Source organism: Parasteatoda tepidariorum, chromosome 9 (assembly GCF_982258835.1).
Source record: "Parasteatoda tepidariorum strain Cologne lab strain chromosome 9, Ptep-v5.0, whole genome shotgun sequence".
Lineage (NCBI taxonomy): Eukaryota > Metazoa > Arthropoda > Arachnida > Araneae > Theridiidae > Parasteatoda > Parasteatoda tepidariorum.
This window is the reverse complement of record NC_141763.1, coordinates 24403005-24636983: the sequence shown is the minus strand read 5'-3', so window position 1 is coordinate 24636983 and position 233979 is coordinate 24403005. Positions and strand designations below refer to the sequence as shown.

General features: G+C 30.4%; 5 protein-coding genes and 1 long non-coding RNA gene across 8 annotated transcripts; 2 read left to right on the top strand and 4 right to left on the bottom strand.

The window, feature by feature from the left end:
• Positions 1-2544: 2544 nt before the first annotated feature.
• Positions 2545-38898, bottom strand: LOC107442789 (uncharacterized protein CG3556). Its single transcript, XM_087151059.1, has 13 exons — positions 38572-38898; positions 33182-33345; positions 27690-27864; positions 20801-20982; positions 19369-19531; positions 17722-17841; positions 15466-15679; positions 13476-13723; positions 11509-11687; positions 9620-9812; positions 6091-6262; positions 3971-4110; positions 2545-2906 (listed from the first exon to the last, which is right to left on the bottom strand). The coding sequence occupies exons 1-13, from the start codon at positions 38624-38626 to the stop codon at positions 2839-2841; spliced, it is 2073 nt and encodes a 690-aa protein (XP_087007185.1). The 5' UTR covers positions 38627-38898; the 3' UTR covers positions 2545-2838.
• Positions 38899-44449: 5551 nt separating this feature from the next.
• LOC107457412 (uncharacterized protein CG3556) lies at positions 44450-82013 on the top strand. The gene is made up of 11 exons (XM_087151060.1): positions 44450-44623; positions 47405-47568; positions 52243-52447; positions 63381-63500; positions 65661-65880; positions 67812-68059; positions 71716-71894; positions 73591-73783; positions 74508-74679; positions 77580-77719; positions 81846-82013. The coding sequence occupies exons 1-11, from the start codon at positions 44569-44571 to the stop codon at positions 81911-81913; spliced, it is 1764 nt and encodes a 587-aa protein (XP_087007186.1). The 5' UTR covers positions 44450-44568; the 3' UTR covers positions 81914-82013.
• A 1659-nt stretch (positions 82014-83672) lies between these two features.
• On the top strand, positions 83673-105207 carry LOC139426704 (uncharacterized protein CG3556). The gene is made up of 11 exons (XM_087151065.1): positions 83673-83924; positions 86507-86667; positions 88070-88226; positions 89471-89590; positions 93100-93319; positions 94743-94990; positions 96750-96928; positions 98288-98480; positions 100396-100567; positions 103068-103207; positions 105051-105207. Exons 1-11 carry the CDS (start codon positions 83870-83872, stop codon positions 105116-105118), a joined length of 1713 nt encoding a protein of 570 aa, XP_087007191.1. The 5' UTR covers positions 83673-83869; the 3' UTR covers positions 105119-105207.
• A 3698-nt stretch (positions 105208-108905) lies between these two features.
• Positions 108906-117497, bottom strand: LOC107447307 (uncharacterized). 2 transcript variants are annotated; one of them, XR_011637891.1, is made up of 6 exons: positions 116080-117497; positions 115212-115374; positions 111829-113674; positions 111695-111743; positions 111421-111493; positions 108906-109156 (listed from the first exon to the last, which is right to left on the bottom strand). It is a non-coding gene; the product is annotated as an uncharacterized LOC107447307 (long non-coding RNA). The 2 variants fall into 2 exon arrangements; XR_001584508.4 differs by having other exon boundaries at positions 115212-117497.
• A 3862-nt stretch (positions 117498-121359) lies between these two features.
• LOC147803397 (uncharacterized) lies at positions 121360-143285 on the bottom strand. Its single transcript, XM_087151055.1, has 2 exons — positions 143121-143285; positions 121360-123685 (listed from the first exon to the last, which is right to left on the bottom strand). The coding sequence occupies exons 1-2, from the start codon at positions 143167-143169 to the stop codon at positions 121485-121487; spliced, it is 2250 nt and encodes a 749-aa protein (XP_087007181.1). The 5' UTR covers positions 143170-143285; the 3' UTR covers positions 121360-121484.
• A 50730-nt stretch (positions 143286-194015) lies between these two features.
• Positions 194016-233728, bottom strand: LOC139424772 (uncharacterized protein CG3556-like). 2 transcript variants are annotated; one of them, XM_043051522.3, is made up of 12 exons: positions 233549-233705; positions 227494-227642; positions 224165-224330; positions 221573-221692; positions 219807-220026; positions 215415-215662; positions 213871-214049; positions 209406-209598; positions 209012-209110; positions 206117-206288; positions 199352-199491; positions 194016-194181 (listed from the first exon to the last, which is right to left on the bottom strand). In XM_043051522.3, the coding sequence occupies exons 1-12, from the start codon at positions 233601-233603 to the stop codon at positions 194114-194116; spliced, it is 1809 nt and encodes a 602-aa protein (XP_042907456.2). In that variant the 5' UTR covers positions 233604-233705; the 3' UTR covers positions 194016-194113. The 2 variants fall into 2 exon arrangements, with proteins under 2 accessions (XP_042907456.2, XP_042907462.2); XM_043051528.3 differs by lacking the exon at positions 209012-209110 and having other exon boundaries at positions 233549-233728.
• Between the last annotated feature and the right edge of the window lie 251 nt (positions 233729-233979).

Here is a 233979-nt window from a genome sequence, read left to right as displayed (position 1 = left end):
AAAGCAGTAACTTCAACTCGCTATTCAAAGCATTGTAGAGAATAATAGCAAGAAAATATAATTGAAGGTAACATACATTCAAATGGCTCACTGCAATTTTTCTCCTTTGGTTATTTGTTTGTTTTGCTTTGTCTAATTTAGAAATTTATGTAAATCAACACGTTAAACATTAAAATTAACTGAAAACAGAGTTAGTTTCAGTTTTAGAAGTAAAAATCGATTATACGACGTTATCGTTTATACGACGTTTTTCGGTGGTCCCTTCGGCGTCGTATAAACGATGCTCCACTGTAATTATATTATTTGGTGAACAATAATTTTAGATTAATTCTGGATTGGTATGCTAAAAATTTCCTTTTTGAGAATACTATTTTGCTGATATTATATGTTATATTAATTTACAGCTTATATTAGTACATAATTTCTCTTAACATTTGTAAAATAATCATAAAATAAATCATAGTAAAAGTTAAGTTTTGCGGAGTATTACTATTGCAAAAAATATTTTAGTTTTGTTGTTTTTTTCGTGTTAATATATTTCATCGCGTTAAAATATTTTTTATTAATGTTCACAGTTTTATAAAATATTTATAATGAGTGATAGTTTTTAAAATACATCAGTACATTAGAAATTGCCATTAACATTTTAATTTCCATCAACTTAGAAAAGCTCATTACTTAAAAGAAAATAGTATAACAGGAGATAAATTTAATGTTACGGCGTAGTTTTAAATATTCTGCACGGTGTAGTTTTATTAATAAAAAGTTTAAATATTTCACGCGGAGTGTTTTTGCTGCCAAAAAAATGGAAACATATTAGTAAAGAAAAATATATTTTATTTAAATATGAACTTTTTTATTGCAATTTTTCACTTGCACACAACACTAGAACTTGGTCCTCTTTTGCATGATTGGTATGGGGGCGGCCGGCCTGGTCTTGCTCTCATCAGGGCAAGCAATAGGCGTGTCCAAACGGTGCTTGCCAGACTTAGGAGCCGACACACTCGTTCCCAACGTCACGTTGCGGGCCTTAAAGTCTATCCACCCTGCCCTAAGTGCAATGTGAACCAGTCTGCTCCTGCCCACATCCTATCGTATGTTGGCTGCCAGACGAGCCACCTGGTCTCCAACCCTGCTGCAATAGTTCATAGCTTTGGGAGATTTTTGGATGAGTTCATGGACTTGATTTAATGCTTCTGTTGGTCAAGTGGGTATAAGCAACAACAACAGAACTTGGTCCTCACTCACGGGGTAAATACTGAATTTGTTGCTTCATTCTTTAGTAGTTATCGTAATAAAGACCTTTTTTCCACCAATAATGTTGCCATCAGCAACCGATCATACAGATGAAATTTAAAAGAGCAAAAAGTTAAGAGATGCAACTTTTTTTTTTTAATTTTGCAAATGCATTAACGTGTCACAGCATGATTAAAATCCTAATTTGCTTGGAAAGGAAAAAAACTGGATGTTATAACAAGGGTCCCAATTGCTTCACCGTCTTTAAAACATTACATTTTCAGAGAATTGAAGGCTAAGTTTTTATAGATTCCGAGCATACTTTAAAACCTCACCCCAAATGATTTGCAACAAAGGGCTTTCAAAACACATGTTTCTATTGTTTAAAAGCTATTGTGGCTACAATACTTTTTATCAATTTTTCCAAACTAAGGACGAAACATTAACGCATAAATTTTGCTACCATTACGGAAAGTTTCCCAATAAACCGAGAAAAATTTACATTTTGAGTCAGATTATTTTTAGATTATTGTGACTACCTTCAATAATTAAAAAAAACTTCAAATAAATGTACGTGCTATTATCAATAAAAAGGAGTGACGGTCAGGAAATGCAGAGCTGCCAACTTTCTACGCTTTTTGTAAAAATTTATTCCAGTGGTAGCTAAGTTAATACTTTAATATATTATCTTTTTATTCATTTAAACTTATATTCCACACCACAACATATAAAGGAATTAAAAGTTCATATGCAACACCACATTATACCAGGTCACTCATGGCGAGGTATTAAAAATGTTGGCAAAATAACAAAAAATTCTGGAAGCTTTGGTTTCTAAATGTCTACCGCCCTATCAAATATTTTGCAAAAAGCGTAACAGTTGGCAGGCACGTAAATGGTTATTATTTCAGATAAAAAGTTCGATACATACCACTTACAGAAATGCCAACTGCTCCGGACGCTCCACCATAATTTATAGAACAGTTAACAACTCTACATACTTACTAAAAGTTAGAAATAATTGACTAATTTCGCCTACTTATTAAATGGTGTAGCTTAACTTACAACTAACCAAGGGGAAAATATATATACCTCTTCAAATCTTTTAGAAATAGTGGTGGATAAAAATCTAATAAATTGAATTTAATACCTCCAGAAATACACATTAATGTACTACCACTCGAATATATTTACTTGCTGTTGGCATCTCTACAGTTATACTAGCTCAATTTCCATTCCTGGTAGTTAACAGTACCTAACTAAATGTATGAATGAATATAAGAGAAAATTTAAATGTAAAAGATTGTGTTTACAACAATAAGTAATTTTATTTGATTAATATAATACTTATACATTCTTTATTCAGTATAACATTTAGAATAAGTCTATATCAGAACTGCTATTTCATTTAAACATTCAACTCAAGATTAAATCACTTCATCTTAAAGTTAGAATTTCTTAAATTTACCAAACAACAAAATGCATGAGAAGAATCCTTTATTTTTACATAAAAAATAGAACTTAAAGTGTAAAATATGTAAAAGTTCATGTTTTTAATTTTCATTTACACTATCGTTGGTCGAACTACTAATAAAACACTTTTCAGAAATGTGCTTTCTTGTACCACATGACCAAATGCTCCTTGTCTTGCATAATAAGTTGGTCTGGACCTAAAAAGAATTGTTTCAAAAATTATTTCTTTAATTTGTTTTAGTAAATTGTATGTAAATAGACCGAGAATATTTCATTCAAATAAAAGTAAAGAGTTAATATTAGACACTGTGTGATTTAAAAAATTTGTTTAATGGCAAACAAATCAAATGTAATTTAATTTTCCCCTTTAGATTCTTAAACGATTAAAAAAAAGAATATTTTTCTTTCAATCTTTCATTTTTCTTCCATAACATTGAGAGTTATTGAAGTTTATAAAATTTGATTTTCAAAACTGAAGTTAATGACATATTTTTTCAGACATTAACTTAAACTGTAAATTAAATAAAGATAAAAAAATAAAAAATAATGAAAAAAAGGTTTTTAGTTAATGGATTCAGTTTTTATAACAAAAAAATTATTAAAATCCATCTTACTATATACACTTTGATTTTGTTATGCCTAAAAATTAATTTAGAAGCATTAAATTAGTAGGTAAAAATGTAGTAAAAATGTATATAAAAAAAATAACTAAATTAAATTAAAAAGTATTAAATAAAATTATTAAATTAAAAAAAGTATTAAATTAAATTATTAAAGTGTAAAAAGGCATTAAATTCATTTTCTGATGAAAAAATTTTGCGTTAGCTTTATGTGATCGTAGAAAAATTAAAAAAGTAGTATTCGATTTCCTATTCAAACTATTTCAGTTTCCTCTTGTTTCGCTATCTACATTAAAATAAAAAAAATAAAAAAATTTCGATAGCTTTCTGTGATCGTAGAAAAATCATAAAAGTAGTATTCCATTTTCTATTCCAATTATTCAAGTTTCCATTTATTTTTGGAAGAAATAATGTATCTATTGTTACGACTACTTTTAATAATTCAGAAGATATGAATTCAGTACTACAATAACTCCATGAAAAAAAATATTATTTTGAAAGTGCTGTTATAAGGAAAAGTTTGCGCTAGAGCTTTGATAAAATTGTGCATACCATTTCAATAAATTTTCAATGCAATATAATTTGAAATATGATTCAATTATTTAAGAAATAAATTTATGTAATGAAATTCAAAGTCTTACCGAAATTGTAGTGAGTGAGATTGTCTGTCACATTAGCTTGACCTTGATAAAGCAGCCAGAATAATCCAGCTTCTGGGTCATTAGTTACTCCACTAATTTCATATACGTATAGCATTCCAGAAATAGATTCGTATTTAAAACTAAAAAAGAAAAAAAAACAAGAAAAATCTAGTAGTGAAGACTATACGTAAATATATATATGTCACGGCGAAAGACCGAAAGCGGTGGTTGTTGACTTTCACCGATGAATGTCGACAAACACCATATACGTCGGTGAAAGATCGAATATATCATTACATTCTTGTACATTCGGACCCTCACCGGTGTATGTCGACAATCACAGATATGCTTTGGTGAATGTCCGAAATATTTATTACATTCGATTTTATATGAATTTATTCGTGGATATAATTACATTTATTCGATATTTTAACCCTACACTGAGGTTTTTTTAAGGTTAAGTGCCACTGCCTGGTATACATTTGCCCGGTATACTCTACACTGATGTTTTTTTAAAGGTTAAGTGCCACTGCCCGGTATACCTTACACTGATGTTTTTTAAGGTTAAGTGCCACTGCCCGGTATACATTTGCCCGGTATACCCTACACTGATGTTTTTTAAGGTTAAGTGCCACTGCCCGGTATACATTTGCCCGGTATACCCTACATTGATGTTTTTTTAAGTTTAAGTGCCATTGCCCGGTATACCCCACACTGATGTTTTTTTAAGGTCAAGTGCCATTGCCCGGTATATATTTGCCCGATACTCCAAACACTGATGTTTCTTCTAATCTATCGTCAATAAGTTTTAAAATATAGAATAAATATAAATATATCAAAAAAATATAATAATATTAACGAATAAATTAATATAAAATTGGATATAACAAATATTTCGGACATTCACCAGAACGACTATGTGATTGTTGTCATTCACCGGTGAGAGTCAGAAATATGGGTATTTAGCAAATATTTCGGACATGCACCAAGCGACTACATGAATGTCGACATTCTCCAGATTTCGGTGTTTCACCGTAACATATATATACTATTTTGTTCGATTTATAATGCAGTGTAGAAACTAGAGTTCAGCAGTATAACATTGTATCGTCAAATATTGATATTTTGAAATATTGTGTTAACTTTATTTTAAAGTGTTCTTCTTAGGTATCAAATACAATATTTATGATATCAAATATAATGTATTATCGATGACAATAGATAGAACAAAATATAACAACTAACATTATCAAAAACGATAAATGGAAAATGGCGAACTTGTCATCAAAAATAATAAAACCATTTTGTATTTAACGACAAAATCACATAGTATTTAAATATGATGATGCATATCCAGCAACAAAAAATTGTCCCACAGCTTAATTCATGAGTTCCCTTGTCTTCTGGGTTGGGTTCTAAATTGCAAAGACATGGAGTTTAACATTGACAGTCACAAACTAAAAAATGGTTTGGCAGTTCAACGTCGGTTTTAAAATAAAATCAACTTATGACATATATTTATAAGTCACTTTCGTTGAATATTTAAAACTTTTTACAGTTATAGTTATCAGAATTTATAACTAAAAGAAGAATTATGCCTATCTCTCTAATGCAGTAAAAAGTGAAAGAAGCTATTTTTATATTCTTATCAATTCTATAAACTTATAAACAAATTTTATGTATTTTTATAAACACCCTCATTTGTTCGAGATACTAGGAACGTTTTGTAAGAGAAAAATTAAATTTTTTTCATGATTAAATAATTACCAGCACTTTTAATCAAAATATCAACTTTCTTGTTGGACCGACCAGGTGGCCGAGTGGTTAGCGTGTCTGACTACGGAGCCATTGTCCGCGGGTTCAAATCCTGCTGTGTGCATGGATGTTTCTTTCTCTCTCTGTGTGTTCTAATTCCTTTCTCCTTTGTGTGAATGTGACCCGCCCTATAAACAGGTTTATGGTTGTGTGACGTGGGCGACGCTGCTCCACCGCCGTAGCTTCACCACACGTTCTCACTGGATAACGAGAAAAGAGTAGCAGTTCTAGCATTCCTGTGGCCGATGGGACAATCCCAAAGTGCCCGCCATTAAAAAAAAAAACTTTTTTGTTGGTATAATTACTTAAATTTGCTGTCCTCAGTTTTGGCTAATTCCATTACGTCATAAGCTGTATAGTTTTCTGGCACTCTCAGTGAGATGGTGTGGATGACATCAATTTCGTCCCCAACAAATAGGGAGTACTGGATACGCATTTTGGGACCGGCATAATCACTAATTTCAGATGAAAGATTATCTGTAAATTAATTAAAAGAAAATTCTATATTTGAATAGAATTATATATACATTAAAAGTAAAAAAGCCATATAACATGTTACCACCACTAATTACACAAACATATATCATAGCATACCTGCCAACTTTTAATTCCTTCCATTATCATTTTTCCCAGTGGTATTAAAATGGAATTAGAACTTCAACTTTAAGCAAACAAATACGTTGTATTTGAGAACACTTGAGTTGACAACCATGTTAGTAAGGCATATTAATATATCTGCTTAATTTTTCTAAGAATAGTGGTGATTAAAATCATTAAAAAAACTAAGTTTATAAAAGAAAAAATAATATATATTTACTACTACTTTAAATATGAAAATAAAATCTTCCGGAAAATCCGGAAGAGTTGGCAGGTATGTAATAGCTTCAATTATGACGCTACACTACGGTACTAACTTATGCATCTCCAGCTTTGTGCAACATCTCCACATCACTCCTTAAAAAACTCAAAATATGCTAGAATAAAATCCTCAGGAAAATAACAAAAGCAAGATGGTTTATCCGCAATAAAAACATACATCGCGACCTCAACATAGAATTTTTAGATCATCATATTGCAAAGTTAAATTTCAGATTTTTCGAAAAGACCATAAATTGTGAAACCGCAGGATTCAACGAAATTTTTACTTTTGAAAACTTAAGAGAAGACATAAACCTCAGACCGATGGCAGCTCATTTTTGTAGTGACGTAATTTTAACTAAAATACAAAATATTTAATTTCCTTTTATTCCAATTGCATTCCAATTACCAGAAAGAACCACCTTAAAGACCACAATACAAGACGAATGGGAAAAAGGCCGCTAACGGCCCCAGGCGCCCAGATATATTTCGATGATGATGACATTACGGTAGGCAAACAACTCAGTAATGAAACATAGGGTTGTAATACATAGAGATGTCTCAAAATCTCGCAAAATAATGATACTGACAGCTTAAGAAGTCTATCTTCATGTTTATTTTCTTTGCAAGAGGGCAATATTTTATAATCGTCCTTTGTCTTTAATGTCTATTGAGCTTAACGCTCCTTTAAAGTTTTGGTCTGTTTACTTGGAATAAATATACTTACTAATTTTAAAATTTTCGTTTGCGTATTTAAATATAATTATGAAAAGACAAATGATTCTATAATTAGTATTACTTTCCACGACGAATACTTTAATCGACACAATTTTTCCCATTACTAGTCGCATAATTTTGAAGAAAACGGTCATAAAAAGAGTCGCAGAGATGCCAACTTGCTCCGGACAGCAAATATATATTTTAAAGTGGTAGTTTATGAACTGTGATTCTTTGTTTAATAAATTCAATTTAGTAGATTTTTATCCATCACTATTTCTAAATAACTCGTAGGCTTATATAATTCACTACTTTATAGTACTTATGTCCAGCATTCTGGGACCGATATTCTACATATTATACACTTATGATTTTCCTATAAACAAAGCCGATTATAACAGCATAACAGCCTATTACGCTGACGATACCGGTATTATTATTAAATCCAGAAACCCAAATCATGCTCTTCAAAAACTACAAGACCATATAGACGAAATAGAAGACTGGTGCTTAAAATGGAAAACTGCAGTAAATGCTGGAAAATCACAAATATTAATTATACAAAAAAGAATTAAAATACTTCCACAACTTCAACCAAAAATGTTCAACATACCAATACCAATAGTTAAAAAAGCAAATTATCTTGGCCTTATAATCAATAGCAAACTCACCTGGAATGATCACATCAAAAGCACAATAGATAAAGCAAATGCAGCAATAATAGCCATACAACCATTAATATATAATCAGAATATGTCACTTAAACTAAAGAAGCTACTATATACAGCAATGATCCGCCCAATACTTACCTATGCCTCACCTGCCTGGACAACGATACCTCAACATCTACTGAAGAAATTAAACCAATGCCAAAACAAGATTCTTAGAAAAATAACCTGTGCAAGATGGTTCATCCGGAATACCAATATACATGCAGACCTCAAAATACCAACTCTATCACAGCATATATACAAGCTAAACGCAGATTTTTTTCGATAAAGCCATAGAATGTAAAACAGCAAATTTTAATGAAATCTTTAAATTTGAAAATTATATCAAAGATAAAAACTACAGACCAATAGCTGCACATTTCACCTCCGACGCCTCATATCATAACTATCAAAACAAATAATTTCATCAACCTTTCTGAAAATAACGTTTACTCATGCTGATACAATTCTGAACAACTGCAAAATCAAACAAACACAGTTTAGAGCAAGCTGCTCAATTTATTTTTGATTCCTTTTTAGTTATTCAAGCAAAGAGCTTGAAAAATTCATAAAAGCAACTCCATTGCCTGCTTACCTCATTGCTCAACCAAAACTGCTCAGAAATTCCAGATGAATGGGATAGGGGCCGCTTCGCGGCCCAGGTGCCCAATAAGATCAAAACACTAGGACTAGGACTAGTACTTATGTCATGCTGTACCTTTTAAAAAGCAAGCAAAAATAGTCAAGTATTTGCAAAATTTACTTTGTAGTTGTTTACCGTTTTTTTTATTATTTTGGCGTGTCCGGAGCAGTTGGCATCTCTGAAGTGGATGTACAATATATGTATTCATATTTACTTTGAAAGTAAATCAGAAATAAGTATGCTTGACGAGTTCTGACATCTAGATTAAGATAAACTAACTCATTACAAATAGTGTGATGCTAGATTGAGAAATATACAAGATTCCGAGCAAAACAAATAGATTGTTTTAATCTTTTGAACACTTCAACCTCGAATAGATTCTCATCTAAACTCCACTCCGTCATTTATTAGAGATGCCAACCTGCTCCGAAACAGCAAATAAAAATTTTCGAGTGATTGTTTATTAATGTGTGATTCTTGGTTTAATAAATTCAATTTATTAGGTTTATATCCACCCCTATTTCTAAATAATTCTTAGGCATATATAATTCGCCACTTTGTTAAGACTAAGAAATGTAACACCGTTTAAAAAGTAAGTAAAATTAGTCAAATATTTGCAATTTTTTGTTTGTAGTTGTTTACTGTCTTTTAAATTATTATGGTGTGTCCGGAGCAGATGGCATCTCTGCGTTTTGATCCAATTTCAGACCAAGAATAAAATCTTGTAATTGAAGTTTTGCTACCACTTTATTTGGGAATAGCATCCGACTGAAAAATTTAAAAATTAGCAGCTTTACGATAAAAGCAGCAAAATCAAGCCAATTCAATAAATAAACAAATGTTCTTTCGAGCTAGAGTTGTTGTCTAACAAAAAAGTAAAATAAAATAGAATGAGAATTTTATTACCATATCCGCTTCTCCTTGGATTTAAACTGCAATTTACTCTGGCGACATCTGAAAGGCTTTTGGCATTGAGAACTGGAAGAGCTAGGTAACTCGCCAAAAGATCATGAGGTAGTGATAGTTTACGAATCAAGTGTTTTATGGTGGCATTTAGCTTCCAGTCTTTTGAGTATTCATGGCCACTTGAAAGAAGTGCCTGTAACAGCATGGACGCGAGTTAGGGTTAATAACGTGTCTGGTTTCTCTAAAAAGAGTTTTTTTTTATGCTTTTCATGCTCATAATCTGATTTGCCTTTAGAATTACAAATGTAACTAAAAAAACTGTAATTAACGATATCCAGAATTTAAATGTATAATACCTCGTATGTGTGAGTTACACTATTTCATAGTTAAAACTACACTTCTGCACTCACTTCTCATTGAAATAACATGAGAAGTGAGTGCAGAAGTGTCATTTCAGCTTTGAACCAGCGATATGGTGCTCTCGGTCAAAAATGTGTTAGCACCAGAACTTTACAAAGCTCCAGAATTTCACAAAACAATTAGATTATTAACATGGTTTTTGAAACTCTGTCAAAAGGAAACAAAAAGTGCTAAAGTTTGAGTGATTTATTCTTGAAGCAAAACGATGATTTTAATCTATATATATATATATATATATATCGTGTGATCTCGGTTGTAGGACAGACAAATAACTTAAATATTTGAAAAGTTATTAAACTTTTTTACAAATCACCAAATTGGCGATATTTTTTTTTTTTTTTTTTTTTTTTTTTTTTTTTTTTATCTGCATTAAAAATTATCAAAATACTACTTTATTCTCAGTTTTTGTAAATTTTTATGAGCTCAGATAATACAGCACCAGAGAAAGTATTTGAACATCAGACCAGAAACGCTTTTCACTTTCACAGAGTTTTGGCTTTTCTCCATACAGACGTTTTACCCTGATGCTTCTGTCTTTAGATGGGCTAAACTTGTCCTAACAGTCATGAGTGACTGTTAAAAACTCACAGCAGTTATGAAAATAGCATATTATTCGCTAAAGATAAGCATAATTTTATATGAGTCTTCGAAAACAATCCTTAAAGAACAAAGTAAAACTAAAATTTATTCTTATTACTGATAAAAGGTTCGCGGAGACCTGTACTATAGTAAAAGGGTAGGTATTAAAAAGATAAATTTTAATACTCAATAACCATACCCTTCTATAAAAATCCGTGTATAGCATTACATTCTCAGAATAAATGTCCCGAAAACAAGAAAATGTAAATTCTGCTTCAAAACTTCGCTCCCTCTTTTTTATTCGAATACAATTCCATACCTGCCAACTTTTACGCATTTGGCGTAAAATTTTATTTTTATATTTAAAGTGGTAGTAAATACATACTATTTTTTTCTTTTATAATGTAAATTTTTAAATTATTTTCATCACCACTATTCTTAAAAAACTTAAGTATATATATCAATATGCGTTACTTTCATGGTATGCCGATCTTCACCCAAGACATCCACAGCACTCCTGTGGTTATCTTTTTACCAACATCATTACAGGCGCCCACGGGCACTACCACAGATGAAAGAGTCAATTGTCCGCTTCGCGGACAGGCACTCTGTATTCTACTCTAGTTCAAGTTCAAGTTTTGATGGTATGCAGCTTAAACTTTTTCAGATACAATGTATTTTTTTGTTGAAAATTGAAATTTTTATTCCATTTTAATACCACTGGGAAAAATCATAATGGAAGGGATTAAAAGTTGGCAGGTATGCGTTTCGCCTTCCCAATCACGAAAATATCACAGGTGGCTCGAGGGCCGCATTGTCTACAATAAGCCACGAGCCACAATAATCCAAGCACTGCCTTAAGATATATAATTTGATTTCTTCCAACTTACCTGAGTTATTAAAGATGTGGTGTGAACGTTTCCAAAACTCCCATCGGAATGCTGCATTTGTTTGAACTGTTGAATGATGCGTAGATAATGATTTTTCAGATTGCTGTTTTCAGTTTCTTCAAGAATATTGGTCTGATTCTGGAAACAAGAAATAGCCATGGTTGCGATTGCTTGATAGTCTGTAAAATCATATAATCAGAAATTAAATGGCAGAAACTTACTTTATTAGTATTTATTTTGAAATATTATGTCTTTTATGTGAAAATGTTCATAAATACACTATTTTTTATTGGTGTTTTAAAACTAAAAGTGTCAACGGAAGAATGTAATTTTCTTAGCTCAGATATAAGCAACAGCTTTATTAATAAAAATAATTTTCCAATATTGAGAATGGTAACTTTATTTTACTTTCAAACAAATGACGCTGCCAACTGAAGCTTGAGTCAGTATCTCTTCTTCGAACTTGTACACCACCAGAAAGTCAGGTCTTTTAGTTACAGTAAAAATAAAAAGTAACTTGATACAAAATTTTATTAGTTAATGTGCTTTTCGGGAGGCTTTTAGTTAACATTTATGATCTAACTTACTATCCTTAAATTTTAATTACGAGAATTACTTGCATGTTATTTTGAAACAATAATTTACATCCAATTTTTTTAAAACCCTTCATTAAACAGCCAACCCAATTTTTGGGCTTACGACTACTAATGTTCAACTCCGTAGCCTTGTAATTTTGAACCCAATCCAGAAGACAAGGAAACCTCTGGATCAAGTATCGGAAGAAATTTGCCTTTTGATGGACTTTTTGATGGAACTAACCCGCTTTTGCGTTATATGGAGAGGAAGACCACAAGAACCTCCCACGATTAGCCTGACGGCAAGGGGACTCTAACCCATGATCCGTCTAAAACTGAATATATTTAACGTCAGCACTGTGGTCAGTGCAAGCCGGATGCGGAATTCGTATCGACTGGGATTCCAACCCGGTTCACCTCATTGGAAGGCGAAGGCTCTATCCCCTGAGCCATCGCGGCTCACATTCAATTTTTGTAAGTTTTAATGATAACCTAATTCCCATTAAAAATTACTCCGAGTATATATTACGGATTTTTAGCATTTTCCTCAATGCTCATATGTTCTGTGCAAACTCTCATGTAAACACAATACCGTAATATCTGTTTTGGGCAGAACTTACGTAAGTGAAAGCACAATATTTGAGTATTTTGCATCCGAAATTGCCCAACTAATCTACATAAGATTTTCGGGTACCAATGTTTAACACCACAGCAGCTTTCGAAATAAGCGCAGAAATATGGGAATTCTAGGATTGGCATTTAAACAAACTAGCTTCCATGGAGGACTTTTTGATGGAAATGACCATTATTTGTATTTGATGGAGAAAAAAAATCAGGGTCAGCCTCATGGTTAGAGATTTCTTATTCATAATCAGTCTGCTACAGACTAAATGTCATCCCAGAACTGTGGTTGGTGAAAGTGTGAGCTGTAAGCCATGGTTAACTTTACCGATAAATGACCGCCTCTTTCTAGGATTCATCCTAGCTGTTTTCCTGTCTACCTAGGACCACACAAATTTAAAAGAAAAATGATATTTGAAGTTTATAAAACAAAAATGTTTACTTATATAAAATAAGTAAAGATGGAAGAATTTAGGCAAAATAATGCAGATGTAGTTCGACGTTGAAAATCAATATTACACAATGCAGACATAAAAAGTTGTAGACAGATTTTAAGAAAATCCCACGCATCATGGGGCTAACTTTCGTGTTTTTGCATCAAACCGAATATTGATTATTTTTTTGGAAATTTTATTAAAAAAGAAGCGGGGTTTTATTTCGATTTAGCTTTATGTGTGTAGTTTGAAAACAAGTAACGGATGAGTTAGTTTAATAAATAGCAAAAATAATTTTAAAAAAATAGTAACTCATTCCTAAGGAAATTTTACTCACCTCGAATGAAAGGATAGCTAGAATTGGTACTTAAAATTTTATTCAGGTCTCCAATAGCTTTAAGCGGCCAAGATTCCTTAGCATTGCAAAGAGTTAAATACGCTATTGGGTGTGTGAAATTACTTGGCATCTGTACTTGCTCCTTAAGACGTTTGATTAAATTCTGTCCGTAAAAATGACGAGGGTTGTGACATGTTACCAATAATCCATTGATGATCATACTCAGTTGTTCATTTGAAAGTGACTTCCTGAAATAAGAAGGTCAATTTGTACATTCTAATTATTTTATATTTTTATTGTTAGGGATGCTAATTGGTACGCTTTTTGTAAAATATTTTACAGAGTGGTGGACAATTAAAAACTGAAGCTTTCGGATTTTTAGTAATTTCGCCAAAAGCATCACCACGTTAAAATAAGTGGTGTTTTATCTGAACTTTTGACTCATTTACGTGTAGGGGTGTGAAAAATAACTTCAATTTATTTTTACAAAACAAAGAATCATACAAAACAAAAAAGTGGAGAAAGTTGGCACATCTGAATTGTATTAAAATAATATATCCCATTGTGATAAACACGTTCACGCCGGGATGCACTGTTGTTGGCGCGAGGCGGGTGCGGAATTCGTATCAACCTGCCATGGCTGGGATTAGAACCCGGTTCAACTCATTGGGAGGCGGGTGCTATATCCTCTTAGCCACCTTGGCTTAACACGTTCACGCCGGGGTGACCCACCGGTGGGTCACGCTAGATTGTCTTATCGGGCGGCCTCACCGGACTAAAAACTGGTAACAAATAAATTTCATTTTTTAATTTTTTTCCCGGGAGTAATAAAAATCCATAACTACCAATTGTTTTTAACGGATGCAATTTTTACATTGAATTGCTTCTTCGCCGTGATAAATTTTCTTACAGTGAATTATTATTGTTGAGAATAGATTAACTCCTCCCGAATATTACCTAATATTGAAATAGTTCTTCTACCAGTATTTTCTCTTTTTCCGGCGTGAACGTGTTAATACGACAATTTCCAGACATCATTTTTTGAAATTATTTTTCTCTTCATAACAATAGATATAATTTACAAATTATTTATTAAAAACTAATTTCTCTGAAAATCCTTTGCAGTTTTTTTTTTTTATATAGATTAACTCATTCAGGGGCCATGGTGACCAACCCACTTATTATTGATCATAATATAAACCCCTAAAATTGCAACTTTTAAATCTTAACCTATTCAGGTTTTAATGAACCACTTTTAATTTTGAAAAATGAAACCATAAAACGATTCGTCTGCTTTATGCTCTATTCGTTCGCTTCGAGAAATTTTCACAATAGAATTGCGCTTCGGCGATTTATCATACATTCCTACTCAGATGAATTAGTTAGAGCCCCTCGCGGGGCTGATGCTAAAATAACTGCCACATATGAGTATGAGCAGACGAGAATTCTAACATTAACACAGAACAACTTAACAGTTTAAAATGCCGACTTTTTTTATAAACCAATTAGATTTTTTATGATCGATTTTTTTTATAAACCAATTTTTTATAATCCAATCAAATCAAATCCTCTTGCAACGTTATACATGTGTTTCATTTCAAAGAGCGGCTGTTCTCCCTTATTTATCGAAATGTGTCCCAAAGTCAAGGATTCCAATAAGACTACGAAACTACAACCTTTATTTAACAATTTTATGCTATATATTGTAAAAGATGGCAGGAATTAAATTTCTGTCTTACATGTTTAACTTTTTTAAGGCTTTTATATTGTTTTGAAAGCATAATTGTAACGAAATTATACTGTATAATTTGATAACAAACGAAAACTATACGCAGACGCGGATGATTTTTTTTCTTAACTCGGAATGGAGTATAGAACATCAACTTTAAAGTTTATTTTAATTTTAAATATTTTAAACTTGAAACAAAATATTCAAATGATTTGAAAAAAATTATAAGTTCAAAGAGTATAAAAAATACTTAAAACTTACTTTAATAAGGCAATAGATGTTTTAAGTTCTGAGTGTTTTGCCATTACTTCTTCTTCAAGGTTTTGCCCGTCAAATTTAGCACCACCAGATAAAAATAGGGCCAGGAGAGCCCTGGCCGTATTCTCATTCCAACCCCAGGAGGAAGTGCGCTTACTTTTCAATCTTTGTATTTCCTTCGAGAGTGCCGCAGTTACACCTTCTATTTTAGCTATACCTGTTACAAAATGATTCAGTGCAAATTAGTAAAAACTGTATATTAAAAAGAATTTTGCAAAAGAAGAATATAAAACTCTTTGATGTGTGGTAAACTTTTTAAAAATCACGTCCCGGAGTAAAGTGATTGTAAGGACACGGTTCCCGGTAGAACACTGAAGTCAAGTATAATTGACAGTAGTCAATGAGAGGGTGGGTGACAGCTTTGATTCGCCAGCATTGGAAAAGCTGGTGCGCGGAATAGGTCCTCGTGAAACTGGGTCTAACGTAAAGTGCTCCCAAAGAGGGGAAGCCATCCCCTCTGTAGAGAATCAAAACTGAGATGGTATGTTTTCGGATCATCCTTTGAAGACATACCACCACAGTTATGTATCCGCATTTAAACAATTTTAAAACATTTAAACAATTCTAAAACGGTTTGTTATAAAAACATACTCTTCAAGTATTACGAAATTTCCGTAATTTCAGAAAATATATATTTTTTCCATGGCAATAAAAGTATTGAATTAACATTTTTTATGAATTAAAATTAAATGAATCTCATTTATGCGTATAAGTAATTTAAACTGTTATATAAAAATTCATACAAACCAATTGTCATGTTTATAAAATTTGATAACTCCATTAGTTAGGAAAAATGTAGCTTCAGTTTCCTAACTCTAGAAAAAATTATTGCGAGAAACTCAAATGTTGGAGTTTATGTTAATATAATTTTGAACATGTGCAAACATGTTTTATGATAACAATGTAGCAAAAAAACTGAATATATATTTTTCATGAACCTTTTCGAAACCTTTTGAGTCGTATCTTTACATCATGAGGTTGGTCGCTAAGGGCGTGGCTCACACATACCTACCAACTTTTAATCTCTTCAAAATAGCTTTAACCTAGTGGTAGTAAAACGAAATTTGAATTGACATTGTCAGAATTTTCAATTATAATTAATCCACTCAGTGAAAGACGAAACGATTAGTAGTGTTTAAATTAATAAACATAACGGTAATCAAAATCATTTTAAATAAATGTATTCAAACAAGAATCGAGTTTAAATGGATAAAAACTGGCTACCGGTTTAACTGTAAATTTAAGATCTTCCGAAAAATCCGAAAGAGTTGGCAGGTATGTGTATGTATCTCTCTCTCTTTATATATATATATATATGTGTGTGTAATACAAAAATTATAAATACTTTTGTATTAATAAAAGCATTAAAGCTCTTTCGTTTTCATAAAATATCTTTGGTAAAGGATAAGTGTAGATATTCTATTTTGGGACTTCAAGATTGAAAACATACCAATGAATAATAATTAGATTTATATTTCGAAAGAGGAGTTATTTTAAGATCTTTCACTTCCATATAAGGAAGAATTAAACGATTTTCTATGAGTAATAAATAATTTTGATGAGGCGTAAGAATACAGGGAAGGCAATATGACTGGCCTCTTCACACATTTTAATTATCGTATAAAACAGAGGGAGCAACAGTTTTTGCGTGACTTTTTGGTGTTTCATACTTACCAACTAAACTCCATACAGAGAGAGACGTGTGTTTTTTAATAACAAACTGAAGGAAATAAGCTAGAAAAAGTTGCTAATTTTAATAGATTTTTGCCCATGATTAGTTATTCCTTTTTAAGATTTTAAGCAAGCTTGATATTTTATTTCTGGAATTTTTTTTTAAAAATTAGAATGTTTTTAACAATTACATAAATGTATAATAATAGTAAACTTATATCTTTTAACTCCATCAGAATAATAATAAAAGTAGTTTTGCTTATATTTAATTTTTCAATTCTCATTTCCCTACGACTTGGGAAATTATTTTTGGAAAGAGACATATATGGCAGGTATGCTACCACTACAAAGAATCTTAGCCGTTTACTTGCAGTAATGGGAAGAATGCGTCTACGAAGAATATAGTAGTGTGTTTTCCGGCTGAATATAAAAGAAATCAATTTCTTGGGAGTAAGTCGATTCATTTAGGAATCTTCATTGTTTGTTCGTTGTATTATAAAACAATGCAATTAAATAAAATTTTCTTACCGCAACCAAATTCATCAGCGCCATTTTCGCAGTTTTTTATTCCATCACAAACCTCACTCTTTGGAACGCAAGTGGTATTGGAACAGTGAAAGTTATCTCCAAGGGAACATTTGCTATGTTCTGGGAATAGACAAAGATGTTGCAGTTACACATAAAAAAACTCACTAATGTATGTAATTCTTCGAATAATAGATACGACAATTATGATACATAGTTTTTCATATAAAATAACATATAATTTCCCACTAAATTTACTCAAGAGATTTTTGTTGGAAAATCGGACATGTGAACATCTTTATTCGCGATTGCAATAAATTAAGATATCTGATCCATATTTGGTGATGTTTGCAAGGTAACTCTGATAAAATTTTGAATTTCAAAAAACTTCTCAGATGCCGATAGCTGGAACCATTAATTGGATCGTTGAATGACTTTAAAAAGTTTTTTTTTAAAGTTTTTAAACTAAAAATTAGAGGGGTATCGCTGCAGATACAAGATGGTGGTAAAGACAGGTGGTTGAAACAACCAAGGCCTACAAAAGAGTGTTGTGCTCGAGAAGATGAAATACAAATTAGAAAAGGTAGGAAAATTCTGAAAAGATCGCTTGAAGGAACAAAAGCCTCTAAAGAGATATTGTATTTACCGAGAATAACTGTGGAGAAGCTGATATCAAATGTATTAAAACAACGAAATGACTTTAGTTGGCTGACATTACTGATTTTGAAATACTTTTTACACGAACAATTTTTCTTTCTCATAGTAAATATATCTCTTTAAATAAATTTTTCTCTTAATAAATTTATAATATAGTACATAAAAATGTACTATACATATAATGTACTATATATATAAATAAAAAGTACATGTACAAGTTAATCAATGTTTTATTTTTTTTTTTAATTTCTGTTATAGTATAGATATTATTTAATTTAATTAAAATCTCTATATAGCTAAGAACAATCATTCGAATCTTCATTATACCCTGGAACCTGGTATAATACGAACTTATGCATTTAGTTTACTATACTATGACTAAAATAAAAAAACAGATACTGCTTTTTAAACTTTTGTCATAGTAGAGAAAGCCTTTTTTCTTTAGAGACTATTTATGAGAAACACATACTTTATTTCCATTTTTATTATGGAAATGTTGCTTTCCTATTTTTCTTCTCTAATTAAATGCATTTTTTCTAGACAGAGCGGTTCTTGTAATCAAAATTTCAAGATTACTTCCGGACCATCTATGAGCCGCGATGATTGACTTGTTAAAAGCATTGAATTCTCATAGGGGAGGATTAAAGTTCTATCCTCAGTGGCAGCTTGAAACCCACCAAGCTTAATATCGATGAGTACTAGCTTGTCAGGGAAGAAAAGGCAGCCTATGAGTAGTGCTCGTCAGAATACCACAGTCATGCCATTGGGTTCGAAGCACAAACAAGGTATTATTTTGTAATGGGTAAAAAGACACCAATTCTGAAAGCTTTAAGCATGATCTTTCAAATTGTGCTGGCAGTTTTTCCATTCCAAAACATTTGTTGCTGAAAGAAAGACTGTTCACATAGAGTTAAGTATAAAACTGTTATTTAATTTGCTCCAAACCTTCTACAAGAGGGGTTAAAAAAAGTAATTAATACTGTTTGATCTCACCATTTTCTACAACAGTATAAGTTGCATAAAATCCTTGTTCTTCAGTATGACCGTCAGTTCTAAATGTCAATCTTAAGTAATTGTTTGTAGATATTACTGGCTTTGGCCCATTTCCACAAATCAGTGCGATAACTGAGCTATTTTTCTCTTCACCATCTTGAATCTAAATTAAAAATTGTAAATGGTTCTGTCTTTTATTATCATAATTTACAAATAAATTATTCAAGATATTATATTTCAGTAGAAAATTAACTAAGTTATAAATGAATTTTAAAAAGGCTATTTGTGTTTGAACTATTAAAAACCTATTTTTAAAAAAGTAACAAATATATTGCTGTGAATAAGCAAGAGAGAAATTTTGCTTCTTTTAAATACTGCAAAGTTTCATTTGTTTTTATTTAATGAAAATACAACGTAAGTAATTTCTCTATATAACATAGAAACGTTAGGAAGGCATAAAAGAACTTCGAATTGCTGTCTGCACATTCAAATTAGCCAGAAAATTGGCAGATACGATCTAATTTATATTATTAAATTTCGTTGGTTGTCATCAGCTTAATATTAATAAAAAAATTTTAAAATTCACCAGCAAAATATTTATTTATCCCTAATTATCATGAAATATCTATCATCTTTCCTTAGTATATTTTCTGCCTCCATTACGTTTCAAACTTTGTATTCCAAATTAAAGGCATAAAATAAAAATAAAACAGTATTTATTTGTTACAAATACTATGGCAGTAGCTGTAAAATTTTAGAAAAGCCCAGCTCTTGGTGACTTTTTGAAATCTCGCCAAGGTTGCAATCATTACTGGGATCAACGTTGCTTTTTGATTATTAAAAAAGTAATCTGAATTATTACAAATCTATAAAAGTATTTTTTAATAGAATAAAAAATAACTGAATAATAATCATGATTTTAACAATAAGAGATCAGACTCATAAAGGGCGAAAAAATAAAGCCTTTTACCTCTTTTCTAATGCAATCCAACTTTAGCGTAGGTATACATATAAAATAACCAATCAGGTTTAAGAATTTTGGTGGTGTGATCGGACCTTCAAAATAATCTCCCTGAAATATCAACCTAGTTTGGCGAGATTTAAAAAATTCGTCAAGGGGTGGGCTATTCTAGGGTCCCCTCGGCAGTACCCTATTATGGAAAATTTTATCATTACTTTTGATAAACTTATGTAAATCTGATTTTTTTCAACCTTAATACAATTATCAAAAGATACATAAGTTATATTTTGATCATAAACTTGTGTAAAATTTTTTTCAAGTCAATACACGCAGTTAAAATTATGAGTACAAAATTGTAGAACATTAGGAATTACCCCTTTTTGCACTATTTCTAACTAATCACTCTGTCGAAAAACACTTAACAAGTTTCTTAAGTACCCAAATATTAAATAAGATAAGAAACTATTTTACCTTTAAATAGTCATATCGGCATTGGGGCTCATCTTCTATCACCATATTGTCAAATGTAATATTGATTATATTTCCAGGGCTCGTACGAATTTCGTATATACATTCTGCTAGAGCTGGATAGTTTTCTGGGTAATATGGACTCTTTAGTATTCCCGTAGGTTTGGTGAAAACTCCACCACATTCTGAAAATAAAGTCTGTTTTAATAAGTAAATAAATATATTAAAGTGGAAAAAATAATAGTACAAGAAATTACTTTAAAAGAGAACGCAAAGCCTGTCCACAAATATATTTTTTGTAGACTGGTAGTACATTTCAGAGATAATTAAAATATTGAAAGCATAAAAATTTACAATTTTTTTTATTTTAATAGCTTTTGAACTGTATGGTCATTTGAGAAATATTTTACATAGTGGAAATAAAATAATTAAAATAGAAACTATTATCTAATATTTAAAAAACTTCAAAGTTTATGGGAAAAATCATTATGAAATCAAATGCATTGAATCAAAAAAAATATTAATACTTAAATCATGCTGCCACTGAAAAATAGATTGTGAAGAACCTTCCTGGTAGATAAACGGTATTGCCATACTGCTAAATGCAGAGATGCCAACTGCTCCGGACACGCCAAAATAATTAAAATAACGGTAAATAACTACTAACTAAATTTTGCAACCATTTGACTATTTTTGCTTGCTTTTTAATAGGTACAGCTTGAATTATATAAGCTTACGAATTATTTAGAAATAGTGGTGGGTAAAAATCCACTAAATTGAATTTATTAAACCAAGAATCACAATTTATAAACTACCACTTTAAAATATTTATTTGCTGTCCGGAGCTAGTTGGCAACTCTGTAAATGATCAGCAGCTTGGTGGTAGCGACTTGGAATTATGTCTCGACCCTGAATTTATCTTTGTGCTTACAAGGTGGTAACGAAAATTAAAGAAATATCGATAATTTAATTTCTGTGTTACCGCCACTAAGAATTGTTTTCCAAACAAAGTATACATGCATGAAAACTCCACCTTCAAACCTTATCAAATCATGTTTAATTTATCAAGCAAATATGCTTGATCTTTTGTAATGCTACCTAAATGCTGCATAATTCAAAATGTTTTTTAATTCAACCTGTAAATACTTCATGATGAATGGGTTAGGGGCCGCTGCACGGCCCAGGCACCCAGTTTTAGTTAAATAAAGAGAGAGACCTTCAAACCTCTTAAAATCCAAAGGGTATATTAAAATAAGAAATATCTTCTAGCATAAATTTACTACTAAAGTTTTTCAAGGACTGTTGGAACACTATGTTATTCTTCTCTAAATCTTGCCACTCAAACAGCGATCTCTGATTCAACCTACTTCAGATTTGCCAACTTGTGAGACAATGAATAAAAACTTTTGAGTTGTAGTCTTTCAATGTATGATTCTTGATTTTGAAAATTCGATTTAGAGGGGTTTCACTCACTACTACTTCTAAATAATTCAAAAGGTTATGTGATGCACCACTTTGTTGCAGGTAAGTCGTGATGAGCCTTTTAAAAGTCGGCGAAATATGTCAATAAACTGAAAAATTAATGTCTGAAGACATTTATTTTAAAATATTTTGTCAAATTAAGAGTAATTACTAATTAGCATCTCTTCTGCTTAGGGTTTTGAAGTGTAAAAGTATATAAAATAACATATCTGGCAGACAAAAGCATGCAACTAAGTGGTTCTTCAAATCAAAATATTGGTACTACTCAGCGGAATACCTTGATATCCACAAGCTAATGCAGAATTTTGATCCTGAGAAAGATGGAATTAGCTTGCATTTAGTAATTTCTGAGCATTAAGGAAATCGAGTAGAGTACCCTAAATAAAAGTCGGTAACTCATCTATTATCCTTTATTTCTAACAATATTAATAGCTGCAGAATCTTTGTAACTTGAATCAATTAATAAATTATTTATGATTTTCAAAAATGTTTGAGTCTGAACGTTGAACTTCCTCTCTGACGTTATTTATTTTTTTTAAAACTGTTTAACGTTATTTGCATGAAAAGTTATAGGACTAATTGGTTTTACTCATCGGTTCGAGGGTCTTAGGTCAGGGGGAAAAAAAAGATCTAGCAAAAAATTTGGAGTGACTGAAAAAGATCGAGATTTTCATGCAGAATCAGAAGTTTTTGTAAAATTCATGGTATTTCTTTTCGATAAAATTGAAAATCTTAGTAAATGTTAAGTGGCATTTTAAAAGCATTTATATATATATATATATATATATATATATATATATATATATATATATATATATATATATATATATATATATATATATATATATATATATATATATATATATATATATATATATATATATATAATGCAAAAGTTCAAAAAGTAGAGAAAACATGGAAAAAATTACAGAATAATGTAAAAAGAGATGAAAAAAAATTATTTAAAAAAAATTAAAATTAGGAAAAGAATCAATAAGAATCCCAAAAAAAAGAAGATATAATCTCTTCATCAATTGACACGATTACATCCGCAAAAAAGAGTGCTTTCAAATATTGTATCAGTATAGACAAAGCAAAATAGATCGATACAATATATATATATATGGAGCACTGAAAAAATTTTTTAAAAAAACAAAATAGAATACATCACATTAAATAATAAAAATCACGTAACAAAATGCAAAGAAAAAACAGAACAAAACATAAAACGAAATCTATAAAGCAAGTAGCGAATTCAAAAGAACTTATATAAATAGAAAATTTTCGAGAATGATTTAATATATTTTCGTAATAAGATTTCCAGATTACAAAATATGAAACGGAAGCGCAAATTAAGGTTAAAGCGTAAATAGAGGGATTTTGTTTTATAGTGCGTTCTTACTGCAGTTCTGAAGCACGTTTGATTTGTTAGTTACCAAGGATGGGCCAGTTAATGGATGTGCGCAAGGTAATATTATATTAGATTATTTAAGGAAGTTTGCAGTTAATTGATATTTAATTATGCAATTTTAATGATTTTAAAAAATTAACTTTTATTTAACCCTTTGACGGTCAGGGAAATGAGCAGTTTTCGTTTCATTAATTCGCGCAGTATTACGTGCAAACAGTAGTCGAAAGTGGCAGCTGTTCTCCACCGCCGTTCTTCAGAAAATGTCACCATTCTCTGGCGATGCCAACTGCTCCGTCTTCTGGAATTGTTAGTTAGAATAAAGTGGTAGCAAATTATGTAGTAAATTTCGTTGGAGAAGGACAGTTACGCCTACTTTTTAATAGAGTAACCAGAGGATAGTTGTTCTAACGTTGCATTTTATATGTTACTTATAGTTTTTGATATTTAGTGGTGAAAAAATTACCTTAAAGGAAAAATATTAAACTGAAAGTAACTTGACTTTCGCTATCACTAGGAAATAACGAAGCGGAGCAAGTTGGCATCTCTGGATGCGGTAGATAGCTCGCCTCACGCGTTTTAAAAATTTCTTAAAGTATTCGTAGTACATAAATAACAGTTTTTACGTACTTTTCGTTTTTAACATAGTCAATGCAGAATAGTAATGGCGAACGAGCTCAGCTCGTCAGCGCGCAGTGGGGAAAAATTTCACTACGCCAGTAGTGCTCGTTACTAACCATTACGGTCAAAATCTTGCTCCCGAGCGGAACTCGTTTGCGCGCATTATGAGGCACGATTCGATTGCGAGCTGAACTCGTTGTTAACCGTCAAAGGGTTAAGAAAGGAAAAGAGAGAGGGAGAAACATGAATTGCCTGCTTTGCACATGGTGATTTGGGTCACGGATTTGCCCGAAATGGATCCGAAATTGACAGTTTTGGATTCTCCACTGACAACAGAAAGGCTCCTATGTGTTTGTAGATAGTGTGTCCCCTGGTGAAGTGCTGTCTTACAAACACACATATATTTTAATTTTTACAGATTTAATGTTTGTTTGAATTTCTAAATTAAATAAAGCAAATTTGGTTTTAGCTGCTTTAGGCGCTTTTCCATTTTGATTTAATCTTTTAATAGTTAATTTATTTCTTTGTCTCTTTTTGGCTTTTGTAAATTTAATTCATTTTCTTATTATATATAGAATATATATACACTGGTGTGCAAAACGTAAGCAACTAGTGCTTTTTCGGCCACAGCTCCCCAACAAAGTATAAGATAGCCATGAAATTGCAGTATAATATGCACGTAAATCAGTAGAAAGATTATTTGTATGCAAATTTTAGAAATAAAACGTCGTAGGTGATGTAAGTGTACGTAAACCTTGTGGGTCGGCGCACGCAGGTCAAAGCTGTGATAAAAGGATGAAGAGCACCGTAGTTAAAGACATTCGATGCAAGTGATTTGTTTTGTGAAACATGTCTTCAAGAAATCATTTAGACGACTTTACTCGAGAAAGCATGATTGGGAAGCTTGAGGAGGGGCATAGTGTGACCATTGTCGCCGAAGAGTTCGGGATCAACAAAAGTGTTGTTTCTCGTGCTTGGAATGCCTTTAAAACAACTGGTACAGCTGTTCGGAAGGTTGGTGGTGGCCGTCCAAGGAAAACAACACCAAGAGATGACCGTTACATTGTCCTCCAGGCGAAAAGAAACCGTTTTCAGTCAGCGAGCGCCATATCTCAGCAACTATGCACAGTCACAGGACGACAAGTATCAAGATTTACAGTGGCCAGACGCCTCCACAAAGGTGGCTTATTTGCTAGACGTCCTGAACGCTGCATACCTTTAAAAGTTAGCCATCGGCGGCACCGTTTAGAGTGATGCAGAAAACACGAAACCTGGACACTTCATCAATGGAGTCGTCCTCTTCACAGATGAGAGTCGTTTTAGTGCTACAAGCGATTCTCAACGTCAGTTGATCTGGAGAGAGATGGAGCTCGATTTTATCCCAATAACATCGCAGAAAGAGATCGTTACGGTGGTCCTGGATTTGTCGTCTGAGGCGGACTGAGCTTCAGATCTTCGACCGAGGTTCTCTAACTGGAGACCGCTACTGCAATGAGGCAATCCTACCCCATGTGCGTCTGTTCCGAAGGGCCATTGGACCAGACTTCATTTTTATGGATGACAATGCCCGGCCACACCGTTCTGCTAATGTTCAAGAGCTACTGGAAAGTGAAGATATCACACGAATGGATTGGCCAGGTTACTCTCCAGATCTCAATCCCATAGAGCATGTGTGGGATGCATTAGGGAGACGTCTTGCGACACGACAGTATCCTCCTGGCAACAACCATCAGCTGAAAGATGCGTTAAAGGAGGAATGGAGACGTTTACCCCAAGAACTCCTGGATAATCTGGTGCTTAGCATAGAGAGACGATGCCAAGCAACAATTACAGTAAGGGGAGGGCATATCACATACTAGGGAACATCTGCCATTTGTAATTACGCTTCTTCAGGCAATCATGTGTAACGCCTCTATATGTCAAATAAAGCCTTTTTTTGTTCCATACTCTACTTCAAGCTTTATATTTATTTCTGCCCCGTTATTCTTTTACCATCGTTTAAGAACAAAATAATGTACATCATATTCAAATTTCATGTCAATCGGATGATTTTTTGTAGAGTTATGACAAAAAACGCACCTTGTTGCTTAAGTTTTGCACTCCAGTGGGCAATATATACATACTTACCTGCCAACTTTTTTGGCGCAAAATTTTATTTCTATATTTAAAGTGGTAGTAAAATGTTTGCTTTCTATATATTCCTTGCATTTATAAACTTAATTTATAATCTTTTTGACCACTACTATTATTAAAAATATTTAGCAGATATATTAATATATATATAGTAGCAGAGATGCCAACTTGCTCCGGACAGCAAATATATATTTTAAAGTGGTAGTTTATCAATTGTGTTTCTTGGTTTAATAAATTCAATTTAGTAGATTTTTATCCACCACTATTTGTAAACAATTCGTAGGCTTATATAATTCACCACTTTATAGTATTCTATCACGCTATACCTGTTAAAAAGAAAGCAAAAATAATCAAATATTTGCAAAATTTACTTGTAGTTATTTACCGTTTTTTTTTAATTATTTTGGCGTGTTCGGAGCAGTTGGCATCTCTGTAATAGTATTGTGAAAGTCCACAGAGGCTTTTTCAAAATACAGCGTATATTTCTGCCTAAAATTATACTCTAAATTCCATTTTACTAGCAGTACAGAGATGCCAACTGCTCCGTACAAGCCAAAATAATAAAAAAACGGTAAATATCTACAAAGTAAATTTTGCACGTATTTGACTATTTTTGCTTGCCTTTTAAAAGGCATACCCTCCAACTGCTACGGAATTTCCGTAGTTTCTGAAATCTTCTTTTCAGACGGTAGCAAAATTAATGTCTTAATATTTAAAAAAAATTAATTTTAGCGTAACTTGTCCACTATTACTTATAAAAGTGCAGGCCATATGGCTAGATTCTTAAGTTCTGATAAAAGTTTTATGAGAGATCCATTTGCTTTAAAAATTTCTACTTTGGTTTGCTACCACAAGAAAGAATTATTTTCAAAATCCTCATAAGTTGGAGGGTATGAAATGGTATAGCATGACTAAAGTTCTATAAAGTGATGAATTACATAAGCCTACGAATTATTTAGAAATAGTGGTGGATAAAAATCAACTAAATTGAATTTATTAAACCAAGAAACACAATTGATAAAGTACCACTTTAAAATATATATTTGCTGTCCGGAGCAAGTTGGCATCTCTGCCAGTAAAAAAAATCATCCTCGAAAAGATTAAAAGTTGGCAGGTATGTTTATATATAATTTCCAGGAGTTGCAAATTTAAGAGTGATGCGAAAAGACTCTTTTTAGTCTTGATGAAGATTCTGGGGAATTTTATATCGATAAAATACAGGATTATGTTAATGGAAAGAGTACATACCTTTTCTGAAACTTAATGAAAAACTTGCTGCCTCATGATAGCCAAACTTTACCCTAAACAGGACTTTAACTGTGGATGAAGTCGTTGTAAAATTGTCCAGCAGAGATTGCGACCAATAGTAAACAACTTTGTACTCCGGCATTAATGTTATGAATAAAGCGATATCTGAAACAGGCTATAATAATACTTTTCGTGAGCAATATATAGAATATGTACAATAGCATACAACTAAAAATAACTAAATAGATTATTACATAACATACTGGTTGAAAAAATATTTCCTTCTCTTTTTTTTAAGGAAAGTGATCTATAGCTACCACTTATTTTATTTAAATTTAAATATATAATATTTTTATTTTACTTAATTAATAATCATAGTAACCCTGTCGAAAAGTTTTCCGTATCCTGATCTGTGACTGAATAATCGCCAAGTTTTGGAGGTTTCCGGGCAGCTGCCCGCGAGAGACTAAAAAAAAAAGAATTTTCACAGAAAGGGACCAATTGGTAACCACCCCCGGGGAAACATCTACATGCTTTTTTTTAAAAAAAATTTACAAGTTTTAAATTTGTTTGGCGATTGTAGTTGGCGCGACAGATCACGAAACGAAAATATCCCCCCCCCCCCAGTCGAACAAAGGGCATTACAACAGATGGAGGAGTGAGGTGCGCGCTTCGCGGATAGGGACTCCGTAAATTTACTTAGTCGAAGTCTAACTCAACAAGGCAGAGATGAGCAGTTAATAAATAAGAGCCGTTATTTTGAACTTTTTTTTGATAGGAATGATTTTTTTTATATTGAAGTTGGCTATGAATAATTAATGAAGTTCCTTTCCAGTAGAAAATTTAAGTTCACGATTGCTCAAGGCCATTTCTTTGAAAGTGCAACAAAGTTTTGTATTGCTATATTATTAGTACTCTGCTGCGCAAAAATTAGGAAGAGAACGGAAAAACTAGCACAATATCAAAACTGGAAGTTACAACGGAAGGGAAGGTCTGTGAGAAGGGCAATCACGGTAAGATACAGTAGAAAATTTGCACATGAGCACCATGAGGTACCAGGGGTCATGTCATAAGGAAATAAAATGACCTGGTTTTAGAAGCTCAGTATTTATGTGAATAGTACTGCACGGTATCAATCTGTTTAAGCGAACTGAATACGTTGCCATTGTATGATATGGCCAATAGATAATACAGAAGCTGACAATTGAATGAGTTTACGCGAATCATTGGGAAGATGGAAGAAGGTCGAAGTGTGACCAGTGTGGCTGAAGTTGGGGATCGCCTACACCATCGTTTCATGAGCTGTGAACGCATTTCAGAGGACAGGAACAGCTGTCCGGCGGTTTAGAAGAGGTCGTCTTCGCACTACCACGGCAGTGGTTGACTGGTATATAGGGTGGAAGGAAATGACGGTTGACAGCAGGAGAAATCGCTAGGCATACACAGCGAAGTACTGTACGCTCGATATCGAGTTTTACCGAGCCCAGGAGACTAAACATGGGCGGTCAATTTTGCGCGACGGCCAGTACGGTGTTTCATTAACACTAGCTCACAGGAGACACCGTTTAATATATGTTGTCGGAAACACAACAACTGGACAGATGCGCAATGGAGCCGATTACTCTTTACGACTGAGAGCAGATTTAGTCTGACCAGTGGCTTTGAACGCATACGCATCTGGAGAGAGCAAGAAACGCGCAATAACCTCTCCAACATGGTCGAAAGTGACCGATTTGGAGTTCTTATATTTGGCGGTATCATGCTCGGTGCCTGTACCGAAGATGCACACATATTTCAAAGAGGTTCAGTCACTGGTGTTCGTTATAGCACCACCAAGGTTCTCCTTCCTCGTGTGCTTCTTTTTAGAGGTGATGTGGGTTCTGAGTTCATTTCTCTTCATAGAAGATAATGTTACATTTCATCATACAGTGGCTGTCACAGAACTGTTGGAAAGTGAAGATATTGAATTAATGGAATGGCCGGTAAGGTCCCCGGATTTTAATCCGATTGAGCACATTTGGGCAATCTGGGGAGATGCTTGGCCTTACGTACCCAGCTGCAAGCAACAATTCCGCAGCTACGATTCCCCAGGAGCTTCTTAACAACCTGGTCCTCAGCATGGCCACACGATGTCAATCCTGCGTAGCAGTCGGAGGTGATTATATTCCACACTACATACTGGTATTTCCTTGCCAATCCGGTGTAACATTAACCTTTAGGTTGTTTGTACAATTGCGTTTATTTCAATAAAGTTCTTTCACGTTCTTGTGGATTAGATTTTTTTTGCAAGTTGTTTACTTTCCTATATTCTTACATTTTGAGGAGCGTAAGTTACGATTTTCAACTCTGCTGTTCAAACTTACATTCGAAAAACCACTTCGTCCTTAATTTTTGCACACCAGTGTATATCTCTACTTAGTTATGAACTTGCACTTGTTACATAAAGTATTGTTGCTTTTCTGAGTATTGCTCTGTGAAAGTTTGTGAAAAATTTGGTTTCTGACGCTTTTTTTCTCTTAAAATCTTGGTTCAACAACAGCACCCCAATAATTTCTTTACTGAATATTAAAGTTCGTTATTAGGGCAAGTTCTGTAACTCAGCACTATACTGAGCTTTACATTCTTTTAGAAATTCAAAATGCGAAATCTACCATTTTTTATTTAGCTTTTCTCAAAACAGCATTGTCGCTTAATAAAACTAACTATACCCTTTTGTAGGTAAGCGTATCTACCAACACGCGGTAAAGAAAACTCTATACTATAGTTCGTTCATCAGGAGTTGGCACTTGGCTCCGCCTTCATCACGTGGTATCGGATGATACTATTTCGCTATTTTGGGGAGAAGGATGTGAACAAGACTGTTATTTGGCGATCATATAACAAAAATATTTATTTCGCAATCTTCATGTGCATATTTTGAACATGTGCATTGTATTTCATAAACTAGTTGATATTTCTCTCTTTTTATTGAATGGTTTGTTCTTCTTGAGATATTTAGCTGGGAAAAAGTTTTTAAATATAAATTAGCTAGAATAACGAAAGGCATAATAGCTGATGATAAAGCGAAGTAAGTGACAGAAAAATAATTCACTGCTTGTGTTTGGCCATCACCTTCTACATCAGAAAGCCTCCACGAGATTTCTTATAAGTAGTCTGCGCAGAATATTTAAAAAGTGAACAAACAGTTTGAGCGCATGAAACCAAATTCTATTTTAAAAGTAACTGAGAGGAATTTATGATATATATTTGAGAATTGAATCTGTAGTGGTAGACAAGTAAATAAGACAAACTAATCATATTCAAAGATTAAACAAATTTTTAGACATATATTTGCTACCACTTTCTTATTTTTACTAGATTTTCCATTTAAGGGCTCTTTCGTAAACTGGATTGCCTTCATATGGTCTAATCGGACTATCTATCTATAAAAAACCGTGTGGAGGCTTTGCACGTATTAGAGGTTATCTCGATTTCAAGAGGGGAAATGTTTTTCCTCTTACTCCCCCGCGCTGAAATAAACTCTGCGTCCGAGGAGGAGGAGCCAAGCGCCAACTCCTGGTGAACGAACTATACCTAGCACCATTTTTTTAAGAAAAATTACCTACGTTGCATATAAATTCTACGCTAAAAATCACATCCCACCGCCTTTCTGAGACAATAAATGGATATTTCCTTTCAAAATAAGCTAAAAGGAATTTTATTAGAATTCTATCTGTAATTAAGAAATATAATTATGGTCGAAAAAGCACTAAAGTGTTATGTCATTTAAAAAAAAAAATACCATGGATTTATTAGTAATGTATTTGTATAAAGCACTGTTAGAAAATAACAATAAAACTCGGTTTTCTATCGCTTATTATTTATTCATTTCTTAGTGTAATTTAAAGTTTTAAAATAAAATTAATGGCCCATTAAATGTCGTTTTTTTGGACTCCCTTAATTTTATTTTAAAACTTTAAGTTGCACTAAGAAATGAATAAATAATAAGCGATAGAAAACCGAGTTTTATTGTTATTTTCTAACAGTGCTTTATACAAATACATTACTAATAAATCCATGGTATTTTTTGCATAAGATTTCTCTCCTCTTTCTCCCTTTTACATCCTCACCCAATATTAAAATCTTACCGCCTCATGCACTTTTCCTTCAAATCACTGTTCCAGATATTAGCGATTAGCTCAGGAGGCCACACATAATCAAAAACTATGAAAATCTGATTTGAACTGAACTGAATAAAATATCTGGGCACCCGAGGCCGCTTGCTGCCCTTATCCCATTCATCTTGAGCTTGATCTTTGTGGTGTTTCGATGAGGTTGTGGAATGCAAATGAAGTAAAGGAGTATTCATGTGAATCATTCAGGTTCTGACTATGAAACTGCATCACTGCAATAGTATGCTGCTATTGGTCTGATGTTCTTGACTCAGTGATTCTATAGAATGCCGGATTTCAAACTTTGACGGTAACACACACACGCATATATATATATATATATATATATATATATATATATATATATATACGTTACGGTGAATGACCGAAGTCTCGAAAATGTCGTCATTCACCGGTGAATGTCAACATTCTCGTAGTATGTCCGAAATATTTGCTAAATACCCTTATTTCTGACTTTCATCGGTGAATGTCAACAATCACATACTTGCTTTGGTGAATGTCCGAAATATTTATTACATTCGATTTGATATGAATTTATTCGTGGATATAATTACATTTATTCGATATTTTAATACTTACTGACGATAGATCAGAAGAAACATCAGTGTTTGAAGTATCGGGCCATACATTTACATTTGCCCGGTATACATTTGCTCGGTATACCCTACACTGATGTTTTTTTCAAGGTTAAGTGCCACTGCCCAGTATACATTTGCCCGGTATACCCTACACTGATGTTTTTTTCAAGGTTAAGTGCCACTGCCTGGTATATATTTGCCCGATACTCCAAACACTGATTTTTCTTCTAATCTATCGTCAGTAAGTATTAAAATACAGAATAAATATAAATATATCAAATAAATATAATAATATCAACGAATAAATTAATATAAAATTGGATATAACAAATATTTCGGACATTCACCAAAGCGACTATGTGATTGTTGACATACACCGGTGAGGGTTCGAACGTGCAAGAATGTAATGAAATATTCGATCTTTCACCTACGTATTTGGTGTTTGTCGACATTCACCGGTGAAAGTCAACAACCACCTATTTCGGCCATTCGCCGTAACATATATATATATATATATATATATATATATATATATATATATATATATATATATATATATATATATATATATATATATTAATGTCTCACTCAACCAGAATGTGTGTTATATCAACTGTGTAAAAGTAGTAGTAGTTACGGACACGTCTCAAGAATAATGACTACAATAAAATATTCTTTCTAGAATTTTTCTCTCATTTTATATAAGAAGCAGGCTCGTAATAAGAAAAAAAAAATAATATACCTTGTTTCCGAAATTAAGGCTGTCTAGTTGAATGAAGAGCAAATTATTATCTGAATTATCTATAGTCCAGCATTTATCATTCTCGTTCATTCCGAGTGCGGTATAGGTATCTGAAATAGTGCCATTTGTTTGTCTTCTTTCTATGCAAGAGCAATAGACCAAGCCTGAAATGTATGTATTTTAGTAATCTGCAAGATTGACTAATTAACATTTCATTGAATTATAATTATGTTTTAACACGTTCACGCCGGGAAAAGTGAAAATACTGGTAGAATAACTATTTCAATATTAGATAATATTCGGGAGGAGTTAATCTATTCTCAACAATAACAATTCACTGAAAGGAATTTTATCACCGTGAAGAAGCAATTCAACATAAAAATTGCATCTGTTAAAAACAATTTGTAGATATGGATTTTTATTATTCCCGGAAAAAAACTAAAAAATGAAATTTATTTGTTACCAGTTTTTAAACCGGTGCGCTGCTAAGATGAGACAATCTAGCGTGACCCACCGGTGGGTCACACCGGCGTGAACGTGTTAAGCATTAAAGCAATTTCATACCTGCCAGCTTTTAATCCCTTCCATTACCATTTTTCCCAGTGGTATTAAAATGGAATTAAAACTTCAATTTTAAGCAAACAATACATTGTATTTGAGAAAACTTAAGATGACAACCATGATAGTAACGAATATTAATATATGTGCTTCATTTTTGTAAGAATAGTGGTGATCAAAATCATTTAAAAATTAAGTTTATACAAGAAAAAATAGTATATATTTACTACCACTTTAAATATGAAATAAAATCTTCCACAAAATCCGGAAGAGTTGGCAGGTATGCAATTTAACTTTTGCAGACACAAGAATTTCGCCTTACTCCGCAAATATAACCTGGACCATGGATATAGCGATTTTTTAGCAAACTGCCAGTGGAGTAACAATTTATTTTTCTCAGGTTTCATAAGTGCCGATTGTTAAATTTCATCTTAAGTAATCTATAACCATAGTACAGTAAACGAAAAAAAAAAAAATAGATGCCTCTTATAACTTTTGAACTATTGGTCAGATTTTCATTCAGTAAATTGTCATTGCAATATCTCAAAGAAATATCTTGATTATTCAGCCCCGGTTACCGATAACAGCTTCTTTTGTCGCAAAGAAAACACATTTTTTCTGAAGAAACATATTAATTTTTTTTTGCATTCGATTTAGTCAGCAAGAATAATCCCTATAACCAAATGCCATAAAATTCTGACGTTTAGGGTGTTTACTAAGACGAATGAAAATTTGGCATAAAAAATGGAATGTCTTCAATTTTTGGCACTGGTAGAAACAAATTTACGTAAAGCATCACTCAGGAATCGCCTTCTTTTTGCAAAACTTTTAATAAATTGCTAACGAATTCACTGCTGTAACCTGAAGAATGAGAAGAATTATGCCTACTTTTTTTACAGCGTCATCACCAGAAAACTGCTAGAAGTTGCATTTCATATGATAATTCATATTGTAGATGTGTAGTGATGAAAAAATTTCTTCAAAATGAAAAATATTAAACTAAAAATAACTTAAATATCGTTAATTTCGTTACCACTAGTAAATATTTTTTTTTACAAATCTGAGAAAGATGGCATGTCTTCATTTTCGTGTGTACACGCTTATGGGAACAAAGAAAAAGTATCAATTATTGATAATGCAAATCAGGGACTCCTTTTAACAGTTTAGAAGCCTATGTCAAAATTTGTCGAAACCCTTTTTTTTTTTTAATTGTTTCATTTGAAATGTTTCAAAGCCTATTATAGTTTAGATTTACTGTGTATGGTTACGTACAGTGCGTCAAAAAAAAGAGGAAAAAAAGAAACAGATGACCCTTAGTAACTTTTGATCTAATGCTCGGACCTTCACTTTCTGGGACCCAATCTTAATGGTTCAAAGAGGTAACCTCAAATATTCTAGTTAATTTGTTTAGACTATATTTTACGTTACGAAATAAGACACAAAAACGTTCTTTCTCTGGATAAAAATATAAAAAATTCCAACGAATTTGGATTTCTTACCCCTAAAATGTATGACTTAAAATTCGATTTCTCGGAAATTATTCGGCCGATTTCGCTTAAATTTTTTACTTAGCCATTTAAAATTACTCCCATTAAAATGATGTAAAAAATTACAAACGTTACAATTCAAATATTTTTCAATTTTTATTAAATAAAATATAATAAATATTTACTTTTTTTTTTTTACATGGAATTATTTTTAAGCAAACAAATTTTATAATCGTGCCCAAAAAATTTTCAATTTCCTTAAAAGTTCTTGAAATATGCTAAAGTAACATTCACATTAGGGAGTCCAAAATTTGGATGACTTTCTTGACGGAGCTATGGGAACATGTTTCCCAGATTGCAGCAACCCCCTATATTTTAAGGGTCAGAAATTCGAGTTCGTCGAATAAAGGTAAGTTTATTCAGAGAAAGTACGTTTTTGTGTCTGATTTCGTAACTTATTAATTAATTAGCACATTTGAGGTCAAACTCTCCGACCATTAAGCTTGAGTCCTAAAATGTGAAGATTTGATCATTAAATCAAGAGTTAATCAGGGTGGAAAGCTTTTTTGCTCTCTGTATATACAAATATTCTTTCAAATTAAAGCTTAAGGCTTTATGCAACAGTTTTTGAAGAAAAAAATAATAATTTGTTTAATTAAACACATACACGAACGTATATATATATATATATATATATATATATATATATATATATATATATATATATATATATATATATATATATATATATATAATATATATATATATATATATATATATATATATATATATATATATATATATATACAGTCAAACCCCACTATAGTGAACCATCAAGGGACCGAAGTTTCGGTTCACTATAACCGGGTGTTCACTATATCCGTTACGCAGTCAATTTAACTAATGGTTCCGAAACTCCTCCCTTTTATTACACATTATTCAAATAAATGACTGAAAAATATTATGTAGTAGCAAATAATGTGTTATTTTTCATTACTCTTCGTCTTGCGTACAAAAAAATTAGTAATCTTTAGTTGATGAGCAAACCTCCCCATTAGATATGGAAACACTTCCCGACTCTCAGATAATTTTTCCTGAATTTCTGTTATTCCGCTTTTTAAACCTGTCTCACCTGCCATTCGAGCACATGAAAGTAGTTTCATAAAATCGCTTAGCAAATTCATCGACATTTGCCAGATACTGGAAGATTGCGACTTCTTCGATTGGTGAACCACTTCAGCAATGCTTCTTCAGCATCCTTGCAATCTGCTTTTCTCAACTTTTTTCCACCATCTAAATTTTTTTCATGAGCAGAAATTATTAATTGTCTATTTTTCCATATGTTACAAACTGCAGATTTGGATAGTTTATATTCCCTGTAAATATCAGTTTGACTGCATCCATTTTCAATTTTTCTGATTATGCCCATTTTATCATCAATGGAGAACGTTTTACGTTTACTGCTAATCATAGTTAAATTTGAGACACTTGTTTGCAGGATTTATTTTAACTGAACTGAGAGCAAAAAGGAGTTGAAATGAGGGTCATATCAACACATATTAGTGTCCAACTCTTTGAACAGTAATGAATAATTACTCATTCCCTCTGAAAAAAAATGCATGTCGATCCCGCTGACACCTTACAGGTGCATCGTCTGCCTGGGTTGGAAACATCTGCTTAGTTTGTTTAGGGATGGGAAGGTGAGATAAAAAAAAAAGCAAACAAGAAAAAATGCTTATCGCTACATTCCCCTCTATAGATGGTTTTGAAAATCGGTATATAGATCGGTATATAGTCCCGCAGTGGACTGATCGTTAAGACACGGTTCTCATCAGATCACCGAAGTCAAGCATGACTGGCTGCGGTCAGTGTGCGGGTGGGTGACCCACTTGGATCAGTCTGCGTGGGGACCGAGGGTGTGCGGTATTGGTCCTCGTTAAACTGTGCTACCGTAAAGTGCTTGACTTCGCGTGCAGGTCGTTGGGCTACCGAAGCGGGGGTGCCATCCCCTCTGCAGAGGATCAAAATTGTGATGGCATGTCTTCGGATCATCCTCAGGGATGCTTCCCTGACCGTCGTCAATAGCCCACTGTGAAGCTCTAGTGAGACGTAAATCAACAACAACAAATCGGTATATGTATTTAATTTGAAGTAGAAATTTCAAAATTATTACAAAAAAAAAATTTAAAAAAATCAGTTGAAGACAGAAAAAAGTTCACTATATCCAACTTCCTCACTTTTTTGGTTCACTATATCCGGGAGTTCACTATAAACCGTGTTCACTATAGCTAGGTTTGACTGTATATATATATATATATATATATATATATATATATATATATATATATATATATATATATATATATATATATATATATATTTTTGAATATATATATATATATATATATATATATATATATATATATATATATATATATATATATATATATATATATATATATATATATATATATATATATATATATATATATATATATATATATATATTCAAAAAATTGTTTTGCTAGCTCTTCCGTGGATCTTACAAACGTATAATAGTGATGGTAAGTTTACATAGAGGGGAGTAATTTTAATAAAGTATCTCTTTAATAAAGTATCACTTTAATAAAGTATCACTTTAATAAAGTATCACTTTATTAAAGTATCGTTTTAATAAAGTATCTCTTTAATAAAGTATCACTTTAATAAAGTATTGTTTTAATAAAGTATCTCTTTAATAAAGTATCACTTTAATAAAGTATCACTTTAATAAAGTATCACTTTAATAAAGTATCGTTTTAATAAAGTATCTCTTTAATAAAGTATCACTTTAATAAAGCATCACTTTAGCGATTAGAGTTCTGATCCTGCAACAGGAGACTTGGGGCTGCTTAAAAGTCTGAAAACAATTTCACTTCCTTAAAAAATGTAGTGTGGTTACAAATATGTGTAACTATTGATACTTGTTGATTTTCATCACGACTTCTTAAAATTTGTAACACTTGTGATAATCCTACTTGAAAATAACACAGAACAGATGTAAATGTTCTTCTTTAAATATTAATTCAATTAATCACAACTATAATATTTTTGCTTATAATTATTTCTGATTCTTATAATTAGTCTTATTATTATTTTCTATAATTCGATCTATTATTATTTTCTTATAATTAATTCCATTATATAAGCGCTATTTTTGACTCAAATTTTCATCTAGAATTCTCTCCATATGAAGGAATGTATTAGTAAAATTAAAAACTAAAAAAAATTACTGATTCTTTTTCTTTTTTGAATGAAGAATTATACTATAAATAAAAAATATTGCAATAAAACTTCGATACTCACACATTTGGCCAAATAATATTCCTAGAATGCAGAGGAAATTACTAATTCTAATCATTTCTACTTGACAGAATATAAGCAATACTCAACAAAAAAACTTTTCGAAATGAAAACTAAAATTCTTTCTATAATACACTAATATTATGAACTACAAAACTTACTGACAGTCTTTTATATATTTTTGCTGAGAAAAAATTTAAAGAAAAGATAACATCCACGAGGTCAAACTTGCCGATGGTCAACAATAATATAAGGGAAATTTCCCCTTTTCTTTAATGATATGTATCTTTTGAAGAGGATTTCAAGTGCTCAATAGTTTCAAGATGATAAACAGAACTTTTCTGTGCGATACACAAGCTTATCAATATGAATGAAATCATTGTTTAAAAACCCATGTTTCAATCAAATACGTTTATTTCATCAAATGATGTGTCATCGGCATTTCTGTTTTAAAAGTAAGTTGTGCTTTAAAAAAATTAAGAAAGTTTTTTTTATTTATTTTTATTCGGAAGCAAATTTTAATCAAGAACGAAACAGTAAAAAAAAAACTTATAACAAAATTAAACAAATATTTTAAAAGTCTTGTTTTTCAAATAGAATAAATCGGAGAAAATAATTTTATTCTTGTTAGAACTAGAACGAAAAATGTGACATTGGGGAGGATTTTAGATGGTGGTAGAAAATTAATACGAAACTGATGCATCCTGCATTTTTCTCTTTAGGTCTGATAAAAATATAATTATCTGATTGAAATCTTCAAAATCAACTCGCTTTAAAAATTGAAATTATTAAATAGCAATTAACTGTCAACATGTTACAAAATTAGGCACCCATTTTCAAGAATCGTGAACAAGAAGAAATCAAAAGTGATTTGAAATATAAAAAAAAATCTTGCGTACAAAAAATCGAAAAAATAAAGGTGAGAAACAAATTTAGAAGAAATACATTTTCTCACCTTTATTTTTCGTGGGCAACAATACGTTTTTTTTATAATTTCAAATCACTTTTGTTTCTTCGCAATCACGCCTAGCACGTCTGGAAAATGGGCACTTATGTTTGACGCGCTTGAAACACGTCGACAGTTATATTTGCTATACATATATATTTTTGAAGGCAATGAAGTTTTTAATTAACATGCCACGTTTTACATGGCTTGCCCACCTGGCCACGATAAATAACAACAAACTAAATTTGCAAATATTAGACGGATTTTTCTATTTTTTTAGAAGGTTTATCATGACATATCAGATAAACGTGGTGAATTATATAAGCCTAAGAATTATATAAAAATAGTGGTGGATAAAAATCTACTAAATTGAATTTATTAAACAAAGAATTACAATAATTAAGTAAATTTTCTGCAATTCCATAAAAGACTGTAAATTTTATAGTTCCATATCATGTCGTTGTCAGCCAGCTGCTTTTCGCGGCCTATGTGAAAGGTCAGTGTCAGCAAGCGGTGGCAGACGCAGCCTAAATGTAATTTCAGTGTCAGCCACGGGTGGTTAACGCAGCCTAAATGTAATTTCAGTGTCAGCCACCGGTGGTTGACGCGGTTTAAATGTAATTTCAGTGTCAGCCACCGGTGGCTGACGCGGCCGAAATGGGAAGTCCAGTGTCAGCCACCGATGACTCACGTGGCGCTCACCGTGTTAAGTAATTTCTCACTACTTCAGTTTCTCGAGATTGTTTACTGAATTTAAAATTATTTTTTTTTCTTTATTCTGCTCAAGAAAAAGTTCTCTATGAAATTTTACTTTATTAAATTACTATTATCTTCAGTTTTATGTGTATTTGTTTACGTTAAAAAATGGTCAATATTACAATTGGCAATAAAATGGCTATACATTATGCATGTACCGTTAAGAAAAAAATTGTAACTTGAGTTGGCATCAAGCACAGAACTTAAGGTGAAATTTGAGGGCTCTAGTTAGTCAGAAAGTGGTCAAAGTTTTGATTAAGAATAAACTACATAGGGTGTTTTGAATAATACCACTTGTACTGATTGTAGCTGACTTGTAGCTCCAATTCTACCTTGAACACTGTAACAAAGCGAAGAATTTAGATAACGATAAATTGCTTTTGGTGCTAAATTCTATTTGTAATGATTAGGAAGCGCTTCTATACAAAAGTACAAACTCCAAATAAAATTTTCACTCTAAAGTTGTTGAAAAAAGTTTTTATATTGACAATAAGTTATTTTTGTTGAATTTCTGATGAACATTTTTCGAACAGTAATCTGGTATAGATTAAAATCTGGTGAAACATAAAGAAATATGTGTGCTTATATCTCAAATATATGTCACAAATATGCGAACTTGCTCCGCTTTCTGAAATAAATGTTTAGTGATAGTGAACTTTGATAAATTTAGTTATTTTAAATAACTTTTCCGCCACTGTATATCAAAAGTTTAAAATATAATATGAAATGCAACTTTGTGGTAGTTATCTTTCCTCCATTCATTTCGGGCAATATTCCTCTCTGTGCACCTGCGAAGTTGGAAGAAATAATTAATTCTATTTGAATTCATTATGTTATTCTCCCAATTATTATGTTATACTACCAATTTAAATAAGAAATTAAAATTATAAATAGTGATGTGCGAAAAACGAACGAATCGATATTTCAATCAACTCTTTTTTGTGAATCGATTCATCAAGTTCGTTTTTGAAAAAGAATCGATTCCTTTTTTTTGACAATATTTTGTACTCTACACTTTATAAGCTTATTCAGAGTTAGTACTTATACTTACTAAACATCCGCATATGCATTTGATACAGCATTTCGTTTATACAATTGGAGCTTGATAAAATCCTATCTCAGTCGAATAGACACAGGTCCATTCTCACTCGAGTATCATGTGAATGACAATCTGATTGGTTGAAAATATTTACATGCGAACAACTAGCCAATAAGGTACTCGTATGTGTGAGAGTTTTCGCAAGCGGAAAAATCGCATCCAATGAGAATGACCCCGATGTCAACATTAGCGCACAACCGGTTTCCGGAGGTGATTAATAAAATGGACTCACTTGAAGGATGAAGGGAATTGAAAATGCTATTAATGCAATGCGTACTGTATGCATCACTCTCTCTTTTTTTCTTTTCATCTACGAAATTAATAAATTCTATTGATAAACAACAATTTAAAAATGGCAACAACAACTGAAAAGCTGTCTTCTCCAGTTTCGGTTCTTCCTTTCAAATAAAAAAGATATTAATGCTGTAAAGCTCAGATATTACTTTTCAGTCCTTTAATATTAAAGAGCGAATTTTTTCATTTATATGGTTAATTTTCGATTTATAAATTTCAGTAAATATGAAGTAAAGCAGAGTTTTATGTTATCGTTTATTCTATGCCAAGGAGCGAGAGCCATAGAAAATGAAACCGTTGCGCTGATTGGGTAATGAACTTACGTATGAATGCAAATCTCTTATTGGTTAAAAATGAGCCGAATGCGAGAAAAAGAATCAAGAGTCGAATAAACGACTCAATGAACTGTTTGCCTATCTCTTAGCATTAAAAGAATCATAAAGCCAAATGAATCGATTCTTTTGAACTGTTTCCTATCCCTTAACATTGAAATCGGCTCAAAGAGTTGAATTGAACTTCTAAACGATTCATTTGAGTCGTTTCGTATCTCTTAACATTGATATCGGCTCAAAGAGTTGATTTGGATTTCCAATCAGTTCTTTTGAGTCGTTTTCCTATACTTTAACATTGCATTCGATTCACTGAACTGTGTTAATGATTCATTTGAGCGGTTTTATATCTTTTGAACTGTTTTGAGAAACGAATCGATTCTTTTCGCTATTATCTTTTTTTCTAAAATTAAAAGATGCCTTCAGAGGGATGGGGGTTATGAAAAGGGGCAAGTAATTAAAAATTTTCAGAAAAAAGGACAGGTTTTTTTTTTTTTTAAGAAAAGATAATAAAAAAAAATATTTATTTTTTTAATGATTGAAAAACTGTTTATTGAGAAAAATGTGAGTATTTAGAGTAAATATTATTTTACTGCTGGGGGGAGGGGTATTTTTAATTATTTTATTTATTTATTATTTTTTTCCCCTTTTCTTTTTTTTTGTTAGGAATACTTTTAGACAAACTTATTGAATATCAATTCATATCCTCTCACTTTTTCAAGTTTTAATTTTTTAAGTTTCAAAACGCAATTTAACAATTTTTTTATTTTGTTTCACGTTATACAATTTGAATTTTTTTCATTATTATAAGTGAATTTACCGTTTTATTTTTTTACGAATATCTTTATTATTCATTATTGGTCTTTATATTAACAATTTTTTTTAAAAAACTAATTATTTTTTAATAAAATTGACGAATCAAACAAATATTTAAAAAAAATAAAAAAATTAAAATTCTAAAAAAATTATTAGCATTGCCTAGATTAGCAGTTCCTTAATGGTGTTTCGCGGAACCCTTGGGTTCCGTTTAGAATTACAGGGGTTCCACTAGTTAGTACTTTTTATAGCCACATTCAACTAGACCACCCAAGTGGAACATTCTGCTTTTGAACCCTAGAGCCCAAGATCTAGATTAATGGTTCCCAATTGGTGTTCCGGGGATCCCTATGGTTCCGTGGAAAAGTTACAGCGGTTACACGAGATAGTACTTTTATAGCCACCCAAGTAGAACATTCAACTTTTGCCCCCTAGAGTATAGGATCTAAAAGAGTGGTTCCCAAATGGTGTTCCATAGAACCCTAGAGTTCCGCCAAGAATCGCAAGGGTTTCGCTAATTGGTACTTTTTTCAGCCACATTCGGCTGACCACTTAACTGGAATATTCTGCTTCTGCACCCTAGAGCCTAAGCTTCTGCACCCTAGAGCCTAAGGCCCCAATTGGTGTTCCGTAAAGCCCTATGGTTCCGTGGAAAGGTTACAGCGGCTACACGAGATAATACTTTTATCAGGTGTACCGCCGAAAGAACGTTAATTATTTAGAGTTCCATGGCAGAAAAATATTGAGAACCCCTGACCTAGATCAACTAATTCAAATACTAAAACAGTCTAAACTAATTTGTACGACCACCTTTTATAAAGACTCTTCCATTATAACGACCATTAAAAAAAGAATCAAAGAATCGATTCATATAACCGTTCATTTTAGTGAATTGATTCTAAAGAATCGATTCATTTAAATGAATCGATTGGCACATCACTAATTATAAAACAATTTTATTGACGGGATTGTTTTATTTTACAAATGCATACCTGCCAACTTTCGCTCATTCCGAGAATGGATTTTCAGAGTGGTTGTAAAACTATATATTTATATTTTGATCCCGTTGAAATTCGCTTGCGCAGTGATTATTATGCTTTTATATATTTATTGTAATTATTTATATGTAGTGGTGGTCAAACTCATTTATAATTATCATTATAATTCAAAAAGTTAATTGGAATAACCTGAGTATTGCTACCACTTTAAATATGAAAATAAAATCTTCCGGAAGAGTTGGCAGGTATGCAAATGTTATAATGAATAATATATTATTAATTGAAAAAACAGGCTTGTAGTGCATGAAATTACATGAACGACTAATTTTCATTTCATAATTAAAAGTTTTTATCAGTCGTACTTATTATTTTTCTTTAAGCTACAAACTTTTTTGTATAAATGATAAGCAATAATTTATTATGAAAAGTTGTTGAAATTTCAGAAGCAATAGCAATCAATTCATTTATTTTTAATTAGTCGTGCCTCGTACGTCGTTGATTTATTTATTGTATTAGTCTTTCAAAACAATTAAAAATGTTTCATCTGATAGACTTTTGACTATATCTTTTGATCTCGAATTCCTATTGGTTCCTTACTTCACACTATCAATTGTAAATATGCTATCTGAACGGTAATTAATCGAAATACTGATTGTCCAACTAATTAACAGTGTCCCAACTCCACGGATATTTAAGTAAAATCGACAGCTACGAAAGAGAATTTTGAATTCGAGTTCAAAGATTTTCATTTTTATACCGAAAATGATTCAATTGAATTTATCTTTCATCGTTTTAGGGTTTTTATTTTGCCAAATAGGTAAGTACGTTTTGAGTATAATGTATAGTTAATATTTTAACAAACTTAATTACTATTAAAATTAACTATTTTCCTAACTTAATTATCAGTCCTAAATTTCATAAAATTAATATAAAATTTAGAACAATCTCATGTGAGTCTAATACTTATCTAACTAAACCTGGCACCATTTTACCGAACTACTTAAGTTAAATTATTAACAATATTATTAAGGAAGATTTTTCTTGGATTATCACTAAAAATATATATTGCTGTGATAATATATTATATTGCACTTCAAGATGTGGCTTGGTACGAGTAGAGCCTAACTTATAAGCAAAATATTTTTCTGACGTCACAATGACAGTGGAAAAGGTTAACCATTTTTGCTCAGTATTTGAAGAACCTCTGCTGAGGAAGAATGTTTGCCAGTATCAATGGACGTAAAGAGTCACGGGTTTGTTTAAGACAAAAATAGACATGATATCGGAAATCAAGGAACCACCTTATTATATATGATACAAGATAAATTTAATAAAAAATCTCATTTCAAAAATAAAATTTATAATAATTTGTTTAATGCTGATTTTAAAATTTCATTTTAAATAATTGCAGTATAATTAAAAATAATATTAATATAACTCATAAAAATAATAATTGAATAAATAATATTTATAGAATTAGTAATTATAATAAAAATAATAATATAATTTCTCAGAACTATAAAGAAATTAATATTTTATTTCCCCATAAAAAAATTTTAAAAATAAAATATTGAATTTTTCTTTAGATATTTTAAATATCTTACATCTATATTTGATGTTAAAAATATTCACTCTGTGCTGGTATAATGTTTTTATCGATAAAGTAATAAGGCTAGCTGGCGTAAGGTTACCTCACCCAAGGTTGTGACACTGACAACAAATTTTTTTATTTTCTTTTGCCATTTACAGTAAAGTTTTAATTAGAGTAGTAAAAAAAAGTTGTGCAAATACATTTTGAAAAATATTCAAACCTGTACAATTCAATTTAAACGTGATACAATGGAGCATCGTTTATATGACGATCACTTATACGACGTTTACATTTATACGACGTTTTAGTGTGGTCCCAAATCATTCCTATTCATTTTAATGTAAAAATATATCGTTTATACGATGCACAGAATCGGTTATACGTCGGTTTTTAGATTTTGTTCACGTTTATTTAATTTTTTAATTTTTCTTGTGTATTTTTTAAAAAAGGGCGGAATTTGCAGACTTGAATGATACAAAAAAGGGTGCCAACAAGAATGGTTGGATGACGACCGTAATTTTTACTAGATGACTGAAAAAACTAGACAATGTTATGAAGAGGCAAAAACGAAAAATTTTGCTATTCATCGACCAATGTCCAGCGCACCCATCGATACTAATTATTTTGGAAAATGTAAAAGCTCTCTTTTTTCCTGCAAATTGCACAAGCGCGCTTCAGCCATTAGATTTGTCCGTGATTAGAAATCTAAAATTGCATCATAGAAAGCAGTAAGTTCAACTCGCTATTCAAACCATTGTAGAGACTAATAGCAAGAAAATATAATTAAAGGTAACATACATTCAAATTGCTCACTGCAATTTTTCTTCTTTGATTATTTGTTTTGATTTGTCTAATTTAGAAAATTATGTAAATCAACACGTTAAACATTAAAATTAACTGAAAACAGAGTTAGTTTCAGGTTTAGAAGTAAAAATCGATTATACGACGTTATCGTTTATACGACGTTTTTCGGTGGTCCCTTCAGTGTCGTATAAGCGATGCTCCACTGTATTAAAAATAATTTCTAAATAGTCTCACTTAACGTAAACATAATATCAGCTAATTATTATCTTTAACAAGTCCATGTTTATCCCTTACTTAGGGATATCTAGGAGTCTTAAAATACCTATTGGCTCTACTGTTTGACATAAATCAATATCTGATAATATCTATAAATGAACTTTATTTCTTCTTATTAATCCTTGATGAGTTTTGACTATTTATAAACTAGACATGAAATGCCTCCTATGACGATCGAAATTCTGTTTTTGCTTTGAATTTCAATCTTGTCAAATCATACTTTGATGTAACTACTTTAGCCTTAAAAAGTATTCTGCAAAATAAAAATAGTTTTCTGAATTTGGTGATTTACCAGAAACTGAGCTATACTGCTGTAACAGATGATGAATAAGCTAAATAAATTCAGAGCAAAAGATCTAGCTAATAAGTATTCAGAGCAGAATCAGAAGCTATTAAAAGAATTTTTAAAAAAATTTAACTGCATTGCACTGAAAATCAATTTGACTACACACTAAAAATTTGATCATCAATAATACACTAGTGCGCAGTAATATACCAGTAGTACCCAGTAACTGGTCCAGTTTGAATATTATGGGTCAATATTAAGAAGAGATATGGGGCATGTTGTAATACAGAATATTGTCTTTGAATTTCCTCATTTTAGCACTATTATAAATATACATACATAACCTATAGGGCCATATTGTAGGCCCCCTATTCGGCCTATAATTATTTCCTCTTTAAGGGTTATATTCGATTAGGATTTTGAACCAGTTAAAAAAATATTCAAGAAATTCATCAAAAGAGAATTACTTGGGAAAAAAAACTATGTAGTTAAAAAATAGTCAACAGTACCAGTAAATTAAACCAAAAATTAGAAATTTTTGTAGTACATATTTTAAAACAAATATATCCTGAAGGAAAAATAATATTATAAAAATGAAATTTATAAAAAAGTATATTTCTTATATTTCTTTTGTTTTATAGCTTCTGTTAAATCGTGTGTAAAAGAGACAAGAAGATCTGGAGAAATTACTATCGAAGCAAAAACGATATTGGATTCTCTAGACATACAAGAGTGCATAGATATACATATACCACCGAATCAATTCATACGCCTCAATATTCAAGAGCTCACGCTTTATTTCACGGTAATGTATTTTAAGGATTTCTTTGAGCTATTGTCATAACACTTTACAGAATAAAAATCTATCCTACCATTCAAAAGCTTTAATGATGTTCCTTTTTTTGCAAGTTGAACAAAATTATAGAAACATTTCTAAACTAAATCTTTGTAATCAATCTTTCATTTAGTAATAAATGTTGGAAAATTTTACTAGATAAATTTAACCCTACTACCCTTTGATGTAACAGTCACCATTCAAAGTTTTTATAATTTACAATTAATAACCACTTTATTTTAGGAATTTTAAAAATTATTGAGCTTTGCATTTTAAACGTGTTCACATATTAAACAAGAATTTAAAATACTCCGAGTCCAAAGGGTAAAAACATCATGCGTAAAGCCTTTTGAAATGTCACCTCCCTTAGGAAAATTTGCCATAGAGGAGCCTATGGTAATCTATGGCAACCTATGGCTACCATAGAAATTTGTATGGCAAGATACCATACGCCTATGTTTACCATAGAGATTAGTATGGCAAAACCCCATAAGCCTATGGCTACCATAGAAATTTGTATGGCAAGATACCATAGCCCAATGGTAACCATAGAGACCTGTATGGCATTTATATGGTACGTCACCATTCTCCTATGGCAACCATAGAAATTTGTATGGCAGTATACCATAGGGCAATGGTAACCATAAACATTTCTATGGCAGTATACCATACGCCAATGGAAACCATAAGGATTAGTATGGCACATCACCATTGGCCTATGGCAACCATAGAAATTTGTATGGCAGTATACCATAGGCCAATGGTAGCCATCAAGATTTGTATGGCAGTATACCATAGGGAAAAGCTGATCTAGATCCCCACCAACGAAACAACAACTCCTATGGAGTCCTCGAAAACATCTTCTAAAAGAAATAAATATCCATTTTTTTCACCTCGAAGTTAATTAAATTCAACTTGTAATCCCACAAGGCATTCCAGGTGAGTCTTTTCCTGCCTCCAGGTGGCTAATTTTCTCATTTTTGAGTGTTTGAAGTTCGATGTTCCATTGATTTAGGCTTAGAGTATCAGACCGCCATATTAACGTGTCATCCAATACAAGTGGAATCTTTCGCTAACTTTGGCTACTTTAAAATTTTTTCGATCTCATTCTCGGTCAAAAACATTTTGTTGCAAACGTCTATGTGATTATCTATCTGAATTTATTAAGTTTCTAATTTCCGGTGTTCTGGTACTTTTATTATTTGTATCTTTTCAAAATATGTCGCGATTGGGTATAAGTTTTCGCTATGTTAAATTTTGCCGTTTGTTAACGCTGACTTTGTACACTTTATAAAGGGATGAAAATATAAGAAAGATAATTGGTTTGCAAAAGCATGAATAAAAGTAAAAATATTGAAAAAATAACGGGCTGGCAAAAGCATAAATAAAATAAAATATGCATATAAAGAGATAAATTTAAAAAAATAAAAGCAGACGATAAAATTAGAACACCAGTTGATTTTTTAGAATTAGTTTTGTGTGGAATTTAGGTTCTCATATATCCCGTTACGGGCACTTTATCTAGTTTGTTTTATAATATTTTATCTATCCCGCTACGGGTGAGTTTCCTTATATCCCGTTACGGGTACTTTATATTTGTTACTGTATGTGTTGTGGTGTGAAATAAACGTTTCCTAATATAGCTTGATACGTTACAACTTTAATTAATATCTTGCAGTTTATATTTTTATCTAAAATTTTTATATTTCTTTTTCCCAACTGTTTCTGATTAAACGACATCTTGCTTTTTATTTTATCCCCTCCCTCTGATTTTATATAAATTTTTAAAGTCACATCACTTTTCCATTATTAATGGTGTTCTATTCCCCATAGCAATTTGTAAACAATCTCATGATGAAAAACGCAGTTAAGTGCTTATCATTAAGCCAGATCCATCATTTCTTTAATAATTAAAATTTTTTAATTCTTTTAACTTCTTCGGTGACAATTTCATTTTATTGCTGTCATATATCAATATCAAAGTCAGTGTTTACATTCTCATTAGTTTTTGATTTTAATTCCACTTGGGTTCTTGCAACGCTTTTTTACATTATCTTACATATGTTAGGGCTTTATATTTCTATTTGGTGTTTAATTTTTGCTTGCCATTAAATTCTTTATTTATCATGTCTCTGTGTTTTACTATCTTACAACTAATATTTCTTAAGTATCCACATAAATTTGTACAATGTTCTGTTGCATATTTATACATAACTTGGGGTCATCACTTAACTAGATTTGCTGGATTACTGTTTGACAATTTTTTTGCTTCAATATTATCAACGGGACAGTCCCTGGCCAAATCATTTGTTGCTGTTACTAAAAATGCTTTTTAACAATTTAATCTTTCCTTAAGCTTACAACTTTTTCGTCATAGCGATTCCCAATACCTAATTAATTTTTATTTACTATCCCGACCAAGTGTCAATTTGTCAATAGCAATTACTAATTTTACCTATTTTAATCATGTCTTAAACAAGTTTTGTATTTACCAATGTTTCTATACTGCGTTCTCTTTTCTAACTGTGCTTAACGCAACTCAACATAAATTTTTTGAGTTTTATGTCCCTCTCTAATAGGGGATAAACTAATTTAACCTGTTTTCTATTCTTAGCTTTTCATAGCCTAATACCATCTTTTTTACAGATAAAATTTTGTTCACTTGCCACCACTGGTTGCACAGTTACATATTCGGCTTTTGTCCCGTTTGATCTATTTTAAACTAATTTCGCTTCGACTACCGGCCCCACTCTTTATCTTTTGAGTTTTCATAGTATTTTATTGTTTTAGTAGTCTGTTTAATTTTTAGCTTAGTATCACATATCACAATTTAAAAAATTTTCATACTCGCTCCGACCATCGGGCCATTATTTTACTTCGCTTTCTCTTAGGTTCCTCTAATATCTAACGCTTATCTAACTAATTATGATACCAATCAATCAAATTAGCACTTTTTATATTCGCTCCGACCTCCGGACCCACGTTCTACTTTCTTGTTTTTTACAGTTTCAACAAATATTGGTTGCCTGTACTCAATATATTTTGTTCCTAATCAACATAACCAATATTTTCCCCACTCGCTCGGACCACCGGACCCATTTTCTAACGGTTAGTACTAACTGTTTGAAATTTATTTGAATAAGAACATCATAACAAAAATGATTCTGCAAGTAAAACAGGAGAAGGTTATCAAATAAATTTTAAAAACAGCTTTCTGGATATATATTTATAATACAATTATTAAGTTTTGCATTTTGAATATCCATTGCGAAAGATTCTTGTAAGTAATTATTTTTTGACGTATGGTAAAATATCAACGAGAAATATTGCCATAGCTGTATGGCAAAGGTGTACCTTAACCTATGGAAAAATATTTCTTCATAAACTGTAGCACATCTTAGTTTATGGCAAAAATTTGCCATATAAGAAAATGCCATAGGATATCCCTATGGGGTTTTGCCTATGGCAAAATTTTGCCATATAAAAATATGCCATAGGATACTCCTATGGGGTTTTGCCTATGGCAAAGTTTTTTCATACGTGTATGGCAAAATTTTGCCATACAAATAAATGCCATAGAATATTCTTATGGGGTTTTGCCTATGGCAGAATTTTGCCATATAAAAAAATGCCATAAGATATTCCTATGGGGTTTTGCCTATGGCAAAAATTTGCCATACACTTTTGCCATACATGTTTGGAAAATTTTGCCATACGTATATGGCAAAAGTGTATGGCAAAACTTTTGCCATAGGCAAAACCCCATAGGAATATCCTATGGCATTTTTTTATGGCAAACCTATGGCAAATTTTCCTAAGGGCTTACCCATACAAAATAAGGAGAGTAAGTTTAATTTCTTCCAGCCTTAACACCAGCATTTTAAATATCATTCTATAGGATTGCAATAGTTATGCTAGAATTACTTTTTAAAATAAGTGGTATAGAAAAAGAAAAAAAAAGCTTTTAATTTCTTACCCTTATTTTGGTTGATGCAGCTTTTGCATCGGTAAAAATGCCTTAAATGCTTTTAGCATATTTTTCTAATTGAGCAAATAGTTTTGCCATGTAAAATCTTCTAAAACATTTGCGTGGTAAGATTGTTTACAGATAGTTAGCATAAAAGTGTTTCTTATAATTTTTCGGGTATTGTAAAGTATAAAATTCTTTGTATTATTTTAAAGAATGTAATTTTATATTGAAAAATACAAAATTTGATGAGTTCCTGAAATCGAATAGCTCCTGAGAAATTGAATTTTAAGTATCTGATGTTTTTGAAATTCCTTTTCAAATCTAAATAGGTATGTTTATTCAGAGAAAGTACGTTTGTGTGTCTGATTTGGTAATTTAAATATCGTCTGCACTTATAAATTAACATATTTGAGTCTAACCTCTAATGCCATTACGATTGAGTCCTAGAATACAAAAAAATCCGAACACTAGATGAAAAGTTATTCCGGGCGGTCTGCTTTTTTGCGCATTGTTCTTTTTAAAATGAAACTATTCTTTCAATTTTTAATAAAAAAATATTAGCTTTGTTAAAATTGACATAACATATCCCATTAGACAATACCTCCTCCACTCACCTCTTGATTTATGTTTTCGAATTTATTTTAACAAACTTGTTATTCATATTTCTTTTTCAGGAGTGCGAAGACAACAAACTTGAAATCATCATCAAACAATCAGCGGATACTTATTCGTTCTGTCAGAATGATAAAATCAACAATTCAATAACTGCTGTAACTGACGTCCAGGTTAATTTTATTGCTCAAAATATTTTTGAATATGATATGTACGGTGATCCAGTATATAATTTAGGACCAAACTTCAAGCTGAATTTTGAAATTAGTAAGTTGTACTTTCTAATCGAATATTAAAATATAAACTTCAAAAATTAGTTTAAATTACACAATTGTGTTGATACTGCTTAAATATGAAAAATTCTTTACATTAAAAATATTTCTTTTAGTTCCTTTTAAGCTGTCGTTTCATCCCTTGGGTACGGTTTTCATCTCCCCCCCCCCTCAACTCAAAGCCCCTTATGATTCCTAAGTGCTTTCCCGGTAAACTAGCTTCGCGCGATTTATCACCAATGGTTTATTGCCAATGAAATATATATCGATAGAGGATGATCATCCTCATATTTGAGAGGTTCGCTAGCAATCTTTTCTACAATTTTTAGCAGAGTTGGCCAAAAATGTAATCGATTACATTTTTCGATTATAGTAATCAATTACTTGTAATCATGATTACAATTTAACATAATTTTGATTACAGCTGTAATCGTGATTACAACAAACAATTACAGTAATCAATTACTTGTAATCGTGATTGCAATTTTGATTACAGCTGCAATCATGAATACAGTAATCAATTACTTGTAATCGTGATTACAACTTTCAAAAATGTTGATTACAGATGTAATCATGATTACAATATTGGTTTCAGTAATCAATTACTTGTAATTTTGATTACAGCCGTAATCAAAATTTTGATTACTTGCAAGTAATCACAATAAAAACGATTACGAGTAATTATGAATACAAGTAATCAAAATATATGATTACATGTAATCATGATTACATGTAATTTGATTACATGTAATTGTGATTACTTGTAATCAAACTATACGATTACAAGTTATTACGATTGTATACTATATGCAAATTCATTATGTAAGTATGTATGGGTTTACATATTTTTATGTACATACAATGTACGCACGCATGAAACTACAATTTGCGATTCCTATATATATATATATATATATATATATATATATATATATATATATATATATGCAATGTATGCACAAATGTTGCTTGTACGTACAATATACATAGTTATATTGTAATATACTTATACAATACGTATATGCTTAGTATATATAGTTATGCATTTATGATACATGTACGCATGTATGTTAGTTTGTACGAAAATGTAATGTTCTGTAACTTTGTATACATAGACAATATATGTATGAACGTATGTGAAAATAATGTTTATACGTTTGCATGATTTTATGTACTTAAGTACATATATTGTATAATTTTACGATAATAGCACGTATATACAATGCACGTATGTATATAAATTGTACGTATTTACGTGCAATATGTAAGAATGTTGTTTAAAGGTTCAATATATGCACATTGTTACGCAAATAAAATGCATACATGTATGCACGTACATTTATATGTACATAGATATATGGTATATATACGCAGCGTATGTACCTATGTACAACGTACGTATCTACTTGTATAACTACATACTTTGTTAGCACTTATGCGCATGTAATGTATGTATGTACAAAAAAAATAGTTATATGCACAATGTACGTATGTACATACAACGTATACATATACATAATTACAAGTAATGTATAAATTCATGCGTGCATTTAAATATATGTAATTACATTATACGCATACTTTGTACATACATTAAAAAAATTTATATAAGTAAAGTTAATAAAGTTTGTTTTAAAATTTATTCTAAGGCATATAAAACTCGTCCTCATATTTTTTAGAAAACAAACGATAATCTTATTTTAAATTTCTAAATATTATATCCACACATAAATTTTACCGTTTCTTTTGCTATGATGACCATGTATTATGGTAAAAAAAAAATAAATCTGTATTGTTAAAAGTTTCATGAAAATATCTGAAATAATTTTTTATTCTAAGAATTTTAAAATGATATAGAACAATTAAACCATAAAACTAAATTTAAATATCGTTTGATCTTGTCATTTAACTTGCTTGAGTCATTATATATACAGTACACATGGATATGCATGCATGGATCATACGTGCATTGTACAAGTGTGGATACATTTATTGGACATAAATACATAGCACATATGCATAGATTGGGATAGCATGCATGTACACATGTAAAACTTGCACGAAAGAATTATGTCCAATATATTTATGCACATATGTACAGTATATGTAAACACATATGAACATTATACATTCCATGCATCATATGTACATTATATGAATGTACATCTGTACACTATATGTATGTACATCTGTACAATACATGCATCTCAAATGTGTGTATGTACATACGTTATGCTTGTCGAATGTATGTAAGTACATCTGCACAATATATGCATGTCGAATGTATGTATGAATATATGCAAAATATAAATACGCCCAATGTACGTACAATCGTACACAAATGTATTCTGCATATTTGGATACATACATTAAAAATGAACATATTGTGTATATGTACATCAATACATTGGACATGCATATCATGTACATGTATACATACATATATTGTATATACTACATATATACCTATATCGTACATGTATACATACATATATTGTATATACTACATATATACCTATATCATATTTGTATCCATATATTATACTGTTCATAAATAAATTGTACATTCATGCATGGGACATACATTGTACAGACAATGTATGTATGTTTGTACAAACAACAAGTACTTGCATATACATGCGTGCATGAACATGGATATGCATTTTACATGCACAAATATTTGCATAAAATGCATGTGTGTAACTAAAATATCTGTACATATGCACTAGATAAAACCATTACATTTTAGTTACATTCATTTGTACGTATACAAATACGTACAAAATGTAATACATGTAAATACATACAAAATGTATCATTACAAGATACATTCTACTGTGAAATATAATCATTTATAAAAATACAATAGTCTTGTAATCGAGTATTTAAATTATATGTAATCATAATTACATGTAATCATATATTACGATTACTTTTAATCACGATTACAAGTGACCGTGATTCTAAGTAATTGATTACAATAATTGGTTATGTAATCACGATTATAGCTGTAATCAAAATTATGAATGTTTGTAATCATGATTACAAGTAATTGATTACTGTAATTAATATTGTAATCACGATTACAAGTAATTGATTACTGTAATTAGTATTGTAATCACGATTACAAGCAATTGATTACTGTAATTAGTATTCTAATCATGATTACAGTTGTAATCAAAATTTTTAATCATGATTACAAGTAGTAATCGATTACATTTTCGCTCTTCTCTGATGTAATCAAAAATTTGATTACTTGTAATCGCGATTACTTGTAATAGTGATTACAAGTAATTCATTACATAGTTGTAATTATCTGTAATCAGTTACAGTTGTAATCAATTACTGTAATCGACGGCCAACTCTGTTTTTTAGTCATGAACCATTTAACTTAGAACTGTGGAAGGTTTTTGGAAAAATGAGAGTACAAGAACTAGCAGAATTATCTTTTTAACAATCAAAAATTTATGCACATTTTTCTATAAATTTTATTTTAGAAGCAATATTGAACTTTTTAAAAATAAATGTTAGTTTCTGTAAAAAAAAGTATTTTTAAAGGAATTTCTTGTTTTCATAAACATACGTATTCTTTTTAAAGGGAAATCTTATTTTAAATAACATTATTTATTTTTTAAAAATGACTTCTCTTAATAGAAAATCTTTGTATTAAAAATATAATTTGCTTTCTAGAGTGAATTTGTATCCCAATATATATATATATATATATATATATATATATATATATATATGCAGGCACAGGATTTTGATTTTAATAAAAGCAAATTAATTTTGTTTGATCATTTTCAAATGGATGACGAGCGAAAAGTTAAGTTTACTCCATCGTGGTTCAAGTCTTACTGTTTGGGGAAATTCGAAAATGTCTCTATTTAGGGAAATCTTAGAAATTACTATTGGATTATAGGTCGCGCGATTCCCACAAAGAGAAAAGGGAAAAATTTCTTTACTTTTAATTAATGCATACTTGAGCCAAAAATAGATTTAAGGACAGGATGTGAATTTAAAAGTGTGAGAAAGCGTTTCGAATAGAATAATAAAATAAAATAAAGGGATTTACAAAAAAGAACTAACATATAAAGATTACTTGAAACTTTTTATGTTACATCCCCCCTCGCTGAAAAATTTTAACTAATACCTAAAAATTTCAAAAATTATCCATTTGCAAAACTTTCCCTATGAGAGAAGTACAATTAAAATAAAAAGAAACAAATTGTAATTTTAACAAGATATAAAGTTTTAATAAGATTAAAAAAGATTTTAACAAGATATGACTTATAAAAAAATACACATTTGTGCACATGTTAAAAATAATAACATAAAGTGTTCGAGGAAAAAAAATTTTATTAGCGCTACCAACAAACTTAAAAGTTTGATTTTTATTTTTAATAGTTTTTATGATTTAAATTTTTTTAGTCTTTTTTGAAAATCACAATAAATAAAGTTATTCCTCATACTAACACAATTTAAGTAAACTTTTCGCTTAGGATAAGAAAATCTATAAAAATTTTCTTAAAAATGTAAATATTCAAAAGCATGAAGGATAAAAAATATGAAAATACAAGTGATATGAGATAAAAAAAATACAAATTGACACTTTTTGTCAAAAAAAATTTCAATCTGAAATTTGCATTCAGGATTGTATACTTTGTTTGAAAATAAAATGTAAAAAAAATTGACACAATGGTTGTTTTTCTGAAGTTTATAACTTCAATATTTTTATTTCGATGAGAAAAAAAACGACACTGGTAAGTTTGATGTTAATCTTACCTTTTGAGGTTTCAATTCTAATTCATATTTTATTCTATATCATATTTTATCATCAGCAAAAATATCTGAAAAGTCACCTAAAATTTCCGGTTGGGAATTTTTTTCATTATCATGAATTTGCATAATTTCGCCAACATGATTTTTACAATGTTGGCCACCATTATGATATTTAGTATGAAGAATATTTGAAAATTCAAAATTATTTTCAGTTTTGCCATTTAAATCTTTACTTTTAAGTCTATTTTTTGCTTTATTTTTCTTTAAATTCACTTTGTTTACATTTTTATTTTTGTTTATTCTCATGTCCAAAATTTTCTTTTCTTTTGCAATTTCTACATTTGGTTTATTATTATTTGATTTAACATTTTTTTTTATTTATTTCTACTTTCCTTATTTTTATTCTTAGGTTTATTTTCTCTATTTGTATTTTTATTGCAATCATTAACCTGGATTTCAGGAGAAATGTGCTAAGACAAATTGCTTTTATAATCCGAAAAAGTGATCAGTTTTCTCCGATTTTGCATTACAACTCGTTTAACACAATCGATCACAAATTTAAACCCATTACATTCCTTTAAACCCAATATGGCATAAGGTGGATCAGTATTTAAAACATAAAATTCCACTGACCTAGCTATATTTCCAATTTTTAAAGTTTAATTCCAATTTCCAATTTTTGAAGTTGCAGAATACCTTTTGTTTGTTTTACATTAACAAAGTTTTTTCTTTCTTTTTGGACATTAAGTTTTTCAAAAAGCTTAGCCGGGATGATGTTTAACAGGATAGTTTTATTAGTCATAATCGGGTATTTGTCACTTTTATTGTTTTCATTTTTATTTTGTGTGTATCCGGATACTATTAATTGACAATTTTGTTGTTGGTCACTTTCTTGTTTAGACTGAGTTAGATTCTCAGCCGTAAAATATTATGTTTGTTTATACAATTTTGGCTCGAATTATAAGTATTAGTTATTCCAACTTTATCACAGTATTTATATGGCTTAGGAGGCAACTCCGGGAAAGCCTGACGAAATGACTTCTTTGTTGTTTATTTGTAAGAAATTTTTCACTTTCTTTCTGAACTCTGTGTCTAAATTGGGATTGTTGGTTAAAATTTTGCCTTGGTTGGGAAAATTTTTGTCTAGGATTATTAGGACTAACTGGTTTATTAATGAATGGCCGCCTTTGTGTCCAGCCTAGTTGTCTATACCCATTAAATTTGAATTTCGGCAGTTTTTGTTTAGTTTCAGTTTGGGGTAAAACAATGAAGGCATCATGAATTATCTTAGAAACAGTGATCTATTCTATTGGGGTTTTGGGTTCTGCTGAAACCAAAAGTGTTTTAATTTGTCGGAGCAAACCTATAGAAAAACCCTCAATTATATGGTCATTTCGACCCAACGCTACCTGTTCAGTAAAATATGAATTTAGGTCTTCAGCATGGCCAGAAAATTTTAAATTTGGAAAATCATTAAAGCCAAAAGGAGCCAATTTTGGGTTTACATCTACTAATAGTTAACTTCGTAGCCTAGCAATTTTGTGCCCAACACAAAACAAGGGAGTTCCTGGATCAAACTAGCTTTCATGAAAAACTTTTTGATGAAACTAACCCCCATTTGCGTTATATGGAGTAGAAAATCACGAAAACCTCCCACAGTAAGTCTGACGGCAAGAGAATTCTAAACCATGATCCTCTACCACTGAGAATATTTTACATTAGCACTGTGGGCAGTGCGAGCCTGGTGCGGAATTGGAATAGATTAACTACATTTAACATCACTTGCCGTGATGCTAGTTCTCGCGGCTAACTCATAGTCAATATTTACTATTATCAAGAAAATTTCTTCGGTGCATATATATATATATATATATATATATATATATATATATATTACAAGTCATTTCGCCAGGCTTTCCAGGAGTTGCCTCCTAAGCCATGTAAATACTGTGATAAACTACAAATAGTTTTAATACTGTTAACTAATATTTGGTGATTATTTAAATTGCTCTGACATAGCGATTAAAAAATTAAATATTAGAGTACGTGCAATAAACTCTTTTCTTGATCAAATGGAACAGTGAACAAGCAACTATCACACTTATATCGGATACAAACTTCAAATATCGATATCTCGGATACTTTTTAAATTAGGATGAAGTGTTTTTTACAAATTTTTTTTTATTTTTTTACAAGGAACTATTGTATTATATTATTGCATTAACATTTTTTGTCTTCGGGGGCCGTAAGAAAATTTAAAATTTTAATCTAAAATTTAAATTTATGCTATTAAAATTATTTTTTATCGTAACGGATCTGTTAAGAACATAATTTCTTTTAATCTTGCAGAAATATAACAAAATTACGAAAAATAAACTAATTTTATATACAATTTTTTTGCGATAACTATGCTGACAAAAAAAATTAGCAAATGTACGATTTTAAAGCGCATTAGATTTTATTCGGATGCTAAACAAGCAAAGAATATATTCCAAAACGATGCTTTTAATAAATATCTAGCATATTTGTTACACATAATCGGGATAAAATTGGGGGGGGGATGCATTCCACTCATCTCCACTGAATAAAGTTGGACAAAATGAAAAAGGAAAAAATAATTCCATGTAAATAAACGTGTTTTCGTTTTGGTTCTACAATAAAGAAGAGCTCATAGTGAAATACTGAGAAACCGAAGAAATGTTGTGATACAGATATGGGGAGAGCCCCTAGTCCGTACCTGTGTTGGATGAAGTAAAAGTAAATAGAAAATTGAGTTATAAAACATTTGGAAATTGATTTTAATCTGGAAATCAAGGAAGGCTTCTTGTCCGCACACCCTTCCACGCACTGTTAAAATTTTCCTTCTAAAATTACGGTAATATAATAAAAGAAATTTTTTTTCCTTTATGGTATTATATCTATTTACAAAAATATCGTTATAAAACCATGTATACAAAACTATACAGTTTTTAACCATTTACAACTAGCATTTTTTAAAAACGTAATAATTTTTTAACTAGACATAGAAGCTCGGCTTTTCTTAAGTTAATGGTCATTGGAGAGTGCCGGACACTGGGAATTCTTCACGTGTTGAACGGAATGGAGAAAATATTCTGTAGTGTCAACACTAGGACTCGAACTCCAGTTCTGATGGTCATGAGATTGACAGATGAGCCCTCTCGGCTATGATATGTGCGCAGTAGCGAAGAGCTAAGTAACTTCATTAGGTGGTTCTAGTTGGTGCGATAAAATTGTGGTTGTTTAACCGTATTAGGTGAAAGCAGTTAATAAACAGTTTTTCTAAAACTTAACAGTTTGATTACCATTTCATTTATGGTTATTTGGTTGTATTGATTAAATATGGTAAAATAGCCATGCAATCAATTGTTATTTAACCATTTCTTCCGAGAAATTTCTAACAGTGTGTCTTAGGGCCTTAATATTTGCCTTTACAGTTAGTTCAGTTTTTATTTCACAAATGCAAACACTTTTCCACCTAGTGCTCAGTAGATTGAAGACTCTATAGAAAGTCAAGATATTGACTGGATTTTTGAGACAGTCACATCGCGGTACATATCTCAATCCTAACAGAGTTGTTCTGGGGAGCGCAAGTGACAACGCCTCTTAACTCTAGGTTTACGGGGCGCGTCATTTTGACTCATTTCGAGTTTTGTAAGGAAAATTATAAAACCCGTTTGAATTTTTATTTTATCTCTTGTAATGACTTTTAACCATTGATCGAAGTAAATATATATTAAAGATTATTTTCTTCAAAAGTGTTTAAATATTGAAATTCTCTATGTGTTATACCTATCTCTACGGATATGCGTCAATTTGACGCGATCATAATTTAGACAAAATTTTGAGTAAACAAGCAATTATCACATCAATAATAAATAGGAATGTACCGACAATACTTCGATTCGTTATTCGATATTGTTATCTCAAATAAAACAAGCGATAAACAACTGTGATAGAAAGAACAAACGCAGAATGTCAATTGATGTCAGAGTGTCAGATTTTGAAAGTTTCACTTGCTTAGTTCGAGTATTGAAACATAAAATACTAGAATATTTCATAAATATATATCTTCATTTTTTTTCGTATAGTATACAATTGCATTGGTATCTAAGTGCAGAGATGCCAACTGCTCCGGACACGCCAAAGTAATTAAAAAAAATGGTAAGCATGCCCTCCAACTGCTACGGAATTTCCGTAGTTTCAGAAATCTTCTTTTTAGACGGTAGCAAAAGTAATGTCTTAATATTTAAAAAAAATTAATTTTAGCGTAACTTGTCCACTATTACTTATAAAAGTGCAGGCCGTATGGCTAGATTCTTAACCCTTTCGCGCCGACTGTCACAAATACGTGACAGCAAAAAACCGTATCAATCAGGGTAAGAAGATAAAACTGGTAATCAAAGTATTTCTTTAGCAGTTTATTTGTGGGCGGAGTTATAATTTTTTGATTTATTTAATTCACCATTACTTTGTTCAAAATAAAACTATTTAGTTATACTTTGAATTAACATTGATTATATATATGATTAAACTAACAATAATTAAAATAAAAGCAAAGTAAGTCTGTCAAATTAGTAACGACTACATTTAAGTTACCGTTTTTTATTTAATTGCAACTTGATTCTGATTTTGTACAAATGCTTTTCTGAATCACCCGTCCCCAAGGGGTTAAGTTCTGATAAAAGTTTTATGAGAGATCCATTTGCTTTAAAAATTTCTACTTTGGTTCGCTACCACTAGAACGAATTATTTTCAAAATCTTCATAAGTTGGATGGTATGGGTAAATAACACATTGTAAATTTGGAAATATACAGTGGGGAATTATATAAGTCTACGAATTATTTAGAAATAGTGGTGGATAAATATCTACTGAATTGAAATTATTAAATTAAGAATCACAATTATATTTATTCTTTCAAACGTCAAATTGACGCGTGTTCGCAGAGATAGGTATATAAGAAACTTTCGTAAACCTAGAGTTAAGTAACGGTTCCGAGCTGGAAAACAGTGATGATTTTTGTATGTGATCACTAACTGCTAAAGTCCTTAAATTATTTCCTTAGTGAAATCACACTGTGACTTTTCTAAACCAAAGATGATTTTAGGAGATCACTCACCCTTTGAATCGATTTCGTTGTTCCCTTCTGAAAAAACTGTTTCACACCTTCCATCTCCGAAAATTGTTACACAAAACCAAGTTCGTGAATAATTACTTCGCCACTATTTTTATGTTAAATATCACTTAAACCAATAGAGTAATTCTGGAGAGAATCGGCGAAATCCAAAAATTTCCTTTTGACTAACATTGTATCTGCTTTTATAGTCTTTGGAAATAAAATATGCGTCTCTAGGTTACTCGATTTTCTCTCTTCGTTACCATGGTTTCCGTAAATTTTCCTCTTGCCAGTACGTTTCTTGACATGTTGAAACCATGGTAACGGTGCCAAAACCATGGCAACGGTGATGGGAAGTGTGTGGTGAGTGGGGAAGCTGAGTAATTTTGAGACACTGGTTATATTCGCAAAGAGTAAAATATATGTCTCTAGATCTAAGCCAATGTGAAAACTTTAAAATTTAGGACTTCACATTAATATTCGGTAGAGATGCTCAAAATTTTTTTAAGAATTATTTTTATTTCCAATGAGCTGCACAATCGGTCTTGCCGATGAGCAGACCTAGTGCGTTCTCCAGAGGTGGTATCCACTCTTTCAGGACCACCACAATGGGTGAGATACCATTGGTCATGTTAATTTGGACGTCTAGTTTCTGCCACACTAGATGGCAGCACCGAGACTCTATTTGGATGCTAAAGTGCACTAGGAATTTAATTTTGCCGGAAATGCCAAGAACCAATAAGGCACTCCAGGGATCTTTTACATGCCGCATAATCATACGACATGGCCGCTGAGGATTTTCTGCATCCCGAAAATCCGGTGTCTGGGCCGGGGATCGAACCCGCAGACTTGGGCTCAGAAGGCCGACTTTTAACAATTATAATTAAATTCATTTGCAACAAAAGAAGAGTTGAGGTATCAGATTCAAGTGGGATTAAAACCTTTTGGATTTAACAATTTTTGTGAGTGCTTAAATTTAAGTAAAATAATATTTTATTATTTTTTTACAGAAGATATTGAATGCTTACGAAACAACAGTTTTCACTGTTCGAATCATTCTTGCATTCCTAAGAATGAAATATGCGACGGAGTTAAAGACTGCGAAAATGGGGCTGACGAAGTTGGATGTGGTAAGTATTTCTGAACACTTTGTGTACCATGTGCACTAAAAAAGAATAGACTATGTACACATGCATACACTTTTATAGAATTTCCAAAGTTTCAATAAATATTTTCCTCTGTATTAGCAAAGATAGTGTACTGATATTTTAAAATAATAGTATTAAAAGAACTATTATCACCAGTATAAATAAATAGAAACATATGGTATACTAGTTGTCAATTAAATTATTAATTCGTTGCATCAGTTCTGCTAAGAGTTGAAAAAATCTATTTTTATTATCAGCTATTTTCAATAAAAAAATTTTAAAAAATTCGTTGTAAAAGATTGAAGAAACAATATATTATAACTGATGATGGTGGCCGGGATAGCCTGGTCGCTAGGGAGCTGGCCCGTGTCAGAGAGTTCGTGGGTTCGAACCCCGCCGGCCGAAGACGGGTATAGTTGGTGACTAATGCACGTAAAAATTCTGTCGAGTCGCAAAGTCCTCCATGTTCCCATAACAAATCAATACCTCTGGGGGTACTGGATTGGAGATCGATTGTTCTCTGATTCAGGTCAAAATTACGATCTGGGGATGAATGGATGGGTCCGTCTTATAAACAGGTGTGACGTATGGCGTGGCAGAAGTCGGATTCTTGGCCATAGATGGCGCCCCTGCAAAACAAGAAACGCACACTCTACCCTAAATTTGCTCCGATTCACCAAGCAGGCTCGCTGGTGTGGCAAGTGGAATTAGAAACAACAACAACATCACTGATTATTATCGATCAAAAATATTGAAAATTAAATATTTGTAGTACAACTGAATTTCCAGAATTCACGAGAAATTAGAGTTTTTAAAACCTCATTAAAACAGTTGTCACCACTTTAAAAAATTTTCTCCAGACTATGCTCACCCTTCTGTAATTTTAACTTCGATTACCTACCACTGGAAACAATATTCCGCAGAAAGCTTAGATATTTGTGGGTCTTCATTTTCAAGAACGCAAACTTACTCCTCTATATATGAAAAAAAATTTTCAAGTGATAACAAAATTTATGGTTTTTAAGTGTTACTTTTACTTTCGCAAATTTGATTTAAAGCTCTTTTGCCCAACTTTGCAAATAAATAATTCAAAAGATATTCAATATCATCTGTTTTTCGATAGACCTTGTAAACTATTGGAGATGATTAACTACAATTTTACAACTGGGTACTTGCAACTCGAGAAGAAGACGATCACTGATAGACAGATACTCGACTTATGACTTAAGAGTCAGCTGATTGTTTATAATTAAGATGGCGTGTTAAATGCGTGCAAAATTTCTCCACATAACTTAGAATGTTGATTAACGGGAAATTAATTAAATACAGTGCCGTATCGCGTCTAAAAATTGTTGAACATTCTTTTTTCTCTGCTACGTTCTTAGCTTGATGTATATTATTGTAACCGTGGTATAATTTTGTTTTGTGTACCTGACTACTTAGTGTACTTAGTTTATGTTCTACGTGGCTTCGTGCTACATAATATATATGTGTTAAATAAGAAATATATGGTGAAAAAATTGAAATCTTTGTGAAAGAACATAAAATATATGACTTGAGAGATTTGATCCTTGTCGGGCTTGGCTTACTCGAAATAAAATGGAGAGAACAGATTAAAATTGTAACAGTTTATACCTATTTTCTCTAGTAATGCATATGAATGCTTCAGAAATATATGCTTCAGAAATAGTTCAACATGTTCCGCCCGTGCATTACTGTAGCCTTGACAATATTTTTATGGATTTTTTTAACCTACCAACATGCCAAATCTTCGTAAGGATTGGAAGCTAAATCTTCTTTGAGGGGAACTATCTCGTGAGTTTTATACTTTTAGACATTCTTTTGTCTCCATTTTAAAATACAATGCTAAAATTAATGTTCTTACGCTATTTGTGAGATGCAAAATGGTATTTCTGTGTATTTCTAAAAACTAAACTTAGCATTATCGGCATTAACGCGATGTAAACCATATGCAAATGGTTTACCTTGACGGTAATGGTCTACAATCGCAATTGCTTTACATACATTACAATAATATGTTATAAACATTTTTATTACAATTTTTAATTTTATTTTGATTATCTCAATTAGTTATAACATTTCTGTATCTATGTATATTAATCCATTTATTTTTACTTTCAGAAACAGGCATATTAAGCATTAAAGGTGTTACGGAGACGCGTTCGAAAGAAATAGAATGGATAAAAAGCAAGCGTTCTTCTTCCTGGGGATGGCATGAGAATACTCCACGAGTTCTATCTTCTCTATTTTTATCAGGAGGAGTCAAATTCGACGGCACAATCTATGAAGAAGAACTAATGGCGAAACAAACAGAGCTTAAAACTTCGATTGCTCTACTGAAGTAATAGTTAAAATCAATTTTTTAAACCTTTCCCTCAAAATCAAAAATAACGAAGCCATTCCAAATTGATAACAATGTATTTTTTATTTTCAAATTTCATCTTGTTGAGCTGAAGTTTTAGATTTCTTGTCCAAACATTTAAAAGTAAAGCATTCCTGAAACAAACCGTTATGAGCCAAGGAGTAATATGACGTAAATATAACCATGGCTGATAGTTTTTGTCAGATATATTCTACTACTATTGAATGATACATCTGTGGCTTAAAACCTATATATACCAAGACGAAAATAGAGCTAAAACTGGTACGAAAGACTTTTCATTCTAGAATTTTTTTTCTTCTAGAAACATTAAATTTCTGTTACTACCGAGATTTTTTTTACAATTAAAGCATATATTTCAAACTGCTATTTTCCTTAGAAGGAGTAGATATTGATAAAATAGTTTGAAGAAGAGAATAGATTTAGCGAAAACAAGTTAAAACTGAAATGATTTTACTACGAGCTTTTCCTCTTTTCGGTCCAGTTTTCACCCACAGATGTATCATGATTTATTTCTCCATGACAAACAGTTGCAAACACTTTTTCAAACTAAATGCTTTCAGGAAGGCGAGGCGAAATCCCCCACAAGATTCTTATTGTATTTTACTAAATTTTGAGTTTCGATAATTAAAGATAAGTTTTAATTTCACACGCCGAGTATCCATCTCATACGCACTGCAATAAAGATTTTGGTCCGACGTGTATATTGAAATTTCATTGGTATACACCTCATACGCACTTAACTGGTTGACATGGGATGCCCACTAAAAACGTATGAGTTTTCTAAAATTTTATGTTTTTAAAATACGTAGCAGTTCCATTAAAGAAACGTACCACCAAATAATATTCTTATTGTATTGTATTGAAATTTTGAGTTTAGATAATCAAAATTAAGAACTTTTTAATTTACACGCTCTTCAGTATACAGCTCTTACACACTGCAATAAAGATTTTGGTTTGAAGTGTAAAACACGCTTAACTGGTTGATAAAGGCTGCCTACTACAAAAAATGTAAAAGTTTTCTAAAATTTTATATTTCTAAAATACTTAGCAGTTCCATTGGTAACATTAAAGAAACGTATCACCAAATAATATTCTTATTGTTTTCTATTAAAACTTTGAGTTTTGATAATGAATGACATCTTTTTAATCTTACACGACGAATATTCACGTCATATGCACTTTAATAAAAATTTTGGTCCGACGTGTATACACGTCAAAAGGGGTTGAACTGAGTTGCCTTTTAAAAATGTATACGTTTTCTAAAATTTTTATATTTCTTAAATACTTAACAGATCCATTAGTAATGTAAAGGAAACATACCACCAAATTATTTTTCATGTGGAGTGTTTTGCGATTTTAATTCAACTAACAGTTAAATTTCCTATTTTTTTTAAATTAACCTTTTTTAAATCATTGAAATTGAACATATGTTTTTAAGTAATTATGTTTTAGTAATTTAAACCAAAATTATTTAGTTATATATGCATGATTTAATGTGGTATGAATTCCAAGGAATTGTACGTGTTTCTTTTAAATTAAACTTAAAAGTCTTGGAAGTACGATAACTTATTAATAAATCATTATTTGAATAAAATAAATATTAGTAAACACCACAAAATACTACTTATAACCTTCTAAGTTTCAAATCATACAGATGTCATATTTCAGAATAAAATTTAAAGTTTGCATACTATTTATTTTTACGTGTAATAAATTTGCTGTGCCGCTTTAAAATATTCAATACATTTACACATTCAACATTTTTGTATCTAACAAGACTTATATAACTTCTTGCATTAATTGCAAAGCTGTCTCACTGCTTTTTCGTGTTCACTTATTTACAAACAATGCTCATTTGACACTAAATCAATAATAATTCAATTTTTCAGGAATCCTCTTTCAGCAGAACAACTAAGCATGTTTATAAACAGCTTATTGGTGACGTGTCACAATCCTCGTCAGTTCTATGGACAGAACCTGATAAAGCGTTTAAAAGAGCAAGTGCAGTCTACAACTAACTTCACGCATCCAATAGCATATTTAACTCTCTGCAATGCTAAAGAACCCTGGCCGCTTAAAGCAATTGCAGATCTCAACAAAATTTTAAGCACCGATGCTGACAATACTTTTGTTAGAGGTAACTAAATGTTTTCCAATTATAAGTTTGCATTATAAAATAGCATACAAATTTTTTTGTTACATTTATAGAAGTACTTTATTTTACCTAAGTCGGATGCGGGAATTTGAAATCTGTATCTAGTTTAGTTCCTAAAGGTACAATATATTTTCAAAAAGATATTTTTAGTTTAGTTAATTTTTCGTCTGAATTTGCAAGTTTATATAGAATGTATGGGTTTATATAAATTTATCTGCTCCACTGAAAATAACACTTTAGTCAAAATGAGACAATATGTCCAAAATATATTTCAACATAAATTGAAATGCATTATCGCATTCTTCCTACCACGCCTTACGTAGCAAACAAGTGGGAACACTAAGTATTCATTTGACTGAATTTAAAAATGATCGTGGCTAGGAATATAATGTTAAACTGCATAAAAACTATAGCTTATTAATAGAAACCGAATTCAGATTTGAAATCAGCAGCACAAAAAAAAAATCTGAGATTCGTTCAAAAATCTCACACAACAGGAAAAAAAGAATCCCTATTGTAATTTATACCAAAATTTAGTTTTATAATGTCTCATTGTTTGAAAAAATCCTTTATTTGTTATAATAAATAAATAATAGTAAAAAAAATCAGTAGTTTTAAATATTTTACAAAGTATTGAGTTGTTTGACTTTTTTGCTGAAAATTGCCTATTTGTGCCACTTCCTTGGTACAAATTATAATTTTATCTTAAAAGAAGAAAAAGAGTCAGAGTGTGGACATATGGTTGGAATAGACATATAGAACAGTTCTGTTATTTAACACTCAAAAATTGTCTGAAAATTTTGTTAGATTGACTGTGTCACACTTTCATAAGAAGTTACAAGGCTAAAACGCGTCACAGCTAAGTAGAAAAAAAAGGTTTTTATGATGGAAAAGTAACAACATAATTTTTTTTAATAGAACTTATAAACTATTTCTATTCATCACTTTATCAATAAGAGATATTATGCTATTAATAATTAAGTGTATATACGTATTTTAACAGTCCTTTTTTATTTATCTTTTTTTAATTAACTGTTAATTAGATTAAAACAACAAATAACTATACAGGCGGCTAATGTGGATGAACACACACCGTGGCAAGACTAGTAATGGATATATCAATATATTTTATTTTACAAAATAGTACATTGTGGTAGACACAAATGCATAAAATGATCCAGGTATAGAAAGGTAACAGCCTAAGTTTTATTTTAATAGCAACTTGTACACTATTTGCTTTCATCGTTTTTAACAGTAGGAAATATTATGTTGTGAAAGAATAAGTGCATTACATTTATTTTAACACGTTCACGCCGGGGTGACCCACCGGTGGGTCACGCTAGATTGTCTCATCTTGGCAGCGCACCGGAGTAAAAACTGGTAACAAATAAATTTCATTTTTCAGTTTTTTTTCGGGAATAATAAAAATCCATAGCTACCAATTGTTTTTAACGGAGGCAATTTTTATATTGAATTGCTTTTTCGCCGTGATGAATTTCCTTACAGTGAATTGTTATTGTTGAGAATAGATTAACTCCTCCCGAATATTATCTAATATTGAAATAGTCCTTCTACCAGTATTTTCACTTTTCCCGGCGTGAACGTGTTAATAGATATTTTTGATATGCTCTTATTAACACTAAACATACCATAACCGGTCAAAAAATTGTTTATTGTATGTCGTATTGTATTTTAAAATGTTGGTTATAGGTTAGAGCAAATGAGCTTGAGTCAACAAATAACAATATGGCTAGTGTGGGTGGTCACAAACTGTGGCGAGACTACTATGGGCATGCCAATGTCATTAGTATTCCCACGACTCTTAGGAGAAAATTCCTGATAATGTTAGAAAAAAAGTTAATTTTGTTTCTTCTAAGATAACACTTTAATGTTCTGGTATAATAAAATTGGCATATATACAAACAGGGGTGAAAGCGAGACGGAAAAGGGGAAAGGCTGGTAGTAAAAGCATTTCAGTTATAGCTAGTTTTGGGGAGGAGTTTACTTATTCTTTTTTTAAATTTTTCAACAATATCTACTTTATCTTGGATGCTGGATATTGGGGTTATCTCGGCGTTTGGCGCGAAGCGCCACTAACCGATTCATCGATTCTGTTTTGTTGTATTCTGGGAGGTCCTATATATCTTTGAAGTTGTAGTATGTTGTAACAACAAGTCAAGTCCTTAAGGAGTAAATCTTTAGTTTTGAGGGGAAAATCATCTTTGGATTGGGGAGATCCCCTTGGGTAGAGTTGTATGATAAAGTTAATAGTATTTTGATAGTATGCAGACTTTATCTTGGAAAAGAAGCAGTTTTATATATATGCCAGAATTATAAAAGAAATCTTGATAGTTACAGATATTTCATTTTTTTCGAAAAAAATGCTGGAATGAAATGTTTTACGTACCAGGTTTTTCTCTTTTCCGTCTTGCTATATAAGGGCTTTCACCCATGTATACAAATTAAATGATTGAGGTAATTTTCTCATTTGTTACCACTTTTTGGTTTTTCTAAGACAGCACCATAATTAGGTTTATTGAGATAAAATTCAGAGTTAATTACTATCGCATCATTTATCAGGGTATTTATTTAATAAATTCAAAAATTTTTTGTAAAATATTTGATTTATTTTCAAATTTTTACTACAACGTACTTAATAATTTAAAATAATTTCTTGTAAAATTGCAAATTTAGGAAAAATTATTGCTTTAGCACGTTATACGAGTTTATTGTAATTCAAATATTTGTTATATACAGAGATGCCAACTTGCTCCGGACAACAAATATATATTTTAAAGTGGTAGTTTATCAATTGTGATTCTTGGTTTAATAAATTCAATTTGGTAGATTTTTATCCACCACTATTTCAAAAAAATTCGTAGGCTTATATAATTCACCACTTTATAGTATTTATGTCATGCTATACCTTTTAAAAGCAAGCAAAAATAGTCAAATATTTGCAGTATTTACTTTGTAGTTATTTACCGTTTTTTTAATTATTTCGGCGTATCCGGAGCAGTTGGCATCTCTGTATATAGAATTTTTAAATTCTTTTAATACCGAAAAAGGTATTAATGCTACTTATTTATGGCTATAAAAATGTAAAGATATTTAATTTATGGGTATAAAATAGGTACTTCCAAAATTCTATAAATGCCTCTCGGCTTCATTGATTCGTCGACCAACTTTATAAAAGGTTTTGTACTATCGCGGCCCAGGCCCGTAGGCCTCATACTCAAAATTCAACTTTATATAAAAAAAAAAACAAATTCAATTTTACTAAAAAATGCCTTTTTATACGAAATTAATCTACTGCCACAATAATTATATTATGCACCTATATTAAAGTAAATATTTATTTCCAAAATACTAGTAGTACCTATAGCAACAATTAAATAAACAACACTGGCTTTGATTACAGTTTGGTGATTTTCTTTTGGCCCCTGAAAATGGATTAGTACCTAATCATTTTACTCGTTTTTTAATTTTTTTTATAACAGAACTGAGCATTTCATGTCGTATATATTTGCTATTACTTTCTATTTTAAATTCGTTATCTATTCTGAGCAGTATTACGATTTAACTACATTATTTATGTGAATACATCAATCAATAAACAACTAAACTTTATTTCGCAGATTACCAAGCATTTGCTGTCATGGCAATTTCGTGTTATGAGAACCAAACGCAACTGCTGAATGCAGGTGAATATAGTAGTTTAAAAACCAATTATGAAAACGTCATTAAACTTTTCAAGGTAGCTCAACTCTCTGATGGAAGTTTTGGAAATCTACATACAACTTCATTAATAACTCAGGTACAAATAAGGGTTGGAGAAAATATGGAAACACTTTTATAATAAGTATGTAAAAAATGTTGTCATAGTCACCCATGCAAAATTAGCATAAACCAAAATGAAGAGTGGAAGTTAATTTTTCTTTCTAGTTTCAATATCAGTGTTGCCAGATTAGGGGTTTCCCCCCTAAATTTAGGTGGATTTTTAGTGGGTATTTTAGAGGGGAATTGGTTTTTAGGGGTTTGTTTTAGGGTTAATTGTGAATTTTACTAGTTTCATTTTGGTTACCTTCTAATATCAAATTCTATAACTGAATGTGTGAGATGGTAATGTGAAAATCAATATGTTAAACCAAAACAAAAAGATTAAGGTATAATTTTAGACCTTTACCCCTTTGTTGAATGTAGTAGGTTATTACTTAGCTCGATCAACCAGTACGTTTGGAGAATTTGAATTCAAAATATTTAAAATTTTTAATGTGCATGGTTTAAAAATAATGCCAAAGGATAAAGAAAAAAAGAAGTACGTACAAAAGTACAAGAAAGATTGGGAATACGAAAAGCAGTTTAAAGGTTTAAGGGTAAAGAATTTTGTATCTACTTCTATGTTAAAAATGTTTAACAGCGAAAACATATACAAATCAGAAAGTATTGACGAAAATATGTTGGATATTTTATCAAAAATTTAAGCATAATGTTAGAATTAAAATATTTAAAAAGACTATATCGTTGATAATAAAATATTTATGAAAAAAATGTGCAAGTCAAAAAGTATTGAAAAATATATCTTAAATATTTTAGTAGAAATTAAAGATAATGTAACGATTGAAATGCAAAAAAGATTAATTTGTTGATAATAAAATATTAAAAAGTATTAAAGCAACATTTTCTATACATTATTTAACTTTGTACTATTTTTTAATTCTTATACATTAAGTTAAAAATTTTGGTGGTTTTTTAAAAATTTTTAGGGGATTTTACAACGCTATCTGGGGGTGAACGATTATCAGCACCTGGCAGCACTGTTCAATATCAATAGTTTTGAAATCATTGCAGGGGATTGTATTATTTATATTAAAATCATTTTTTATTCACTCGTATTCACGCTATAGAAAAAGAACAAAAACTTTTAGCTTCCAACTCTCTTTTTGATCGATGCAAATTTTTAGTGAGTAAAAAAGCCAACATTTCTGAAATGCTTCAGGCATAATCCTTTAAACTGTGCTAAGAGATTTGCCATGTAAAATCTTCCAAAACATTTTCAGCTAAAAGGAAATATGTTTCCATATAGCTAGTATGGAAGCGTTTCTATATTTTTGTTTGCTTTTATTATATTTATTTTATTAAAACAATGTTTTTGATAGTTAAAATCCTTATTCTAAAACAGAGAAAAGCAACAACAAGAAAAATTGAGCATATTTGTGTTTCAGGCATTGTATATATATATATATATATATATATATATATATATATATATATATATATATATATATATATATATATATATATATATATATATATATATATACAATGCCTGAAATTCAACGATTCGTTCGAAGGGCTTGAGGCATCAAAATAATAAGCCACATTTTCTTCAACCACACGAGTTTTCATTAAAAACCCTCTTAAAACGCCGTGCCTAATATGGCATGTTATTATATTTCACTTAGTTCTTCTTGTACCTAGATTGTTAACACTCCTTCTATAAAATATTTTAGGCTTTGATTTCGAGTGGTCAAGAATATAAAAAAGATTGGAAACTCAATGCAACGGTTCATTATCTATTAGAACAGCTGTCTTCAACTCACGATGTTGTCTCTAGTTCCCTAACTCTTCCTGTTCTCAATGCAAAAAGTATAAGTGACATCTCAAAGGTTAATTGCACTTTGAATGCTAGAAGAAATGGATTTGGTAATATCTGCAATTCATTATCTCTTTTTTTATTCAATCTAATCAGCCACTATTAGATCTATGGAAAAGTGTCCTCAGCATTGAAAATACATAAACATATATCTACCATAAATTTTAAATTACTTAGACTTAGAAACTTACCCCTATGCACTCTGTGTTTTTTTCAAAAGTATTGAAATAATTCTATACTAATTCTGTGTAAATATTTTTGCTTTCAGTAGCAAATATCTTGGAAGATTTTACAAGACACATCCGTTGACACTATTCGAAAGATCACGCTAGGAGCTTTCAGAAATTGCTTCTTTTTTTCTATCCAAATGATTACAGGAAGTTAGCTTATTTTTCTTCTTTTATCAATACCATTATAATTAAAAATCATTCTTTTATAAATAATGCTTTCCCGTATAATAAATTAAATGTACTTGTATATAAACTAAAAAAAGTAATTAAGTTCCTCTCTCTATTTTGGTCAATTCGACTACTGCAAGGATAAAAAAGGTCAGATATCCTAAAGTCATTAAACTTAATCTCTTTTGCCGAATGAAATCTACCAAAACAATTGCTGTTAAAAGAAAAATTGTTTGCATAGAGCTCGTAGATAAGTGTTTCTGTGTTTTTGTTCAAACCCAGTAACTCATTTCTCAAATTTCGTAAAATGAAATGAAATATACCAGTGTCACATTAAAGATTCTTTTTTTTTTTTTTTCAATTTTAAATCTTCCAGTTAACCAAGCCTCAGAAATGAATGACTATACAGGACCAAAAGTGCGAGTGCGGTATTCACTTTATGTGGGAGACGAGAAAGATGTGATCCATACTATTTCCCTTAGAGTTCCAGAGAACTACACGGCTTTTGAAGTGATGAAACTAGCTGAAACAGAAGATCCAAAATACACGTACGTATTTGAAGTCCTGTCTCTATTCTGCTATCTCTTTCAGGGACGACGGGATAAAAACTCGCTGACGTATTTTTGGCATTTGTATGATGTTCTAAACTTAAATGTTTATTATCTCTAAACTATGCGGGTTTTAATTAATCACTTTATTTAATTCACCATATGCTGTGTAGCGTGAAGATAGCCAAGGCTAAAGAGAAAACAGACGGGCATGATTACTCTTTTGAAGAAACTCTTGCCGCTCCACATTTCCAATTTCAGACAATGAAGTCACGGCGTTCCATCAACTTCATACTTCAAAAACAGAGTGTTTCGTACGTAAATAGCATTCCGGCATTTTTTTGTGACTTATATTCGTTTTGTGACTTATACGTTGCTTGTTTCCCATAATAATTTTCGTCTAAATTTTTTAAAGTTTTTTTTTCTTATCTGATTACACTGATTTAACAATAGTATTCAAATAGCAGCTTATGTCATTGCGATTTTCGAAAATTCTCATGAAACACAAAAGGAGAAAACCCAGAAAATTCAAAAGTGCCAAGAGAACAATTATAAAATGAGCTCGAAGAATTTATCCAGCTGTGAATAAACACGCAATATGTTATTCAGTTGTTTAACGTTTTTTAATAGAATTCCACTTATCAAATTAATATCAAACATAATAGCAGACAAAAAATTTTGAAGATCAAAAAAAAAATTAATAAATAAAATAAAATAAAATAAATAAAATAAAATATAAATAAATGAAATAAAATAAATAAAATAAAATAAATGAAATAAAATAAATAAAATAAAAATAAATAAAAATCTGAAATTCAAAAGTAAAATTTCATAAAGCTTAAAACTTCATAAATTTATAATATATGATAAATTTATATAATATATAAATTTATATTTATATAATATATAATAAATATATATAATAAATATATATAATAAATTTATAATTTTTTAATGTCATAATTCTAAATATTTATGTTTTTTTTAATTATAGCTCTTTACTTAAAATACCTATGAAGTAAAATTTCCATTACCATTTTCCCAAATAATGAGTTATTTTGAAAAAAATTATTTAACAAGTAGGTTGTTCTTTCCTAGTTATATAAAGTATAAAAAATTACTAATTTATGATAAAATTATGTTAAAATTGTTATTGTGTATTATGTAAAAATTATTAAATATGTTAAAATTAAATATGTCTAAATTTCACCCAATTAACTATTGTCATTACCATAAAAGTGTCTTTATATGCTTTCTTTATTTACCAAAGGAGGAGAAACACTTATAAATCTTAAACTTAATGAAAGATTCTAATTTGATTAAACAATAAAAGTTAAAAACTAAGATTAGAAAACGATAATGAAATATATTTGTCTGATTACAAAATATTATTTTTAATTGCTATTAAGAATACCAACAAATTGTCTGGGTGTTCTATGTTTCTGAACAGAAATTATTTGTTAGTTGAGATAAGTTTGAAAACTATTATCAAAAAAGTATCGAATCCTCAACTCATTTCTTTCAGAAAGTTTAACAATCGAATTTTTAAATTCTTTAGTTGTGAATTCCGAGATCTGTACGTTGTGACGTCATGATAAGAGGGGGGGGGTAATCGTAGCTTCAGTATAGTAAGGAATGAGCCCTTCTCTAATGGGAGTAGCAGATTCAAATTCCACCGAAACACCAGGTGTATCTTTTGGACGTTCTTCCCCTGTCTGGGATAATCATGCTTGCCAACTGATTTATCGGAATATTTTCATTTGGATACTGAGAGTTATAATAAATTTCATGATTTAACACTTTATTATAGATGTAATAAATTTTTTTTGGAACTTTTTCGAGCCTGCCCCGTGAGAGGTTCAATATACTGAATACTCGTCTTTTCTGTTTTACCGTTGATACTTTCAAGTCCCGCATCCAGTGCTTCCCATTGGTCGAAAAAGAGTTGCATAGCGACTTTTCAACCCTTATTACGTGAAATTTTTCTTAGTGTTATTTTATTCTGGTTCCCCAAATTATATTAATAATGTAATTGTATATATTATGGTCTGAAATTATGCATTTCTATCACTAAAGGTTCAGGTGAGAGAAATGGATAATATAGGGTTCCTATAGTCTAAAAATATTTTTAAAGTGGAAGCAAAAGTGACATACATGCATACATACATGCATGCATCCATCCATCCCTCCATACATACATACATAGATAGAAAATATTAATTTAGTTACGACGCTAATTATCAACTACTTCTTTAAAAAAAAGTACTCTGGTACCATTCAAGCGTTAGTGGGAAAACGGCATATGTGATGTGCTATGCAAAAAAATCAGCAGAAAGATTATACTTTTTTGAACTGTCCGTGAATCGAGGAAGTCATGAATTAATTACTTCCTTTGAAAGTCTAAATTAAATGGTTTTTCAAATAAATAAAATAAATCAAAGCTGCTTATATAAAAATATATTAAATACATTTTCTGAAGGTTTTTCACAGTGGTATCGAAGAAACTAATACATTTTTTTTTAACATGTTCAATTTTGTCATCACTTAATTGAACTTACAAAAATTTGCAGGCTTGTTTGCTCAATTTAGGCTTATAAACCTTTGTCAAGTAGAAAGACAGATAGAACAATTTAGAGAAGAACATCACAAAGAATATATATCCAGGGTTACGACGGGATTTGAACCCGCCACCTCCACGCTTCACACAGCGTTTGACGGGCTGATACCGCTTAGCTAGGGAGGTCCCGTCGTTATCACTTAAAACGATTACATCTTTATTAATGTGTGTTCTTTTAACATATTGGTGGTAAATCCTACTTTATGCTTTAACAAATTTGCATGAGTTAGTGCAATGTATTTCATTTGAAAAAAATGTGATTTTTGCATCAATTTCTTTACAGTTTTAAATACAAGAAGATTTCTGGTATGATGTATGTGTATCAAATTGGTGAAATGATTAATGATCCTGAAGTAGGTTATTTCTGGACTCTTTATCAAGGCCAAGAAAATACTAATGCGACACTTTACCACTACAATTTGAGTAAGTCGCTGATGAGTTACAATTTACACTAATTTACCATTTCAGAAACGTCAACTGGTCTGAATTTGACAAAACATTTCAAAAAGCAGTAGAAAACTACAAACTAAAATTAGCAGATTCTTGGTAAATTTTGCCAACTTTTTTAAAATGCTCAACACAGCGAATTAGTTTCAAAGTGTAGTATCTTATAAGCGTTAGAGCTATTTAGAAGTAGTAGTGAGTAAAAACCGTATAAATCGAATTTTTAAACCAAAAGCATTGCAATTTGGTAACCTTACATTTGCTTCAGAAATAAAGTGCTTACATTGTAGTTAGTCTTTTTTTTATTTTTAACTTATAAATTATGGGCCGGGATAGCCTGGTCGGTAGGGCGTTGGGCCCATGTCCGACAGTTCGTGGGTTAGAAAAAACTAGAAAACGCACACTCTGCCCTAAATTTGCTCGGTTTCACCACGCAGGCTTGCCCATGTGGCAAGTTGCATTAGAAACAACAACTTATAAATTATGTCTTTTCTTAACTCTTTCGGGCCGACTGTCACAAATACGTGTCAGCATAAAACCGTATCAACCAGGGTAAAAATATAAAACTGGAATTCAAAGTATTTCTTCAGCAGTTTATTTGTGGGCGGAGTTATAATTGTTTGATTTATTTAATACACCATTACTTTGTTCAAAATAAAACTATTTAGTTATACTTTGAATTAACATTGATTACATATATGATTAAACTAACAATTATTAAAGTAAAAGCTAAGTAAGCCTGTTAAATTAGCAACGAGTACATTTAAGTTACCGTTTTTTATTTAATTACAACTTGATTCTCATTTTGTACGAATGCTTTTATGAATAAACCGTACCCAAGGGGTTAATGAACCTTTCAGGAGAAAAAATGTTTTGATTATACATAATATAAACTTAGAAATAAATCTCTTTAGTGGAATTTTGAATTACAAATTTTACATTTTTGTTCAGAATCAACAAAGCTCTAGATCGCCCGTTCCTGCCAACTCTTCCGGATTTTCCCGAAGATTTTATTTTCATATTTAAAGTGGTAGCAATACTCAGGTTATTCCAATTAACTTTTTGAATTATAATGATAGTTATAAATGGGTTTGACTACCACTACATATAAATAATTACAATAAATATATTTAAGCATAATAATCCATGCGCAAGAGAATTACAACGGGATCAATATATAAATATATTTGTGAATCAGATAGTTTATTGTTTAACAATCACTCTGAAAGTCCATTCTCGGAAAGAGTGAAAGTTGGCAGGTATGTTCGCCTAATTAAGTTAAATTATGCTTGGTTAATCTTTGTGATGAAAAATACAGTATTGCAGTAAATAGCGCATTTATAAAAGATTAAATTCAGTAAAAAAGCATTACTTAAACAGTGATTAATTGTACAACTCAAGTAAAACATTGGTTAAGCAACCAACATAACATGCTGTACACAGACTGATGTTATTGTAAAAAGAGAGCAACATAAATATCAAAGGAACTTGAACTACACTTGTATTCAAAGCAAGCCTTAACATAAATTCGTAAATGTGTTCATTTTTTGTACACCAGTTTAGCTCTCATCCTGGCTGTTTTGAAATAGGTTTTTGAATAGCAAGATAGATAGGATAAAAACAATTGAGTGTTTTGAGTGATCACAAATATCACGTTTGAGAACGCCAAGAAGAACAGCCACTACCCAAAAATGTCATTATCTGAGTTTTGAATTTTCTTGTAATTATTTTTTTTTTCTCTCATGTATAGCTGCCAACTTTTCAGCTCAATAAAGAACAGTTTTCACTCACAGTAAATTAACCATTGTAAGTTTATTAAAACAAAAAATCACTAGCAGTTAAAAATTATATTGAAAGGGTATCAATTTTTTTCAGTACGATTAACGTATTTCTACGCATTTAAGGTGAAAATAAATTGTTAATCCAATTTATCATAGTAAGAATCAAATCAGAAAGATTCGTTTGTAATGCCTTGTAATGAAAATAATGTCTCTTATGGAAAGTAAAGACTTGGCATCTAAGCTTATCGAAGTTAATATCTGTACTTTAAGACATGTTAATTTGATGCAACTTTTATACCATACTAGTAGGCTTCGCCCCCTGCTCGCTGGCCCTCGCCAACCCCCGGAACTGTGTTTTCAAAACGTAAACATAACAAAGCAAACGTTGCCACCAGCGGAAAAGAAATACAGCCAAAATTTGGGAGCCACGTAGAGAATTATATATATTAGATTAAGTAGAATCACACAGTAATGTATTGAAGTTAAATACGAAGAGTTACAGGTAAATATAGTTCAAATTGTTCAGGAACTGCAGCTTCTGTAACTTTTCATGATATTTTTTACAGGTTAAGACTTTATTTTTCAAAATATTGCACGGTTTTCTTAGGCTTTAGAAAAACTTAACCTTTGTGGTTGTATTTTGTTGACAATTAGTGAAAATTGGTGGCTTAGAATTGCCATACAACCGCGTACAGATAATATATTAACTCAATGCGGTCGTATGACGCTATAGTGGTAGTAAATTCTCATGGTTCATGTTTATAACAGCGGAAATTCCCTTTTTTAAGATAATTTAATTAGCGTTAGGAGATCTTGTAGAGCACAGTTCTCAAACATGCGTATTTTTCTCATACAATAAAGTGATAGTTATTGGCTCCCATAAAGGGGGTCGAAAGGGGGAATATTTGCACCCCTTGAAATCTGATAAACTGGAAATCATATATATTTTTTAAATGTTATTAATTATTTTTTGTTTTAAACAATTAGAAATAGTATTTATTACGTGTCATATGAAATCTATTTCAACTTATAAACTAGAATTTGAAATTTGCCTTGTTAAATTCAATGCTGTAGTTAATAAATATTCTTTGCTAATATAGAGAAAAATATAATAATAATAAATTAATAAAATATAAGAACTCTATACTCTGTTGTAGGTTAAGAAGACAGAGGGAGGGGGTATTTTAGACCCTCTCCTAAAAAACGTTCATTAGATCGTTCTTGGGTTTAATCTGCTAAAAACATATTTTGCTTAATCTACTAAGGTAAAGTCACCGGGAGGAAGAAAATATGACATTAATTTGACAAAATATGACATATATTTAGGACAGTTCCTTTTTTCAAAGACATTCATTGTAGTGGGAAACTTTTTTCAGTATTTTCATTTATCTGGGTAAATTAAAAGATTCTCAGATACCACAATGATTTAGTTATTTCTAATTAGATATAGAATTATAAGGAGCAAGTACTTTTTGATCTATCAAAGACTTTTTGAGTGCTCTAACTGTAGAAAAACCAATTAATTTCAATAATATATTTAACCACTTTTTCCATAAACCACTTTCTGAATCATTTCAATATATAAATTCGGGACAAAACGGGTTAAATGAGAACTGCCACTAATGTGGTTTTGAAATGAAAAACACATATCTAAAATAAGTAATAGAACATCTTTCTGTTAACTATCACTGAGCACTTATAAAAATGCACAAAGCCTAAATTTAAAATCCAAATGTAAATATTATTGTAGTTAATAAGTAGTGGTGAATAGTAACTATCTGGTTCTTTTTCGAAATCAATTCTAATACAGAAACATTGAATTTACCACTGTTTTCTAATAAAAGAACACTTTAATACAAGAATTGCATGTTTTGTATTTAATTAATCACCCCCATCCAAAAAAAAAAGGATTTCGAATAGTACTTTGCAATACCCTGACTAACAGTTAATTTTTTTTCTTTATTTAATACAAATTGGTGCCTGGGCCGCCCCTAACCCATACATCATGAAAATAGTATACAGATGAAAACATTTTGTATTGTGCATCATTATGGTGTCTAATAGTTAATTCAATTTCGCGACTACATTTGTTTATTCGGAAATATTAATTGTAGTGGTGATTACGAAATTATTGAAATACTCCTTATTATCATAATTTTGTTACTATTCCTATATCTGTATAAGGACTGGTAGAACCCAATGTTTAACATAACTTTATATGTCTGAATAATTATGGATTTAATTTATCCCTATTTTTTATGTTCACTAAAATAATCAATATTTTATAAACTTCTAGAAAAATATTATTTATTTTATTTCTGTAGGTCCTGATCAACTTGTTATGCAAGATAAAGAACATCTCGTCATGTGGTACAAGAAAGCTCATTTCTGAAAAAAGAAAATCTCAATAATTTATTTTTACTTTAACTAGCAAAATTGTACTTATATTGAACTATATAAAGGAATATATTAAAAAGTCATTTCTGATTGCATTAAGTATAGTTAATATACATGGTGAATACACACTATTTGTTAATCTTTGAATGGCGGTCAAACTCATTTATTATTATTATATTTTAAAAAGTTTAGCGGAACATAACATGAGCTTCGCTATCATTTTAAATATGTAATCTTCCGAGAAAACCGGAGCTATGCATATATAATATTAGATTAAAACATATTTATAGCTCTTCGGTATTTAACTGACACGAACAAGAAACTGGTGGACAATTACAATAATGATTTTTCTGATCCATTTGCTCCACAGCTTATGGATACTATTACTAAATCTCATCTGATTCATTGTAGCTCCGTAGTCTGTCTTCCACGCAAAATGAATGATTCATTCACTATTCATGTAAAATTGAAAAAAAGTATAGCTTTGAAATCATATTTTATGTATGAACTTGTGAATCCGAAACGGATGTATGATGCAGCTTACAATCTCCTTTAAATACCATTATACAAATCCGAAAATGTTAATATTGATCTCGATTGGCTGTTCAATGTCTCAAAAGAATTTACACAGAATGTGTCTGAGCTGCTTTGAAATTGTGTACCGAGAAGTTGTAGATTAACAGTTAAAGATGTCCTAGATGAAAACCCAATAAAGTTGCTTTTCCAAGGAAAATTTGACAATAACCATTTTGCCAATGAGTAACCGGTGATTGCCTTGCGGCAATCACAATTTTCTTTATTTTGTAGTGAATTGTATTTTTCAAAATTGTATTTGTTTGAACTGGAAGTAAAGATTCTTTAAAGTATATTGAAATGATAAAACTATTTCAAACACATTTTTCAAGAAAAATAGCTAAGGAAAATTTTTTAAATTTATGAAAGACATTAAACTAAAATCTTAAAGCGCATTACTTTGCGCGTTAATCCTTAGTAATATATAATTTCCTTTGTAATATATTTCCATCAGCACTGTAAGTGGAGATGGAAATAAATAACGAAGGTGACGCGTCATATGTTTCTTGATTTTTTGAAAAAATTAAAAATATTTTCAAATTTTTAAATCTAATTGAAAAATTTTATTATTACATTGCGTTAGATAAAATTAATTCGATTTTCAAATAAAACTGTCAAATAAATCCTAATTATGAAACACGCAGTCATAATTTTTTAATGGTAAAATGAAAGCATTCTTTTCAAAAGGTACAAGGCAACATAGTTATGCTGCTTTAGATATATTTTTTATAGCGCATTGCATTTATATTCTCGCCAATAAAATTAATCGAATAAACTGGATCAATTTTATTTCATTAAAAATAATATATTTTAATAAAATATATATAAAAAACGCGGCAAGTATTTGAATTACATATGAAAAATTTTCATTTCACAAATAAAAAAAATTCTATCATGTTTGCTATGGTTTGAAAGTATTTACCACCGTGATGTAACCATTAACTTTTTTTTTAAAATAATAAATGATAAGAATGGATTATTGTGAAAAGTTGCTGAAATCTTACAAGCAAAAAACTGAATTTCTAAACAGTCATTTCATTCATTCTTAATCAATTCCAATTTTTCCAATGCCTTATATCTCCCTGGTTTATTTATGTTTTAGAGATTGTCTAAGCCAGCAATTTTGTTTTTCCATTTGATAGGCAATCAAAGAAGGAGAAATGATAGTAAGAGCCCATATCATTTGACCTCTACCCTCCAATGGTTTCTTACTTCACACTATCTATTCTAAATATGTTCTCTGAATGTAGATATTCGAAATATAGATTGTCTCAGTGATTAAGAGTGTTCCGTATCTCCACAGATGTTTAAGTAAGTGGACAGTTACCAAAGATTTTCATTTTTTTCCCTTTTGAAGTTAAGATTTCGGGGTACGAAAATGATTCAACTGAATTTAGCTTTCTTTGTTTTCGGAATATTATTTTGTGTTACATGTAAGTATATCTTTAGTTTCCAACACTTCTAAAGATTTCTTTAATTCTATCCTATTGTAATATTTTTTGCATCCATCTGCATTGATTAAAAGATTCTGTATTTTCCCAGATTATTATGGTAAATTAATGACTAGTCACGTGAAAGTAAAAACAAAGAAAAACAATTTTATAACAGAAACGTTTAATATATTTCGCTGATTACTGAACATTAATACTTTAATACCTCACAATACTTAAATTGGTAATGAAGTAAAACAGATAAGCAGAATAATTTTAATTTTGCTAGCAGTTTAAAAGATTTTTTTTGTCATCTTATCGTTCATTACTGTTTATTTTAATATTTCTCTAATTGTAAATCGATTAATTTTGAATAACTCTATAGAAGTTCTGTGCTTTTGGCGAAATATTATTTTTTTTTAGAAAAATCTTACAATTTATTAATAATTTCAAAAATGATGCATTTATAAAAGTATATATTACTTTTTCTCAACTGACTTTTTAATTTAAAGTAAACTAGCCAAATTTAAGAATAGTTTTCAGAGAAACAGAAATAAGAAATAAGTTTTTCTGAGAACTACTTTTTTTTTGAAACTATAATTCAGCTTATTTGATTTATTTTCAGCTTATGCATGCACCATAAAAAAACTCTTAGAACTAGATTAGAAACCATTACAATACCCGTGAATTCAACTACCTGACATGAAACCTAATTTTAAAATTTTTATTTCCTAACCAGTGAAAAAACTTGAGATAAAATATTTTTAAGCTAATCAGTAATCTTTCTGTCGTTAATGTTTATCGACAGATGCTAATGAACTGAATTTATTAAGCCAGCGTCACGGTTCTGTCAATAAAAGATAGATTATATAGGGTTCCATCGCCGAAAAATATGGGAACCGCTGCTCTAAACCAGAAGTTTTCAACCTTTTTAGTTGTGCAGATATAAAAAAAAAATTAGAAAAAAAGAAAAACATTAACACGTAACTACTTAATGTTCCAGTAAAAAATATAATGGCAAATTGACATCGATTATATGGGTATGACGAATACGAATAAATTTACGATAGATGCAAATAATGTACACATATGGCAGTAATTGGCAAAAACATATTGCACAAGAATAAAAAGAAACCAATTAAAAAACTTGAGATAAAATATTTTTAAACTAATCAGTAATCTTTCTGTCGTTAATGTATATCGACCACTGCTAATGAACTGAATTTATTAAGCCAGCGTCTCGGTTCTGTCAAGAGAAAATTTTTCAGTCGTGCGGATAACCAATTTTGGAAGAAAAAAAAACTTTAACGCCTAACTATTTAATATTCTAGTTAAAAATATAATGACAAATGCACATCTATTATACGGGTATGACAAATATGAATAAATTTACGATATATACAAATAATGTACACATATGTCTGTAATGGGCAGAAACATACTGCACAAGAATAAAAAGAAATATTACTTTGCAAAGAAAATAACTTTATTGTATTCATTGTGTATTGTAGCCGTTACAGCTTCAATACTCATCATAAAAAAACCTTTATGGGAATTTTAACACTATTTGCCTTCCTATATCAAGTTAATAATTAAACTGTATCTCACAAAGACTAGTATTACAGCATGTCCGGTATTAATAGCATTACTAGGACAGTATTTATCTTGGCTTAGACATTCGACCAAGCGTCCAAGGCTAAGTACCACGCTGGATTAGAAACCGATGCCTTAGACATTCGTGTTTTGTCATTTTAACACAAAATTTCTATAACATATAATTTTTAAAAACTATTTTTGAATCATTGGCTGTGATAGATGATGAATCATTGAATGAAAAAGAAGTTGATATTTAAAAGATCTTGTTATTAAATGTATAAAAATGTTTTAATTCAATATATGCAAGAATTGCATTTCACTGAAACTCAAATTAACTTCTCAGGATGTTTTTAAACATTTCCTTGCTAATAATTTTTTTTGTACAGTCAGAGTTGGAAAAATTTTAATAAAGTCAATTAAGTATACACAACCTACATTCAGTGAATAGCTTAAAAATAAAAATGTGTGGAAAACAAAGTAGTGTATAGTAAATTAATGTAGATATTTGCAAGATATAGTTAAATGAATAAAAATATATAAGACATATTTTTATTCAATGTGTAGGAAAAAAATTTCATTCAATAATTAAAATCAATATATAGAATTTTATTAAAAATATATTTAACATATTTTAATTCAATATATAGCATTTCATTGAAAATCGAGTTGACCACTTAAAATGCTTTTAAACTCATCAGCAAGGACCTTCAAAAATATTTTTTAAGAAGAAAAAGATGTGATTTTATAAAAGTAAAATATATGTAACCCACACTTAGTGATTTCTTTAAAAAAAAAAAAATTGCGTAGAAAAACAAAGCAGTCAACATTTACTTTAAAGAGTTACCACGTAGAATAAATCAAATTAAAATTCTTAATATGTGATTAGATTTTGAGAGAAATATGCATGTTCTGATGAACACTAAATAATGAACATAAGATTAATACTAAAAATAATTACACTACTTACAGTTTCTTATTTTATTTTACAGCTTCTCTTATTCATATCTCGGGTCGTCGTGAATCTTGTATAGAAGAGAAAAGAATATCTGGAGAAGTATCTTCCAACAAGGCTGAAGAATGCATAGATATACATGTACCACCAAATCAATTTCTACGATTGAATATTTTGGAGCTGAAACTTTACTCTTCGGTAATATATTATACAATCAAATAAATTTAAGAGTAAAACCTCTATCTTAGAAGACATTTTAATTTATAAGTGACGTACACTTATAACTGGATCAGTAGATTGTTGTAATTAATATGTATAGCAAAAAACATAAACAGTTCAGCATTTGCTCTGTTGCCCACTCCCTGCGGCCGCGACGGTGCATTGCTCTTAATAGGACACACACCATTGGTCGATGAGCATACAGAACTACAGCGTGAAGGCGGTTTCGGCCAGTTAGTGTGTCGAAACTGTGTTGCCAGTAGCCAAGCGAAGGTGTTATTCATGGAGAGTGGCATTCATATTATGGTGTCTCCGAGCCGTTAGTTTTATAAAACGGCCTTGCCCTGATTTTCAGGCTCTAAAAAACGGTTCCAGATCCTGACAATCACACTTCGTAAAACTCAAATGTCTTCTGCTACTTCGACTCGTGTTTGGCGCTTCTCTAACCGGCAAACAACTCTTCAAGCTTCTGATTCGGTTAAATACTACCATCGGTTGATTAGTACCATCAAAAAAGTGCTCTACAAAAGCAACTTTCTCCCAATACTTGATCCAGAAGTTCCTTTGTTTTCTAGATTGGATTCAAAAGTACAAGCCGTACCAAAGTATTTGAGCAGGCAGGCCTGCATGTATAAGCATATATGAAAAAAGAATATCATATGCGTTGAAATAAAAACAATGGATAATTCAATAAGAAATTTTATGCATAAAATGCTTCTCTTGGACAATCAAATTAAAATTTTTGAACGATTTTTCAATATTGAAAGCTAAAATTGCATCTTTCACCAACTGTTCAAATTTGAAGGTAAGTAGATATTTTTTGTCGCTTTAAAGCTGCTTAATTGTTTATTGGCGATGGTTGAAAACCATCCCTGAAAATCATCCAAAGACATCACATCGCAATTTTGATCTTTTGCCGCGGGGATGACTCAAATGCTTTGTTAGTCAGACAAGTTGTGCGTAAAGTCCAGCACTACGGTAGAATAGTTTAACCGCAACGCTCTACCCTCCGTCCTTACGCAGGCTGATCAAAATGGTCACCCACCCGCTTAATGACCGCAGCCATTGATGCTTGACTTCAATGTTCTGCTGGGAACCGCGTCTTTGCAATCAGTGCACTGCGGGACCTCAAATTTTAGGACTATCACAGACGGTTCTGGAGTCACACTCACGCACATAATAGAGTTATACATAACCTTTTCTGAATATAGGAGAGCATGTTTTCAGAAACTACCGATAATCCTTAGTAGTTGAAGGGTATGTTTTGATCAAATAGTAAAAATTCATCTTAAAAATGATTTTCTAATAATTATTACTAAGGATATGTTTTTTTTAAATTCATGTTCATGCGAAATATTTTATAATTATTTTTCTTTTTTAGGATTGCAGAGCCGTTAAGCTAGAAATCATTATCAAAGGTTCTGAAGATAAATATACGTTCTGTCGGGGTGACAAAATTGGAGATCCTATTACTGCTCTTACTGACGTTCGTGTTCGCACGGAATATAATTCGTTCTTCAAACTGAAATTCTCTATTAGTAAGTTGTAGTTTTTTGCACCTAATTTATATTTAAAAAAAAAAAAAATAAAGCTAACAATTTGAAATTGCCTCAACGCTTTTAGGTATTAAAAGTTTAAGTTGTGTTAAAACGACATAAATATTCAAAATTCTTTTATAATGCTATATCAGGGCTTGAAATTTTCTCACACCTGATCGGCATTTACGATCAAGTATTTAATACAACCGATTAAGTTTCGTCTTTTCTAAAAATAAATAAATGTTTAAACTGTTTGAAACTAATCCATGTTCATTCAAATTGTCGTGACTCATTGATGTGAAACATGAAAGTAAAGTGCTTTTAAGTGAGTTTTTCTTCTATTTAGAACAGAAACTGGTTAGTCATTCATTAATTAAATTATTGATATTTGGAAACATAGAAACCTTTAGACAACCCTATATTGATTTTCGAAATTATTAATGCATAAAAATATTTTTAAATCTTTTTCCTTTCTAAATTCTGCGAGTTAGCTATTAACTTAAATCTAACTGAATTAGGCTATTAACTTTCTACTAGATTTTTGCTTTGCTAACACCTGATAGTTCTTCCTAACGTTTTAAAAACGTATTATGAACGAAAATTTCTTATCTTTCATGAACGCAAAATAGTGGCAACTAAAACATTTATGAATGCTAATATCTTTGGAACTGAAATTTCATGCCCTTTGCTATAGTATAATGTTAAAAAAAATATTTTTTTTACAAATATAATAAGTTATTTTCAAGATTACTAATAATATTACTGAAGCTAAAAAACAGTAATGATTGACGTATACGATCTCTTATTACAGCAACACAAAATTACTTCCTTCATGCAATCACGATTTGACACATTTATAATTCATTGAAAGTATTTTGATTCATTTTTGTCTATGATTCCATGACAAATGTTTCATTCCTTTCGACTCCGATAATTTTTACACATGATCTTGTGTGCGTTTAATGATTGTTTAATAGTTATTATGTTTGCATTATATTCGAATGCCATTGTATCTGCTCTTAATATATGCCTTTTGATATGAATATCAAAAAGATAATTTATTAAAGCTTTGAAATCGAAATTTTCACATTAATATTCAGATGAGTCAAAATCTGTCGAATTTGTTACACAAGATCATGAAAAATTTATTGAAATACCAAGTGAAATTTTAACCAGTGTAATTCAACATTCTGCCCCTTTACATAAATTTAGTAAAAGAACATTCTGTTCTGTTCATTTTGCAGGCGATATTGAATGCTTACGTAACAGCAGTTTTCACTGTTCTAATCATTCTTGCATCCCTATCAATGAAGTATGTGATGGAGTGAAAGATTGTGAAAATGGGGCTGATGAAGTTGGATGCGGTAAGTAGTTCTTATCTTTTGCGCACGATATTTCTTCTAAAAATAATAATTTTTTGTGAGTGTTCAGGTATTACAAAGCCCTTCAAAAAGTTAAAAATTGATGTTAATACTGTATTTATTTATTTTTATAAACTTTCTCTTTAAATTTAAAATTTCTATACCTACATGATCTATTTATCTGAGTACACAGCCCATTTAAGTGCTTTAACTCATTTATCTGATTGGGAGAGAATATAACAATTGCGTAGGGCTGATAGTAAAATGGGTGGCAGGGGTGTTGTGTGACCTAAGTCCTGAGGACCTGATTCCTCCGTGGTTTCCATAGGCTGCATCAGGAACGGTCCTGATTATACAGAAATAAAATAAAAATAAAGGTAATACTATAAAATAAGATTCAATATAAAAGGGGAAAAACTATATACATTATTTACAAAATTTCTTTGATAGATCAAATTTCTTGATTAGATGTATTATTGAAAAAAATTAAACATAATGTTGAATATACATGCCTGCCAACTACACCGCGTTTTGCGAAATATTTTATAGGAAGGTAGACATTTGAAAACATCTCCACGGAATAGTTATAAAAGAGGCAATGAATATGAACTTTTTAAAACATTTATATGTAGCGATGTGAAAAATAAGTTTAAATGAATAAAAAATACAGTAAAACATTAACTTAGCAAGCAGTGAAATAAATTTTTATAAAAAGCATAGACAGTTGGAAACCTTGGATATAAACTTATAAATTACATATTATTTTCTACATTTTGTTACTACTTTCTAAAACTTTTAAGGACCGAACAAACTCTAGGAAAGTTATCAGCTGTTTTGCTTTCTGCTAAAGATCTTTTAAAGAGGCTGTGAATTATAAAGTAAATCTTGCAAAAATGGTTAAATGGACGAAATTTGAAAATAAGAAAAATTTGCATCTGTGATTGCTTCTTCCATTTTATTCAAAAACATCTTCAGTTTTCTATTGAAAGTTAATGTTAAGATTCACGATTCATGAAGAGTGCATGAGCTCGGTGTCTGCCACCAAAGGCGGCAATAAACAAATTCGTTAGAATTAAGAGGGGGTGGATAATTGACGAAGTTATAAATGCCTAGTAGAAATGAGAATTTGTGAGAAGAAAAATAGGAGGAGCGTGCATAAGCATGGTCGTAGAGACCTATTAACCACACCACGATAGTCGTAAGTATAAGCATTCATACGGCTAAAAGGGTAATAATGAGGTAATGAAACAATTAATGAGTAAAATTCCGAGTACATAATAATAAACAATCACCGGGCTATATACAAATTAGAAAGACGGCGATAAGGAGTTATAATATTTAAAACGAAAGTCGAAAATATTGAAATAAATTTTTTTTAGCATCATTAAAATTTTTTATGTAGAGCTTGGCCTTATGACTGTTGATATCATCAATCTGGAGTTCATCTTTTATGGTGTTAGAAAACTCGAGCAACCATCTAATAATTTTGTCTTCTGATGATTTTGATAGATGATTTTTTCTTGAGGGAGTCAAGAAGTGGGGTGAAAACAGGTGAATAGTAGGTTAAAATTGGTCTTATGTATTGTAAGTAGATTAATATCAGTTCTTTAAACTGAGGTGGGAATATTGATTTAGTATTGCTTATAGGGAAAGTGGTTACAGGGGCTCCAAACATGAATAATGTTAAATGTAAGTCATAGTTGTAGTTACGATTGAATAATTAAAGAGATAATAAATAAATAAAAGGGAATTGAACTTCTACCACTTTTTGCATTTAGTCGCCTGTGACATTCCTGTACTTTTCACCATTGAAGCAGACAATATTTTTCTTATGATTTTTTTATACTATTTACCTATCTCACTGACTGTTACGAACATGATGAATGAGCAAAGGCGTACCTGCCAACTTTTAATTCTCTCGAGGATGATTTTCCCCAGTAGTTCTAAAATGGAATTTAAATTACAAATAGGCAGAAGCATTCGCTGCATTTTATAATAGATATTTATAAAAGTAAGGGTATCCATAAAAATATGGGGATGGGGATAATTACTTGTAATGTTTAGAAAGGATGTTATCTGAGAGTAGGAATGATATAATGGGGTTATGTTGTCTCATTCTTCTTCTTTATTTAAATAAACTGGGCTCCTGGGCCGCGAAGCGGCCCCTATCCCATTCATCATTAAATTACATACAGTAAGGTAAAAAACATTGATTTGGCAAACATTGTTGTAGCCATAAAAAAATCAAGCCGTTTGCTTGTGAAATAATAAAACAATGAAAAAATTCAATATGACAAATTGGCGTTTTTACATAACACTAGAAATATTGATGGTAGACTTATTAAAAATTAAGATAAAACATGATTTGATATGTACAATAACTGATTTTTGAAAAATGAAAGACATATTTGATGCATATAGATAAATCATACCTTGATACATGATAAAATAACATATTTGGAGAAAATGCAGTAAATATATTTTATCAGAGAAATATTGCTCTTTAAATACAATTGAATTTGCAAAAGAATTTAACGTGCATAAGTTAATAAATATGTATGCATAAATTGGCTATATTATCAGAAAATAAATCTTAATGTAATTTAATTTAACGTAAGTAAAAGTCTGCAATGAAAAGTTCGGTGAATTTAACTTTAGAGTCTTGAAAATAAAAATAGAACTCACTGGGATTGAGATGTTTCCCCGATATGTTGTCTCATATCAAGTAGTAGGTCTTTATATAAAAGCTCGTTGAAACCTGCGGGATCAAGGTCTTCGGCCTTGCTGAAGAAAGAGGTATTCAATTCATTTATAAGTTCATTAATGGTACTTAGATTTAATTCGTTTCTGATAGCTTTATTCGGTAGGTAGTAGGGAGCCCCAGCATTGCTCGATTGGATTTAATTTTGAGTTGTTTCCAGTTTCCACTTTACTCATGAGTCGAGAATCATCTTAGTAGTCATTTCCTTTCCTCAGAAGTATCCATAAGTTAAGAGAAGGGTAGTATAATTAAGGTTGATAATTGTGATCTATCTGGGGGCTGTGTGGGGTACTTAGAGGAATATATAGGAAATTAAAAAATTAAATGTTGAGAGAGGACTACCAAAAAAGTATTATATATATATATATATATATATATATATATAAATATATATATATATATATATATATATATATATATATATATATATATATATATAAAATAGTGGTGGATGGAAAGATTATAAATGCAAAGAACATATAGAAAGCATACATTTTACTACCACTTTAAATATAGAAATAAAAGTTTACCGCTAAATGCGTAAAAATTGATGGGTATGGCAAAGGCGATGCTTGTCGTGTGTGAATTTCACAGTTACGTAAATAAGTTAAATATTATCACTATCTCAACCGCTTTATATACACCACATTATAAACAATAGTTCTTATTTTTGGTTATATTTCTATTAATTTACTCATTATATTAATGTTTGTATAACTATGCGTAGTATTTAATTTGTTTTATCTTACAGAAACAGGTATATTAAGCATTAAAGGTGTCACGGAGGCGCGTACGAGCGAAATAACATGGATAAAAAGCAAGCGTTCTTCTTCTTGGGGATGGCATGAAAATACTCCACGAGTTCTATTTTCTCTCTTCTTATCAGGTGGAGTCAAATTTGACGGAACAATCTATGAGGAAGAATTAATGGCAAAGCAAACAGAGCTTAAGACTTCTATTTCTCTGCTTAAGTAATAGTCAAATAGTTATTTTTTAAAAACACTTCCTTATAACTTTAAATAATGATACCATTTTCAAATTGATAACAATATACTTTTGAAAAAAATTATTTTGTTTAGTTGCATTTTTTATTTTTTATTTCCTAACATTAAAAAGTATACATTCATGCTACCGCCTGTTTTTAGGCAAAGGTGGTTTAGGCACTACAATTTCATGACCAACGGCATCAATGTGGGAATGTTATCAACCCTGCACAAAGGTCATAACTACTTTCAAAATAAGCTGGCACCCATCGATCTGATACTTGGTGGGCTTCAAGCAGTCACAAGGGATCGCACTTCAAATGTTCAATATGACCTGAATATTCAATAGTGCCTGATAATGTTCTGATAGTGCCTGAGTCACTTAGCTAGCGCGGCTGTTCTTTATCAAACAATGCTTAATATTTCTCAGGGTATATATGACCCAAAAATAATCACATTAGTTAAAGAATCGAGATTTGGCGCCCCACTACCGCATGATATTTCACGGCTTTCTTTTCGTGCAAAGCAAATTCAAGAACTTTTAAAATTTATAACTTTTACGAAAGTGATCCATAGAAACTGTAGAGGTAATTTCATTTAGACATTCAACTTCTATTAAAGGAGCCTCTAAAAATAGTCTTGATTTTTTTCTTTTGATAGTACCAGAGATCGTAATAAATAGCAGGGAAATTTCATTTATTTAAAATGGTTTGAAAACTAAATATATATATTGTAATATTTTATAAACAAATTATTTTTGATGAACAAAAAATATACTTTGCTATTTTTAGTTGCGATTTTTTTTTAAATTCGTCAATTAATTTCATAAAATTAATAAAAAATTCTGAAATTCATTAAGACGCTGAAATGAAACATTTTTTTATGTAATGATGTCTTACTAATTTTAGCCTGAACCATTTATCTAGATGTGATTCTTTAATTTATGATACAATATAATCTTCTGAGTTAAATCAAAGGAACTAAATACGCTGCTTAAAAATAAAATGAAGCGTAAGAGGCTTCGTGAAACGAAAATATGTCATGTATATTTCTTAACAAATCAAAATTTGAGCGAAATAAAAATTAGTGAGCAACGCCAAACTGTCAAATCATATAATATTATTATTCAGATGTAATATTTTATATTTAAATTTATGTTTTATAATAATTTTATATTAAAAGTATAAATGAAACTTATTTTCAAGGGTAATAAATTTTCTAAGATTCTGCAAAATATTTAATACTCGAGTGATAAAAATTAATTGTTTTTACACTTCAAGCATTGATGTACCTAACACTGTTTTTAAAACTTCCTGAATTAAGAGTAAAGTTGTCAAACTATTTTCTTTTTTTCATTTATTTACGAACAATGCATATCCCACATTAAAATACTAATAATTCAATTTTTCAGGAATCCTCTCTCAGCAGAACAACTAAGCATGTTTATAAACAGCTTATTGGTGACGTGTCACAACCCTCGTCAGTTCTATGGACAGAATCTGATAAAGCGTTTAAAAGAGCAAGTGCAGTCTACAACTAACTTTGCGCATCCAATAGCATATTTAACTCTCTGCAACGCTAAAGAACCCTGGCCGTTTAAAGCAACTTCAGATCTTAACAAAATATTAAGCACCGATGCTGACTATACTTTTATTAGAGGTAACTGGACATTCATGTTCTCCAATCTTAAGTTTGTATTATTAAATAACATGCAAAATTTTTTGCAACATTTATAAAAATACTTTATCTTACTTAATTCGGGTGTGGCGATCTCAAAACTGAATTTAGTTTAGTTTCTAAAACGGTGTGGCGTGGCGATCGGGTGTGGCGATCTTTTTTTTCAAAAAGTTATATTTATGTTAGTTAATTTTTTGTTTGTATGTGCAAGTTTATAAAGAATGTATAGACTTACGTGTATTTGTCTGCTCCTCTGAAAATAACACTTAAGTCAAAAAAATATGACCTTTATTTATTCCAATATAAACTGAAATGCATTATCGCCTTTTTCCGACCACTCCTTACGTAGCAGAGAAGTGGGAACACTTAGTATTCTCTTGGGGGAATTTTAAAAAAAATCTTGGTTGAGAATATAATGCTAAATCAGTTTTGGAAAAGTTCTGGAAAGAAAAGTTTTTGTATCAGTTCAAGAAACCAAAATCAGTTTTGAAATCAGCATCGTGAAAATATCTAAGAGTCGTTCAAAAGTCTCATGCAACAGGGAAAAAAAGTTTTTCCCTGTTGTTATTTACACTAAAATTTAGTCTGTTAATTTAAGACTTTTATAATTTATCATTGCTTGAAAAATCTTTTATTTGTTACAATAAATTATTAATAAAAAATATCAGTAGTTTTAAATATTTTATAAAATATTGAGTTGTCTAACTTTACTTTTTCAAAAAATTGTCAACTTGTACCATTAAACGAGCTAAATGCATTTTAAATAAATTTAAAAAAAATATCTTAAAACTAGCTCAAGTTAAAAGCCCTTTCCACAAATGTGCGAATGTTTATCGATTGATGTTCCTTGATACAGATTAAAATTTTATCTTAAAAGAGAGAGTCACAGTGTGGGAATAGGCAACGCCTCCACACGGTGTTTTGTAGGTAGTCCGATCAGACCACTGTGAAGGATATCCACTTTCCGAACGAGTCACTTAATATAAAATCTAGTTTAAATAAGAACGTGGTAGCAAATATATGACTAAAGAATTTTTTTATTTATGAATATTATTGGTTTGCCTTATTCACTTGTCAACCACTACAGATTCAATTCTCAAATATGTATGATAAATTTCTCTCAATTACTTTTATAAAAGGTTTTGAGTTCATGCGCACAACTGGTTCATCTTTTAAACAGTCTGCGCGGACTACTTATAAAAGACCGTGTGGAGGCTTTTTGATGTAGGAGGTGATGGAATAGGGCTAGAATAGACACATGGAACAGTTCTGTTATTTAGCACTCAAAAATTATCTGCAAATTCTGTCAGATTGGCAAAGCTGTGTTACACTTTTATATGAAGTTACAAGGCTAAAACAATGTATTGTTAAGTAGAAAACTAAAACAAACAAGGTTTTTATGAGGAAAAGTAACAGCCTAATTTTTGTTTTAATAGCAACTTGTAAACTATTTCTATTCATCATATTTAACAATAAGAGATATTATCAATGGTACTAATAACAGCAATTAAATACGCAACACTGACTTTGATTATAGTTGGGTGATTTTCTTATTGCCCCCGGAAATGGAACAGAACCTCATTTTTAGTCGTTTTTTAAATAAAAGAACGACGCATTCCATCTGATTATAAATTTGGTGTTACTTTCTATTTTAAATTCATTAGCTATTCTGAGCTGTGTTACGTTTTAACTACATTGATATGAATACGTCAATTAATAAAATCTATATTTTATTCCACAGATTATCAAGCATTTGCTGTAATGGCAGTTTCGTGTTATGAGAACCAGACGAAACTGCTGAATAAAGTTGAATATAGCAGTTTAAAAACCAATTATGAAAAGGTCATTAAACTTTTCAAGGAGACTCAACTCCCTGATGGAAGTTTTGGAAATCTACATACAACTTCCTTGATAACCCAGGTAGAAATTTTTGCATGTAATATGTCAAAACAATTTCTTAGAATGTTAAAGCCCTCGTTGCAAAACAGGCACACACTGCAATTACAGCGATAAACTGCAATAATAAACGAGATTAAACTGTGAAAGTCAAAGAACTGAGGAAAATGAACTTTTCAATGCTAGCAATAAAAGGAAACAATTAAAATGATTTTATTTTTAACCTTTTCTGGAACCAGGACCTAAGACAGTAATTTTCTTCTGCGACCTAAGACAGTAATTTTAAGTAAAGTAAATTTTTTAATAATTTTTAATTCAAAATTTTTTTTTATAGAATATTGGATGCTAAATGCTTTTAAGCAATTAGTTTTGCATTTCTAGTGGTTTGTAGCAATTGTTGCATGAGTTTTGCCAGACTGGTTACACTGTACCGTAAATGGTTAAAATCTGCTTCACCACCTGGTTAGGTTTAAAAAAATAGCTGACTAGTTTAAACATAAGTTTGTCTTTTGTAACTATTAAATTGAATGTCATTTGCCAGCAGTGAAGACCATACCCTCCAAAATTTGAGGTTTCTGCGAATAATTTTTTTCCATGGGCAAATAAACAAAAGCAAAACTTTTTCAACGAATAAAATAGTATTCGTCTTTTTTGAAGCATTCTCGGAAAGCGTAAACAAGTAGCTACTATATTTTCTAAATAACAATTAAAATGTTGTATTTGTATAAAATTATTTTATTTCATTACCTTACCATTACTCAATATAACATATTATCTGAAATTACGAAATTTCAGAGAAGCCAACTAAGGACAAATAAAGCAAATTATTTTAAGATTTTTGACTGCACAATTCCAGCATCAAATATCATCCATTAAAATAACAAGGAGAAGCGAAAGGTTGAAAATACTCTATCTCGAATCACTCTTTCTCTCTTCCTACAATCACGTGGATTCATTATGAGAACCAAAATTTTCGTGATGTGCGTGCTAATATAATCTAAGAAATGGGATTTTTCAAAACTTTTGAGGCAACTTATATGTGATTTTTATCATTTCTCATGGTGGAAACTCAAGGATATATTTTGAGGGCTAGGGGTATGAAATTGATACACCAGTTTCTCAAATTTTGAGTTTTTCTTTTTAAACTATTCATTAGTGTTGTTCCCAGATAGGTTTTCAAAATTTCTTGAATTTCTTACTTAATAACAGACATCCCAATACACAGAAACATCTTACTATCTACATGGAAAGCACTATGTTTTTCAAGAAAAAAAAACTCTTTTTTTGAAACTGTCTCCTTAATAAAAATGTGGCATATCATTATATTTCTCTAAGTTCTTCTTTTACCTAGATTGTTAACACTGCTTGTAATAAACATTCTAGGCTTTAATATCGAGTGGTCAAGAATATGAAAAAGACTGGAAGCTCAATGCAACTGTTCATTATCTATTAGAGCAATTGTCTTCTCCTCACGATGTTGTCTCGAGTTCCCTAACTCTTCCTGTTCTCAATGCAAAAAGTATAAGTGACATCTCAAAGGTTAATTGCACTTTGAATTCTAGAAGGAATGGATATGGTAATATCTTTAATTCATTATCTCTTTTATTCCAATCTAATCAGCAACTATGAGATTAACGAAAAAGTGTCTTCTGCATTAAAATTATATAAACATATATCAACTAAAAAGTTTAAATTACATCCATGCCTTGCCCGGGATTCGAACACAGAACTTTTTTGATGCAGAACAGTTCCCCGACCCCTACACAGGCCAGTCGGAGCATGCTTATAATATGTAGCAACCACTAAATATAGTGTAGTGATTAAACTTTAAGATGTAAAAATTTTAACAATTAACGTTATGTGTAATTTAAAGTTGACACTTGTGTCAGATAAGCTCCCTAGGGGGTACAAAAGATTCAGTTCTTTCTTAAAAACGATGTATGAGCAAACGTCACACTAAAAGAAAAATATATTTAATTTGATTCAGGTATCTTAACCTAAGTTTATTTGCTTAAAGTAGAAAAGAACACGAATTTAAAAAGGCTTACAGAGATGCCAATTTGCTCCCGACAGCAAATATATATTTTAAAGTGGTAGTTTATCAATAGTGATTCTTGGTGTAATAAATTTAATTTAGTAGATTTTTATCCACCACTATTTCTAAATAATTCGTAGGTTTATATAATTCACCACTTTATTGCACATTTGTTACGCTATACCTTCTAAGAAGCAAACAAAAATAGTCAAATATTTGCAAAATCTACTTTGCAGCTATTTACCGTTTTTTTAAAAATTATTTTGGCGTGTCCAGAGCAGTTGGCATCTCTGGGCTAATTAGTTTTCAAATTTTAAAAACAAAGCAATCAAAATATAGCTTTAGTGAATTATTAAATCAAAATATAATAAATCATTAAATAAAGATTTGATAAATCATTAAATAAAGATTTAATAAATCATTAAAAAAGATTTAATTATCTTTTCTATAATATCATTCAGCGTGTAGATGACATAAGCAATTTTTTTTAAATAACCCATTAAAAAATGTATTTTGCTTATTAATTTTAGATAAAAGCTAAAGAGTGCCCAAGCTTGTTTAAGCTGTAGATTAAGGTCTGTGCAGTTTAAAAAAATTCTCTTTAAAATTGGTATAGAGGTATAGGTAGTACAAAAAGAAATTCCTTCATACGTTAATCCTGTAGTTATAAAAACATTTAATCTGGTTTTATAAAAACCTTGTCGCCAATTTATATTTAAGTGAAAAAAAACAAACAAAAAACTGACAAATAGATAATGTGAAAAGACAAAAACAAAACCAGCATGACAAAATGAAACCAGACAAATCTTTGTTGAGATACAGGGGTTGGACAAAATTTTGGAAACACTTCAATACTAACTCAATATAAACATTATTTCATACTTGCAGCAAATATCTTGGAGGATTTTACATAGCATAACCCTTGGTACTATTCGAAAGATCACGTTTGAAGCTTTCGGAAATTGTGTCCTTCTTATTCATATAAAATTTACTTAGATCAAAACAAGTGTAGGAAAATAAGAGCTGATTTTCCTTTTTTTTCATACCACTGTAATTAACCACCTTAATTTACCAATAAAATTAAAAATGCATTCTTTTATAAACTTTCCAAATTTATGGATTGATTTTAAAATTGCTGGTATTTAAGCATGAAAAATGCCTATCAATTTTCTCGCCTAGTTTATTTCGATTCTAATTTTGCATGCATAAGTAGAGCACCAATTCTAAAAGCATTATGCGTGATCTTTGAATTTGTGCCTACATTTTTTAGGTAAAATCTTTCAAAACAGTTGCTGTTGAAAGAAATGTTAGCATATTTTTGTCCAACTACTATACCTCTTAATCTTGTGTAGCCAAATTGTTTTACTTTAAAAAATTATTCTAATTTCGTAAAATGAAATGAAATATTTCAGTGTCATATTAATGCTTCTATTTTAATCAACTTAAAATCTTCCAGATAATGAAGCTTCTGGAACAAAGGACTATACAGGTCCAAAAATGCGTGTTCGGTATTCACTTTATGTGGGAGATGAAAAAGATGTGATCCATACTATTTCCCTTAGAGTTCCAGAGAACTACACGGCTTATGAAGTGATGAAACTGGCTGAAACAGAAGATCCAAAATACACGTAAGTATTTGAAGTCCTGTCCCTATTCTGCTATCACTTTCAGGAGAGACGGGATAAATACTTGCTCTATTTTAATGCTTTAAAAATGTTTATTATCTCTAAACTATGCGGGGATTAATTTATCACTTTTTTTTTATTGGCCAAATGCTCTGAGGAAATGTTTATTCTGTTGTTTAAGAACTTTTAAATCAGTCCCGTATCTTCGAAAAGAAAAGCGGACAATAATGTTGAAGATAAAGAAAAGTGAAAAAAAATAAAATTAAAATAAATAAATTATTAAACTCCTGAACTACAAAAGAAAATTAAGTAATGCTTGAAACTTCTTCGAGTTTCATAATCTACTTTTCATTGTCATAATTCTAAATATTTATGTTTCATTCTAATTAAAACGTCTTACTTTTAAATATCTATGAAGTAAAATTTTTGTTATTACCTGTATGTGCCCAATAATTGTTTAGTTAATTAAAATAAATTAAATAAGCTTTTAAGGTTGTTGTTTCCCAGTCATATAAAGCATTAAAAATTACCATCACTAATAAATTATGTTAAAAATAGTTCTCTAAATTTTGGAGGTAACCGGTTCGAACCCCACCGTAACACCAGCTGTATTTTTGTGTTCTTTTCTGCTGCATGTGGGATAATTTATGATTTAACACTTAATTATGGATTTAATATACTTATTTTTGAATGATTTTTTCCACCACTACATTCTTACAACGTAAACAAAGCTATAAAAACCTATAATCATTTTCCCGCTTTATATTCTGGCCAAATTATTTTTGCCCCGTGAGAGGTTCAATCTATGTACTCAATACTCTTTCTCTTTTCTTAATCGTTGATTTTTTCAAGTCCCACATCTAATGCTTTCCAGTGGTTGAAAAGAATTGCATAGCTACTTTTTGACCCTTATATAGTAGAATTTTTCCTAGTGACGTTTTATTTTTGTCCCCCAAAATATATTACTGATATATTTTTTTTAATGACGGGCACTTGGGATGTATTGTCCCATTGGCCTCTAATGCCAGAACTGCTACTCTCTTCTCGTTACCCAGTGGGCAACAGTGGAGCAGCTTCGCCCACGTCACACAACCACAAACCCGTTTATTGGGCGGGTCACATTCACACAAAGGAGAAAGGACATAGAACACAGAGGCAGAGAAAGAAACATCCCTGTCCTGAGCAGGATTCGAACCCGCAACCATCTACTCCGCAGTTAGGCACGCTAACTGCGGAGTAGATGGTTGCGGGCATCTAATCACTCGGCCAACTGGTCGGCATTACTGATATAAATGTATATATTTTGTTCTGAAATTATGCATTTCTAATTCCTACCACCAAAGTTCCCACGGTATGAAAATCTTTTTTAAAAGTGGTAGCAAAAGTGAGGTATAATTAGATGTTTTATGCTATCAATAAATATTTAATTAAAAAAATATAATGTAAAAAAATAACTCTTGAATAATTTCGTAATTCACAAATGAAGAATAAGTATTTTTCAATAGTCTTGATAAATCCTTGCTACCAGTATTTTATTTTTTCCATGTCGTTAGAAGCCTGAGTAATCACATTAGAAAATATCAATTTTGCTACGAAGCTAATTGCTTACTACTATTCAAGTGTTAGTTAAAAAAGAGTTATAAAGTAGTGTTTTTAATATATCTTAAATATATAATTATATATTTATACGTAGTGGTGGTCAAAATTCTTTGTTGTTGAATTTATTTATAAAAATCATAAATTATTGCCAAATAACTTTTTACAGATTTTATGGAGTATCCGTTGCATTTGAAGGGTATACGTTTTTCTTCGATGGACTATTATTGATTTCGAAATTTTTATTCCACAAGGACTTCTTTTCTACAATTTGAATTATGAAAAAGAGATTGTAAAAATTCCATTTTTTCAAATTACTTTTCACTAGTGGAGTGGCCGGCAATGTATGGCCTTCAGGTCGTAATTTTTTTTTTTCGGTCTTTGACTGTACGTGTTTATATTTGAACTAAATACAGGCGGGAGAGATAGTATAGAGATTTTAGGACCAGGGCTAAATTTTGGTAAAGATTAAGTACTGGTCGTAAGAACATATCATTTTTATCTTTAGTTCGGAGAAATAAATTACTCATAATTACCACTATTTAGTACTCCTTGGCATGTGTGATCCACAAGCAATGCTAATATGCAGCTCAAAAATATACTTTTTTTAACTGTTAGTAAATCGAGGAAGTCATCAAAAAATCACGGTGGTCATCAAAAAAAAAATGACCCTGTTTCTAAAAATATATTAAATCGAACTTTCAGAAAATATTTTCCAGTGGTACTGAAGAGACGAACACATTTTTTTAAAAAATTTGTCCAATTTCGTCACCACTTAAAACCGTAATTATTTAATAAGCCATAATTATTTTTTATTCTTGCCCGGTATTTATGCTTTAACAAACATGCATAAGTTAGTGCAAGGTATTTCATTTGAATATTAATTTTTGTATCAATTTCTTTGCAGTTTTATATACAAAAAGATTTCTGGTGTGATGTATGTGTATCAAATTGATAAAACGATTAATGATCCTGAAAGAGGCTTTTTCTGGACGCTTTATCAGGGCCAAGAAAATACTAATGCAACTCTTAACCACTACAATTTGAGTAAGTCGTTCATTAACTACAATTAACACTAATTTACTACTTCGGAGATGTTAACTGCTCCGAATTAGACAAAATATTTTTAAAAGCGATAGAGAACTACAAACTAAATTCGCAGATTTTGTGTACATTTTGCCAACTCTTTAGTAGTAAGATGCATCCTGATCCCAATCCTCTAACTGGGCACTATTGGGACCGCTTGCGGCTCATTTGATACATCGTTATTAACCCCTTGGGGACGGATGATTCAGAAAAGCATTCGTACAAAATCAGAATCAAGTTGTAATTAAATAAAAACGGTAACTTATATGTAGTCGTTTCTAATTTGACAGACTTACTTTGCTTTTACTTTAATTATTGTCGGTTTAACACGTTCACGCCGGGTGTTGCGACTGAAAGCAAGACGGAAAAGAGAAAATACTGGTAGAAGAACAATTTCAATCTATTCTAACAGTAACAATTCGCTGTGAGGAAATTTATCAGGGCGAAGAAGCAATTCAATATAAAAATTGCATCCGTTAAAAACAATTGGTAGTTATGGATTTTTTATTATTCCCGGAAAAAAACTAAAAAATGAAATTTATTGTTACCAGTTTTTACTCCTGTGCGCCGCCAAGATGAGAAAATCTAGCGTGACCCACCGGTGGGTCACCCCGGCGTGAACGTGTTAAACTTCCAGTCTAGGTACCAGGTTTCTTTTAGTTTTTGTAGAGCAATATGTTTTGTTTTTTGTACTTCTCGTTGATTTCTGTGTTATCTGCTTATAAAACAGAGATAACTTTAAACTCCTGTCTGTGCACAGCAGTCATCTGTAATAATAAAATGAAGAGTTAGTCTGTGTGTCTCGCTTATAAGACCAGAATAGTTTGAGGTAGCATCTTGAAATTAGACACTCTCCTAGAAAACGATTATTAGATCGTTCTTGGGCTGATCTACTAAAAACGTGTTATACTTAATCTACTAAGGCAAAGCCATAGTGAGGTAGACAATACGATATTAAATAGATAGAAAAAATATTTAGCATCCTAAACACACTAGTACCTAGAAACGAAATGTGGTCTTAAAATGAAAAACACATTTTCAAAATATGTTATGCAACATCTTTTTGTTAACTATCAGTTCTCATTAAGAAATGCAAAGAATCTAAATTTAAACATTATTGTAGTTAATAAGTGCTGGTGAATAGAACTATATGTTTTTTTTTCGATACCAATATAGAAACATTAAATTTGCCACTTTCTTCTGTTAAAAAAACGTTATGGAAATAAGAATTGCATTTCAATTAATACCAAGCAAATGTGAAAAATCGTAACTACGTACGTTTATTCGGAAATATTAATTGTAGTGATAACTACGAAATTATTAAAATACGCCTTATTTTCTTAATTTTGTTACTATTCTTATATATTTATGACGCCCGGTGGCAGAGCGGTAGAGTTTCGCGCTGTCGTGTTACAGGTCCCTGGTTCGATCCTCGGTCCGGACAAGGTTGACTCAGCCTTTCATACCTTCAGTGGGTCGATTAATGAGTATCAAGCATGCTTGAGAACTAAACACTGGGGGTTCCGTGTTCGGCTGACCACCTGACCGGAACATCTGCTCCTGCACCCCTGACTGAGCCTAAGGTCAAGAAAACTGAGATGGGCACAGTAGGCCTTGGCCCTCTATAGGCTGTCGCGCCTCTGAGTTTAGTAGTCTTATATATGTATAAGCCCATAGAACCCTGTGTTTAACAATACTTAGGAAGATAATGGATTTAATTCATCACCATTGTGTTAGGTTCACTGAAATTATAAATATTTTATAAACTTCTAGAAAAATATTATTTATTTTATTATTTTTGTAGGTCCCGATCAACTTGTTATGCAGGATAAAGAACATCTCGTCATGTGGTACAAGAAAGCTCATTTCTGAAAAAAAGAAAATCTCAATGATTTATTTTTACTTTAACTAACAATATTGTACTAATATTGAACTATATGAATAAATATATTAAGAAGTCATTTCTGATTGCTTTAAGTATAGTTAACATACATGGTGAACCCAAACTATTTGTTTATCTTTGACGACAATTCAAAATTAAAATTTTATCGATTACATTTTTTAGGAATCAAACCAAAACTTTTTTTAAAACAATAAATTTGTTCTTGAGGTTTATGTCTTTTTTTTAAGCTTTTAAATGTGAAAATTTTATTAAATCCTGCGGTATCACAATTTAAGTCTTTTACGAAAAATTTGCTATTAAGTTGTGCAATATGATGGTCTAAAAAATCATTATTGAGATCGCGATGTATGTTCTTATTTCAGATAAGCCACCTTGCTTGTGTTATTTTTCGGAGTATTTTATTCTGACATCTTTTAAGTGTCATTAGGAGATGTTACACCAGCCTGGAGATGAGTAAGATAGGATGGGTCGGATCATAGATATAGAGTAAGCGTTTGAGTCTGAGTTCCATTTTAGAGTTTTGAAGAAGAATTTGTAATTTTCTGGCAGGCTGCTTGTGCTTTATTGATAATTGCTTGTGCTTTATTGATTTGACAGGATCTTTCCAATAGAATTTCCTGTTTTTACCAGACCAAGATTTTTTTGCTCTTTTAAAAATGGGTATCATTTCATTAAGGTGAAAAAAAAAATTTTCGGAGAATAGTTTTTCTTTTGTGTGCATAATCAGTAGTTTCAACTTTCCTCTGTTTACATTAAATTTTTGGTCTAGGCACCACGTTTCTATTTTATTCATCTTTTCTTGGAGGTCAATGTTGATGTTTTTTGATTTGAAGATCAACGTGCCATTGAAGTGGGAACACTTAGTATCCACTTGCGAGAATTTAAAAAAAAAACCTGGTTAGTAATAAATTATTAACTTGCATAAAAACTGTAGTTTGTTGTGAGAAATCGATTCCATATTTTAAATAAGCGGTGCAAAAGTATCTTTTTACTAAAAAATATAGTACATAATAGTCAAAATAATGTCACCATATCAAATCAATTATGTCAATTACTACATATGATCGAAATACCATCTAAAAATCGTTCGTTAAAATTAATTTGTGCTTAAAATTCAACTCATAATGTTATCTTTTGAAAACTTTGTTGAATAATGCACTTGCGATTTCTTCTTAACCCTTCTCATACAGATATATTTAGCACAATAAATTCTTTATATAGATTTGAGTCAAAAGGATTTCAGGAAGGTTTTGATGGGGTAAAGCACAATAAAGACGGGAACTCGGTTTACACTAATATAAAACGATTACCTTAAGGGGTTAATAACAATATAAGAAAAGATCTCACTAATTTTATCATTCAATAGTTTTTTTTATTTATTTTTTTTAACTTTAGAGAATCGCATACCAATATTTTTTAATCATTTTTAACATTGTCCTAATAAATTATCCGAAATTTTAAAACTATTTTTACGATCATCATTCAACTATAATTATTTGCATCTTATTAGTCAGTGTAATGCATATATCGCGAAAAACTATAGATTATGGCAAAATTTGAAATTTTAGCTAATTATTATTTTATAGCAAGATCACGCGATATTAACCCAGGTTTTTTTAGCAATACTACGCGAACATATATTAAATGAAAAAGATTGAAGGATTAATATTAAAGAAATTAAAATAAAAATATGAAATAAAACAATAAATTATGTTAGTACTAAGTTCATTCAAGAATTTAATTTAGGAATGCTTGCATACTAAAAGAATTTTAAACAGAAGATAATCATATACAGATACTTGAAACAAAAACATGCTAAAGAGCAAAATAGTAACAATGTTTAAAGCTTTAATGAAAAACATCAAATTGTCTTTTGTTCTGTGGAGAGCATTCTGGAATATTCGGGAAAAAATTTTAAAATCTAAGTTTCAATAATATAATAAATGAATTTAATCATATCCAAAAACAAAGTGGGAATATATATAAAAATTTTAAGGGCCACAAACGCTAACTGAGTGCGGCCGGACCGGACCGCACCTAGCTGCGTACCGTATGCTGTGCAGGCCTTTTCTGTATCATTTGGTGTAACTGAGTTAATTTGTATTTTTTTAAAACTTTTTTTTAGAATAATGGTGTTGAAGTTAGCATAACATCAAATAAAAAAATATACCAAGTAAATTAAAAGGAAATATCATTGAATTATTTATTTGCGGAAATTTTTTAAGGTACGAATACTATTTTTGAGATGACGATTATAATTTGCAATGGTTATCCAAGTTTCAAACTGCTATGCAAGTTTACACGCAGTTTCTTTAAAAAAAAAATTTCATGTTTTGCACAAAAGTTTCTTTGCTTAAAACACCGTCATGTTTTTTTTCTTTTTATTTCATCCAATCATGTTTAAAATTTAGGAAGTTTTGACTCTTAACAGATTTACCAAAATGAATAAAATTGGTAGTTTTAAAAATAAATATTACTTACTATTAATTATTCTTCTTATTACTTACTATCAATTATTACTTATTATTAATTATTCTACAGTATATAGTGCAAATTGTGATCCTCCTGCATACATTTTTGGGTATTTCCTGACTACAATTTTCTGCATTTTAGACGGATCGTGGGTTAGAGTCCCCTTGCCACCCGGCTAACCGTGGGAGGTTTTCGTGATTTTCCTCTCCATGTTGAAATTTGCGAAATAATTTCGAAGTGTATAAACTCAGTCTACATAAACAAGCTGAAAATTGCAAGTTTTACTTTATTTCATGCTAAAAATTTATAAACTTATATATTATTAAAAAGAATATTGATGAGAAGCAGAATGCAGTTCTCATTGAATTGGATTGAACACAAGTTTTAAACAATGCAAGAAATGATAGGTGCTAACATCGTTTCATTCCTTTTCATTTTTTTCCACTATTGATTTTATTTTATTTATTTATTATTATTTTACATATGTGCCCTCTTTAATTAAAGGATTTTCCCCCTTTTGAGTTCAACTTAATAGTGCAACAGTGTTCTTGGAGTTATTACATATTTCTTTAAAATAATTTCAAAATGAATATAATAATTGTTAAAAAGAGCTGTTTACTAATCATTTTCATTGGTTATAAAGTTCACACAAAGCAAATATTCAAGACTTCTTATTAGAAAACTCAAATTCAGAGACAAAAACATTTGTTTTCTGCATTTTATACATTTGTACATGAAAAAAAAACATTACATTTTGTATATTTCCTTGTATATAATGGTAAAATTGTTTTTAATTATTTCGTAAGGATCTATTTCTTATTTCGTTGCGAGAAAACTTTGGCTGAAATACGATATAAATAAAATAAATACGAGATTTTAAGAAATAAGAAGATTGAAATAAATTTACAAATTCAATTTTAGCAAATTATAACTACAGCAAGCCTGCACAACTTTTGCCGAGTATTTTACTAGTAACTCCCAGTTTTTTGGCTATAGTATGCCAACAATTATTAAATAAAGAGAGAGAGAGAATATTACTAAAGAGAGAGAGAATATTACTAAAAGAATTTTAAGAAACTTGCTTATGAAATAAAATCATACAAAAGATCAAAAATAGTAACAATGTTAAAAACATTATAACTTTTGTTAAATGAAAATTAAATTTTTCTTTCCTAATTGCTTTAAAAATGTAGATATGATGGAGTTGGAAAAATATGAATTGTTATTGTAGTTGAATATGAATGTAATTGCTTTAATAGTTGTGCAGAAAAATATAACGAATCATATAACTAAAAACAAGTTTTAATTTTTCTTAATGCCACAAAATTTTATTGTAATGTCTTTCTGATTCTGTTGCGACAGAAGTCTTTAACATTCCGCCAAGTCCTATGCTGTAAACTTTTCTCAGATGAGATACACCTACGAATCGCTTCTGCCCCTGGTAACTTCCCTCCTGCTATGTAATGTCCTAAAAGTTTTTCAACTTCCTCTTTTTGATCATCGCTCCATATTTTCTTTGCCATTGGAGTTGACACCTAAAAACAAAACAGTGTGTAGTACATATTTGGCTTTCGAAAATTTTTTTCGTGGCAAAAAAGATTTCGTTTTAAAATGTATAATCATAAATGTAAAAGAGTTCTTGTAAACTACACCATGGATGTAAAAGTATATTTTAAATTGATCATAAAAAAAGTATTAATTTAAAACATTCTTATATGTCTCGAAATTTATAAAATTATTCATTAGAAACTGAATACGTCTTTCCTTTGAGTCCATCTACTCTAAACATTTAATGAGTTCACTTCCTAAGTTTTAATGAGATTCAGATATAAAATCCTTGATCTGAAAATGTATAAAAATATTAGTATTTTATAAAATTGTTTAAAAATGTTTTTTCAGGAAAAATACTAGTACTGGAAACATATTTTAGTGCATATATATACATAGATATAAATTTTTGCACTTATTAGTATAGATTTTGACTCTTATTGGATTACGTTAGAAATTGAAGTATTATGTAAAAATGGATTTACCATGTTTGGATTTAGGAGGAGAGTGGGGTCAATTGTAACAGGGTACGATTGTAACAGAGCAAAAATTTCGAGTGTCGGGTTCTAGATTTGGTTCCTAGGTGGCGCACAAGGTGTATTTAATAAATCTACATGTACACCCCTGCTGGCAACCATTTTTATGTACTTTTGAAAGAGTTACATCACAAAAGATATTTTCACTCTACGTAAGTACTTTTTTTGTTATTAGAATATTATATTTTAACAAAGTAATTTTGTTTGAACAAATGAAAATTATTAGCCGAATATGTAAGTGGACACCTTAATTAACATTTAAAAAAAAGATTAGTTTTGTTAATTAACTAGCATTATTTTTAACAAATGAAGCTGAAATGGCGTCTTGGGGACGATTGTAACAATAAGTAAAGGGACGATTGTAACAGCTGAAAATAAGTAATCTTATGTTTACAAACCATAACTTAACTCTTTAAGAACTACCAAGAGTTTCCTATATCATTTATATTCTGTTGCATGCGCATTATTTTAATTTGTCACCTTTCGCAGCATAAATTAAAATTTTTAACCCCTTAAAAATAAAAAGTTTAACCCTTTAGGTCTTTACTCATTATTATTTTTACTCCTAAAATATCACTACTATTTAGATCAATAAAAAATGTGTCACAACTATGATAATATGTAAAATTAACTATGTTTTAGTTGAATTTATGAACTGTTACAATTGACCCCGTAAGTAGGGACAATTGTAACAAGTGCACGACTATCAAAAATTGTTTATAACTAATATAATAACATTTAAAATAAGGCATTGATTTTTTTTCTAGTAGAGGATAGTCTACTTTACTCGTCTGTCAATTAATACTAATAATATATTGAATTTTTGGTTAGTTAAAAATAGTTAAGAAAAAAATAGTTAAGAAAAAATGTTACAATTGACCCCACTCTCCCCTATTCTTCATCGTCTCTGGTTTCATTTTCTGAACTTATACTGTCTAAAAGAATAATTTCATTTAATTGAAAATAATAATAATATTTGTATTGATCAGGTCTAAATTTTAGTTCAATCTTACAAAAACGTATACAAAACATCGACAAAAATAAATTTTAATTTTATTTCAAAACTGCTTCAGTTTCAAAAACGTCTCAAATTTAAAAAAATCTCGTTATGACATCTCTCGTTATGAACATATGATGATCAGTTTAAATTATTATTTTACGATCATCACAAAAAAAAAAGAATTGATGAGTTGCATGTATTTTAAAAATATTTTTTGAAAACTACGTACATCAACAATGTGCTTATTTAAACACTAATTACAAAATCAATCATTGAAAATTCAGATAAAACCTGGATTAATTTTTCGTACTGTTGCGAAATTAATCTCTTTAAAGAAACACGTTTAACAAGTTCTCATAGAAACTACTTTTTCCTTTCTGAGACCCGCATGGTATAGTACTTGGTAAATTTCCCTCTTCTGAATCATAATTAAATAAAAAATTTCTTACATAAAACTAAGTCTAGAGAAAAATAAATTATAGAACTTTTTAGGCAATTATTTTAACGAGTTTCTATGGAAACTGAAAAATTAAAAATAAATAGTTAATAGTTCTTATAGAAACTGAAAGATCTGAAATAAATAATAAAAATAAATTTTTGAAATTCAAATAAACAGAAAATTTAGATAAATAATTCATCGCTTTATTACTTTAAAAAGTTTTAATAGAAACTGAAAAATTGAAAAGAAAAAATCAGAGAAAATTTTTATATTTGCCTTTAATCCTTCGTTTTTTTTTTTTTTTTTTGTCCTATCTGAGGCAAACATGGGGCATTTCTCTCTTCTATATCTGAAATAAATAATAAATTATTAAACTTTTATTTAACTTTAAAAATGCAAACCTTAAAATAAAAAAGTATGAAATAATGAGTTAAATATTTTTGTGACATAAAATTACTATATTTTTTTTAACACTAATTAACATACATTTAAACACATTTTATGTATATAGCTTAAGTTCAAATTTTATAGTGCAGACGCCTATATATACCTTTATTTTTTTCTTCAAAATTTTCTCCAGTCATCATCTTCTTCTGATTCTGAAATAAATATTTCTTGATTTAATCTAAAATTCAACTTCTTGCTTATGACTTTTTGAATTAAATTTAGATTAAAATTGATTACCGTTATCCAATGAAAACTGGATTTCATCCAAGGTTTTACCGCCCTCTTCTTGCAGGTTCCCTTGATCTAAGGAAAGAAGCAGCTTTGATGTCTTGGCGATTTGGATGATATCGTTAGGCAACCGGTAGAATTCTCTATGTATTCGTTTATCATGCCCCATGAATGACGCAAAGGAATCCATCTCATGTTTTTTTTTAAATTAATTATCTGCGAAAGTGAGGCAACTTGTTTTCTCAGTTTAGTAGACCTTAAACTATCGGGGCGAGATGCTCCACATTCTTCAGAATATTTGCGGAGACAAGCCGCTCCCTGATAGTGCAGCTTCGCAGAATTTGAATGGCTTGCAAATAAGTAGGGGTTGTTTTTATTAGCTCGGTCTCTGTTCTGCAAACACACTTCAATCGCTTTATGGACAGATGGTGTAAGCAAAACTGGGACAGTTCGATCCCCCTTCCCTTAGATTTCCATCCTTGTCAATATTTTACATAGAGCTCTTTCATTTTCTGAAAGATTATGTCGGACCATTCGGCTGAGCTTTTGATTTTTTTGAAGTCCTCTATTTTGATTCTTGACACTTCTCCCTCTCTCCTTCGACTGAATACTATGACTTGTGTTAAAGTCACTTTTTGCAACTCCGAAAAAGCGGAAAGTATTTCATGGTGGAGACTGTCCTTATCTTCTAAAATATGGAGGCATTCCTCCGATTTAGTTTTTTAGATAAGAGCTCAGTTTTAAAACATCTGAGCTAAGAGGAATAAGCTCTTCTTTATTTCTCGTAGCTTTATTTCGAATTCGCTTTGCTTCAGCACCGATTTCAGTTATAAAGTTCATATTGAAGAGGGTCAGAAAATTGTCCGTCCTGTCCCGTAGAACTTTGTCTCTTCTCTCAATCGACAATGGAGGCACATGCTTTGATATGAATGCCCAACTTTCGAGCTAGCTCAGGAGTTGATCTGCAAGATGCAGAGAAGCTCATTCCTGATATTATTTTGATAGATTCAACTATGTTTTTAAATTGGGCTGGATCAGTTACGTCCATTATGGAGCATGAATTTTTATTTTTTTACTTTCCTCATCTGTACGAGGAGTCTTCCCATTTCCCTCGCATTATTGCGTATTTCATTTTGTCGGTGAGGTTGGTCTCCTCCTGTTTTGTGATATAACCTCCGAATGTACTCAAGAATGACATAGTCTGTTCGAATTGCAAGGGAGACTTTATCTTGCGGCATTCTGTTCAGTAACTGTTTAACATTTTCATCTACTGCAAAGGGTGTGGGTATTAGCATTCGTCCTTCGCTTAACAGCCTTGCACCAGATTGTTTAAATGGGCACTTATGCTTCCAAATGTCTCTTTTCGCTTACCACCCAAAACAACCTGGGCACGGTATGTAGTTTTCCGGATTTGTTGATTCTTTAGGTCGATAGGCGACTATAAGATCACCTTTCCCTCAATGTTATGTTTAGGCGTCCCTCTATTTCTTCATTTCATTAGTTGGTCATCTCTTCTTTTTTTTTTCAGTTTCATTCGATTTAAATCTCATTAAGAACTGGACTTCTTCCTCGTCCGCATGAGTACTTTCGAAAGGATGAGGTAGTTTTGCAAATTGCTTCCCACAAAATATGCAATAATGCTTTTTATCCCACTTACCAATGTTATTAGTAGACACAACAATTACATGATTTTGATTTTCTTCTTTTTTACGGTGCATTTCTGTACAAGTAAGATCATCTTCCGAGTCCGAAAACTCATAATCGGAATAAACTCATTTTCTCACATCATCGAAATCTGTTGATTCACCCGAAATGATATTTTTAGAATAATTATTTTCACTTTTACTATGATCCTCTGAAATTAAGGGGGAAAATGTATATTTAGATTTAATATACAGATTACAAGATAAGAACAAGAACGTAAATATTTTAAATGCGTACTCTTAAAAATAACTTTATGCATTTACTTAGAAATTGAATAACTTCAACTGAAACAAAAATAAGAGGACATTTAACGATTAAATTGTTGTAAGATTCGGGCACTTGCTCAGTGATTTGTATAAATCATATTCCTTACAAATATTTTTAAAATCACGAGAAGAACTTAGAAGACCAAAAGCCTACTTTCCTTTGCATACTTCTGCTTAACAGCCCCATAGTCGAGTTGCTACTGTATTTGATCATTACGTGAAATCGCAAGTTCCAAAAATGAAACATTTCAATAAATGCAATCGTTAGAATTCGTTTTTAGGGTTTTTTGCAATTTTAGATTTTAAATAGTTTTTATTTTATTTATCTATTTATTTATTTTAATTTTGCATTCTTCCGGAAATGTCATGAAATTTATAACTATTAAAAAGTTTTAAAAAAATTAATAAAAGAACACGCGAAAAATCGCCAATTCTAGATGACTCATTTTCGGAATCGAGGGCACATTTCTTAGAGAAAAATAGTAATAAAATTGAATTATTTCTTGTATAAACTAAGTAAAAATTCCAAATATGAACAAGGTTAAAAATTCAATTAATTTTTAAATCCAGTGATATTTGAAAAAAATAAATAAAAGGACTTTATTTTTATTTTCTAATTACTGAAAAAATGTGCATATTTGAAAATAGAAAATGACAAGAGGAATTAAAATATTGGTAAGTGAGAAACATATCGCACTTGTTGACTTTTATCGTGAAATAGAATGGAATAGCTGGTCGTAGTGATATTTAAAAGTAGAACTTATTTTATGGAAAATGTAAAACGATTAAATTTAAAACAATGAATTAAATATGAATTGTCGAATGAATTAAAAATAAAACAGAATCGATGCAACAAGGTAATAACAGGATAAATTCAATATAAATTTTCGAAATTGTGAATTGAGAATTTATTAAATATAAACGTATATAAATATTTTTATTTGTTGAAATAAAATAAAAAATATTTATCTTATTGTCTATGTAATTATTAAAATTGCAAGAAAAAATATGGTATCAATTAAAAAAGTTTTAAGGCATTCTTTCAAAACTTTAAAATGTTGACGTGGAAAAGGTAAATCAACAAGTTTTGAAAAATTGTGGTTATAATGGCTTCTTAAAAATATTTTTACCGAAAACCATTAAACAAAAAAAGGAGCTTAAAGAATAACATATCATAGGTTATTACATCGTTCAGAATTTTTTTTTTTTCGATAGCTGGTTTAACAAATTTCTAAGAAACAAAGCTATACTTAAGATTATAATTTCTAATTTTATTATAACCTATATTGTAACTAGATAATTTGTATAACTTTTAATTTCATTGAATGGATTTTAGATACAACGGAACCCTTTAGCACTACTTTCAGAAGCAGATAAGAGTTGTAAGTGATAAGGAGGAATTAAAATTAAAGTTTTATTTACCTAGGTTTCCCTTGAATTCCGGAAAGGCGCTGTCTCTATCTTCACACTCAGATATTTGAAAATTTTCAGCAACCACGTTTTTTTTTCCTAATGGTCTTGATTTTATTTTTTTGTGCTTCACTACTTATAGAAGATTTCTGTTCTTCTGTACCGACAGTTTTCACTAGAAAGATAATTAAGGAATAATGTTATGTACGGATTTTAAATTTTAAAAAATATTATCTAAACAAGGACTTTCTTACATTCGTTATGTACTACAAAAAAATATCTACTTGCATTTATTATGTTTTCGATAAGTTAGTGTTTAGAAAATTAAAGCATATTATAGGTAAGATTAAAGAATATTGTAGTTTAACATAAACTTTTCTTCTTATAACAAGTTCTGAAGATGAAACGAAGCTAAATTGCAGCTAAATATAACATCAACTAAAACTGCTGATCATTATTCAAGTCAGAGGGGAATGAAATTTATTTTTAAATGTTTTATGTATTCGACGAAACTAACATTCCCTACAAAAGCAATAAAAAGGCATAGAGAATTATCTATATGTATAAACATAAATAAAGTCAGACCCCGATATAAGGTCACCCTAAGGGACATCGCAAAAGTGGCTTTATAAGAGGGGTGACCTTTTAACCGATTCATTAGCAGTTCATAACTAAGCACATAAATAGTACACATTATGATTTTTTAAAAATGGTAATACAAACGAAAACGATCGGCCATAAATTGAATATTTAAGTCAATAAATTTTAACAGAATTAGTAAAGAATTAAAGAAAGTTAGATGTTTAAAATTTATTTTTAAACTTAAAATAAAGCTGTTTACAAATTTCCTTAAAGTGTACATACATACATTACATCTTACCTTATTTAAAATAATCATATATGCAGGTTCGTCTCGTTTTTGGTTTCATTTTTCGAACAATGTTGTCTAGATTTTGTAACTTCTCAAAATGTTCCTCAGCTCCCTCATGGTTTGTAAAAAAATTTCGTAGGACATTTATTGCATTGAAGGCTTTCCTTTGGGTTACAGCTACATTCTCAGGATCACTGTCATTGTCCACAAGTTGTGAAACAATTTCAGAAATTATAGTTTCAGAAGTGGTGGCAAATTCCTAATCAGTCAAACCATATTCAGCGTCCCCTTCAATAGCATAGCCAAGATTTTTCAAATCTTCCATCAGAATAGATAGAGGAATATCGTGTTCTTCTTCGGTTTCGTCATCCACGATATTCAGAGAACTCACAAAACCAGCATGACGAAAACAACTTGCTATGCATGTGGTGGACACCATGTTACGCCTCAGATAAAAATGACCTTATAAGCGATAACGATTTTTAAAACTTGACCATATATCCGATAATCTGTAACAAAGAATTCCTATTCAGTGAGCCGGGACTTTGGAAAAGTGACCTTATATGCGGGGTGACCTTATATGCGGATGACCTTATATCGAGGTCTGACTGTATTTACCTAGCTTTTCTATTAATTCCAAAATCGGCTTGTCATTCTTCAAAAAAGTTCCGTCAGGTCTTAATGTTGGTGGACCAGCATCATTCCTATTTGTATGTATACTCTGTGCGAATTTTAATTTTACAATTTTATTTAGTGAAGGTTTAAAATTTTATATAAAAATGAGTGATCTATACCTAATGTAGATTATATTTATTTACATATTGATTACATATTTTATAACCGATGTTAAACAGCCAACTCCATTCTGAGTATACGACTATCATTGGTGAGCTCCATAGCCTTCTAATTTTAGAACTAACTCACATTTGCGTTTCATGGAGAGGATCGAAAACCTTGCCGGGATAGCGCGATGAGAAAGGGATTCTTATCCGTCTACCACTGAGAATATTTTACATCAGCACTGTGGTTGGTGCGATCCTGGAGCATAACTGGGAGCATAACCAGCCATAACTGGGATTCGAACTTGGGTCACCTCATTGGGAGATGAGTTCTCTATTACCTGAGTCACCGATGCAAATATTTGATTTTTTCTTCCAGCCCAATCTTATGTATACAGCTTCATTTTTCGCACTATACATTTTTCTTTTCTGAATTATTCATTATCTCTAATGTTATTAAAAGCAAGATTTAGTTTAAAGTTAACACAAATAAACTACTTTGCTAAATTATTTTTTTTCCCTTCTGTTCAATTTAAAGGGGACAATTTTTTTCTTTCTCCAGTGATTCGTTAGAGGGAAAGATTTCTTTTCCAGATCTGTAGTTCTTTAATTTTCCTCTTTAACTCTCTTTTTTTCTATCCCCAGTGATTTCTCTCTCTTTATAGTATATATATATATATATATATATATATATATATATATATATATATATATATATATATATATATATATATATATATATATATATATATATATACAGTTATACAGTGGTGGCCAAAAGTGTGGACATTTTTTGAAAGTTTCATGTTTTTCAAATTTGTGTGCTTGTAGAATATATTAATTTTCACTTAAAAACAAACGTTTGTATATCAAATTAAAGGTAATTTAATGTAGAATTTCATAATAAATACAGTTTTACAATATCTGTATTACAAAAAAAGTTATGCAACTAATAGTAAGATCTATCTTAGATTTGCATTTTTTTAAAGTGATACTTACACAATCAATACTTAGTAGGATAACCCTTATTTTTTAAGACAGCTTCACAGCGTCTTTTCATCGAGTAAACGAGTGTTTGGAGTTCATCTTTCGTAATCACATGGTGCCACGAATCAATTATAGCTTCAATAAGTTTTTTTTTAATGGATGAACGTTTTTTTCGTACAAGAATTTCCAAAGGTCGCCACAAATTTTCAATTGGATTGAGATCAGGGCTGTTATCAGGGCCATGGTAATATATCATGGTTATAAACCATGCTCTGCATATTTTTGCTATGTAGCATGGAACTGAATCCTGCTAAAAAATAAATGGTGCGTTGTTGGGGAAGAGATCCCTGATGGAAGGCATCAATTTTGGTTTCAGGACAGTTTCGATGTATTTTTTGGCATTCAGAATGTCATCAATCACTTGAATTCTGCCCACACCATCTGCAGACATACATGCCCAAATCATAGCATTTGTTGGGTATTTTGTAGTCGCTTCAATGCAATCAGTATGAAGTGCTTCACCTACTCTACGTCTCACGTATTTTCTATCATCACTACCAAAGAGCGATATTTTACTCTCATCGCTCCAGATTACTTGCTTCTATTGATTTTCTGACCATTTAATGTGTTCTTTTGCCCACTTAACTCGCTTTTGGCGTTGTTTTTGATTTAAATATGGTTTTTTCCTTGGAATTCTAGCTTGTGGTCCAAATCCTGATAACCTTCTTCTTATTGTTCTTGAACTTACTGCAATGCCAGCTGCATTCATTTCACATCTAATGGCATCTGATGAAATTTTTTTTATCTTGAAGGCATAGCCGTTTAATTTTTTTTCGGCAGTAGCACTTGTTAATTTTTTTCGGCCTGATTTGGCGTTATTTTCCACTGGTTTCGTTTTTTCATAACGTAAACAGAACTTTCGTACACCAGAACAAGTCACTGAACCACCAACTTTTCTTGTAATTTCAGCATAAGAGAGGCCATTTTCTCTCAACAGACCTGCCAACCTTAGAAAATAAAAAAGCAGGAGACCCTTTCTGTATCACGACATAGCGCAAAATTGAAAATTAAACCTGATTCACACTTCCTACAAGAAGTTTATTTCAAAATACAGACCTGCCAACCTTAGAAAATAAAAAAGCAGGAGACCCTTTCTGTATCACGACATAGCGCAATATTGAAAATTAAACCTGATTCACACTTCCTACAAGAAGTTTATTTCAAAATATATTATTTACATTACATAAAATAGACCACAATAAGATTCTGACACTGACTAATAAAGATATGTGTTCTTACTATAAAATATAAGGTTCTATAGAATTATATTAAAACACATCTTTTGATTTTTTAAAATTTAGGAAGAGGTTCAAAATTAACAAAATATGTCAATGAGGAATACAATACTTTATAAATGTATTTTTTTTTAACTGCTACTGTTTTAAAACCGCAGATGTTGCTGATTTAGCATTATTTTAAAAAAAAACTGCCATCTATAGAAAGTGAAAAAACATTCTGCCTAATGGTGTCCAAAATATCTCCAATTTTGCAATTTCATTGATTATGGCTGCTGTTTTGGTTCACACTCACTGTAATTTTTAGTGATGTTGCTATAGGGGAAAATTTTTCTAAATAAATGCCCAGCATGATCTGAAGCACAAGTTGGGAAGGAAATTGCACAAATTGTTGTTTTTTTCCCCTCTATAGTGCACTAAATAGAAAAAAGCAGGAGAAAGCACCCTGAAGGCCTGAGGGGAAAGATTTGAGGCAAAAGCAGGAGAGTTGGCAGGTCTGTCTCAATATGACAATTCGGCTTCTTTTTGTAGATGTCCAATTAGTTCTTCTTGTTGATGACATTGTTTAAAATTAGTTTAATTAAAAATAAGGACTTTAAATATTCAAAAACAGCAATACTCTATTTAGTTGTACTAGTATGAATCATTCCGAAAAATATTTCCACAACAATAACTCTTTTACCATCCAAATAACCTAAACTATAGTTGCAGACATTTGATTGGTCCTCAGAACAGTGTTTGTGTTTGGTTAGTACGCTTTTGTTACAAAACACGTCCTTATTCAAAACGATTTGTGTTTGTTTGTTCTACTAAACTGAGCATAACTTTTTTTGTAATACAGATATTTTAATTCTGTTTTGTAATTAGATTCTGCATTAAATTACCTTCAATTTTATATGTAAACGTTCGTATTTAAGTGAAATTTAATATATTCTACAAGCACACAAAGTTGAAAAACACGTAACTTTAAAAAAATGTCCACACTTTTGGCCACCACTGTATATATATATATATATATATATATATATATATATAGTTCAAAAAGAGGATAAAACAAAGAAAAATTCTGGACATATGCAAAAAAGGGGGGGGGAATAATAATTAATGAAAAAATAGCAAACAAATGATTTAAAAAAAAAGGTTGAAATTTTTTTTAAAAAAAACCGTAAAATAAAAGATATAATCGTTTCATCAGCCCACACGATTATATCCACAAAAGAGAGTGCTTTCTGATATTGTATCAATATAGCCAAAGCAAAATATATTAATACAATAGTGTGAGGAGCACTCAAAAAAATTTTTTACAAAAATTTCAACAAATAAAATAGAACACAATAAGTAAAAATAACACGTAAAAACAGAAAATAAAATAAAAGAAAAAACAGTATAAAACAAAACAAAAACTCTAAAGCGAGAAGCAAAATCAGATGTACTTACATGAACGGGAAATTTTTCAAGAATGATTGAAAAATATAATCAGTATGTCAATCAGTAATCAGTATAAAAATATAATAGTAGTAAAAATATAACTAATTAAAAATAAATTTTTAATCAGTTGTTTATTATTTTTTTCATTAATTATTATTTGCATATGTCTATAATTTTCCTTTGTTTTATCTTCTTTTTGAGCTTATCTAACGAGTTCTATTTACTTGCAGCTTATGCGCAATAAATTAAACTTATTGTTTTTCTTAACTTTCTACGTGTTTTCTTGTATTTATTTATTTTGTTGTATATATATATTTATATACACAAAGAGAGAGAAAGAGTCTTTTAGCTATCAATATTGATAATTTTTCATGTACAAAAACCGATTCGGCTAAAATTCCGTGACTAAAGTATTTTTAACTTACGAACAATCTGATCAAATATTCAATTAAATAATTAATATTATTCAATAAAAGTTATGAATCTTGATAGAAATCATCGAATTAAAATGTCCTATTAAAAATTTGACATTTCATTAATTATAAGCATTGAATTACCCAGGAAAATATATCATTAAGTTATATATATATATATATATATATATATATATATATATATATACTTTTGACTACTTTTTGGGAATAGTGAGGAAAAATAAACCACTTAAAATTGTTCATTTTCGTTCAGATATAATTAAAATGAAAAATTAAAACTGTGACTATTAAATTAATTATTAAAGTTGAGACAACTAATATATAACGGAAATTGTTTCATCAACATTAAACAACTCACACTCAAAATTGGAGCCACCTATTTATTATAAGACAATTAATCATTTGAAAATGATTTGTCTTTTGACAGTGAACATGCTTTTATTTGCATTCGTTTTTGATCGCAGAAAAGAAAAAAAAATGTTCAACTATCATCAGCTATCTATCGCAACAACATTCTCCAGTAAATCAAGGAGAGCTGAAATCTGTGGATTCAATTCATCTTGGAAAGAGTGACTCGTCTTTTGCTCCAGAATTAGTGACTTTAATTTTGTGACTGTATTTAGGGTTAGAGGCGACGACCACAATACAATATTTTTCACATAATTCCACTCATCATCAGTTAGATTTAAGATTAGATACTTTTTAATTCCTTTTTTAGATAGTATAAGTTCGTTTTTGTAACGCTCCACTTCATCGATATTATCGAAAGATGTATTCAAAAGCAAGGTGGCACTTTCAAAAAAACCTTTACTCAGCGCGTACTCTATACAACTACGACAAATAAGTCGAAATTCTGCAACGTTTTCAAGAGATGACAAGTTGTAGTTTATAAATTTTTGTAGCACATCGCCTTCTCTTTTTGATACAATGAACGGCATGTCTATGAGTCGCTTGAAAAAATAATTATCCCATTTTCGCAAAAAGTCTACTTTAAATTGTTGAATTTCCTCTCCCACCTGGAAATACCAATTCAGAAACTGGTCCACGCCCTCATAGTTGGACAAAAATATTAATGTCAAATAGATAACATTTGGAGATGATCTTGTTTTCTTAAATGTTTCAATTCGCAAAGATTGATAAACCCATCTCAAGAAGGACTCAACTGCTTGGATGTTACCATCGCATATCCACTCAATACAAATATGCCAATCGCTAAATCTAATAAGCCACGATATCATCAGTCTATCTTGCTTCCTTTGCTCTGTAAGATTGATTTTATAGGGATAACATTCTGGTGGCAAGGTAGATTTTGATAATAACAGGAGGAGTGAATTCAGATTGTTTGAATAAATAACACGCTTAAATTCAGACAGACCAAACATAAAGCAGATAAATAGATTAATCTCTTCATTGGAAGCATCATGTAATATCGTAACAGCCATGTTCAGATTTTCTAATTCCAACAAACGCAACAACACTCTGACGCAAAGAATTTCGATTTTCAGAAAGGATCGCCTTAGTCTCAAAGGACTGGCACTCCATATTTTTTCAAAAATCATGATTTCATTTCCCATTTTACTCATCTTAGAAATAATATTTTCCATTATACACAAATAAACGTTTTCTTGAAGATTATCCAATAGTTCAAAAATAGTGGACAGGAATATTCTTTGATATGGCCAACTTTCGAAAAAACACACTAATACGTGAGAATAATTCAAAAAAAATTCGGTCATTTGAGTTATACGATCGACATGAGATAATAAAAAACATAAAACATCTACAGTTTCTGAAGATTCCTGATAAAATGAATAATTTTGAACTCCCATACGTTGAGCAGCTTGCAAAAGCCACTTACTCAAATGATCGTTTTTCTCCTGCTCCGATAATTTTTTCCAAAAATACTTTAGGGCAACTATGTTACCTACCCGAATCGAACAAGCAATCATATTTACATCAATACTAAGCTTATGATCGTATATGTTTTCATGATCTATGAGTCTAGTTAGAAAACTCCCTAAATTATTCTCGAGGACACACGTCCAATATATTATCAAACCCTCATTGTATATATCTGTTATCCGAAAATGAATGTACATTCCTCTGAATCGTGCGATTCTAAATCGGTTTCTGAGATCTTCTGGAATTTTCTCCCAGAAAATTGAAGCATATTCCCCTAAACAGTGAGAGCAGGCTATCTCATACAAATCGCAATTATCTAAGCTTTCTAAGCTTCCATTATCGAATAGTTCCGTAAGGGATTTCACTATGTCAACTGTCCCCTCAACTGTCCAATAAATTGTACCACGCTTCATGTAATACTCACAGAGATTTCTTTGATTTCTTGTCCATTTACAGTAACTACGAAGTGCTTTCAACAACTGCAACAAAATGGGTCGAATGACGTATGAGATTTTGGACTTCAGGGATAAGGGCAGAGGGCTATCGAACAATTTGCCTAATATTCTTCCCTCTAACTCTGCTATACCTCCGATATCGCGTAAGATATAAGACGTCAGTTCATTCCTTATATCAGGCGCCGTACATATCCTAATTGCAAGCGACACTACTGCAATATGCTGCAGGGAAGGTGGTTCAGAGAAATTGTTTATGAAGTCAGCTCTTTCAGTCGATTCTGTGTTTGAAGTTTTGAGTGTCCAGCTTTCAGATCTCTTTTCTTTACTGACACCATCTGTAAAATACAATTTTTAACTTTAGTTTTAAATTTAAGATTCGAATGAAAACAGTTCAAAGAACATAATGCATACGTAATTTATCACGAAACTAAGTCATATTTTTAATCTACATGTTACTGGTTAAGGAAAAATCAAGTATTGTTTACAATACTCAGGTTATGTCTAAGGCGATTTGGTTACTATTTTAAGATTTTTTTCTTTTTTTTTGCTTTTAAACTCAAATTTAAACTCAAATCCTACTATTATCTAATTTAGATATTTTTCAAAACCAATTATTAACTACGTTTTTGTGGTAACGCGCAGTGGTAATTTCGTGTAGTTGGATCAGCCGGTAATTAATTGCACGTGCCTAGTATAAAATATGAGTAGCATGAGGAAAGATTTTAGTTTCTAGCTATGGACATTACATAAAAAGTGATACGCATTAAAAACTCGTATCAATCGTATTTAGTTATACTAAATACTATTAATGCATTTTAATAGTTTAAAAAAAAGAAGCTAAAGTCAATGAACTATACACATTTGTGTTCAGAAGTAAATAATTGTTGTAAGAAATTCAGAGAAAATACGTTTTAGTGTCTAATTTTTTTACCATAAATATAGCCTGGACTAATCCATAAGCATATTCAAGTGCACTCCCTTGAACTATTAATATGTTATTCAGTGTGATTCGTTTTACCTTCTTTTTCTGCGCACTGTATAGTGCACAAAAAAAATCGCCTTGAATAACTTTTTTTTCTAATTGTCGGATTTTCACGTACTTAGTGTCAATCTGAATGGTTTCTGGGGATAACCGCAAACATGCTTATATTTTATCGCTAACTGTTAATAAAGTTACGAAATCAGACATAAAATGTAATTTCTCGGAGTAAACATACATTTCTTTTTTTACGTATTTGGATTCTTGACCAGCAAAATGTAGGGGGTAGCTGCGATCTAGAAATTGTGACCTTAATAGTTTGGTCCAGAGAGTGGAAGAAATTTTGGTCCCCTTAATGTTAATTTACCTTTTTGTGTTTTTAGTCATATCTTAATAATTAAATAAGCAAATTAAAAAAAACTCACTTGTGAAACCCATCTACCGAAAGGTAACTTCAATTAAAAACAATAATTTTAAATAATTATTTATTATTTAATTGAATTGTGGATGAAAAAACTTATGAGGCATAAATTTTTTTTATACCATATAACCCCACGTATTTAACTGTGTAAACTGTTTTTATTTAGTAGAAGCCGAGATAAATTAAAATTAATTACTTATTAAAAAATGATTTGGTGAAAATGTAGAAATATTTAAATGGGGAGATTAATATTTAAATGTGGTTAATGTACGTGGACCTCACATGAAGCTTACTCACGTGAAGCGTAAAATTTCATTCATATTTTTTCCGCTGATAGCCGAATGTTAATCTTTTTTTCTTCAATTATGAAATACGATGTTTCTTTTTAAGTCATCCGAAAATTTACTCGTAATTTAGCAAAGAGATTAAAATAAAACGTTATAATTAACAGATGTTGAGTTTTATAAAATCATGTTTCAACTAAAATGTGGTTATACATATGCTTTTTTATAAACCTCTTTTTAGTAAGTTCATTAAATAATTGATACAATTTCAATATACATACGTATAAATTGATATGATATAATATATTTAAAATTACCGAAGCTGCTTGCCCCCTCTGTCGCAGTGGTGCGACGATGAATGCTGAACATCTTCTCAACTGTTCTGTTCTCACAAAGAACTGCATCTACTCCCGATACTGGGAGGCCAGAGAATTTCTGTTCAATTTAAGTTCTTGATTTAATTTTTGTGTTTGATGTTTTGCTTTTGTTTTTGTATTTTGTATATTTCATATCTTCTGTATTTGTATTTTTCCTTTCTTTTGATCTCTGTACGGCGTTAGGATAATGTCTATATTGCTTGCTGCATTGGAAATAAAATAAAAAAATATTTTGACTTATTTTAAATTTGCGCACAAATTTTCAAAATTATTCTGAAAAATGCTGAAACAAAGTCTTATTCTGTTGTTGTTTTTGTCCTGTTTTATGCATTTCACTTGAATTATCAAATCTGAAACTCGTACAGAAATAAAATAAAATTTTTTTGAACAGAATACGAAAGATAACTATTGAATTTTTAAAAAAATAACTTGTTAATTCAAAAACACTTTTACTAAAAGAAAAATCGCCTAACTACAAAGAAACGAATGAGATTAAATATCTGTTTAAGTTCAATTTTAATTAAAATTATTAAGGTTATATAAAAACTATATAATAATATTTTGAAACAAGTTTTCTCAGCTAAACTCTGATTATTTTTTGTGACAAATTTAAATTTTATCGAATATTATCAAGTGATATATTAATAATGCGAGCAAAATTCTTAAAACTAAATATGATACTTTTTTTATTGCGTCATAATAAAGGAATTTAATAATTTGCAATTAAGCATTAATTTTTGGTAGATTAAATTATTTAACAAGGAACTACTTCAAAACTTCAAAGTCTTTTCATATACTTATGAACTTATTCATTATTTAATTAACTAATATGGCTTGCATAAAAATGTATTCCAAACAAACTAAGTAAAAACAAGACTAGGTAAAAATCAGAGGAAAAAATAATTTCTATTTTTTTTAATAATTATTTAAACGAAATTTTGTAAATACTATTCTTATGTATTTGTTTCAAATTTCTGATTTAATTATAATCAATTTATATCAAGGACAATAATAAAAGGAAAAGACTACACTAAAGTTAATTTACATGTATTACTCAGTTTTTTACTGTTACTGAGACTGAGACCAAAAAACAGGTCAAACAATCTAGTATTTATTTAGAACGGAGTATAAAACTTTTTTCAACAGAGAAAAAGTTATTTTTATTGGATAATTTAGCAAAATAAATATATATTTAAACAGCATTTCGAAGGGTTTAAAAAAAGTTTTTTTTTTTTTTTTACTTAGGAATTGATTTTAAAAGAAATTTGACAACAACAACGATTCAACATATTCAACGATAGAAAATCTGATAGTCCTGCAATTTTTTAGTGCTGACAAAATTGAGAACAATTCTGCTCATCTAACTTGATACATATTTATTACATAAAATACCACCGTGTAAAATTGATCGCAAAAGCTTAAAATGTAACAGCCTTTGTTTAGAGAGTTAAATTTTATTAGTTGACCTTTAATGAAGAATGGAAGAAAAAAATTTCATTATTATTAAAAGTTATTACCTTGTTTTAAGAATGTATGAGTTGGTTGTTGGTAAAATTATTGAAAACATCATTGAAGGTGCCACAATAAAAATATTTCCTTTTAAAATACAATCCTGAAAAAGATTCTAAAATTCTAGTTAAGACAGATAAAATATCTGCGAGATAAAGCATGGATAACTTTCTAAAATTACATACACATATTTAGTTTTATTTCTTATTGCTTTTCTTATTATATATGAGGCTGATTTTTAAAGGACAAATTTATTTTCAAAATATCTTTTCCTAATAAAGCCTCTTATTTATATGCACTATTTTATAATTTCGGCAATAAATAAATTGTTTGGTTGTAACTTGTTTATCGGTAGTCAAGTTCTATCCCCTCCTTTTTCGAAATACATACGTAAATACGTTTCTCATTGCAAACTAGGATGCAATCATTTTTCTCCAGAAATGCTTTCTTAATAGCCGACCAGGACCAGGGCCGCCTAGAAAGAAGGCGGCGGTATTTTCGAGACGACCCTGAGAGCCGACACTCAGAAAAGAGAGAAATTTGGCAAAAATAGAGTGTCAAGTATTCAAGGAGTGATTTGTCTTCTTGCCAGAACTCTGAACTAGGAATTTTTCTTGTAGCTGTTCCATACAATTAGAAAGTATTGGGCTGAGAGCCCCCTGCAGAAAAGTAAATCTCCCTCCTTTAAACCACTGACCGTCCATTTCACAATGCATTCACTACTCTAACTATTGTTATCTTCTTCGAAGAAGAATTTCTTTCAACATTTGTTCACCCTTTGAAAACTAATACTTATCCTGTATTATTGCTTCAAAAGAAAGCGCAAAATGAAATGTTTTACTTTTTTTCAGCACTTCACTAATAAAATGATTAAGAAGGGTACATCATCTAGTAAAAGTATATTTAATGTAAAACTTTGAAGTAGTGTGAATAAAGACAATAAAGAAAAGGGTTGGATACCTTTTGAAAATTTATTTACAGTATTGAAAATGCGCCCCCTGAAATGTTCAAATATTTAAAGTTGGACAATTTTCACTTAAAGGTCGGTGAGAAAAAACTACTTTACACGATTTTTTCTCTCAAACAACACGTCAATAATTGTAAAAATGTAAATAACAATGCATAAAATAAAAAATTCATTCCATTAAATAATTATTCCATATCCTATAATATAAGTTATAAAAGTTTAAAATTTTTTAATTTGTGTGTTTTTAAACTTCACCGTTTAAGAAGTTTTCCCGTATAGTAAGTCATTTCTTTCCACTCCATTGAAAAACTTCTTAAGAGGGTTCCAGTGTATATATATATATATATATATATATATATATATATATATATATATATATGATAAAATTTGAAAATTCCGTTTAAGTATTCAAGTTTTTAAATAAATTGAGCCTTAAGTTTTATATACAGTGTACAATCTAAAAAAACTGCATACTGGACACCTCTTGATCTAACGGTTATAGACTGCGGTGTAAATACCCGCAACCCCCGAGATGCGATAGGGGGGGGGGAGAGAATGATCCAGAAATGATACACTATGATTGGAATAACCGATTCGCGGCCCACTGCAGCACCAGAATATAATAAGAAAAATTATAATTTTTTTTTTAGAAAGTTAAAGAAGTTTTAGAGTTTTTGATTTGCGTTTTTTTTTTTTTTTTTTTTTTTTTTTGTGTGTGCCAAATCTAAATCAATGCAGTTTTTCGATCGCTTTTTTTCGGGGCAGATCGAAACAAATTTCCGAAGAACGAAATTTTAAAAATCCAATTTTTTTTTACTTCGATAAAATTATGATACGTGAATTTAACATTTCAATAATCACTTTTATAGCTCTTTATCTATGTCCAGTTTACAGTTAATCTAAGTGACTATTCGATCGTGTTTTAAGAGGTTATTATCGGATTTCAACGTGTTTTTAAAAATCCAGATCTTTTTAATGCATACACAATAACCACATTTGACATTTAAAAGAAAAATATTTATCACACAAAATTTCCTTTTTCTGAATTTAGAAAATTGTACTACTTATGAAAATTGTATCTTAAATTATGCAGAATTGCCTTTCCTCGTTCGAGATGAATAAAAGAAAAATACAATTAGTACCGAACAACAGTATGAAATCATTCACAAATCTCGAAACGCCAATACTGACTCTATTGAAGAGCTTAGTGGAAGAAACAGGTAAGTGAAATTCTTATGGTGATCTAAATAACAGTGATCTAAATAACACACTTAGTGGTTCTAAATGTAACGTTAAATGTAACTCTAAACATAATTTATTTTATTTCATTTTATAACCGTCGTTGAAAAGCCGTCGCACATTTGGATTTACGCCTACTAATATTCAACTCCGTAACTTAGCAATTTTGAGACCAACATGAAACAAAAGAGCTCCTGGATCAAACTAGCTATCTTGGAAAACTTTTTTATCAAACTTACCCTCATTAGCGTTATATGGAGTAGAAAACCTCTCAAGGTTAGTCTGATGGCAAGAAAACTCTAACCCATGATTCTCTACCACTGAGGATATTTTACATCAGCACTGTGGTAGGTTCGAGCTTCGTGTGGAATTCGTATATATATATATATATATATATATATATATATATATATATATATATATATATATATATATATATATATATATATATATATATATATATATATATATATATATATATATATATATATATATATATCCGTTTCAATAGTCATACTTATTTCCACAGTATCGATATTAAAACTGCGTTTAGTATTAATTGATATACTATCAATTAATTTTGGTGATTATTTAAAGTACACTGACATAGCGAATAAGAAATAATGAAATATTAAAGTACGTGCAATAAACTCATGTCTTGATCAAATAGAACTGTAAGCAAGTCAAATATCACACTCATATTGGATACAAACTTTAAATGTTGATATCTCGGTTACATCTTAAATTAGGTTGAAGTGTTTTTTACCATTTTTGTTATCTTTGTACAAGGGACTGTTAGATTACATTATTGTTTTAACACTTTTTGTCTTCGGGAGCTGTACAAAAATTTAAAATTTTAATCTAAAATTCAAATTTATAATTTTTAACTACAATGGATGTGTTAAACAATATTATTTCTTTTAATCTTGTAGAAATATGAAAAAATTACCAAAAAAAAAAGTTTTTTTATAGACACATTTTTAGCGATTAACATGCTGACGGAAAAAAAATTAGCAAATATACGGTTTTAAAGTGCATAAGATTTTATTCATCTACCTTAAGTCTAATTAAGTAAAGAATATTCCAAAATGAAGATTTTTACAAATATTTAGCATCTTTGTTACTCATAGAACTACAAATATGTGATAGAAAATTTATTTTTAATGAATAATGAAAAAGAACTTGGTTAAAATAGGATGTATCATTATCAGGGACAGTCCCCACTCGACATAAATTAAATAAATACACTCTATAACAAAAAAATCGACTCACCAAGAAGGAGTTGTCCGATTGAAACGAAAATTGGTGGATAGATGAACAGAATAGTAAATGATTAAAATTTCAGAGCAATTGAATTATTTGTTGCAGAGTTACAGTAACCAGTTCAATAAAGTGTTGACCCGCCTCTACCCTGGATACGAGCTGCCACACGGCATGGCATAGACCGATAAAGCTCCCGGATGGTCTCTTGCGGTATTTCCTGCCAAATTCGATCCAATTGTCGAACGAGGTCATCAACATTCCGTGCCAGATGCAATCGCCTTCCCATCATATCCCAGACATGCTCGATGGGAGACAGATCTGGTGATCTGGCAGGCCAATGAAGAGTTTGACAAGCTTGCAGACAGTTCATAGCAACACGTGCCGTATGTGGTCTGGAATTGTCCTGCTGAAAAACCAGCCCAGGGCGCTGCAAAAGGAACGGTAGCAAAACAGGTCTTAGGATGTCGTCGACGTACCGCTGTGCAGTAAGTGCACCTCTAATGACGACCAAAGGGGTCCGGCTGTCAAAGGAAATAGCATCCCAGACCATAATGCCTTGTTGAGGGCCGGTGTGACGTGCAATAGTGAAGGCAGGATCCCCCTTCTGCCCTGTGCTCCAAACACGTCTTCGATGATCGTCAGGACACAGTTAGAAGCGGGATTCGTCGCTAAAGACTATACGCCCTCGGTCGGCATCATTCCAGCCTGATCGAGCCATGCACCACTGTAATTTGGCACCAAGAAGCAATCGGATGATTGCTTCTTGGTGCTTCGATTTTTTTGTTATAGAGTGTATCATAAATAAGAGTGAGAAGAGAGTCTTCAGAAACTATATTAGGCTCCACCGTTTAAATGTGAATGTATATTATAAAAAAAGGTTCCTCAGAATTTTAGTATTGAAAAATAAATAAAATAAATGAAGAAATATGTATAAAGAATGTACATTACATATGAGTTATTTTCATTATTATGTATCTTTTATTTATTGCTTTAAAAAAATGTCATCTTCAAGGTTTAATGAACTTTAATTGATTTCTCTACATAACATATATCTAAGTAAGGCATGTGCTTTGAATATATGATCAAGTACAAAAATATAAAATCATGAAATATTATTTCAGAAAAAAACAGTATTTTAGAAAAATTAAAAGGTAATTAATTCCATATCCAGCTGTCTGAAAAATACCACATAACCATCAAGGAATGACTTTCTAGAAGTAAAAAAATCCTCTTCGATCATATTTCATATTTGTGTAAAATACTCTAAATACAATGTCATTAGAGAACTTAATAAAAACATAATTTAAATACTGCGGCTCGAGGATTTTCGTTTCTTTTCACTTTTTTAAATTTTTTAAACTAGTTAGTTGAATTTTGTGAATGTACAATTACATAGTAAAATACAGGCGAACTTGGAACACTTGGCGAACAAAGAGCACGGGGCGAGCTCATGTGATCAGAAAGTCGCTTTCCCAATCGTTGTTGCCGGGAGAAAAGTGCTGAATCAAGCAGACTCTTCAATTCTGCTTTCAACATGTAAAGTCTATGGCGAGCTTGTCATACTTTGAATCGATTTTTCTTGTTTAAGAATCGGAGTGATCAATTCAAAAAAAAAAAACAATAATTTTTTCAATCTTTCCTATTCACGAAAGTGTGGGTCAATTTTTTTTTATCTTTATTACTTTTTGTAATATTGCCTTTGAAACTCAAGTCACTTTCTACCTTTGAGTAAGAGAGGAAGGCAACCATAATTTTTTTATTTTAAACTTTGTTTTGTTTCAATATGATCGCGAAAGTGGAGTTCTCATACTTTATATGCAAAGTATACGCATGAAAGCTAAATTAATATTTCATTTTTTTAGTTCTTACTTTCTTTTTTTTTATAATAAATAAATTGCTTAAAATAAAGTACTATTTCTATATTTGAATAAAGTACTATTAACCATAACTTTTAAAATAATAACTTTCAAAAAAACCCCATAACTTTAAAAAGTCCCATACTATTTATGCATTAAATCGCATAACTTTAGTAATTGTAAGCAAGAAATAGAAATAATAAAGGGTGCAAAAAATTAACTCTATTAAAATATGCTGTGAAGTATACCCTAAAATTTAGATAAATTTTGGATTGATAAATAAAAAATACATTTTCAAAGAAATTTCAAATAGAACGGAGACATAACTGAGATATAACTGACCCTGTAACAACTTAACTTTGATTCCGAGAGTGACTGTCTCATTCAAATTTTGAAATTTCAATTGTAGACCAAATTGTTCGACATCCATAAAAAAAAATTGATTTTTAAGATAAGCAGTAAAAAAAAAAATTTATTGCACTGATTTTTTAGATAGTTTTAACTAATCTTGGTAATAATTTAACTAATCTTGGTAATAATTTAACTAATCTTGGTAATATTTTTTTCAATTTAGATGCTATAACCATTTTCTTACGTATAAATTATACCGCGTTCAGTATTTTACTTTAATATACTGTGTTACTAGTGTTCACGTCATTCCTGTCTGGCAATCCTGGAGAATGGGAGCTTATTGAAGTTATACTTCTTATGCGACTTCCAACAAGGTTGCGTTAAACGTTTAGCGCTACATTTTTATTGGTCGGGAAATCACGTGGTAGGATCCAGTTTTCCCTCATTCATTTCCATATTGTTTTGGTTCTCACTAGCATAAAAATTATAAAAGTCATAAAAGTATTGTTTTTCTATAAATATTTTTTTAGTTTGTTTTGATACACATATAATTTGATAGGGTAGTATTTTTTATTTTCAAATTTAGTGGATAACAATTGTAAAAAATGAGTGAAAACAATCCCACGGACAATGCGACGGATTTAAGGTTATGTCAAGGTACGTCTCTTGTGAATATCAATTGATTGTTAGGTTTTCTCTTCTGAAATTACATTATGACGCATTCACATACATTATTAATACAAATACATTTCCCAGGGCGATACGATGAGGCAACCACGAGCACTTCCGCTGGTTCAAGAGGTCCACGAGGGAAAAATGCACAATATTACCGTGATTACAGAGCATGGAAGCGAGCGGAGCAGGAAAAAGAGTCGTTGAATAGAACTAGTGATCCTTTTACGACTGCTGATTCTTCTACAATTAACGTCGCAGGTTGCGAAGTTTAACTTCTTCCGAGCGGAGGGACTCCACTCACTATTTTTTTTTTTTTTTTAAGCTCTCGAAAACTGCAAACTTTTGTTGCCATTCTCTGTTTAAAGCAAATATTTCATATGCTCTATAATAGGAGCTCATTCTCAATTATCGCCAGGCGTGAATAAGGAAAACAAAAATTACCTGAAGAAAAACAGTAAAGAATCTTCAGAAAAAAAGGAAAAACGAAATTAGAAAAATCGCGGTTGCCGAGAGTGAAACAGAGAATGAATGCGTTACTAGTCCAACATGGGTTGCATCTGACAAAACGGACGCGCTTTTAAATTTTGACTAAAAGATCTTGGTAGATAAGTCCGTTATCAAGAATGTGATAAATATTCATGACCTCTTGGTCTAACTTGCAGCTAGATCTTGAGGAAAAAACCATAGATTGAGGAATAAACTAAGATTTCGAATCTTGAAATTACAGTGGTATGAAAAATATATGTACAAGGAGTACAAAGGAATAAAAACAATTAGATTTTCGTTCGAAAATCCCTAACTGTTAAGTTTGTAAAAAATACCATGCTGGTTACTCTGAAACCCAAGGGAATGTAACTGCAAAATTGAAATTTGACGAGCTGAATTTATTTATTTTCGAAATTATCATTCATTTGAAAGCTTTTGTAATTGTATTTTTCTCTCTCTAATTTTTCACTCTTTTTTCTATATGTTACATTTTGATTTATTCTGCAAAAGCAGACACTTGGAAACTTGAATTTACAAAATGAGAGAAAAAATGTACGAGAGAATAAAAAAAAATTAACGTTCGTTAAATAGTTCAAGAATTTTCAACTGTTAAAATTGTACTAGAAAATCACGTGGAACTCTGCAATTTGCAGAAATGCATATGACCATTTTTATTTATAAACTTCATGCGATTTGTTATCCGGAATTTCCATTTGTTAAAAGTTATTTCAATTTTAAGAGCTGTTTTTAAGCTTTTTTTTTCCTTCCTTGCTTTAAACAATTACTATTGTTTTAGAAAAAAAAGTTTCCCCTCGAGATCTTAATTTTATAAGCTCGCGCTTTTCTTCATGTAAACTTTAATATGAAAATAAATATAAAAAAAAACCGTGATTGCTTTGATGTAGCCAGGCATAAATTTTAGCATTTGTATTGAACTCTTTAGGCTATATTAAAGTTTCAAGAGAAGAAAAAAAACAGCTTCCTATTTGATGTGTTATGTGATTTAAAGTAATCGTTACATATTATTATGTACACTTACTATATATTTTTACAAGGAAAATTACCTCTTATTTATTACTTCTTATCGTTCTGTATTCTTAAAGTAAAATTTTTTTCTCAAGTACAGTTGATTATTTTTTAAATCTTGGTTTCCATTCATTTCGTTGTAATTAACATGTTAATAACCTGCGTGTGCATAAAATTATAATAATTATATAGTTTATAAACAAAATGATATTTTTTATCGACGTTTAATGAAAAAAAAACAATGATGAAAAAGAAACAAGCACGGGAATTGAAGATTTGAGCCTCTTAAATTAATAAAAAAACAACAACATTTAGTTTAAATTTAAACAATGAATACTTGATCAAAATCTAATCATACATACTTCTTTATGAGCATAAGTTAGTATTGGCGTTAAAAATAAAATAAATTCTGCAAATGGCCATTCCCTTTCAGCACATTCATTATCATTATCATAACAGACATTAACATAATATTGACGAAGAATAGAATACAAATAATACAAAATTCAGTGATGTACTTTATCATATCCGTAGTAGGCGATGAATGAAAGAAGTACTATAATGACCACATGCAATACGATTAGAATATAAATAATATTATATCTGCATTTTTACCTCGATGAGGGCTGTTATGTTTAAAACACTTTGTTTAAAATACTTGATTTAAATATGATGATTTCAAATAAGAAGCATATATGTACATTTTTTTAAACAACATGATTTTGCTTTTCTGTGTGAGATATTGAAAGAAAATGTAGAAACGTCTAAATCTGAACAAAATGTATTTGCACAAACACTGTGTTCAAAGCTGCTTTGTTTTTACTTTTTATCATAGATAGTACAATACAGTAAAATATATCAAATTAATCACTCCAGTAAGTTGACCACCTGTCCAGTTGCTAAGGGTGGTGCAACAAAAACCGCATTTATCTCATGTATTGAAATCAAGTAAAATCTTTGTAGCCTGATCACCTCCTTATCTTGAACCCTGAAATAAGTCCAATTTGTCTAGGAAAGTTATTCTAAGTCCTAACTAAGAAATTTTTTATGATATTAGTTTAACTGTTCGAAAATTACTCATTTGATGAAATTATATAAAAAGATAACCTGTACCTTTGGGTATTGTGGTAATATAGAAAAACTATTGAGAGCTTTTGTAACTAGCTGGATTTAAACACATATAACAACATCGATTTCAAGAAGTTGAAATTAATGTAATGTTAAAGTTTAGTGGGTATGCTTGGATCAACTATGTTAAACTTTGTCAATCAAACAGTACCTCAATATAGAATCGAATTAACTAGTCCTATACACTACTGAATAGATATGTAATATTATTAGCGGTAGTTATACCACATTTTCTTATTACATTAGGTACTAGTGTAGTAGAATATTAAGAAATTTATTTCTAATAAATACCTGGTATACATCACTAACAAAATATACGTATTTGTTTTCAAACTAATTAGTTTAATTATAAATTTATGTCCCAAATTATAATTCATTCCTGTAATTAATAAAAGTTCTTAGGATTCATGAGGCATTTGATTAAAAAATATTTTATGTCATAAAAGAAATTAAATTTATCTTTATTTTGATTGGTAACCGGAACAGGCAAGATAAATAAATAACACGAGCAACGTGAATAACATGAGAAATATAAAAATAGCATGACGTGTTGCTTTTTTACTCGTCCAATATAAATCACGTGTAAAAAGATTCAAAAATTTTGAGATTCCAATTGAATACTTATGGACCAGCATAAGCTATTTCATTTGAAATAAATATTAAATTTAAACATGGAACTCTCTTCCAAGTACTGGAAATATAAAACAACTGCATCGGAAGTTTAACAAAAGATAAAAATGCTTTTATTAAAAAATGACACACGGCTGATGTTAAGAAATGGAAAGATTGTTTTAGTCATTTATTTCTCTATCCAGCATATGTAAAAAAGTCATTTAGACGACTTTAAGATGTACTAAAATATGCAATAATCGTAGCTCTTAATCAGTAATGTATTCTAATATTTTCCAAAAAAAGCATGTTTTTCAAAAACAAAAAAAATATCTATATATAAATGAATCTTTAAAATGAATGATAAGCTTAAGGTATTTGTACAGTAATAATTTTCATAAAAAAAAGTAATTTTTTAGAAAAAAGGATTTAAAACTAGATTTTCTTTTTTAAAGAAACTGTTTTTATTTTCCTAAACTCGTCGCAATCAATGGTATATTCAAATGTTAATGACGGAAATGTTATTAAATCCACAAATTTAGAATTATGAACTATTTATATCATAATTCTAATGAAATTGGACTTATATATCATATTTATGTAACATTTAAAAATATCACTTTTGACTGTAAGTTCATATTCAATGATTAAAAGCAATTAAATAGTTTGCATTTCACTGCTTATTAAAAAATTATTATAATATATTCACTCACAAAGCAATTAATCTAATTGTGTTTATTACAATTTTTTGAAACCTAGTCGCAATTGCTGATATATAGCAATTTTGATGACGTGTTTGTAAATCTACAAATGCAGATTTGCAATGCATATTCATAAAATATTAAAAAATGAATTGGCATTCCCAATTGCAGTAAAATAATCACTTATTTGACTAAAATTTTTAGTAAAATAATTGTATAATCTGCATTATACCTGCATTTTAATAAAAATTTAGTTTCCGTTTGTTACTTTTTTTTCTTAACCCGGTCTCAATAGCTAGCATATGAAAATAGGGATGAAGGGAACGTATAGAAATCAATAATTTCAGATTTATAACCTATTCATATACCAAGTGTGCATGTATATATACAAGGGCGGCTCCAGTAGGGGGTAATTGCACCCCTGTCGGGCATGGTCAGCCCCCCCCCCATCGGGAAAATTTTAAAATCTGGTCGGGAAAATAGTCTGTTCAAATTTTTTTCTAAATTTTGTCAAAACTTCATTTACAAATGCCTAATAAAAATTTTTGTAGTTGACTTTTTAATTTTTATTTATTTATTTTTAAGAATTGGTAACAAAAATTAGTAAAATATATAGTAAATTCGATGTAATTGTAGTTTCACTGCACTACTCATAACTTTTCCCATACATTGTTAAACTAGAGACCGGATGTGATTAGACATGAGTGAAATTGACGACTTTTCGAAGTCCCTTTAGAAATCCTTTCCCACAGAAACATCTTCATTTTCTTGGAAACTTATCTTTCAAACTGCTATTCTTTCTTCTGGCGAAAGGGGATACCTCTTTGCTGTGGGAATGACTGACAAAAGCCTGAGGTTTATGGTTATGAGCTTCATCAATGGTTCAGGGGTCCCCAACCCTATGCCCGCGGGCACCATGGCGCCCGTCGATCGGTCTAGGTGCGCCCACTGCTTGTGCCCAACCATAAAATGCCATGCAAATTTTATGCTATGCGAATATATAAGTACACTATCTCAGTAAAGGCAAAGTACTTGATAGATTTTTACATTTAGTTGAAGAAATAAAAAATTACCTTGTAGCCAAAAATCTAATATTTTTAGAACCAAGAGATACTAATACAAATTATATTCCTGTGTTAAACTAATTTTTAAAATTAAATTTTTGTGCATTATAAGTAGTGTGGATTATTACCTATGTCTATCAACTATAAATTTATCTTGAAAAAATAAATGGTGCCCGCCATTCGACCGATATTCTGGTATTTGCTCTTTGGTATAAAAAGGTTGGGGACCCCTGGTTTAAGGGATCAGATAATTGTTTTTGGAAATTTTCAAGCAAAATCATCTTTTATCTTTATTTTTTTTTAATGCTTTTAAATGAGGAAAATCAATTCCTTATTCGGATTCAAGGTTTATATTTTAATCAACGCAATAAATACGCAGTCGGAAAAAAAGAAAAACAGTAACAAAATATTTTTAATTTATTATTTTTTTATAATTTTCTTAGTAGTAAAAAGATTGTTGATTGATTCAGAAAAGCAATTAAACTGTTCGTATTTAATATCTTAAAATATATATTAATCAACATAACAGATTCTCATTGACTTATTTTATGTACATTGCATGAAATGAAAAAAGGGAACATCTTGATCACTTTTGATTTAATCATATTTTCACGTACAAAAAGTCAATACCACATTTTGAGTTACGAAAATGAACAGAAAAGCGCATTCTGTTCTGGATAAACATACAAGTTTGTCTATAGTTTTAGGTTTTTAATTTTCAAAATGCGGAAACAGCCGCAAAAGAGAGTTGGAAAGATTGGGTTCTTTAATTTTAACTTCACTCTTCGATTATAGTCCATTATCTCGAGAACTTTTTGAATGTATTGAAAAATGTTTGCATACAAAAAACATTTTATACACAAATTTTTCAGCAAAAATAATTTTAAATAATTTTTTGTTATTTTTTATTAGTTTATTAAATAATGGTAAAATATATTGAATTGTATGTTCTACATATTTTTACATCCTTTTAATTTCAAAATGCAAACTTTCAGAGCAATCGATCAATTAGTTTCTGATTTATTAAATTTTAAAAAAGTCAGTTTGCTTAAAATTTTATTTATCTCAAATTATTCAACCGATTTCATTCAAATTTCGTATTTCACAATTTAAAATTACCTTCCATAAAATTATATAAAAATTTGAATATCTTGCTATTTTATTTTATTTTATCCGTCGTTGAACAACCGACCCAATTTTCGGGTTTATGACTACTAATGTTCAACTCCGTAGCCTTGTAATTTTGAACCAATCCAGAAGACAAGGAAACTCCTGGATAAGTATCCCCAGAGGTATTGATTTGTTACGGGAACATGGAGAACTTTGTGACTTGACAGATTTAACGTGCATCAGTCACCATTTACTACACGGGGATATCAAAAATCGGGATTCAGAATTTTTCCAACGCATATCATAAATATAAAAAATATTAAATATTTTATAACTATTTAAAACTATATACTCTTCATGGGAATACCTTTAGGAAAACGAATTTTCGCAATTGAGTGAAATTTTTTTCGATTGAATCGAAAAGCAAAACGTTCTTGAGATATGACGAGATTGAGATATTATCATTGAGATATTATTTCGAAGCTATTACTATGCAATTACTATGAAATTAACGAAAGAGGACAAACTGAAAGACGTTTTTATTTATTTATATCTGATATTAATAATGAAAGTGAACATCATTTCACCTTATTCTTCAATCATAATCTTTAAATCAATCATAATCTTTATCTCTTTCAATCATAATCTTTAAAATTATCAAAGCATATATATATATGGATAACCACCAGCTAAGTTACCTTCCTATGTAAAAAAGAAAAGTTATTTAGCTATTATCAGCAAAATTGACATATACTTCAAATGAATGTACAGCGCGCAAAAAAATAAATGAACCCACCGGAATAAATTTTAATCTTAAGTTCGGATCTTCATGTTCTAGGACTCATTCTTAATGGTTCGAGAGGGTGACATCAAATATACTAATTAATTATTCCAAACGATATTTTAAGTTAGGAAATTAGGCGTGAAAACGTTATCCGTTTAAACATATGTACCTTTTTTCGACGAATTCGGATTTCTAACCCCCAAAATATAGTAGTTACAATCTAGAAATATTGTTTTAATAGTTTTTTCAGGAAGAAAGTTAGGAGCCTTTAATGTTAACTTTAGTTTTTGCGTATTTCACTATATCCCAATTTTTTTAAAGCCCAATTTTTCTAAAGCCCAATTTTTTTAAAATTTTTTCATCCTTTGCAATTTTAAATGTCAAAATACAAAATTTAAGCAAAGTCGGTCAAATAAGTCCTGAGAAATAAAATTAAAAAAACTCTAATTTTTCTAAATTTAGTCCCATAACTTCTTAATTTTTAGTGTCCATTTTTTGTGACTTAAAATTCGTAACTAATGAAAGCAAAAGCAAATTTAAATCGTAGAGGAAAGAATGTTACGCGTTGAGATGTGGTAAACAATAATCAATTAACTGTGTGAAAGGTTATTCGTTGCAGGCGTATGTCAATATGTATAAGCTTTTGCAGGGCGAAGCAGAAATTTTGGTAGAAAGTGTGCTTTCAGCTTTGCAGAGAAACAAGAACATAGACAGACAAACAGCAGCCATGTGAGGCAATTTTTTTTAAAAATGAAAGTTAGTTAATATTCGTTTCTCGAACGCAAATTTAAAATTTTCAAATTGAAAAATAATTAAAAATTTAAGCTATATTGTTTGAATCTTATATTTTAAGCCGATGGACTTACTCTTTTTCTCAAATGGAGAAATTAGCATTTTGCCGGACATATAGATATTCACTTAAGAAGCATCTTTAAAAAAAAAAAAAAGGAATCACAAGGCGAAATTTTAAAAGTCTCCTTGTATTTATTTACAATATATATTAACATCGAGTCCCCTGATTAAAATAGCCTTTTTTTGTCCGTAAAATTATACTATGTAACAATTAAAAAAAATTCGAATTTTACAATTTTATGGGCGTAACCATTTGTAAGTTCGTTCAAAAAGGGGCATGATATCTTTAGATATAATACGTAGATGCAAAAAATGAACTTAAAACTTTATTTGCAAAACATATACATGATTCAAAAGCCAATCGATGCATACAAAAATAACTTTTCATGACAAAATGTTCTTTAAATGTTTTGTTAAGTGTGCATGAAAATTCAAATTTTTATTAACGAATAATTTTTGCGTTTTGAGAGTATAGCGGTTACTGCTACAACTATTTTTCTTCATTGCAGAAGTAATTTTTACGCTTACAATGTATGGTAAATTGTACCATACAGAACAAAATACATCGATAACAGAAAAAAAAATTGATTTAAATTTACATTAAAGGGAATCTGAACATTATGGTACCAGTATTAGTGATTTTAGAAACACACTTGAAAAAAATGATGTGAGAAAAAAATTTAAAGTATAAAATTCGTTTTAATTTAAATATTTTGAATTAATTTATTTGATCCCCCCTGTCTGGGGAAACTTGACCCCATGTCGGGCAGAGTCTGGCGCCATCCTTGTATTATATATATAAAGGCACGTAAGCGATCGGAAACATAAACCGATTTAATTTAATTTATAATTAACTTATTTTATAATCGATGTTGAACAGCCAATTTATTTCTGAGCCTACGACTACCACTGCTGAATTCCACAGCCTTCTAACTTTGTAACTAGCCCTCATATGCGTTACATGTAGTGGAAAACCGCGAAAATCTCGCCTTGATAGCACGATGAGAAAGGGATTCTGATCCGTCTATCACTGAGATTATTTTATATCAGCACTGTGTTTGGTGCGATCAAGGAGCAGGATTGGTGTCAAACAGCATAGCTGGGACTCGAACTTGGTCACCTCATTGTGAAAAACAACATTTCCGATTTATAGGAAGAAAAAAAAAAGAAAAGTAAAAAAAAAAAAAATACGGAAAGTGTTTTTTTTTTCTCTTCAAAAGTTAATAAGGAAATACTTATCTAATTCGCATTACAATTCAGTAAATTTTATTACCGAAAATAAATGTTCACATTAAAAATTATTTATTGGTATAGTAGAACGCCGATTATCCGAACCCTTATTATTCGAACGTCCAATTATCCGAACTATGTCCGAATTCGTTTTTTTTTTTTTTTTCAAGTTTAGAATACTTTTCAACTTATTGACAATTTTTCTAAATTTAGAAGAATAAATAATATCCACTACATTTAATGATCATATTTAATTTACAACCTTTATTAGCAGTTTTCTTATAGTAGCCATACATATATCTTCTATTGTTATACAGTTAAACCTACATACCCCTTTAGCCCTCTTCAACTGAAAATAATTATTAAAGATTGCGAGCTTTATTTTGACAGTCTAGAACGTGAAAATGATGTTAATCCAGTTCAGTTGATTTATTTAAAAAGAATAAGGGCTGCTCAAAAAAGAGCATCTTCTTTGAAACAAAAGTCTTAGCTGGATTTCTTTTGCAATGGAAAATAAACGAAAAAGGTTTAAATCAGTAATTGACAACAAAAAAATTATAAAAAACTGAAATATGATAAAAAAAATTGAAAATGAAAAAAATTAAAATAAAAACGATTTAAAAATTGCAGAAAAAAACTTTTAAACGAGACAGAGCTATTTTGAATAGTACTTCCAGTTCAAAGCCTGGAAAAAGTGAGAAAAGGGAAATTAGTGCATAAATAATAATCATTTAAACTAGATTTTAAACAACTTTCCAACTATCCGAACTTTTCGTTAACCGAACCACATTCGGATAATCGGCACTGTACTGTATTTCATAATAATTCAACTATATATAGAATGGGCATAAGTACTTACCATTATCATTTCCAATAGCATAACTTCCCATCCTTGCAGTTTTAAACATCAACTCAAGTGCCTCTGAATACACTAAACTATATTTCTTCTCTTGGGGTGAGCCTTGCACTCATAGGATTAACCCCTGTATACATTTCAGAGCAGTTCATTCTGAAGTGCCTTTGTTGCCCATTCATCAACGTCGACTACGAATTGTTCACTTCCTTGAATAACCACCCCCCTACTAACTCTCAAAGGAATCGTTTCTTATCTACCTTTTCTATTGCTGTATTCCAAAACAACAATACTTCCTTACTAGTAAAATCACATTCATTCTGTTTTTTTGAAAATTAAACACGAGAAAAATAGTAAAATAATTAATTTAATAAATCATGGAAATCAAAAAAATTAACTTTTAATAAGAAATTAAGAATCCTTTCAAAGTGAAAGTTCATTTAATTCAAATTAATTACTTACTATTGAATTTGATTTTAATATATTTTATTTAACTAGTATAGGAATTTGTATTTGACTGTAAAATTTATTCTTTAATCTTAAATAGAAAAAAAATTAATAATAGCTATCAAAACTAGTTAATTGAAAAACTATTTGCAATTTGTGGAATAAGCAGCTTATAATTTGGCATTTGATTACAGATAAAAATTCAAGTAATATTTATATGGAAGACAAATTTGTTAGCAAAAAGGCGAATAAAAAAATGCAAGAATGGAAGGGAAAAGGAACAGGATGAAATATCCAATAAATAATTTTGCTTTATTTTACATTTTAACTGCATTAAAGATAGAAATATCATAGTTATTGTTCAAATTCAATGATAAATAACGTTAAATGTTAGTTACTAATCGGGATTACTCTAATATAATTATGAATTTGAATTTATTAATATTACATAATATAATTTTTTTTCCATTTAAATTAATGCGTGAATCATTTATAATTTAATGCTAACTATTAATTTCAGAATTTTCCTACTTGAAGTTTTGTCCTGTCGAAGTTATGTTCACGCGAATCTTTGCTCTCGCGAAGTTTTGTCGGAGAAGGTTTGACCGTGAAAGTCAGACCCATTACCTTAACCTCAATTAGAGAATCAGAATCATATATGTTAAAATAGGGAGAAATTTTTTTATAATGCGCGAAGCGCGAAATAGTTTCAGCCCCTTTTCAAAAAATTAATTAAAAATAACGTATCTTTCATAAATAAACAAAAACATTTTACATTAAACCCCTCCTTAAGAAATACGTCGTACTCAGTATCCTTTCCCTTTTACCTAAATTCACAAATCTGAATCATATCTATTAAGAAAGCGCGAAAAAGAGTCATGATGCAAGGAATCATTTTGCTCCTTCCATAAAAAAAAAAAAATTAAAAAATCTCTCACGAAAATAAACGCTTTTATGAAAAACACCTCCTAAAACAGAAATAAGTTCCACTCAATATCCCCCACCATCTTACCCCAATTAGCGACAAAAAGTTTCATGCTGCAGAGAAACTTCGACACCTTTACTAATATATATGTATAAATGCAAAGTATGAAATATGAGAAGTATTGCATACTTTCCCTCGGCATTATACATAATGCCAGATGCTATTTAGGCAAAGTATGAAATAAGCGTCCTGATGAGGTTATTATGTGAATGTTACTGCGAATGACCGAAATCGGTGGTTGTTGACTTTCACCGGAGAATGTTGACAATCACATAGTCGCTTTGGTGAATGTCCGAAATATTTATTACATCCAATTTGATAATAATTTATTCGTGGATATAATTACATTTATTCGATATTTTAATACTTACTGACGATAGATTAGAAGAAACATCAGTGTTTGGAGTATCGGGCAAATGCATACCGGGCAGTGGCACTTGACCTTTAAAAAACATCAGTGTAGGCCGTAGGGTATACCGGGCAAGGAAACGTATAAATGAATTTTAAAGTTACTTTGCATGATTATTATATGCTTCCACAATCAATTTGTTTAAATATACTTCTGTGTTCATATGCACGAAAAGAAAATGTTGAATATTGTTTTAAAATTGAAATATTGATATTTTCTAAATAACTTATTTTTTTCCCTCCAATTTCAAATCCTATTAGAATTACCTTGCATACCTGCCAACACTTCCGGATTTTCCGGAAGATTTTATTTTCATATTTAAAGTGGTAGCAATACTCAGGTTATTCCAGTTAACTTTTTGAATTATAATGATAATTATAAATGAGTTTGACCACCACTACATATAAATAATTACAATAAATATATGAAAGCATAATAATCCTTGCACAAGCGAATTTCAACGGGATCAAAATATAAATATATTTTTGAGTCAGATTGTTTTTCGTTTATTGTTTTAAAACCACTCTGAAAATCCATTCTCGGAAGGAGTGAAAGTTGGCAGGTATGACCTTGTCTTCTGGATTGAGTTCAGAATTACAAGGCTACGGAGTTGAACATTAGTAGTCATATACCCCTCCCTCCCCCCCCCAAAAAAAAAATTGGTTCGGCTGTTCAACGACGGTTATAAAATAAAATGACAATGTCATGTGTAAGTGCAGCATTTATCCAAAATATTGCTTCAATTTTTTTTTATTTTAATATTTTTTTATATTGTCATACTAGGCATTCTAGATTTATTTAATAATTATTCTTTTTAAAAAATCGGACGTATTTTACCTCTTTCAGTGATACTAATTCAAGCGAGCATCTGAGCACCTTCAGAAACTTGTCACAATCCTCGAAATTTCTACGGACATAACTTGGTGGAACTTCTGAAAAAACAAGTATCTCAAAAAACATCATTTTTTGGACGGTAAAATGAAAGCATTCTTTTCAAAAGGTCCTAGGGAACATAGTTACGCTCCTTTAAATGTATCGCTGGTTCAAAACTAAAACGACACTTCTGCATTCACTTCTCATTGAAATAACATGAGAAGTGAGTGCAGAAGTGTCGTTTTAGTTTTGAACCAGCGATATATTTATATATTTAAATATATATTATAGCGCGTTGCATTTATATTCTCGCCAATAAAATTAATCTAATAAACTGGATCGATTTTATTTCATTAAAAGTAATATATTTAAAAAAATATATTTAAAAAAACGCTCCGAGTGATTGAATTACATATAATTAATTCTCATTTCATAAATAATTTTTTTCCATCATGCTTGCTATGCTTTGAAAGTATTGACCAACGTGATGCATACATAAATTTTTTCTTAATAATAAATGATAAGCAACACATTATTTTGAAAAGTTGCTGAAATCTTACAAGCAAAAGACTCAATTTCTAAACAGTCCTTTCATTCATTCTTTATCAATTCCAATTTTTAACGCCTCATATCTCCCTGGTTTATTTATTTTATAAAGATTGTCTGAACCACCTATTTTTTTTCTCCAACTGATAGGCAATCAAAGAAGGGGAAATGATAGTAAGAGACCATATCATTTGACCTCTACCCTCTAATGGTTTCTTACTTCACACTATCTATTCTAAATATGTTCTCTGAATGTAGATATTCGAAATATAGATTGTCTCAGTGATTAAGAGTGTTCCGTATCTCCACAGATGTTAAAGTAAGTGGACTGTTACCAAAGATTTTCATTTTTTTCCCTTTTGAAGTTAAGATTTCGGGGAACGAAATTGATTCAATTGAATTGAGCTTTCTTTGTTTTCGGAATATCATTTTGTGTTACGTGTGTATATCTTTAGTTTCCAACACTTCTAAAGATTTTTTTTTTATCGTACTGTCATTTAAAACACCATGCATCAACCTGCATTGTTTAAAATATTCTAGATTTTCTCTGGTTATTATGGCAAAATGATGACTAGTCACGCGAAACTAAAAACAAATAATAATAATTTGATAAGAGAAACGTTTAATATTTTTCGCTGGTTACTGAACATTAATGCTTTAATACCTCACAATATTTAAATTGGTAACGAAGTAAAAAAGATAATCAGAATTATTTTATTTTTGTTAGCACTTTAAAAGATTTTTTTCTTTTTGTCCTCTTGTCATTCATTACTGTTAATTTTAATATTTCTCTAATTTTCATTTCGAAGTACTATTTATAAATTAGGTAAAATAACATAAAGTGATCGCATCAATATGAGTATATTTAATGCAACGGAATTGTTTTCAATTCCACTTTATTTTGACACATCTAATCCACATGTAGTTTTTCTTCGAGTTGAAGATATATCATCTAAAAGTATCTATCTTGAAGAATTACAAACTTATAGTATTCATTATTAAATTCTATTCTACAAATTCTACATTTTTCCAGCTCTCGAACGAACCGCCGTACAATTATCAAGCTGACAATTTGATTTCTTTACTAGCTGCCTCCGTTGATCAGCTGTACATTTTAATTGTGTAGAATTTTAATTATTTAGAGATTTAATTGTGTTAGTTTTCCGTTTGCTTATGGTGTTTTGTTTCCTGTTTTCTAATTACATTTGTTTTTCATCTTCTTGTTTTCTCGTTAAAAAAATTTTTTTTTCCCGTTGTGTTCCGTTTTTTCATTGTTAGTTTTCCGTTTTTCATTGTTTCTTTTTTTTCGTTTTTCCCTTTTTTCTCGTTTTTTTAATTTTTAGTTCTTTTTATTCATACTGCTTTGTTTTTCGTCTTTATATTGTGTTCTTTTTATTTGTTTATGTTTTTTTTTGAATATTTGATTTCTAATTTATTATTCCCATTCTCTTCGCGTTGTTTTTTAGTTCTCTTTCTATCATTCGCTTTTGCATGTTTCTTGCACTTAATTTTAATTTTTAAACAATGTAATTTTTCCAAGTTTGCTTTCGATCTCCGGAGAAATGAATAATTTTTAACACGTTATGGCATGTTATTTTAATACAACATGTTTTAGTCTTTATAGGATTATTTTGCCCAGTTGTCCGAGTGATTAGGGCCCGTTTGGATGTATTTAACATAGATAATCGAGTGTGGGAACTGCTGGACATATTTAGATGCTGACATATCAAATTGGAGCAATTTTGAAAACTATAAAACTTTTGCTGTAAGTATAGCATTTTTGTTCCTTCTCATTTTTTAACTGCTTTAGAATATTACAGACTAAAAATTAAACTATTTATATGCTGTTCAAACCGATTTTTGCAGACTTAGGCAGCACGCCGTAAAATAGTTTACTTCTGACCCTTATTGTATGGGTCAAAATCCGATATAATTATATCCATTATTCTGTTCTGAGTTCCAAAAAAAAAACGCCGTATTCCAAAGAGTTCACGAAAGTTGGAAGTGGCAGTGGCATTCTCGTTTTTTTTCAATATTTTCATACAGGTCAAATTGAGAAAATAAACAATAATGAATAATTTAGTTTAATGAATAACAGAGTAGATAAAAATTAGAATTTCCGTTTTTTTTTCAAGATTAGGAGGTTCCGGAAAATATTAAGTTGAAATGTTCCTTCCTTTGTATGTTTCACACCTTTTTTCAGATAGTTAAGGTGAGAAATAGTGCAGAAAACTCTTAAAAATTACTAAGGTGGATAGCACTAGAAAAAAAGTTAAACTTGTATGCAGTATAAACTTGTTAACTTTTTTAAAAATAACAATTTTGAGTCGGTATTTTTCATTGTTAGTGTCTTTCATCCCTTAAGATTAAACTCTCCTTCTTTAAGAATGAACTAAAATTAGTCACGAATTTCTAATTTTGTAGCAACTTGTAAATTGAATAAAATGTGGGTTATCTTTATAAACCTCTTCCCAGTAAATTATCTTTAGAAATAACTTAAACATCAAAAAGGGGAAATATTTCTAACCATATGAGGTCGTTCAAATAAAGCATGTTTGTTTTTTTTCAATTTCGGACGCATAGTCCCCAAAAATAAGCAAATCACATCCTATGCTTATTTAAGAAAGTAATAACGCATTATCCTGCTCTAATTTTAGCTCTTCCAGAAGTTAGAATTTTAAATTCCTAATTTTAGAATTCGAATAAATTGGGTAACTTTTCAAAAAGTAAAATTAGTAGATATTTTAATTCATTTTATAAAATTTTGAAAAGAATATTCATTATTTCTGTTTTTTTTGTTAAAACTCTTGATCTATGAATCACATAACAGCAATTATTGTCCATCTTTAATCTTAAATTTGAAGCTATTTTAATTGATATTTTTTCAGAAAAAAAAATTGTCCCGCAGTGGACTGATCGTTAAGACACGGTTCCCAGCAGATCACCGAAGTCAAGCATCACTGGCTGCGGTCAGTGTGCGGGTGGGTGACCACTTGGATCAGTCTGCGTAGGGACCGAGGGTGTGCGGTATTGGTCCTCGTTAAACTGTGCTACCGTGAAGTGCTCGACTTCGCGCGCAAGTCGTCGGGCTACCGAAGCGGGGGTGCCATCCCCTCCGCAGAGGATCAAAATTGTGATGGCATGTCTTCGGATCACCTTCCGGGATGTTTCCCAGACAGTCGCCAATAGCCCATTGTGCAGCTCTAGTGCGACGTAAATTAACAACAACAACATCAAAAAAAATTTAAAAATGATGTGATTTAAATGTCTTACGCAAGCGTGGCTCATATCCCATCCGCCATTAGTCAGAAAAAATAAGTAAATCACAAACCCCAATCCCCTTTATGTCCTTGCATAATGCTTGAAAGATCCTTATTATGTTGCATAAGTATTAATGTAATAATAATCTATCTGATATTTTTTCAGCTTCCGAAAATTTCATGGAATACAAATTCAACCATGGAAAACCAGTGGAGGCATTCCCCTATCCACCACCTTGGGGACGCGCTCTCTAGGGGTTACAGGCTCCCCCGAGAGGACCATCTCTTATAACTAACCTATATCTCCTTCATGACAAAAAATATGGTTATCCTGGTAAACTCATTTTAAGTTGAAAGTTGCACTTCTGCGTGGTTTCTTATTTTATTCTACCAGTGCTCAATTCCGTGGCCTCGTAATTTTGAACACAAACCAGAAGACAAGGGAACTCTTTGATCAAGTATTTGGAGAAATTCGCCTTCGTAGAAGACGTTTTGATGAAACTAGCCCGCATTTGCGTTACATGGAGAGGAAGACATCTCACTGTTAGCCAGATGGCAAATTAGGAGCCCACAATGTGGCACAACATTTAAGTATGTTTGCATATGTTGTATATATATAATAGCGTTAAATGGAGAAAGGGTTGTTATATATACATACATACATATAAATTCCGTCACATGATATCGCGGGAACGCGGTATTCTGCATTTTACGGTAATTTATCTTATGCTTACATAATATCTTTCGTTGCTTACATTATATAGTCTTAATATAATCCTAATTGATTATGCCGCATATCCAACGGAAATTACGGCTACCGAATAAAAAATACAGGATTCGTTCTGAAAATTTCCCTTCGATTTTTTTTCAGAATCCAGGGGTATACATTTTTTTCGGTAGAAAAAAATCAATCGCCAAAATAAAAAATTTTATTACCGAATTTACGATTTTACCGCATTTGGCGAATGCTTAGAGCAGGCCCTTATTAATTACATAATGAACTAAAATAACAAATTACATGTACGATGACTCTGAATTTGCTTTAACCCTTTACTTACTGTAGATGGCCCTATGGAAACCTTTATTTACTCCCTTTCATAAGACTATGAATGAAGCAGTCTTTATTTATTTATTTATTATTTTTTCTTATCGTGTAGAGTTGATATACTTTTGAAATAATTTAGACTAATAACGATCGAAACTTTAAATTGCACAAATAACGAAATAGAAGATTTTATTTCATGGACATTTCGGAGAGACGCTATCAAGGCAACTTTAGCATCGCAAGAAAAGTTTTCAATAAAGTACTGAGCCCATTTAATAAAACATTCCTCTAACATCTGACACGTTTCTATTTAAATGAATCAAAATTTCAATACATTAATATCTGGAATTAAAAGGAATTTATTTCGTTTATTTCAAAACTAATTGGACACTATAAAGTTGACTTCAAAGTTTTAAGAAGAAGTAAATTTAAAATTAATTTAATATATTTGCTAAGCACATAAAGATTGTGTGCTCGTGGTTAGAAAACGGAGAAAACAATTATTATGAAAATATTGTTGAACTATTGTGAAAATGATGTTAAACAAACGTAGTAATGTATCATTTACGACATTTAACCAGACTTAAAAAATTTTAAAATTCTTTTTTACTGCCAGAATTTTCTTTAAACTTTTATTGTGACCCTTAAATGCGGAACAGAGCTACATAACAACCCATGAACAGTATAAAAATAAAAACAATTTAAAGTAACTCCTTCAATTATGCTAAACATCCTTATGATAATTGTCTCTACAAAGTTTTTGCTTCCCTTTCCAGGAGTTATATCAATTCATCTATGGTATTTATAATATAGTATATTATAGTATATTATAATATAACTGCATATAATTTGCATAGAAGTTTAAAAAAATCTACTGTTTAATTAAAACAGAATTTATAAAACTTACGCTTTTCTTACACTTTTAAACATATTTGCTTTAATTTATCACGAAATTATTATTACATAAACTAGGACAGCTCAATCATAGGAATTGTATAGCAATTAATCTGATGGTGTAATGTTTAGAATGTATGACGTCATTTAAAGTAAATTTTGATTGGTTGGTATTCGAAGTCTTCTGCCACATTTTTTAAAATGCAGCTTGATTGGCTGATAAAGCAGATATTTTTGAAATTATTTCTCATAGTTTAAAAAGGAATTATTGAGAATATTTTTAAAAAAACTTTTGAAGTTTAACACCTTTTTTTAATTAAACTTTTTTTCAATTTATTTAATAATGAGTTAATAAGATATCGCAACTGTTTAAACCAAAGCATCTACTTAAATTTTACAGAAGCATTTTCATTTATATTTTTATCTCTGACATTCCAAGAATCAGTCGACCCTATGTTATTTTTAAGCAGTTTTTTATATCAAACTTGTTAAATTCTAACCATTAATTATATTATAGTTTGAAATTAAAGTCTACGCTTAAAAAACTCATTATTAATTTTCTATAGAGCAGTTTGGCAAAAATATTTAAAAATTGAAAAAGGAGGACTTTTTCCTAATATCGGATTTTACATTACCCGTTTTTTTTGCAATCGGCCTTAAGGTCTGGTTTCTTAGGACAAGCGCCTTATCTGGGCGTCAGCGGGACGTTGACGTCCCGCTGACGCCAACAAAATACTGGTTTGTTAGCTCAAGGCCTGGTTTCATAGAACTAGCGCCTCATTTGGGCGTCAGCAGAAAGTAGACGTAGAGCTGATGCCAAAAAAATACTTTTTTGTTAGCTCAGCGTGAGCAGTCGGTCCAACGCAGACATTATATCTCATTGTGCATGCGTTAATAACGTAAACAAATATTTATTTTGAATTTGTATTGATTTTGTTATTGTCGACCAGTGTTTTAAAGAACAAATAATGACTTTGTCCAAGAAAAAACACATTATAGCTGAGCTAAATGAAGAGTGCTATGTTTAATGAAGAAGCTATGTTTAATGTCAAAATAAAAATCTTGGCTGATTTCAATGTGGTGCTGGATGTTGTCCGCCATTGCTTCTGTGGTTAACGTCACGTTGTAATCCAACTGCAGTTGAGTTGGACGGCAATTATAGTTCAAGATGAACGTTCGATGACGAATACTATCAAACTCACAAATGGACCAATCAGAGGTTAGCGCTGATTTCCAGCTGATGGCGTCTTGTCCTAAGAAACCAAGCCTTAACATAGTTTCTACGAAATAGTTTACTCATTTTGAATGTATTTACAGTACGGCACAAAACTTGTCAATTATTTGTAATTTTCAAAATATAAAGAGATATTAATCAAAAATTTTGAAAAACTAAACTGGACATCCAAAAAAAGAAAATTCTAACCAGCAACAACTGTTGAACTATCCTCCTCATAGTAACTGATAAAAAGGTTCATGTTCTTAAGCGACCGAGTTCAGTGGGAGAAAGAAAAAAGTTTTATACAATTACTCACTACTATTAAACTTATGAGATTTCGCTTCGATGGAGGTTTTTTATGCTTAATTTATTGACACCAATTCCAAGACGATAGAGCTTACAGTTTAGAACTAATAAGCACATAAAAAGTAATGAAGGATCAAAAAGTGCATTTTTGAACTTGCATCTCTTTACAGATATGACAATTCTATTTCAGCAAATGAATTAATGTTTTCAACGTTTTTTTTTTAAAAAAATTAAAAGCAAAATACCAAATTTAAATAAGTTATCAAAATAAATTTTTGCTTTATGTAATAGGTAATTTTTTTATCAAATGAAATTATATAAAATATAAAGTAGCCAATAATGAATAATTTTGGATAAATATAATAATGTAAATATGGGAATAATTTTGGATAAAACGAACTTCAAAAATTGAATACTATTTTTTGTCACATAAATTATGTTTGCCGAAAAGCCCATGACGAGTCAAGTAGATTTTCAAATCTTTCAGAATTTCTAAACCGCACCAATGCTCAAAGATAAAGTGTTATAGTTTAAGACAGAGGTTCCCAATTTTTTTGAGCTTTGGAATCCTAAATAATCAAACTTTTTTTTCACGAAACCTTGAGACTTAATGAATAAATTTCCTTAGAGATTGGGAACATATTAATAAATGCAGACAATTGGGTATAATATAAAAAAACACAACTACTTCCACTTAGTAGGAATAACATTTACCATGACGCAATGCTAAATTCTATGCCACTATCCACATAAATCAATTATTAATCAAAAATCGAATATCAATTACTTTTCTTTATAATGCAATAAAATCTGGCGAGCAACTATTTAAACGATCAAACACTTCGTTTGTTTATTTGTGGCTTGAAGTTAGGCTCGCAGAAAATGCCGTTCATGGGTTAAATTTAGTAGGAATAACACAACCTGTGACGTAGGCTATAGTATACCCAATTATTTTGAAAATATCACGTGAATGAAAGAAGAATGAAATTTTTTCATCATATCGTTTTATCAATATCTTAAATTTAATCAATATCTTTACGTCTTAAAATAAGGTTTTATATCACTCAGTTAAATTCACGGGTCTGGAGAGCTTGCTTTAATTTGAAATCACGGGGATGCCACAGGCGACTAAAAGTGTAAAAAGTGGTAGAATCCCATTTCATTTTTATTTATTTGTTATCTCTTTAGTACCTTAGGATTATTCCGTCGAACCGATAATTTGTGAATCCTTTGGCACCATCATAATCAAAAGCAATTTCCAAAACAAGCACTTTAAACACATAATATTTATCAAGCAATAATAGTAATAAAATGATGATAATATAAAAATGTAAGAATAAAAGTACGTGATAATGAAGTATAATAAATAGAATCAAAACGAAGTGAAAACCTCTTTTTTTATAATTATACATTTAATTATTTTTGAATCTAACCATATATATATTATTACAAATCATTTCGGCCGCAGAAAATCCTTGATAGCTTTCAAAGCGCAAACAAACAAGTCCTTATTCTGGTGCGTTCACTGCCACATAAATTCGTTTGCATACGAATCCAAATGTTTTAGGGTAGTTCCGCGGTGTTAAATTATAATAATCTATTCGATGCTAGTCAAATTCCAAATTCGAATCATTTGGCAGCAGAGTAAAGAAAAAATTTACTTCAACACGCTGAAGAAAATTAACTCGCGTAGTCAAGAATTAAAGTAAATATAATGAAATTTGTGGTTATTGGCGTAGAAGCTACCTTTTGGCGATAATATCGGCGATTCGATGGGATAATCCCTAAGTACTAATTATTTTATTCGCAACCAGCACTATTACTAACATTGCAAATTAGTCGCATTTAAACGAAAACCAGATTTCTTCTCATTTTCAATAGTAAATTGAAAATATGTGCTGTAAAAAGTTGCTTATTTTAATTTATTTTAATAGAATTTTAAATTCTATTAGTTTTTTGTGACTTTAGTCACTCTTGGCAACTCTGACATTAGTGTATGCATAAACTGAGAGTGAGTGAGTTGAAATATATTTTTAGTTAAAATAAAAATGAAAAGGAGTAATACGAAAAAAAGTTAACAGAAAAACATACTTATTTCATAGTTCTATTTAAATATTTTTAGTCGATTTGACACACTAATGCAATTTGTTAATGCATAATTTATTTATAATGTAGTTATTAAAAAACAATGTTTTGAATTTTCTTTCCAATACAAGCATTTTAATTAAATAATTTCACAAAAATTACGGAACTATAAAATATTTAATAGATTATAAATTGGATATGAATTTAATTACAGATTTCGAAAATCGCAAATGGTGAAAATATAGTCCTTATCTTTCGGAAACGCTGTAACACTTCTAGTAATCCCCAGGTTTACGTACCATTTGGAATCCGCTGGTTTAGGTAACAAATTATGTGTATAGGAATTTAAAAATTTCTGTCAAAAATATTTGGAGAACTATTAAAGTGAAATTTTGGCGATCAATAATTTCTTTAAACATTTTTAACACCATGCATACTTAAATCTTTAAAATATGCATTAAAACTGAGCGTGATGCTATGAACCTATCATATTAATGCCCAGGGAACTGATGGAGCTTAAGTTTTAAATCTTCATTTACTTAACATTTTCTGAATGTTGTTAACTCTTAAGACTGTTAAGATTTAGTAACAGTATTTGCTTGAAACAGTGTTTCTCTTATTCATAGTTATATAACGCATAAATAAGTTGCTTCGTCAATTTTCGCGATGAAGCTGTAAGGCCATTAATTTTGATGATGAAGCTGAATAAAGTTCGTTTATAAAAACGCTAAATCATATTTGAAACAGTTATAAAAAAGAATATAGGATGCATGTAAACTATATAACAAATATAATATAATAACTTAATGGGAGTAGTTCAAAACAAAGTAATACCATTTAGATGAACCAGTTCAAATAATAACTGACTTACCTCAAAGAGAAAACAAAATAATTAATTCTCGTGAAAATCAAAGTACTTAAAAAAAGTTTCATTGACTTAAGCAGAGGAAATTAATTTCAAAAGTTATTAAACGTAGCGAGAGAATTTTGTTTACTTTTAAAATGTAAACAAATGAGCAAAGTAAAACCTATTGCATCGAAGTCATTGGCATCAAAAGGGAATGAATAATTGGTACTTAAAAAAATCATCATATTAATTATTTAATAACTTAAAATTATGCAGCACAATAAAAAAATTTGTATTATACTACTAGAACAAGTATTACAACTAATAAGCTAAAAATCGAAATATATAATACCAACAACTACGCATACAAAATCTAAGAAAACATAACTTTTTATTTATCATTTTTCTTTCATTCTTGCAAGCTGAAGACTTTCGCTTTTCAGCAATTTATAATATCTAATAGAGATACCAAGCACTTAGGTAGAAAGGTTTGATGTTAGCTGTTTCGTTGATGTACTTTTTCATAATTAGGATATCAAATAAGTGAAAGTGTCATAGAATTATAATTTAAAATACATCGTGATTTTCTTTTATGTTGTCAAATTTTACTTTGACTGTGAATCTTAATGCTTACAAAGTTTTAAAAAAATTGTTTCAGATACTTAAGTTAAATTTTTAAAACGTAGTCATAATAATTACATTTTTATTAAAATAGAACTTATAAGACTTACGTTTTCTATACAATCTTGAACATTTTCACTTAACAATTTCGCTCAGAAAATCAGTGCAAACATAAAGACAGCTCTATCTTAAATTTGTTAGCAATTGGGTATACTATAGCCTACGTCACAGGTCATGTTATTCCTATTAAATTTAACTAGTAAACAGCATTTTCTGCGAACCTGATTTCTAGCAACAAGTAAACATTAAATGAAGTGTGTTGTTATAAGTCGCTACTCGGCAGGTTGGAATTGTATTAGTCTAGTTCCTTTTGAAATAATTTATTTTGTTGTTTTATCTAAGTTTATGAATTTAGTAAACATATTTAAAACTCAGCTTATTAGTTAAACTAAAAGGTAAATGTTATTCCTAGTAAAATTTTCGAAGTGGAAGTAGTTGTGATTTTTTCATATTTTACCCAATTGATGGAATGGTAAGTTTAGAATATATGACGTCATTATGAGATCATATTAAACGAAATTTGATTGCTTGGTACATCATACGATTTGTACTATTTTATAAAATGAATTTTAATTGGTTGATATATAACTAATACCATGAAAAAGTTTTAAAAGGTCAATGCAATTTAATATTTCTTTAATCTAATATATATAATTCTCTTACGTACAAATTTCGGCTGTATTTCTTTTCCACCAATGGCAACGTTTGCTTTGTTTTGTTTACGTTACTATTTCTCTTACACGGCGACAAAAAAAGCCTCATTACAGCTCCCCGAATTTCAACGCTAGAAAATCGACCAATGATTGCCGCTAAAAATGTCACATGCCAAATCTTGGTGGCTCAACATATAGCGCTTTTAAAAACGGAAACTGAAATAACCAGAGAGCATCAGCTGCGGCAATCTCATACTATTAAGCTAGACAGATGTGAGTAGTCTTTGTCGATAGATCTCTATTTTAGTAGCGCTATTTTAGAAAGCGCTTTTTTCACGAATTCATTTGACGACTTTTGATTTATATCACGAATTATACTATAGCACATTTCTAATAGGTTTAACGAATTACATGTCATTTATTTGAATTCAAATTTATTTTAATGACTTAGTATTCACTAAAAAGAAGTAATTTTTTTTTAAAAAAAAAGTTGTCATATGGATTTGAATGATTGTTTTGAATTCTTAGAATTTTGTGCATTTGCAATGTACCTAAGTCAGTAGCGAGCGAAGCGAGCTTGGTTTGCGAAGCAAACCATATAAGATTGCGTATCAATTTTCGGGGGTTAAGCCAGCTTTAAATAAATTAAGCTTTAAATAAATTAAATAAAATTAAGTCAGCTTTAAATAAATAAATACATTTAATTACCCTTTTTCTAAGGCAAATATTTTGCAAGAAGTACATAATTTTTGCAACTAAAATTATTGATGTGTAACTTAAATTTACTGATTGTCATCTCACTTTCACCATTTTCTTGTATCTATCATTCATTAACTTGTTTTTTTATAGATCAGTTGTAAAAAGTATTAAGTTATTGTAAAAGGAATTTTAAGGAATCATGTAAAATTTTTCACAGCATTTATAAACTTTTTATTTTATTTCATGATGTTAATCAATGTGTGCAATAAACGTCTCATGTAATCGTGTCATCTAATAAAATAAGTCAAAAATTTGTTCAATTTTAGTTTTTTTTAAATTAATTTAATATTTTTGTAAAATATGAATTATATTTACTTAGTTGCCTTTAGAAGCAGCTTGGTCACTTCCTAATATTACCTTATTTAACATATAAACTTCAATAGCAATCAGACCAAATGCAAAACACAAAATAATGCTATAAATTCTTAAAAAAAATCTATAAATAAAGCTAAAAATTAAATCCGTGTTTCATATTGACCTCATATTGACCAGAGTTATAATGTGTTAAAATATTACAGGTGGCGTTAAGTTAATGCTCTTCATGTTTCATAAACATATCAAATTGAATTCTCTTCTATATACTGCTTAAATGTGAAATTATTATTCTATGTTATGTAGGAAGAAAAATAAATCAATTTTCTTTTCTAAAACGTAAACTCCTCATTTAACTATTATTTTTACGTACAGGCCATTGTCATAATCTTTTCTGATAACATTTATTATTTTATGCTATTAAAATATTTTATTTTTTATATTATTAGAAAAAAAAATGTTTTTTATTGTTAGAAAATATTTTATTTTCGAAATTTTATTTTAAATCACATCACCAAATATTTAACACTCTTAGCAGATTGTTTTTCAACGGATTAGAATTTTTGACCTTAAAAGTAAGGTAACAGCAATCTGAAAATATGGTATCAACATTTTCGGCTGAGGTGTAAAAAAAGTTTGATAATTTTTCATTATTTCATTTAATAAGGATCGAAAAAATATTGAATTATGATTTTTTAAATTTTTTTATAACAGTCTTTGAACAGCCAACCCAGTTTTTTTAGGTTTAAGACTACTAATGTTCAATTCCGTAGCCTTGTAGTTTTGAACCCAATCCAGGAGACAAGGGAACTCCTGGATCAAGTACTGAGAGAAGTTTGCCTTCATGGAAAACTTTTTGAGGGAACTAACCTGCATTTGCGTTACATGGAGTGGAAGATCACAGGAACCTGTCACGGTTAGCCTGACAGCAAGGGGACTCTAACCCATGATCAGTCTACCACTGAGGATATTTTACATCAGTACTGTGGGCGGTGTAAGCCTGATGCGGAATTCGTATCTACCAACCACTCAGCCATCGCTGCTATATATATAACAGTGAAATAGCTCTAAACGCAGAAAACATTCTCCTCCTTTTTAAGTAAAAGTATCTGGATTATTAAACGACGGTATAAACAATAACAGTATAAACTTCTTAAAATGAGAGGAGACATTTTTTTAATTCATTATATTTTATTCAAAAATAGTATTTTTTTTAGTATTCAATATTTTACGAATTAACCAAAATAACTTTCTTTGCTGTGTTTTACAATCGTAGCTATTTAAATTTTTCATCTAATTTTATTAAAATGCAATATTTAAAATTTATTTTAAAATAATATAATTCGTCGCTAATTGGTTTCATTAATTTTTTTTTCATTCAAAAGTAAAATACTGTAATACCGGAGCCGAACACCGTTATTGGCACTAGAAACTCTAAAGCAATTGCGATAGCGTAACTCAACCGATTATGGTGGAAACAGGTTACTAATTGTGAAACCTCTCGGGAGCGATCACCCTCCATTCCATTGTAAAATGGCTGTTGATGGAGGTTGGGCGTTCTTAGAGATTACTTAAATTGACTTTTACAGAAGATACGTGATTTTTTGTAAACTATTTCAATTTTAGTCAGTGTCATTTTCTTGGTATGATAATGACACTTCTGCTAACGTCATGAAAAGATGGATTGGTGAATAAAATTTAGTGTCGATAAAAATGATCTCAACCTCCCGAAAGTGGTCGCAAATAGAGGTGGTCGTTACAAAGAGATGGTCTTCCCTGGAGGTTTCAATGTATACTAATATAGGTACCTAATATAAATTTCTGGCAATACGTTTTTTTACGGAACATAGAAACGAAATAGTTCCTAACATGTGAATATTTAAAATAAATATAAATAAATATGTTTGAATTGCGAACTGAAACTGAAAAAAAAGTTAGAGTAAATTAAGCCAACTCTAATTCTATTTTTCGTATACAAATGTTAAAAGCAATAAAAAATTTGAATGACACAAAATTTATTGGCGATATAGAATTTATTAAAGTTACAGTTGTTTAAGGTACGGTTATTATTGAAGTTACAGATGTTGAAAGTACAACCATTGTTTAAGTAAAACTCTTGAATGTACGTATAGCATTGCTGTTATAGTTTTGGATGGTATGGTTATTCTTGAAGTTACAGTTCTTGGAATATACGGTAATTATTGAAGTTATAGTTCTTGGAATATACGGTAATTATTGAAGTTACAGTTCTGAAAGATGTGATTACTATTGAAGCTGCAATTCTTGACTGCATTATTCTTAATAAACTTACAGTTCTTATTGAAGTTATAGTTTTGTAAGTACTATGATTATTGAAAATACAATTCGTGAAGGTACAGCTAATATTGAAGTTACAGTTTTTGACGGTATGCCTGCTGTTCAGACAACATTTCCTCAAGGTACAGCTATTATTGAAGTTCTTGAAGATAAGGCTACTATTTATGTTGCAGTTCTTGAAGTTACGGTTAATATTGAAGTTGTAGATTTTGAAGGTACGGTTATTTTTGAAGTACCAGTTATTGAAGACTCAATTATTAAAGTTGCAGTCCATGGAGATGTAGTTTTTAAAGAGTTTACTGTTCTTTAAGAAACGGTTATTATTAAAGCTACATTTCTTAAAGGAACTAAAACCGTCGTAAATACAATTCTTGAAGTTGCAGTTACTACTCATGTGACAATTCTTGTAGGTACGATAACTATTGAAGTTACAATTCTTGAAGTTATGGCTTTTACTGAAGTTACAGTTTTTGTGTGTTCGCCTTTTATTCAGGTAAAACTATCATTTCTTCAAGGTGAAGCGATTATTGAAGGTGCAGTTCTTGAAGGTACAGATATTGAAGTTACAGTTCTTGCAGTTACGGTAACTATTGAGGTTACAGTTCTTAAAGGTGCAATTTTTATTGAGGTTACATTTCTTGCAGGTAAAATAACTATTGACGTTACAGTTCTTGAAGAAACGTCTATTATTGAAGTTAGAATTCTCGAGGGTACAGCTATTAATCAGGTATCCTTTCTAGAAGGCACGATCATTATTGAAGTTAAATTTCTTGGTATGATTGTTATCGAAGTTACAGTTCTTTAATGTACGGTTGGTATTGAGTTTACAGTTTTTGAGGGTATGGTTATTTTAATATAAGTTATAGTTCCGGTAGTTACGGCAATTGTTGAAGTTATAGTGTTGCAAAGTCGAATTTTTAGTGAGGTTACATTTTTTGAAGTTATGGCTATTATTCATGCTGCATTTCATGAAAGTACAATTGTTATTGCAGTTATAGTTCTTGGTGGTATGATAGTTATTAAAGGTACAATTCTCGGAGGTACAGTTATTATTAACGTTACAGTTCTTGAAATTCTGACTATTATTCAGTGAAAATGCTTCTCTTTTTTTAACACCAGAAGAGAAAGCAAATGAGTCTCAAAAATATTAGCCAAAAGCATTAATTAATTAGCTTTCGCTTTGAAACAGCAACAGAAAATCCAGCAAATAGATCTCAAAAATGAGCTGAAGGTTTTCTTCCCCATTTCATTATTCAAGCTCTCTTCTTCTCCGTTTACACTTCTGAAAAACAATTAATAATTTATAAATTAAAACTTTCTTGCAAATTACATCTGTGTACATGTATAGATGAAAAATATATCACAGTAAGTAAATAATAATACTTTTTAAAAAATTTACATGATACACTTTCAAACGACATGTTTCACCTTTTAGAAAACTTATAAACTGTTATTTGAATAAAAAGCAAGGTTTTGCTCATTATGCGAAATAAGTTAATTTTGTAGGGTGTAACATATCGTAACGTGAGCTTGGGAAATTCACTGTACTACAGAATAAAATTCTGAGAAAAATCACGGATGCGAGGTGATACCAAATAATCGTGATATTCACTTGGACCTAGAGATTGACAATTTCGATTACTACTTTCACAAACTGAATCGAAACTTTTTTGAGAAAATGTTGAAAACTTTAATTCAATCTTTGACTACGAGAATCTCATAAAGAAAGCCTCCCTGCGGTCAATTGCACACTTCTTTACAAGTGATGCATCATGAACAGTTGAGTTTTAATTCAATAGTGCGGATATAGAGATAATTTATAGAGCAATATATATTTTATTTTATTCTAGAGCAGTCGTTGAACAGCAGACCCAATTTTGGGTTTACGACTACCAATGTTCAACTCCCTAGCCTTGTAATTTCGAACCAATCTAGAAGACAAAGAAACTCCTGGATCAGTATCCCCAGAGGTATGATTTGTTATGGGAACATGGAGAGCTTTGTGACAGATTTAACACGCACCAGTCACCATTTACTTCACGGGGAGTCTTCGGCTGGAGGGGATTGAGCCCACGACTTACTGCCTTACCAGCCTGGCTATCCCGGCTCACGGCAATATATATGACGATAATCGATAAGAATATACAATTGAAATAGAATATAAATATTTGTAAAGAGTTGACACAAACCAACTTGATTTGAAATGGCACTTAGATAGACTTCTTGATTTGAAATGACACTAGACTTAGCTTGTACTGTTGAACAAGCGCTAGATAACGTATAGTAGTTAGATGTTTTGTACTGCTGAAGAACTTTGTACAGGAAGTATAATTTTTCTTATCTATATCTTTTTTTATGTATATTTACATGCATAATCTGCGTCATCTCTGATGATATCTACTCGGGTAATGAGCCCACTTACTAACTCTAGGCTACAGGAACCGGAAGGCTTACCACCTCAACGATCTTGACCTCACGATAAAAAGGTAAAGGGCCACTTCGGCCTCGAGCACCCTGGCAAGCGGATAGAACTAGGATTAATTTATTTTTATAAGTTTCATTATTTTTATCATTCATTTCGTATAAATTTGCATTTCAAATTAATACAAACTATTCATAAGAATTGAAAACGTATTCATTTAAAAATTATACATAACAAATTTTACCAATTTAAAGCATAAAGAATAATACCTTTTCGCATCATTCATTTCATAACTGATGATCGGATAGGCACCATGTGCGTTAAAATCGAATCGAAAATCATCCAACATTTCATCATTCAATAAGGTTTGGCTAGATCTAAAATTATAAAAATGTATTTTTTTTTTTTAAAAAAAAAAATTCATTCTAAAAAATTTTTAAGATTAATGCAATCCTAAAATAGTCTTTAATAAATATTAAAGAAAAAATTATTTATGTGTTCTCCAATTATAAAATTAAGCACTAAATATAAAATTAACTTATTGAAAAATTATAAAATTAAAATTAATAATAAAATTAAGCACTAAGTTAGTTCAACTAATAATATAATTAAGCACTAAAGATTGTTCTGGAAAATTATTGTATTGAAGACAAAAGTTACTTTTTGTCAAAGTTGGTCAGAGTAAGTTAATTTCTTTTTCCGATTCACTTAGATCATTCACTGATATTAATTGATTAAAATAGTATAACCACTTCTGAAAAATCATATTTACTTCATCATACAGAAAATTTATCTTCTATTGAAAATAGAATTGTTTTAGATTATTAAAATAATTTTTAAAGAAATTTTCTTGAAAGAAAATTTTAAATCGTAAACTAAATATTAAAACTAAATTTAATGAATTGCAAAGAAATTTCCAAAGTAATTTACGTTTCCCCTTCCTTGTAACCATCTCCAAGTTGCAAACCAACTCCACTTTGATCATCATAAATAATATGGACCGAACTGAAATTATAATAAAGCAATTATTTTTTTCAATAAAACAATTCTGTACTTTATTGCATTTTAATGATATAAATAAAAGTCATTTAAACATTCCTAACAAATATATTATTTTAAAAAAGGAATGGTTTTACTTACATAAAGCTAATGATCAAATTCAAATTATATTTAAATTTAACATGGAAGCTAAATTGCTTTATTAAAAAATTGCATTTAACATTTCTGTTAAGCTATTATTCAAATTTAGTTATTTGCCTTAATTTAATAATAACAAATAATTTGAGTAAAAATGTTTTTTTTTTTGTTGTTATATTTTTGATTAAAAAACCTTCTTCATCGGCATTACAACATAGTGCAGGGCAAAGGCGTTTTGAGTTCACTTCCTGCAATCAAAACGGTTCCACAGATGAATTCGCCATCTCTCAATCTCTCTCTAAAAAAATTAAAACGTTTTTTGTTTTGTTTTGTTGTTGTTATGATTTCGATTAAAAAACCATCTTCATCAGCATTCCAACCTAGTAAAGTGCTAAGGCGTTCTGAATTCCCTTAAAAAAATTTAAATGTTTTTTGTTGTTGTTATAATTTCTATTAAAAAACCTTCTTCATCGGCATTACAACCTAGTGCAGGGCTAAGGCGTTCTGAATTTGCTTCCTCCAATCAGGACAGCTCGACAGAAGAATTAGCCCTGTCTCTACTCCCACAGTTCTGAAATTTTCTCGACTCAATCCAACCACCATTTGCATGATCGACCTCTTTTTCAGGTTCCTTTTATTTTTGTATGAATTGAAAATATTTGTTATAAAAAATTAAATTTATCTGACATAAGTTTTATCCTACATTTTATATTTTTAAATTTCATATTTGAATTAATTTAAATTAAGACACCTCCTGAAACTACTTATACGATCATCACCTTAAAATCGAAGAAATGATAGTATGTGTCAGTTTTGTTGTTACAACATAGGTTATAAGATAAAAACAGATTTAAAAGCTTTTTTTTCAGTAAACTTCAAAAGTAATACTTAATAATCCCATCCAAATATGTTGAATGTTAAAAAGGAGATTTGGATTGAGTATTATATCCATAAAAATATGTTGAATCATACGTACGATATAGTTCATTAACTTAAACGTAAAGTTTAACTTTAGCTTAAAACTTAAATACCTTCGAAAAACATCCAACTCGTTACTGATGTTTGGGTAAGCCCCATATCCATCATAGTCAAACTCAAAATTATCCAATAGTTCATCGTCCAATATTATTTGATCAAAACTAAAATCATAAAAGAGCATTTTTAATTTACTATTTAGTAAAAGTTTCAAGAAATGAATTGTATCATTAAAAATTTTTCCAAATATGTCAATCCGTAAAAGAATTTATTGAATGAACAAAAAGTTAAGAACATTCAATGTTATAATATATAAATTATAGTTAAAGACAGTTAGCTTTATTTAAAATATTTTTGTTTCAATTCATATGAAAAATTTAAAAAAAATTTTAAAAATAATAATTTATGGACCCAAAATGAAAAAAAAAACTCTACGATTGATCGCTACATATGCTATAAAAACTATTTCAGAAATTCATAAAGTTCTCAGCATATCTAATTTGTTTAGTTGGTATAAAGAATAAGTTTGAAAAAGTGATTGATTTGTATTTGATAATAAACAGTATTTAGATAAGTATAAATCTCTTACACAATAATTTTAATTTATTAAATTGCAAGGTAAATTACCTCATGTGCTCAGCACTATTATCATTTTCATTCTCCCAATGCTGGGAATCATATCTGAAATTATAAAAGAACATTTTTTTTTCTAATTTAGTATATGATTCAATAAATAATTGATTGCATTTTGATTCTTATTTTTTTACGTTAATCTGATGAGACATCTATTTCATAACCAAAGAGTCAAGGACAATAAAATAATAAAAATAGAAGATTTAAAAAAATTTGAACTAAAAGTTTTAAAAAATTCTACTGACTGTTAATAAAAACGAAATAGAATATGTTATGCATTAATACTTGATCAGCTACATATTACACAATAACACATAACATAAATACATTAATAGTCACACATAATTACACAATAAGACACTAATACGTGATCAATACTCAGATTAACTAAATATTATAAATGTTTATATAATGTATGACAACAGATCTATAATTTTAAATCAGATTTAATTTCGAAGTTTTTTTTTTCTCAGAATTTTAAATCTCCCGCCAATTTTAATAACATTCAAAATCAATTTCTTTACATGTAACTTAATTACTACTAGCATGAATTAAACATTTTTTTAAAAATTTTATATCTGAACAAATTCAATATTGATTTTTAAGAGCAGTAAATTTTTACCAACATTATAAGTGCAGTATTTAGAAAAAATATTTTTTAAATAGATAATATTACAAAACGTTGTGAGGTCAAAAAAAAAAAAAAAGCAAAAATATCACCCTGAATAATTTTGCTCTAAAAATTTCACATACAAGTGCCGATCTTAATGGTTTCAAGGATTGATCTCAAATGTGTTACCCATTTAACGCTAACTATTACAAAAAACTGAGATAAGACCGAATATAGTTTGTCTGGGAGCCGTGATGGCTCAAGGGATTGAGCGCTTGCCTTCCAACCATGTGAACCAAGTTCGTGTCCCAGCGATGGCTGGTCGATACGAATTCCACATTCTGCTTGCTCCGATCGCAGTGCTGACGTAAAATATCTTCAGTGATAGACGGATCATGGGTTAGAGTCCCTTTGCCTCCAGGCTAACCGCGGGATTTTTTTCGTGGTTTTTCCTAATGCTTGATCCAGGAGTTTTCTTGTATTTTTGGATTGGGTTCAGAGTTGTTAGATTAAGGAGTTAAACATTAGTAGTTGTAAACGCAAAATTGGGTCGGCTGTTCAACGACGGTTATAAAATAAAATAATATTAATTAACACTCGAAATATAAAAAAAAAAATTATACATACTCCAGCTCGTCTCCACTCTCTCCATCTTCCAGTGCATCATCCTCGGCTAAAAATTTGAAGAAAAAAATTTATTTTAAGAAATAAAAATATGCTGGAACCAAAATAAATTAGTCATTTTTTATCTATACATCAATGAATTTGGGACTGAATATAAAGTTTAGTTTGAATAAAATTAGTACAAAGAAGATAATATTTAAAAGTAGAAACAATGTTTAAAATAAACATTTCTTGCTTCAAAACAATAATCAATTTTCTATTAAGGACAAAAATTGTTAAAACTGGAAAGTTTAATAAAGTATCACATAACTTTCAAAAGAAAATTATAAAACTAAAAAGTTGATAAAACTTGCTAAAATAATTTTCTAACTTCTTAATTTGTAATATTTTCATAATTATTCCAAAAAAAAAAAAAAAAAAAAAAAAAAAAAGAAAAAAAAAACTGACCCGGATTTTCAATAGTTAGACGATGCTAAAAGTTATATCCATTTTTACAACTATCATAATTGAATTGATACAAAATGCCTCATATATATTTCAGAAAGTATCTAGTATAACAATAAAAGGAAGAGTTTGTGCCTTTGTGTTTCTTCAATAACGTTAGAACCTTTTATGTCATGGTTTTGAAATTTAATTGATAATTTCAGCTCACGGGGGCCGTTTAGATATTATCTCAGCTTAGTTCCGGTAATTTTGTACTTTTCCTTTTCACTTTTCGTCACGAAGTTGACTGATCGTAAAGACACGGTTCCCAGTAGAACACCGAAGTCACGCATCACTGACTGCGGTCAAGCTGTTGAGTGACCAATCTGATCAGCCTGCGTAGAGACCGACGATGCGCGGTATCGGTCCTCGTTAAACCGTAAAGTGCTCGATTTCTCGCACATTCCATCTAGATACCAAATCAGGGTAGCCATCCCCCCTGCTGAAGATCGAAATTGCGATGACATGTCTTCGGATCATCCTCAGGTATGTTTCCCTGACCGTCGCCAATAGCCCATTGTGCAGTTCTAGTGTGACGTTAAGTACCCACCCACCTTTCCTTTTTCAGCAAATACAAGCAACTTTCCTCCTATGCTTGCATGAGATAGCCGTAAAATACCGGTTTTTTGCTTTCACTTTCATCAAAACAATTCGGGTAAACAATAACCATCAAAACAATTCCGGTTTTTTTAAATGTTGACCCATCATAAATCAGTACTAATTCCTACATTGGGGTGAAAGTGGTTTATGGTCGTTCCACCATTTGATTTCTAAGAAGCTATGATGGAAATTTCTGATGGTTCAAAATAAACGAACCATCAAAACAAGTTCTTATTTTTATGTTGGACCATCAAAAATTGGTCCGAATTTCTATTTTGGGGTGATGGTTTACTTATATTGTTTACCATCAAAAAATATAATGGGTCATGATGGAATTATTGATCAAGATTACGTTGGCCCATCAATGGGAAACCATCAAACATTTTGACTTGGATTACCAGCAAATGTATTAATATAGGTACCAAATATACCAATAGCTATAATATATAGGTACCTAAGAGGGCTAGAATATTCTCATTATTTTTAAGCCCAGTTGGTCCAATATGAGTGGTAATCGTAATTAAAGGGTATTAAAAAAAAAAAAAAAATTTCTCTTTTTATTTGATGAGATGAACTTCTAAAAACGTGTTTCGTATGATTTAATATTTTAATTTATCAAAAAAAGCTACAAGTCAGAAAAAATCAAATGATTAAGTTAGTTTTATTATTGATAAAATTACTATGTTTTACAGAATTTTTTTTAAATGTGTTAGGAATTGTCTTTCAGTTTGTATTATGACAATAGTGCTAACATAATTTCCAAGATTCATAGCTCAATTTTCTTGCCTTGCTATTTCTAAGGATATTATAATAATGAAACAAATTCAAAATATCATCAAGACAGTAAGATTTCCCGAGTTTGAATTGCTAGCAATTATTTCACGCAAAAACTTATGTATCATGTCAAAAACATATAGTACCTATAATAATATTTATAGTATCAAGTCAAAATATTTGAATAAAAATTTATCAAAAATATAAGCACATTATGGACACTTACTTGGTAATCGAGGGTACTTCTTCCGCTCTTTAAACCAATGGTTTAAAAGAGCAAAGTGATATAAATCGCTTTTTTTAGGCATTTTATAAATCGCAGTGAATAACACAACATTCACCAATGACATTCACAAGAGAATGAGCTTTTATTGTTCTAATAATTTTTATATCTGATCTTAACTATTAAACCTTATTTTGTCAACAATGATTTAAATGAAACTATTGTTATAATATTATTAATTATACAGTTCATTTTAAGTTTCTAAAAATTGAAGTATTGTTGAATTATCGTATAAAACTTTTGGGTATTTAGTTGTTTTTAGAGAAAATTAAAGGTATTGTTGAGGTATCTTTTGTAAGGGTATCTCTTGTTTAATTTCATGACTTAAAATATCGTCTGCTCTTATTAATTAGCATATTTTAGGCTAGCCACATGAAACTATAAGATTGAGTACCTAGTACGTGAAACTTCGATCTAAAAATCAAAATTTACTCAAATCGTTTTTTTGCCCACTGTACATACATAAGTAAATGCGTTGCATGAACATACATTGCATATATATGTGTTAACATATATTGTCTAAACACACATACATCGTATGCTTCACAGTACATAAATGCGATTGCAAAATTTCGTACTGTAATCGTATATTAGTATTTTATAACTAATTGCATTCACAATTATTTGTAATCCTATATTTTTAGTACTTGTAACGTGATTACAAATAAGCACGATTATAAGTAATCAGAATTTCATGTATTCATGTTTGCTTGTAACCACATTTTGAAACGACATGTAATCCTGATGATCTGTAATCGTTTCTTGTTGTCGCTAAGAAGAGACGCAAAATATAATTTTCAATTAATTTTTGGTAAATATTTATTATTTTTTAGTAATAGTAGAAAAAAGGTTTTGAATTATTATGAATACAATTTATTACATTATTTTGAAAAATGCACTTTTAATAAACAAAATAAAAAATTTGAGCGAAATCTGTCGAATAATTCCTGAAAATCAAACTTAAAAATACAACTTTTTCGAAATTTGATTTTACAGGAGCTGTTCGACCGACTTCACTCAAATTTTGTATTTTCAATACAAAATTGCACTCCTTAAAAGCTATGCCTCACACTTCAAAACTTTTTTTGTTTACTATTAAAAAAAAATAGCAAGAAATTATAAGTATTTACGAAGAGGTATATTTTACATGAATTATCTATGGATAATCAAATTTTATAATTGTGTGCAAAAATTTTCAATTCGAGATATGGCAAAAAGTAACATTAACCCTTTTGAAGACCGTGGTAAGTATACTTACCACCACGTTTTACCACTTTTAATTTAGGTTTCCATTTTTCAATAACTTCAGCTTTCTTGAAGTGAGTTTGAATAAAATTGGTAACCATTTGTCACTTTTAAAAAACGTATAAAATACATAATTCCTTTTGAAGTTTGTAGCATTTAAGGAATTTATTTTATAAATAAAGAAAAATAAAAGTCAGTAAGTTCCTATTAGGTCATGTTAAATATATTTACCACTAAAAAAATGGCATTTTTATAAACTAAATGAGTTTTTTTTTCTTACATCAATTACTGTTCTTAAAACAATTTCAATTCCAAAAATACTTTAATTTACCTCTACTAGAAATAAAGGGCCCGTTAAGGTGTTCAAACTTTGTACCGCTCTCCTGAACAAAATATTGGAACCATATTTCCCAAATTGTAGCTACTTCCTATATTTGATCGTTCAGAAATCCAACGAAAAAAAAAAAGCTATGTTTATTCATAGAAAGTACGTTTTTTAACTGAGTAAAATTTCGTAACTTGAAATATCATGATTAATTAGCATATTAGAAGTCACCCCCTCAAACCTTGAAGATAGAGTCCTAGAGCGTGAAGACCCTTGTCTATTACAAGCAACAAAAACAAATAACATAATCGCAAATAAATAAAACCTCACTTAAAATTTACAGCATAAAAAAGATGAGTTGAGGTAATCCTTAACTGAGCCACGAAGTTTTAAATAGTGAAAAAAAAATTTCAAAATGAAAACTAATATTCTGAGAGGATAACTTATGATTACGCAATTGGGAAGTTCTCGTTTGACGATTTTGTTTGCATTTTAATACTTATAAATTTTCATTTAGCAATTGGGTATAATATGAAAAAAACACAACTACTTCGATTTAGTAGGAACAACATATGACGCAATGCTAAACGAATGGAATTTAGTTGTTGTTTATTTAGTTATTGTTATTATTAGTTGTTGTTATTTGTTTTAGTTGTTGTTGTTTATTTAGTTTCAATAACTTTTCTTTATAATGCAATAAAATCTGGCGAGCAGCTATTTAAACGATCGAACACTTCGTTTGTTTATTTGTGACTTGAAGTTAGGCTCGCAGAAAATGCCGTTCATGGGTTAAATTTAGTAGGAACAACACAACCTGTGACGTAGGCTATATTATACCCAATTGAATGAAACTTCATAATCTACACAAATTTTGCCATGAGCTCTATTCTTTAGTTAAAGATTAAATTCGGAAGGATATAAAATTGCGACCTTTATTGTAAATTCTGTAGCTCTTCATTATAGCTGCCACGAACCATAGCCACCGAGAGTGAAGGCCTCTCAGTAGATTTGTGACGTCATCCTCTGACGGGTTAGCGAAGCATAAGATAACGCGGTATTCAGGTTTGTATTAAGAGAAAACTATAATAAATAATTCAAACTTTTGAGCCACGTAATATATTTTTGCCTCAGCTAATTTAATAGTTAATTTAATTTTTTTTCAAGTGGTGAATTTTTAGCTTTTTCAGTTATTTTTAAAGTTATAACTCAATAAAATGAACCTGTAGGACTTCTTGATGCTTTTCAATAGAAATGAAGAAAGCAAATTTAATAAGAAATTTTTCACTTTTAATTTTTAAATCTTGATTCCTTATAACTATTTTTAATATCAAAAGAATAAACCTTATTTAAGTGTATAATTTATTATTTTCTAATATGTAATTAAACATTAGATTTAATCATATATTTGAAAATAAGAAATAATACATTTTAATAATGAAACGGTTACGAGACAAATAAAAATATGTTATATCATGGCAAAACAAATAAGAGACAAATAAAGAAATAATAGTTTTATTGGCACATTTATGAAGTTTTTATTTTACATATACTCTTCCAGACTTATAAAATAAGCATTAAATTTGGGATAAAATGAGAATAGTATATAAATATATATATATATAACTTAGATCTCTGGAGCAAACTCAAAATTCATTTATCCTTAAGATTGCAAAAATCTAAATTCAAATTTTATTTATTTTTTCTTAATGAAAAGGACATATACTCTTCCAGACTTATAAAATAAACATAAAAATGGGAATAAAATGAGAATAGTACATATAAGCTGAAGCAAACTCAAAATTTATTTATCCTTAAAATTGCAAAAATCTAAATTTAAATTTTATTTATTTTTTTTAAAAAAATAGTGTTTCTTTTTTAGTTTTAGTATAGATCATTATATGGTAGTTCAAAAAATAATAAAGAAAATAATAACATAACAATTTAATAATATTTTTTTGTTGTCAGATTTGTACAAAAATATATTACAAGGAGGAAATATTGATTGGATAATTATAGGGAAAAAAACATATTCTAAGAAAATAGAGAAGATTTTTTAATATGAACAAACTACTTTGAATATTAATTAAAAAGTTGTCTATTATATTCTAATATATATACACTAGCAAGTAACGGCAGAATTTTAGATTGGTTAGCTTCGTGGGGAAAATTACAATGTTCGGGCTATATATATCTATACATATTTTAAATATATATATATACATGCCTTTCACAAAATGAGGGAGAAAATGATACAGAACGAAACAGTTTCAGGTGCGAGTTTTAAAACGAATTCAACATAGTAAATAAAATATATTAGTTTACAGAACTGTCCTTAATTGGTATAAAATGTTAATTGTTAAAATAGTAAAAAAAATTTTTTTAAGGTATCAGCACAAAGACAACAAAAGATAACACAAATACGATTCATCTGTATTCGAAAGATTCATACCATATGAATCAAAAACAACAGTTTCATTAATATTCATTAAAATAATAACATACAAAACTTAAAATGGCTACTAATAATGAATCAAATTCTTTTTTTATTAATATAATCTAATGTACTACCGGAGTTTTTTTTTTCAAGTATGAATATTTATGAAGTTTTACTCATATGATCGTAAGCTATCGTTAAGAATAAATAAGCTTCAAATGCCAATCAACATTGTTATTAATTTTTCTTTCTTTTAAAAGTATAAAACTAAAGATTCTTTACTAGTTTTTTTAAATAATATAAATGTTAACTCCTAATGACATCTTATATTTGTTTATATATACATTTAGACACGACAAATGATGTTTAAATTTGTTTTATTCCACGTCTAAGAGTTTTGCAAAAGCACGAATGTTTTGCTAGTTTCATATTCTAATGTTTGCCAACAATAAGCAATACCTAAAGCAATGTAATTCTTAAATACAATTTATTTCAATATTTAATTAAAAAGCTTATTATTAAGTCTGCAAAAACGAATATTAAAACATGAAAGATAAATAACACTTACTCGACTATTAACGGTTATTTGATAACTGTCTCGTTTGGTAGAATTAATCCATTTTTTTTTTTTTTAAATTTCCTCATTTTTTGGAAACTTAAATACTGATACTTTAGGCACATTTTTGTAGTTCCCTTTACATCTTGGAACTACACACGATTATTTTAAATCGTTTAAAAGGACACATCCGACGGACAAACAACACTGCTATTCAATGAAGGACAAATATTTGAAATTGGCGGCTAATCACATATCCCCACAGAATGTGACGTCACTGAAAGACCTTGATGATCTCGCAGGCCTTATTTCTCGGTGGCTATGCACGAACGCCCTATCATCTGTTCTGCTCTGGCTTCTGTCGAGTTCTATAGAGCTCGCCAGAAACCTTTAATACAAGACAATAGAATGCGCACAATACTTTAATATCAATGTCATTGCGTAAATTTATATACATTATAAATGTTATTTTTTTAAAATAGTGGTAGGTATGTGTAAAGTTAACATTTATTTTAGGAGAAAATTTTTGAAAATTAATTAAATTTCAGTAGCAGAATGTCAATTATTTTTTTGTTTATGAGCTACTCAAAATCATTTAATTTACGTAATAACGAAATATTATATTGCATGTGCATGCATTCTGTTCTCCGAATAATTTACAGACTTTTTTTTTATTTTGACGACACGCATTAAGCATATCGTTCTTTGAAATGGAAGGTGCCGGTGTGAATGTGTTGCTCATTTAGCGTTGTCTAGTGTACACCCTGTGACCTCAGTCACGGAGGCAAGAAATCAATGAACTTACTTGGTTGTAATTTAAAACAAATATAGTAAAAAATAATGACATAGTTATTACCACGTCAATCTTCATGGCAAGTAGTAACGCCTACTTCCCCTTCAATGAAAGTAGTAACGCGTACTTCTCTTGAAGATTGATTTGATCGAACTGGGCGAAAGATAACGCTTTCTATCTACTCAAAGCTTTACTGGAAAGAGCAAAAGTAACTTATGAAAATTTTAATCAAATGTAAAACCTGCGAGAAGAGAAAACAACTTTAATTTTCCTTAATTTATAAAATCTACAAAATATTTAGGCAAGAACGATATTATGCAATAGAATTTTACAGAAACACCGGCAACAGTACCGGTTGACGCAACATTAACGAGTTAGTGTGTGTACTCCAGGCCCAGAGATGCCAACTTGCTCCGGACAGAAAATAAATATTTTAAAGCGGTAGTTTATCAATTGTGATTCTTCGTTTAATAATTTCAATTGAGTAGATTTTTATCCACCACTATTTCTAAATAATTCGTTGGCTTATATGATTCACCACTTTCAAGCACTTATGCCATGCTATACCTTTTAAAAAGTGAGCAAAAATAGTCAAATGTTTGCAAAATTTACTTTGAAGTTATTTACTGTTTTTTAAATTATTTTGGCGTGTCCGGAGCAGTTGGCATCTCTGCAGGCCCGGGAAAACCTGGTTTGTAAGACATTGAGCTCGAATTCGGGAGAACGGGAGCTCGAATCCAGCAGGCCGAAGAATCTCTGTATATTAATTAGTAACTGGTGCACGTTAAATCTGTTGGAGTCACAAAGTCCTAAAAGTTCTCATGACAAATCAATTCCTCTGAGGGTATTCTCTAATTCAAAATAACGATCTGTGGATGAATGAATGGAGTATGATTCGGTGCTCTCTGTAAAATGGGCTATGACATGTGTGTGGCTGGTGTCATATTCTTTGGCGCCAATGACAAAAAAAAAGAGACGCACCCTCTGCCTTACAAATGTGCTTGATTTCAAACTGTCTTGCTGATATTGGCAAGTAACATTAGTAACAACAATTCCTGTAAATCTTAATATGGATCTGGGCACCAAGGGCTATGCTGTGGCTTTTATACCATCCATCGTAAATATAATTGTCTCTTATCTACGCCTTTTATTTAACCTAAATTTATTATTTATTTAATTGTATCCGTGATTATTTATAGTTTTAAGCATCTGGCAATTTCTTTTCGTGTTCAGTTGGCTTTTGGTTCTACATGGATTCGCGCCTGTTTTTGTAAGTAAGAAATAAACCTTCTCTTTCTTTGGAAAGATAATATAATGTGTCATTGAATGGGTTATGTGGGCCAGGTTAAGCGTTAACTACATTTTTAAAATGTAAGTAGATTTATTCGGCAATTTTCTATGGAAGATTAGCAAAACCTAATCTCATTATAGCTAGTGCAAGCATCAATTTTTCATCTATCCATGAATTTAGCAGTCTGAATTATTCTCAGTGGAGTTTTGAGATGAATTGTACTCTGAAAGCAAAAGATGTTTTCAGTTGTCAATCGAAATAAGATTAGGATAGAAACTAACCAGTGAAGGAACACTTAAGCTTCGCTTGCCTTTTAAAAGATCATATTAATTTCAAAATTCGTAATTTTAGTTAAATGACAGTGTCAACATATTTGTCACTAATTGCAAATTATGCAAAAAAAATTGTAGATAACTTACATAATATTGTTTTAAAGTTTTGGAGGTTCAAGTAACAAGTAGTAAGAAGACCAAGTGAAGGAACTGCTCTTAAAAGTGAATGAACACCCAGCAAAAAAAAGACTTAATTTTGGTTATTTTTTAATGCTCTTTATGAATTTATAAGCCATACAAATATTTAAAAACAAGCTTATTCTTAAAATTATAACATATAACTTGGAAAATGTTAACTTTTTTTTGTAATCATGAATTGAAAATTAAAGTGTCAACATACTGTTCATTCACTGGGAAATCTATGCCCAGTAAAGGAACATGCCTATTCCCTCACTGGTTAGAAGTTGTTTTTCGTATTTTTAACATACTTTAATGCGGAACATCAATAAAGGTACAAGAAAATTAAAGTTTATCCTTTATTTTCATTAACTTAGAAAAAAAACCAGTAAAGGAACACTTGTTCCTACACTGGTTTTTTATCGTTTGGTGATCCAGTGAATAAACACCCCCTTATCTTAGTACTTGATTATGCTATGATGCTTAAAAAAAACGTAACTTCAATTTCTATATTTTGAAGTTTCTTTTTCACAGTGAGAAAAATAAAACTATTACATGCAATTAATTCCACTTCAAACATATAAATACAAACACTCACCTTATGATTTTTTCAAAGAAGCAAGGTGTTGCAGAGATAATAACAAATTCAAAAAATTTTCCAGAGAAATCTATTTGACCAGGTAATCCAAAACATTGCTAGATGACTTCCTATTGTTTGGCAGTAAGCTATTGTTACCAGTCAATCTAAAGAAAAACTTTCAAATTCTTATTTTTAATGAATATATATGAAATGTTCCTTCACTGGTTGGTTTACCCTATACAAAAATAGAAAAATGGAAAAAGGACGATGCAGTCTCGGTGTTTAGCTACGGAACTTTCGTAAGTTAGTTTCATCAGCTATGGAACTTTCACCAGCTCTCAAGTTTCATCAGCTATTGAACTTTCACAAGTTAGGCTAATTAAAAGTTGCTCTTCCTAAAAGGAAATGCTTGAAAAGCTGGATTCCATTTTAAAACTAAAATTTGATTGCTTGATAAATTCCCCCAAATGAAAATGGAAAATTAACGAAATTGAAGACCAGTAAATTGCCCATTGCTAACCCAAGTAGCACATATCTCAAAAACGATATCATAAGAACTTGGTGTCGTAGTTGTTTCATCCTCGGGTCCAGGTTTTCATTTTCCCTCCCTTTCGACTCAAAGCCTCATATGATTCTACTGCTTAGCCCGTAAACTAGCTTGGCGCGATTATCGCCGCTTTTACTCCAAATGTTTATTGCCGATGAAACTTATAGAATAAAATATATAACGAGGAAGAGCATGACGTTCTTCCTCACATTTGGGTGGTGCGCTTGTAACCTTTTCAGCAATTTCTTGGGGGAAAAAAAGATTACAAGATCATGTACTTACTTGGTTTGAAACTGAAAGGGGAACTAACAGTATTATGTTTTCAACAATCAAGAAGTTAGAGATATGCTTCTTTAAATTTTGTTTTTAAAAATTATATTTTTTAAAATAAAAGTTTGTTTTTTAAAAGAATTTTAATAGGAATTTCTTGTTTTTAAAAATATAAGCATTCTTATTGAAGGAATTTTTATTTTTAATAACATTATTTATAAGTTTAAGGAAATTCTTAATTTCAAAAATCTAAATTGATTTTTTAAAATCATTATTTATTTTTATTACTGGTTGAAGGAAATTATTATTATTATTTCTTAAATATTGCTTTTTTATTTAAAGAAAATCAAATTTTTATTATTATTTATAAGAAAATTCTTATTTTGTTGAATATTATTTATTTTCAAAAAACATTCTTTGTTTTAAAAATATTTAATTGTTTTTTAAAAACCTTATTTCTATTTAAAAACATTATTTTCTATATTTAAATTTTTCTTAAAAGAAATTCCTTATTTTAAAGTATAATTTATTTTTTAAAACTATTACTTGTTTGGGGATTTTAATTACATGGTACATTTATAAGTAAAAAATTTTATTTTTTAAATCTTATTTTACTCTTCCTGTTAGCGATTTTTCTAGTAAATTTTATTCAAACATTTATTTGATTACATGATTACCTTTTCTAATATTAATTAATATTTTATATTAATATTTTTAAAATATGAATATATATATATCTTAATATTTTTAAAAACTATTATCTTCATTTATATCGAAACACAGCTAAATTAAGTTAATAAATTTTTAAAAAAATTGTGGTTAAATATTTAAACTTTTAATCAAATTAGACTTTGAGTTTTCTATACATGGGATATCAAAACTGCGCAGTGAATACCTCTTGATCTAAGGGTTATAGAAACATGGTTAAAATTGCAAATATTTTTCAAATTAAGTTAGCATCATATAATAGTTATGATTGCGTGACTTGTTTTAGTAAGTTTTTAGAAAAGTAACCTTTTTAAACCTTGTTTTAATGCTTAAACCTAAAATCAGAAAAATGCTCATTAAGTACTTTTATACAATAGTCTGTAAAAAAAGCTTTTAAAAAAATGGTAAAATTTACCCCAAAAAAGAATTAAAAAAATCTTTTATTACTTTCTCACAAAGAAATAGGAGAAAAAAGTCGTCTGCATAACATTTTAGAAACCACAATAAAAACTTTCTCACTAACATGGTCGCAAACTTAACTGAACTGCAAACTAATGAAAATTAAATTAAACTTCACTAAACTGAATATTTCAATCTTATGATAAGAGCCATGATGGCTCAGGAAAAGAGCGTTCGCCTTCAAATTAGATGAACAGGTTTCAAAAGCGGTAGACGGATCAAGGGTTAGTGTCCCCTTGCTGTCAGCCTAACCATGATATGTTTTCGTGGTTTTCCTCTCCATGTAACACAAATACGGATTAGTTCCATCAAAAAGTCCTCGACGAAGACACATTTCTCCCAACACTTGGTTCAGGAGTTCCCTTGTCTTCTGGATTGGGTTCAAAATAACAAGGATACGGAGTTGAAGTGGGACTAAACATATGAAAAGTTTAAAATTGAAATACCTAAGAATGAAAGATTTTTAAATGCAATGGCCTCTTAAATGGATTGCATTATGAAATTTATTCTTATTTGGTTGAAATTATCCAAAGCTATTAGCACTGAAAAATGTATAAATGAAATGCATTGATAGAAGGAAAATAGTTATAATTAATATTTAATTATTTTTACAAAGTTTATCTCGAAGTTGATAGTTGACAGTTAGCAATTTTTCATAAATTTGAGAGAAATAATGAAAATTTTACTTCTATTTACTTTTTTTTTTGTTGAAATATTTAAATAAAACTTTCACTTAATAATATGAAGCATATTTATGAAAATTGCTCAAGGAAAACAAGAAAGAATTAAAACACTGAATTCTCAATTAAGTAATAATACTATTTTATAAATTTTGTAAAGTGTATTTTACAGATACTTTGAAGAATGAAAATATTTAAGTTATTTTAGTTAAAATTAAAGTTCGGTTAAAATAAATAATAGTTTAAAAAAATATCGAACAATTTTATATCATATTCTAAATTTTTAATCTTGTTTTATAATCAGTTAATCCTTTTTTCTTAACTATAAACGAATGGATTTTTAGCAATAAATAAAAATAACTACTATTTCTTCATTTTGACAAGTTTTTTTTTACAATTAATCCCCTAATCAGTCAATTTTGACATCTAAATACTATTTATTAATATACTCTAAAAAAACTATTTAAAAAACTGTTTAAAAAAATAAAAATCTATTTTCACATTTATTTCGCCAATCTTCCTACTTCTAAACTAAGAAAATTGTACTACTCATGAAGTGAAATTATAAAAGTTGCACCTACTAATTTTATTAAGAAATTACGAAGTTTATTAAGAATTTATTAAAATATTACGACATATCTTGATTCTCACAATCAAAATATGAGTCAGTGAATAAGAATTAATCTAAAATAATACAGCATAAAGTAAAATTAATACTTGACCCATGAACATCATGCGCTTTTATCACGCACTTTTAAATATACGAGTGTTTTACAAAGTTTTGAAATATTAAAAATTACAACTCACAAAATTTTTTCCCAATTGAAATTCGAAATAAAATATTCTTAGATCAAAAAATCATGACAAGTAAAGAAGCCTTTATTAATATGTAATATTAATATATAGTATAAATAAGGATGTATAATAAGTATTTGGATAATGAATTAGAGCTGATAAAAATGAAGTTAAGATTAAGGTATGAGTAAGAATTAGCTTAGGTAAAGCCATATTAGACAGGTCTCTTTAGAAAAAAAAATTTTTTTTAAGTATGTTTTAGTCTTACTCTGTAATACAAGCTAGATTGTTAATATACAGGGTGTTTCTAAAGTCCCGGACCCATTTTGATGTCTAATAATTCATAAAATAATAAAGATAGATTAAAATTAATAACATAAATGGTTAGATAGACTCAAAAAGTTTCATGACCCCTGTCAATGAACTTCCACGTGTGCCCCCTTCGACGCACGGAGAATATCAAGTCAATAGTCAATTTCACACCAGTTAGCGGCAAGCATGTCGATGTATGCATTCTCCTTAATATCCGCTCGAATAAAACATCACATAGAAAGTAAACATAACATTGCAATAGTTGCCAAAAAAAATGCAATTAATAAGCAGACGATATTTAGAAAAGTACAGGTATTTAGACAGGAAAATGAAATTATCTGAAATTAGCCACACGCGCAGACGATATTTACAAAAGTAAAGATATTCAAACCTGAAAAGGAAAATATATGAGTTATTCCAGCCATAAGTTTGTTTATATCTTCATTATTTTATGAGTTATAAACAGCAAAATGGGTCCGGGAATTCATAAACACCCTGTATATATAGAATTCAATCAATTTGATTTAAATCAAGCAATTATATTTCATTTAAGTTCAGATTTTCTAATAAAATAATTTTAAAATTTTACCGCTGAAACCCTTGCTAAAAATTATAATATTGAAGAATTTGCTTAAATATTTAAAATAATTCTCATATGACTGTAAAAAAAGAAGAATTTAGTCCGTAATACAAGGTTGATTGCTAATATATAGAATTCGATCAATATACCACTGAACCACTTGCTAAAAATTATAATATTAAAGTGATCTTAACTATTCAAAAAAATTTAAATAATTATTTAAATCCTTTTAAATAATTTTAATATTTGTTTAAATACTTAAAATAAGTCCCATATCTCTGTAAAATATATCAAAAAAGTGAAGTTAACTATCTATTAAATATCTGATGTAAAAATAATTTTAATTGACTGAATGCTTCAAATGATTTCAATCGATGACAGTTAAATAAAAAATAAAGAATTAAATAAATTTCTCCAACTTTAAAATGAATATTAATCCAAACCTTCATTAAGTTTATATGCTATGTTTTAGTTAGAGAAAATAACATTCTTTGGGAAAAACTGACCAAGTTTTGATGTCCTAAAAAATTTCTTATGAAGTTTTCTTATGATTTCTAGAAAAAAAAAATTTAAAAATAAGATTCCTTAGTTATAGAATTTTTAAGTACGATGTTCCCCTAAAGATAATAAAATCTGAATTAAAAGAGAATAAATTTTACAAACTATTAATATCGAGTTGCTCAGATATATATTAAATTTAATGCAATAAGTACTATTCATGAAAAAGTATGATATAATTTAATTTAAAGACTAAGCCTATTGGGTGCTGCTATGTCGATTGAGAATATTTATTTTTTTCTTTTCAATTTCTTAGAATTATTGCATTTAATAATGAACATATAAAGCAGAAAAAAAGATTTTGTATTAAACAAATTGCTTTACTTTTACAACCACACTTCCAAGCAACGCTCCCATTTCGGGACTGGGAGTCATCATCAAGTGCTAGTAATAAATTTTTTGAATTAGCTGGTATTAAGGATAGCTTATTACCAAGCATTTTCTGCAATTAATGTTTTTAGCATTGTGTTAAAAAAAAGCGATGGAAAAAAAACCACTATTTTCGTATTTTACTTATTTTTATTATAAAAATCGAATACAAATAATTGAACTTCTGGGGTTGTATCTAATATAAGGTTTTTATCCTCTCTTGATGTTTGCACGAAATATAATGTCATAATATATTTAGCCAAGAAAAATAAACGGCTATTGAGGATAAGTTTTGCGATTTGTGAGAAAGAAAGGGATCTACATCTTTTTTTTAGATTAATATTTTGGCAAAATTATCTGCTACGAACTCGTACGTTTGTGGAATGAGTATTTATAAACATCAATTTCTACTTATGATATCGATATTGCTAGCTAGGAGTGCGATTTTCCATTATTTTGCAGTTTCGATTTCTCGAGCACGCGCAGTCAACTTTTTCAGGAGAATAAGGGTATATTTTTACGTTATGAGCTGCCAAGTTGCGATTCCCCACATTGGCGAAATATGTATCTAGTCCTTGGCATGACAATGACTACAAACATACACTAACCCCTTTGCCCTACCCAGCCACTCCCTTTCAGCGATTGGAAGGGGGGTGTCAAACACGATGCGAGGATGAAAACTACATGTAACCAAGAACTTAGCTTCGAACATTGTACAATATCGTAGCAAAACATTGTACTATATAAAAATGGGCCCCTTTTATAACGTATATTCAATATCGCAAAACAATATTGTTCGATATTGTAAAAAACGTTGGGGAATGTCGATCGATATCTCTCAGCATTTACAAACGTTGTACAATGCCGGCCGATATCGTCAACACGATATTCAAAAAACGAATGCTGTGGAATGCCGACAATCGCCAAAATTACGTTATTTGTGAAAATAAAAATTATTTTTTGAAAATATTCATGCCTGTTTGTAACTTGGAAAAAACTGATAACAAAACCGTTCTTTCTTCTTTAAAATTAAATTATTTTTTATTACCAAAACTTATAAAAATTTTAAGTTCGCAGCTTAGTTATTTTTTTTATTGCTTTTATATAAGCTATCTACTTTTCCCCAGGATGTTATAACATTGACTAAGTTTTGGTAAGCAGGCATATTTTACTTTTATTCTAGAAAATAAGCTAGAAATTAAATAGTTTTGATAAGATATTTCTTCTCTTTTTCAGGGTACAAGCAGCCATTTATACTGTGAAATAATTTAATATTTTAAGTGATCTGAGCAATAATTTTGACAGCATCTATATCTTACTATGCAGATTAAAATTACAATATGTTTAATTTGAAACGATAAACTTTTTTGCTGTGAAGTTTTAGTATTATATAATCTGTATTTTACTAAAATACCGTGAATGAAAAACAAAATTCATTATCTTCACAGCATCAGGTTCGATTTTAAGAAAACTGATTTTTAAAAAAAGCAATATTTACACTGATATTATCATAATAAAATAAACGGAATAACTTTTTCAGATTTCTGATTTTAAAAAAAGTAAAAATGGTAGAGTAAGCTACGATCTAATTTACTTATGGCCTTTGTACATTAAAAAGCGTTGCCGAAATATCTATTAGGGCTTGTACGGTTGTTAAATGTGTGAATGAAGTATAATTTTTATTAAACAGTAAGGAATAATAAACTAATTTCTATAATTTATTGTAATCTTTAATACAATCCATTGTTCCTAACAACAAAACTGTGTCAGTAGAGGCAAGCTTAGTCTTCCTGCCTTCCCAGTCGTTGGCGGTGGCGAGAACTTTACCAAATTTTTCAGCTTTTTCTTGTCGGCTGGCTTCTTTGAACAGTCTCAAGGTAGCAGCTGAAAAAAAAGACATGAACTGCTGTTAATTTTAATATTTTTAAATTAAAAGACAAATAGTTATCGTGAAAACATTACATGAATTAAAGTAGACATAAGCATAACGCAAGTACTACTAACAGCGTTCATGCTAATCCCTAGATTGACAATTCTTTTGTATAGAATCAGACATTCTTTATGTTTTCAGAAGCCCTGGGCCTGTTTTAATTTGGGCTTCTTTACAAGTAAGTTTATAACATACGAAAAATATTATATTTTATAATATAATAGATGGAAAAAAGTTTTTCTTTGAATAATTTTTAAAAATTATTTGGTCACCTTTCGATGAGGTGATCCGGGTTCCAATCCCAGTAACGGCTGGGATTGGTACCCGGCAGGTAAATACAAGTTCCACATCTAACCTGCGCTGACCACAGTGCTGATGAATAATATCCTCAGTGGTAGATGGATAATGGGTTTAAGTCTTCTTTCTGTCAGGCTTATAGTGGGAAGTTTTCATGGTTTTCCTCTCCATGAAATTCAAATGCAGGTTAGTTCCATCAAAAAGTCCTACATGAAGGCAAAGTTTTCCCAATACTTGATCTAGGAGTTCCCTTGTCTTCTGGATTAGGTTCAAAATTACTACGCTACTTAGTAGTGGTAAACCCAGAAAATTCGGTCAATTACGGTTATAAAATCAAATACAAAATCACTTACATTTATGACTTTGTCATTAAGAAAAGACACACTAGTATCAGACAAATATTTAGATTTGGGCCGTTCAATTGGAATAAAATTCAAAAATTGATCTCCGAAAAGTCGTTGTTTATATATTGGATACCAAATATAAGTTAATCTATATGAGAAATATTTGGTGAACCAACACTCACTGAAAAATATTTTGTATTTCTTTAGTTCTGCCATTATTTTATTTACTTTATATCTCATATTAAAAGTCCAGCATTCTTTTCTTTTGACAAGTAAATTACTGCAGCCTATCTGTGCCCTAACACATTTCCATGATCTATAATGCACGCATTAGAGCGCTACCCATCATTTAAGTCATTTTCAGAACTAAATGCCTAGCTAGTAGTTGAGAAAAGAAGACATGAAAAACATTACAAAATTTTAAGAGTGGCTAACTTTTAAAATTTGAAACATACAATGCTGTAAAAGTATTTTTAGTGATTTACAATTTTCAGAAAGATTCCACTTAACCTTATTAGTAATTTCATAATTGATAACAACAATTTTTTTTTATAATTTATAACAAATGTATTAAAATTTCTACTAATAACGCTTTTAAGCTTTTGTCTTACATAATAGTTTCAAGCCTAACTAAAAAAATTAATAACATTAAAAAGTAGACAAAAATTTAAGGAAAACAATTCTAAAACTACTACTCTCAGAAGGTAAATGTATTTTAGTAGTTTAACTTTTAAACCTATCGATCATATTTTATGCCATTTAAGTTCATCATTTCAACAATAATCAATAAATATGCATAGTATATTTATACTCACAATCAGATCTTGTTTGGTGAAATAAAAATATTTTAGATATAGCTGATGGCGATTTTAAATTCTCGCCAAACTAGATAAATGGAAGATATTTGGGACGGATATATTGCAAATTCCATTTAACATCTCCCACTTATCCTATGTTGATAAACATCTGTAAAAAACTGGTTACATAATGGAACACAAATGGCAAAACAGAGAGCTAAGAGAGAAGATGGCACTTTGCCACAGTAATTACTGAATTAAAAGATGAAAGTACAAATAGAATTATTTACAAAATTATAAATGGAAATACTAGTAAAATTAGTTAAAAAAATTATTTACAAAAATATTAAAATTGAATAAGTAAATTGATTATAAAAACAAGTTAAATAAATGTCAAAATATTTACAAATCAATAAATTACAAATGAGCTACTCAGTATATATTTTGAGTGATGTACTAAATTGTGTACCTTTGTTAAAGTAGGGACCCGGTATCCCGGAAAATGACCACTCATACAGGGTTGCTCCCTACACCTAAGTTACTCGGATTAGTCTCGAACTTTCACAAGATCCGACAATCTGTGTGTGTTGCGTCAGAGGTGAAATATTCAATTAGCATACAACATATTTCTACAAATGCAAAAAGTTTTCAAACATTTGGGGGGATTAAGAAAATATAATTATCTATTTTTAAAAAACAAGAAATATATTTTATAGTATAAATTTCGATACCACAGGAAAATTATTTGCTGATTTTTGGGTGCAGCTATCATAGTATAGCTTCTCTATTAGTTTGAGGTTCATTTTGGATTTTCAGGCTAAAAAAGTTCATCGTTTTTGAGTGGTCATTCAATGATCTTGAGAGAAATACTAGGTAGCCAGAGGAATAAGACTGTATTTTTCAACAAGATGGTGTAAGCATTCATAAATCTACGTCTTTAAAACGATGGCCTTGAGTGGAAAGAAATACAGCACTTCTAAAATATCCCTACCAACTGAATCCTTATCTGAATCTACTAAAAATATTAGGTATCTTATTACATACCAAATAAAGGTACGAAAAGCAGTACTTCAACTGAAAAAAGAAGAAATTTACATCGATCTAGAAAACGTGAACATTTTTTAAACATTCAATGGAAAACTAAGTGTTCCGGATGATTAAAAATTGGTTTATTAAATTAATTATAAGACGTTTGTGTTTAATTTTTTCTGAATAAATATCGTTATTTGGCCCTAATTTTTTGTGGCAGTTTAAATTGATCAAAATGTGAATATTTTTTCTGCTTTGCACTGTTTTCACTTCCTGTGATATCTTTTTCTATCAATTTAATACATATTCAGTACAGAGCTTCGAAAAAATATGCATTGTTCTAGAATTTATAGAAAAAATTTATATGGGCCTAAACTTATGTGGCGATCTGTATAATATATATAGAGTTTAACTATCGAGTGAATTGTATTTTTTTTTTTAAGAAATATGGTTACTTTAAGAGGCATGAATTATAATACTATTTCAAATTAATAAAAAGTGAGTAAATAAACATAGTAATAACTTTTGATCTAATGACTTAACTTTCAAAAACGCATAGGGGCAATCTTGAAAATACTGCTGGTACCAACCATAAATATGCTAAATATTATGTGTGTATTATATTTTAAAATAATAAATAAAAACACGAAAGCAGGTTTTTTCTGTGAATATAAACATATTTTTCCTCGTCAAATCGGATTTCTGACCCGAAAAATAGAGGGAGAATTTTTCTAAATCTCCAATGACGTTTTGACTATCGAAAAATTATTTATGATTAAAATTTTGTACTGTTTGTCTAAGATAGGCACTCTTCCAGACATTCGTCTGGAGCTGTGGCGGTGACTATGGTAACGACGTATGATTATTTCAAGTAAGGGTGTGGGGTCCCTCTTTAGGACTGGTTTCGGCGAGAGAAAAGGAGACCTCTTCATCGAAGCTACCCTCCCTAAAATGCCCTCTTCTTGTTTCCATAGCACCAGACTGTCGCAGACTTTGTGGAGGGAAGAGTACCTATCTTAGACAAATAAAATAGTAACCGCATTTTTAGGGGAATGTTTTCTGCGACGGGCATTGCAGAGGGGCAAATAAGGCTTGCCCTGAATTTTGTTCACACTTTTTTGATGCCTGATCGAAGGAAGGGGTGGAATGGATCAAGATTTCCTTAACCCCTCCTTCAGTGACTAATAATAATTATTTTCATATCAACAAATTCAAGGAACATACAAAGAAAAGAAAATCGGTTACAATTCTTTGGGCGAAGAAAGCGCTTCTTTTCAATTTGCATATCTGCAAATCTGCGTGTACGATGTTATATATTCGCTAATACCCAACTACTTAAATGTAAAAAGTGAATAAATAAAGTTTGCAATAATTAACACTAAATCCTCGATTATATCAGAACAGTAATTGTCTCTCTTAGAAAAATGGCTATTGGCGCCAAACTATCGAATCTACACACAAAGAAACAACATATCCGTTATTTTTTAAACTGACACAGACTGCCCAGAAGGCGTGTAACAGTACGGCAGCCTTTGTGTCTGAATTTTCTTTTAATTGTCGCGAAAATGTTTGTACTAAAAACCTTTTTCTCGAAAAGGCAAAAATATTGCAGTTTCAAACCTCTCATCCCGAAAAGATTTAGAAAAAAAAATTTAAAACTTTTTTGAAAACTATTGTCACTTAGGTAAAATGGTCACTTAGATCCATAGCTTACGCCACTCTAGCAATAGATCAAATTGCATTATCCATTAAAATTTCAAGACAAAGTGGATTTTAGGTGAGCATACAAGACTTTGCAAAAAGAAACCTTATAATTACCTAGATGTAAGATTATTTGCACCTTGAGTCAAGTTTTATTGAAGGATTTTTTCACGCTTGAAAACTCCAAGTCAAGCTCGATTTAAGGTTTTTATACAGAAGGTTGTTTTCCTAGGTTTTGGATTAGGGCAATGTGTGTAGAATAGAGCAGATTGTCACAGATCTCGTTTGAAGGTTTACACGTAAACCGCATAATAAACCTTTTTAGGTTTACATTGAAAGGTTTTTGCTGAGTTAAAATAAACCTTATTTTGCTATCTGGGTGGTGGTCAATTTCTTTTCTTTTTTATAAAGACAAGCGCCTTTTCAGGCGTGCAAAGCAGTGTTCAATGTTAAATTATTGAGGACAGCAGTGAAAATTCAATTCAAACTTTGTTTAGTAGACATGCTAAGAGGTGCAGGAGAGGGATTAACCTTTACAAAAGCTGTAAAAAAAACCTTTATAAAAGCTGCAGCTAAGGTTATGCTAAGGAGAACCCTTAACAAAACTACAGTATTTATAATCATCAGTAAATTACTTGCCAAAAGGTTGCAAATATTTATCTAAGTTTCAGTTTTTAGGGAGGTATTCTCAACCTGAACCTAAGCTGCAGTTCTTATTAAATTATTTTGCCTTAAAGAAAGCTTGTGTCATTTCTCTTAAGCTTTTGTGACGGTTTTTTTTCTCAATATTTTGTATACAATTTTTATTTTTGTACCATTTATGGTGAACCGAGAAAGAGAAATTAATGACCTAAATTCCTGTTATTTTTTTTTTTTAAATAATAAAAGTTATTAGTTTTGCTACGACAGGGCTTAAATCCCCAAAAAGAATTCTAGAAGATTTCTCCAATTGAAATTTAGAAACCTTTTTGACTAGATCTATGTTAAAAATTTCAATTCAAAATTTACGCTTCATTTGAATAAAATTTATAAGATGACAAAGAAATCTTTTTAAATACTAACAAAATTAAAATAATTCTGCTCATCCGTTTTACTTCGTTACCAATTTAAATATTATGAGTTATTAAAGCATTAATGTTCAGTAATCAGAGATATATGGGTCATTCTCACGAAAACTGTCATTTTTCAGTTCATAAAATCCCAAAAAAGTAAAGTGAATAAAAAGCTCTGAAACTTTTTATATTAATAGAAATATGTAATGGCATTATAAAGAAAGTATATATCCTATAAATTATACTTAATATTCGAATTAATTATTTTTTTAAATAATTAATTTATAATTAATTAATTTATAATAATTAATAATTAATTAATTTAATAAATAAATTAATTAAATAAATAAATTAATTAATTTAATAAATTAATTTATTAATTTTTTAATTTATTTTTCAAATTAATTAATAAGTAAATTAATTATTTTCACTATTTAAAAAGTGAGGGAATGACACTAATAGTGAGGGAATGATATTTTATTTTAATACATGTTTTTATCTAAGTTACATCTACCTAAAGTTTGAAAATTATAACATACTAAGTATATCTAATATTTATAATAATTTAGTCTTATATATTTAATAGTTTTTACAGGTTTGGGAAATAAAATTGGCTGGCACGATTGAACAAAAAAAATTTGATAATATACTCATCTTGAATCATTCCCTCACTTCAGCGTCATTCCCTCACTTTATACACTAGTGAGGGAATGACGAATTCAATAAAATTTAAAAATAACAGTTAGGCCTAATTAATTTCTGAAGTCAATCGCATACAATTATATTCATACAAGAAAGCAACATATAATTATCCACTTTCTCGATGAAGTTGTATTTTATTTTACTCTAAAAAATGACATGAGGGAATGACGAATGTAAAAAATTTTACCTGGTTTGATTCATTCAAATTTATTCCACAGCAAAGCTTCTTTAAGTTGAAGATGGAAACATACTGCAATTTTGTTCTATGATGCCAGTTGTTAACTTCTGAAGTTTTTATTAAAATATTTTTATTCTAAGAAGATTGCAGGTGATAAGAACATAGTTGTGAGGGAATGACGCGAAACACTGGGGACAAAGTTTAAAATAGCTGTGTTAATATTTTTATCAGAAATTAAATTTAAAATTGATTTCCTGAATTCTATATTTCAGTATTCTGAAATAAAAAACACGAATTTGTAAAAAAAAAATTTTTATTTCCGAAACAATTTTTTTCTTTTTTTAAATCAGCAGTGGGGACAAGTGAGGGAATGACATATTGGTATATTTTAATTACCTAAAATAAATAAAAAATGAAAATTGATAATTTTATTTTTATTCTTTTGTTAGCTTGCATTCTGAAGGACACTTTCCCTGAATTTTTTTTCTTCGTAAGCTGTAAAACAAACATAAAATATACTGGGGACATGAAAATGACTGTTTTTGTGAGAATGACCCATATATTAAACGTTTCTGTTATCAAATTATAATTATTTGTTTTAACTTTCACGCGACTAGTCATTAATTTACTATAATAATCTGAGAAAATCCAGAATCATTTAAAAATTGCAGATCGATGCATAGTGTTTTAAATGACAATAGGATAAGAAAAATCTTTAGAAGTGTTGGAAACTGAAGATATACTTACACGTAAAACAAAATAATATTCCGAAAACAACGGAAGCTAAATTAAGTTGAATCATTTTTCTTCCTTGAATGATAAAAATAAAAATCTTTGGTAACTGTCCACTTACTTAAACATCTGTGGAGATATGGAATAACCTTAATCACTGATACAATCTATATTTCGGATATCTACATTCAGAGAACATATTTACAATCGATAGTGTGAAGTAAGAAACCATTAGGGGACAGAGGTCAAATGATATGGTCTCTTGCTATCATTTTCCCGTCTTTGAATGCCTATCAGTTGGGGGAAAAATTGCTGGGTTAGACAATTATCTCTATAAAATAAATAAACCAGGGAGATATAAGGCATTAAAAATTGCAATTGATTAAGAATGAATGAAATGACTGTTTAGAAATTCAGTTTTTTGCTTGTAAGATTTCAGCTACTTTTCACAATAATCTGTTGCTTATCATTTATTATTAAAATAGAGTTTATGTATACATCACGTTGGTCAATACTTTCAAAGCATAGCAGGCGTGATGGAAAGAAAAATTATTTATGAAATGAGAATTAATCATATGTAATTCAAACACTCGGTGCGTTTTTTATATATTTTATTGAAATATATTATTTTTAATGAAATAAAATCGATCCAGTTTACTAGATTAATTTTATTAACGAAAATATAAATGCAATGGGCTATAAAAAATATATTAAAGCGAGGGTAACTATGTTGCCTTGTACCTTTTGAAAAGAATGCTTTCATTTTACCATAAAAAAAATGATGACTGAGTGTTTTATTATTAGGATTTATTTGACAGTTTTATTTGAAAATCAAATTAATTTTATCTAACACAATGTAATAATAAGATTTTTCAATTAGATTTTAAAAAAAATGAAAATATTTTTAATTTTAATCAGAAAAACGATACACATAAGACGCGTCGCCTTCGTAATTTAGTTCCATCACCACTGTAAGTGGTGATGGTTTGATTTGATTTGTTTATTAACGTCGCACTAGAGCTTCACAATGGGCTATTGGCGACGGTCTGGGAAACATGCCTGAGGATGATCCGAAGACATGCCATCGCAGTTTTGATCCTCTGCAGAGGGGATGGCACCCCCGCTTCGGTAGCCCGACGACCTGCACGCGAAATCGAGCACTTTACGGTAGAACAGTTTAGCGAGGACCAATACCGCACACCCTCGGTCCCTACGCAGACTGATCCAAGTGGTCACCCACCCGCACACTGACCTCAGTCAGTGATGCTTGACTTCGGTGATCTGCTGGAGACCAGTCCACTGCGGGACAAGTGGTGATGGAAATATATTACAAAGGAAAGTATCTATTAAAGGATTAAAGCGCAAAGTAATGTGCTTTAAGATTTTCGTTTAATGTCTTACATTAATTTAACAATTTTCCTTCGCTATTTTTCTTGAAAAATGTGTTTGAAATAGTTTTATCATTTCAATATACTTTAAAGAATCTTTACTTCCAGTTCAAACAAATACAATTTTGAAAAATAAGCTTCACTACAAAATAAAGAAAATTGTGATTTCTGCAAGGCAATCACAGGTTACTCATTGCAATATGGTTGTTGTCTAATTTTTCTTTTTGGAAAAGCAACTTTATTATGTTTTCATCTAGGACATCTTTAACTGTTAATCCTGAACTTCTCGGTAAACAATTTCGAAGACATATTTGAAAGCAGTCCAGACACATTCTGTATAAATTCTTTTGAGACATTGAACAGCCAATCGAGGTCAAAATTAACATTTTCGGATTGGTACAATGTTTAAAGGAGATTGTAAGCAGCATCTTACACCCGTTTCGGATTCACGTTCATACATGAAATATGATTTCAAAAATACACTTTTTTTCAATTTTATATGAATAGTGAATGAATCATTTATATTGCTTGGAAGAGAGTGTAAGGTCTTGTGAGGTCCTTGAATACTTTGACAATGAACAGTACTTTGACCGTCAAATATCATTAAGATGTTTTATAATATTGTAGATCGAATTTCCATCTCTTTTTGTGCTAAACCCCATCAAAACCTTCCTGAAATTATTTTGCCTCATATCTATATCTAGAATTTTTGATACTAAATATAACTGTATGAGACGCTTTAACCCGTTTTGTCCCGAATTTATAAATTGAAATGATACAAAAAGTGGTTTTATGGAAAAAGTGCTATAATATATTATCGAAATTAATTGGTTTTTCTACTGTTAAGGCATTCAAAAAGTCATTGATAGATCAAAAAGTACTTGTTCCTTAGAATTCTAGATCTGATCAGAAATAACTAAATCATTGTGGTATCTGAGAATCCTTTAATTCACCCAGATAAATGAAAATACTGAAAAAAGTTTCCCACCACAATGAATGTCTTTGAAAAAAGGAACTGTCCTAAATATATGACGCTGGGCGTTAGCCGGTTAAGAAGAAATCGCGAGTGAAGAAATCGAATTCAACAAAGTTTTCAAAAGGTAAAATTATGAGTTGAATTTTAAGAACAAATTAATTTTAATGAAAGATTTTTCGATTGTATTTTGATTAGATATAGTAATTGACATAATTTATTTGATCTGGTGTCATTATTTTGACTATATGTACTGAATGTTTTTAACTCAAAGATGCTTTCGCATCGCTTATTTCAAATATGCAATCGATTTCTCACCCCAAACTGTAGTTTTTATGCGATCCGATGCGATCCAAAATAACGCTTATTCGAAAAAAGAACATACATCGGGATGTCAATAATGATTTTTTAGACCCTCATACTGCATAGCTTAATTGCAAATTCTTTGTAATACACATAAATTGTGATACCGCAGGATTTAAAATTTTTACAAAATGCTTAAAAGAAGACATAAACCTCAAAAACAAATGTATTTTCTTAAAAAAAGATTTGGTTTTATTCCTCAAAAAGTAATCGGTGAAATTTTAATTTTAAATTGTCGTCGAAGATTAAAAAATAGTTTGGGTCCATCATGAACATTAACTAAACTTAATGCAACCAAAAACGACTTTTTAATATATTTTTCTACAGTTCAATATAAGTACAATTTTACAAGCTAAAGTAAAAATTAATCATTGAGATTTTCTTCTTTCAGAAATGAGCTTTCTTGTACCACATGACGAGATGCTCTTTATCCTGCATAACAAGTTGATCTGGACCTACAAAAATAAAATAATAAAATAAAATAAATAATACTTTTCTAGAAGTTTATAAAATATTGATTATTTTTTAAACCTAACACAATGGTGATAAATTAAATCCATAATCTTCCAGACAGATTAAGGAAACACAGGGTTCTATTAATCCTTATACATATACAGAGATGCCAACTTGCTCCGGACAACAAATATATATTTCAAAGTGGTAGTTCATCAATTGTGATTCTTGGTTTAATAAATTCAATTTAGTAGCTTTTTATCCTCCATTATTTCTGAACAATTCGTAGACTTATATAATTCACCATTTATAGCACTTGCGTCATGCTATACCTTTTAAAAAGCAGGAAAAATAGTCAAATATTTGCAAAATTTCCTTTGTAGTTATTTACCGCTTTTTTAATTATTCTGGCGTGTCCGGAGCAGTTGGCATCTCTGCATATATAGGTATAGTAACAAAATGAAGAAAATAAGGTATACGTTAATAATTTCGTATTCACCATTACAATTAATATTTCCAACTAAACAAATATAGTCACGAATACAGATTTAAGGTTACATTTTAATAATAGTCCTACACTAATTGACATCCCGTTCTTTGATTGGGATGACTAGCTGAACTTAATCTGTAAAAAACATCCGGTCCGGGCACCTGAGGCCCATTTCACATTGATCTTGGTGGAGTTTCGATGATGTTGTGGAATGCAAATTAAGAGTTTCATTGAACGCAGTTCTTATATCCTTAGCGTTCTTTTATAAGAAAAAAGTAATAAAATTAATGTTTCAATATTAAGATTTATTTAAAAGAAACAGATTCTGTTCACCACTACTTATTAACTACAATAATATTTACATTTGGATTTTTATGTTAAGACTTCGTTCAGTTTTAAATGTAAAGTGATAGTTAACAGAAAGATGCTCTGCCACTCATTTTAAATATATGTTTTTCATTTCAAGACCACTTTTCGTTGCTTGGCATTAGTGGGTTAATGATGCTAGAATAATTTTTTTCTTGTTTAACACGTTCACGCCGGGGTGACCCACCGGTGGGTCACGCTAGATTGTCTCATCGGGCGGCGCACCGGAGTAAAAACTGGTAACAAATAAATTTCCTTTTTTAGTTTTTTCCGGGAATAATAAAAATCCATAACCACAAATTGTTTTTAACGGATGCAATTTTTATATTGAATTGTTTCTTCGCCGTGATAAATTTCCTTACAGTGAATTGTTATTGTTGATAATAAATTAACTCCTCTCTAATATTATCTAATATTGAAATAGTTCTTCTATCAGTATTTTCTCTTTTCCCGTACCAGTATTTTCACTTTTCCCGGCGTGAACGTGTTAATACCATATTTTCTCCTTCCCGGTGGCTTCATCTCAATAGATTAAGCAGAGCACGTTTTTGGTAGATTATCCCAAGAACGATCTAATGAACGTTTTCTAGGAGAGGGTCTTAAATACCCCCTTCCCCCTGTCCAAATTTCAGAATGCTACCTCAAACAGTTCACTAAAATTGGCGCGTATTATGCTGCCCTGCCATTAGCAAATCAAATGCAAATTAAAGAATTTTTACCGGTGTTTCGCTGAAGAAAGAAATCGTTTGCAAGGAGCAATATTTATTATTCTTACATCAGTTTCTTTAATTGTGAACAGAAAGACGTATATTTGCTACGATTTTTAGATATCATTTTTGTTAATTCTTATTACCTTTTAATTGATTATGAACCCTTTGCAGAGGTGAGTGTGAGTCACCACTGTCTCTTGTAAATTACCCACCACTCTAATTGTGAAATTTTTTTCATCTTAATGTTTAGTTACCACTTCATTCAGTGATTTCTGGGTATTATGAGGCAAGTTTGTGAAAAATCTTTCAAAATGTTAGTGGTTGCCTTCATTTTTTTAACTGTTGAAAGAACTTCGAGGGCAAAGGGTTAAATTTTGTTTTCCTTATTTCACATGATTTAAGAAAGCTAGCAATAAGAAGTCTGTGCAACGTTGTTTTAAAAGTTTTCGATGTTGATACACGTTCACGTGAACCGTGGTTTCTCAGGGTATAGAATGTTCGCCTTCTAATAAGGTGAATCGATACGAATTCCGCACCTGGCTCCCACCGACTACAGTGCTGACGTAAAATCACCGTAAAAAAACCGACTACAGTGCTGACGTAGACGGATCATGGGTAAGAGTCCCCTTGCCGTCAGGCTAACCTTAGAAGGTTTTCCGCACCATGTAATGCAAATGCCGGTTAATTCCATCAAAAAATTCACGACGAAGGCGAATTTCTTCCAATACTTGATCTAGGAATTCTCTTGTCTTCTATATTGGGTTCAAAATTACATAGCTACGGAATTGAACGGTAGTTGTAAACCCAGAAATTAGGATCGACGGTTATAAAAAATATATAAAATAAAATAGCTCAAAAAAAGCTGTTAAATATTTCCGAATCGTAGTCTTCTAATAAATGACTCTTACATACCTGCCAACGTGCGGAAAGAGATTTTAAAGTATTAGTAAAGCTACAATTAAAGTTGAAAATATTTTCTAAAAATCAAATATGTAAACAATTAAAGAGTTAAATTAGTTATTAAATAGATCACATCTACATATTTTTTAATTATTGGTTTGTCGTGGTAAGTGGACAATTTTTTTGAAACATTGAATAGAAGATTTATTGTGACAAAACGCTATAATGTTGCTAAAAGTAAGAAAATTTTTTCTCAACAAGTCAGCAGCTAAGCTCTTGAAAAATTCGAGTTATGCTGTTTTTACTCACCACTACTTCGAAACAATTTGAAGGATTATAAGTCACCCCTTTTTGTAACTTTGATGACCCGGTCTCCGATGTCGAAAAAATTTTTCGGGTCATGTTGATGTCATGGTTTGAAAATTTGATGATATGATACCTGACCAGATGTCGAGTGTTACACAAGGTGTCAGATTCTGAGCTCCGGTCAGCCCATTTGATGTTCCTGACGAGGAAAAAATTTTGATGTTTTGAGTTATTGATGTTTAATCCTTTTGGTGAGTAGTTCTTAATAATTCTCTCGAAATTATGTCTGGACGTGGCAAAGTTTGAAGTAAAGTGCACAAATTAAGTTTAAGTTTATTCAATTCAATTTTTAAAGTACTGCAAAATGAGTCTTCGACGTTGCGGACGTGGTGGAAAGACAAGCACGCCTACCGGGCGTCAAAACCTCAGTGACTCTACGACGGATGAGGAATCCACAGAATTCGACAACAAAATCAAATCACGCAATATGGCTACATATCAAAATCATCCACGTGGCGGAAAATGGCAAACCGAAAAGACTTCACGAGAACCAACGGTCAATGTGGAAAGCATGAGTCCAGGTGAACGAAAGTTATATGAAGAATGGATGGAAATGATAAGGATGACCAACGAAGAAATTGAAACAGCAGCGAAAGAGCTCCAGGATTGCTCGCAACTCAAAACTCAACTTATGGAAACTCAAGATGCAGGCCAAAATTTAGAACAGAAAAGCGAAATGACAACCGATACAGAAAATATAGCTAAAAATAATGCAGAGCCTCCTACAAAAAAGCGAAAAAGGAAGTAGAAAAAGCAAAACAAAGTCAAAAATATTGAGGATACACAAATCATGATTACAGAAAGCACCTCTTCTTCACCAATAGATGCCGCCACCTCCTTGCTACTATCTGAAACAATAGTCAACTCTGACATAGCTCCACCCATGGAAGTTCCCAATGAAGAAACAGACACACCCATAACCTCTGCACAAGCACATCCAACCATACATATTAAAGTATTACTCCGTGGACTATCAACAGAATACAAAACAGATGAGATCTCCCATCAACTGGCAAAAACAGGCATTACAACTCATAAAGTCATACAGTTTAAGAGAAAAGTGGGCGAGGCCTATAGGCTCCTCCCACTTTTTCTCATAATTCTTAAAAATACAGTGCAAAATCATCAAATTAACTCCATCACCACTATTCAAAGTATTCCAGTCAGAATAGAGAGATTTAGAGGGGGTCGTGGACCAATTCAATGTTTTAATTGTCAAGCATTCCACCACACTCAAAGATCATGCAACGCTGCCTCAAGATGTGTGAAATGCGCTGGCAATCATCGCTCCCATGAATGCAGAAAGGACAGACACACTCCACCAAAATGTTGCAACTGTAGTGAATCCCACACCGCAAACTACACTGGGTGCATAGCCCGTCCCACTAGGAAGGGCTCTCGCCCGATTCCCACAACAACAGCCGGTATGGCTCGCAGACTTGTCATAATAATAAAAGAACTGCAGGAACTCATAAAGAATGAAGAGCTACTCCAATTACTGCAAAGAATCATTAGAGATAATGCTCCATAATGTCATAGTCATGCCCAATTCCGGACTATTCATTCTGAACTCTTGCATTAGTGTAATATGTAGATTATCAAACTCTTCTTCAATGAAAAAAGTAAAACAGCTCAATTAAATAGCAAACTGTGTCCGATAGATGGCGACACCAATATTAAACAAAACTTCTGTAAATTTATCATATATCATGTTATATTTGTTTTACAACTTAAAATTACACAATTCTAACTTTATTCAATGCTAAATTGTCAATCGCATTTGCATATATTCTAATTTTACTCATAATTTATCATAACTTATGAATGCATCAAATTTAAATTCCATTCAATGCTAAAATATCAATTGTAATTGTTTATACATTAATTTAATTCATATTTTAATCGCAACCTATGATTGCATCAAATTTAATACCAATCAATGCTTAAATATCAATTGTGCTTTTTATATTCACGAAAATTTCTGATTATTGCATAAATCATGACTTATATTAAATATCAAATCATGTTTAATTAATCAAGCAAATATGCTTGATCTTCTGTAATGCTACCTAAATGCTGCATAATTCAAAATGTTTTTTAATTCAACTTGTAAATACTTCATGATGAATGGGTTAGGGGCCGCTGCGCGGCCCAGGCACCCAGTTTTAGTTAAATAAAGAGAAAGAGAGAACTTTGATGACCCTACTTAAAAGTTGGCAAAATTTATATAAAATCTGCGAGTTTTAGCTTGTAATTCTCTATCGCTTTTAAAAATAATTTATGTAATTCGGAGTAATAGGCAACTCCGAAGTAGTAAATTGTAATTAATGAACGACTTACTCAAATTGTAGTGGTTAAGAGTAGCATTAGTAATTTCTTGGCCAAGATAAAGCATCCAGAAGTAGCCTAATTCAGGATCATTAATCGTTTTATCAATTTGATACACATACATCATACCAGAAATCTTTTTGTATGCAAAACTGCAAAGAAATTAATACAAAAATTAATATTCAACTGAAATACCTTGCAATAACTTATACATGTTTCTTAACCTTTTCGAAGGCCATGGGAAGTATACTTCCCACCACTTTTTCACCACTTTTAATTTAGGTTTCCATTTGTTAATAACTTCAGCTTTCTTGAAGTGCGTTTGAATAAAATTGGCAACCATTTGTTAGTTTAAAAAACGTATAAAAGTTATAAAATAAATAATTCCTTTAGAAGTTTGTAGCATTTATAAAATTTATTTTATAAATAAAGAAGAATAAAATTCAGTAAATTCCTAATAGGGCGTGTTGATTATATTTGCCACCAAAAATATCGCATTTTTATAAACTAAATGGGGTTTTTCATTCTTATATCAATTACTATTCTTAAAACAATTTCAATTCCAAAAATACTTTAATTTACCTTTACTAGAAATAAATAGCCCATTAAAGGGTTAAAGCATAGATACTGGTTAAGATGAAAAAATAATTATGTTAAAATAATTATGTTAAAAGATACACATTAATAAGCATGAAACGGTTTTAAGTGGTGACGAAATTGGACAAATTAAAAAAAAAAATTATTACCACTGGAAAAAATCTTTTAAAAATTTGGATTTAATATATTTTTAGAATCCTATTTTCGGATGACTTCTGTGACTTTTCATGATTTCCTCCATTCACGAAAAGTTAAAAAAAGTATATTTTTAAGCACTGAGGATCACAAAATGCATGTATTAAAGTGTTACTAAATAGTGGTAGTTATGAGTAATTTATTTCTCCAAACTAAAGATAAAAATGATATGTTCTTACGACTAGTACTTAGTCTTTACCGAAAATTTGCAGCCTTGGTCTGTAAAATCTGCTCTGCAATCTCGCCCGCCTGTATTTTATCCAAATATATACACGTACTGTCAAATACAAAAACAACAACAACAAAAAATTTATGGCCCGAAGGCCATACATTGCCGGCCACTACTTCAGTGACAATTAATTTCAAATAATGGAATTTTTACAATCTCTTTTTCATAATTCAAATAGTAGAAAAGGAGTCCTTGTGGAATGAAAATTTCGAAATCAATAATAGCCTATCGAAGAAAAACGTACACCCTTCAACTGCAACGAATTTTCCATAAAAACTGTAGAAAGTTATTTCGCAATAATTTATAATTTTTATAAATTCAACAACAAAGAATTTTGACCACCACTACGTATAAATGTATAAACATAATATTTAAGATATCCGAAAAACACTTCTTTATAATCCTCAACCGATAACTCAGATTAGAACTAAAAAAACTCCTGTATTCTTCTATGATACGTCCTATCATGACGTACGCCTCACCTGCCTGGTGTAACGCCTCCGCGAAAGGCCTCAAAAAACTTATCGTACTCCAAAACAACATCTTGAGAAAGCTCACGGGAGCCAGATGGTTTATCCGCAAAAACGCCATTTATAGAGATCTTAACATTGATCGCTTTGATCATCGTTTCAACAAATTAAACAGAAACTTCCTTATTAAAGCCGCCACCTGCGATACCGCAAATTTTAATGATATTTTCGACTGCATAAATCTCAATCTGCTTAGACCCATAGCACACTTCGAATATCACACTAACACTTAACAACACAAACACTGACTGAGTTACTCACATTCAGATTCAGCTTATCCCTGTCAAAAAGCAACCCCTAGGGGTCTGATCAAGGGTAAGTTAATCACTGTAACTTTAGTGTAGAGAGCAAGCAACCCGGCACGAGTGCTAATTACCAGGACGACCGGGTCTCTACTTTAACAGAGCCACACTTACTATACACACATCCTCACATTCCTTTAACACGTTCACGCTAGATTGTCTCATCTTGGCAGCGCACCGGAGTAAAAATTGGTAACAATAAATTTCATTGTTTAGTTTTTTTCCGGGAATAATAAAAATCCATAACTACCAATTGTTTTTAACGGATGCAATTTTTATATTGAATTGCTTCTTCGTCGTGATAAGTCTCCTTTACCAGAAAGAACCATCCTAAAGATCACAATTCAAGACGAATTTGAAAAAGGCCGCTAACGGCCCCAGTCGCCCAGATAAATATTGATGATGATAAATTTCCTTACAGTGAATTGTTATTGTTGAGAATAGATTAACTCCTCCCGAATATTATCTAATATAGTTCTTCTAGCAGTATTTTCACTTTGCCCGGCGTGAACGTGTTAACTCGCCCCGCTCCCTTTGTATGTGTTCCCAAACTATAAATATTCATTAGTGCATATTTTCCCATTGTACGTTAATTTTACCTTTTTCATTACTTGTAATTTTGTTATTACCTAATAATGGCAAAGTGCAATTTTTTCTCTCACGAACTCCATTTTGCTCCCCAAACTCTTTTTTGTCATGTATGTTTCTTAATCTAATTTCAGGATGAATGAGAAAAGGGCCGTAATGGCCTCAGAGTCCCAGTTCCACTACAACGAAGGAACGAACTTCTTTATAATCCTTATCCAGAGATGCCAACTTGCTCCGGACAGCAAATATATATTTTAAAGTGGTAGTTTATCAATTGTGATTTTTGTTTAATAAATTCAATTTAATAGATTTTTATCCACCACTATTTCTAAATAATTCGTAGACTTATATAATTCACCACTTGATAGTTCTTATGTAATGCCCAAGCTGCCCTGAGAGTTATTGCCCAATCAGTCTACTTAACATACTTGGAAAAATATACGAAAAAATCATCTACAATAGAATAAAACCACTTCTTACAGCCCTCCCCGACGAACAGTATGGATTCCGACAAAAACTAGATACCACCAGTTACTCCGAATAATAGACTATACTGGCAGAGCAATCATAAATAAAGAAACAATAGCCTTCCTGATGATTGACATATCCAAAGCATTTGATAAAGTATGGCACACTGGTACAATATATAAACTCATACAGCTGAATTTTCCACCCGGCATAATCAAACTCCTATCCTGCTATCTTTCTAATAAAACATTTCAAATCACCATCAAAAACAAAAAATCCACAAAGAGAAACATCACAGCCGGAGTACCACAGGGCAGCATTCTGGGACCGATATTATACATATTATACACTTATGATTTTCCTATAAACAAAGCCGATTATAACAGCATAACAGCCTATTACGCAGACGATACCGGTATTATTATTAAATCCAGAAACCCAAATCATGCTCTTCAAAAACTACAAGATCATATAGACGAAATAGAAGATGGTGCTTAAAATGGAAAACTGCAGTAAATGCTGGAAAATCACAAATATTAATTATACAAAAAAGAAGAATTAAAATACTTCCACAACTTCAACCAAAAATGTTCAACATACCAATAGTTAAAAAAGCAAATTATCTTGACCTTATAATCAATAGCAAACTCACCTGGAATAATCACATCAAAAGCACAATAGATAAAGCGAATGCAGCAATAATAGCCATACAACCATTAATATATAATCAGAATATGTCACTTAAACTAAAGAAGCTACTATATACAGCAATGATCCGCCCAATACTTACCTATGCCTCACCTGCCTGGACAACGATACCTCAACATCTACTGAAGAAATTAAACCAATGCCAAAACAAGATCCTTAGAAAAATAACCTGTGCAAGATGGTTCATCCGGAATACCAATATACATGCAGACCTCAAAATACCAACTCTATCACAGCATATATACAAGCTAAACGCAGATTTTTTCGATAAAGCCATAGAATGTAAAACAGCAAATTTTAATGAAATCTTTAAATTTGAAAATTATATCAAAGATAAAAACTACAGACCAATAGCTGCACATTTCACCTCCGACGCCTCATATCATAACTATCAAAACAAATAATTTCATCAACCTTTCTGAAAATAACGTTTACTCATGCTGATACAATTCTGAACAACTCCAAAATCAAACAAACACAGTTTAGAGAAAGCTGCTCAATTTATTTTTGATTCCTTTTTAGTTATTCAAGCAAAGAGCTTGAAACATTCATAAAAGCAACTCCATTGCCTGCTTACCTCATTGCTCAACCAAAACTGTTCTAAAATTCCAGATGAATGGGATAGGGGCCGCTTCACGGCCCAGGTGCCCAATAAAATCAAAACACTAGGACTAGTTCTTATGTAATGCTGTGCCTTTCCACTTTATGATACTTATGCCATGCTATACCTTTTAAAAGCAAGCAAAAATAGTCAAATATTTGCAAAATTTGCTTTGCAGTTTTTTACCGTTTTTTTTTAATTAATCTGGCGTGTCCGGAGCAGTTGGTATCTCTGCTTATCCAACTAACACTTGAATGGTAGTAAAGAGTACTTTTTTGAAAGAAGTGGTAATCAATTAGTGTCATAGCTAAATTAATATTTTCTATTGTGATTACTCAGGCTTCAAACGACAAAATAAATAACTGGTAGCTAGGATTTATCATGACTACTGAAAAATGCTTATACTTATCATTCATTTGTGAATTACGAAATTATAATACACGAGTTATTTTTTTTACCATAAATATTTCTTTTAAATTAAATATTTATTGATAGCTTAGAACATCTAGTAATATCTCACTTTTGCTGCCACATTAAAATAAAATTTCAGACTGTGGGTACTTTGGTGGTAGAAATTAGAAATGCGTAATTTCAGATCAAAATATATACATTTACATTACAAAATATATATATTACAGTACAGGGACAAAAATATAAAATCACTAAGAAAAATTCTTCGCAATAAGGCTCAAAAAGTAGCTATACAATTCTTTTCTACCACTAGGAAGTATTAGATGTAGGGAAAAAAATCAACGATTAAAAAAATAAGAGTATTGAGTACATAGATTGAATCTCAACAATATAATTATACAAAAATAATTTGACCAGAATTTGATGATTGAAAAGAACTACCATTCCACCACTACATTCATAATAATGTATTGGCGGACAAAATCAATGAAAAATGAATTTATTAAATCCATAATTAAGTGTTGAATCATAAATTATCTCACATGCAGCAGAAGAGATCATAAAAAAAAAATACAGCTGCTGTTACAGCGGGATTTGTACCGCCTACTTCCAAAATTTGGATACCTAATTTTGACATATTTTATCATTAGTAGTAATTTTTTATGCTAGGAAACAACAACCTAAAAATCTAATTAAATTTATTTTAATTAACAAAAAAAAAATTCTTGGGTGCATAAAAACAGAAATTTTATTTCATAGATATTTAAAAGTAAGGCGTTATAATTAAAATGACACATAAATATTAAGAATTATGACATTAAAAAATTGGATTATTAAATTATGAAATTGGAAAAACTTTCAAACATTTATAAATTTTATTTTGGTAGTTCAGGGTTTTAATTGTCTACTTATTTTTATTTTATTTTATTCACTTTTTTTATCTCAACATTTTTGTCTGCTTTTTTTTTTCTTTTCGAAGTTACGGGACGGCATTGCTTTCTAAGTTCTTAAAGAAAAGAATAAACATAATGCGTTTTTATTCACAGCAGGATAAATTCTTCTAAATAATTTTCTAATTCCTCAGTTGGCATTTTTTGCATTTACTGGGGTAACAAAAAAAATTAAGTTTTCCCTTTTTGTGTTTTATGAGAATTCTTGCAAGTTTCAATCGCACAAGCTGATATTTGATTACAATTGTTAAATTTGTGTAATCAGATAAGATGAAAATAAAAAATTATTATGGAAAAAAAAGTTACAGAAAAGAATGCTACTTATATGCGAAACACTATGTTTTTGTAGTAAGAAGTTTATATAACTCGGTGACGTCACTGTCTGAAATTGAAAATGTGAAGCGGCAAGAATTTCTTCAAAGGAGTGATTCTTCTGTTTTCACAGAGCATTTGGCCAATAAAAAAAGTGATTAATTAATCCCCGCATAGTTTAGAGATAATAAACATTTAAAAAAACATTAAAGGCTTGGTTTCTTAGGACAGGACGACGTCAGCTGGAAATCAGCGCTAACCTCTGATTAGTCCATTTGTGAGTTTGATAGTATGCGTCATCGAACGCTCATCTTGAACTACAATTGCCGTCCAACTCAACTGCAGTTGGATTACAACGTGACGTTAACCACAGAAGCAATGGCGGACAACATCCAACAGCACATTGAAATCAGCCAAGATTTTGATTTTGACATCATAAAACATAGCTTCTTCATTAAACATAGCACTCTTCATTTACATCAGCTATAATGTGTTTTTTCTTGGACAAAGTCATTATTTGTTCTCTAAAACACTGGTCGACAATAACAAAATCAATACAAATTCAAAATAAATATTTGTTTACGTTATTAACGCATGCGCAATGAGAGATAATGTCTGCATAGGACCGACTGCTCACGCTGAGCTAACAAAAAAGTATTTTTTTGGCGTCAGCTCTACGTCAACTTTCCGCTGACGCCCAGATAAGGCGCTAGTTCTAAGAAACCGGGCCTTGAGCTAACAAACCAGTATTTTGTTGGCGTCAGCGGGACGTTGACGTCACGCTGACGCTGAGATAAGGCGCTTGTCCTAAGAAACCAGACCTTTAGATAGAGCAAGTCTCCCCTGAAAGAGATAACAGAATTGGGGCAGAACTTCAAATACTTACGTGTATTTTGGATTTTTTGTTTCAGCTAATTTCATCACGTCATAAGCCGTGTAGTTCTCTGGAACTCTAAGGGAAACAGTATTGATCACATCATTTTCGTCTCCCATGTAAAGTGAATACCGAACACGCATTTTTGGACCTGTATAGTCGCTTGTTTCAGAAGCTTGGTTATCTGAAAGATTTAAAATTGGTTAAAATAGAAACATCAAAATTTTCGGGACGGGCAAGTCATAAATGAATTCGTACGGAATCAGAATAGTAAAAAATAAAAAGCGGTAGCTTAAGTTTGGGCGTAGCTAAATTGACATAAATATTTTTGCTTTCACTTTAAATCTAAAACATCCAATCTTAGTATGTTAAAAGTATAACTATACAATTTCTAATTCAAACTAAGAAGTGGTGAATTAACCCTTTGCACTCGAAGTCCTTTCAACAGTTAAAAAAAAATGTACGCAACCACTAACGTTTTTAAAGATTTTTTACAAACTTACCTCATAATACCCGGAGATCACTGAATGAAGTGGTAACTAAACATTAAGATGAAAAAAAAATTCACATATAGAGTGGTGGGTAATTTATAGGCGGCAGTGGTGACTAACACTCACCTCTCGAGTGCAAAGGGTTAAATAAAGCAAACAATTATTACCCCGCCCAAAAATAAACTGCTATAAAAATAGTTTGGCAATCAGTTTTATCTTTTTTTTACCTTAATTATCGACACCCTGATAATGCATATATGATTCGCCCACTAGCATAAGTTTATTCTCTTATGACCTAAGAGCATAGGGCAACACAGATTCGACGAATCAGTTAGTGGCGCTTCCTGCCAAACACTGAGCTATCCAGCATCCAGTATATGACTCGCCCGTCTCGAAGAGGTTAATAAGACACTGGAATATTTCATTTTACGAAATATATTAAAAGAAAACAATTTAGCGATACAGGGTATAGTAGTTCGACAAAAATATGCACACATTTCTATACTAATGTATGTATATAATCTTACTTTTAACAGCAATTTTTTTGACAGATTTTACCTAGCAAAACTATTGTCCCAAATTCAAAGATCAAGCTTGATGCTTTTAGAATTGGTGCTATTTGTATGCATGCAGAATTTTAATCGCCATAAAATAAGCAGGAAAATTGATATGCATTTTTAATGCTCAAACATCACCAGCAATTTCAAAATCAATACCCATATAAACTCGCTATCTGCTTGCGCAATATTTTTTAATGCGTTAACTCATTAAAACTCACAGGTCAAGAATACAAGAAAAATTGATAAAAGAATGCTTTTTAATTATAGTGGTGATTAAGGGTTATTAACTATACATAGTGGTATTAAAAAAAGGAAAATAAGCTTTTAACTTCCAACACTTGTTTTGATAGATGTAAATTTTGCATGAATAAAAAGGGCACCTTTTCTGAAAACTTCAATCGAGATCTTTCGAATGGAACCAACGGTTTTGCTATGTAAAATCTTCCAAGACATTTGCTGCAAAAAAGAAATAATGTTTACATTGAGTTTCGAAGTGTTTCTGAAATTTTTTCCAACCCTTATCTCAGAAGAAATTTGTCTTCTCACAAGAAACTTTAAAATGTTATCGAACCATCCACGAACAACAAACCGTATTTAATTTATATTAGATGTCAATAGCTGGTCAAACTCAATTTTTGACTGGAAAAATATCATACTGGTTTTGATGATTTTGCATTTTTAAGTTATCCATTAGTCAGAAGTATTGTTGCACTTAAAAATAAATTGGCATCAAGGTTTTTAAAAAAGCAGATTAAGTGTTTTTTTAACTATATGATTAACTGAAGAAGAAATTTGTTCTTGGACTACCTATACCTCTATACCAAAATAAAAAACAATTCTTTTTAACTGCATAGACCTTAATCTACAGCCTAAACAAGCTCGGGCATTCTTTACCTTTTATTAATAAGCAAAATACATTTTTAATGGGTTATTTTAAAAAAATTGCTTTTGTCATCTACACGCTGAATGATTATTTTATCAAAGATTAATTAAATCTTTAGTCAATGATTTATTAAATCTTTATTTTGATTGCTTTGTTTATGCAATTGAAAACTAATAAGCCTTTTTAAATTTATGTACTTTTCTACTTTAATCACATAAACTTAGGTTAATATACCTGAATCAAATTAAATATATTTTTCTTTTAGTGTGACGTTGGTTCGAACATCGTTTGTAAGAAAGAACTAACCCTTTGTACCCCTAGGGTGCTTACCTGGCACAAGTGTCAAGTTTAAATTCCACATAACATTAATTGCTAAAATGTTTACATCTTAACACGTTCACGTCGGGGTAACCCACCGGGGGGTTACGCTAGATTGCCTCATCTTTGCAGCGCACCGGAGTAAAAACTGGTAACAATAAATGTCATTTTTTAGTTTTTTTCCGGGAATAATAAAAATCCATAACTACCAATTGTTTTTAACGGATGCAATTTTTATATTGAATTGCTTCTTCCAGTGAATTGTTATTGTGGAGAATAGATTAACTCCTCCCGACTATTATCTAATATTGAAATAGTTCTTCTACCAGTAATTTCTCTATACCCGTATCAGTATTTTCACTTTTCCCGGCGTGAACGTGTTAATAGATTTGAAGTTATTTTCAACACCAGTTCATGTAAATGGTTCAAAAGTGTATATGAAACACTACTTTCTTACCTGCCAATTCTTCCGGAAGATTTAATTTTACAATTAATCTTTTAGCCACATTTATACGTTCAAATTAGAGTTGTAATAATAAATTTGTTTCACAATGATTAAAACTACCGTTATGTTTTATTCAAACATACTTATGATCATTCACAAGACTTCAATGTTCTTAATATTGGGCTGAATATAAATGAAAATTCTACTTACAGTTAGATATTTTAGGCATGCGCCGACCGTCCTGTGTCAGAAACGTTCTGGATTCAAATCCCGGGCAAGGCAGGGATGTTCTTTCATTCTCTGCACTATCTATATAAATGAAAAATCTACATACAGTGAAAATTTTATTTTGCTACCACTGGATAAAAGCGTCTTGGAAGAACGTAAAAGTTGGCAGGTAAAGTTTTGTATTGTAAGCCTTTAGTGGTTTCTTACACCATTGCAAAAACACGGAGTGCAAAGGATTAAGTTTTTGAGTCTGAGTAATTTAAACTATTTGGTTGATCTATGTTTACATATTTTTAATGCAGAAGACACTTTTTCGGTAATCTAATAGTGACTGATTAGATTGGGGAAAAAAGAGATTATGAATTAAAAATATTACCATATCCATTTCTTCTAGGATTTAAAGTGCAATCAACCTTTGAGATGTCACTTATACTTTTCGCATTGAGAACAGGAAGAGTTAGGGAACTAGAGACAACATCGTGAGGAGAAGACAATTGCTCTAATAGATACTGAACAGTTGCATAGAATTTCCAGCCCTTTTCATATTCTTGACCTCTTGATATTAAAGCCTAAATTGGTATTAAAATGTGTGTTAACAGTCTAGGTAGTTGAAGAACTTGGAAAAATATAATGACATGCCACATTTTTTTTAAGGAGAGCGTTTTAAAGAGTGTTTTTGATGAAAAACATAGTGCTTTCTATGGAGATAGTTAGATGTTTCTGAGTATTGGGCTGTCTGTTATTAGGAAATTCCATAAATTTGCAATGAATACCTAACTGGAAACAACGCTAATGAATAGTTTAAAAAAGAAAAACTCAAAATTTGAGAAAGTTGGGAATGAATTTAATACTCCAAGCCCTAAGAATGTATCCTTGCGTTTCAAGCATGTGAAAAGGTAAAAATCACATATAAGTTGCGTCATAAGTTTTGAAAAATCACATTTCTTTGATTATTAGCACGCACATCATGAAAATTTTGGTTCTCATAATGAAACCACGTGATTGTGGGGATAGTGAGTGATTGAATTTATCAGAGTATTTTCAACCTATCGCTTCTCCTTGTTATTTTAGTGGAAGACATTTAATGCTGGAATTTTGAAGCCAAAAATCTTAAAATAAAGTGACTTATTTAAACAGAAAAATTTTTTAAAGGAGGACTTTATACATTTCACTTGTAAGTTGATTTATCCCTTTTTGAAATTACAATATTTTTATTCATTACATGAAGAACTTTTTGAATGTTCTTTTTTTCATTAAAATGCTTTCAACTGTATCTTACAAGTATATATAAAAATGAATAAGAACCCAATTAAACCTAAAAATATGATTATGTGTAATTTTTCATTTTTAATATCTAATTTTTTAGTGTTAAAAGGTAGTTGGCAAGGTTATGTTAGTACTATGTAGTAAGTTAGTGCTAAATTGTTGTTTCTTTTCTTTTTCGTTTATTTACATTGTATGTTTTTGAAAGAAAAGAACGCTTCTAACATTTAACTATTCTAAATTATTCTAACACAAAATTATTCTTTAACACTAAGTTATTAGTTCTTTAATAATATCGTCAAGTCCTTTTCAACCGAAATTGTCGGAGCTTTTTTGATGTTAAAAACACGTGGGGGAAAAATCGAAAATACCTATTAGAATAATTAAAGCTCTTTAACCTTACCTAGTCCTAGTGTTTAGATTTTATTGGGCACCTGGGCCGCGAAGCGGCCCCTATCCCATTCATCTGGAATTTTTGAACAGTTTTGGTTGAGCAATGAGGTAAGCAAGCAATGGAGTTGCTTTTTTAACCTTACCATAGCAGCTATAATGTTAAAACAAAATCAGTTGAGAAGAAAAAAACTGGTTTTTTAAAAATTGAGGAAGAATATTTTTCCTCAATTTTAATTTTAGTTTTCGACTGCTTGTCACGTCTAAAATCCTTGTTTGTAAATGTTCTTTAGAAGTTTTATATCTTTAATATAATACAATGGACAAATATATTTTGTTTTTCTGACATATCTAATATTGAAAGAATTGACAAAACATTAAACACTCCTGAAACGAAAACCCTGAGTGCTAGAGGTTTAAAATAACTTATTATAGGAAACTGGTCCCTTATCCATAGTCCTATTTTGAGAATTGTTTCCGTTTTTATGAAAGTAAACAGTGGTAATTCAATTGCTTCATTAATAATATTTATACGGAATAAAATAAAAACATCCACGCCTACAATAGTGTATAGATGATATAACTATCTAGGATCAACTTTGAATCCATATGTTACAAAAATTTTTTGAAAATAAAATGATAGTTAAAGAAAAAAAATATTCCCTTCAATTAAACATAAATATAAAACCACTATTTTTATGTAAGCAAAGTGAAATAAAATAAAAAGTGTTATGACCTTTCAACTGTTACACAATTTGCAGAGATGCCAACTTGCTCTGGACAGCGGATAAATATTTTCGAGTGGTTAGATTTTTAATGTGTGATTCTTAGTTTAAAAATTTGATTTATTAGTTTTGCATTCACCACTACTTTTAAATAATTCGAAGGCTTATATGATTCGCCACTATGCTGCAGTTAAGTCTTCATTAATGATCCCAATACTTACCTATACCTCACCATCTACTGAAGAAATTAAGCCAAAACAAGATGGTTCATCCGGAATACTAATATACATACAGACCTCAAAATACCAACTCTATCACAGCATATATACAAGCTAAACGCAGATTTTTTCGATAATGCGATAGAATGAAAACAGCAAATTTTAATGAAATCTTTAAATTTGAAAATTACATCAAAGATAAAAATTACAGACTAGTAGCTGCACATTTCACCTCCAACGCCTCATATCATAACTATCAAAACAAACAATTTCATCAACCTTTCTGAAAATAACGTTTCCTCATGCTGATACAATTCTGAACAACTCGAAATCAAACAAACGCAACTATAGAGCAAGCTGCTCATTTTATTTTTTGATTCATTTTTAGTTATTCAAGCAAAGTGCTTGAAACATTCATAAAAGCAACTCCACTTCCTGCTCACTTCACTGCTCAACCAAAACAGTGTTAAAATTCCAGATAAATGGGATAGGGTGCCCAATAAAATCAAAACACTAGGACTAGGCAGTTAAGTCTTATGGGAAAAGGGCCGTAAGGCCTCAGACGCCCAGTTCCACTACAACGAACGAACGAGCAGTTAAGTTTTGTTAAACAATTTATAAAAAAACTGAACTAGCGAAATATCTGCAAATTTTAGTTGTCCTAAGAAAAAAATTATTCGCTGTTCTGGAAAGGGTTTAAAATAAAAACAATTTGTATGGAAAATTTACAATTATTTTAATTGTCCCCTTCTATTACGGCATTGCACAATCTATTTTCCTCAGATCTTTGGCTTTCAGAGTTTAATTCCGTTTATTATTGCAGTTCAGTGGCGTACGCAAGGGAGGGGTTTAAACACCCCCCTTGAGCTCAGACAAAATGGCAAAAATAAAACTTTTAGTAGAAATTACTTGAGCTATTATTTTTTAAGGCTAAATATTTTAATCTGTCATATGCCTACTTTTTTTTCTCACGGTATTTCTCAGAATACTGTAAAAACATTTACTATAATAGGGTTGTACTTTTGAAACCAAATTCACGTGATACTGTCACAAACTGGTTTCTTTCTGTTCTTCCAGTATAGTTTTCGAGACTGGCTGTCATTCGTGAGGTCTTTACGCGATGATTCTGGAATCCTAGACGTTTTGTCGTCTTTGAGACAATTCGATAATTCTGGAGATGCGGTGAAAAATTATATAAAAGGGGGAACGGAGTACAGTGGAGTTATTTAGTCAGACTAAGAGTTATCTCTGCCGCTTGTCTTTCGGAGCTTGTCGCTAAATCTGCTTTGTTTTGTCTTAACAAAAAGTTCATTCAATCCCGCCGAACCCATCGTCGCCACTGTTTCGACTAGTGAAGAAATCAGTAACAATACCATTGGAGATACTGTTCTCGTTGAAGTTATTCATTCCAGCTCGAAACTTTGAGATCGTAGCATAGCTGATATTTCTGCCAATATATATATATATATTATTATTTATATATAATATATATATATATATTATATATAAATATATATATATATATATATATATATATATAATATATATATATATATTATATATAAATATATATATATATATATATATATATATATATATATATATATATATATATATTATTTATATATAATATATATAATATATATATATATATTATATATAAATATATATATATATATATATATATATATATATATATATATATATATATATATATATATATATATATATATATATATATATATATATATAATAATTATTTTGAGAAAAAACCACGACCTGAAATTATTGGGGTGACAACATCTAGTACCAATGTAAGTTTTTCTGTTGTACAGAAATGTGATACTTCCGTTGAAGAAAACGTTTCTAGCATAACAAAATCTGATGAATGTGAAAGTGGCCCTCAAAGTGTTACTTCCCACCCATATGACATTGGACTTTTTTTTAGAAGATATTACATTATGTTCTTAAATTTAAAAAATGAAATCAAAATTTAACTAAACAATGTTGTCTAAATAAAAAGCCAAAATTGTCTAGCTGTCTAAATTAGGGAAATAATAGTGCTTTATTACAGATTCGAATTTCTATTAGTAGTTTTAGAAAATTATAAACACCCCCCTTGAAAAAATTCTGCGTACGCCACTGTTGCAGTTTATCGCTGTAATTACAGTCTATCCCTGTTTTGAAATAAAGATTTTAGCTTTCTAAAACATTGTTTTGACATTATAAATGCAAAAATTTGTACCTGGGTTATTAATGAAGTTGTATGTAGATTTCCAAAACTTCCATCAGAAAGTTGAGACTCCTTGAAAAGTTTAATGACGTTTTCATAATTGGTTCTTAAACTGCTATATTCTACTTGATTCAGCAATTTCGTTTGGTTCTCATAACACGAAACTGCCATTACAGCAAATGCTTGATAATCTGTGGAATAAAATTTAGTTTCGATTAATTGATGTACTCATAACAATGCAATGTAGTGAAAACGTAACGCAGCTCAGAATAGCTATTGAATTTGTAATAGCAAATTTATAATCAGACCGAATGCCTCTTTCTTTTACTAAAAAAGGGGGTTCTGTTCCATTTCCGAGGGCAAAAAGGAAATCACCACCCAACTGTAATCAAAGCCAGTGTTGCATATTTAACTGTTGTTATAAGTACTACTCGCGTAATATCTCCTATTGTTAAAAATGGTGAATAGAAATAGTTTACCAGTTGCTAACAAAACAAAAATTAGATTTTGATTATAAATTTCGATTATAAAAAAACTTGTTTGTTTTACTTTCTACTTAGCAATGCAGTGTTTAAGCCTTGTAACTTCATTAGACAATGAAACGCAACTTTGCCAATCTGAAAAAATTTTCCGAGAATTTTTGAGTGTTAATAACACAATTATTTCATGTGTCTATTACAGCCCCATTCCCACACTGACTCTCTCTTTTAAAATAAAATTATAATCTGTACCAAGGAACAGCAATCGATAAACATATTTCGCACGTTTATACAAAGCGTTTTAAACTAAGAGCTATTTTTAAGATAAAAAAATTTATTTCAAATTTTTTTTTTGTGCATTTTGCTCGTTTAATGGTACAAGTGAGACAATTTTCAGCAAGAGTCAAGTTAGACAACCCAATATTTTAAAAAATATTTAAAACTACTGATATATTTTTATTATTAATTTATTGCAACAATTAAAGGATTTTTCAAACAATGGTACACTATAAAATCTTAAATGAACAGACTAAATTTTAATATAAATTACAATGGGGAAAAACTTTTTTTCGGTTGCATGAGATTTTTGAACGAATCTTAGATATTTTCGCGTTGCTGATTTCAAAGCTGATTTTAGTTCCTCTCTGTAAGTTAGAGTTTTTCTGCAATTTAACATTATATTCCCAATCAAGATTTTTTTTAAAAATTCACTCAAGAGAATAACTGTGTTCCCACTTCTCTTCTACATAAGGCATGGTAGGGAGATGGTGGTAATGCATTTCAGCTTATGTTGGAGTAAATTAAGGTCATGTTTTTTTTATGGTCTTAAGTGTTATTTTTAAAGGAGCAGACAAATGAATATAAGCCTATAAACTTCCACATTCAGAAAAAAAATTAACTCATCTAAAAATATCTTTTTGATAAAAAATTGAAGCTTTAGAAACTAAACTAAATTCAAATTTGCAAACACCGCACCCGATTTAAGTAAGATAAATTACTTCTCTAAATGCAAAAAAAAATTTTGCATGTTATTTTATAGTACAAACTTATAATTGAGGAACATGAATGCCCAGTTACCTCTAACAAAAGGATAGTCAGCATCGGTGCTTAGTATTTTGTTAATATCTGTAGATGCTTTAAGCGGCCATGGTTCTTTAGCATTGCAGAGAGTTAAATATGCTATTGGATGCGTGAAGTTAGTTGTAGACTGAACTTGCTCTTTTAAACGCTTTATCAGGTTCTGTCCATAGAACTGACGAGGATTGTGACACGTCACCAATAAGCTGTTTATGAACATGCTTAGTTGTTCTGCTGAAAGAGAATTCCTGAAAAATTGAATTATTATTATTATTTTAATGTGACATATGTATTGTTTGTAAACAAATAAAAGTAGAAAATAGCTAAACAACTTTACTTTTAATTCAAGAAGTTTTATAAACAATGTTAGGTATCAATGTTAGAAGTTTAAAAAACAATATTAGAAGTTTAAAAACAATGTATTTTTGTCACTCAAGTATTGAATTTTTTGCAAAATCTTAGAAAATTCATTACCCGTGAAAATAAATAATATTTAAACTTTAAATTTAATTATAAAATATCACATCTGAAAATGATTTGACACTTAGAAAATGGCGGTGTTCACTAATTTTTATTCCGTTGAAAGTTTGATTTGCTTTGGAATATACATGACATGTTTTCGTTTCATGAAGGCTCTTACGGTTCAATTTATTTTGTAGCAACATATTTAATACCTTTGAATTAACTTAGAGAATTATATTTTACCAAAAATAAAAGAATCGAATCTGGATTAATGGTTCAGGTTTATATTAGTAAGACATAAAGTAAATAAATGAACTTTCACTGACGTTTCCTATTTATAACTATCTCTAGTATTGTCAGAGAAAAAAAATCGTGACTAATTTTAGAATCGTGACTAATTTAGATCCTTCAATAAAAGTTTAATATCAAAATGAAATTACCTCTACAGTTTCCGTTACTCACCTTCGTGAAGGTTATAAGTTTCAAAAGTTCTTACATTTACTTTGCACGAAGAGAAAGCCGTGAAATATCAGGCTGCAGTGGGATGCCAAATCTCGTTCCTGTAACCACTATGATTATTTTTTTGTCATATAGATTAAACTAACCAGTGATGGATCACTTAAGCTTAACTTGTCTTTTAAAAAAATCATGAAAAATTCAAAATTTGTAACATTAGTTAAATGACAGTGTCAACATATTTGTTATTAACTGCAAATTATGTAAAACAAATTTCGGAAACTTACATAATATTGTTTTAAGCTTTTGGTGGTTTAAATAAGAAGTAGTGAGATTACCAAGTGAAGGAGCAATTTTTATCAATGAATAGACACAAAATTTTCCTGTCGAAATTTCCAGAACACTTAATTTTGAGAATATTTGATGCTGCTTAGGAATTTATAGGCCATACGAATATCTAAAAACAAGACTTTTCTTGGAATTATAACATATAACCACGGTTAACGTGGAAAGTTTTACTTTCTTTAAGTCACGACGATTCTAATTCATGAATGTTTATCATTGTGTAATCCGATTATGTTTTTATTATTGTTATTATTTTATCATTTTTTGTTTACTATTTTTCTTCTTACTTTTAAGCTTTTTTTAATCATTTTAAGTATTTTTTTTCTCTTCGTCATATTTTCTTTCTTTAACTTTTTTCCAGTTCTTTCAGTCTCTTTATATTTTCACCATTTTTCTAAAATTAAAACAAAATGTAATTTATTTATTTTTCTTTTGATTTGGCCTTCCTCTTTTTTCCCGATATTTGGCCAATGTAAATGTATCTTCGAAATTTCTCCTGATTTACCAGTACCATTTCTAGAATTCCTCACTGGATAATAGATGGGAGAAAAGAGTTTCGAAGTCTGAGGAAAGTTCATCTTCATCTCTCATGTCTAGTTGGTCTTCAGCAGGACTTACCATTTTATGACTTTTAGAATCAATTGGTTTTGCAACTAACAATGCCTCAAGAACTTATATCAAAATGAGTTTTCAAGATATATTCATTATCAATGCTAATTGTTTCAGCTTCAGTGTCAAAGTTTGACTTAATCAAATATTCTTTTTGCAATAAATTCTTCCATTTTGAGAAAATCACAGGCTATTGGACATTTGAAAGATTAGACTCTTTTGTCAATGTTTCTTTAAAAATTTGCAGTACATCTTGACAGATTGCATTCTCAAGTTTTTGAAAAAACTGTTCTTCGTTACTCTCGTAGTATGAGTTTTGTTGATCAGCTTTCTTGCTTATTAACTTTTTGTATTGCATGCATTTGTTAAAGTCAACGTTTTCAACATCTAAAGGAAAAAAGACCACATTTCTTAAAATCATCTTAAATTTTAACTTCATCAGATAATGCCTTAAAAGCTAATTTAAAAATGTGTTTATAATTCCTTCCATATATTGTTTTACACTTCCCTCTACATGTCTCTTTTGTTTTCAAGATTTGACGGCAGATTTCCTTGAAGATTTCTAAGCTCGAAATCCGTTCCTACATCACAAGGCTAGAGTACATTAGTAGAAATCGGTAGAAAGCTAAACCAGAGAATTTGTTTTCATGAACAAACCTTGCTCAGTTTCTTATTGATATGAGATTTATGCCCATCCAGAAGAAGCAAAATAGGAAATTTGATAGCATTTTCAATTAGACATGGGCAGTAGCATTTGTAATATATTCGTAAAAAAGTTGCTGCAGTCATCAATACACTTCATGAATCACTTTTTCCAATAAATATATAGGAGGAACAGATTCTATAATACCTCAAGGAATTCTTCAGCAAGGAGAAACTACCAATGGAGGTACTTTTTTTCCATTAGCTGAAATGTTAGCCAAAACTGTTGTTCTTTCTTTTTCTTTCCTAGGAACTATAGAATATAAACCTTAATAATTTTTAGGGCCAAAGATTTTTCCCATTTAAGAGCAGTATTCTCCTGTTTCATTTGCATTGTAGATGTGCTCACTTTGTAAAGGATGCCAGGGCTACATTCCTCCTCAAGATTCCTCTAAAGTACTTTAAACCACTCTCGAATATTAATCTCTGTAAGGGCAGTTTTGCCTTTTGAAATTATCTTCGCATTGTGTTGAGTTATTAGTGGATGTAGTCTTAAGAAAAGCTCCACCCATTTCCCCTCTGGATGATTGTGTTCATATGGAATTTTCCTACCCGTTTTCGTCATGCCATTAAAAACTGCATTAGGATAATAATTTAGCTAATTATTGGCACAAAAGACAGCAAAGAAACGTGCTATATAAATTTTGATTATTATACTTATTTAGTTTCCGATTAGTAAACATAGTTTTTTAAGTTGTCTAACGTATAATGTAATTAATCACTATATTAATAAAGATAAATTCTTATTATAATTATTTTCATAAATTAAATTAGCATTTCGAAATGAATCTATTTTAGGTGTCCTCTATATCGCAGAACTACTAATCATCTTAGAGTCATGCAAAATCATATTTCACACATACTGTTCATTCAATGGGAAAATTATTCCCAGTGAAGGAACGTGCTTGTTCCTTTACTGGTTAGAAGTCTTTTTTTCTGTATTTTTAACAGAATTTTGATGAATAATCTGACTTAAGGTACAAGAAAGGTAAAATATTTCTTTTGTTTTCATTAACTGTTCCATCATTTAATCACTTGCTTATTCATTGGTTTTTCATCGTTTAGTAATCCAATTAATAAACACCGCCTAATCTCAGTGCTTGCTTATGCCATGATGCTTAAAATAAATGAAACGTAACTTCAATGAACATATTTTGATTTTTTTTTACTGTGAGAAAAATAAAACTATTACATGCAATTAATTGCACTTTAAACGTATAACTACAAACACTGACCTTATAATTTTATCAGAGAAAAAAGGTGTTACACAAATACTAACAAATTCAAAAATTTTTCCAGAGAAGACTATATTACCAGGTAACCCAATGCATTATTAAATGCTTCTTATTGTTAGGTAGTAAGCTACTGTTACCAATCAATCTAAGTAAAAACTTTTAAAATCTTATTTTTTTTAAAAATATCTATGGAATGTCTATTCAGTGGGGTGTGTGTATTCCTTCACTGGAGAAATATTAAGCATTGTTTGATAAAAAACAACCGCAAACGCTAAGTGATTCAGGAAATGAACAGTCATTGTGTACATTAGACGTGCGATCCCTTGTGAAGGCTTATTTTGGAAGTAATTGTGACCTTTGGGCAGTGTTGATAACATTGCCACATTCATGCCGTTGGTCATGAAATTGTAGAGCCAAAACCAGCGTTAAGAACAGGCGGTAGTAGGAATGTATACTTTTATTTATATAGAAATTATTTTATAATTTCTTTTTAATCATTGTTTCATTGTTATCAATTTGAAAATAGATTCATTATTTACAGTTTGGATTATATGTTTTTTAAAATAAATTATTTGACTATTACTTGAGCAGAGAAATGGAAGTCGTAAGCTCTGTTTGTTTCGCCATTAATTCGTCTTCACAGATTGTCCCGTCAAATTTGGCTCCTCCTGATAAGAAGAGAGAAAATAGAACTCGTGGAGTATTTTCATGCCATCCCCAAAAAGAAGAACCTTTGCTTTTTATCCATGCTATTTCCTTAGTACGCGCCTCCGTGACACCATCAACGTTTAATATACCTGCATCTGTAAGACAACACAAATTAAATACTACGCATAGATATACAAACATTGTTATAGCAAGTAAATTAATAGAAATATAGTCAAACATTATAATAAAAACTATTGTTTATAATTTAATGTATATAAAACGATTGAGATAGTGACAGTATTTAACTTTTTTACGTAACTCTGAAATTCACACACTTCGTACATGCTCTAGAACACATTGAAAGCTTTAACACCCAGTAAATTTAAGAAGGCTGTTGTGCCTTCTTAAAATTTGAACTATAGTTTATGCATAAGCGTATCCCTAGGCTAAGACTGTATATAAAGCTGAGCATTTTTGTTCCATCCACCATCAAGTTACGATGCAATAATGTGAAAATAATGAGGTTAGCGGACGACTAGGTAACTCTATAAGCATATCCAACTTATACAGAATTTCCATCGTTTCAGAAATCTTTTCTAGTGGCAGTAAAGATAATATTTTAATAAATTTGATTTAAAAAAAGTATTTCCACCACTATTAAATGTTAAAATGACCTATCGAAGGTCAGATTAAATGCCTTTGTGTTTATAGCTTAGTAAAAATCAACTCCTTGGGTTTTTTAAAATTTTTCCTCAGGTTCTCTACTACAATAAAAAATAATTTTGACAAAACCTTTAATGTTGGAGAGTACAAATATCAGGGCTATCATCATGCTCCTCTTTGAAAATATTTCCTAGTGGTAACGAAATTTAAGTTAGTGTTTAGCTGTACTTTCCATATCTAGAAATTTTTTCGCCATTACATATCAAAGAATCAAATGAAATGTATATTTATTACAGTTATCTAGTGGTGACACTTTTAAAGAGTGGGCGTAAATATCATCATTCAACAAATTTTACGATTTAACTCGCTACCAATTTATTGAAACTTTTGCAGAAAGCTGAGTAGTTGGCATCAACTGGTGCATAAATCAACTCTTTCTTTCAAATTCTTCAAAAAACACTGGTCGAATTGAGATTGGAGCTTTGAGCCTAGAATTGCCTTTGCCCATTCATCATGCTCGCAACAGTCAGTGAGATAGGTAAATAATATTAAAAAAATCTTAAGAAACTATTGTATACAACGTACAGGAATGTCACAGGCGACTAAAAATGCAAAAAAGTTGTAGAAATTCAATTCACTTTTATTTATTTATTATCTCTTTAATTATTCAATCGTAACTACTACTATAACTTATATTTAACATTATTCACGTCTGGAGCCTGTACGACCACATATTCATTCTAACCAATTCTAAATCAATATTCCCTCCTCAATTTAAAGAACAAGAGATCTATCCACTTGCAATGCATAAGACCAAATTTAGCCTACTCTTTACCTGTTTTCAGCACGCTTCCTAACTCCCTTAACACGTTCACGTTATAAAAATTTTAAATTTAAAGTGAAAGTAATTAAATTTTAAATTAATTGAGTATTAACATCAATTTTCAACTTTTCGAAGGACTGTGCAAAACCGGAACTTACACAAAAAATTATTATTTTTAGAACAAATATAGTGCGCAAAAGTTAAGAACTACTTACCGCATCCAACTTCATCAGCCCCATTTTCACAATCTTTCACTCCATCACATACTGCATTCATATGGATGCAAGAATGGTTAGAACATTGAAAAGTGCAGTTACGTAAGCATTCAATACCTCCTGTAAAATGAACAAAATAGAATGTTCTTTTACCAAATTTATGTAAAGGAACAGAATGTTGAATTATACAGATATAAATTTCACTTGGTAGATTACGGATTTCGATAACCTCATTAGTGACAAATGAATTCAACTATAATTCGTCAAATTTTGAAACTCTCATCTGAATATTAATGGGAAATTTTCAATTTCAAACTTTTAATGAATTGTTTTTTTATACAAATATCTAAAGACATATATATTAAAAACAGATACAATGACATTCAATATAATGCAAACATAAAAACTATTAAGCAATCATTAAACGTACTCAAGATCATGTGTAAAAAGTATCTGAGTCGAAAGGAATGAAACATTTACCATAGAATTTGATTTAAGCGACCCAGGCCCATATGGCCCATACGCACGAGTTTGATGTCTCGCTGTCACGAAAGCAACCACGACCAGGACGAGGGACCAAGCAATTTGTGGACACAAGGGAAGCCCCGAGTCAAGCAAGATTAAATGCACCATAATTGCGTCGACAAGCAGAGGAGATCAGAAGACCCGACCGAACCCCGGAGGCGGAAGCACCAAATCGGCTGCTGACCATAGGACAAGAAGGGCCGACAGCGGTGAGGCAAGCCACTACCATGCGTGAGCCGCTCTCTGACCAGAAGGCGAAAACTAGTGAAAATCACAATAACTCACCAAAATCACAATAACTTTATTAAAAAAAGAACTAAAAGAGCACACACATAAATCATTATTATTAAGCTCCGGTTGATTAACTAAGGGGAAATTGCACTTTTAAGGGCATCTGTGTTAGGATTGAGATCTAGTGATATGGGTGGCTTATTTATCTTGCCTTTCTATAAAGTCTCCCACCAAAATAGCACTATTATGGCCAAGCGTTGTTATCTTAAAATCAGGTCTAACTACACCCTTGAAAAGTCAAATATCAAGGCCTTAAAACATCATATATGTACCTCATATTTGTTTAAGAGCGTTTTTCAAAGACACGGACAGATGACCGATGTGACGACTTTATAAAACTCCAGATTAAAAATTATTTCTATAAATTTTAAAATTAATTTTCGTTGTATATCTATTTCTATCATCAACTGGGGCTTTCCGGGTATTCCCATCACATTTGCTAGTTCTCCTAAATCCATTGGGAAACCCCAAGTTTCTCCTTGATGTAACTTGTTTGTTATTTCTTCTACAACTCCGTGTTTCTCTCTTTCACTTCGAATTTCAACACTGAAGAATGTTTTTCATTATGACACTGAAACTAGCTAATGTTTTATTTTGTTTTATTTATATGTATTTATTTTCTATATTCTCCTGTTGTGCGTGACATATACATCACGCGCAGCATGACGTATATGTCAAAGAATAGAATTCTCGTAATTTAATACTTTCTAATTATAAGAAACAGGTCTGCACTTTTAGAACAAGGATGCCAATTACTGCATTTTTTTCAAAATAGTTTATAAAGTGATAAACAATAAAAAATTAAAGCAGAATTCACATTAATTTTCCCTGCTTATTAGAAGATTTCACCACGAAAGTTAAGCGATAAAAGCTACTTTTACATAAACTTTCGAATTTTGTTTATTTTCTGAAAAAAAGTAAGATTTCAATTTTTTTGATCGAACAAAGACAAAAAAGCATTTAGATAGATACCATAAAACGTTTTCTTATTAGAACTGGAATTCGGTTGGAGGTCAAAACGGTTTTGAGTTTGAAGAAGTTGTCCGATAAAAAGAATGATTATTATTAATAATAATGAGTATAATTTATTATATTTAAAAAAAATTTTTTTTAAAGATTATACAACAGCAAAGGGCATGTATAATATTAAAGTAAGATATTAGCATACATGAAAGTTTTGGCTACCACTAGTTTGCGTTCATGAAAATTTTCGTTCCTGATACGTTTTTAAAACATATTAGAAAGAAAGTGTGGAAAAGCAAAGCATAAAACTAGTAGAAAGTTTATGAGCTACTTAAGTTAGATCTAAGTTAATAGATAACTAGCAAAATTTAGAAAAATGGAAAGATATTTTTATGCAATAATAATTTAAAAAATCTAAATAAGGTTGCCTAAAGGTTTTAATGTTTCCAAATATCAATAATTTAATAAGATAATGACTAAGCAGTTTTTCTTCTTAATAGAAGAAAAACAACTTAAAAACATTTACTTTCATGCTTCGCATAAATTAGTCGCGATGTTTAAGCGAACATCAATTAGTCAAACTACATTTTTTTTTAAAGATGAAAATTATTCAGTAGTTTTAAATATTTGATCGTAAATGCCGATCTGGTGTGAGAAAATTTCAAACCCTATGTAATAGAATCTTGAATATTTATGTCATTTTAACGCAAATGTGGCTATTATTTCCATAAAACGTTCAAACAGTTTCAAATTGTTATCTTTATTTTATGTCTTTTTTTAAATATAAATAAGGCACAAAAAACTACAACTTACTAATAGTGAATATCAGTTTGTAGTTCGTATTTCTATATACTGCGAAAAAATAAACACGAACGTCATTGACAGCAATGATAGAATTTTGATTTTTTTCTCTCGGACAGAAAGTATAATTATCGGCAGAATCTTTAATAGTGATTTCTAGCTTGTTGTATTTGCAATCCTAAAAAGGAAAGATAGTTGTAAAATATTTAGCATGAACATGAATTAAGAAAACACATATCCTTAAAAGTAATTATTTAAAAATCATTTTTAAGAGGAATATTTACAATCTATCTAACCAAAACACACCCTTCAACTACTAAGGATTATCCGTAGTTTCAGAAAACATGCTCTCCTGTATTCAGAAAAGGTTATGTATTGCTCTATTATGTGTGTGAGTGTGACTCCAGAACCGTTTGTGATAGTCTTAAAATTTGAGGTCCCGCAGTGGACTGATTGCAAAGACGCGGTTACCAGTAGAACACCGAAGTCAATCATTAATAGCTGAGGTCTTTAAGTGGGTGGGGGACCACTTTGATCAGCCTGCGTAGGGACCGTGGGTACTGCGTATCGGTCCCGGCACGTGAAGTTTACGGTTAAACTGTTCTACCGTAAAGTGCTAGACATCACGCGCAACTTGTCTGGCTAACAAAGCAGTTAAGCCATCCCCTCGGCAAAAGATCACAATTGTGATGTCATGCCTTTGGGTTGTTTTCCAGTCGTCGACAATAGACAATTGAGCAGATATAAAGCGACGATAATAAAACAAAATACCTACCTACCTTCAAATTTGAACAGTGGGTGAAAGATGAAATTTCAGCTCTCATTACTGAAAAATCGTTCGAAAATTTTAATTTTATTGTCCAAGAGAAGCATTTTCAGCATAAAATTTCTCACTCATTGATTTAGAACTGCCCATTGTTTTTATTTCAACGCATATGATATTCTTTTTTCATATGTGCACATACATGCAGGCTTGTCTACTCAAATACATAGACACGGCTTTTAGAAGCCTTTGTCAAGTAAAATAAAGAAAGTTTAATTCTGAGAAGGACAGTACAAAGACACTTATGAAGTTGCCTCGGGATTCGAACTCTCTACCTCCCTGATATAGATGATACGCGGCGAGAAATACCACTCGGCTAAAGAGGCCTCGCCCCACAGATTTCTTTGTTTTCTTTAATACACTACCCTAACAAATTAAAGGACATTGCAAGTCTTTTTTTAATAACCGTCATCGAAAAGTCGACCCAATTTTGGGTTTAAGACTACTAATAATCAAGTACGTAGCCTTGTATTTTTGAACCCAATTCAGAAGACAAGGAAACTCCTGGATCAAGTATTGGGAGAAATTGGCCTTCGTTTAGGACTTTTTTGATGGAACTAACCCGCATTTTCGTTACATGGAGAGGAAGACTACGAGAACCCCCCACGGTTAGCCTTACGGCAAAGGAATTCTAACCCATGATCCGCCTACCGCATGAAGGGCATTTCACGTCAGCATTGCGGTCGGTGAAAGCCGGATGCGGAAATCGTATCGACTAGCCATCGCTGGGATTCGAACCCGGTTCACCTCATTGGAACGCGAACGCTCTTTCTTCTGAAACATCGCTGCTCATATTGTAAGTCTTGAATAAAATAACGATATAAGCTTTTTTTGCATAAAATGGAAGAAGAGAGTCACAAATGCAGTATGCAAATTTTGAGTTTGGCGTCGAAGACGATACTTCTACGGCACCGAATTTGATTTGGCTTTCAACTTAATGTAAGACGAAATGGAAAAAAAAAAGAATTGACGTTTAGTTATCGGCTTGTTTCGATGAGTGCAATATTTCAACGAAATCATATAATCGAATCAAAATCGTGGAGAAATGTATGCTGGTTAGAGAAGTGCCAAGCACGAGCTGAAGTAGCAGAAACCATTTGAGTTTTACAAAGTGTGATTTTCAGGATCTGGAACTGTTTCTTAGAGCCTGAAAATGCAGACCGAAAATCAGGACGATGGCTTACATGTGCAAAAACGCCCGTTATTTAACGCTAACAGCTCGAAGACACCAAAATATGAATGCCACTCTTCTTCAACAACCTTCGCTCGGCTACTGGCACCACAGTTTCCACACATCAACAATCCGAAACCGCCTTCACACTGTAATTCTGTATGCTCATCGACCAATGGTGTGTGTAAGTTAACAAAGTATCGTCGCGGTCACAGGGAGTGGGAAATAGAGCACGTGAACTGGAGAAATGAAAGGAGCAATATTCTTTTCTCTGACAAGTCTAGTTTTTTTATTCATTCTGATAATAGGCATATTTTCATCTGTAGGGAACGTGGCACTAGAAAAAATCCTGTTTTTGTACACAAAAGTGTAAGGTATGGCGCTTTGGGAGTGGTGGTCTATGCTGCCGCCATCTCCATTGTTGAACGCACCGATCTCCATATCATTTGAAACGGATCTCTGACCGGTTGTCATTATAGGGATGAAATCCTGAGACTTGTTGTAGTCCCTTACGCTGGAGCAATTGGAGATGACTTCCTGTTAATGGACGGCAATTGTAGGCCACATCGTGCTAACTTGGTGAATGATTTCTTTTTGGAAGAAGGAATCATCATACGAATGGATTGGCTGGCTTGTTCACCGGACATGAGTCAGATCAAGCATGTTTGGGACATTCTAGACAGACAAATTTCTGGACTCCTACCACCACCACAAACTCTCCAAAAACTGGAAAGTGCTCTCTAAGTAAAGTGAGACAGAATACCCCAGCCCCTCATTAATAGCCTCATTGACTCAATGCCTCGAAGTTGTCCAACTTTGTTGGCAGTTCAGGGAAAACATACCCCTTACAAAAAATGATTTTCTTTTAAGGAAAAACCACTTTTTTATTAGGTTTTTCACATATGCACAAATTGTCTTTTTTTTCTTCCTTTTTTACCTAAGTGTTTAATAAAACGCATTTATTTTTCTGCCAAAAACCCACAACTTCATATCAACTTTAATTGTTTTGAATAATGTATATTAGGGTTATTATTTGCTTCATATTAGCTCTCTTTTATCAAAAAAAAGGAGTTTATAGCACGTTATATCTAATAATTTTTTATTCATTATGCCAAAATATTTCTCGTTGTATCAAATTATAATTATAAGGGACATATCACCTTACCAGTTTACTTAAACATTTTAAATGCTGTATTTAAACTATTTATATTTTTTACTCTACATATTAATTACAAAAATCAACTGACCCAGTTATAAGTGTACGTCAATTATAAATTTAAATATAAAATTTTTTTTCAAAGATAGAGGCTTTACTCTTAAAATTTATTTGATTGTGTAATATTTTACCCAAGCGTCAAATTTAAGCTCCAAAATATTCAATCGTATAAAGTGATTTGGTGGCACTTGTATATCTATGCATTCTTCATTATTTTCGGTATCAGCCCTAGACAGTTCTCCAGACATTCTTTTCTCTTCTATACAAGAATTAAGAGAAGCTAGAAAATAAAAGAATAAGCTTTAAGTAGTGTTATTAGTTTTAGTATTAATCTTATGTTCATTATGTAGTATTCATCTTATATTCAGAACATGCACATTTCTTACAAAATCTTAGCACAAATTAATAATTTTAATTTGATTTATTCTGCGTGGTAAATGCTGACGGCTTTGTTTTTCCATGCAGTTTTTTTTTAATCTCTAAATGTGGGTTACACTTATTCTACTTTTATAAAATCACACCTTTTTCTTCTTAAAAAAATATTATGAAGAAACTTGCTGATGAATTTAAAAGTATTTTAAGTAATCAACTCGATTTTCAATGAAATTCTATATATTGAATTAATTATTTTTCTATATCAAATTAAAATATGTTAAATATATTTTTAATGAAATTCTATATATTGATTTTAATTATTGAATGAAATTATTTTCTACAGATTGAATAAAAATATGTTATATATATTTTAATTCATTTAACAATATCTTGCAAATATCTACATTCATTTAATATACACTGCTTTGTTTTCCATACATTTTTATTTTCAAACTTTTCACTGAGTGTACATATACTTATTACATATATTCTTAATTGACTTTTCGAAAATTTATCCAACTCTGACTGTACAAAAAACAATTATTAATGAAGAAATGCTTAAAAACCTCCAGAGAAGTTAATTTGAGTTTCAGTGAATTGAGCTTCAGTATATTTTGAAACAAAATATTTTTATTCATTTAATAACTAGATCTCGTAAATATTAACTTCTTTTTTCATTTATTGATTCATCATCTGTCATAGCCAATAATTCAAAAATAGTTTTTAAAAATTATAAGTGATGGAAATTTTACATTAAAATGAAAAACACGAATGTCTAAGGCACCGGTTCCTAATCCATCGTGGTACTTAGCCTTGGGCGCTTGGTTGAGTGTCTAAACCAAAACAAATACTCTCCTACTAATGCTATTAATACCAGCAATGCTGTAATACTAGTCCTTGTGGGATACAGTTTCAATTCAGTTGTTAAACGTTTTATAGGAAGACAAATAGTGTTAAAAATCCCATTAATGTTTTTTTATGATGAGTATTGAAACTGTTACCAGGGATGCCAACTGCTCCGCTTTCTGGAATAGTTTTAATAAATTGGTAGCAAATTATATAGTAAAATTCGTTACAGAAGGATAGTTACGCCCGCTTTTTAATAAAGTAACCAGTATATTGTTGCTCTAACGTTGCATTTTATATGATATTTATAATTTTTGATATTTAGTGGTGAAAAATTCACCTAAAAGAAAAAATACTAAAACTGAAAGTAACTTGAATTTCGCTACCACTAGAAAATAGTATTTTACAAACGGAGCAAGTTGGCATCGCTGTGTAACGCAAGCAGGCCTGAAAGCGAGACGGAAAAGAGAAAATACTGGTAGGAAAACTATTTCAATATTAGTTAACATTCGGGAGGAATTAATCTATTCTCAACAATAAACAATTTACTGTAAATCATTTTTTCTTGTCCTAGAAGCAATTCAATATAAAAATTGTCTACCTTAAAATCATTTGGTAGTTATGGATTTTCATTATTCCCGAAAAAAGATAAAAAATAAAATTTATTTGTTACCAATTTTTACTCTTTTCCGTCTTGATATATAGCGGCTTTCAGCCCTGAACGTGAGCCACAATACACAATGAATAATATAAAATTCTTTTCTTTACAAAGAAATAGTATTTCTTTTTATTCTTGTGCAGTATATTTTTGCCAATTACTGACATATGTGTACATTATTTGTATATAACATAAATTTATTCGTAGTCGTCATACCCATATAATCGATGTCAATTTGCTATCATATTTTTTACTGGAGCATTAAATAGTTCGGTGTTAAAAAATTTTCTTTTTTTTAAAAAAAAATGTTATCAGCACAACAAAAAAGGTTGAAAACTACTGGTTTAGAGCAGCAGTTTCTAATTTTTTTCGGCGATGGAACCCTATGCGATCTATCTTCTTTTGACAGAACCGTGACGCTGGCTTAATAAATTTAGTTCATTAGCAGCTGTCGACACACATTAACGGTAGAAAGATTTCTGATTAGTTTAAAAATATATTATCTCAAGTTTTTTAATTAGTTTAGAAATAAAAATTTTAAAATTAGGTTTCATATGAGGCAGTTGAATTCACGGGTGTTGGAGTGGTTTCTAGTTTAGTTTTGAGTTAGTTTATGGTGCATTCGTAAGTTGAAAATAAATCGAATAAGCTAAATTATGGTTTTAGAAAGAAAAAAAAGTAGTTTTCAGAAAAACTTTTTTCTTATTTTTATTTCTCTGAAAACTAATTCTTAAATTTGGTTAGTTTACTTTAAGTTACTTTAGTTTAAGTTCGATGAGAAAAACTAATACATACTTTTATAAATGCATATCATTTTCGAAATTAATTAAAGAAATTGTGGTTAAAAATTTATTAAATAAATAAATAAACCTATATCAGAGATATAGATAAAAGATAAAATAATGCTTTAAACTATTTTCTAAAAAAAGATAAAAAAGTACAAGCTAAAATTTGCATTATTTTTGGTTATTTTTGCCGACTTTTTAGAAAGCTCCACACGGATTAATTATAACAAAGTTTTATAAGGTTTAGAATTATTTAAAAGTAATGGGGAATAAAAGTCCTATAAATTGAATTTAATAAACCAAGAATCATGCGCTAAAAGAATACCACTCGAATATATGTATTCGTTATTTGGAGAAAGTTTCCATCTCTGATGTCCTACATATCTAATAAAACAAAGAATTTATGTGTGTGTGTAAGTCTATGAGTGTGTGTCAGTATACCAGCTGGAGGGAATACCGTAAGCTAAAATACTTCGACATTTAGCATCAAGAAATATGAGTACAATTATAAACAAACTACAAAGAGAGGTCATCCAGAGAAATTTAAAAAAAAAAATAGAATTTTCTCATTGGTTTAGTTTAAAGCAGGGGTGGGCAAACTACGGCCCGCCGGAAGGTTTTATCCGGCCCGTGGATAGAATTTTAACTTGCCGATCCGTGGCGAATATAAACAATATACATCCATTTTCTTGTCTACTTTGTTTTAAAGCTATTTTTGTTTTTCTTTTTTTAACAAAGAACTGATGACCTTTTTACTTTCTCTATTTTTGCTCTACAAAACATAAATCGATGGAAATAGTTAGCACAGACAACTTCAATTGGTAAAATTTTGAAAGCAGAAGTTCTTTATAAAATAGCCGTAGAGTTGCTCCAACGAGTGTTTGTCTTTCTCGAGGAACAGACATATGGAATCTAAAACAGGTGAATCGTACTTCACATGTGGCAGACTGCGCTTTTTTTATCTCCAACGAGCGGATTTTTCGGCTGGCGCAAGTTCTAAGATTACTGCGTATGGAAAGATTGCACACATATAACGTCATTGCAAATAATGGTGAAATTATTAAATGTATTAAATGGCTACTGCTATTTTGAGTTATTTGTAAAATTTTTCAACCCCAAAATGGCAACTAAAAAATGCGAAGTTGATTCAGAGTGCCATCCGTTCAATGATGAATGGACTTTATTTTATTTTAGAAGTTAGAATTTTTATTTTAGAAGTTTTTACTTGGCCCACCAAACTTTTTCTTCTCAATTTTCGGCCCTCGGCCAAAAAAAGTTTGCCCATCCCTGGTTTAGAGGATATCCATTGACTTAAATAGTCTTTCAACAATTCAGTTTTGTCAAATATTTTTAACTTTACATCGATGATGTTTGCTAGCTTATGGCTCTTTTCAAAAATGTTGTTTATTAAGCTTTCTGTAATACGCTGCGTGCTCAAAACAATTAAAGGATATTGTAAGTCTTATCAGCAAAAAAAAATTTCTTTTCAAACTTCACAGTAGGCAAACTTGGAGTTAGACGCCAAAGACGACACTCTATCTACAGCGAATTTGATTTGGCGGAAAAAAATGATCCACATCAATAAGCGCGTTATTTTGATGAGTGAGATGTCGCAGCGAAGTCCTTTTACCGAATTAGAAGCTTGGAGAGTTGCTGGCCGGTTAGAGGAGGGGCAACGTCTTTTGGACAGGGCACAATACCGGAAATACGAAATTGCATTATTGAAAGCTATTGTTCTAATAGCTTTTGAATAGCTTCATCGATTGGCATGGCGATTTCTATTACATTGTTAATATTTTTTAGATCATTTTTACCTCTCTCTACGATGAGCTGCTTGCATACTACGTTGCACTGTCATGTAAACAGCAACGTTACAAAATGTTTAGAAAATTTAAGACGATGAAATATCGAGAAAAATTGATTGTTGGGCTTTAACAGCGGCAAGATGCATTAAACGTAAATTATAGTCATATATAATATTATATTGTTATATATAATATTATATTTTTACGTATGATATATTATTTATATATAATATTATATTTTTACGTATGATATATTATTTATATATAATATTATATTTTTACGTATGATATCTTATTTATATATAATATTATATTTTTATATAATATTATATTAGTCCTTAAATAATAAAATTACATGTTTACGGCCTAAATCAGTTAAGCCTGAAATCCTGGGTATAAATATTAAACTAAACTAAACTCAGCGGCGCAACAGCCCATATACTGTGCCCATCTCAGTTTTCTTGACCTTGGGCTCTGGGGTGCAGAAGCAGATGTTCCGGTTAGGTGATCAGCCGAACGCGGAACCCCCAGTGTTTAGTTCCCAAGCATGCTCGGTACTCATTTATCGACCCACTGAAAGGATGAGTCAACCCTGCCCGGTCCGAGGATCAAACCAGGGACCTGTGGCACGTCAGTGCGAATCGCTACCGCTCAGCCACCAGGCGTCAAATATTAAAAGAAAGAAATTTTTTACAGCAAAAAACATTTAGTTTCAGTTTGATCTAGGCTTAAAAAGTTTAATAAAACTGATTAGCAATCAAAGGCCCATTTTAATTACAAATTAACGCTTCATATGGATGAAAAGCAAATGAACATGTAAGAGATCAAAAAGTTAATCCCGCTGTCTCTTGAACAAAATGACGTTTACAATTACATATAGTCTTAATTTTTGACTGTACGATTTAAAATCTAGAAGTAATTTAAATTCTACGTAATTAAAACTTACAGCTGATCACCGGAGGCAGCTATAGTAAAGGAATAAAATTACGTCAGCTTGATAATTGTATGGCGGTTCGTTCGAACGCTGGCAAAATCTGGAACTTAAAATAGGAGAATAATATTTAATAAATGAATAATGTAAGTTTGTAAGTCTACAAGATAGATACTTTTCGATTAAATATCTTAAACTCGAAGAAAAACTATATGTGGAATATATGTGTCAAATAAAATGAAATCAAAAATAATTCCGTTACATTATATACACTCATATTGATGCAATCCCTTTATGTTATTTTATTGGTATTTAAATACCCAGGAATGAACAGTCTTGCTTCAACAGCCAATTATATTTTGAATTTTTAACTGGAAAAATGTTTCGTCAAAAGCAGAGAACTTCTATAGAGTTATTTTAAATTAATCGATTTATAATTTGAGAAATATTAAAATAAACAGTAGTGAATGATTAGATGACAAAAAAAATATTTTAAAGTGCTAACAAAATTAAAATAATTCTGCTTATCTGCTTCACTTCATTACCAATTTAAATATTGTGAGGTATTAAAGCATTAATGTTCAGTAATCAGCGAAATATATTAAACGTTTCTGTTATCAAACTATCATGATTTGTTTTTACATTTGTGTGACTCGTCATTAATTTATCATAATTATCAGGGAAAATCCAGAATCTTTTAAACAATACAGATTGATGCATAATGTTTCAAATAACAATGGGATAAAAAAAATCTCTAGAAGTGTTGGAAACTAAAGATGTACTTACCCGTAACACAAAATAACATTCCGAAAACAAAGGAAGCTAAATTCAGTTGAATCATTTTTGTTCCCCTAAATCGTAACTTCAAAAGAGATAAAAATGAAAATCTTTGGTAACTGTCTCGTTACTTAAACATCTGTGGAGATACGGAACACTCTTAATCACTGAAACAATCTATATTTCGAATATCTACATTCAGAGAACATATTTACAATAGATAGTGTGAAGTAAGAAACCATTAGAGGGTAGAGGTCAAATGATATGGTCTCTTACTATCATTTTCCCGTCTTTGATTGCCTATTAGTTGGAGAAAAAAAATTTCTGGCTTAGACAATCTCTATAAAATAAATAAACCAGGGAGATATAAGGCATTAAAAAATGAAATTGATTAAGAATGATTGATATGACTGTTTAGAAATTCAGTTTTTTGATTGTAA

What these genes read in the sequence shown, in the direction of transcription:
- LOC107442789 (XM_087151059.1), bottom strand. Translation starts at nt 38,626, where the DNA reads ATGATTAGAATTAGTAATTTCCTCTGCATTCTAGGAATATTATTTGGC. An exon ending in CGCTGATGAATTTGGTTGCG is followed by an intron (nt 15,680 to 17,721) that starts GTAAGAAAATTT and finishes ATTTTGTAACAG; the next exon opens with GTATAGCTAAAATAGAAGGT. An exon ending in CCACATCTTTAATAACTCAG is followed by an intron (nt 9,813 to 11,508) that starts GTAAGTTGGAAG and finishes ATGCTGTTACAG; the next exon opens with GCACTTCTTTCAAGTGGCCA.
- LOC107457412 (XM_087151060.1), top strand. Translation starts at nt 44,569, where the DNA reads ATGATTCAATTGAATTTATCTTTCATCGTTTTAGGGTTTTTATTTTGC. An exon ending in AGCTCACGCTTTATTTCACG is followed by an intron (nt 47,569 to 52,242) that starts GTAATGTATTTT and finishes TTTCTTTTTCAG; the next exon opens with GAGTGCGAAGACAACAAACT. An exon ending in ACTTCGATTGCTCTACTGAA is followed by an intron (nt 65,881 to 67,811) that starts GTAATAGTTAAA and finishes TCAATTTTTCAG; the next exon opens with GAATCCTCTTTCAGCAGAAC.
- LOC139426704 (XM_087151065.1), top strand. Translation starts at nt 83,870, where the DNA reads ATGATTCAACTGAATTTAGCTTTCTTTGTTTTCGGAATATTATTTTGT. An exon ending in ACTTCTATTTCTCTGCTTAA is followed by an intron (nt 93,320 to 94,742) that starts GTAATAGTCAAA and finishes TCAATTTTTCAG; the next exon opens with GAATCCTCTCTCAGCAGAAC. An exon ending in TTCTAGAAGGAATGGATATG is followed by an intron (nt 98,481 to 100,395) that starts GTAATATCTTTA and finishes AAAATCTTCCAG; the next exon opens with ATAATGAAGCTTCTGGAACA.
- LOC147803397 (XM_087151055.1), bottom strand. Translation starts at nt 143,169, where the DNA reads ATGTTTAAAACTGCAAGGATGGGAAGTTATGCTATTGGAAATGATAAT. An exon ending in TGCTATTGGAAATGATAATG is followed by an intron (nt 123,686 to 143,120) that starts GTAAGTACTTAT and finishes TGTATTTTACAG; the next exon opens with ATGGTGTCAGTAAAGAAAAG.
- LOC139424772 (XM_043051522.3), bottom strand. Translation starts at nt 233,603, where the DNA reads ATGATTCAACTGAATTTAGCTTCCTTTGTTTTCGGAATGTTATTTTGT. An exon ending in AATGTTATTTTGTGTTACGG is followed by an intron (nt 227,643 to 233,548) that starts GTAAGTACATCT and finishes TTTATTTTCTAG; the next exon opens with CTTCTCTTAATTCTTGTATA. An exon ending in AGCTTAAATTTGACGCTTGG is followed by an intron (nt 224,331 to 227,493) that starts GTAAAATATTAC and finishes TTTCCTTTTTAG; the next exon opens with GATTGCAAATACAACAAGCT.